General features: G+C 41.8%; 4 protein-coding genes and 1 long non-coding RNA gene across 13 annotated transcripts; 2 read left to right on the top strand and 3 right to left on the bottom strand.

The window, feature by feature from the left end:
- Positions 1–1,271: 1,271 nt before the first annotated feature.
- POLR3B (RNA polymerase III subunit B) lies at positions 1,272–86,099 on the bottom strand. Of its 2 annotated transcripts, XM_080394036.1 has the most exons (28): positions 83,173–86,098; positions 81,833–81,865; positions 79,386–79,442; positions 79,236–79,300; positions 78,662–78,737; positions 75,463–75,563; positions 71,832–71,923; positions 70,544–70,661; positions 69,354–69,462; positions 61,531–61,653; positions 59,931–60,047; positions 59,320–59,454; positions 53,626–53,787; positions 50,117–50,317; positions 48,900–49,062; positions 46,769–46,922; positions 44,689–44,763; positions 43,811–43,909; positions 39,261–39,388; positions 32,136–32,345; positions 30,111–30,269; positions 28,552–28,669; positions 26,745–26,887; positions 15,750–15,853; positions 14,707–14,873; positions 12,340–12,453; positions 6,577–6,750; positions 1,272–1,802 (listed from the first exon to the last, which is right to left on the bottom strand). In XM_080394036.1, exons 1-28 carry the CDS (start codon positions 83,242–83,244, stop codon positions 1,673–1,675), a joined length of 3,399 nt encoding a protein of 1,132 aa, XP_080250162.1. In that variant the 5' UTR covers positions 83,245–86,098; the 3' UTR covers positions 1,272–1,672. The 2 variants fall into 2 exon arrangements, with proteins under 2 accessions (XP_080250162.1, XP_080250163.1); XM_080394037.1 differs by lacking the exons at positions 1,272–1,802; positions 14,707–14,873 and having other exon boundaries at positions 6,613–6,750; positions 83,173–86,099.
- A 121-nt stretch (positions 86,100–86,220) lies between these two features.
- TCP11L2 (t-complex 11 like 2) lies at positions 86,221–102,849 on the bottom strand. 6 transcript variants are annotated; one of them, XM_080394041.1, is made up of 11 exons: positions 102,386–102,849; positions 99,612–99,742; positions 97,459–97,628; positions 96,086–96,221; positions 95,004–95,124; positions 94,057–94,277; positions 92,994–93,130; positions 91,818–92,005; positions 90,315–90,496; positions 89,363–89,535; positions 86,221–88,827 (listed from the first exon to the last, which is right to left on the bottom strand). In XM_080394041.1, exons 3-11 carry the CDS (start codon positions 97,592–97,594, stop codon positions 88,583–88,585), a joined length of 1,539 nt encoding a protein of 512 aa, XP_080250167.1. In that variant the 5' UTR covers positions 97,595–97,628; positions 99,612–99,742; positions 102,386–102,849; the 3' UTR covers positions 86,221–88,582. The 6 variants fall into 6 exon arrangements, with proteins under 6 accessions (XP_080250167.1, XP_080250168.1, XP_080250171.1 ...); XM_080394042.1 differs by having other exon boundaries at positions 102,488–102,849; XM_080394045.1 differs by having other exon boundaries at positions 96,086–96,218; positions 102,386–102,848.
- Positions 102,850–109,490: 6,641 nt separating this feature from the next.
- CKAP4 (cytoskeleton associated protein 4) lies at positions 109,491–117,758 on the top strand. The gene is made up of 2 exons (XM_080394040.1): positions 109,491–109,927; positions 114,630–117,758. The coding sequence occupies exons 1-2, from the start codon at positions 109,565–109,567 to the stop codon at positions 115,959–115,961; spliced, it is 1,695 nt and encodes a 564-aa protein (XP_080250166.1). The 5' UTR covers positions 109,491–109,564; the 3' UTR covers positions 115,962–117,758.
- Positions 117,759–128,729: 10,971 nt separating this feature from the next.
- Positions 128,730–191,486, top strand: NUAK1 (NUAK family kinase 1). Of its 2 annotated transcripts, XM_080394039.1 has the most exons (7): positions 142,013–142,414; positions 166,245–166,365; positions 177,337–177,488; positions 178,792–178,857; positions 185,737–185,856; positions 186,156–186,288; positions 187,393–191,486. In XM_080394039.1, the coding sequence occupies exons 1-7, from the start codon at positions 142,121–142,123 to the stop codon at positions 188,544–188,546; spliced, it is 2,040 nt and encodes a 679-aa protein (XP_080250165.1). In that variant the 5' UTR covers positions 142,013–142,120; the 3' UTR covers positions 188,547–191,486. The 2 variants fall into 2 exon arrangements, with proteins under 2 accessions (XP_080250164.1, XP_080250165.1); XM_080394038.1 differs by lacking the exon at positions 166,245–166,365 and having other exon boundaries at positions 128,730–142,414.
- Positions 190,972–224,369, bottom strand: LOC308066592. Of its 2 annotated transcripts, XR_013929211.1 has the most exons (3): positions 211,722–224,369; positions 201,674–201,774; positions 190,972–200,231 (listed from the first exon to the last, which is right to left on the bottom strand). It is a non-coding gene; the product is annotated as an uncharacterized lncRNA (long non-coding RNA). The 2 variants fall into 2 exon arrangements; XR_013929210.1 differs by having other exon boundaries at positions 190,972–201,774.
- Between the last annotated feature and the right edge of the window lie 19,424 nt (positions 224,370–243,793).

Raw genomic sequence — 243,793 nt, 5'->3', positions numbered from 1 at the left:
AGGCCCAAATTTTCCCCCACCCACAGACTGTAGCCTTGGAGGCTCACTCCCTCTGCTGGTGCACCCAGTCTCCCTTTGGCAATCTCAGGGAGCAAAGCAAAGGTTAGTAACTTGGTTCGGGCTTTTGCTTAACTGTTTCCTTGTTTGAAGCAGTATGACACTCTCCTATAACTCCTTATAAATAACCCTAAGCTGCTCAGAATCTGGCAGAGGTGCTTCAAGAGCTTTTCCAAGCCAAATGTTGGCATCTGTGTTGTCATTAGTACAAATAAAATGAAAAAAAAGTAAAATCTATCCCTTCAGACTTGATTTGTAAGCCCAAAGATAAAAATACTAGTTTAAACATTTTTATGGAAGCTTAAAAAGCAAGCCTCAGGATAATATTGTGCTTCTTAAACAGCCAGAACAGCAGCAACATGACTGCAAGAACAGTGTCAGGACCAGCATGCACAATTCAGCCACATAAGGAGCCAAAGAGCATCTCAGATGATGGGCAGTGCTCTGTATCCTCACTGATCTAGAGTGCTGCCTCTCTCTGAAGCACCTGAACATGCAACATACTTCATCTTGACTTCAGTGGGACTACTCTTTTGCTTAAAATGTTAACCATATGCTTTGCTGAGTAAAGGCTCCAGTGACTTTAGGGTACCGAGTGATTCTTAGTTCATTCACTGTTTTAGTTCTTAGATCTCATGAAGAAATTCAGCTGTTCCCTTTCTCAATCCTTTCAGGTCATTCAAACCTGCTTCACTGTCAGTGGAGGATTTACTGTTCTTCATAGCCCTTTTTTGTTTTGTTCCTAACAAAAAGTTACAGTTATTCCCATATTTTAAAAAAAGTTCTGAAGTCCTAGGACAGCATGCATCAGTACCTAGTGTTTGCAGCCCATCTTTTCAGGGCTTTGGGCCAGTGTATCATTAAACCAACTACACTCAGCAGGAATAGAATGGGTATCTGTAAGCTGTATCGTGCACTTGCTGCATACACAGTCACCTCCCTTGAACTTCATGGAAACTGCATAGGTTTAGCTGAAAGCAGACTGACTGTATAATCACACCATTGCTTGCACACAAATGCACCTGCATATTGAAATCCCACACAAAACGTCTGATTTCAGGGTCTCAAGAAAATAGTTTCATTTAGCTAAGCCTGACAGTACTTAACAAAATTTTAATGTTTTAACAAAATGCTTTAGGAATAGGAAAACGGTTTAGACATTATAAGAAAGCTTTACCACCCCTACCCAACCATCAACACATATTCACACAGTATTAGTTAAAACATTTATTAGTCTTTCATATTACACTGGTCTGGAAAACATCTTTAACCTTTTAGCTCAGCTCAAGCCCTGGTCCAGCAAAACACTTTCCAAATCCAAGCATGAGGCTGTTTGAAGTGATGCAAGTGCTTTGCTGGATCACGGCCTTAATCCACAATTCCCACATGTCCTGTTCACTCAGACTAATCAAGGCTTTCAGAACTGCTCCTAGTGTATTCTACTGACAGATTCTCCCCCGCAACAGGTAGGATATGTAAGAAAGATTTCTTACGCTGTCTTGCATCTCCCTTCTACCCACTCAGGTTTTAGAGTTATTCATCAAATAAATCTTCCAGTTATATATGCTAGATTTCAATTTCTGTAAATTACTTTTTTCCATCTTTTTCATCTTGTTCATTCATTGTACTTAGACAGTTTTAGCCTAGGTATGATGTTCATTGACTGCAGTTCTTGGAATAAGAGTTTACAGGCATAAGGTATACGCAGAGAAGACACATGGCATGATGATTTGCAGTAGTGGCACCTAGGGAAACAAACAAAAAGAAGGTCAGAGTTGGTGCATAAACGAAGCTCTGCAGAAAAAAAAGAACAGTTGCCACCATCCACTGGTTTCTTTGTCCATCTGCATTTAAACACTGGGCTCAGTCCTAGAAAGAGCCAAGTGCTTGAGACACATTTTAGTGCTTAAGTCATAACTTTAAGCCCTTAAGTTATCTGACTGAAGCCAATAGGAGCTTATTATTAAACCTGCACTTTTTTTTGGAGGAGAATCACAATACTCAGTAGCTAACAAGACTGACTTCACCACTCACATAACTGCCAATGCAAATTCAGCATTTCATAATGGAAGGGGGTGAACACAGCTAAGTATTTCTGAAAACATGGTTAATGGTCTGGTTTCTGTCTTTTACATCTCTCTCTCTCATACACACACACACAAAAGAAGCAGGAGGAAAGAAGGTTCACGCTTAAGTTTTTTCCTTATAAGCAATTTTACCCTATAATGTCTCAAATCAGTTCATACTCCAGAAAAGAGGCATCTCTCATCTTCCACCTCTCTGTGTGAACAGCCAAAGCTTTAGTCAAGACAGGAAAACAGTAAAACTGCTTTAACACATATTGTTTCTGCTCTTATTTGATAGAGATCAAATAATGATCTTAAATTTCTGGGGGAAAGGGATTTTTTTGTCATAAAAGATATAACCTTGACCATATAAGGAATATATAGGCTGGTCACTTAGCCACCTTCCAGTATTGGGAGTCAAATTCAGTGGTGGTAGCAACTGTTTCAATCATTTAATTTCATACTCTGTGTACACACAAAGGAAATAAAAAACGTTTCTTATAAAGATCAGTCTCCAACCTCTCTATTTCCTCATTCTCCTTTATATTCCATCTTCTGGTTTTTCAAAGTTGAGAAACCCAGGCCTTTGGGAATGCAGAGTGACCCAGCACTTCCTAATGGTCTAACAAAGCTCTTTTTTTCTTCTGTGTTTCAAATTTGTATTTTTGGCATAAAGTTATAACAATCTGAAGATTCAATTAAGGAAGAATTAGAAAAATTCCTACACGCTTCTGTGGTACAGAATAAGGCTGACAGTCAACACCTGCAATAAAGCCAGTGCTTAGTCACTCATTTCTGTTACCAGTGAACTTGACCTAGGGCATCTGGAAGTCAATGGGGGCCGGTCCAATGAAGTTGGTTAGTGTTAATAAGGCTCTTGGTTATGGGAATTGGCACTAGTCTTGCAGTTACTTTTTCAGATTCTGCTACTTCTATTTTACAGACATACTTGGCATGTCTAAGAGCTGCTGATTTTCCAAGGAAACTGTGATTGCCTTGACCTTCACATGGTCCATACTTGATATATTTTATTTTTTTTTAAATCAAGAAAGCTTTTAAGCAATGGTACAGAAGCCTTAATTACATTTCTGCCACTCATGATGAGGAATGAAGCTTCACTTATTTCCAGTAATTACTTTACCTTTGTCTGACTACAGGCATTAAGAAGGCAGTAGACTGAATTAGGTGTTTCCCTGCAACGGGCTTCTCCTGTAGATGCTGTTACACTGGGGAAACGTTACAGCTAGCCTGCCTTTAAAACAGAACAGATCTCAATTGCAGGTTTATAACTACCCCTCTAGTCCAAATTTATAGGGATCCAAATTTTTGTAGTGGCAGGAAGGGACCTCAACAGAAGCAGTTTTCCGCTGATAACACAGCAAGCCACTGCTCTCAACAGAAGCAGCCTTGCAAGCCGTGGAAGCCTGATGAGACACAACTTTTCTCCTACGGGCAGATTTGTGGCATCTGATTACAGCTACTAGGGACTGAGGAGCAAAGAATGCCCATTACACCCAGGCTCAAAGCTACACCATTCTGGGCCAGCTTTGTACTATGGTGGGGATCACCCAGAAAGGTTAAGGTACAGTAAGCGCAAAGCTCTGCCAAACACAGATCCCAGCAACTGAAGCACTTGAAAGATCATTTGGTACTAGAACTGACACTACACTGCACAGGAAAAGGCAACTGTGCCAAGGCTGAATATGGACCGGAAAATTTTTTTCTTCATGTATATTTTCAAACGCTCAGACCCTACAGATCAGAGTAACTTCTTATCACCAAAAAAAGACCAAATTCTGCTCATTGCCTTCAGCGGAGTCCTGCCCCTGAGCACCTGTACAACAGCAAAGTCAGAAAATTTGAATAAAACTGGTACATCACAGGAAGTTTCTACTGTATTTTTTATGGGGACAAATTCTGTCACTGCCACAACAGTCTCTTTCCCCTGTGAAAGTACCAGTTCAGGCCCCAACACTGGTTTGCTGTTACTGTATTTCAGCAGAACACACCCAGTGGTTACTCCTTGTCTTAAGGAAGATGAGCCCTTCCTCCCAGACAAGTTCCCTTAATGCTACCCACCAAACAGTATTCTTCTAAAAGGTTTCTTGCAGTGATGTCTTACTAATGCCAGAATCACTGAAAAGACCCGTTTGGAAGTTTCTCTTAATGACTTGGTTTCTACTGTGATGCACATGATAGGGCCACTTGTTTCAGCTACTGGTAGACGCAGTGTATCCTTTAGCAGAAATCACCTCTTACCGATTACTCACTCTCACACATCAGACAGTTTTTCGCAGAAACAGATTGAATGAATGTCTGGCTCTGCCTGAGACAGCAGTTTCTTTCACAGTTATTTAAAAAGAGTTACTAAACTTGTTACAAACTTCAAACATGAAATACTACACTAACACCACCTTAAAAATAATACATTATACTATTTCTAAAGTTCAAATTCCTAATTTTCCTCAAGGCACCCTTACTTCCTGTGGTCTCTGAAAATCTTCAAGGACTGCTCTGAAAGCCAAGGTCTTACAAAAAAATGACTGAGCTACATCTGCATGTGATTTTTTTTTTAAGGCAATGCTTTACGCAGAAGTGGTTGGTTGTTTGACTTATGACATGCCCTTTCTTTCAGATAACTTCCTTCAACTGTTATTTGCATTGTGTTAGTTTAAAGAGACCTGGATCCAAAAAGGGCCCCACTGGTGCCATACAGTGTGTACAAACCCAAGAAAAACAGGACTCTCTCAAAAATACTTACTGCACAAAAGCCAGCAGGACAACACCCAACTAAAAATCACCAACCACAATAGGGTGCACAGGAGTAGGCCTCGTCTCTCCTCTGGATTTCACGTGTTTACGTCCCTCTGCCTGAACTTCTGCTCCACAAGGAGCAGAGCTGCTGCTGCTGTTAGCAGACAAATGTGGTGATTGGTTTCTGGCCAGAAGCCACATGCTTCAGAAGAAAAGTCTGACCAAGGGCAGAAACAGTAGCTGTCCCTTTTACACATCTACAAACTGAGAACACACCTTACTTTCCTCCTTCATTGTATCATGGAAAAAAAATAACTTTCAAAGCACTGAAGTGAATAAAGTCCAATTTCCTGCCTCTCCCAATAGATTGATATCGATATCCAAGATGTAACTTGAACTTGCACCATTTATTTTTTTCCTCCCTTAGTAGTGGGAGTCCAGATCACCTGTCTTCACAAAGCTTGCAAGAATGTTGTATCTCATAAATTCCCATTGGTCTCACAAGTCTGTTTCTCTGCCTGGCTAAACCAAAACCAAGCTAAAGCAAAACATCTCCCTCACCTCTAAAGAACATAAAAAGAAGTTTCCCTGTCTTCTAGTAACAGCATGCTACAGGGCAACTTTAAGTCTAGGATCTCAAAATTACTGTTGAGAAAAGATGGTTAGAGCAAAGCCCGTAGTGTTACACATGGTGAGCTCCACATAGTTTTGACATCCAGTTCTATGCTTCCCCTACATGGAAAACCAGTTTGTTTGCAGAAGATAAACTCAATACTGGCTTAGGACCTGGAGTAAGACAGCAAGACCATTTGCTAGCCTAGAGGTAAGTTCCTCAGGGACAAGGCAGCTGGGCAGAAGCCAGCTGAATTGCCAGCCAGACAGCTGCTTGTCTCTCAGGCTCCAACATGGGATTGGTGCATTTTTCTGATGCTTCAGAGAGGAGCAGCATGTTTTACAAGACTACAAAGAAAAAGGCATTTGGGAGGGGCACAGTCAAAGAAAGCGGTATGCATGTGCTTATGAACTCCACAGCCAGAGAACAAGAAAGCAGGAGATGCTGCCGCCTTCTCCCATTCTCCTGTGCCCGCTTTCTCTCTTCAGCCTTGTGAGCTTCAACATGTGACTGTACCAGCAAGATCTGTGACTAGCCTAGCTAGTAGTCTTATTTCTGATGCCAGAAGAGTCACATAGATCGACACCGCTATTTTCCCCTTTTCAAAAAACCGATGATATACAGGACAGGGCGTTTGCTAATCCCCTGCAAGGTGGAAGGAAGGCAGCAGACAGAGCAAAGGTAAGCCCTCCCACAAGCACAGCTGGCTCTGGAAGACAGTACCTGTGTTCCCACCACAGCAGAGACTCCTGGCCCTTTGGCTACACATGCACTTCAGTCCTAACTTCAATCAGACCATAACAAAGAAGCATCCCCTGTCCTCTGTTTTCCAAACACCAATTTTGAACATTGACACTGGTTTTGATTAAGATGCACGGGACTGTTACTCGGTGTCTGTGAGCACTTTAAAACTGAGAAATCCTATAAGCAAGGGCAAAGTTCTGTTACACAGAGGCATGTTTACTCTATCTCTTTGCTTCATGCACCTGAGATCAAGAGGTTTTCTGAAAACATGAAACATGTCAGGTGCACAAAGTGAGGAGGGGACACCATGATTTACAAAAAGCATTACATCAGACAACTTACCAGCCAGAGTACCCCAGCAAGCCACACTGTCCACAAACATCCACTTCAAAGGCATCACTTGAAATCATCAGTCTCTCCAATAAAAGCATGCTGGCTCCATAACCGATCAAACAATCCCGTTCCATCTCTCCAAGACGTAAACCACCATCACGGGATCGACCTTCAGTGGGTTGCCTTTGAAAGAAATATTTGGAAAAAATGTAGTAATTATTCCAGATCATACATTCTACAACTCTAGGAATGCCTGTCTCCAAACTGTGGGAATAGTACAGGCTCAATGGACAACAGCTTTCTACAAACCAGAGCTGCTGATCTTGCAAATGTGTTATTCAAGTTGAAGCAATTCATCTTTGCTCCTGCACTATGCAATATGATGTAGTTCTGTGTCTGCAGTGTCAGGCCACAATTCTTTACCTTACAAAATGTAGCTGAGTAAGTGAAAACAAAAAGAGACTGAACAGTATCAAAGACTATCTGGACACAGATTTGGTACTTTTTTTTTATAAGACATTCATTACAGTTTGTAGCTAATTAAATGAAATGATACTGAGCAGCTAATGAATGAATCATCAAGCTAATGTTTCGGCCGAACTACAGTTAAGACTAAATTCTTAAAACTATTTTTGACCTGGGAGACAACACCAAAACAAAGCAGCAAACAAGCAGTACATGTATTACTAACTCATTATTGAAATCATGCTTTTTTTTTAAAGTAACATTTATCTAGGGTTTTTTTTTTTCACATCTAAGGGTTAATAGACTAATTTTCATATTGTATATATTCCCATTTTTCTAGTTCCTCAACACAAATCAAATTCTAATTTTTTTTCCTGGAAAGACTTCCTGTCCTCATGGTGCTAAAGGAAAGTTTTAACAAAGCAATGTAAGTATACACTGAAGATTCTGAGGTAAAAAGGCAAGGTATTATTTAACATTATGACTGTTTAAGCCAATTTTTTTTGTTGGACACAGTCAAAACTTTTATCCTCTGGTTTGTCAAACTTGCAGTTTCGTACAGTACTAGTTCTACTCTCATATACTGGCACAATGCTGTAGTCCTTAGGTTGCAAATATTAGAGTGAACTATAAAGGATTAATATAATTCATGCATTTTATTTCCATCTTAGTATATTCCCTGAAAAGTGACAGCAAGGAGAAGGAATTAAAAAAATGTTACTGGCAACCATAAGAGGCTTCACTGCTCGGTGAAACCCCATGTTCATGTACTGTTTCTGAGACCTGTAGCAGTGTAATCCACCTAGAATATCCAATGACAGATCTGGCCCATAACTTTTGGTGTATATTTTGTTTATACTATTTCAAACAATCAGATTTGTTAAGTATACTAAATATATTAAAAATAGGTTTTTGCCAATTTATTGCAACTCAGAGAATAGGATTTATAAAAGCCTTTGTAACAAGTGTAAAAAAACCACAATTATCAGACCAGAATACTTTCTAAAGATGCAAGTTGTATTTGTTTTTAGGGGGAAGTAGTTTCCCTTACTCAGACCACACTGGAACATTAAAACTAATCTGCTTGTAATTCAAATTGTCCTTTTCATTCACATAACCTTCTATTTTTCCCACTGTTGGGAGAATGGATAGAAGTTGTTTACATCCTGATTAAACTCCCTAGGACCCCCTCCCCAGAGGATGGCACCATCACTGTTCAGATGCTGTTTTAAAGGACTAACCCTGCAGTGAATGCAGTTTCTCTTCTGAAGTCCTGAGAGGCAGATTTTAAAAGCAGTTGGGGCCTCCAAAGATACAGGCATTTGCTGCACTGCTACAAGTGCCTGAGTTCCTTTCACCAACTGACTTCTATAATATTCGTTAATGCACAAGCCTACTTTCAAAAGTTTCACCAAGTGCTGTTCCACAGAATAAAATGACAAAATAGCTTTATAAATCTGAGCAACAATAAGGCCTCAATCCAACTAAGGGAGGATAAAACTTCTGGAAAAATGATGGGTTCTTAACTCCAGCCCTTTAACAGTTGATATGCCATGGGTCTTCCAACAGATACAGGATGAAGATTTCAAAGGCAGCTGAAATACCATTTAAAAAAAACCCACATAAAGCCCCCTAAAACAAAATAAAAAACCCAACTTGAGTCTTAAGCTTTTAAGTGTTTCACTCCCACTGTCAAAATTACCTCATTAAGAAAACCAAAACAAAATCCTCCCTCCCTAGAAAGTAATTTTTTAAAGTACCAAATATTTCAATATTGAGATCAGGCCTTTGAAAAGGGTCTATCTTATGCTCCCTAAGTCTTATCAGTTTTCTGGTGGCTCACATGTTTGAAAATTCCTCACACCAAAGGTTGCTTAAAATGTTTAAACCAGTATTTATAAAGCATTTGTGCTTCCCCTTTTCCGCTATACACATGTACACTGCAGCTGTTGCCCTGGGCAACTACTTCCATTCTTTATTCTAAATATAACATTCCGAAAACAAAGCAGACCCTTGAAAATAAGATTGGGAATACCACTAAAAGGAGATATTTTTCATATTAAAAAAATAGTTTCTTAAAATTTTTAAATGCTAACTAAAACATAGTGATTCTTTAAATAAGATAATAAGGCCAAGTGGCCTTCATACTATCTAACAGCTGCATTTAGGAAAAAGCATAAAACAATTAACTTCAGTGTTTTTAAGCACATTAAGAATTTATTGGCACTAATTCTGCATTTTCTAGAAGAACAGTGGCTTCAGCTTTATGGCTCTGTTCCTCATTTCATTGGCCAGTGGGGGCCTTGTAGGTCTCAGCAGATCTTCCTTGTGCCTGTTACGGAAAACCAGTGGCTAACTCTCAATTGAGTCGTCGGCTGAAACACTGATCTCCAAGAAGTGGAGTGTTACTTAGAAAAACAGTGCCTGAAGGAAGAGGATGTACCATGCTCCCACAGCCCTAGGGTGCTGAAAGGAGCCCTGACCAGTGTTATCACACTAGTCCCTTGCAGTACAATAGGAACTGGCATATCTGATAAGTTCAGATGACACACAGGTGGCAGCTCTGACAATGTCCATCAAAACAATTATGCATGTAGAAAGCTTATTTGATCTCTTGTAAGGAAAACTAAAAGCAGTTTATCTATTAAAAAGATTTAGCAGGGTGGGTATCTAGGCAACACCACAAACAGAACTATGTTTTAAATTAATTGTCAACTACTCATGGCAAAATAAATTAAATATTGCATTTCATTTAACAATACAGATTCAGAGGGCGACATCCTGGTGGTTTTTGACTGTGTTGACAGAGTGCTGCTTTGCAATTCTACAAAGTCTTGTTTTAGTCAGAACAATACCTAGAATCAGTGACATTGAAGAAACTCAAGTCTTCTGCCTTATTCCAGATGGAAATACAGCTTTGCTCTGTCAGTTAAGGTACATTTAATAAATAATAAAATGCATTTCAAGACAATGATGGCCAAAATGCATTTCAAGACAATAACAGCCAAATTCCATACTGAAAACTGTTGCAGGATGACTTTTAAAAGCAAAAATCAAGGCAACCTACTCTCCAGGAAGTGCAATGGATGATAAAACAATAGTAAGTATGAAAGCTGGCAAAGCTCTCTCAGCAGAGGTGATAGCAATAACAAATGTTTAATTAGTTGAGGAGAAAAAAGAAAATTCCTAGAAGACTAGTCAAGAAGCAGCATCAATTGAACATCCACTAGCTTTCCTGAAAGTCAAATAAAGAGCCCTAGCTACATAGCATGATGCTACTGGCTGGAACAAAAAATTCAAAGAAAGGGTGGGGGAAATCACACCACCTACATCCTTACAGGTAAACATTACCTTGACTTGGGATTTGGGTGTCATTTAAATTCAGTATTTCTAAAGAGCTGAGAAGTTGGGGAGACAATACAAAAGCCTATCAAGGCATTTGGTAAGCTAGGAGCTCCAGTAAACCAACTGCATGTGCCATTAGCTAAGACAGCGAGTTTTTATTTTCATGTATAGCATCAATACCATGATTAACACACTGAAGAACAGAAAGTGGGGCAGACAGCCCATTATTTGGGAATATCACTTATGTTCATACAGGCAAGCAGCTGTGGTAGGAAATAATGGTTGTGATACACTTGCTCTTCTTAGTATCGTTGGTGGAAAAGTTCAGCCAAGTATTACAAAAAAACTTGTCATGATTTCTCTCCCAGTTCAACCACTGGCAAGTGTGAGACAACTTTGTCCTAGAAACAGCATGAGCTTGCAAAGCCAAAAGGCATAGGAAATATGCAATGAAAAGCAAGAGAGAAAGATACTTCCCTATAAGGTACAACAAAGACTGGCCCCTCGTTTCTCTAATCGTACAACAGGCAGAAGCTGCCTCTATTAAGAGGACAGACTTGCTAACTTGGTGTGCGGTCAGGCAAGGCAAGAGAAGTAGATCAATACATGATAAGAGGCATAAAAGTAAATTAAGAATTAAAGAATATGAATCATGCTTGCTATAGGGAAGAGTAAGGGCAGAAGAGACATGACTTTATGCTTACATCTCAAAAGAGTATGAAAGGGACTGGTTAAAAAGAAGAGTACCACCATGCAGAAGGTGAGGTATAAACAGCGTACATGATAGTTTCAGGAAGACTGGCATTGGACATTTGGAACAATCTTTGCTAGAGTACTCAAGACTAGCTGGCAATTAAATTGCTGGCAAGAGTTAGAAAATAATCCTACTGTGATGTAGAGAGGTGAACTAAATGATCCACCCACTAGAAGCCTCCTTAAAGCAAAGCCTGTGCCACTAAACTGTTTCTTGTAAGTCAGGAACATCAGCGATTCAGAGTATCAATGCAAGCAGCCATAGAACTTGGTTTTAAGGAGAAAAGGTAAGCAACGTCAGCGAAAGCTGGATGCTTCAAATTCCCCAAAGGTGCAGATAATATAAGCCAACCTCCAGGGGCTTATATTACCTATTACTCAGAGTACATCTACCTGCCTTATTTCAAAATTTGACACCAGAAGACATCAACATGGTAATCAACCTTTTTGCTGGAGAGAAAACCAAGTTCAGACTTAGTGCAACGATCATGATGCCAAAGGAACTGAGGACATACCTTTAACTGGGCAAATAAAAATGCAGATTTACCATTGGAATGTCTGTAACTCTTGTGATTTATTACTGTGAAAATGATATTCTCCTGCCTGGTACTGAATGATAACTGTGGACTGGCACATACAACCCTAAATTCAGTTTTAGAATTGAATGGAAGAATCTGCAAGGCAAAGTGCAGTACACCAGGGATGCAGATTATTCTAATGTTTGTTTGCACCACGCTAAGGCCAATGCATTTGCTTTGCCTTGACAGGTGAAGACATGGGCTGTATCAATATTAACTTGCTGAATACCTAGGGATGCGGAAATATTAGAAGAAATGTATTCCTTCTACTCATACCTGATTTCATAGAAGTACAAAAGTTAAAGAAAAAAATCCTCCTAAAATACCTATGATATGAGCAATCTGACAGGAAAGGGCCGCAATGTGCACTGTGAATCAGCAGATGGTAGTTTTATCAACTGCTAACAGAAGTCTGAGAAGCAAACTCAGTTTTGGACCACACAGAGCACACCTGGACATTCAGAACAACCTCCTGACACAGCCTACTTTCAGTCTGTAACAGGGTATTAACTGGCAATAGCATTTTGTATCAAGTACCGAAAGGTAAACAAACTTTTGTTTTACACCCATCAGTCAGCTGGGCACACTTCTGAATGTACACAAGAATTTTGTGTTTAGCCTGTAACAATACCTGGTGAGCACTGCTCTGGGTCCTCGAGCTCTTGCATGCATTTTATCCAACACCATGTGCTTTAGTTTCTGGTAATACACAGGGCCAAAATAGATATATGCTTCCAAAGGTTCCCTGAAGGAATAAAAAAAATAAAACAAACCAAAACAAATATTCACAGTTAGCACATAGTTACCTGAAGAGAGACAAGAGTTTCATGTAGAGGAAGAATTTTAAACAAATTCAGGAATCATGAGTCCCAGAAAAACGTGTGTGGGCTTTCAGGGCAATCAGTCTGAAAACCCCACAGGGAATCCTTCTGAACACAAGAGCAGTACAATTCCAGCACAACATACTGCCATATCCACCCAGTGAGGAACAAGCTCCTCAACTCTGGCCATACACTGCACAGACATGCTATATAGTTGCAGGTATGTGTTTCAGCTGTACCACGTTAAGCCCCTCCTCTGTCTGTGCTGGAGTGTTTCAACAGCATCACTAGCAACCAATAAATACTGTAAATGTGTCAGACCCTGAAGTGTGACTTAAGATATTTCTATTTACATTCCTTCACAAAGGTAAGCATATAGGTAAACAAATACAGGCAGCAGAAATGCTCAAAACATCATTTTTATAGCAGCACTTTAAGGAATTTGTGTTTGCATGGATAGCTTAGCACTGGCACACTATAAGCTTGAGTCTTCCCATCCACTAATTCTCCGTGCACACCCTTTTGAAGCACAACCTAAGATTCAGGTGAATGAAAGCCCTCCCTGAGCAGCTGTGCTGATGCAGCACTGCTCAGCAGCTGTATCCGTAGGACAAAAATCACTGCCTTGGCTGGCACTGGAGGCTCAGACAAGCCGGATAAAAAGGCTCTTGAGAACCATGTTCAGGCACTTGCATCAGCTTGGGAACATCTGTAAGCAGTACGAAGGGTGTTACTTCAGTCTACGAGCTGCAGTAATGGCTAAAGATTTCTATGTTTAAACCACCCCCAATTGTAAGAGCATAAGCACCTAAAGATCAGAAAGCAACAGTTGAAAGCACTTAGTCATTTCCCAGTTACCACCTTCAGCACTAAGAATGACCATATTTAACACAAACTCAGCACAGTCACTGATTTATTTTTAGAAAATATATGTGCAATGTAAAAGCATGCAGGAGACAACAGTATTGCACCTCCCATTCAGAGTCATTACTGACATGAGGCAGTGTTATTCCAAAAGCTGCCTATTGAAGAAAATAATTAAACTTAACCAGACATTTGGAATTTGCAAACTTCCACATTGTTATGAAATCTGCCTTCAGATTTTGTAATAAACAAATTAAGCATGTGAAATTTGCTTGGAAGAATATCAGTATCCTAAAGCAAAGTCTCTAAATAGGGTACCACAAAGTTGAAGTTTGGGGATGGGATTTTTAAGCTAGATGATTTTATTCTCCCTAGGAAACAAGATTAGTCAGATTTGTTAAAAGTTACCATGACACATCAGTTAAAGTGTTTCAAACACCAGATACTTATAGACAATTTATGCAATATGGACTGGTGAAGGAAAACAAAATAATCTCTCTGAAACAAAAAGAGAAACAGCATATGGAATAAGTTGGTAAGATAAAGCAATTAAAATAAAAAAGTATTTTAAAAAAAACTTTAAAAAGAGACCTAAACTTGTTCCTTGAGAAGAAGGGGACCGGGAGGATAATAAAAATAGCAGGAAGGTAGGATTAAGATACGTTTTGGAAGGCAGGCATGTGAAGCCATATGGCCTTTTCCTGTTCCTAAACTATCTTACGTTCTTTGAACTCTGTGTCTCAGAAGCCAGTCCGATCAACACAGCAGGAAGTTTGCAGATTAGAGTATTATGCCAGACTGAATAATTGTGTAATTGAAAGAAGAAGGAAAAAAAAAAAAAAAAAGAGCACACATAAAATATTCCCAAGGAACAGACACCTGCCTCAAAATCTGTATTTTACAGTACCATTAAAGTCAACGTGAAAATGTTTATCTGATTCTAAGCATACATAAGATTTGCTGCCAAAAGAAACTTGAAATGTCTTACAATCTCTCAGAAAGAAAACCTTGATTTTACCTGTTTTGTCATGTAGTACGCATGAAATTTCCCAACGTCTACTGCAAGGGCCATTCATGTTACAGCCACACAAATACTAGTAATTCTTAAAGTGTGGAACCACAAAATACTTCTAAGAAAAAAAATAATAATAAAAAAAAGTGCACCACTCTTCAGCCCCTTCCCTGCATCTCGCGGAGCAGTTTGGAAATAACAAAGTTTTTGAGCTCTGAGACATGAGAAGACTTTTCAGTTGTGTCTCAACAGGATTTCACCGCTCTTCTGAAACATCTAAATCTATACAGCAGATTCTTACCCCGTGATACCAGATGTTACATAGTCTTTCCCTAGGTAGTTATAACCATGTCGAATAAGATCTTCACACACGTCCTTAACTTTACTGCCTCCAAAAGCTGTTCCATAGTGAAATCTGCCATCGAGGACCCCAGCCTTTCCAGCCAGGAGTTCAATTAACTTTCCTACCTGTGCAAAGAAAAGCAGAGTAAACAGCCTGCTTGCTAATGTGGGCCACTGTATTGGTCACAGCATAAGGTAGCCAGGCAAAGTGTCCGGGACAGCAGCCTGGGTTATTGCATGCAATGGGAGGAGTGGAAGAAGCCCAAGAACAGCAAGTACTCCCTGTAACAAGGGGGAAAACTGGACTGATCACAGGGTCTGGGAAAACCTTTAAGGTCCAGAGTCAGGCAGCTCCATTTTTTTCCAGTTGTCTGGAAAATGAGCACAATCCGGTGTGGCCTTCTGCTCTAGGAAACAGCCTCAGAGACTGACACTCTACAGTGCAGTGGGGGACCAGAAAGGGAGAAGCTAAGAAAGAAAAAAGATCAGAGGCTACACCAAGCAATCAGTGGAGGTCCCCATATCAAGGCCAGGCTGTGAGATATTTAGCATGACCCTGCAGTACAGGTGCAAGACTTGCATCAATTCCAAGGAGGCGTGTGTACTGTAACAAGCTATATAGGTCTAGAACAATCACTGAAACTCCTCTCCAACTTCTGCCCAACAGTCTGCCCCAGCCGGTTTAGTGGGCATAGCCAATAGGGAAGGAAGAGGGAGAGCAAGACATTTTCAAACAGAAAGAGTGCAAATGAAGTATTCAGTTGCTTTGCTATTAGCTTATACAGAAGATCTGCATCTCTATTCCTTTTACAGTAGGATGTTTCAAAACATGCAAAACAGAGGGCTGAATACTCATAGAACAGCAAGTGCATAGCATGATGACTGGAGAATATCCTCAGTGAAACCATGTTTCAAACTTTTTTTTTTTGTTTCTTTTGGCTAATCTACTTCACTTTCCCTACTGGGGGACACTGTCTCTTTAATTGTAACATAACCACTAACCGTCATACGTGAGGGGAAGCCATGAGGGTTCATTATGATATCTGGACAGATTCCTGTATCACAAAATGGCATGTCTTCCTGGGGAACAATCAGTCCACACACCCCTGCAGAAGAGAAAACATTTCAATTCACAAACAGCAAACCACCAGCAGGGCTGATGCTCATCACCAGATTTTCTTCAGTGTTTTCCTCCTCCTCTCTTTCTCATGGATCACTTTTTACCCAGATTCATTACCATGACCAGTGCTCACAACCTGCAGGCTAGAAGAGAGCCCTTGTGACAGGACTGGCAAAATTAGCATACCCTTACATAATGCTCCCTGTGATTTGTGAGTTAGCAAATTAGGGAAGAAAGCTTTAGATACAGTTTTCAGAGGCAACCAGAAACTTCTGACCAGTCAGACTGGAACATCTCAAGGCAGACTTAGTTTTTAAAGCTGATGCTATAATTTTCTGGGAAAAAATGAAGAAATTGGGCCTCTTACAGTATGTCTTTGAACATACAAAATTATTATTGATTCAAACTTTGTTTATCATATGTATCTTCGTTAAATATTGTGAATAAAACCAAATCAAGTCAGGACTTTGACAGGGACTGAGAAGAGGTAAGTAGGGGAAAATAAAATAAATAAAAAAACAAGCCCAAAGATTTTTTCAGGTAGTATTCATTTGCTGAGCAAAGACTGCTTTTGATGAATTGTGAAGTACAATTCACTCCCCAGAATGCTTATATTTTGTTAGTCCATGAACACAAACTGTACCTTTAAAAGTTTTGGAAGCTTTTTTCAGTCACCATCAGTATTAAAGAGAAACATGAAAACTCATTTAAAATAGCTTATCATACATCCCAACATTTTCCTTCCAACTCTTACAATTGTTTCTACAGTGCATTCTGCAGATCAAAATACTGCAGCTATAAATGACCAAGAGATCTAACATTCAAATTCAGGTGCTAAAATGCAGCTGCTTAAGCCCATACTCCTTTGAACCAAAGCCACTGTTTCAGTTGGACAATTTCTTCCAGAAGCCCTTAGAGCTGAAAAAGTCTGCAAGCTATTTGAGATCAGCCTGCTGCAACTGCCAGACCATGCTTCGGGAACAGTCCTGGAGTGGAGGGGGCTCCTGGAAGACTGAGGGTGCTGGTTACATCCCTAAAAAGGCATCTCCCGACCAGCCAGTTCACAGGGGGATATTGGCGTCTGCTCAGGAGGGAGCTCCTCTTCCACTGTCCAAGCAAGACAGGGATAGGTGTATGGAATAGTAGTCAACAGAATGAGAATGGGGGAAGGGAGGAGGGGAAAAAAAAGAAAGAAAGAAAGAAAAAAAAAAAAGGATTGGAGCATCTGGGGCAAGCGGGGTGGTGGTGTATTTACTCTTTAAACCTATTGAAACTAATTTTTATTGTTCTATTATGATAAATCAATAACATTCTTCTACCTCTCACTGCCAAGCAGTAATCATTTGCTGAAAATGAAAAAACTCCAACCCACTATCTCTTGTGTGCACAGCTTTTTTATCCTAAAGTTGTATAGATAGATACTTTATTATATACGTATTACGGCACATACATTTTGCCTTATTCACATTTACTTCTAAGAAAGCATTAGGATGCATCTGGACTTCATGGCACCTGTAAGCCAAAAATTAAATCTTAGCTAACTTAAAATTACTTTAGGCTCTGAAAACCTTTTATATGCCAAGCTGGTTCCCATAGCAGACAGCCACTGTGTTGTTTGTTTTGTGTGAAAGTGAATGATAAAAGATCCATGAAATCGACACAGAAAGGCAGAACAGCAGAAAGAACTGAGGGCTCTCCATCATAGCGGCTTCTACCCTCCGCTGACTTGTGTAACAATGGGACCTACACACCCAACTGCAGATCTAACACAGCTGTGCATTTCATTAGATGAAGAGCACTAGTGACACAAGTAAATAATTAACTTATTCTGGTCCGCTGACTGTGGTTATGAGACCAGTCATAGCTGACAGATTTTAATACAAGTTAACACAAAGACAGCATAATGAGTTTGGAAGTTAAAAACAAAATATTTAGACAGAATCCAGCAATGTGAAGCTCACTAGGCCATTTATAAAGTTTCTATTTTACAGAGGGGGAAAAGAAAAAAGAAAAAGCTATAAAACCTCAATTTTAAGCTTCTGGATTTTAAGAAGCTGCTGCATTTTTAACAGATCTATAGCATGTCGTGTATATTTAGAGAACAGGACAGAGAAGCTTCTTCCTCCCTTATTTTTAATAAAGTTCATTCTTTCTCATAACATACTGTTTAAAAAGCTGAAAGACACATTTCCCATATACAATGCTAATTCTAAAAGCAAGTAACTGCGATTCTTTTCAAAATGTAAACCTGATTTTATTCTGCAGTCACTTGCCTTCAGAAGTTCTTTAAAAGACTTAACACTGACAGGTCTGCACTGTGAGCTCCTGAATTTGCTACTCTTTCTCATCCCTGGTTGCTGAGCCAGAGTTTGCAGCAGGGCTGCAAAAGCCTAGCAGTTCTGCATTGCCGAGCAGCTACGAAAAAGTGATTAAGTGAATTAATCCATGTAAGTGGAATTATCACTTGCAACTGGGTAATAAAACAGTAAAGGAGAAAAGAAGAGGCTGGATTTAAGACAGCCTCAAGTTTCAAATGTTACTCTGTCCAAGCACGAACTGCATTTCACAACTGAGCTGCCCAACTACTCCCCCTGCAATATTCATAAATAGGACACACTCAAACTAGTAAGTAGCTTTGTTCTGTGGCTCTTACTACAGGTTATTAAGATTTCCTAATTGTTAATGATTTAGACATCACATGAAAATTGATCCTCAGCATTCATACAGGACATACAAAACAATGTGGTTTCATTCACTTCCTCTCATAATATTCATATGCTACATCTGAAATTTAGCAATACAGTTTCAGATTAAACGCTATATTGCAGTGGGCCTGAATCTGCTCTCACCAGTGCACTCTGCAGTTCTCATCTAGGACCAGAATCAAACATTAACAACCAGAAAAGGCTGTAGACAAAACAAAGTAAGTATAATTTTTTCATGTGGAGTAACAAGAAGGTTGTATATTTGAGCAAGAAAGCATCCATCAGCTTGCTACATCTCAATTCTTTTCAGTTGAAAAGCAAATTAAATTCTCGAAAAGAAACCAACTTTGTATATCTATTTCATAATGTCACTTTAGAATTTTAAGATAACCCTCACACACACACATACAAAAAAAAAAAAGATTAATAGGCACGGCAGTTTACTGGAAGGTTAACAGTTTGAATTAGAATAAACTTAAATCAGAAATCTACAGTGGTTTAACATTCAAGTATAAAACAGCCATAGGCAGTGTTTTTCAATGCTATTGTATGCCAGCCAATAAATGACAGCCCTCTGACTATGCATGATGGCCCCCATCCTCACACACTATCTGCATCAACCCGGCCAGCATCTCAACACCCGTGTACCTCCAAAGGCCCTGCCACAGCACAAATATCCCCCTCACCCTTGTACTTTTGTCCTTTAAGAATTTCTTTTTCGAATCACGAGAAATTCAGGTTCTGGAACTGGTATCTTTTATGTGGTTGTTTTTACCGTTTGCTGACAAAACATGAACATACACAGACTTGTAAAACAGCAGTTCAGCAAAGGGGGAAGGGGGGCGGCAGGGAGGGGGCAGGGACAAAACACAACAGTATGGGAAAGTTTTCCACCGGGCTGCGATAAGATGCTTTCTATACACACACATGCCAAATGAAAAAAAATCATCAAATAAGTCAAAACAACCTAATATAGAAAACTAATTACTACCAGCAGGAGGGACATTAGAGAGCAAAGGAGACTAAGTGAATAGAAGCAGCAGTAATACCAGTTTCTATCAGCAAGATAAAAAGCAGCGAATTACTAAATGTGCTTGTTTACTTATTCTAATGATATGGTGGTAAAAGAGCTAAGACTAAGTTGAAAGGCATCTCTTTTAGATTTACCAGATTGGTCAGAATTTGGAAATACTCTTGAGAAATCAGACTATGTCACATAATTAAGAGAAGTCGTAGCTATAACACAGTGCTGTATATTATGGACAAGTGACAAATAGTTTTGCAAAAATCAGTAGGGCTAAACAAAAAATGTATGTCTGCTTCAAAACTCTCTAATTGCATACTGTGTTGACTAACTAAGCATAAAACAAATCCAGAAGAAAAAAGTGCTGCATCACATAAGCTTTGTTCAATATTGAATCATTCACTGATCTATCATATCACTTGCTACATCCCATTTGACATAAGAGGTAAAGAACAGAATTAAAATTAACAGATAAATAATGCATAAGTAAACTTGATTAGTTTTCTTATTAAAAACATCACTCTAAATGAGAGGAGGTGCTAGAAGACAATACAGTTTGTACACTGCTTTCCCATGAGCTGCTGAATGGTCTGATGTGATAAATTTGCATAGTCTGAAGCACACAAAGAGCTGATTAATTGAAACCCTTACAATGCTTCTGGAAGCAGCTATTGTAAAACAATAACCATAGGAACTTTACAAAATACACATGGCTGAATGAGTCAAAAGCTTAATAAAATGTGTGTTCAGGATACACTATTTGGAAACAGAATTAGAGATTTTTATTCTGTGCCATAAAATGCTAAATCACCCTAATTTCAGAGGTTCAGTTGAGGATTTACTGAAAAGGTCAGAAGGTTACCTGTTTGCTGCTTGAGATAAAAAAAATGCTGTAATTTTCTTCTTAAAACAGCAAGCTAAGCATCAGTTTTGTTAAAAATAAGTAGAAAAAATGGTAAGAGAAGTTTTAATGGCATTCTGACAACTTGTTTTCTCACATCCAACTTCTGAAGATAAAAATAAGGTAAGAAATTCCTACCTTTCCTGATGGCTAATAACTACTAATCATCCCACATTCCTGCAGTCGATAACAGCAAATTATTTTTAATGCCACTTCAACCCATTAATTCCTATAAATCCACTGATGTGTTATTTGAGATAAAGTACTAAGTCTGACTTGTAACATGGGGGAAAATGACACAAGTAGCTATTTAAAACTAACATCTTACTTTACATGTTCTGCTTATACATGCTGTAAAAGTGCCCGTTAAAAGCAGAAAGACAAGTTGTTCTCAACTATTAAGTCAGGCAAGCACAAGACAGATGCTCATACTAGTAAAAATTTTGAAAAGTAAGCAAGGTCAGACTTTGGTAGATAAGCGGTATTGTCATGAAGTTTATGTAGTTGACAATGCCGTGAATGGATTTTGTTTTGACACTAAAGAACGTGGTTCATTTAGGAAAACAAAGACCATCTTTCATGAATTTAAACTCCCTTCCTTGTCTTTAGAGTTGTTTAAGTGCAGATACTTCAGAAAGGTTTAATCCTTTATCTTAGATCTTCAGCTATTAAAAAGCTTCTGTTTGCCAGTTCAAACAATCTCTTGCTTAAATACAGTTTTTCCACTCCTCAGGAATACTGTTCAGTATTGCTGCTTAGTTCTGTGATCTACAGGACCTTTGTTGGAGGTGTTAATCCTTTTTCACATGAGAGACTGAGAAATGTTCTTTCAGAGAAGTGTTATATTGCTTTTTTTCACATCAAAGGAGTCCAACTTTTTCCTCATTGTGACTTGTAGCAAAGCAAGAGGAAATCTGGAAATATAATAATTTAGATTGTATGGATCTCAGATGAAGCTTCTTTAGCTTAAAAATCCTTTAGCCTTCTGTGCTTTGAAATATGACTTTGCTTGAAGAATGCAAGATTACATAATAAAATAATTAACAAAAAAAGTTTCTTCATCCTTCTGGAAAATATACAATGCAATATAGTTAAAACAAAGTCCTACAGCTCAGGATAAATCTTCCCTGGTAGGTAGCTGTTTATTTGTGAGACAGTAGAAGGTTAAGGGCTTTACAGACTAAAGGGACAATCCCAGCCCCAAAGAACTTACTGCAACTTCCAGTTCGAAGATGAATATTGAAACAGAGCAAAATACTTGTATTTCAAAATACAACATGATGGCCTCATTTTGTGTTTTTTTTCTTTCCTTCTTCCCATATACTTCTTTGTTGACAGGTCTTGAAGGAAAGGCTAGCTTTTGCCGGCAGCTTGGAAGAAGTGTACTTAAAACACGGACTTGCATGAAAAGAGGGTGTGGTGGACAGGCCAGAAGCAGTGACCCTTGCCAATACTGTGTTGACATGTGAGAGGACACAAAGAAGGTAGCAAATACAGAGGCAGTGACATAGATCTATATTATTTAAGAGGCCCGCAAAATCTACCTACAAATTTAATGAAAGGCTCTTCTCTAACAAAAGGCTAAAGCTGGTTTGTGAGATTTAATCTGTCGCATCCCAGACAATTTCCAATTCTCCTTCTCTGCTTCCTTCTGCCCCAGCAACAAAGTATAGCTTGGAAATACAAATCAATTTGGAATTGAGGAAAAAGTCCAGGAAAAAAACCCTTGAGAAATGTGGTTTCTGCAATCTCTTATTTAGCAAATATTTTATTACTCTGAAACTACTACCAAAATTCCACGAAATCAAATCTCATCTTCATGCATTCCTTCTAGAAAATAAAAATATTACACAGCAAAGACTGACAGTACAGAGAAATATGCTTTCTCTCCTCACTGAATCAAGGTACTTGTTAGTTTAAGCTCATCATAGATTTAAGTGGCCTGATGATGGGCTTAAAGCTAACACTCACAAATTAAACCTGAAGTGGTAATTGCTTGCATTCAGATGAAGATGAGAGAACAAATTATGGGCTAATTAAAAATTCTCTCAATGGAAAATGTTAAACTGTTAGTATTATGATTTCTGTTTCACAGTTGTCTATATTCCTTTGTTATGACTGATCCTTCCCTGATCTGATGTCAGAGAAGGATGATACTAGTTAAACAGCTAGCAAAGGAGATTTTCCCTTTCCTTTTTATGCCTTTTTTTCAGTTCTACAATTGCCTGTAATCTAACATTAACGTCAGTATCTGGTTCTTCGCTGTATACCAAAGCTGCACAACAGTGAACTCCACTGTTCTCTTCAGGTTTGGTGGTTTGGCGGTGTGTTTTTTTTTAATCTAACACATGTATCTTCTCCACTAAGCACCTTTCTCCTTTCTCCCATTTATTGTAACGTTTTTTTCCATAATGTACTAAAAGTCAGCGAACTGCCTGGTTTACTACCAGGAAGGCAACATAACCTAGTAGTATGTAACAATTTAGACTATGATTGCTCCCTTAGTCACAAGAAGTTACTACAGACTGATGTACTGGATGGCTAACAAGCACATGCCTGAAAACTCTGCTGTTGCAATGTTCCCACTCATATCTTCAAAACCAAGCTAAAAGGGCATTCGCTATTCTGAATAATTGATGGAGTTTGGTTTATTATTATGATAGGTCCAAAATCACAGATAAATGGGGAATCAGTCATTCTAACCTGATGCAATGCCAAGCTTAATTATGAGCACCCTCAAAGTTCTCTACAGCATTCAGGATGTTGTCTTTCATTACCATGGGATTTCCACAGGTGTTTTACTTTGGGGAAAAAAAACTACCAACTTCCTGCGGCTTTGGGGATATTAAAGAAAATACCACCAGATTCCAGTACAGTGCGTATTAGTTTTTTTCTGCATTTGACCACGAATATCAGGGGTTCATGAGTAGCAAAAATACTCATGAGATGTCTGTCCTTCAAGACTTCGAAAATGAGCTTGCTCTAGACTTATGTGTGATGCCTTATGTGCATTTAGTGGCCCTCTGCTCCTTAAAGCCATATTGCAGCCTGCTTGATACAATTCTGTTTCCTTCTGTCATTCCTCCACTTCTATCTTCTCATCTGATGGTTCTAGATTTGTGGAGCACCCTTTTTCTTGATTTTTGGAGTGGTATGAAAATCCAATCCATTTATGCCCTGTTCAACTATTTCAATAGGTGCACATCAATAGCCCAAACTAGGAGAAAAATCTTACCTGCTTAAATTTTTCATGCAAATGGCTATAAATATTTTTCATGATTAACCGAGCAGTTTCTTTAAAATTATTTGTAGGCTTAATTTTTTTAATTCTAGTAAGATAATTCATCCCGCATAGTACTGGTTGTATTGTTAAATAATAACTTCCAAAATAAAATGCCGCTTGCCATTTGTAAGGAGAAAGGATTAAAGCTCGAAATACATGAAGAAATGGGCTTTGCTCTAAAAGTGGTCATAGGCTTAAAAACACTGCACATCATCATTGTGTATGAAATTTAAAAAGTATTTGAAAGAGACTCTACACAAAATCTTCCTGAAGGAGAATCTTCCTGGAGAGAAGGCAGGAATGGAGCAGTTGAACCACTTCAACTGTTCATCTCTTTCTGTTTGCCTTTAAAGCTAATGATCTTCCCCCTCACTTACCCAAACTATCCTATAGGGCTGTAGTGCAAGAACTAGACTGAATGTTAAGAGGAAAGTCAAGAATGTACTGCTGCTGCTTTACTTTTTTTAAGCCTCCAACAGGCAGTGGTTTCCAAATCACCTAGGGACTCAGTGAGAATTGCTTCCTATTTTTAGATCAAAAGCTATCTTGAAAATACTATCAGGAAAAATGTTTCAGTGCTTATCAGAAGAGTTTCTATTTCTTAATGACAGCAGAAACAATGGAAGAATTTCTTTAGAATAGTTTCAAGAACCAGTTTTATGGGTCTAGGGAAAGATGCTGTGGAAGTAAGTGTGATCTTGGAGAGAGCTGGTTGTATGTAGTGAGAAAGCCTGTGTTGACTGTACTCCATAGAAAACACACACAAACTTGAGGCAACATTTGGTAACGGCTGACATTATGATCGACTACTGCCTTTTGTACCCACTTCACCTCTGTTGATTGATATGTTTGCTTTAGGTAGATGTTCTGATCATCAAATCTGGAGAATACAGAAATGAGGATTACTGTAGTTAGCTCTGCATCTCATGACAGGGATGCAGTCTTAGACTTCAGTTACACCTGACCATCTCATTGCCACTGATGCTTATGTACTTTCATAATCCCAGGTGGTCATAAAGTACGTCAAGTTTGACTTCAGGCTACACATGTGAGTAAGAAGTAAACAGTGGCATGAAGCCCTATAAAAAAATACTTCTTACTTGTGCCTGGGGTCCATCTGTAAGCAACCGCTCTTCATACCTCTTCCAATCGCAAAGACACTGAATATGCTGGAGATGATCTTGTATAAGATTCACCTAAGAAAGCTCTAGAGCTGGATACTGTCTGTGTACTGGTGACATTTGTTGCAGTTTCATCTCTTTTCACTGGCTCAGTGAAATCTACATTTCTACATGCAGATCTACATGCAGATGTCGTGCAAGTATCAGCTCTCTGCTGACTGACTCCAGGGCATATTTGCCCACAGAGTTCTCTGGTTCTGCTTGAAGAACACAGGCTGTCATTCAACAAGGTCAAACCCAACATGATGCTGGGAGTAGAGCGGGACCGTGTCACAAAGTGCTGAAAGGGACACTTTCAGGGAGCTCCACCTAACAAAAAGCACTCTCTTCCATGTGTCTTCCGACAAAGAGAACACTGCTCACGGAAGGCCAGTTTGTTTGCAAGATGTCCCTTAGCTAGTATTGTAATTTGATGTATTACTGCAAAGTTCATTGACTACAACTAGTTTTAAGTATTAGTGTTTCAAATCTAAACAGTGTCCTTCGTTACGTCCTCAGTTCCCTCCCTCTGCCTTCCACACAGACCTAGCGGATACTTGTGTTATGAAACGCAAAATGCTGGTGTGTTTTTCACTCAATGCTCTGGCTCCAGTTCCTCAGAAATCAAAGCAAGGCAATAACAATTTTTTTGTTCCAGTAGCTATTAAGACGTTTGTTCAATAACAGGAAAGGAGCGTATGTGCTGTAATGGAAAGGATTTGGTAATATCAACCTCTTTGCCTCCTCACCTGACAAGACCGAGCAATATTCTCAAACCAAAATAAGACCTAAAAATATAACAAGATGACAATGTTCAGTTAATAAGTTCAGCACAGCACTAAGGCAGAAGGCATGCTGAAAGCACTAAAAATCTAGATTTTCCAAGTGAACAGACAGATCAAAACACGTCAAAACTTGCCCCACATTGAGACCAATGGGATCAAAACATGCTTTTAAGTCAGTTACAGTCAGACTGTTTTCAGTCACATCTTTCTTAACACCCTTCCCACACCTCCCAGCCCTCTGAGATTCAGAGAGGACGGTCAAGTCACATTGTTTTGCTGTTAAGGTCAAAGGCAGTCTACTTCTTTTTTCAACAGATATGGAAACAGGCTCCTGATTTTCATCTTACTATCAACACTAGAGAGCTACATGCCACCAAGAAGCTTCCTAGTAGGTACCCATTTTCATTTCTCAGGTTGAAGATCCAGAGGTGCCCCAGATCATGTCCCAGGTGCATTTTTACAAACATTTTCCCCTTCTTTCCGGTCTCTGCTGGTACACTCCAAGTTGCATTCCTAAGTTGCTTCCTTTTTACAACATGGTTCTCAGCTATGTATCTGCAGTCTTGTCTTCAGAGCAGTATGTCTGCCCAGATGACCGGCAGACATCCCATTCCATCTTTGGTCTTTTCTGTCCATTCAGAACCAGCCCTTTGATTCTTTCCTCCAATCTCTCACTTGATAACCCATTGACAAACCTATTACCTAAAACCAAACACACACTTGGGAAAAAAATAACAAACCTGAACCAAACCTCAAAACCATGTTCTTGTTTAAAATGGGCAACAACTCTATTTTCCAGATTCGTAAATCAACAGAGAGTTGTGTTTGCTAGTTCCTCTCCCCAGTTCCAGAAACAACATTGCTAAATTAGGTGAACTTAACCAAAATAAGGGATATGGTCTTCTACCACTGCATTCATAAAAGATCCAAACCAATCAGTGAAAACATGCATGATGATACTATATACATATAGTTGGCATGCCCAACTCGAATTTATTTTTATTAAATGTGTAGCTTACCTTTCTGCCCATGACGACTGCTAAATTTATCTCCAATTTCTGGACGTCTAGTTTGCCTCAACAACATTTTGATCAAGAAAGCATCCTCTGCATTTGATGAAATCATTACTTTCTCAATATAAGAATCAGTTGCACCTTTGTAGCTAGTACAAGAAAACAAAAGATGAGTTTTAAATCTATGAACCAAATACAAGTTACAAGCAAGTATCTGGGTATTGGCAAGCTTCTGGCCAAACTGTAGTCTTCACAGAACTCATATATGGGATGCCAATGAAGCAAAGATTATATATACATAAAGTTCCAGAGTATGGTATGTTTCTGGAAAAGAAAAGGCTTAAGAGAGATAATAGAACCAGAGGGAGAATTAAGCCAAACTTGTAAAGAACAAGGTGTATTTTTTTGTCACATAGACTCTTCTTGAAGAAAAAAAAGCTTCCTAGTATATTGCAGATTTCTGGATCTTCAGTTAAACAAACAAAAGCAAAATACAGAGTTATAGTTGAAGAAGGGAGTTTCAGGAATATACCATGGATATTTAAGAACAAAATTAAGGCATAATATCTTGACTGAAACTATGCATCAGATGCAGGTGTGGAAATGAACCAAGGGCAGCACACAGTATGAGGTACAGACAGAGATGAACTCTAGAGTCCAAGATGCAGAGATTTTTGGACAGAGTGGGGAAAAAAAAAAAAAAAAGAAAAGCAGGTAGGCGTGACAGAGTAAGAGGAAATTATTCCGGTATCAGCTTTTTTCTATATATTGCAGAATGAGGGTAGAGCAGATTTTAGTACCTTACGTAGGAGGTTATTTTGTCTCATTGTTCAGGTAGCTGACATGGTCAAACTATGACACGTAAACTCAAGAGCCCTGGATCCATGTCTTTACCTAGCAGGACTGCGTCTTTCCTCTTGATAATGACACTGTTGCCTCACTTCATTATTATTAACTTGTAGGAGTAAACCTAGAGCTTTCTATTGGTTATGAAACACACGGAAGTGCAGCAAAGCTAATTCTGCCTTTCTAATCTGGGTACCAATTTGTTTGCCTTGCTCTTTGCTAATTTACCAAACTGTCAATGCCATTCTTCACAAGACAGTGAAAAAACACTTCATTACTTATGTATTTATTTATTTTTACATTTAATGCAAAATTTTTGTTTCACCTCAGAAGCCTTCTCCTGTTCTTCAAGGACAGGATGAGAAAAAACTCATTGACTGTCCTTTCCCATTCACTGGTGCCTTGGTAAAGGGTATCTGACTGGAGTGGCCAGAATAAGCTGACTGTCAGCCTCTGAGATAGGAAGGCCTCCCGTCTCCTGGCCTCCTACCTGACAAAGTGAAGGCTGGGCACCAGTCAGCACCGGTCATTTTCTGCATGAGCTAGTATGGAGGTGATGTGCCTCTTCACTAAGTACACGTGTTCTCTGCCATCCCATTTTCTCCTGTTTCTCCATTCATCTGTAAACGACTCCACTCCCCTCTACCACTGTCTTAGGTCTCTCCTCTGTTTCTCCTGGGAACCTGCTCAGTGATTCCACTCTACACACATCTACAGGAGGGTTCCTCCCTCTCTTTGCAATTCCAGCCTTTCAAGTGTCAGAATCTAACTTACTAGTGATTAAGTATCTAGGCACTTGTGAAAATAACATAGGCTCTGAAAAATCCTGTGAAAACTCAAGACCTAGAAAATTAGGTCTAATTTGCAGAGGGAAGTTTATTCCTTTGACTTTTCTAGAATTGAGTGTCTTCTCAGATACCTTTCCTCCATATACCTTCCCCAACTATAAAGTTATGATGTAACATACGTTACTGGCACATCTTTGTACTGGGGCTGCTGAGGCACACTACTTCCTTCAAGAGGTGTCTGGGTCACAGTTGGCATAGATTTGTTCACAAGAACTTGCTTATTTTCTACTTTTTCACCTATAAAGAACAAGAAAAAAAAAGTACCATGAAAACATATCTGGCTACCTATGTTAGAAATACATTTTAAGCTTTGAAAAAGAGTAGGCTGGAAGACAAACTGGGAGGAACATGTCCAGGAAGTATGTCAAGTTATTTTATTAAATATTGCATGGTAAGGGAATCATTAAATTAGCTTTTTTGGTAAACCAAAATGGAACAGCTTGCATGCTGGGTGCACTATGAGAACAGCTATTCAACATACCCTGGGTCTACAGAATACACAAAAACACTGGAGTCATCTGCCGTAAGTATGATGAAAATTAACACGCAACACTAACAGAGAAATTTTAGAAATTCACACCTAAATTTGGGACATCACATCTCTTCCACAATGAGTTGTGCAAGACTACTTACAGCCTCTCTTTGCAATTCTTTTTCCTATTGCTTCTGGTCTCACACGTACATCAGACATTTTCCCCTCCATTCCCTTATCCTGCCCTTCACTTACAAAACCAGATCAGTAGCTTGTCCAATGATACTAACGCACATCAAGTACCTGCCTCCCACCTCCTCCACAAAATTACACTGAACTTCAGCCTATGTCTCTTTTCTGTCCACATGAACTATTTCAATGAGGTTTTTACCTACATGCTGAGAACAGCCGCAGTCTGTAGTCTGCCCCAGTCCTATCTATCCTAATACTTCAGAAAATTCTTGCCTTCTTTTTTTAATTAACTTTGAAAGCTCCATTGTGATGCGTTAAAGAGCAAAAGTGACCCAATTGTGTTGCTATAATGGAATTAAGTTTACTGCCTTTTACAGCAGCTTCCTTATTAGATCTTAGCAGATCTATTAAGCTATTTCCCAACTCAATGACGACAGTATGGGAAGATTCTTTCTCAAATTTATTTCCACAAGAAAGTTATATACCTATTCTCATAACTAAATGTGGTTGTATTAATTTTTTTATCTCTCTCCAAACATATTTCTGAAGTGTTAAAACCACGAGGTTTTACTTCCTCAAACAACTGCATTAACTGACAACATGCTAGGGGATTTTGACATATGAGACCAAAATAGTAAGGAATCTATTCTTAAAAAACAACAATGACAGAACATATGAGAGAGAAACAGTAAAAACCTACAGTATTAAAAGTTTGCCAGTTTGGGGATATAAGAATACAAGTTTTAATGCTTCAATAGACTCACACTGTTAAAGCCTCACTGTTCTACTTAAATATAAAGCTCTCTTTTCTCATGCACAAAAAAGATCTCAATGACTAGTATCACGATGCTTTCAGAAACTAACATTTTTAATTTTTCCATTACAGTACTGTCACCTTCAAGAAAAAAATAATTACAGAAAGTATAAAACAAAGTGCACAAGGAATATTAACAGAACATTAATTTCTACCTCAGATTACGAACATGCCATGACTGAACATGTAGTCTGACATACCTGGAGAGCAGATACCATCAGCATCTAAAATTTCATGGCGCCAGATTGGTTTACGGGTAGCTGCATCCAACATCGGACCCATAACTTTATCAAATGTCTGGTTTGTGTAACGCTTCAGCGTACACTTGGCATTCTTATATACAAGACACCTTCCAAAACCTAAAATGTAACACAAATTCATCTGCCTAGGTGTTCAAAGGTTCTTCATAACACATTATCAGAATACAACAAGAATGCTGATCTACCTGTTGAGCTACAGAATATATTTTTTATTTTTAAAATTATTTATTGTCTTCAATACATGTAACATTGTACATGGATACCTAGTAGCTCACAGTTTAAGAATCAGATTGTACATACTACTTTTTTTAGACATTGGTCTACAGCCCAATTCTGAAGGTATGCTAATCCACTTCTATACCTCTGCACACACATGCACGCATCATTTCTCTTACCTTTGGTGGTCTGCAGGGAGACATAACATAGGAGAAGAGATTGCAACAGGATGAGAAAAGCACCTCTTCCTTTCAGGAGTTCTAAGAAACCTGAACTTTTACTGTTGTTTGTGGCTGACAGAAGCTAGCCTACCAGGAACGTACTGACTGAGTTTTCATATAAAGCACCCTATTACTCATTTTTTTCCCCAACTGAAAGAATTCTGGATTACATATACTGTTATCAATAGGTTTGTTTGGGGTTTTAGATGAGAAAAGTAGCATCACTGGAATTTCTCTCCAAGTACAGCAACTAGCCACAATATGAAATGCTTTCATCACATTTAGAATTACAAACAACCAAGAGCAAACCTTTCTAATAACCCTACGTTATTTTAGTTCATTTGAAAGATGGTTGCAGCCACTTACAGTGTATCTGTATCTTTAGATTATGTCAAGTAACTCCTGACAAAGCACTACAGCTCTCCCTGTAAATGTTACCAGTCTACCAGAAAAGAAAACATTCAGTTTTAAATCATGCCTGTTGTTGTTTTAGAAAAGGAGGCATAAATTAAATGCGGCACACATTAATGCCAAAGATACATGTCTAGGAATACTATTATAGCTGCCTAGCAACTAGGAGGAAGGGAGTGGGGGGGAGGGATAAAGTGATGGAAGAATCTGATTTTGGCCACCCAAAACTAAAACCAGTTGGATCACACACTGCACTATGTCTTCTCTAAATGGAATTTATTTGGAAAAGAGAGAGAAGAGAGACTAAGTTTTCAGGCAACTCTCCTCTAACTCCCAGCAGCATTAACATAATGCACCGAAGAATTATGGAGACAGTGAGACAGGCTAGACTGGCATCAACATGGGTTTCACTTACCTTCTATTTGGTGCTTATATACTTTTACTTAAAATACACTGCATGGATTTATTATTATTTTTTTAAGGAAGTGGGTCATTAGTTTAACTCTAAATAAACACTAAATTATTTTGCTTTAGACAATACTATTATTTTCTCTTAGAAAGTAGGCAATACTAGTGTTGCTCCCTCAAAGCATCAAGTTCACAATGACACAAACTGCCACACATTCTGTTCCTTTCCCAAATACATTCAGAAGTATAATTTCATCTATTGCTCTTGTTACTGGTGAAAATAATGAGACCCCTCTGTTAGTCATGAACAAGAGGTTCAGGTAACCATCTAAAAGGCAAGCCCAACAGAAAACAGATTATCTAATACCTCAGTTTTTTTGTAAATTAAATGTTTTCAAAAAGGACCCATTTACACTTTTTCCTTTGAGGTCAAAATTTAGTCATTTTTTCTTGTAATACCCATACTCAGAAGTTTATTCGCATGCTGCAAACTTCACGCACTATTGCAAGCACAGAATTACAATCACTATCATGCAGAAAACAAATAAAAGCAATTCAAAGCAGTTTTGGAATTTCATTTCTTAATTGGAGATATACTGTTCATAACTGCAATAAAAGTTATTATAGGATAACATCATGGGACAGGTTTATTAAAAAAATTCTATTATAACACACACTAGAGAAGTGGGAAAGAATTGATGGTTCCTACCTCTGTCCAAAGAGGCCTTGTTTAAGACAAGAGCATCTTCAATATCATAACCACTGTAGCTCATCACGGCAACTGTGGCGTTCTGTCCAGCAGGCAGTTTCTCAAAATCAATTAGTTCAATTGTTTTTGTTTTTACCATTGGCTTTTGCGGATAGGCTAGGAGATACATAAGAGTATCTATCCTGTTTCTTTGATTGTATCCAATAGTACCTGCATGTAAAAGAAAAACAAATGTGTGTGAACATTAGTGAGTTTTCTAGAGATGTGTTTGGCTAAAAAAATTACCAAAATGCAAACCAACTAAAATGACAAACGGAAGAATTTCATCTAAATTCTTCAAGAAAAGAAGGGGGGGGGGGAGAGGAATCATAACAGAATGAACCAAAACAACTTTACATTCTTACATTTAAATAAAGATGTAAGAGGCTTCTTAATTTAAGCTTCCAGAAAGAACTATTTATTTTTAATTTAACAGGGAAAACCTAAGCATCAAGACAAGATCAACAACAAAAGAAATCAAAGTCAGGTCCTATATGACCGAATACAAGTAAGATTTCTTTTTTAATCATGGCATTGAATAAAACTGCAAGTATGAAGTTTGCTTTTATTGTTCTAATAGCCATAGGTGGTTTTTTTGGAGAGCTGAACTCATGTTCCATAGACCTGATCCAAAATTTCATGAGTATCAATAGAAAGACTCCCACTGAGTTCAAGAGGAACTGTGGATCAAGCTCTGCATCTTCCACATCATATTTCCTTCCTTTTCTGGGCAATAATTAGTTCAACAGCAGCCTGTGTTAGAATGTCACAAAGCATGAACAAAGCATACAGTTAGCAGCAGCCAAGACTGATTTACTTTCTGAAATTAGAGGTGTCATTGCTAGAAAGACTACAGTAGAAGTTCACTCACAATATATTTGTCTTTTTACATGAAATTAATTTTAAATTTATGGTTAAGAATTCAACCCTTTGTATAGACCTCCCAGCTTGAGACTGAAATTTTTGGCCCTGTCCCATCAGACTGCCAAAGTGTCTTCTGAAATCTGAGGAAAAAATAATTAACGCCCAGCAGGGAAACATAAACCGTTGTGTAGCAGAACAAAAGTTAAGGCAATCATATGTTATTAGAGTTTGGTGTACCAGGACTATGCTATGTCTCTAAGCAATTAAGAAATTATAACCTGAAAAGTTAAAGTTTTAAGTGCCAAATATGCTGCAATACTTGCACTTAGAATCTAAGTCTTGCAAACCCTTTCCATTTTCTCCTGCAATTTCAGAGGCTGGCTGCTTTCAAGGAGAGGTCAAAGCAGCCAGTGCATAATGAAGACTTCACCTAGCCAGAATAAGTATAGCTGAACACAAATCTGCTCTTAGAGGAGGCCAGCTTCATGGTTTTCATCTATCTACTTGCAATTTCCAAATGCCTGCATTTGAATAAAATGTCTAGAAAATCAAATATATAAAAGCAGGCAGCATATCACTGGCATTTCCAAAGACCTATCCGGTCCTTGGCACTAAGCTCTCCCTCCTAAACCACCACAGGTCTACCCTTACCCAAGGACGAGAACAGGGAGATAGCTCAACAGATACTGTTTGAAAATAAATTGTTGTAACTGGCTTTTGCACACCTGGACATTCCTTGGTTCTAGAAAGTGGATTGAAGCCACGGGCACAGTATTTTCAAACAGCAAGAAAGATTTGGCAGAGTTGAGAGGTTTTACTTGTCTCTCTTTGCTTTCGAGCAGTTGCTTTTCTGACTTTTTCTTGGAGAAAATTAATCATCCCTGAGCAGTATTTTCTGTCTCCAGTAAGAAGGAAGCTGGTAGGGCCTGGATTCATCAACACCGAAGACCTTCCCAATCACTCCCTGCAAGGGCCACCATCTGAAGCCTCATTACTTCTGTCATTCTCTTTGCCTAAGTATTGTTTTCATTGTACTTTGATAAAAAGAGCTGGTTTTCCCACTACACAGCTAGGAAAATTACTTCCAAATTAAAAACTTAGAGGTTTAGACCATTTTTTTCCCTCTGCACCTAGAATGAATAGCCTGTGTGCTTTCATGATAGGCTGTCTGCTGTAGAGCTCATCTTAAAAGTTTCATGGAACTTCCTGCTGTTAAGAGAAATCTTCTCCTGAGTAAGCCATGCAGACTTTCACTTTTGAAATGCTTGCCATTTTTTTCCTCCTCTGAGATGCATGTATGCTGTACTCTATATGGTTCACTGGTCGGGGATGCTAAGATGGGATGAAGTCTGGAGCACCTGATTACAGCTAAACTTGTGCTTTATACCCCAGTTGCAATATGTGGAAGTCCCCTATATATCAGGATTACAGATGACACTTTTATGTATTTCAGGTAATCCAAATTATTTCTCTCGCAGATGCTTCACGTATTTCAGAGCTGGCATTTTCATCAGAGGTCCAGATAAGCCTAACGGAACTGTAACTGTCTGTATCAGACCAAGATACGTGAGTGACTGACACTACTGAAATTTTTAGCCTCAATAATAAACTGGACTTAGGCAATTCTTCAGGAGTTGAATGCTGTATTGTATCAAATGGAAAACATATATATATATATATATGTATCAATGATGGATATCCTAGCAGGAAAGAAGCTTGTTAGAGAATGATTCAAGAGCACAAGTGAAATAAATTAGCCAAAAAGCATGTCATACATCAGCAATATTTGTCCTAATTACTACAATTTAATGGCTATACAAATAATGCCTTCTCTCGACTCGTGTAACAAACCACAGCCTTAAACCAGAATCTGCTTATTTAAAATTAAGAAGCAGCCCTCTTCTTCTGAGGACTGGTGTGTTGGGATGAGACCTCTGTGTGGGTGTTGACATGAAGGAAGTCACTAGCTTTATTTCTGTTTTCTGTCTGAAAGAACAGAGTCCTTGTTTGCTTCAGTCAAACAGCCAAGCAAAAGTAAAGTATAATTACAGTTCACCATAACAAACCCTGCCCACAATGACCCACATTTATAATTATCCCAACAGCATGAACCAATTTTTTTTCATTGGTAATTAGCCCTGTTTAAAGCAAAACACACAAGCTTGACCTGGATACAACGAAGATAATTTTCTTGCTTTTCTCAGTGCTTGGTATATTGTGAATGTACATGTGCATTCTTTCCTTTTTTCCATTTCCTCCATTTCTTGACAAGTTGGTGTGTTGTTTTTTTTTTTCTTTTAAAGCATCATTTGACCATCCTTCAGTGTGAAGTAATCACTATAAAAATGCTATCTATTGATATTTAGCATAAATGGGATATTGTTATTCTGATGAAGATAGTTTTGAGAACTCACCAGAACAATCAGCCAGCTAAAATAAGTGTTTATCCAATTCTCTGGAGCATTACTTACAGCAACATTAAACTGTATAATCAAAATTAACAAGGATACAAAAATCAATCTACTTAAGAGATGAGCCAAAAGGGCTATTACTGCATATGCCAAGAAAAGAATTGTTGTGCTGATTTTGCCATGGATTTTCTACTACTCTGTCCTTTTACATGAGCACAAAGCAACAGGGAAAGGAGTACAGTTTTTAAACACTGCACTGAACCTTGTAGAGGGGGCTCTAACTCAGCTCAGAGAGATTTTCACAGTACATTTATCAAGTGATCTGAATGTTCATCATTCAAAATACTCTTTTCACCATAGAAAGATTAAGAAGTCAGTTAAAAAGATTACGGGTAAACCGAGGGAAGTAGTCTGGCTCATTTCTGTCTCAGCACTTCTATGCCTGCTACCAGGGAGAGAAGAGCTGGCACAAATACAGTGTCACAAAGCACAAATGCTGCTCCTCAAAGAGCAGCAGCAGAACTGAGCCTTGGCCACAAAGCACCCAGGTCCAGCTGTGATGACCAGCAACAGCCAGTTTTGCTTTGACATTTGTTTCGACTCTCTGCCAATAGGCTAGCTGTACAGAATTTGGGAGCGCTTTAGCTCTCAGCCCACCAACAAGCCTTTCACAACTGTCAAAACTCAACAAACCCCAACACCCAGTTCCTTGAAGCACATTTGTCTTCTCTAGTCAGTTTTAACACATTCAGCTGGTTATGGCACGAGGCAGATCAGTATATAAAGGGCTTTGCTATTTCACAGAAGCAAAGCAGAACGTACATGATACAGTAAGAGAGGTTTTTTTGTAATATCAAAGTAGTTGCTTCAACATAAACCTCTGCAACAAAGCTCTTGTCCACCTACCACCTTCCCCCCAAACACTTTCTACCACCTAAACTCTCCTTTCCTTACTCAAGACTTGCCTTATGACATTCGGGTTGAAACTGCAGTGCACAGTTGGGCTGTGAGAGCGTACAGCTTGCTTTGTGTACCCACACTGCCGCTTTCACAGATGCATATGTGCAATATGGTGGATTACTGGCAGGAAAATGCATATGTTTTCATTTCTTACATTAGGCTTTTACACAATGTTTCACAGTCACAGAGGTACAGTGTGTAAAATTGTCTGATTTTCTATGTCTTAATGGAATTGAAAAGCTCCATTGAAAATTATTTCTCTAATTGTAGGAGCCTCAGATCCTCTTAAACATTATTTTAGCAATACAATGGAATGCAAACAGTAGAGACTCTTACATTCTAATCTTAAATAGTTCTCAGATTTTAAGCTACAACTGTTAACTTTGCACTGAGATGTCAACATTCAACTGAGGTCCTTGCAGCTGCCACTTAATCATAACCTCCTCTCAGTCTTACACTTCAACCTCCAACACACAGTAAATTATCTAAGCCAAAATAGCAGGATTTCATTTCGATTTCATTTCACTGAAAACCAGTTTGCTCACTAAGTGCAGCCCTAGTCCTCCAACAAGATGACTCATTCTGCCTGTGCAAGGGAAGTACTTTTCAGGACATTTAATGTTATCCTGCAGAAACATTATTATTTTAATACCTAACACTTGTCAGGGATACTGGGTTATAGATCCATTGCAAGCTCTGATGTCCACCCTCATTTACTTGTGCTTTTACACCTCTCGCTAGCTTAATGTTGCTTAAAAAAAAAAAAGAGTAAAGACTGTCCAAAGCTGCCGGCACAGCCCTGTGATATGGTCAGAGGGGTCAGTGTGGAGTAGCACAAGGCCCTTTCCCAGCCTGAGCCTCGGGGCTCCCTCCATGCCCCCAGGTTCTGACAGCTGAGGGAATGACACGGCAGACTTGGGCATGAGGATTTCCACATGGCAATGCTGGACGAAGAGCCGCTCTGCAATTTCAGTATGGGGAAAAAAAGCGAGATGAGTGGGTGGTTGCTTAAAGGTGGGGGTTTGAAGCACTGCATCGCATCTCTTCATAAATACAAAACAGGAAAAAGTATGTGTAATGATTCAGCAATATCCTCTAGGTCTCATTTGACCAGTAAGGGTAGAGATAAATCTTTTCTGTCCCTACATACTGCCACTTACAGCAGCTGGTTTTTAAGCAGTTATTACAAAAAGCTTCAGGTGTTTGCAGATACTTCAGGCAGAGCGAAATATAGCTCAGGTCATGTGCCAACTTTCAAAATGTACTTTTATCTAGCTGCTTATTCTTTGAGTCAGGTGTTTTGTCATAACAAACTGAAACAAAGGCTTTTTTTATTGCTCAAGATATTCAACGGCTTTTGTGTTCCTAGCGTCAGCAGGAACGTCAGAGGATTGTATCCAAGGAGCTAAATGTGCAAGACCTAGGGTCAAAGCAGCTGAATACACCAACCTCAGAAAACACAGACAATGAATTGCAAATGACACTCAAAACAAAACGGGGAAAAAAACCTTCACACAGAAAACTACAAAAGAACTCCACAGATACTGAATTGGCTTTCTGTACACACTGATCCTGCTTAACTGTGTGTGGTAACTAACCAAACCTTCTGAGACTAATAGTCATAAAATAGAGACTCGGGGGTGGGGGAAAGATAATGGGATGGGGGAGAACTGTAAGGAAAAAAAGATTGTATCGCTCCTTCTCCCTGTCCACCTTTTTTTTCTTTAATTTAAATGGAAGACATGCATCTGCTGCTATTTTCTGCTATTTTGATGCGCTGAACATGACAGTTCAGCACAAGGCAGTTTCTTTGCTATTAATTCTGCTGGAGAAGTTTCACAAAAGGTGCAGTGTTTCCGTTTCGAACACACAGTGCAAAACAAATGGTTTAATAAACATGACAGAAGTAGTAGTTTTTTCATGACAGAGTTGTTCTACTGTAGCTCTCAACTTACAAGCAAGCCATCAATACAAGACATAAAACTGGCATGTACAGCACAAGTCTGAATACAGCTGTCTGTACTGATGTACTACTGGTCAGGTCCTTGGGACTCAGCTCTGCCTTGATCATGGGCCATATGACTTGGATGCTTTAATGCTAGTTTAGCTGTGTATTAAAGGAAGGATAAGGACATACCTAGTGTCAATCACCCACAACAGCAAATTTACAAAATGGATGGTTTTTAATGACTAGCTATCACATTTGTAAAGAGAACTAAGTGATCATGAAATTAATTTTGTTTCAGTTGTCTTCCTGAGAAGCTGATACTTGCCCTCAATATCCAAAACAGAAAAAGCCCAAAATCTATACCACAGCTGCAGAAAGTATTCAAGTAACTAAGCACTTTTTTTTCACATTTTGATTCCTCTTAGTCTCTAATGTCAATGTAACTATTTATTTATTTATAGGGCACCTACTCAACTATTCAGGAAAATTCTTCTCTCTCCATGTTCTCTCTCTCTTTGTGAGTACTTTTTAACTCTGTCTGAAAACACACAGCACATTGCAGCCTAAAACCACCCCACTCTGCCAATCCTGCAGCTACACTGAAAACTTGAAAGTCATGTTGGGTTTTTTTGAGAATCATCAAAAAAGCAACAGTGCCCCAGTGTCTTCAATTTTTATTTTAAGTATTAAGTCCTGCAGATATGGTCTCCATTAAGTAAAACTGACTGGTATCTTCTGCCTTTTAATTTTTCCAACTTTCAGAGGTAAATTCTTTCTCTCTCAGAGCTAAAGTGCTCTTGTCCTCTTCCTAGCAAAGCTTTTATGTGAACTAGGTAAGAAAGTATTTCTCTGTTTTGTCAATTCTGCTACATAGCTTCAATATTGAATAAAAAAAAGTCTTACCCATTGCTTGTTTCCCCATGGCACACTGGTAAGTGTTTCTTGGGGACTGGTTGTGGTGAGGATATGGAATCAGGCCAGCACAGACACCAAGAAGTGTGAAAGGCTCAATCTCCAAATGCGTTGTATCTCTTAAAAGAAAGAGTACCAGTTATAGCTGGCTTGTAAACTAACAGCTTAACTAGACTTTATTTAATTTAGTAGTATCTCATAATACTTCAGTTGAATTCCGTTCAGGAAAATATAAGTCAGTGTAGGACCTCAAAATATGGATTCATTAAGAGTTTCCACATGAAAAGAAATGAAGAAGAAATAAATAAGGGTTTATGAATTTCCATCATGCAGAAAAAGCCTCCAGATAACAACAACCTGAGGGAGCTCAGTAAGACAGTAAAACATCAGTTTATACAGTAAGACCCAAACTGCCCTAAGGAATGTCTTCTCACGTAACGAGAGTCCTCCACATCAAATTACTGATCTCAGAGATCTGGAAATCCACTGGGGAGGTGGAAGAAGGAAGAGCAAGACAGATTTAGGTATTGAAAAAACATAAAACTGTAGTTTTAGTTTTCCAAGGTCAGTTATAGAACGTCAGTTAGAGGGAAAACATGCCCAAAACAGATCCAGTGCCATAGGTGATATGGCATAATAAAACACTATTTGAAAAGCTCTGCAAATATTTTGGAAATGATTATGTTGTTAAAAGACAGTATTTATGAGAAGTAAAAAGACAAGGACAAGCAATAAAGACTGAGAGATAGCAAAATTCATTCTACCTGGCATGAGGCTTCAGAGGAGAAAGTTCATGCTCAACAAAAACAATTATATCATAGCATGCACTGGGACACAAATGGAGTGGCTAATAGCTAAAGATGGAGTGTACAATAAAGTTTTGCTAGAGCAGATCTGAATTTAAATCAAGGTAAGTAACTAGGAAATGGGAAATTTTGAAATAAAGATGATTATAACTAAACCTATCCAAATCATATCTTTCATGGTATTCTGGAATTATTACACAGAGCTTGGGTTTAGACATACATTGCTTCTCCCACACACTTAAACCCACGGCACTCTGAAAAGCCCATCCTTAATGTCTGACTTCTCTTGGAAGACTTTTATTAATTGGTTAAATTAATTTGATTACTAAACTTTAAGACCTTGCAAAGGAAATGATTGGAACAATCTCTATTATGACAACACTCAAAAGATGGCAAAGCATCACAAGCTCAAAAAGGCTGAGGAATTACCCACAAGTACATACAGACTGAAGATGAACTTACAGAAACAATGTATGTGTTACTGGAAAAAATGAAATATGAAAACCAAAACAAATCTGGAAACCCTGAGGAACAAGCCTAGTGAAATTATCCATCTATAAATCACAGATATGGTTGAAGCACCTAAAAATAACCTGCTGGCAAGAGGATAGCCACTATTTTTCTCCACTATGTTAATTGAAGCCTGTCTTAAGAAAATGCAAATGGTAGAATCCCAATTGCAGTCAAGTAATTGCAAAATGCTCTCAAGAGCTGCTAGCAAACTTCAAGCACAGACTGCTCCCGCATTCTGTAGAACTTTACAGAACTGCTGACTCTTCTCAAATAATAAAACAAGAGGCTTAAGACTTACTGATAGCGAAGTTAGCTAATTTCTTCAGAAAGTACTAGAGCATGGAACTACATATATACATTTTCAGATAGGGTATTCAACACAAGTATTTTCCATAGAAGTGAATCCCATTTCAACCAAAGAAGATGCAACATACACAAATCCTAGAGGCTTAGAAAGTATTCCATAATGCTCTGATGAGAGGCCTTCAAACTTCACACAGCAGTTCAAATTCTGCAAGTCAAAATGCTACTGCCAGAAAAGAGCCCAAGAAAGGAAGACAACCTAGTGAGTTTGAAAATCAGTTACAGATGTGTAAGGCAGAAAGTGAACACATTAAATAGAGTCAAATACACCAATAAAAAAACCACCTAACTGGATTGGAAAGGTAAAGAGAGGATACTGTAGCTAAAAGAAGCCTACATTACAAAAGCAGGAATGTTAATTGAATACTTCACAATGGTGGATTATATCAGTTGTATTACCAGAACAAATTGTACCAACATGGTCACACCATTTAAAATGCAACATGATCAGCTGGGAAAAGGGGGTACACACATTAACTACTCAAGATGTAGGGAATATCATTACTAAACTCAAGGAGCAATGTGCTCACATGGTGCAAGCTCAGATACTCATGGCACTAACTACAAGCACTGAAGCTAAACTCAAAACAAGTTGATGGACAACACAAGAGTCTCCTAAGCTTTTTGGCAGTTATTGTGGAGTCATTTCCTCACACTAGTCCATCAGAAGGTTACCATCTCCTATTTTGTGACTAAATCGTGATTTCACGTGATACACTGCCATTAATCTTCCTAGCTGAATCACATGTCCTGTGACTTAAACTTTTCAGCTCTGGTGCTTTGTGGAAGTTACTTAATTTTGGCACAAATGACAGCAATTTTGTGTGCTCTTCTTTGCTTATGTATGCAGAAGCCAGCCAAGAGCATGCAAGAGTAATTTCTTAAAGTGATAAAGTCTTTAAAAGCTTGGCCAGGAGCACTACAATTTAATTAGCAGAGTTAATGCATTTTATCTGGTAAAGGTTAAAGACAACTAAAGGTGTCACCCAGCTCCACTGAAATCAATTATGTATTTCTGTTGTCTTCCAGGAGTACTTGACCAGGACAGAATATTTAGAAAATGCATTTTCTATGTAAATCTACTGATCAAACATTTCACAGAGATAACTTCTAACATCTTATATGCAGCCTTCAGTTGACAGGATATTGTTGGAGAAACATTAAAATGTGGAAAGATAGGAGGACTTAAGAATCTAAAAGAATCCTTCTTTTAAAGTGGGCTCTTTAATCACAGCGACAAGACAGAGGGGAAAAAAAAAGCACCAGGTCCTTCAGATACATGGAAAACACAACATATCTGGAAATCTTTCTGTAGTGGGCTTGCATGGCAAGGTTTTGGTACTGGGGGGGTGGCTACAAAGTGGCTTCTGTGAGGAGATGCCAGAAACTTCCCCCATGTCCAATGAAGCCAATGCCAGCCGGCTCCAAGACGGACCCACCACGGGCCAAGGCAGAGTTAATCAGTGACAGTGGTAGCACTTCTGCGATAGCATATTAAGAAGGGGAAAAAAAAATAATCTGTGCCAGCAAGAGACAGGAGTGAAACTATTGAGAGCAACAATTCTGCAGACATCAAGGTCAGCGAAGATGGAAGGGGGGAGGTGCTCCAGGTGAAGATCATGGTGAGACAGGCTGCGCCCCTGCAGCCCATGGAGGTCCACAGTGGAGCAGATATCCACAGCCAGATATTCAGATGCCACAGCAGGTGGGTGCCTGAGGAAGCTGTGACCCATGGGACGCCCACACTGAAGCAGGTTTGTTGGCAGGACTTGTGACCCACGCTGCAGCAGTCCGCTCCTGAAGGACTGCACCCCATGGAAGGGACCCACGCCAGAGCAGTTCATGAAGAACTGCAGCCTGTGGGAAGGACTCATGTTGGAGAAGTTTGTGGAGGACTGTCTCCTGTGGGAGGGACCCCACATTGGAGCAGGGGAAGACTGTGAGAAGGAAGGAGCAGCAGAAACAATGAACTGACCATAATGGCCACTCCCCATTCCTCTGTGCTGCTTTGGGGGAGGACAGAGGAATCAGGAATTAAGTTAAGCACAGGAAGAAGGGGGGGGGGGGGGGGGAAGATGTTTTTCTGATTTGAGTGGTAATAAATCAAACTAATTTTCCCCAAGTCGAATCTGGTTTGCTTGTGACAGTAATCACTGAGTGATCTCTTTGTCCTTATCTTGACTCATGAGCCTCTCGTTCTATTTTCTCTCCCCTGCCTGGTTAAGGAGAGGAGTGATAGAGTGGTTTTGGTGGGCGCGTGGCATTCAACCAGGATCAAACCACCACACTTGCTAAATGAAGATCACATACCAGAAATAGGTTTAACATATGTGGTAAAGAATTCACGGAATGATCCAGACATTTGTATCAGGGCCTATTATACTTCCAAAAGTCAAAGGCAAGCTGGTTGTCTAGGGTCCCACTACAGCCGTGAGAGATTTTCCAAATGACAGTCAGGATGTGCTAAGATCATCATTTAACACATGGAACGATTTGCCTTCTGGATTCCTATTGTGTCAAATTACGATGAGCAGCCCAATGATTAGAACAAAAAAAAGCCACATCCAGAGAAAAAAAGGATATACCTTTGAGTACATCATGGTTTTGAGAGTTAGAAGCAGGAACAGATCTCCCCAAACCCAAAAGCTAAATAATTTTTTTTTCTAACTGTCCCATGAATAATTTTGAATGTTGTAAACAGATTTATTTCTTTAGCTTTCATCTGGAGTTGTTTCAACCATTAGCATGGGAACAGTATGCATATGTGGAAACAGTAACATTATCAACACACTTGCATTTCAGAGAATCACCCTATGAAAGTTTTTCCTGTACTAGTGTTTAGTCTGAGTGCATACTTACTTATTAATTGTATGTTCATACAGTGCAATGTTACAGTCATTTTCTTCATTCACATCCAAATATTCAACGAGGCCTTCATGCAAGAAGTCTTCAAAATTCCTACAATTAAATTAAAAGATTACACTAGAAGTACTGCCTTTTCTTAAATTTTTGCAAGAATAAAACTACATAATACATCTATTGAAGGAATGTAACGTGCAGAAGTTAAACTACAAAAATACTTCTACATGAAAAGTTCTGCACACTTTACATATTTAAAGAAACCTATTTTTTTAAATTAATCCCCTTGCCCATTCACTGCTTCACGCAGTCTGACTGGCCAATGTTACTTATTTGAACTACTAAATAAAATCTTCCTGCATGTACTCATCATCACTATATACACAGGCAAATATAAGGGTAATCTAGTAAGTTTTTGTGATGGTTTCCCAACATTTAGTTAAAGCTAAATTTAAACGCTTTTGTGAAAGTGGGTTTTTTAAACACTCAAACTAATAATTTGCAAAGTTTCAAAAGTTTCAAAACTAATTCCAAATGCGCCCAGTTTAAGGTGGTCAAGTTGATATTCCTTCGAAGTGTTTGATTCTTCAGTCAGGAGAAGGATGGTAGTGCCTCAGACCTTCCACTTGCAGAAAGATGAGTCTGTGAGATATATCTACTCTGCATAACGACCAAATTTCATAGCAGTAACAAAATAACAACAGCAGACTTAATTTGACATTAAACAGAAAACCTCCAATACGCTGACTATTAATTTATAGAGAGTAGACTTCTCCTCTACATAGCTAACCCAAAGATTGTGAAATACTGACTGATGGACATATTTCCACACAGTATTTACTTAGTGAAGATGAATATGGTTTACTTGAATCGTGTACCTGTATCCCTGAGCAAGTTCTTCCATATGTTTGTTTGTAACTGCAGGTTTTTGCTTCTTTACAATTATGTAGGGTCTACAATTAAACAAAAAAATTATCATAGCAAATACTTAACTCATAGTAAGAACCCTGCCTACACACAACCTATTTTATAAACCACTTTTAAAACTTATGCACTTTTAACTGATATAGCCACATAAATACAATTAATTATTCAGACCTTGGTTTGATACACAGATTATCCTGCACTGGCATATTGTCTATGAAGTACCCAAAAAGCGTGCAAGAAAAATTAAGACTTCAGTTTTGAGGAGGAAGCCCTCTCTTCCCCCTCCTCTGAATCTTTAAACTAACTTTTCATGTCTTACCTACACATTTTGTTGATAGTTTTATAAGAGTTAAGATTTCTCAATCTACAAAGCTAAGAACAGCATTAAGTTCTACGGATATTGCAAGGATTTCATACAACACTGAGCGAACACTTTTTGCTCAAGTGTCCACATGCAAGAATGTATTTTGCTGTTACTTATGTGATGCAAAGTACAGGTATTTACTGTGGGTGACCTTGGATGAATCCATAAATTTCAACAGCACATGGATCTCTGAAGGCTTCCTTACCACACAAAAACACTGACACAAAGGATGGCATGCAAGAATGAAACGTCAAGGGCTGTTGCTATTTGGACAAGCTGCTCTGATAAAGAGCAGCAAATAGCTACACTATACTTGCAGACTCCACTCTGAAGTCTAAATAACTGTTTGAAGACTAATGAGTACTTTTAAATGGTTAATAGGGGTATCTGAACAATTGCAGAGTGGGGGGTGCCACAAAGCAAACTTGGTAAACTCCTGGAAATCCACATGATTCACTTGTCTTTGTTTTACAGATCAGAAGTTTTGCTGCATCTCCAAACCTGCAGAATGGCCGATATTAGGCCTGACTGGAAAAGTGATTTCTCAGCCACTGAATATGCCTCTACTCTGGATCTCTTGACCAGATACGATTAGCTGATGGTTTATACATGTACCATTTTGGAGCCTCCAGCTCAAACTGCATTCGACATGCTCTGAGATTCAACTAATGAACACAATGAAATGCCAGCTGTAGTTGTGACTGCTGTTTCTTTGAAGTACGCACAAAATATGCACACAGCTAGTCAATGCTAAAATATGCATATATTTATTAACTCATTCTGCCTCTCTCAATCTCTGCTTTGTTCATCTTTTATATCTTGTTCTTTAGGCTAATTACTTGGGCCGGGAGATGTTTTACTTGCAAACAGTCTATCACAGTGCTGCCATAATTTTACTGGAGTCTCTAGCCTCTACTATAAAATCAACCTGATTTTATGTTTCAGAATCTTGTTATGTTCCACTCTTTCTCATTTTAGCCACCCAATTATTTTTCCTTTCCTCTGTGACATGACTGTTATACAGGCACTCCTTCTGTCTAATACACAGCACAAGCATCTCAAGGTAGAGACCTTCCTTACAGGTTTATTGAATTCCCTATCTACTTAAGGATAAGCAATGGAATAAACCAAAATTGTGAGACATACTTCTTGGTATTATAGCAAAGAGGTATACATGCCTGAAGAAGTTTTGCATCAGAAGCAAAGGCCCTTGAAGACAAAGAGTAACTTCTCATTCTAAAATGTGATATCATACCCATGGGATATCAGGCAAGTGGCTGCTTGTTTCTCACTTCACAGGAAGTAAAAAAAAAAAACTCCAAGGACATCAGACGTTACTAGAGTTGCCAATCAGGTTGACTTTAGCGTCACCCCCCTCTTTTTTTTTTTTTTTCAAAGAAGATAGAAGAAATATTTTGGTTTTACTTTTGTTCACAGATAAAATGGATTTATTTGGGCTTTTTTAAAAAAAAAGTTGCATGACTATATATTATGTTTCTCAAATCTGCCTGTTTTGAATGAGGGCTACTTAAGGAGAAAAGAGATGCTCAAGCCCTACTGAATTTGCTTAAATCTGTACTTGTGAAAGTCAGCCCAGTGTACTGACAGTGAATAAAACAGTGTTTATAGTAAGCTCACGACTGAGATAATTCTGACAAGATGTTTACCTGCACAGCCTCCCTCCATCAGAGGAAATGTAGACACATCTGTCAGAAAGATTTGTAGAGATGGAAACAAATTCATTGATATAACCCGCTCGACGCATTATCCGAAATGTGTTTACTAATTTCTGATGATCACGTATGACACCAAGGATGTTACCTATTCAGAAAGTGAATAAATTCATAGTGCATTCTTTGCATATCCAAAACTCTACTTACAAATTCTGATCATATCTAGCATGTATAGAAGTACGTCCTACTTCCAGCAAATAATAAGTTATCATAAAATTTCCCTTTTCTGACATGAGTAAGAATTGGCTCTTTTTTTCTCTTAGTAAACATTAAAAAAAGTGTCAGAATTTCACAGGTCATCTATTTGCCTCTAAATAGCTTCATAAGACAAATGGCATGCTTCATCCAGCCATCTTCAAATATGTTTCTGCTCAGATGCCCATTCACCAATTAGTGTGCAAGAAAACAACACTCCTGAAGCCTGCAGTTTCACCTGTACTGAAATGGATCCAAGGTTTCCAAGAACAGATCCAGGAACTGTCCTGCTGCCTTGTCAGAAATTTTAGAAAGACCTGGTATTTTTTATATATGTGATCACTCACAACAGCACTAGAATTCCTCCTTCAGGAACTTAGCTCAACAAGCTATTGCTATCTTAGCAGGGCACTTTAGCACATACATAAGTATTCTGATGCATGATGAACAAACAAGAAAGTAAAATTAATTTAAAGAGTCAGCTGACCAAAGCAATTTTAATATATATTAAAAAAACCCTAAGTATGGTATCATTTTAAACAAAACTTTGAAGGAGGAAACAAAGCATGACAGTTTAGGGAGTTTCTAAGACAGTAAAAAGGTCTTTATAGCTTAAAGGATTTGTACTTAACAGATTTTCTGCCCTCTCAGGTCAGAAGTTTAAATCAGAATCAAGTCAGCCATCCACAAGCCTGAAATTTTTTTATGAACTAAACCCACAGTAGTAGATTGAAAGTAAATTGTTTTGCCTCACTTAATACTAGATCATCTACATTTTGGAGCATAACTATCTTGTTCCATACTACAGGCCAAATTTGTGAAGGAAGTCCAGTATTTCTGTTATGCATTCCCCTTTGGACCATATAACAAGATGGAAGAGAGTGCACGTTGTTTCACCGAACCTTATTTTTAACATACTGCTACAGAAAAGCACAGCAAAAGAAAACAGTTTGGGCAAGTGCTACTTTCAACTTACTGGTAAAAGACAGGATTGAAGAACAACTGCTGTTTAATTCAAAGGTAAATGGAGAATTTATTCATGGTGACAGACATTAAATACTAGTCCCTGGAAGTGGATGCTGTTGACAAAGGCAATTTTTAAATCACAGCTGTAGTTTTTAAAACATCAGTATTTTGGAATCTGATATCACAGTACCTGTTGATTTAGAAACACTGAAAGATCAATTGTAAAAGGAACATAAGTGTGCCGATGCAAAGCACATATACCAAATCACCCCTTTAACAAAGAGGCCTATTTTCTGAGGTCTAATTTTTTCTCATCATTCAAAGCAAGTTGCCCTTTAAAAGGTAGTTTTAAAGAGAACAGCATTGCTAAACTTTGCAAACAAGTGATGTTTCCTTCCTGTTTTTAAAGGAACTTGCATGAATATATATGTAAATACGTAAAGATTACATTAAAATTAAATAATTTCTGTGAATGAAGCTCTGAATTTGTAAACTTAACTTATTACAAATTTAGCACTGTTATTCTCTTTTAGAAGTATTTATGAATGGTACCTCATTCAGTGAGCACCTGAAAAAAAAAAAACAAATCTGTAATAGAACGTACATATTTTTGTACTTATTTATGCAACTGTACTTCAAAACAGTACTGAAATTTGAGCAAGCTTCAATTTCCCAACTACACACATCTGCAAGCAGAGTTCTAAGGACGCAGCTTAAGACAACTAAGCGCCATCACCTGGCCTGCCTACTCTGCCTGACCCTATCAAAATATTTACAGATGGAATTATCTACATGTGGAGAATGGCATCTGCAGTTGACTGCTCCAAAAATTGCTGGAGGATTTCTGAAGCCTAACTCTCCATCAGCAACAGATCAGAGTCAAGACTGCTGAAAAGTAACATACCATTAAGGAAAACAAGGAACACATTTGGATATGAAAGTTCTTCACCACAGAGCAAGTTGACGTCTTCAACTCCAAGATTACTGGCTAATTTAATAATTGGGCCATCTTCCATATCCGTAGTAATGTGAGTCATGAGGGCAAGGTTTTTAACCAAACCGCATGCCTAAAATAAAAAAATACATCTTTTATCCATTTTATTCCAAAGTATTAATACTATACTTATCTTTTTCTTCCAAAAACCATACTTAAGAACAACAAAAAAAAGTCAGAAGGATAAAGGGAAAGAAATGAAACAAATTAACTACACTGAAAATGAGGAGGGAAGAAAGGAAGAATTTTCTGTATCAGGTTGAAATGTAATGTTTTAGCATTTACAAACTAATAAAAATATAGGCAATGAAGTTGTAGTTCTCAAGTTAGCCAACCATGTATAACCCTATATTTCTCTCTTCAAAGCAACAGCAACTTAGAAGCGTAATAGAAATATGAAATCAGTATATTTATCGATTTGCTAGATATCCTGTATGTTCTAACACAAACTTTAACAATGGAAAATATCCACATATCTTATACAGTGCAATTTTATTTCAGCTGCTTAATAACTAGCTCATATTGACTATATGTTTATGCTAGCAAGTTCAGAGTTCCTCCAGTACTTTCTCTTTAGGAAATAAAAGAAAAAAAGGAAAACAAAGAAAAAGACAGTCAGCATCAATCATTTGGTTAAAATAGCTGATGTCTTAAAAGCAAAACATACAAAGGTGTTTCTCTTCCTCAAGCTAAAGGCTACAGCCGTTTCTATAGTAATAATACCTGTTTCTAGAAAAATTGCAGGTTGATGCTGCAACTTCAAAGCAGAACATCTATTACTGAACAAAGGGATAAGAGTTTAGGACTCCTCTCTTTCTGCTCTGATTAAAAGAGAACAAGTAGCTCTGATGCAAAAATGGGAGCCCCCATGTCATTCTCATACAGCCAAATTATTTCTGAAAAGTTTCCAGCCACTCCACTGAGGTAGGAGAAAAAAGGCAATTTAGTAAGGAGGATCAGGATGTAAGTAGATGGGATGTGAGAAGACACAGAAGTTGTGTTATCAGTCTGAGGATATTTTTTCTCTCCAGAAACCTCCTCATCAGACTTCTTCCTCTTATGGAGAATCACCTATGCCTCCATTTCTCGGGACAAGAACTACTGAAAGCAAAATGTAAGTTCCTCACCTCTCCTTCAGGAGTGTCAGATGGGCAGAGCATCCCCCACTGAGATGGTTGTAGTGATCGAGGACCACTCACTTTCCTTGTCTTTTCAAACTGAGAAGAGATTCTAGTCATCATTCCCAGAGCAGATATATAAGACAAGCGGGACAATACTTGTGTCACGCCTTGGCGGTCCATTTTGAATCTCTTCAGAGACCAATTTCCCTGTAGAATAAAATGAACGTTTCAAAAGTTATTGCAGTTTATCCCTCTGTAGTCTTGACAATACATGTCTTTTTTCAGTACTTAGAAAGAGAAGCTTTGCATTTATATAAAACAACTTTCCAATTATCTATCTGCACATGAACTACTAGTTATAACATACTTGTAACTAAGTACTAAAAAAAGTTGAAACAAAAGAACTGCTCTTTCAGATGAGAGGATACTTAGTCAATCACACAAAGATTCTTCATCATGTGTCCCTCACAGGTAAATCAATACTCAAATTTAGCTAAATTAAATTATTTTCTGTTCTCCCATTATAGATGTTTTTGAGTATTTTCAAACTAAAAAAAAGTATTTTGAGTGAAATAGACTTTTACAATAGATCCCACAAACTTTCAGCTCTGCCTTTTTTGTGCTTTGTTATTTTTGTAGGAAACACAGGCATTTAAGCTGGAGAAGTCTGACATCAAAGCTACCTGTACTTCCATGAAGCCTTTTGGTTTTGGAATCCAGAGGGAAAAGACTCACTGATTTGTCTTCTCACCAAAGAGTGTGGTCTCTCCAACTTCTCTGGTAAGATTACATCAAATATGAAATGCAAGATCCATACATACGTCAGAGGTTTCATGTTTCACGACTGTCACAGGCAGTATCACTTGTGGTTTTAATTAGGAGAACAGAGGAGTTCAGAGAATGTTCTAGGACACAATTATGTTTCCATGCCAAGCAGATTTAATAATCTCTACTGGAAGATCTTGAAATTCGGTGCTACAATTTTGGCTTCATAACATCTACTCCATATACAGTTCCCAGCACATGAGTCAGTGGATAGACCAAGTTTCTGTCCCAATTACTACTATTTATCCCAGCCACCATGTTACTAGTCAGTCCGACGGCAACGAAGATCTCAAAGGTAATGGTTTCCCCAAGGACTGCCTTCAGCTAATTCCTATAGCCTTTTTGATAAACTCAGCTCACCAACGCTACCCAAAAATTTGAAGCTCACCTGCTGTACTGCACTGAAATTCTTTTAGAGGGTGATTTGCTTGGCTTCTTTTTTTATACATTAACAGCACAATTCCATTTTATGATGAACAGCAAGGAACCACCATTCATCCGAATCATTTTGCTATTTGCTTCTACTGGAGAGACCACCAAACAGTCTGCAGAACTTCCCTTTTTTCCTTGTTACAGAAGGTGGGAAGTCATAACACCAACAGTAAGTCAGTCAAAAGAAACCTGTCCACTCGCTCAGCCCTCTCAGGAAGGGTTCACTTGCTAACCATTTCATTCTTTAAAGACCAGGAGTTATCAGAGTAAGTGGAAGAATACAATAAATGAGTACTTTTTCCTCACACTAGAAATGATTGCACCTGTAGTCTAAACTAGCATGTGGTTTCTTCTTCACTGCCCTGAAGACTGAAATCTCAAAGAGTGGAGGAAAGGGGAGGTAGAAACACTGCCTGAAGAAATAATATGAAAAATTCTTTGTGCTTTGGATGTGACAGACTGACTCCTTTAAATGTTGTCCAAAAAGCCAGACTGGGGCCAGAGCTGTTGTGAGACCATCCCCAGCAGATAACTTCCTACTGAGCAGGAAGTTATGAATGAATATGAATGAACTGAAAGTTGTTCCTTAAGTGGCATCAGATGATTCTGCAGACACTGAAATGTCTATTAGGCCTGCGGCATTGCTGCCTGACCTACCCTCTCTTCTGGTCTTTTTCAGGGTAAAAAGAAGACCTACAGCGAATATCACTGAACACCACTGTACAGTTAATGCAGTAGTGCTGTGAATTCTTTTGCATGCTACTGGTGTAATTATGAATCCACTGAGTTATTCAATGCTCTTTGAGACTATCATTGAAGCATTCTGGTGAAATTGGAGATTGTTGTTTCCAAGAATGATTTTTATGGTATTTGCTTAATCTCTTGAATAGTATGCACTGGGCATTGTTCCTGAGAAATTATTTTCAATGCTTAAGAGCAGATGGTGTTTAACTGCTTATGTGGCAGTAAAAAAAAAGTCCAAAGATAGTGGAAGAAGGAAGACTTTACAATACATACTGAATAGTTTGCAGATTTATCTCTGTCAGTCCAAATGGAAAAACTGGCACTGGCTAGAAGAAAGCACTAGCATTTAGAGAAACAAATCCGTCAATTGTTTTGGTTACGTGCACTGAAGAGATTTAACTACATTTGGGGCACTCATAAAATTAAATAGTGATAAGCTTTAACGCTGGGGTTTGTAAGTAACAGACTGGTAGTGGTTTTGGATGCTATTTGTGGAGTTAATTTTGTTTACAAGAACTGAAGAAAATCCTCAGTTTCATGCTAGGCAGAAAAGCCCCCTCAAGAGTTCCAAAGATTAAAAATTAAGTTGTGTAACTTTTACCAGCTACTAAAATACCTAGACTAATCTAATTTCTTAAAAAAAATAATGGATTTCAAAGTCATTTACAAGCCAGTAGCTAGATTTCAGGAACCACCTCACAAATTGTTCTTGCAGATGTGTGATGTAAGAGACAAAGTTAGTAATTGTATTTTTGTTCTCTGATGGAAAAAATGAAAATATCTATTTAGGAGAAGGCAGACACAGGCTAAAACCTAGCCAAGACAAATATTTAAGGCTTAATTATGTTGGTTGTTTTTTTATATAATACAGCATGTAGCAGTTTTCCCTGTTAAACAGTTCAGTATCATTAGCAGAGAAGCACTAATTTCTATGCTGCAAATTTGCTTATACTAGCAACTTCATATGAATGAAAAGGCACCACCCTTAAAAAGCTCAAAATTCAGCTTCCCTTTTTAGAGTTGGCTTTTTTTGGGGTTTTTTTTGCCTACCCACCCCCACCCCCTGACCCAGTTGTCTTCTGTTCATGATGTTTTCCTGATGTTTTTAAACCACCTTTTGGACATACGATGTAATATGACCCTAGCTAAAGCCAGATAATAAAAAATAGCATGAGCCAGATAGTCAAACAGAACCTAGAAGACAGCAAGTTGGATAAATACAAACGTGATTGCTATTTTAAATGTGTTTTTTTCTACCATTGCTTCTCACACAATAAAACTTTGAAATAAATGGTGAAATAAAAAGTGGTTTGATTTGATGATTAATGATCCTTCAGTGAATTCCAAAAGTCCTGCTCATGACAGACTTTTGCAATTTTAATCTATAAAGAATGTTAAATAGATTTGTTTTTACAACCAAAGATAGTAGAGTCATCAGAAGAAAATTTACACATTTGCATCATTCACTCTGGTGGAAAAACTTTACCTACTAAAATGAAAACAAAAATACTTACAGTGGAGATGGCATTGACCATGCCATTGGTAATTTGGTCTTGACGCATATGCTTCACTACATCAAACTGAGCTGCACGTTGCTTTGGGATTACTTGGTCAGCAATCTTTTTCAGTTCAGAGTTAAATTTTTTGAACAAATCTTCAAACAGAAGAGAAAGAAGCTGGAAATACAAACCAACTGGATTAAGGGAAAAAATTATACTTTTCCAGAACTGGGAAATGGGGGACACATGGGTGACAGGGACACATTTAATACTTCTACCGTTATGTTTCTTCTAAGTTAAAAAATACCCTCTCTGTTTCTCAAATGGTATTTTTCTCATGAGGTTTTTTTCCTTATTAGAGTGCAGTATTGGAGAAATTATCTCATAACATAAAGCAAATTAAGTAGAATGGTCTACGTTCTTTTTGGTTTGCTCTAATTCTTCCTTCACAATATCTTAGCACACCCATCCATCTCTGTGCTATCCTTTTACTAACTGTTTTCCCTAATCTGCTGATCTACTTCCTTCCTAAAGTCACAAACTCTTTTAAAGATTTAATACCCTAAATGTACAACCTTGAATTACACACAAGATTTGGAGGCAAGACCAGCTTCTATTCTAATACTGGATGGAATAACTGCAGTAAAGCAGTTCAGTGAGCAGTTACTTTGAGATATGTTACTATTAAAAGTGAAAAAGGCTATCTAAAGTGCCCCTTCCCAGGAGCTACTAAAACAGACAAGAGAGACACTTAAGTGACTGTCAGTGGCCGTTAGGGGAAGCAACTCAGCAGCACAGAGTTTGGAAGCAGTGCACAGCGTGCAAAACCAGACTGACGCAAAAAAGGTGCACAGTTAACACTGCTTCTGGACAAGCAGAACTAAAGAGACTTTATGAGGGGCTCAGAAGCAATCTGTGCTCTTGACAGCTGGCAAGACATCTCAGGTTATGTAGACAACTTCCTCACTCAGATATACACTTTCATCCTGCTACCTTCTGCCAATCAGAAGCTATGGAAAACCAATTACACTCACAGAAAGTCCACCTGGTTCAACACCTGACATCCCTTTCTACAAGCGATACTATCTGGAAAGTGCAATGATCTTCCACATCTCTCCCTTAAAAAAAAAACAACAAACAAACAAAAAAAATAAATCTACAGCTTAAGCAAAGGAGCTTCGTAACACAGCTGAACTGGAAAAAGCCCAGCAATACAACCCTTCAAAGTGCTGCAATTTAAGCCAATTATTTCCTGCATATCTACACTAATTACTTCTAGCTCTTAAAATAGCCATAAAATGAAAAGGTGACCAAAGTTTGTGACCTGATTTTTTTTTGTTCTCCAATCTGCTTTGCTTCTGCAGTTTGCTCAACCTCTCCTTGCAGACACTAATAGCTTCCCAAAACATTTAAATCTGCTTTACATGATACATTTTAAGTGTTCACGATGATTAGCTTGCAAGCAAGCAGTGTCAATTCTAAAGCCTGGCAGTCTTGTCCTGGGACTCTATTTTACAGCAGCTCCAAGTGTCAAAAGAAATAAAAATGCAGCAGCTACCAATGCCAGAAATGGTGGTTCCCAGTGTACAAAGCATTGTAGGGCTGAACAAGCTAGGTATTCAGCTACCACAAGCTAAGACATTCTGGAGTCAGTTGCACAATTTAATTTCTGTGTGTACAGAATTAAACTGAATTTTAACTGTTTCCATCATAGCCCAACCTTTTCCTCACCTTCTGGAAAGAAGAAAGCAAACGACTCATGCCTCTCTCACTGGGTTGGACCACTAGCTTTCGCTTACTTTCCTCTACCTACATACCCCAGCTGACTACAGCATTTGGCAAATGACACCATAAAGCAGCTAAATAAATTATAAGCTTCCTTTTTCACTGGCATCACAAATGCATTTTAGAATAAAAGCAACAAATAGCACCTGGAAACTCAGACGGCGATCTGATTTGCAATAAAATGCTCCCACTGGTCTTCATGGAGAGCAAGACTGGATCATTTTTGACAGTCTACTCCACAAGAACATAAGGAATATTTAGTGATCAGTCACTAAATTGTAAAACCACAGCGATAACACATGCTGTATGCTAACCCTTGACAAAAATGGAATCCTATTTCCAATCTGGACAGAGAAGTTTTGCTGAAAACTGGTTAAGCAGGGATATTTTAGACCTCACTTGGCATGAAAAGGTGTTACAGAGGCTCTTTCCCTTCCTGATTGTTGTAGTACCATTAACATTTTCAAGGTGACACCCTGTCATAAAAAACCCAGTCACCTGCAACTCACCTGCAATGACACAGCTCATTTAAATCAGATTTCCATCAGAAATAAAAGCAACTTTTATGCAGCATCATATTAGGAAGGAAAACCCACTGCAGTCTCCAAAAACTAGACTATGAGGGAAGTATTTCAAAAGTAGGGGAAAAGTAAAAGGAAGTAATGTGCACAGTTTTAAGACGTCTGATAGTCCTGTCAAACAAGAACTAGATGCTTTGAAATCAATCATGGTATACATTTGACCTCAACAGGTTTAAGCAGGACAAACATTTAACAAAACATTAACAGAACATTTAAAAAAATTTACTCGGGAAATACTTTCACATTTGATTTCTTGATCATAAAATTGCAAAAATCCCCTAATTCCACACACCATAGGCATTATAAAGCCACGCCATCCTTCCTCTTCTCTGAAGTAATAAAGTAAATTACACCCCAAATACACCAACTTCCTACTATTTGCCAGTCTGAAAAGCATCATACTTTGCTAATTTCACTCACAGACTCTAGGTCTGTAAGAGCTCTGACTATCTGGCAAAGCAGAATCTCACAATAACCACATTATTTAGGTCAAGAGCAAGAGATTAAAGAAAAAGGATGGAATGCCAATGATAATATTCAACGGATTTCATAGTTAGTCCAGGGCCTTTCAGCCCGCTTCAGACAAGAGCACTAAACAGCAAATTATATTTAAGAAAAAAAATAAAATACTGACAGCTCATCAATTGATTTTCATTGAAAATCCTAAGAAAAATTAATAAAGAACTTAAGCTGCTGAAATACAGTTTCACCAATTAGCTTAATGTCAGAGAATTCTAATTAGGTGCCTTGAGATTGCTATTTAGCGTTTAAGCCTGTAGAGTGCCAAATTCTCCCTTTCACACAAACTGGTTGCAAAATTAAAGACATTAGGCAGCCTTAATTATATTATCAGAACAGCTGGGATTAGGCAATCTCTGAAGTCAAGGCGGTATTCTTTTGTCACAGGGTAGAAATCCCTTGCTTTCCAGGGTGCCGGATTTTGGTGCTGTTCCATATCTCACCCATACAAAGCAAGCTGCATTAGAAACAACAACAACAAAAAAATCCCGAGGACAAAGAACAGAGTAATGCTTAGCAAATAATGAACACATTAAGGAAAGAGAAAAGGTAGGTGAAAAGATTAAGCCTGAAATCGGTAGGTTTTGCTAACACCTCAGCTGGCACCTGGCCTACCAAGCCTCTAGTGGCAGAAAGACTAAGAGAAAGCTCTGTAAACCAGCTTGGCTAGTGGATACAACTCTGTTATCTAAAGCTAAAGCACATTTCATACTCTCTTGTCCCGTGGGGTGTGAAATTAGCAGCTATTGTTTTCACACATTTTTATAAACACAATGCCTTTTATGTCTTTACATTGTTTAGACTGCTATGTTTTTCTCCTCACATGGGAATCTTTTTTTTTTTCTTTATTCAAATTTTAAATCAACAGGATTTTTATTCCAGGAACATGCTGGCATTAAAAAAAAAAAAAACCCAAAAAACCCCCAACAAACCACCAACCATTTTATCCACACAAACTTTAGCTAAACTCAAACTGGCAAAAAAAATCTCAAGACTTTATATTCTGTCCAATCAAATTAATATTACACCAATAATGTGGCAGAGAGGAATTCAAGTGTTCAGCCTGAAATGAGCTTTTAAAATATCACAAGGGAGCCAGAACTACTCTTAATCAAGTGCTACAACCCCCTCTGCACAGTTCCCCTTGACGTAGAAAAAATATGTATTGGCTTTGTTATGATGACCCTCTACATTTAAAACCTCTTCCCAGTTAATTTAAAATTACTTTAACATCTGTGTGAGCAGACACCTTTTTATTACAGCTTGTAGAAAACTTTTTACCTGCTCTACTTTCTGTCTCTAAAAATATTAGGGAAAATCAAACTACTCCTTCAATACACTTAAATAAGAACAATACGATGACAAAGCAACAACTAATTACTGACTGTCATACTGAACTACAGCAACATTACAGCACAAACCAAATAAATCCATTTCAGCTTAAATTTGACCCATTAGAATATTGCGCATCCTTTTTTACTACTCCTTACACTTTAGAAATATGTTCTGCTTCAGCACACAAGTCTGACAAACAGTAAACATATTAATTAGAAGAAAGATATTTTTTTTCCTAACAGGTTAAGAGTATTTTTCCCTTGTATTTGTGCTTAAGAGTGTGTTCAAGAGTGTTGTCTTAGTTTCTTCAGAAACCTAGGAAGAAAAGTGCATGTTTTTATTCTTAAATGATTGCGTGCTCTGTGTGTGTTCACATGTGTGCATGGAGGACAAGGCAGGGTGGGAAAGAGAACAGGAATATGAGACAACATGCAAGCACACATCTTAAAAAGTACAGTAAGATGAGAATTCCCACTGGATATGAACAAAAAAGAATGGATATTGTTACGTGTGCTGCAACAGAAATCCCAATATGAATGATGTGGGGAGCAGAAATGCATAGCTTCTCCAACCTGGTGCATTACGTATACTTGTCTGAACTTCTGCCGCACGATCAGTAACACGAGATGATACTGAGTGCCAAAACCCCAACTTAAGTTAATACAGAGCACAGCAAAGAAGCCCCATCATAATCTAAACTGGTTAATCAAATAACCACGCATGGCAAGGAAAAATCCATGCCATGGTAACTAAGCAGTTCCTTTACCTGATAGGCAAATTCCCACTGCACTAGGAGAATGTAGTCTGGCCAACAGCTGTGAACTGCCACCCTCTCTGCAAAAGAACGGTGCCAGTCAGACACCTCAAACCATTCCCTCCTTCACAGGCCTTTGTTACTGCTTCTATCTCAATGCAAAATTCTGCAAGCAGAGTAGTCCATGCAATCCACTTCCATTAGTTGCTCAAGTTAACTTTAAACCACTTAGTTAATTCATGCTACTCTAGAGGCTAGAAAGGCAGTTGACAACAAATAAGCAATCTTACAGGCTTCTCCAAAGTACAGGAGACTTGAGTGGCTGTTCTGTGAGTTGCTACACAAGCTGGGTTCTCCACAGTGGGACAACCTGGACCTGACACGCAGGCATGTATTTGGTTTGGTCCCAGTTTATTCCCTTACCCAGATGCTTAAAGGGGGACACTGGAAGATGGATTTTACTGCTGCCTTCTTGGCACTAAGTGTTATAATGGAACTAGAACTGATGTCATATTTACACTACTCTGTCTATAAAGAGGCAACACAGAAGTGAGGATATAGTTTGTTAGTCTCAGTCAGGGAAGCATATCTGTTAAGTCAACACAGAAAAAACAGCAAAAATAAAATGAGAGGAAACCCGCTTAAGTTAGAAAGACAAGGATGCTCCTTATTCTGCATCTTTTCAAAGCAGATAGTAACAAAACCCCCAAAAAAGCACCTGAAGTAAGAACTCACCTGCCCTGCCAACTCCAAACGTTTATTTCCATAGTAGTCTCTGTCATCTACTTTATTTTCTCCTTGAGCCAAAATTACTCTGCGCACCATCACTGCTGTGTATATGCACTTGGCACGAAAATTGAATTCTTTCACCTGTAAACAAATAAACAAAAGTAAAACGCACTGATGTTTCAGGATCAATTCCTTAGTTCTTACTCAAACACATCCATTTCAATCAGTGGGTAATCTGGGCTGACTGGGGAGTTAAGAAAGGGATTTGTGCACTTTACCTTCTTTAAAAATGCTAACAGTAATATACGTTAGTGACACTGAAATGGCTGTTAAATGAGAACAAATCAGAATAAAGTATAGGTCATGAGAATAAGGTCCTGAACTAATAGCTGATACTGCCTGGCTATGCAGAAAAACGCGTAGTATGCTAAGTAGTTAAACAGTAGAGCATTTCATGAAGATTACTTTTGATTCAATTCAAATCTTCCCCTTTATTTTGAGGGTGATTTACTTTATCTTAGCTACAAAGCAATCAAAGACATTTTTCCCTGCCAACAAAGCTCACACCGTAAATAATCACACAAATTTACTCCAGTTTAAAAAAAAGAGTTACATACAAGAACGTGGGTCAAAATAGTTGATGCTAGCAGCTCTCGTGCTTCTTCCATCTTTGTTTTCTTTGGGCCTCCCCACATCCTTTGCCTTCGTACTTTGTTTCCAATGTACTTCAAGGCCTATCAAGGGTGGGGAATTAACCTGAGTTAATATCAGAATTGTAACCTATATAAACATACACACACAGTGATCTGTGTGTATTCCTCAGTCAGTGCAATCTCACTAACCACAGATGATACAAACTCCAAGCGAAGTGCAAAATACCAAACACAATAAAAAAATAAATTGAAAATTGACACTTGATTATAATTAAATATACAACATTGTGTTTATCATACGTTGATAACATCTGGAATGGACAGTGGTGAAAGAGCATGATGACTACAATATTAAAAGAAAGGATTGTAAAGATATAGGAGAAAAGATTACAGAAATTCCAAAGATATCTAGTTTATTATTTTGACTTTTCACCTCCAGTTCTTCAGTATACTTGCTAAGTTTCATTCCAGTATTAGCCCATGAGGTGGCACTCGCTATTTAATAGGCACAAATGCTACTGTGTGGCATCCACATCTGTCTCCAAGAGTACCTTGCAATGATCAGTGGATTCTTACTCTCTTACAAGTTGTCCAAGAAATTGAATCAATGTGCAGAATTCAAGGCCAGATGAGTCAAAGAAAGCATTCAGGTCTACACAGGAAGTTCCTGCCTGGAAATGAAGCCATGCCCCTCAAGCCAAAAAATCACCCTCTCAACTAAATGACAGACTATCCTTTCCATTGTTACCTTCTTCTCCAGATAGCTCTCTTCTAATTTCGTTTGACATTTTTTGCACAGAGTAACTTCTGTATTTCAGTTTTTCTACCTTCCTAGATGCTTCAAACTTCTCCATGTTCCTCCAACATCACCATTTTACTCTTCTGACTCTGAAATAGGAGGCCTCTATACTACCTCTAACCCTGAAAAGCCCCAAAAGATGCAAACTAGAAAGAATTCATGTTACAACACTTAACATCATACACAGAAGGAGTCGCTAAAGTTTAAAATGAAATAGCAGAACTATGACCAACCTTCAAAAGCTTCTTCTAACAGACTAATATGTACATGATGGAAAACAGCAAAATGGCCTGTGTTCTAGCTAATTAAAAAAAGTACACATGAGCTGAAGAGAATTCTGGAGAGTCTTTAGCAGGACAGAGGGTGGCTATTACTGTGGGCTTTATACAAGAGATTAGAATTGGAGGAGAACACCTACACATGATGAAATGTTCATGTCCACATCAGTAAGGCTTCTGCAAAATGAGGCATGTAGTTCCTTTTTAAAAAATGGGAATCATCCTCAACAAAACCCCCTAATCTTATGGACATCACTATTTGCCACACACATTAAAACATAACCCTGGGCTTCTGAAAACAAAGTGTTTCTTGACTTTTTTTTTTTCAGTCAGGAAATGAGAGCAAAGCCTCGCTTTTGACAAGTCCTGCCCCCTAAAAAAGACCCAAAAAACCAAACCCCAAAACACAAAGTGCATGAACACATCAAAATGGTCAATACCCACCATCTTTATATTTTATGGCCTCTGGCCATGTGAAAAGACACACCTGCATCTGTGTAAAAATCTGAGCTTTTTGGCATTCTTCCAGACTAGGAGCAAATGCAGCCATCACGTGTTCTTCTGTGCCAATCATTTGTACAATCTCTTGGTCACTCTCAACACCCATGGCCTAGGAAAAAAAGAAAAGACAGAAATAGCACAGGCTTTATGTTAACTCACTGACATTTGCTTATGCTAATTCAGTATTGTTTGTCTGCATTACTACTAAGCAAGAGCTAGTTCTTCTCTAAGAAACTGTGCCATCTGGCACTGGCAGCACATATTCTAGCTATGGAAGAACATTAAAAGGAAATCTTGATAAGCAGCAGGAACGCACACACTTTTTGGAGAGCCTTTTTTCCTTCACTGACAGGAGCTAAATTTTATGGGTTTTCTTAAGAAAAAATAAATACCAGGTAGTAACAACCCTACACGTTTAACAATGAAAACCAAGTCAGAATCTACAATAAATAAAGGAAGGTGAAATTTCTTAAAAGATTACACGCTATCTCTTACCACAAGCAATTTCGTAAACTCAGTTGACTGCCATGCAGCACGTCCTATTTGAGAAACATTTATAATTTACGCCTTTGCAGCTCTCTGCATTTAGAAGATGACTTCACTACACAATTCCACTTGAAAGCCATCCTATTATTTCACTGATCCTTGGACACCTTGTTAGACTTTATACTGCGGAAAAAGCTTAATAAACTAAGAAAGTGCTTAACAGGTTTAGAAAAATCTCTCTATCAGTAAGTGTTTCAAGGTGGCAGCCAGCAGTGCAGGCCTTTGTGGATTCCAGATGGTGCTAAAGCTCCCCTCTTCACACATTTGCCTGGAGCTCTGCCATATCAAGAAATGGAATAATCTCACTAAACCTCTTCTGGCTGAGTTATAATGTTTCTCAGAACTTTTTGAGGAAGTTACGTTTGCATTCATATTATTCCTCTAAGTGCCTGCCACAAAGACCACTGTAAATAATGGCCTATGTAGACCCTAGTATTCTGGTCCTCATTAAAAACTGGCAGTGTCCCAAAAAGTCACATTTTCCTCCAAAATGCATAAATACCTTCCCTTCTTACTGCCTTCATTGGGCATCACTTTGCTTAATACCTAGCTAACACTATCCCCTCACAAAACTGTTGCTCTGATTGTGAAGTATCCAGCTTTTTTTTTTATCTTTTCTTCTTTAATTTCTTCTCTTTTTCAGCAGACAAGTGCAAAAGTAGCACACCCACAAGAGTGTGAGAACATGCCCATTTTCAGTGCAAAGCACAGATCACCATCTTGGACCTGAGTGCCAAATCAAGACACAGTTACTTCACCAGATAAGAGTGTTCCAGTAAATAGTCACCCCTCTGATCTCAAGGCTCTTTTCAGAAACAGCAATTGTCCATGTGTTATTTCTGTAGTTCAGATCTCTGTTTTTCAATTATTATTATGCTCACTCACCCTTTTAAATAAGGTTGCACAGTAGTTAAACCCCAGCAGAGAAGTTAACAAAAATCCTAATGACCTGATAGCCAGACTCATAAGAAAAATCTACAAAAGCATGAAAGCTTCAAAATAGTAATTTCCCACCTGTCTAGGACTTAATAGCTGACCAGCAAACCAGTTTAGGAACCACAATCGGATTCATACACTCATATTCATATTGCACTCAGCTACAGAAGACCAAAATTTTATTAAAGGAATCTTTGTGCCATTCTAGGCACATATACCAGGAATACATTTATCTAAAGCACATCAAATACAAGCTGATAAGATATCATCCTACTTCTGTCCACCAGGTTAATTTTAGGATGGCAACCAGATTGTAATAGTCATGTAAAAAGTGAACAAAACAAGTAGGGGGAAAAAAAGTCAACCTGCAGTTTTGCTATGCTCTTTTGCCCATTAAAAAAAAAAACAGAAATCCAAAAAACAGTAAAGAAGGTTGATGATTTCTTCTAGCGTGATGAATTCTCTGATCAGAAGTTCGACAGCAAGATGAGAATAGGACTTATCATTAGGCCCATTTATATTTCTAGTTGAAGTCTAGCAGCAAACTCACTTGAGAATCTGAATTTGTGTGTTGGCAAGGCTGGGGTCTGCCACCAAACAATACATGTTGTATTATTCGATAAGTGCAAACTGGGGGAAATTGATTTATGACTAATGACTAAAAACTTAGACAAATAACTGAAAAAGATGTGCTGATACAACAGCCTAAAAGTAAACCCATTTAGTCTCCTCTGTACTCTCAACAATCACAGGCAGAGCTGCACACACAACTCCATCTACATGCAATACTAATAGGGAACACAACAGCCTATGCTGGTATCAGATAGATTTGTAATCTTAACACTTGCTCTTCTAGTAAATTTGGCCCTGATGTTGTACTTCCACAAAAAAATCAAAACCAAAAAGGTACTCCAGAATTAGTCTGTAACATCACTAGGATAGTAACAAAATATTCCTGGGTTGTTGCTTTCCTTACAGAAACACTGATGGCATTCAAAGTAGGAATGTGTCCTGCTCTTACGATCCCAAGACAAAGCCGACTATAAGTGAATTAACATAAAACAAAGACACAAAAAAAAAAAAAAGAGAGAGACAAGATGTCTCGTATATTTTTGATTGGAAGACAAAGCCACAAAGGGTTAATTTTTTTTTTGGTGGGGGTGGGGTGGGGTGGGTGGAGGCGAAGGAGACATTGCAAAGGGATACCTTAACAGTAGCAGTGAAAGGATGAGGGGATGAGGAAGGAGACAGTAGCAGGCTGTTGAAGAGCATGGTTGGAAGGCTAGTAGTCAATGGACATGAGACAGACAAGTCAAAGCAATCATTCATAATATTCAGATCTTCCTGTGTTCAAGCGGGACAAAGTGGTCCAACTGGGGTCAGCCGCTTCCTAAGACTGGGGATGTCCCTGCTGCCCAAAATGTGTGTGTGCGCAAACACACGCACATATGACAGAGTGTGCACGACAGAGTGCAAGCCCAGCTCTTCCTCCCCCAGCTCCTGCCTTAATGATGATGTCTAGGCGTTTCCATGGCACTTCCCTAGAATGCAGTTCTGCAGTCCATCAGGCTAAATTACAGAACGGAGACAGGCAGATGACTGGATTAAAAAGATGTCAGGGAAGTTCAAGGTTGACATCACAGAGAGAATTGGTCTGGAGCTTTCATAATTCAAAATATACAAGTTATGAAACTGCAGCCATGGGAACCCATAATTCTGCAGATCCAGTAAGACCACCATTCAGCTGTTTCTCTAGAGTTGCTCTTAACAGCTCCAAGACTAACACAGGTTTGTAAAAATGAAACTTGATCTGCTGTTCAAACCTTTTGCCGCAGGTCCTAGAGCAGCTCCTTATAGCTCCCACATAAACTAAAGATACTTCACCTAGTGATTCAGGTTGTAAAATTCAACTTTAAGTCCCCCTAGGTTACCTATAATTCTCTTCCTTCTCCAACTAGTTTTGGTGCAGCATGCAACCTTCATTTACTTCAGCTCCCAGGACTCACTCAAGTCCACTGAACCAAGATCACAAACCCAAAAGAAAAATAGCCTTTACCTTAAAACAGCTCTAACCCCTGCAATGTAGTGAGTTCCCTGCAAAAGCCACAGCATGACGTCACCCGTAACCCTAACGTTTTTCAGGATAGAAACACCCTTAAGTACTACACAAATATTCCACACCTCCTCTAACGCTCATTGCTACCTAAACCTGCTTGAGCTCCACCCCCCACCCCCACCCAGGTAAAGTGTACATAGCTCATAGCCTGACATATTCAAAAAACCCACTACACACAGTTCACACAGCCCTGTGATCTGTGGACAACTACCACACAGCTAAAACAAGGTCTCCTGGGGCTGCAGGTCAACTCAGGACACCCTAAACACAAATCTGGTTGCATGTGTATTAACTAATGAAGCAGCGTTACGCAGTAAGCAGGAAGCAACTTAGTCATGTCTGTTTCCCGTAACAAGGCAGTTAACAACCCTTCAAAAACCTCAACAAATACATACTTTGGGGGCAAAACTGTCCAATTTATATCACTACTTCAAACCAAAACCTGCATTTACATATAAAGTGGCCATACAAATACTTCTGTCACTTTCAAGAAGAAAGGTCAGGGGGAAAGTATTTAAGCTATTACCACACAAAGCACTAACTCCATCGCATCTGAAGAACAGACACTTCAAGTCTGCCCTAGAACAGTGCCAGGACATCGCCTTTTATAGCCTATCAAATTGCAGTTAGCTGTGGTCAATGTGCTAAACTTCACAAAACCACAACTTACATGTGTTCAGCACAACTAGCTCTTAAATCTCCAAGTATGCCAATCACAAAGATCCTTACAGGTCTGGATGGCAGAAAAGCAAAGCAGCAGAACATGGTCATTCAGACTTGAGGTAGAAGAGACTATGGATAAGGATGAACTGCACAGCAGATGCCCTCTTTAGGGTGACATTACACAGTCCAGCCTCCCCACCTATCCAGATCAAGGGACCTTTAGATCCAAACTATTTCCACCTCTCCCCACAGCCTATGAACATGGGTTTCCTTCCTCACCATGAAAGGAAAGAAAGACAGGCTGTATGTTTGCTGTGTGTTCAGGTCTTGTCCCGGTATGCAGCTGTGTCCATGACTCATGCCTGAAACAGGAAAGTGCTCTCAAGATTCTAGTCTAGGGAGCTCTTTATGAATTTTAGCCCTCAGCTGTGTCAGCGGGTGGTGTTTGTAACACTCCCTACTTCATAGCCCTTGATTTTGACAAAGATGTTTAAGCAATATTAGTATACCTGCACTTTACAGTTGCAGTACCTTTAAATCCACATTAGATCACAGATCTCCAATATTTGCTTTCTTTTCTATGAAGTTACAATGATTTTCTGTACCTAACCTACATCTTAAGTCATGTGCAGGAACACTGGGCCATTTAAAGCTATTGGGACTAGAAGACGATCCAAAACTGCCCAACCTTCTCCCGCTGATTCTCAGTTCCTGACAAAACTGTCCCCTCTAGCTGGCCCTTAAACTGAATAGCAGTCCTCTACCAATTACAGTCATTTTCTTAGTCAAAACACAGAGGTTTGTGGAACTTGGTTGCAGCTGGATACTGGTCTGGGAAAAACTGCACAGCAATAGATTTTTGTCATTGCCTTCTCTGTTTATTTTTCAGTTGGAAATTCTACAAGCAGTTGCTACAGTAAAAGTTAAGGATGCAAAAGCAACCACAACTTCAGACCTTAGATTGTCTGTACAGCTTAACTTTGCCCCTTGCAGATGTGTATCTCTAAACTACAAGAAGCACAACACTTACTAGTAACAAGGAAGACCCATGCTCCATGCCCAAGGCTTGGGTGACAGCAGAAAGGAATTATTCTCCTTGCTTTTCCAACAAATCTCCTACGTATAACTGCCATGTGAGAGAGCTGACGCTACATGGAGATTCCTAAGTTAGGGATTTTCCAGGGCTACAGCATTTGCAAGCTTGCTTCTAGTAGTTAAATACAATAAAGTAATACTGCATGACAGCAATGCCCAGGAAAGCAGGAAAGATCAGAGGCCAGTGCCTGCCTGATAATCCATTGAAAAGATTCTCTGGCATTTTTAGTTCCCAGCTGGAGACTCATCAAAAGTGAACAGAAGAAACCTGAAGTTCACATGTTATTAAAGGAAAGGTAACGAAAATGATCACTCACAAGTACAGTTAAGTGCCGGTCAAGAATGGAACATTCAGAATAGCTAAAAGCGGGTGCAGCTAGTTTGTAACTGGGTTAAAGCACTACAGCAAGTAGCTTCTAAAAACTGTAACCCCTTATTCAATAAATAAATAAAAAAATATGCCACATCATCTGGAATATAAAAGATACATATAGACAGGAGCATAATTACAGCAAGCATTGTCAGAAGGTGATCAAATAGTCATACAATGCTGCTTAAAAAGAACCCAAACAACCACCTCCAAAGACTTAATAACCCTGAGCAGTTACTCTTCTGTGAGCAGGTATTTATCTGTACCAGCAGGGGGTGACAAAATGTAATAAAATTCTGTAAGTGAAGGTGGAATCCAGCTGTTTGGTACTCTGAGCAAATGGATTAAGAGACACATTAACACTTTCCTGCAACAGAAAAGTTGTGAACTGAATCCTGACACTTTTATGTGCATTTCTCAACACAAATAATTTCTCAACCTCCTTTAACACTGGTCACTAAAACCAGATGATCACTTCCAGCTACTTGAAGAGATTAGCTTAATCAGAGACAACAGACATTTGTTTCTCAAGTCTAAATCCAATTATTAAACTATTTTCTAGTACCAAACCCAAAGCACTCGCTACAAGAAAACCGATTCTTAAAACTACATCAGCCAAAATGCTGTGGTAATAGAGAAAACCCCGTACCTGCCGACACCAACAGATCAGCGCTGCTGGCAGAACCCGTTTGGATGCTGTGAGCGAGTGCTGCCCTCTGCTGGCAGTTTATTTCCTCAAGTGATTACCACGTTCCCAAACCTCCTGTGTGCTGCGTTAACCATTACAGTGAAGACGGTAAAGGGAGATGTAGGATTTACTTGTATTGGTTGCTAGATACAGTCAGAGGCATTTCTGTGCCCTAAGCCACCTTCCCTGTGAAAAGTGCCTCCAGGACTGCCGCCCAATTTCCTTCTGCATGCACAGGGCACCAGGCTGCAAACCCACCGGCAGCAGTGAAGTCTATAGGACAGGAGGGAGCAGTTGGAAGGACAGATCCTAGCCTAAAAGCCTGGCCATGCTCTGCTGTCTTCTCTGGCAGCCCTGCAGTGCATGTCCACTCATCACCTTCACTGGCTGTAGCCCACGTGTTCAATACCACAGACAGATGGGCTACCAGCCTGCTCCCAGTCCTGTCGAGCAGCTAGGGAAAAGTCATCATTATGCCTTCAGTTGCGTGCACCCTTGAGTGAACTAAAATCAAAGAGAGGAGCAGAGGGCAAAAGAAAGCCGTTCTGGCAGTTTCACAAGCTATGAGGTCCAAGGCATGACACCGTCACCAGCTCAGCTGGCAGGACAAATACTTCTCAATTCTTGCCCAGAATCAGGGGTGGATGCCTCTCATGGCCCTTTGTCAGCCCCACCAGGGATCTCTTCAAAGCTGCGATGCCTGCCCAGGCAGTCACCGCACTTAAGATACTAGTGAGTGTTCCCGACCCAAGCAGGGATTCAGGGATTCCGAAGCATTCTGACTGAGGCAGAGCTCATTCACAAGGGAAGGAATTAAAGTGCCAAGAAATGCAAGCCACTCTAGTAATCTTAAAGGATGTAGCAATAGGTCTAAGAACTGCAAGCCTTCCCCAGAGGCTATCAGTGTTGTTTACAGTTATGACTGGAAGTCATGTATAAGGAGCTCATGGCTGTCATGTCCCCAGACCTGAAACCCAGGGTGTTGAGCGACTTTGCAGTCCAAAAGTTTCAGGTGGGGGCAGGGGAGCGGGGCAAACCGAGAAATGAAGACCCTTAACACAAGTTTGCTACATAGCTCACAACAAAAGAAACCAAAACCTTCTGACTTTCTGTAGCAACAGGAGCAGAGAGAGCAGTGCTGAGGGACCTTACAAAGCAGTAAGGGGTGGCAGGCATTTGTCTTGGCACAGCAATGTTCTCCTTGCAGACAAATGCAGCACTTTTTCTTTTTGCTGTACAATAAAGATAACTTCCCAGGGGAAAAAAAGCTAGCACTTTCTAAGTCCTGCCAAGTCCTTCTATACATATTAAATTCTGAGAGGTGCTGCCACCAACCTTCCTTCTTGAGCTACAGCATAGCTTTTTTTCTTTTTCTTCAAACCAACAGCTGATTACCTTAAATATGATAGCAATGGGAATATCTTCTGACAGAGTGTTGTGCCTCAGGTAAAATCTTCCTTGTTTCACAACCATATTTGTTCTGCTCTTCTTCTCATGAGTGGAGCTGAAGTTAAAAAAAAAAAAAGAAATATTATGTCCAACAGAAAGATTGCACTGACACTCCAAGAACCTTCTGTATAAAAAAACTTCTCAAGCTTGAGCAGTCTTGCAGCTGAATTAGTCCCACTTTCTCCTCTTAAAAATTGTATTAAAACAGCCAGACATCAACCCATAACTCCAAGGTAATAGGGTGTTATCACCTGTGATGGGGAAGGTCAATATTCAACTTAAGCAAACAGAAGCCTGTACTTCTCAAAATCATCTTTGCATGCTTTTATCATCGACTTGCATGTAACCAGCAAGGTCAAACTGCACACAAATACGGTGGCAACAGCAGTAATGAGATAACAGTATTTTGTATTGTATGTTTAACCTCATCTAGGCTTACTGAGGAACAGTAAAGTAGCTAGGAGAGAGACGCATGAGACTTCTGGGGAAGAAAAAACAGCCCTCCCACTGAATTTTTATCTGTACCAGCAGGGGGTGACAAAATGTAATAAAATTCTGTAATTCTGTATAATGTGAACAAGCACATTATACCAGCAGGCAGCTTAAAAACAAAAAGGCAAACAAATACAAATAAAACTTAGTCAAAGAGGAAGGTCCAAATTTAGACTACCTTGCCATTTTCAATAATTTCTGTACTACAAAAACATAGATTTTTGTTTCCTTCTCAATTGCCTTTAAAAGCTTTCACACCAGTTTGATTTAGTCAGATAAAAGGTTACATCCAATTTCCACTGCAGTAACTTCATGTTACTTGCTGCAAAATGAGACCAAATACCATTGGTTAGGAAGTGCAGCTTTATGTTAAAAATTAGATCTTGCTCTTCCTAGTCTGACATGAACCCTGAAGCATATGAGCAACTTCGATTTATTTTTGTGGGAATACTGTACTAACTGATCATGGAATTGATATTTTAGCATACAAAATGACAGTAGCAAGACAGGGGCATTGAATGTCTACAGCTTTTTCCCATTAAACTATACTAGGAAGAAAAACTACACAGCTCCTACAACTACAACTATGACCTTCTAAAGCTTTGATTTTATCTCTTTTATGTAATTATAGGCATTTACCATACCTGGTAACGGAAGCACCAACTGTGCCCTTTCTATCAGCTTCCACAATTATTCTGTTTTTAGATAACTGCTCTTGAATAAGAATTACTTTCTCTACACCTTTAACAATGAAATAGCCACCTATTAAATAGAAAAGAAAGATTTTGCATGTCAGTACCTTTGCACCTTCTTCAATATTCATTTAAATATAAATTATTAGAAAGGACAAAACAGAAGAGTAAATTCTCCCTTAAAAGAGTAAAGAGCAAACCCTGTGTGGAACCTGTCATAACTACGAAAACGTTCCACTAGACTAAACAGAAATTTTGCTAAGCTCACATATAGTATTTGAGATCTAACACTTTATCTGGGAAGGATTTCAACAGAAAGAACCCACAGGCAGACCAAAACCTGTAAAAGCTGTAAAAAAACCACAAACCTGTAAGGTAACCATACTTGTTAAAAGATGTTATAGAATTATTAGTTCTACAAATTAGGTAAAAATATTGCTTGCCAGAAAAGCATACTATAAATTATATCAAAAAAGAACCAGCCATTTCAGATGCCTGGTAACAAAGAAAGAGAAAGTCTTCCATAATTAACAACTTGCTCTCTCTGGCACTCTGGGGAGAAATTTCTTTTGCATTACTTTTTAAAATGCATTTTAATGCCCTTGTTGTATCTAAGACAATCTAAGGAATCTGCACATGAGCCATGTCAGATTCCCCTCTTAGACTGTAGCTATCTATTAATGCTCCTCCAGCACAGCACGTCACCGTACCTTGCCATCACAAGCAAGCACGGTACATGTCCAGCGTACGCTTCAAAAGCGGCAGATAAAACCCAAAGAAGTTGCTTGTTATAATCCTTCATCTCCTCTCTACATTTCAAATATTAATATGTAACACTTTATTCTTACTTTATAAAGGGCAGCAAGTGAGAGTTCCTGAAGGACACCATTATACTTCACTCTCCCCTGATTCACTTCATTTTCATGAACAAACTCCACCTTTGTTCCCATGTAACACATCACTGTACAATACTATATATACACTCTTCAACTTTTTCAAAATTTTGGTCTATTTTTTTTGTGGTTGAATACTCCTCTGCAAATACAAACATTCCATGCTGTCACCATTTCTTACTACTTTCAAAAGCCTGCCAAGTTCTTTTAGTTACAAGCATACACTTGAGAAGTTCCCACAGCAACTTCAAAGTGGCAGGAAACATACCAATGGGGTATTTCTTTGCTAAAAAACATTTAAAATTAAAAGTAAAGATGGGAAAGAAAGAGCATGAGTGCAAATGTACCTGGATCTAAAGGACATTCGTTAAGTTTGGCAAATTCTGCTGGAGTTTTCCCGGTAAGAACGCAATTGGAGCTACGCAGCATTATAGGCATTCTGCAAGAAAAGCAGTTACACTTTTACTTTAGGTTCAGATAGAAAAATATGAATAGCCAAGTTCAGAACAAAACCCATGCTGAAGAAACCGGAGAAAACACATTTAAGGTAATTAGAACACATGCAAGCAACGAACAATAGGCTTTTCCTTTAATCCCACCTTTTTTCATTGAACATGTAGTTTGAAAACAGACCTGAAACTGCACACCTACTGACAGAAACTGTAGACTTCCTACTTAATTTTTGTGCAGCTACTACAGGCATCCAGGACAAGCACAGTCACGAAGACCAATGACTACCAGTGCAAAGACTCCTGGTCCCCAAAAACAGTACAGTCTGCACTGAAGACCACACCATTGCAGATCCACAGTTACCAGTTTTAATTAGGAAAAGCTAGTTCAGACCTGATTTCCCACATCACAATGACACCTTACGGCTGCAGATAGACAGTGCCTCTAACACATAACCCAGGCATGAAGTTTCCCCAGTAGTAGCTCTTGATTTCTCTAGTGTCTTAGCACAGAAGCCTGCAGCAAGCATTTTGTGAAGCAACATGAAGTGGTGGAAAATTATTCCAAGAAATTAAATACAAATTCTATGCTTAGGGAGGGAAAAAAAGCAGATAAACTAAAGAGGCACAGACTGGTTGGAGGCAAAATTTCTTCACCATGAAGACATTCAAGTAGTGGAATAAAGTGCATGGAGAAGCTGGGCAGTCTCCATGTATGGAGGTCTTCAAGACCTAACAGGATAAAGACGGCTGACCCCATTTTGAGCAGGAGGTTGTACTAGAGACCTCCTGAAGTCTCTTCCAACCTGAATTACTCTGTCACCCTGTGATGAAATGCAGTGTTCACATTCATTTGGTTTTGTGTTTACATTGCAGTCTTACTAGGAATTCAACTAGGCTTATTCAAAAACTAACCAACAATGATTTTGCAGTTATTATTTAAAAGTGGACTTCTACAGTCAGCTTCATAACATAGCTTTCCACTCTCAGATTTTTCCTTAAAACTTTTGAAAGAAAACATATTTCACTTCCAAAGAAAAAGCTGCATTTTGCACAAGATGAAAACAGCTTATCACTACAACTACCAAAAGAACTCCAAGCCCTTTAGTCTCTTCTACAAAAAAGTGGACTTTTGGTCCAGCTTACAGAATTTCACTCCTTGGTGCACAGTCTTTGTAAGACCTATGTGCCAGGTGTTTGCTAAGACATATTTTGACAAAATTTATCTATGATTTCTACTACGGAACTATTTGCAACCTCAGAGATACTTAATTCAGAATTATTCCAACACAAATTAAGAGTAGGAAGCTTTTGCTAATGAAGTTACCTTTCTTGTATGCAAATTTTATCAATTATTTGAATTTCTTGACCATTTTTATATTCTTTTATCTTAAAAGACAACTGAGGAACTCAAAATTCTTTATTTTTGAAGAGAATAAAAAGCTACCTTGTCACTACAGTGCTCTATACAGATAATCTACTTGCTTCAGTCATTTCATTGAGAAAGTGTTTCCTAGAGATAAGAAGCTTCATATGATAATCTTGTATCACACACAATAAGCCTAATGCATTGGCTATTTATATCAGAAACAGTAACCAATTGGCAAAAGAAAGCTCAAAATGGAGTATGTAAATGCCAAAACTGAAAACTCCAGTGAAACAGATTTCACCAAGTATGTATTCTTTATTTCACTGGTGAACAATAAAATATTTTGCAATTAACGTAAGACATTATATACAGTAACTCATTCTCCTTTTGAGGACAGAATCTGATTTTTTAATTATCTGAAGAACGGGAAGAGAATAAAAAAAAGGGAAAATAAAGTTATTGAATTTCTGTGCATAAATTTGGAATGCTATGAAGCATTCAAAGGAAATTTTCCTTTTTAAAGACAAAAAGACATTGCCCTGGGGTTTTTTTATTTCTAACACACATAGGTTATCAGTGACTCTGCCAAACAACAGAAATAAGAGATGAAAGAACATACAGCTTTGCTGTCCCAGTCTAAACTACATATCAAACAAGAACATTGTATATACTCACCCAACAAAAAGAACCCAGCATAATACTAGGGATAGAGGAGGAAAATTATTCCCCATGGAAATAATAACCGGATATTAAGCTTTTAACAGCAAAAATATTTTCTGCATGTATGCCCTTAAAACCAGTCAGATGACAGAACTTCATTTCTTAATGAAGAGTGCTTTTTTTGCCATGACCTTACTTCATAGGAAAAAGAGGAATTTACAGGAACAGGCCTTAATGTAAGATGCAAAGATGCAACACACTAGTGCTGTGCAGTAATTTATTCTTTTCCAGTATATTATGGAGGCTTTACAAGTCTTCTTCAGTCCACCTTTTTTTTGTTGTTTTTTTTTTTTTATACAGAGAGATGTAGACAACTATCTAACTAGTTTTTGTTGTGCTTCTCTTAGCTATAAGTTACCCTTTAAAGTACTGTCTTTTGTATACAAATTGCTAACCATTTTGGTAAAAACACACATTAACTTTTTTCTTTGCCTACAGCACACACTGTAAAATAATTCAAAGGACTCAAATTTATATGGCCTTTTAAAAACTTTTCTTAAAAAGTTACTTAGAGCAATAAACTGACTACAGCTACAGAAGTTTCATTTATCATGTTCTATTGACAGATCTGAAGTGTATCTTTTTATATGACAGCTTAAAATTTCACTACAAGAAGTGTAGCTCCTTAAATATCTATTTTCTCTTTCCTGCCAGTCAGTATTCCAACTTTGGTAAGATGCATAGTCACACAGTAAACAATCTCTGTAAGGCACTGACCTTTAAAGTCGGCAGCATTTGTCTTTAAGAAACTCTGTCTACAAAAGACAGACACCTTTATTGCCTTTCAAATGCAATTTTGCTTTCAATAAATGCTAGCACTGTCAGGAATTTTGCCTTTTTGGTATGGTTAAGAGCTTGTTTTTCTCTAAAAGGCACATTATTTTTTTCTTTAAGAAATCAGATGTCCTTCACAATACTAATAACCTCAAGTAATTTGACAGGCTTTAGAAAAACAAAACCAGTAAAAAAATCCTCAACACTTACCCACAAAGCTCAGCCTTGGCTCTAAACCAAATCAATTTTAAAGGAGAGCTTAACCTCATACAGAAGAACCCATGCTTGCTTTACTGGTTTTACCATCCAACTTCCACAGATGTATATCCACATATTATGTGTGAAAGAGTGGGTAATTTGCCTACAAAGCAAATATGACTTATTTTCATTTTGCAATAACACAACTTGAAGCTTGAGTATTCTCTCATGTATTTCCCTCTTTGGTTTTGTATCAGTACAAGCATAGACAACATCCATCCTTATATCCATCCTTCTTTGGAAAGACAAATTTCCAGAAGCTTTTGCAAAACAAGATCTTATTACAGAACTTAACAACCACATCCTGTACAGCTTTTCAAGATTTGCCTGCTCACTGTTTCTTTTAACAAGGAAGTAAGGTCAGCCTACATTTATTTTGCAGTAAAAACTCTTCCCAACACATCTTACCTGCCAATGGGTAATGCATTGCGTATGATCCTCTGGCTACCTCGTGTATATTCAATGTCCACTGTAATCGGGGCAGAGTAAGTCATGTCTCTCAGGCGGCACTAAAAGGAGAACAGTCACGTTGGCTTACAAGCTGAAGACTCTGAAAATATCCTGTGTTATCCCTGTCACCTGTAAGTCCTCACAAAGAAATCATGCAAAACAAAGCTTGACCAAGCTCTTAATGGTACCTGGACTATGTGTCACAGAGTCTCCTGCTTAAAATAAAACCAAAAAAACCCCAAATACAATTACTGTGATGTTTCAAGAGCAGCCAGCAGATCTTCAGAGGATAGCACTGCAGAGCATAACTTCTAAACTGTTTAATTAAACAAGCAGGCCTAATCAGCAGAGCTGACACACAGACCATACTACACCATAGCCTCTGAGAGCAGTGCTCAGCTTAGGGACATTTCTGTATGAAGACTCAAAACAGCTGAAGAGTACTGCTGTCATAAGAAGTTTGATAGAAGGGAATCACATGAGATTAAGAGAGACACTGCACTACCTCATTAACAGAATGAGCAGATCTCACTGTACGGTACTGTTTTCTAAAGATGACTTACAGAAGGCTCACTACAGTATCACTTCCTGTAAGGATTCCCAGAATTTGTTTGCGAATCTCTCACGTGGCAAGAGAAGCAGGATATACATATCTAGGACATTATATAGCTCAAGGCTCAACCATTTCTAACCTGAGCTTTCTGGTTTGCTATCTCCAATCTCTCTCTATGACTCTGCAGCTAGCCCTTAAGGTATTGTGTATTGTCACGCAAGCCAAGGTTTATTGCATTTGCTGAATACAACAGAGCAACTCACAGCAGGTCATTTGTGATCTCTCTGAGTATTCAATACCCTTGAGCTCCAGGATTATAGGTTTATCAGTATTCAGACTTGTACATTTATGGTTCTATAGTCTTTCAGTGTATCGACTATACATTAATAAATGCAATAAAGATTGTGCTGTGTATTAAAGATGCAACTGTATGGGAAAAACATGCCTCAAGAATCTTTGCAAACTGAATGCTCCTTCTCTTCATATTAAAAAGTAAACTACTTCTCTAGTAATAAAATACTGATGTGCACCAGCAGTTTTCAAGCTGTGATTTGTAGGAAACTAGGTCCCATTGTGCTCCAAGCATCTTTATCGAATATAAAAGTAACCTGAGAACATTTCCATTTTCTAATTACTTTAAATTCATCTCTGTGAATAGTTCTTGAAACTCCCATAAGAACTGTGTGAGAAAGAGTCTCAGATAGCTTCATTAATATAACTTCGGTGAAAAAAGGCTTTGAAATTCTTTTTGCATGCTCTGTCCATGCAAGACACAGATATAAAATAAGAATTACACAGTCTAATAGTCCAGCACTTGTATTTTTGTATCACCTTCCTTCAGGTAACTTCCCTTACATTAGACGCCTAGAGGTAAAAGACAGGCATGAGTGGATCTTTGAGGAAAGCAAGGACATAAACCCTCCCAAATTTAGTTGAAGATAGGCAATGTACTCAGACCCTTATGAAAACCTGATCATTTTAGGTGTCTTTGGGAAGGAACTTCATAAGCCTCTAACAGAGAAATGTAATGACATACTCATGAGTATCCAGTCTTTCTGGTTTGTTTTTTTAAATCACATCCCTGGTTTGACATTATTAGCACACTATTTAAGAAAATAACTATGGCCTTCACGTGTGTGTAACACATGGAAAAAAACTGAGAAATGATGCACTAGCGTTAAGGATCAGTAAGGCTATATCTGAGATGCAAGAATAGGTTATTCTAAATTCAAGGTCAACATTCTCTATGAAGCATTTATTTTTTTCTCTTCTGCACATACAGTCACTTTACTTTTAAAGTAAGAAAGCATTTTAATATCTGGATTTTTGCATATGAGTTATTGGCCACAAAATTTTTTGCATGCAATGTCATTCATATGAAAGAAAAAAAAATCATGTTGCATTTTGTGCACATTCAATATATTTAATGTTAACTACACATTTATAAAATGCGTGAGCTGTGCCGTATTACATCTAATTGAACTGTTGATGGCTGAGTTATTGGCCTTACTTAAAATCTTTCCATCAAACTAAAGGAGTTAGTCAGGTCGCTGGAAACAGGTGTGGCTATACACATGAGGCAGCCGCTAGATGGCTTGTTTTTACAGAATTTCTCCAAAGCACAGAATGTATTTCGCGGTAAGAGTCTAAAGCGTGCCACATACACAACATGGAAAACAACCAACAATCCAAGTATCAAGGGTATATAGCACGGAAAAAAACATCTGATATATGAATTGATTTATTACATTGACAGCAGGCTGTATGTAGGTAAATGAGTGCAAGTTTCAAGCTCAGTTCGTGTTCTGAGGCCAGAAGTGGTTGTCAGTACCTTTGCTGCAGTGCTATAAATCTCAAAGCACAGCAGCAGGAGAGGAAGACTTTGTTTCTGAGCAATCTCTGAAAGGAACTGTATGGCTATAGAGTCCTGGAAACGATCCTAAAAGGTTCAAATCTCATCTTAATTTATGCATTTCTTATACATATTCTTATATGTATAGAAGCTAACTTATATCCTGCCAAAAGCAACAGACTGATTTCAGTCAGAGAAGCACTTGTTCTCCAACAGGCATCTTTATTGCAGAAGTACACAATCCATTTGTCAACCTATATGCTTACAGCAGTGCAAAGTAGTTAAATATACTCCCCATAAGGCTAATGTTCTTCTGAAGTTTCCTGTAATTTTATCAACTTCCATCTATTTCTGCTCAAAGTTTCCATTTTTAGTCTCCGACTCAGACTTAAAAACTGTGAGCAAAAAATCAGAGAGATGTTCCCAAAGATGACTGTGAGGGAAGGGGAGACTGAAGTGACCCAGGGTGCAGAGAGTAGCAAGGTTAATATTAAAAAGAAGTTAATAAAAACATCAAAAAACACTACACTGTAGTGTGAGGACTTCAGCTCTGTCATAAGGAGAGCCACAAGCTTACACAAGAGAAGTACTTTTCATTAGTTTCATGGAAACCCACTCAAATACAGCACCATGAAACACTGACTACAGTTATTTGCAAGTCAGGAAAAAAAAATTAATTAAAAAGTTACATGCAGTTAATAGCCAAGGCATTTCCAAGGCCAAACAAACAAGACAGATGCAAACATTAATACCTCATGAGGTGATACAGGTCGTGTCACATTGAAGCTTTCTTCCACATCTGGAGTCCCAACATAGATATTGAGGTACCTGTAATGCAAACGGTTCCATAATGAGCAATGAGCCAAATATTGTTAGGTGACCTGAAAGAAGCAGAATCCTACATATACTGAAAAATGAAGTTACTTTGCTGAACGTAGGTTGATTAATAATGAGCAATCATTTTTCCCAAACTAAGTCATTGTATTTGAGCTGTGTTCTAGTTAGTTAAAATTTAAACTACACATGCAATAAACCCCAGGTTACCTTTGCAAACAGGCAGAAAGAAACTCCCATCTGTCATCCAAAAAGACTAAATTACAGAAGAATGCTGACATAAGGTATTGTTAACAGCTGACTATTAAGTCTGCTTCACACGATTATTCTTTAAATCCTCCCATCTTTCAATGCTCCAAGTAAGAGATAAGTTATGGAAAATACTCTCTTGATTTATACCTACACAAGTGCCTATAAATACTTCATAGCCAATAACAAACCCCTGAGATAGTACGCACACTACTACTGATACGGAAATCATTTCATGCTTACTTCAAGTACCACATTGGGTCAGCATCACTTGTAACTTTTTCATTGGCCTTCATGATTTTCTTTATCTGGAGGGAAAAAAACCAAAACCAACAGAATCATGTGCCTTTTCTGAGTACTAAGAGCCACTCTCTTTCCATCAAGAAAGCATACCTCTACATTGATGAAATAGTTGAATGAGTCTATGTGCTGCTTCACAAGTCCTTTCACCTGGAAAATACACACATGCAGCAAACAAAATTAGCTTCAATAACATTAATCATATAAGGCAGAAGATAGAAGCATTTATAAGTACTTTTGGATCTGTGCTAAATTCTTTCAGTCGACAAAGTTCTGAGAAGTGCCTGGATGATTGGTCTGGTTCTACAATGTACATTTCCAGGTTTACACCAGAGCTGGCATCGTTCTTTGAGTCAGAAAAGTAATTTAGTAACTGTATAAACACCCAATAAATTTTGACAGTCATATAAAACAAACAAGAGCCATTGCAAGTCAAAGTATTTTATCAGTTTGCTGTTATTCTGAAATAATTTTAATCATTTATAGTAAAATTATGACTATGTGTGCTGCTTGGGTCAAGAAGTTGTCTGCAACCCAACAAGAGCAGGTGGCATAAAGAAGAATGAGAGGGAGGGCCAATGAGGCAGGGGAGATGGAAGAAAAGGAGGGTGTGAAAAACAGAAGTTAACAAGCAAGGAAACAGTCACAGGAGGGCAGGACACTCCTAAGAAATCTGAGTTCCATCTGTAGGCAGGAAGAGCGAGAACATGCCCAGGGGTAGTATCACACATAATAAACAGTACCCATTTCCCCAGGTAATGAGTTGATACAGTGTATTTCAAAGATTTAAGTTTAAGGCCTTTACAGCAATCAAAAGAAGGGGGGTGATACTAAGTAAAACGGTCAGGGATTAAAGAAAAAAAAATGTTATGGCTTGAAAGAATACTAAGAGAAGCATTCATTTTGTTAATAGATCTGCGTTTGCAGAAATAAAAGGTGTAACTATCCTAACCACAGTGCAAGATTTCCTTGAAAAGGAAAGAGTGTTAGCTGATACTGAGACACATGCTTAGATGCTCAGAGGGCTTTAATCTTTGAAACACCTTAAGACAACTAACATGTTACAAGGCTTAAAACTTCATACAGAAAACACATATTTACATAGTTCACATGACAGGCAACAGCTAATTCTGAAATTATTAGAAAGAAATAGGAAGCTTAGAATGACAAATCCAGCTGCCCAGTGAAGCCTCTGGGGGTTAAGACAAAGGAGGAATGACTCCAGATCAAAAGTTTCCCTAATTTACAAAAACATTGCACATCATACGACATAGGCAAGAAAATATTATTAATTTATTAGTGCCTAGAAATCAGGCTCGTATTCCTTCCATTTTTTTATGAGGCGATATGAACAGCATTACTGAAAGAAAACTCCACCACAGAAACTGTAATGCACAACATTAGCTTTATATAACTGTATCACTGCTGGCATGAATAAACCGACACGCACAGAAAGGCCAACCACCACCAGCAGCCCCAGAGTAAAGGGCTCACTGGCTGGAAATAATGTGGGATGGATACACTTGGTATAAAGCACATGGCAAACTGCACCTCACAATCAGCAGCCCTCCCTTTCTCAGAGTCTCAGGAATTCAGACAATATCACTAGCTCAAGCTCATGATGGAAGTTCACATGGTTGCTGGGAGAGACACAGAAACCAGATTCATTAGGGCCCTGAAGCATCCTCACAGGCCTGAACCAAGTGAAAACATACACAACCCATAACTGACGCTTGAACTTTGTTTTCCTACCACAAACACTCAAGGGTGCAACAAAAAGAGAAGTGCAGGTATTGAAACTGGGAAGGAAAGGAATGACGAAGTGAGACCACCTTGCTGAAGTGGGCAACGTTTCCAGACAGATGACGGGCGCAGAGGTGACTGCAATTCCCTGAAGGTACCTAAGCACATCACAGACTTTACCAACCATCTTTATGATACAATTTTCATTACTGCCTTTCTCCTTCCTCACTTCCAGCTGTTTTAGTCCTGTTATTACATCCAATGGCATTTTATACAGAAATGTGCTATTCAACTAATTCCATACTATACGAGTAGCACTGACATTAAGACACTAGTAATCTTTGAGTTCAATCAAGCTCTGACTTCATGAGGGAAGACATACATATGTTCAAGCCTCTGCAGAATCCAGATTTGTAGTTATACACATCCTGTGACAAACACAACAAACCTAATACCACAGTTTTATATAAAGACCATGAATATGGTCTATGTGTGCCAGTATAAGAGTAAAAAAATCTGGAAACATTACATATATACATTGTTCATTGCGAACACCCACACAAAAATGCAAACTTCTAAAAAAGATGCCTCCACAAATTAATCTGAAAATAAATTAAAAAATCAATCTATGTAATAAGTTTATCCATAATTGCACGGAATGAAAAAAAAATAATTGCAAAATCCACACAGAAGGTAAGGACAGGTATTCTGGGAAACAGCCAAAGCTAGAAGAGGGGCACATAAATTTAGAAAGAAGACAAAATATTCATGCCACAAAATGAGTGCATAACACTAACCTTTAGAAACGCTGGAAGAAGTCGCCATTTTTCCTGAAAACAAAAAACAGTGTGAAATATCCTTCCAAAGAGTGACCAAACATCTACGATGCTAGAGCTTTTTTTGTTTCGTTTTTCTTAATTATTATTTTTAAACAGTAACGTTATTTAAACTGAGCTCTATCTAGGAAAAAAAAAAAAAACCAACAACTGTCCAAAGCCAACCTAGATGAGTAAAAACAAAATAGGGAGATGAACTGGATCATCGTAGTAAGCCGTATGTGCTATGCAATACTTAGTACACAACACGGTATTGTCTTTTCTAAAAGCAATTTATGTGAGAATATGTATTTCTTAGAAAATTCCTTACTACCATGTCCTCATTTAAGAAGAACTAACATTTTTTTTGTTCTGTTAACACTGTAAATTATATTCCTAGAAAGGAAAGACTTGCTACTACTTTTACTTTACAAAATACATCCTGGGATGTAGCACTTGCAGACATGTGTCTCCGTAAAACCTACCAGCGCTCAAACGGTGACAGATTCAGCAAAACTATCTAAACAAAGTATTGACAAATGTAAGCACACCAAGGTTCCTACAAACGTTTCCCCATTCATTCTTTGATGATGACAGGGCACATCACCTTACATCAGCCCCACTTCCTCCTCCCCAGTGGCATCGGGAACCGCCCACAGATTTGGGATGAAACGGGTCGAGGGCAAAGGCGAGGCCCAGACAGCACAAAACAAGGCTGCACCAGGTCGCTCCAGAAAAAGCGCATACTATAATGTTCACAGCACATCGGCACCTCACAGTTCTGGTTTGGCATTCACATTTAGCCGTACGTGGCAGTGCTGCAGCTGTGGTGTAGCGCTGTCCCTCACGGTGCAGGAGCACGCACAGCACCTCAGGCAGCACACCGGGGCTCCCGGGCTCCGCTCCTGACGAGCTCTTTCCTCACAAGAAGCCCGGTCCAGCCACGGGGACCTGACACCGCCCCCGCCTCCTCCCCCTCCCCACACAAGGCAACTGCCCCGGAACCGCCGGGGAGGGCCGAGGCCTCTCGGCTCCCGCCCGCAGGTCTCAGCCCGGGCAAACTCCGGGCACCGAGACGGCACCGAGACGGCACCCCAGCGGGCCCGGCCTCGTGCGGCACGGGCAGCGCGAGCCAGCCGCCCCGCGCCACAGCCGCCGCGCGGGCGCTGCAGCCCCCCGGCCACCTGTGCAGACAGCTGGGGGCTCTGCGCATGCGCGCGGGGAGGTGGGCGCCATCCCCTCACCTCACCCCCAGCCCAGCCTCCTCCGGCCCGGCCCGACGCCTGCCGCCCCTTCCCCGACGGCCGGTGCCCGCCGCTAACCTCCACCGTATTCACAGGAGCCGCCGCTTGCTCCGGGGTCAGGGCCCCCAGCTCCGTGGCCAGCGCCTCCATCCTAGCCCGACAGGGACGGCACAGCGGAGGCTGGCGGCGAGGGACCGGAGGTGCAGCAGCCAAACGCGTCCTCCCGGCGCGCCGCGCCGCGCCCGAAGGTTCTGGGCCCACGGAGGGCCGGAAGGAGAGAACAGACACACGCACACAGAGACACGGACCGACACACAGATAGACAGACAGACACGCACACACGCGTGCACGAAGGGGGCCGAGGGCTTTGCTAAGCCCGCCGCCTCCCAATACCCTCGCCCCTCGTAGGGGACTTTGATACCTTCCACCGTTTGCGGCCTTCCCGCCTCTGGCCAGTTGCCACCTCTGCTGCTGCTGCTACAGACACCAGAATCCCAGTGACAGAGGGGACTACTCACCACCTCCAGTTCAAGATAAAAAAGAAACATTACTGATCTTTGCAAATTCCTGTGATGGTAAGTTTTTGCCAGTTCATATGTAATAATTTCTAAGTACATTTTAGAAGCAGAGTGTAAAAATGGCACTTGGACACACACATCTGCGCTCACTCAGATTCTTCATGAATAGTTTGGTCTGGGGTCCACACATCCTGGACACAAAAGCCAACGTTAAACATAAGAGTAGCAACATTTCAGGCCATTTCCATACAGTTTACTGCATAAAGCAGGCAGTCAGCATGGAGCATTTGTTTAATACATTTAATTCCTATTGCATCCCACATGGACTTCCATCTAACTAACTACATGCTCGCCAAGCAACTATTTCAGTCCGATGACCCCGTTACCCTGCAGCCTGGTCTGTTAGCTGTGGTTAGTATGTAATCAGAAATCATCATTACTTCCACAATAGAAAAGTTTAATAAATTAACAGTGGTAGTTAGAGGATTAAGAGTTTTTTCCCTTTCCAAACCAAGCACCTATTGGAGTCAGTTCTTTGTCATTTTTTTTATCGCTTACAGGAAACCTAAGCTCTACCAGCTAGCACAAGCTTTCAGCCATAAGTTTACTCCAAAATGTTTGTTCCTACTGCATAACTGTCAAAAAAAAAAGGAAAAAGTTTTATTAGAAGCAAATTTTTCTGATTTTACAGATTTGGAAATTCAGCACTATGCTTTTTAGGTATTCTTTAGTGTAACTTTGTCTGGGGGTAAATTGTTCACAGAGGGATAAAAAAAAAATCAGGGATTACAAAAGATCAAAATCCTGGCATGACCCAAGTGGCAGTCATTTTAGAAATACTAGAAGGCCAAGCCACATCATGTTTTCAGCATATTCTCAGCACATTTGACCCAGGCACATGCAATACAGCTAACACTTTAAGACCAACTGAATTGTGCAGTTTTAATCTGCATAATGCTACTAAAAAGAGAGCAATATGGAGCCATCAGTCACCTTTAATTAAAAATCATAGAAGGGGAAAAAGAACAGCCATTGGCTACATGTTGTCCAATTCTCCTGCAACAAAAAAATTTTTAATAGTGCCAGATTCTGGGCAAGATGTTCCACAGCTTTCTGAATCTACACATTGTTGGGAATAAAACAGTTCAGTAGTTTTAAACTGAGTACTTTTCTCTGATGCTTCTTGTTTTTGCAGCCAAAAAGACAGCAAACAATTTACTTGCTCTTCTTTCTCTATTGCTGCTCACCACTCTGGAGATCAGGCATAGCCCTCCCCCTGCAACATCTTCCAGTCCTGAGATTCGGATCTATTAAATTTAATTTAAAGCAATATTAAAATTAATTTTAAATAAATTACCCCTGTGGTGGGTTGACCCTGGCTGGACTCCAGGTCCCACCAAAACTGCTCTACCACTCCCCTCCTCAGCTGGACAGGGGAGAGAAAATAAAATTAAAAGCTTGTGGGTCAAAGTAAGTGCAGGGAGAGATCACTCAGCCATTACTACTACAGGCAAAACAGACTCAACACGGGGGGAAATAAATTTAATTTATTGCCAATCAAATCAGAGTAGGATAACGAGAAATAAACCCAACATTTAAAACCACCTTCCCCCCACCCCTCCCTTTTCCCCAGGCTTAGCTTCACTCCCAGTTTTCTCTCCCTCCTCCCCATCAGTGGCACAGGAGGACTGTGGAGTGGTGGTTGCAGTCAGTTCATCCCACTTTGCTGCTTCTTCCCCCTCAGTTAGAGGACTCACACTGTTCCCCTGCTCTAGCATAGGGTCCTTCCCACTGGACACAGTCCTCCACAAATTGCTCCAATATGAGCTGCAGTTCTTCAGGAACTGGTCCAGCATGGTACCCCATGGGGTCACAAGTCCTACCAGCAAACCTGCTCCAGTCTGAGATCCTCTTGCTGCAGGGACACAGGTCCTCCTGCTCGAGCATGGGCTTCCCATGGGGTCATGACCTCCTTCGGGCATCCACCTGCTCTGGCATGGGGCCCTCCATGGGCTGCAGGTGGGTATCTGCTCCACCGTGGACCTCCATGGGCTGCAGGGGCACAGCCTGCCTCACCGTGGGCTTCACCACAGGCTGCAGGGGAACCTCCTGCCCTTCTGCACTGACCCTGGTGTCTGCAGAATTGTTGCTCTCACATTCTCACTCCTCTCTCTGGCTGCAGTTTCTATGGCACAGTGGGGTTTCCCCCCCCGCCCCCTTCTTAAACACACTATCCCAGAGGCGCTACCACCATTGCAGATTGGCTCAGCCTTGGCCAGTGACAGGCCCATCTCTGAGCTGGCTGGCACTGGCTCCATCAGACATGGGGAAAGCTTCTGGCAGCTTCACACAGAAGCCACCCCTGAAGCCCTGCCACTACCAAATCCTTGCCCTGCAAACCCAATACAACCATCTTCCAAGGAATCAGATTTCAGCAAGTGACTGTTTTGAATGCAATTTGTGCAGCTGAAGCCCCTACTCTACACTCCAGCTGCAACCTAGAAGTTAGAGAAAGTCACACCATATTATTAGGGTGGTCATTTATCTTCAGAAGTGAACAATCCATTCCGTCTAAAAGTTTACATAAATGACTTTTCACTACCAGTGGTATCACAAACAAAATTTAATGCATACAAAACCTCAAATATTTGTATTTCAACAAAGAAAGCTGCTACAGAATGGCATCTTATTTCACAAGGACAACTTCAGAGTAGAGGCAAGTGCATTTCAGCCACAGTAGCATAAACAGCATGCAACACGTAACATTAAACAGATGCAATGTCCATGTTTGAAACGTTAAATAAAAATTAAGATACATTAAACAATCACTTGAAACATAGGCCATGCTATAAAATGCCCTTTGCAAGTCACTTTAATCACCAAAAAACCCCAATGAATTATCATTTTTTGAGTATTTACTGGTAAAAACTAGTATGACAGTTTCCCCAGTATATTAAAGATCTACAGTTTCATATTTATTTTTACAATAGAATGCATATAAAGTATTATGATAAAAAGTTCATAATCACATTATAAATCACCTTCAAATGTTCACAAAACCCTTTTGGCTGAAGCTCAAAATAATTCAGGTATTTCTAAAGATGTAGCAAATCACTAAGATTTAATTCCCCATAATTGCTTTTGAAATGCATTTCTTGTCTTTATGATTTCAAACTGTATATCAAAATGTCATATTCATCTGAGCAAGCCTGTTTTACCTAATGGCACAGTTACTATATTCTAAGAGTTCCTTTCTCTCAGGTTTTTCAGGCTTCAGGAAACAGGTCCCTTTAAAATTTATATACATCTTTATTTTGTGCAAAGTTTTTACAAGGGATAGAGCAGAAGTGCACTAGAGATATTTCTTTTCTAAAAAGGCATTTTGAAGGAATTTTTTCTTATCATGTACATGTGACCAAAGTCCTTGGACACTGAGGAACAGCTGACTGGAAGTCATTTCCCTTACTTAAGAGTTCACAACTCTGTAAGAATGGACTACAAAACCACAGTGCTAATAATGCCCAGTTTTTTAGATCTTTATGATAGACATAGTAAGGTACATACACAATTTGTGTGACACATTAAGCCTTTATGGGCAATATTTTGTCTCTTCATAAAAAATTGTAGTATAAAATATTAAAGCCAAGCTATATAACTTGTACCACATGTAGCTTTTATATATATATGACATTTTAAAAGGACTATATGGTAAATATATTAAAAAAGGTCACATTCAAGTAAATTATGATTCAATTTCATAGACAAGAACACGTCTATAATAGGTATTCCAGCAGTATTTATTCCCAGTAATCTGAAATAGGCAAAATAAAGCCTGTGTAAACTTACAGAAGTTTACTTCCACATTTCTCAGTTTCAAGCCTGTTCATTTTCTGTATGCAAGACTCTTGATGCTTTAAATGGGAACTAAGTATTGGGGCCTATTCCAAAGGAATACTGCAGTATTTTTCACAGACTCAGTGAAAATGAATCTAAGACATTTTCAAGAATGACTAATCGTTTGGGTTTTCGTTTTCAGACCCAAGAGTATGTTTTGAAACATACTCATCTAACAGAATATAAAAAGGGAAATTGCTCTGTGGTACTCTTTAAGGTCACTCTCAAGTGCTTTTAGGAATAAAGGTCAGAAAGACCAAACTTAAAAATACTTAATACCCATCACGATCAAAGATCAGTACATACACATATTAGAGATTAGAATTAAGATCAGTATCACCTCCACTGGATAAACAAAATGCTTATAAACATTATATACATAAATGTACTCCACTCCCCTGCCGACATCATGTTTCTTAGGTGTTTATCATTAATCTCAATTAGAGCTGAGAAGTTCTGAATGATTCCTACTTTAAGTGGTGAATGCTTCACTCCAACCAGCTTTTAATACTGGCATTCCTTAATGTAACAGAGGCTAAGTTCTGGTTCCAGTAATTGCAGGAGTACCACAACTTGGCCTAGTATAAACCTGGTTTTGGTTACAAAAGCAGTTATGCTATGTTTTTTTGCTTTAAAGTCTTTTCAGAAACATAATTGTTTTATAAGACGTTGCTCTACAAAAATACAATGTAAGCACAGTACATTTTATCTACAATTGTTTTGTCATATCATAATTGCATTGTTATATGTAAATATATTTAAGTTGAAAAATAACATGTTTTAATGGTGGCAAAACAGTACACACTTTGCCAGCACTTTCCCACTATAGATGCTTGCCATGAAAACTAAGAACTCACTGGCTATTTACAAGTGACACAATCTGTTAAACAAATGTAGTCTATTAAAATATGTATGTCCATGAAATTAATTCATCCAGTGAATTTCAAAAGCTATCTGCATACATTTTACAATACCTCTCTCACTAATAGTCAATTGAGTGGGCTGTTGTTAGTGGGGAAGTCAGATCACTGTCTTGGAAGGTAAAAAAGGGTTACAGAAATAGGTCTCTTTTTTTTTTAATTGGTAGGTGTTTCTGTTTCTGCTTTCCCCATTGGTGCCTCAGGAAAAAGTAGTTTTCTTAGTATGTTTGCATAGAATGGTCCATACACTTGTTTATTGAAGTTTACAATGCTTGCATACTGAGATCCAACATACTCCATCTCTGTCTGAATCACAGAAAGGCCTCCTGGCATAGTAGGCATATTCTTCTGAAAACTTGGAAGCGCAAGCAAGCTTCTCATGAAGAACTGGATTCGTTTGTCTGAAAATGAATATGAAGTATGCACAGAACAAATGTAAACCAAGATGATGCCACACTCACTTTGTAAGCACCCAGTACGCCAGCACAGCAAAAAAATCCAACTCTTTCCCAAGCCCATGTTGTAGTGGGAAACAATACTGAAAGCTTCTTAAAGTTGTCTCCCACAGGGTGGACACAGCATAAATCTGCTGCAACAATTACCTAATACGAAGTAGACTCCAAGGAGAAACCCACTAGGTTTAAACCCAGAACTGACAGAAGGGAGACTGAATATTACGCATTCTTCTAAATTTTTCTCCAAAAGACTAACATGTCTAGGCCTGTTTGCACAGACACTTTATATTATTTCTAGCAGTGACTAACCATGCTCTGCAACATACCGAGAACACCATCTACAGGTAAACAACATTCCCTTACTCTTAGTTGACCCACTATTTTACTGCAGCGAGGAAGTGGTTTCAGCTGATTAAGCTTGCTGGAAATAAGTTTATTTACAGACACATATGACAGGACAGTTATTTATTATCTTACTCACCAATCAAGGAACTGACAGGATTATTCTCCTCAACGATATGAGCAATCTGACCCATTAAATTACTCTGCATTTCTTCATTAAGAGTAGGAAGACCTCTTTCAGCTAGAGACCTGTTCACTTTGCTGCAAATCTGGACACCAATAGCATTCAGAGCCTCCTTCAAATCAAAAGTTCTGGAAGAAAGAAAGAGCAAAGCGTTAACTTTTGCAGTTTCTGTAGCATAGGTTGTAAGGTGACCTGCCTTGTCTCCTTTCCCTTTTATTTCCAACCTGCTCTCTGCAATATGAGAATTTAGAAAAGTTATCTTTTGATTTTGCAGCTTTATGTACATCTACAGATACAGGGCAAATCTCCATTGGATAATAATACTACATTAAAAAAAGGACTTAATTGTTATTCAAACAGGGAAAAAATCATTTCAAGTGTGCAGCAGTGACACCATTTAATTTTGCCCTTATGTTTAGGTGCTTTTCTGGGCCACATGCATAGCATTTCACGAGGAAAAGCAGAATGGAAAATTATTTTGAGACAGCCTTTCAGATCACATCAGACTTTCTTGTAGTCCATGTGGCAGCAGAAATAGGCAGCCAAACAGCTTAAGCTGTAGCTAAACTACAAGTTTGAAGCAATTGACAAGACAATTTAGTGAATGTATTGCCACAGTCTCTCCAGTATTAGGAGCATATGAATGAACTTTAGTACTAGGCTGCAAATTCTGTAGACTAACATCAAGATTAAGATTTCATTAAAATATAACTTTTGACACCACATGCCTAACATACAGTGGACTTCTATTGTAAAGGGAATATAGATATAAATTGTTAAAGTTTTGTATCTTCCTATCATTAACAAGCATTGGCTATGACATTTTAATTGTTTCCAAAGGTTTTCAGATCCACCTGCTATTTCCTATTGGTAAAAAATACAAAGAGTGATAAAAACAAGGCCTTACTTCTTGTTCATGCCTTCAAGAAGAGGAACAGAGATCCTTTTCAGTTGGTCAGCAAAATCAGGCACATCTACAATTGCTGCACCCACCATGTTGTTTGTTATGAGACAAACGCAAGCTACAATTTTTAATTGATTGAGCTTTTCTCTCAACTCCTGAAGACGAACTTCATCTGTTATTAGAGTCTAGAATTGAAACAATAATACTAATTTAGGAATACGGAGGGAGAAAGGCAGTGAAAAGGACAGATATAGGATCTAGCCACGAAACATTAATGTTTTTAATGACAAATATGCAAGTTGGAGGAGACAGCAGCTGAGGTTCCCTGAATATGTAGTATTGCACAAAGTGGCATTATGTACGAGTACCAGAAGTAAGCCTGTGCCAGGAAGAAAGGTAATGCCTCCAGTGCAGAAGAAACTGAGAATTGCATCTTATTCCTCATCACTGCTGACAGAAATCTACACCGAGCAGTTCAACCCATGACGTAGAATGCTCAGGGGATCCAGAGGACATTGTGGTGATCAAGGTTACAAACAGAATAAGTCTTCTGGATTTAGCTGTCCTTTGAAAAATGGCATAATCTGTAACTGATGAACAACTGTGCATGACAACCACCAGTTCAACCACCAGAGCAGGTTCTGCGAGTGATACATAGCCTGCTACAGGCAAAAAGCCATTTGATTGTACCAAAAATGTAATTCCCACAGCAAGATATAGGCTGGAGTGACGTATTTTAGGTTAGAAAGAGTTCATCCTAACTAAATCACTGAGAAGCACAGGGGCATTAACATTCAACTGTTTGGCAGTAATTTCATAGTATAACAAACTAGATCCATCAGAGGATACCTATATGTAGCTCTTACTCAAAACTGTTAGAAGGAAGGCAATAAGGTGGTTCCCCTTCCATCCACTAAGAGCACTATGAGTATCCCCATGTATTCAGCAAATTCTCTGCCAGGCCACCCTAAGTACAGCTAGGGAATTCACTGCAGATACCAATTTTAGCCCTCACTGATGGGCAATTTCAAATTGGCTTTACGGAAGGTTGCAGAGGTCAGTAATCAGGAGCTGGAGGAGAAAAAAACCTGAGCACTGAGAAAGAGTGAATATCTATTTTAGAAGGCTTTAAGCTTTTACTGATCCTATTTCTAAAGCAAGAGTAATCCCACCAATTCCTGCTGCTGTTAGGAAAGCAGGATGCTATAGTCAGTTCTCTCAGAAGTACAGAAAGCCCAGGTGCTGTCAGGACAGGCCCACCTTTGACCATGGCCAAGTCTGCTCTTAGGATGGAGCAGACTATGATTGGAAAGAGGGAAAACAACCTTCGCTTTGTTTTCTAGTTGTTGGCATGCCCATCTCCTATTTCAGGACCTAGCATATTCTCTAAACTTATTCTCAGATAGTTAAGTGCAAGAGAATACTTCACATATTGTCAGGATTATTATACTACACTGATGGTTTCATACAGCTAGAAATCTGAAGACACTAAAATACTCTTCTTACCTCTGGAATTGTTTTGCGATAATCCCATTGTAACAGTTTCAAGTAGCCATTGTTTAGCACCAGTATAGGACTAATAATTGGTTTAGAACTACCGTCAGCACCAGGGGATGATGAAGATTCATCAGAAACTGATGACAATTCATCTTCCATAGATTCCTTTATCCATTCTGTGGTGAGGTCCAGGGCACCTAAGCATTGCAAATCAAAACAGATTTACTGCATGCTTTCATCAAAATAAACACTACCTGGAGGAAAAAAGTTTTACACAAACAGGAATATTGAACTTCTGAAGATTTAAACATAGTGGACAGCTGGATAGTCACACGTAAATTCTCTCCCTCGTTTTTTCCCACCAATATTTTCCATTGGTCACCTTAATATTCCAGCTAGCTTGTACAAACCCAAATTGTTAAGCTTCAGCCAAGATTTTGGGGTTAAAAAAAAGCCTCAAAGTCCGAGATCCCAAAGCATTTTTTCCCCTTCTTCAGGGAGACTGCAAAGTAGAGGTGAAGGGAGATAAACTGTATTAACAGCAAATGAAATGCTTTTAAGGAGTTCTTTCTCAGACTACCTATGTAGACACTGCAGGCCATATCAATGGCTCAGGGTTCCTATTTTAGAAGCCCCTGCCCCAGATGTTAGTAAGCTTACTTTTTCTTCCTGGAAAATAATTTTCCTGAACAATGTTTAGCCATATTACACAAAACCTGTAACAGTGGATCAAGCTGACTTTGCATCATCTAAGTTTTCTTCAGAGCCTGCCTTTTGTTTATTAAAATAATGATCCTGTCCCTTCCAGCTTCCAGGCACATGAACTGGTTTTACATATTTACTTAAGGCATACAAAAAGATATAAAGTGTCATCTTTCAGCGTGTAGGGCTTCTGCCTCCAGACAGAAAGAACCACTGTAGGTTTTTTCTTTCAGATACTGACCTATTTAGCAAATACAAATGTGTCTGAAAGCACCCCAGATTACAGATAAACATACTTTATAGCAAGTTAAGCAACTGCCCATTGGTAGCTTGCTTGTCAAAGAATATTTGCATTAGTTAGATCCAGACAGGAAATTGAAGTTTTCCTCTAAATTAACTACAATTGATAGGTGTTATAGCATGTCTTTAAATAGTCCTTTTTTTAAAAAAAACAAAAAGTTTAAAATATAGCATGATACCTACTTGGTGTTTCTTCAAGAATTTCCTGGAATTTTGTTCGTTCATAGTCCACCAAATTACGCTGAAGGTATGGCCTAAGGTTTTGAATTGTGTAATTTGCCATATCCACTTTCATCAGGTCCAAAACACGGAATATTTGTCTGAAAGGAAGAATTTAAGATTTGACCATTACAATAGTCTATTGATTTTAACCAACACATACGAGGTACACATACATTAGCACTTTAATTTCAATTCTGGGAGAAGTAAACTCCTTCATTGGTATTTCAGTGTAACAGATATGTTACCCATCTTTCAGGATACTTGAAGGAGCATTGTATTAAGTACAGAGAGCTTGACAAACATAGCTAAGTGCTACAACCCTGTAACAGAAAGAGAAGGGTTTTCAAGAACTATACCAATTGGTACATCTCAGCCTAAATGAACAGATTTTAACCTTATAGTCACTGTAATTTCACCAAGAGAAACAATCCTTCTGAGCCAGCTGCTTTGGTCCCTGTATATGATCCAAGTTGCAATGAAATATCAGAACAACTACCACTTAATATTTCAGTGTACTAAGGAGCAGTAAACTGCCCTTTTATGCAAGTGTTTTACTCAAGTTCAAGTAAAAAGATCTTTAGTAAAGAGATTTTAAACCCAGTTTGGCCTCCTAGAGGAAGCACACAATAAACAGTTCAAGAAGAAACAGTACAAATGTGCTGCTTAGATTTTGTAAGGATGGACAAGACTGAAAAAAAATCCAGTTTCTGAAACACACATTATTGCAAGAGTGCATTTTTTGTTGTTCAGTGGCTTTGATATTCAGAGTTGGTAGTGTTTGATTTACGCATTCTACCCATTTCATTATAAATTAGAGATACACATAGTATTCTGGTCAGTATGTCATAGCTCTTCCCCTTCAATATTTCTGTATAAAAATAAGTTTTCCAGTGGTTTGGGAACAGGTGTTATGTGAACTGACACAATTTAAGACTTCAACACCCTCTTCCACTATCCAGTAGTCTTTCAGAGAAGAGGTTTTTACTCTTAAAAAAAAACCCAAAACCCACACCCAAATACCAACCTCAGTAATTCTACGATATTGTCTGTTGCTTTTAACTGTTTTATATCATTGTCTCTTATTGGAGCACATAACTTTCCCATAGTGTTGATGATGTAGTTAGCTAGCCCATGAATATCAACAGCATTGTGTTCTGCCTGCTGTCTTATAAGATCTGTATCTAGAACTTCACAAATTTGATTTTGAATCCTGTTTGTTCCAGGAGTCAGGAAGGAAAGAAGAATCTAAAGTAGGGGGAGAAAAAAAAAGAAAAGAAAATGAAGAGCTTATCACTAAAAACCAAACAACTTAGTAAACATGAAGTAAGATTTTAATATTAACGTCAAGTGTACTTAGCTGACTGACTATAACAAGACACATTAAGACTGAACATTATCTAAGGTAGCAGGGGAAAAAAAAGGACTGTTAAAAGGATCACAGACTTCTGCAAAAATGCTCAAAGCCAGTAAAACAGAAAGCGTGTCAACAGTGAGACTTTCAAAAACTGGGAAGCTGCCCTGTAAAACACACATTTACTAACTTAAAATTTTGAAAGACTTAGTATTGTACCAGGATTGAAGGTTTGTATGCTCCCTTATGATCATTGCACAAAGTCTATGCCGGCAGATGCAGTCACATTTGTATTCCTGTTTATGCCCTAAACTCACAGTGTGTTGCTGGAAAGAGGCTAGTAGTTGTGAAGCTTTGAGAAATGAGCTGACTGGCAACAAACAGCCATACAATGAAACCTGAGTAGATATGCCACTGTGTGTGTGGCCATATTAACAGTTAATATAAATATACTATAAACAAACACCTGTTCGCAGTTCTGAATAATCATGGCTTCAACTTAAAAGAAAGAACTTGAAAGTGTTGGCTTGGCTGAGTTCGCAGGCCCTTCAGTGAAGTAAGGGACTCTCAGACCTAAGATGACAAAACAATACTGAGGTGCAGAAGAGGAGGAACATTACCTCCTTAATTTCCTCAAAGAGTTTGATAGCGTGTTCATATTCTGGAGGATCTTCATTCAGTTCCGATTCCAAATGATCCCAAAACGCCTCATGTACAATTTGTTTTACTGTGCCTGCAAAGCTGTGGAATAAATCAATTAGATACAGAAAAGACTCCCAACTGGCTTTCATCCTTGGTAAAAGTATTTTAGATTTACCTGATCACACAACACCTCACCAGTTGTTGTGCCCTGCAACCATATCTTTCTTGGGCTGTGGATTATCAGCTCCCAAAACATGGCCTAGACTGACAAGCCTTTCCTAAAGGCCCTGTATTTTATAAAGTGGTGCTGGCAGTTCCGATGTAGGTAAAGAGGTATTACCTTTCCTTATTGAATTTGTATCCATAGTACTTAACATACCAAGTTAGAAGAGTTTTTGAGAAAGCTTTGTGCTTTGTCATATAAGACATTACCAGTTAAGGGACTTGGGCCATTAAAAAAACTCGGTTTTTGATGTAAGTTTTCTCAAAGTAAAGACCAAGGTAATTTTTAAGCATTTAAATTTTTAATTTAAGTCTGTAAGCAAAAGCATTTTAGCTACATACATTAGGGAGGTTACTTCTTACTTCCTCTGGATGTCCAGGTATTTTTACATCACTTCTGGGGCTAATGTTACAGCTACGTTCATGATGACCCTCTATCTTCTTATCACTGTGGTACCAATGGGCTACTACATACAACAATATAAAAGGCCACCATTCATGTTTTCCACAGGGCTTGGAACTACACAGAACAGACTGATGCTCATTTTCACTATGAGCATTCATATTGCAGTAGCCTTTTATCTTCCACGTGACATTTAAGACAGAGCAATATACTCCAAGACAGTATATCAGCTCAGCTGGATTGTAACACTTGTTCCAAGCAAGATAGCTTTGACAGCAACACCTGGAGGTGCAGGATAAAAATCTGTAGCCTTCCCAACATGTTTTGAGGTTTTTTGTTTGCCTTTTTTTTTTTTTTTTTTTTTCATTTGCTGCTCCATTTGTTCTCCCCCCTTCCCAACCCTAGTGCTGCTTTTTGCAAAATTCAGGCTCTTACCTGTTCTGTGGTAAGTCATCATGTTTTATGCAAAAGTTTGCATTTACAGCAATTTCATGAGCTAGAGTCAAGTCTGTCAAATTTCTTGCAGCTGCCATCAGTTCATCAAATGTAGTAATCTTAGGAGGGCTTGCTGCTGGAACAAATAAGATCAATTCAAGCCAAATAACTATAGTTGATAAGTGCCATTGAAAATATTTAGAAGTTTTACTGCTCTGCTTGCTAAGTAGAGTCTAGTACTCTAGTAGAAACAATGTAGGATTACCAGGTCTTTATATCTTCTAAAAACACTAACTCAAGAAACTCCCAGCTTATCAGGGGTGTGTGCGGGTAATACCACCCAAGCCCCATAACATTTTGAAAAGCAATTTCATATTTCTACATCTTAACTATGATACCTTTTTTCCTTTAAAACAGGATCTTGCATTCAACAGATTTCCTATTTACTGTTCTGTAACATCCACCAGACCAAAAGCATGGGCAGTAACAGATACCAGATGTCCATTATAACTGTGAACACATGATGCCTATATTGGCATTTTATTACCTGTAGAGAAGGTTCTGAAGCTACTGACTTGAGAACCCCCCACTTATGTTCCATAGCAGATATATCATAAGTTACATTCTCTTTTTACAATTAACAACAACATTGAAAAGCAAGAGTAAATTCCCAAAGTTTCTAAACCCTGTCATTCAATTTAGTATTTTGAATTAAGCCTTTGAAGACTGGTAATAAAGACAAAGAGCCAGCTGCCAACAGCAGTTCCACTAACAAGTTTGCTTTAATGTAAGACTCCACTTAGATGCTAAAAAGTACAGGTGGTCTGAGAATGCTTACAGACATGAACATGAAGCACATCTTAACCAACGTTTTATTTATCATTATTCAAAATACTGTCCTTGTGCAAGTGTGTGTGTTTTCTGTTTGATGCTAATATTTACGAAAGAAAAATGTGAAATTGAGATTAATTTAATGTAACAATGTGATATTATAAATCTAAGTTACAGATTTAGCTTTTAAGCATATGGAGCAAACAGAAAAAAATCCACTTTTTGCACAAAACAGTGTCTGGTTGAATGGGAAAGTGCTACCAACATCAAGATTAGCTCAAGATTAGGATGTCCATGGTGGCACACTTTTCTTACACTTTCTGAAGGACTGCACAGGGAGACCCCCACGGATACAGCTGCTGGTGGTGTTCCACACACAAGGAGATGCGCTGCTTCACAGCAGAGAGAAAGCCATGCTTTTCTCTTAATACTCTTAAACAGAGATTCAGAATCCCAGGTTCTACCCATGACAGCAAAGAGAAATGAGATAAGTTAGCCTTATCTGTCTATGCACAATGCAGGTAAGGTTGAAATAGGCTTACACGCTGGGGAACTGGGTTTGCTTGAAGAATCACTGTTAAAGCTTTGTCTTGAATATTCAGAGTCGCTAGAAGAAGCTGTGCTTTCAGAGAGGCGTGAAGAATCTGAATCACTGTTCTGGTCATCATTGAGCGGCATTCTGATTCACTGTAGCTGCTACAGTAAACAAGACCTGGAAAGACAAGTAACTTCCCATAAAACCAACACTTACTTGTTTGTGTCTCAAAGTCAGATACTGATCATTATATTATTAATTAAGAACAAGTAGCTGCCTTCTTAAAAGGGTGTTACAGAAAGGATCTGGCCTGACATGCAGAATCACACAGTTATTAACAAACTACACCTGTTCTGCAAGAAAGTTTTGTACCTTCTTCTGTTTCATACCTTAATGGTTATGTTAGAGAGAGTCTGTAAATTGGTTATACTTAAAGAAAGACTACCCACAGTAACCCGTAAAGTGGCTTGTCAGTTTTGGAAGCTCTCCATGTCCGTAAAGGCGTCTTATGATGATACCATACCCATCCATCCCCACCCCCTCTCAACTTCACCAAGTGATGTTTAGCAATTAGCTTCCTTCCACAAACTGACTGCACTGAGTGTAACAACTGTGAAGCAAACATAAAAGTTGCTGTGGGAGAACAGGCAAATAATTCAGAACACTACATTTCTGACAGGGCACAGCTGAAATTCTAGCCTGCTGCTTTAGGTGGGTCTTTGCTCAGAATCAGATCAACAATGGCATAAACCTCAAAATTACTCTTCATACAGATGAGGGTAGATGGGGTTTCTAAGTCAAACAGTAACTCTGAGCCACTAACATTACATTCAGCATACACAGCAATACTGAGAAGTGTCATGCTCCATAGTGCTTCTGTCCACATAAAGAAACTGCCTCCCAGGAAGATAATCTGCAACTGCAGAGAATATGAACAGCTGCATACTGTGATAGAGATGATTAATAGTTGTATGACAGGAAGTGAAAAATATGTTCATAACCATATTAAAATGAGAAACTGGAAGTCAGCCGTAATTACTACCAAAGGAATTTGGCCCAGATACCAAAAGTAGCTGTCCATCTTCAATTATGGCCATGAAGCATTCTGTAGTAGACTTTATGAAGGGACATAGCCAACAATGCTTTTTGTTAGCAAGTGTAAGTAATGCAACTTCATTTATGATTAAATTGCATCAACTTCAGCAGGCAAGAAAAACTGCATTTTGCAACTGTTGAACTTTGAAAAAGTCACTTTTGGCAGCAAAAGGGTGATCTTTGTGTGTACTTAGGTGAATCAACATATTGTTGGGTCAAGAGACACAAAAGGGAGTAAGAATGAATATTTCTTTATGCTGGCACCTAGTTACAGCTTAGAGCATTTCATTTTTTGGCTACCAGCTCATCCTAAACAGGCCTTTATAACCTGATGAAGTATTAGACTGATGAGTACTCCCCTGTTAACTGAGGTGATTAACATTTTTTTAAGTGTATGTTTACTCTTCCTCCTCTCCTAAGAGGCAAGAGGATGCATTTGAACACCTTTTTTATGTTTTATGCTGTTTTTTGTGAAAAGAATTAGGCACATCAGCAAGAACACAGCTGACAGTTTATTACCTTACTGGAGAAACCAGTAAGACTTTTGATCAGGTTATAGAGGTCATGAGTTCAAGGCTTACAGCATTAGTTGTGATCTTTAACATAACTCTTACTAGAAAAGCATTTTTTGTAATTTCTATGAAGCAATTGAAAAGAAGCATACATTTAAAGCAGTGTTGACTAAACAAGACTGAGAATTGCAAGAGAACCTAGAAAACAAAAAAGGCTGAGATTTTTGGTGTGGAAGTTGTATTTAAGTTACAACTAGAAATAAGTCACTAGTTAATGTTACAGAAGAGTCAAACTATTTCTTCAATTAACATCTGCATGACAGATCTTAAAGCTACCACTAACTAGAAACTAGTTGTGACAAGTAACCTAATTGTCAAACACACTCCAGGTTCTTGATGTGGAAGCACTCAAATACAGTAATCCCACAGAGACTGCACAGCTTTATTACCTTCCCACTATTGTTTCCGGATCAGCATCAGAACACTACTTCCAGGCTTTAATCACATAGAAAGATGTCCTTTATTTTTATTTAAAAAAATCCCAACTACTAACCTTCAAAAGGTTAATGCTGCATGTGGTCCATCGAAAGATTTTATTAATGTTGTTAGCAGTGTACTGGCCCAAAAAGTCTTGTAAGTCACTCTGCTAGTATAAGCGCTTCAAGATGCGTCTACTGCTTCAATCTAGATGTTAAGAACACTGAAGTTGAATGACCATTAAAACCCCCCAAAATTTATACATCATTTCAAGAACTTCCTCTTAACCGTTACTATGATAATTGTAATAAATATTCAGATTTGCAAGGTGCTCCTAACAGAAGTACCAAATCAGGCACAGAGGCAAGTCAGCATTGCCATTTTCTATCCCAATCTTGATTCCAAAGAAAATCAAATCATTAAAGTAGAAATTAAAATTCTAAATATATTAAGTCTCTACATACTATTCCCAGCAAAGCATCTTTTGGCAACAAATACTTGCATTTCAAAGAGGCCCATGACATATTTTGATGTTCTGAGACCATACCTGTTCTTACACACACAGATAGCACAGCTGTCAGAGTGCTTCAGAAGGCTTAATTTAAGTAAGAAGTTTCAACAATGTAACAGGAGATGACACACTGAAAAAACATTGCAATCTTTGCCTTAAAGTAATACATTTCCTACCAGGATTCCTCAAATGTAATGGTAAGGAAGAATGGGCATATTCTGCAGATTCATAACATTACTGCTAAATTCTAACTTTTAAAGTTAAAACAAGGCAGCAAGCACAAAAGTAAACATACATGAATACATAAGCAGAATCTGGAATATGTCATCTACAGTTTTCAAATTTGCTGCCCAACAGCTAAAAAACTTAATTGAGCATATCAAAAGGAAGTACAACCAAAAAGGGCACTTTTAATTAGTTACAACAATAGGCAACTGAGTTATATATATATAAAAAATGACTAAATATCATACACTGTAATAGCTGCTTTTCCTTATACTTTTGTAGGCAGCATAGAGCTTCTCACAAATGAAGGGCCAAGTTCACATGTAATTTTAAGTTTAGATTAATACAATGCCCAAGTAAAAATATTTCAGAAAGCCCTTTAGCCTTCCAACACCTTTGTAACTCACCACCTTGAATACACAATACCATCATCTTCATTAAGTATTACATATTAGGCTGTTGTTTTAATACACAGCTTAATAGCCTACCTATCAGGGTCACCCTGTGGTTACAGCTTGCTTTACTCTTCCTGCATTAAAACGCCTGATGTTTACTTTTACATTAGGATGGATACCTTCACAGTGGGCTTCATTGCCCTGTTAGCTTTCTTTCAATCAGCGCTATTATGCAGTTTTTAAGAATAAACACTAAATGGAAGACCAAGCTAAAAATATCTTGTAAAATGTACAAAACCCAAGATTCCAGTTAATTTACCAAGGAAGAAATAAATTATCATGGTTTCTGCTGCTAATTAGACAGTTTGGGGTTTTTCTTTTTAGTAAAGATGCAATGAATACAATACTGTAGATACCTAAAGGCATCCTCCACTTCTACTGTCAACCACATCACCCAGCCATCATTCACTTGGAACTGATCAAGATTGCAAGATCAGATTAGTTTGAAGGAGCACAAGCATGCTTTTTATTCCTGAAGGCTTGTTTTAGAAGTTATTTTATGAAGCACCTAAGGGGAAAAGTTCAGAAGGGTTTTTTTCTTCAGATAGCATCTTCAAGGAAAGTTTCTCCACAGCTCTGCATTGTTCAAGTAAGTATCTCTATCCATGCACACTTTTAAAGTGCTCTGTCTAGTTTTACCACTATAAATGTCTTAACTTTGTTTACTCTGCTGGGTTTACATCCTTACTATCTTCAAGCTGGCACCAACTGAATCTCATTTGGGCTCGAGTTTCCGTTTCACTGACTCCACCTTTGTCAGCACTCACAGCACAGGAGCAGAAAAGAACCTTTGTTAAGAGTTACGGAATCCCCTCACGCCTCATCTTTCACAGCTTACAGCCGACATTTCACTCCTTTAGCTTTCTAGCTCCGCAGCTCTTCCCTTTACACATAGGCTTGTCTTGGTGAAGGCTTAAAAATACCTAGGTAAGAGCGAGGTGAGCACGCATCCCGCAGGGTGGGTGCCACGGGAGTTACTTACACCTCGGACATTCTGGCAACGCTCCCCCCACCCGGGCTGTGTGACGAGGGGCCACAACCCCCTGAAGGGTCGCCGGGGACGTCCCCGACGCCCCGTTCCCCTGCCAGCTCCCGTCGGCGGGGCGCGGGGGAGCGGCACCGCCGCCAGCGGCTCCTCCTCTTCCTCCATCTGTTTCACTGTCCGTCTCCTCCCCCGGCCCCATGTTTTTAACAGTTGCCAGAGGCAGGAGTTTGGCACTCGCCGACCAAAACAAACAGCGTTTCCAAGGACAGGCCCGGGGGGAGGAAGGGAGGAGAAGGGAAGGGGGAACCCTCTCTCTGCCAGCCCGGGGGAAGGCGAGCCCGGCTGCCCGCCGCCACGGGTCCCGGCCTCGCACGCCCCGGGGAAGGAACCGCGATGCCCTTGCTCTGCTGGAGCGGGGCTGCGGGGGGGAAGCTCGCGGCTGCGTCCGTCGTGAGAGACCGTCCCGGCGGACACCAGTCACTATGGGATGGAGACAGCCCCGGAGACACGGGGCAAGGGGTGCCCTACAGACTCAGAGCCGGGGCTGCGGAACCCACCTGCTGCGGCAGGAGCTCCACCGGGGCAGCGGAGCGGAGCGCCAGCCCGCCACCTCCCAGCCACCCGCACCGCACGGGAGGGCAGCGGCCCCCGCGCCGGCTCGGACCCGGACTCACCCCGCAGCTCATGGCCTGTACGTGCCCGAACACCGAGCCGTGTGCCGTGCAGTACCGTCATCGGACGGCGCAGCTCAGCCACTGCTCACTCAGGTCACTCACCACGGCCCGACGGCTGCAGCAGCAACACCTCACCCTCCTCCACGGCGCTCACCGGGGCTTTAAACAGCCCCCCGGATTTATGTACCCAGTCCTGACTATTAGTGTCTTCCTTGGGCGCGTCCACCTCTGCTACTGACGGGGGTGGGGGGCAGGTAACCTTTTCCTGCCTGTTTACGGCGAGCGAGCCCAAGGGACTTGGATCAGCCTGCGCCTATTCCCGCAGACACATCCCGTGTCTCCTCGTTCTGCCCGGTCCCGAGCACTAAGCGGGGAGAAATATAAGGGGACAAAAAAGACGCTTCCGCGGACTCCCCCGCGCTGAATGGGCCCTGCCGAGGCGGGGGGGAGGCCGGGGGATGGGCTGGGTGGTGTTTACGGAAGAGACGCGTCGATGCGGACTGACCCCGCCCCTTCCCGGCGGGGGCGGGGTCTCTGCGTTAGCCCCGCCCCGGGGCCGCGTCGGGGGAAGGGGCGACGCGCCGGCCTCGCAGGGCGTGGGGGGAGCGCGTTCTCGCCAGGGGCTGCGGCAGCGGCGGTGGCAGTGGCACTCTTCAGGGTGTATTTTCCCGTCTCTGATCACTGCGCTGCCAGCGAGGCTTTAAATACGTCCCCACGAGCTTTTCTGCCCCGGTTTCCTTAGTATCTCGATGCGGGGGGTGAGGCGCCCCCTCCACCTCGCCATCTTGCCCACCCCCCCGCCATCTTAGCCTTAGGGGTGCCACTCAGGACTGTGCTGGACTTAGTCACCTGCCTTGCCCACGGCTGTGGTGTCAGGAGGCCTGCTGAGTGCCCACTGAGGAATGCAGCGTGAAGCAGCACAACACTATCATTACAAATACTTCGCTTATTGCTGTATTGACCTTGTCTACTGGGCAGCTTCACGTGCCGCTGGGCCAGCAATACCTGTCAGGGTCATCACCTCACCCTGTCACAGGAGTTACGTGCCACTATTGCCTCACCTACCAGGAAGCATGGAGGGCAAAACCTTGGCAGTCATCTCTGAGGCAGGAGCTAACTAAATCAAGCCTTGCTTGTCATGAAGACCCAGAGCTCCCCTTCCTGCGAATAATCTTTAGCACACATGATGGACTGTATGGGATAGATGAGATGATGTGTTTGTGCAGACCAAAGCTCACTGTAGGTCATATTAACTGCTATAAAAGCAAGGGCTTGAAGCAGGGAAGGGACTTTGGCTACACAAGTGCCAAGTGCCCTGCCTGAGTGGGAGCGCTTGCTCCCAGCAACACAGAGCATCTGTCAGCCCTGCCACTCAGCTCAGCCTTCAGAGACATTAAATGGGATTAAGTCAAACAGCCTAATCCGATAGCTTCCATAAAGAAGACAATGTTTTAAATAACTGTGTTTGCACTACTTCACCCCAGTTTGTGCATGTCGCATGGCAATGACAATTGAGAGAAGCTCAATAAAAGCTTTGGAGAAGACTGTGATGGCGTACAGAGGGACTGCCTGGTACAGGACTGTCTTCACTTACAAGGACATTATTTATTATTTTTTTTAATATCCATTTTGGCTTAAATGACATCTGAAAGATGGGGGAACCCTGAGTTCTGGTCTTTGCTATGATGGCTGATGATTCCTTTTATTAATTAATCAGCTATATAATCTAGAACTGCACAAAGACTACTTGCAGCACACACCAGAGTCAGTGACTCAGGGTCCATTTTGTGTGCTGTCTGCGTGGACCAGCAACTGCGGAAACCTGTGATGCTCAGTGGTGTAGCTTGCACAGGGAGGTAAAGGGATGCCCCAGCGTTACCAATTAAAATAGCTTCTAAACATTTATATGAAAGATCAACTTTAAAGGAAAAAGTTTCTCAGGGATATCACCCTACACCACAAAATAAGAGATGGAATTCTAGAAAGGGATGGCTTTAAAAACAACTTCTATTTTTCAGGTGCAGCAGTGCCCTTCTCCTACAGCACACCAGCTATTTTGGGTCCCATTCTTAAGTACTTAGCTTGTTCTATCTATATATATATCTGAGATGTGCATCTGTATATATAGCTGGGGCACCAAAGACATGCTTCAAGATTTCAGTCCAAAGGCCAAGAGTAAGTTAGACTTACTGCAGTACTCAAGCACTTAACCTCCTTTTTGGTTTCAACTCCTTCCTGATTGTAGCTGTAGGCCATTATATGGATCTTGAAGTAGATTACCTACCGTGGAGACTTTATCCACAGAGAAATGTCACTTGTTACTTTTGTCTGTGTCTTCCACAATGTCAGCCAGGAAAATAATTGTACAGCCTTTAAATTTGTTCTGCTCAATTAAGAAGATCAGTGTCCTTGTGTCTTTTATATAAGACATGCAAGTATGTGCTGGTTTTGGCTGGGATAGAGTTATTTTTCTTCATAGTAGCTAGTATGGGGCTATATTTTGGATTTGTGCTGAAAACAGTGTGGATAATAGGGGGATGTTTTTGTTACTGCTGAGTAGTGCTCACCCAGAGCCAAGGCCTTTTCGGCCTTTGATAAAAACTGTTCTTATCTCAACTCATGAGTTTTCTCACTTTTACTCTTCTAATTCTCTCCCCCCATCCTGCTGGGGGGAATGAGTGAGTGGCTGTGCAATGATTAGTTGCTGGCTGAGGTTAAACAGCAAAAGGGTACAAATTTGGAATTTTGACTATTGTCTCAAGTTGGCCTTAATTCTTGGCCTTTCACTACAGAAGCATTGTTAATTGAAAGGAAGGACTAGTTTCTGCTCAGCCTTTGCAGCAAGTTAGTTCATACCCTGTCTTTACTGTTACCAGTAAAACTGGTGGAGACAATAAAGCATAAGATTAATGCAGTGCTTTACCCAGCAAACAGCAATGCAGCTACTGAGTGAGTAGGACATGCAGCTGCATTTAGCCCCGCAGATCAGAAATGTCCCAGTATGTGGCTAACCGATGATTAGAGTGGGAGGAGAGGGAAAGGGTAAGGCAAGTTACTGTTTACACCAAGGCCCATGACAACTAAGTTGAGAACATAACTTGAAGTCACAAGATATTTTGCCCTAATCCTAATAACTGAGCCAGGCAGACTAGCTGTAGCACTAACAGATGGATGTTAAGACTCTGGGTTGACTGAGACCATCAGGCCCAGATTTGATAATAGGCTCAATGGCAAGAAAAAAAAGTCTACAAGGCAGGTGTAAGGATGATTTCTCAGCTTGCTCTTCTGTGGAGTTTCCTGAATTCCAAGGAGAAATAAGTCTTATGAGAGGCAAACAGGATTGCTACTTCTCCCCACCAAAATATTTGGCTTCAAATTCACAGAGGCAAAACAGACTGTTGAAACTTCTGAGAGAAAACGATAAATCACTGAACTCCCCAGCTGCACCAGTCTGCAGTGCCTAGCTACTTGATCACCTCAGCAAATTCTTAATGCACACTCCCCTCAGCACTAATGGTCTGTCTTTCTGTGGATAGGAAATAAAGTTTGACCTGCTGTGTCAAACACAATGAGAAGCTGTTTGCAGAGTGGTGCTCTTGGTCATAAATAGTTTGTATTGGTTCCTTGGTGAGAAAAAGACTTGGCTAGTCCATCACTAACATTTTCCTTGTCACAGCCAAGCTGGAGGAGAAACGGTATGACAGTTACCTATGCTGCCTTACTACCTGAAACTTTACATCCCTTGATGCTTAACATTGATGATCCTTTTGATTATTGTCTCTGGTAACGTCCATATGGCTCAGTTTTTATGGTAAACTGCATAAACAGCTTCAGAGCTAAAATCCTAGGTCTTAGGTTACTGCTATAAATCCTGGCCTTTCTAAGCCCTTCCTAAACAGAAATATGAGACACTTACCATAAAGTATGAGACAGCTAAGGCTGTGGCTAGATGCTTCCTGTGGAAACTCTGCTATTCTAGCCCTCACAAGGTGGTTTGTTTGCTGCTGAAGATTTGTACTCGCACGGTATTGAGGAGGACAGAGTATTCTGAGGTCCCTCTTACATTTCAGGGCAAGGCCCCCCCGCCGCACCCCCACCCCCCCATCCATCCATCACCTCTAGCCATTTCTGGGATGTATTTAAGACAACCTCCTGACCCTATCCAAGACCTCCACTACTTGTTAGGTTCAGGACAATCTGCTAAACATGTTCTGTTGTGGTATCCATAACCTGCAGTCATGCCAGCATCCTTTTCAGCTAGTGATTTTTGACCTCTGGTCTGTGCATTTTATAGGATTGCGCTGACAAAATGTCAGAGACAATCAGCTATAAATTCTCCTTCTATCGACCATGCTAGTAGTTACTGACTAGAACACCATCTGTAGACCAATCAGTTAGGTTCACCCTAAATCTTGGCAGAAGTATTGAATGGAACTGGATTTGCCGGTTGACATTAGGGGCTGCGATCCTGCCTAGGTTTAAGATGTGCCGTCTCTGAAGACTATTCAACCTAAAATTTACTAAAAAAAAAAAAAAATGCTGGAAAAGTGCTGGGAATCAAAGGAAAGACCAAGAAAACAAAATGTTTTCCAGGACAAAACTTGATTGGATTTCTTGCTGTAATCAAATGGAGAAAAAGATGCACTAGCACCTCAAGCTTTTATCTTGCAAGGAGTTATAGGTTGCATGTTAATGTAATGAACTTCCACTCATGGAATTACTTTTGGCAAGTGATGCACTTCAGTATAACATAAAAGCATAAGAAGGAAATAAATTTGCACCAGCAGTTCAGCAGCCTAGGTGCAGAACTGGAAAGAACTTGCTGCTACTAACTTTTTTGTGTCTTAGAGACACTGAAGCTACATGTGTAAGATCTTTGCCCAGAAGCCCTGGTAGAGCTTTAAAGCATTATTTTCATTCATGACTCTGTGTCTTGAACAGAATTGTCATTCATCCCACACAGATCTTTAATATGAGCAAATATTAACAGATACAAACTTGATACAGGCTTTTAAATTAGCTTTGGGTATAAAGATATACATAAACATACAGAAAAAGAGTCTAAGGGAGAAGCTAACTGCCAAGAACTTTTCATTGCATTGTTCTTAAAAAAACAAATAGCAAATCCTTTTGAAACTGCCACCATTACTACTGGTTATCTAGCAGTTGTTTGCTTTCAGCCCAGGTCTAAATCCATTATTGCTTTGCATGGTCCTCGTCATGAACCCTCTGAGAGAACGTGAGACAGAGGCAGTAATAGAAGTCTACCATGTAAGCCTTTCTGGTATTAGTAATTGTGAAAGAAAGGGACAATAAGGGATCGGCTTACTTTGTTCATTGATCATCTTGTAATGAAATGAAAGACAGTTTTCAGAAGTACTTGAGAGTCCATCCTGATACCCTAGCTACTCAGCACATCTTTCGGATAGGAGGAAGGTAGTGGTAGAAGCTGAGTGGCCTCATTGGTCTGGCAGTTGGACTAGATGATCATTGCAGGTCTCTCCCAACTGGAACTATTCAGTTCTGTTCTGTTCCATTTGTCTGAAACGTGGGTAAGTGTGGGGACCACGCAGTGAAGAAGATTATTAGCATGTTTTTATTATAGGATTATTCAATACAAACTCTGTTACACTGGACACTGTTACAACACTTGACCTACCTCCAGAATTCTGGGTTCAAGTGCCTCATGGAAGCCACCTGCAACATGCAGACTGCAGCTCCTTGCAAGCTCTCTTCTACTAACTGAAACAGCAACTTCTAGTACGTATCTTGCTTTTGAATCTTCAGGCAACTCATGAAACAGTTTCTGGGCAGGAGAATAACTTGTTTTCAGTTTCAAATGAAGCAGTGAACAAGATATCAGCATGGGCAACTCAAGAACTAAAGGCATGGGAGGGCTCAAGAACTGAAGAAGGTCAAGCAAATGCAAGTGCAATGTACTCCATCAGCTAGTATATGAAGAAGTCTGTATTGCTGTTGCCTGCAATGTACCTATTAAGGTTTAAAAAAAATATGCCCCAGTCCTTTCTTGCAAAAATTATGACTCACTTCTCGAATTGTAACCTATAGTTACAAAAATCAGATGCAGTGACACGCTTTGGCCTTGCACTGTGCATGTGTGGACAACTTTACATGTTACAAAAAATCCTTCCCTGTAAGCCATCAGTGATTAAGAAATTACCTCTTTGATCTGCCTTGCTCCCTCCTTCCCCACTCTCCTTTTCTTGCTGGCATATCCAAATCAGTCAGCTCCCACCTCCTTCTAATCTGCCTTCTGACTAGCAGGAGAAAAATTGAGAGCACGAAGATCAAACGACGGGTCTGCGTTGCGCAGCCGGGCAGGCCCTAGCTGGAGCCGACGGCAGGGAAGGCCGGCTCAGCCTTTCCTGAACTGTGCCGGGACATGCTCTGTTGGGAAGTTGAAGGCAGCGGGCTCATGCCGACGTGGTGAGGCAAAAGAGCATGCCCGGAGTGCGAAGGCTCCACCGGGAATTTCGGTGCTGAGCTCCCAGCCCCGACCGAGTGTGCTCGGACAAAGTGGTCTGTGAAACCCAGAGGCACTGCTGCGTGCCCGAGGGACCAGCCTGGTGCCAAGTCTCTGCTCTAGAGGCACTAAAGGCAGAGCGGAGGGGTTCTGTGTGCAGGCAACAACTTTTTCCCCACGCTTTGCTCTTGGAGCTTGCTGCAGTCGTTTCAGCCGGAATCACAAGCAAAGCAGAAGTTGCAGGAGGCAGGAGCCCGCCGCGCTCTGCCACCAGAACTGAAAACCAGCAGCGGGACCGGGCTGGGCGTGGGGACACCTGAGCGCCGGGGCTGCGAGGGGGGAAGGCCCGGCCCACCCCGCCCTGAGACCCCCGGGCCGGGTCCCGCGGGCAGCCGTGGCCGAGGCTGCCCCGGCCGGGAGAGGGTCTGTCAGCCCGGGGCCGGGCGGGGGCTGCCCGCCCTCCCCCGCCCGTTGCCTCCTCCGGGACGGGGCCGAGCCCGTGTGCGTGGCGGCTCCCCCCGGGAGGGACCGGGGCCGTCCCCGTGTGCGTGGCGGCTCCCTGGGGCGGGGGCCGGGGCGGGGCGGAGAGCGCGGCGCTGCCCGGGCCGCCGGCGCCGCCGCCCTCCCTCCATCCCGCCCTCCCTCGCCCGCTCCCGCTGCTCACGCTCCGCGCACGACGGCGGCGGCGTCCCGCCATGTCGGCCGCCAAGCACCGGGGCCCTAAGGGGGGCAGCCCGCCCGCCGCCGCCGCCGCCGCCAACGAGAGGGGCGCGCAGGCCGGCGGCGCCGAGGAGGCGGCGGCGAAGAAGTCGGCGGCGGCGGCGCACGGCCGGGGCGGCAGGGCCGCCGCGGGGGCCGGGGGGGGCCGCTCCGGCGCTGGCCCCCGCCGCGGCTGGGCGCTGCTGCTGGGCGCCGCGGTGGTGCTGGGCGCCGCGCTGCCCGCCGGCTGGTACGTGCGGCAGCTGCGGGAGGAGGTCGGGCGCAGCGCCCGGGAGAGAGAGGCCTCCGGCCGGCAGCGGCAGGAGCTGGCCGCCACCCTGGACGCCGTGGTGCAGAAGGTAGCGCGGCGCCGGGCACCGCCGGGAGCGGGCGGGCTGACCCGCGGGGCCGCTCCGCGGTGGCGGCGCCGGCAGCGGGCCGGAGGGCGAGCAGGGGCGCGGGGACCGTTAGGGACTCGGCATTGCTCGGGGGGGCGGGGGCCAACAATTGCTTGGGGAGTAACGGGGGGGTTAACCCCTTTAAATAAGCAGCCGCGCAGCTCTCGGATAGCCCGGCTTGCGGGAAAGCAAGCGCGTCCCATTGCCGCCTGCCGCCTCTCGCTCCGTGAAGATGCTTCCGCGGCGTTACAGGGACAAACCGAGCCTGGGCCGCGCTTTGCCGCGCGCCTGCAGACGTGGCCACGGTAAAGCGAGAAATCCCTGGCAGGGAGCGCCGAGCGGGGCCGGGCCGGGCCGGGCCGGGCGGGGCGGGGCGGGGCGGGGCGGGGCGGACCCCGGGACAGCCGGCAGCGGCGGCCGCAGCCGCTCCTTGCCTGGTTCGCTCTTCCAGGACTTGGGCGCGAAGCCATTTTATGTAATGCAGTCAGCACGCTTACGTGTTGGCAGCAGTGCAGACCTGCAGTTTCGAGAGCTTGCTGGCGGTAATTTTATGTCTTCGACTCCCGCAAATCTTTTCAAACCGAGTGTGGCCGGTGGGCTGCTCTTTGTCACCACGTCGAGTGGTCAGATGTGCGTGCAGAGGGAGATGGTGTGGCAGCACATCTGGAATGTGGCAGGAACCTGCCTCAACATCCCCGTGTGCTCTAAAAACCGAAACGTGCCAGCTTCAGCAAACAGCAAAGACCGTGCCAGAAACAGTGCTCCTGCCGTGTGCTGCCCTCCACATTCCTGCTGCTGCCTCCGGCCAAGGGAACGAGAGTGTCCACAGCAGTCCAGGATCGCAGAAGAGCTGTGAAGTTGTTGGCAAAGGGTGTAGCTCAAGTGAAGTGAAAGAAATGCTAATTTTCCTCATTTTTTTCACTCTGGCCTTATTAGCCCCTGAGCTAGAGTTTCAGAAACAGCACTGTCCATCTGGATATGGCTTAGAGTACCTAAACCCTTTAAAAATGACATCTGTGAGGCATATCATCAACATAATCAAGTTCCTGTCTAGGGTATAGGTAAATAGGTTGGAAAGCAGTATGTAAAGTTACAACTGAGTCGGATCAAAGGAAAGGAAATTCTTGTCTCAGCTTGACGGCTTTCTGCACAGCGTGCCATGCAGATTCCCTGTATTCCCTGCAAGCTCGGGCCCAGGCCGGCAGTGGGGGGACAGGATGGTGGGATGGGCGCTGGCAGAGATCCTCTGACTGTTCTGTGGTGATCCCAGAAGCGCGGCAGCCTGCACACGTGGAGTTTGTAGGATCAGTCTCGGTGTTTCCCCTCCCTTACAACAAAGAAGAAAAAGAAAACTCACATGAGAGGGGAAAGGGGTTGTAAAATCCAGGGCTATCGTGTTGTTTCTGAACCTGATTTTAAGTCCTGGGGGGTTTTATTCACTGATGGCTGGGGCATGATTTGAACTAGCAAGAGTTGTGGTTTTTTCCTAGTTTTTAAGGCATTTTTACAGACTCTTTGTAGGAAAGAAGAAATTGCAGTCACAGGGCATGCAGGACCTAAATTTACAATACAGGAGTATAGAACCCAGGTGTATGAGCAATGTATAAGCCCTTCCAAGCATAGGTATGGGTGCAATTTGCTGTCTCCCATCTCCACGTCATTGCAGAAAATCCTAAGCAGATGTTATGTATTCTAGGGTACAGGTATATAACAGAAGTTTATAAATAGTTGGTTTCAAGGAGAACTGAAACTTTATTTGCGTATAGCAGATGGCTGATGTTAGACATAAAGTAGTGCAAGAATGGAAGGTGGGGGAAAGAGATCACACATAGTTTCGGTGTAACCCTTGAAAGCTTTGCTTGCTGTGGTTTGTGTTGTCTTTACGAAGAATATACTTGAAGAGGAGACCAGGCTGTATTTCATTGCTTTATAGAAGTGCAGGGTCCTGCATGGTACTTACAGAGGGCCATCAGCGCAGGCTGCTGTGCGGAACTGGCTTTGCCCTTCAGTCTTTTACTGCAGAGAGCTCCTGTCAGGAGTGTGTGTTATATAAACTCATCTGCTTTACACATCAGCAATAGGAAGAGAACGGAGATGATACGTAAGTTTGGTCTTTAATATAGAACGATCCTCAGAGAGGCCAGAGTTGTTCCGTGGTTAAACACAAGATAGCATGACCACTTAGAGAAGACATAGTTGTTAGCAATAGATATATTTTTATGTGCTATTTATGATGGTAAACCTTTCAAGGGCAATGGTTTCAAACCTTGCCAGCCATGAACACTGAACAGGCAAACTTGCATGTAGGTGCACACACAAACCAGCTGTGTAGTGAATATGAACTACTACTTTGAAGTTGTGAATTTTACCCTTGTTGTGCAAGGGTTTTGCTTTGGGCCCCAGTGGCACTTGGTTAGGACAGATCAGACTAGAAGCTGGTCTAATTTGAAGACCCCAGTCCATTTTTATTATGTCAGAGCTCTCTGATCTTCCAAGTGGCTGGCCCAGCTGGAAGTATAGGAAAATAGCTTCAAGTTAACACCATGGGCATTGCCTGAATGCAGTGGAGGAGCAGGTGTAAGGTACTTCCACTGCAGAGGGGTGGGATCTATCTCTGTCAAACATAGCAGCAGAGACCTGGCCCTTTGCACACTTCTCCTAGCCATTTCTGATGCCTTTTCATAGACTAACAATTGAAGATGCTTAGTTGCAAATACAAATTTGGTGATTTGGTTGGAATGTGTCAAAGAAAATACATTTTCATAAGAGGGGGAGGAGAACTTCCCTGTGTATGTCTTTTAGATTTCCGAAGTCTGTTTATAGCTATACAGAAAAAGCGGTCTGTGTGGAGAAAATCAGAGTGAATAACAGCTAAGATGTAATGAAAATGGGATTGGTAAGTCAGTATCATGGCTGGTGCCCTGCTGCAATATGTATGGCATATCACCTGCTTCCTCCCCACCCTTTAGCTCATTTCTAGTTTCGTATGTGAACACTAGAGAATACAAGTATAGGGGACATAAAGTCATTACAAACCTTTTTACAGAAGGGGGAAAAAATAAGTCATCTTTATGAGCATTCTTAAAACTGTGGGGATCTATTGAGGCAAGAGTAAGTCTCATGGCCAAACTCTGCAATCCTTACACAGTGTAGACTTCCGTGAAGACCAGGGAGGATTTGGCCAGGGATTTAGTCTTACAAAAATACATATGAATAACTGAATTTCTAGTCAGTAAGTCTGTTAGGTCTTTTGAAAATAATTTCTAGGTTTAGAGTCTTGACTGGGAACTGGTAGAGCCTCCTTCAGTTAAAAAGCAAAGAAGCTCTGTATATTTCTTTCTAAGAACATATAAAATATACTTCCTTCTATTTATAAAATAAAACCACCCCTCCAGCTGTATATCTAATCATTAAACATGGTAACCCATGTGGCATGACTGATTAATGTACCACTCAGACACAAGGAGTAGCGTGAGGGAAGGCAAGATGCATTACTCAGCACTTGCCATCCTGCCAAAGCCTTGAGGTATTTTCTACGTGATGGATTCCTGTTGCAGCTAGTGGGAGTGCTTACACTGCTTTACAAAGTTTAAAAAAACACAACACACACACACACACACAGAGCCTTCTTCACAGTCCTGAGACTGATACTCTGCTTGGCCTCAAAATTAAGTAATGCGTGCTTCCCTGGCCTGGATCTTACCTTTAAATGCGAGAGTAAATGAATGTGGCAGCCACTCACCCCTTGACCTTTTCACTCTTGCTACAACTAAACCCAACTGTAAAGACAGTTTTTGTACTTGGGAAGCTTAATAGCATACCTGATCCAGTGGTAACAGCTTTCTGCATTAACCTGAGACAGATGCAAGTCAGTCCCCTTGGCAGCTGCTATGGCTTTGTTCGCTGCCTGTGTACATACATGTACCCCTGTTCACTAAGAGCATGTGGGTGTTCTCATGTGTGAATAATGAGGTACTAAGTATTTAAAGCCTTAAAGCATTTCTATGTTTTTTATCTTAAAAAGTAGTTAAGAAGAAAGCTGTGTCTCCATTGGTGTCTAAGAGCAGCAAAGTGTCATGATTACAACTCCCATTCCCCAGACATTCCCAGCTCCCCTTTCCCCCTAATTTTTCCCATTACTCTTTCTTGTCTCCTGTGAACTTCTTTCATGTTCAGGAATTGGCCTTGGGTCTTACTGCCTGCTATAGTCTAATCCCAGCTTTTCTGTATTCAGAAGCTGATGCCAGATGTTCTTTAGTTTTTTTTTTACCCATCCCTTTCCTCCTTCATGGACTTGTGGCCTGTATGACCAGCAGTCGTATAGGGGGGAGATGGCTCAGGGGTCTGGATGCAAATTCTGGAGATCTGAGTTTGATTTTCACTTCCATGGATTTTCTGGATCGTCTGTGGCAGGTCAGTGAGGCCAAGGATCCTTAGCAGAAGATGGATGTATCTATAGAGCTGTAAGGCTCTACATGCTGGGCTTTTTGTGCCTCCTGTATCTGTATGTCATAGGGTCACCTCAGGTGTGGAGCATGAAGGATTGCAGGGTGATCAGATAATTTCATATGGTTACAAGAGCCATAAGGATTTTAGCCACAAAAGGTGAGGATGTAGGTAAGGATGAAGTTTTAAGTATTAAACATGTGGATTTCTGTTTTAGGTGCGTTCCCTTCAAGCCACATTTGGAGAATTTGAATCCATGATGAAAATTACTCAGCAGAAGCAGGAGGTTACTGAGAAGGCTGTTAAACAAGGGGAGAGTGAAATAAACAGGATCAGTGAAGTGCTTCAGAAGCTGCAAAATGAAATTTTGAAAGACTTGTCTGATGGCATCCACATGGTGAAGGATGCAAGGGAACGAGACTTCACATCTCTGGAAAACACAGTGGAAGAGAGACTAACAGAGCTAACCAAGTCTATAAACGATAACATTGCTGTATTCACTGAAGTCCAGCAAAGGAGCCAAGATGAAATCAACAGTATGAAAGCAAAGGTTGCTTCACTGGGAGAGGCAGATGTCTATAAACATGAAATTAAGGTGCTAAAAGATGCTTTTGATGAGATGCAAGCGTCCATGAAAACCAAAGAAAAGGACATAGAGACCTTGAAGAGCACAATAGACTCCATGGAGTCTGATGTGTATACTGAAGTGAAAGAGCTAGTCAACCTCAAACAAGAACATGAGAAATTCAAAGAGGCTGCGGATACTGAACACCTTTCATTAAAAGCTTTACAAGAGAAAGTTCTGAGAGCTGAGGATTCTATCATGCAGTTCCCTAGTGACATTAAAAGACTCGATGAAGATTTACTGCAAGTTAAAGCTGACCTCAACAAATGGGAAGAAAATGAACTCTTCAGAAAAGCATTAGAAACTTTTGGGAAGAACAGTGAAGGACTGGAGTCTCGATTGAGGCACATAGAAGACAGCCTGGAATCTCTAACTTCTGTTGCTGCTGAAAACAGTGAAAAGTTGCAATCTTTCCTTTCGAAGGAGGCAGAGTATGAGAATAAGCTCAGCACCCTAGAGCAAAGCGTTACTGCTTTTCAAGGAATCTCAGATATGGATATAACTTCAGTCACAGACATTCTGAAAAATCTTGGTGAATCACAGACTTCGTTGTACAATGACGTGGAAAACTTGAGGAGAAGCATCAGTGACCTGCCATCTTCTGGTGCTCTTCAGGATGTCCAGAAGCAAATTAGTACTTTGTTAGATCAAGAGAGTCTTCAAACGGGTCAAGGACATTCTCAAGGCTATCTTGAAAAATTTTCTTCTGTGGAAGGCTCTGTAGATGAACTGAGATCTTCTGTCAGCCAGGTTGATTCCGATTTGAAAATGATAAGAACTGCAGTGGATAGTTTAGTTTCCTACTCGGTGAAAATTGAAAATAATGAGAACAACTTGGAATCTGTGAAGAGCTCAATAGATGACCTGAGGAATGATCTGGAAAGGTTGTTTGTGAAAGTAGAAAAAATACATGAAAAAGTTTAGGCAGCGGTGCTCCTTGTGCAAATAATGGATTAAGGAGAATAGCTTTTGTATGCCCAGTTTTTTACTCTTTTTAAAAGCAATTTGATACCTCCAAAGAGAATAAGAATACTTTAATAATAGAGACAGTTCTGCTTATTTCCTTTATTTCTCTTTTGTGTAGTGTTTTTTTGGTGGTTTTGTGTTTGTTTGTTTTAAATTGTTTTAAGAAGACATGAGTTTAGTTGGGGGTTGAGTTTCTAAGGGCTCGTCTTCTCTATTAAAAAGTTGTACCGCTGTAACTGTGGTGGTATAACTAAGGCACTACAGCCTTGTTAGCATGGGCACATATTTAATGGCATGAAGGTGTTTCACACTATGACACTAGATAGCCCACACGGAAGGGCTACAGCTGTTCTGGTACAAAAAACATACTGCTGTACACACTGAGAATTTTACTGGTATGTTTTAGTTTAGGAAACAAATGAACAAAACTACATCCCTATCTTGAACTGTTTTGACCAGTAAGTTTGTAAACTTAAGTGTAGACCGGGTTTGAAGCAACTCATCCGTTTCTGCAGTTTGGGACTCAGCCATGGAGTCAGTTTACCAGGCATCAGCTGAGACGTAGTGTATTTCGTGAGTGCTTAATCTGTACCACAGAGCTAACAAGGGGCTAGCTGCACCCCCCGAAAGGAAGGTTTGAGGTAAGTGGCATTGCTTGGGGCTAAGACCTGAGAGAGGTGTTCTGCTACATGGCTGGAGAGATTCATTCTTTCTGGTCACAGCTGCCTTTGCCAGTATCCCGAGCTGCTGGTGCAGAAGATCAGTGCTTAGAAGGGACACCTGAAGGATGGGATTGATTTCAAGAGGGTACTATAATATTTGTGTTGTATTTTTGGACTGTTTACATGATGAAGTTGTGTCTTTCCTGGAGAGGCCTAATTTGTCTGTGATACAGGATTTTCTGTAAAAACGACAACGAATTTGAATGAGGAAGGAGAAGGACTAAAACTGTACCTCTTGTGTTCCATGTGTAGCAAGCATGCTGATGGTAATAGTACACTCCAAAACACACAAGGGGGAAAATCACCATGAAATCAGCAGAATTGCTTCTAAGATGTATACATTTCCAAGTTTTCACACAGCTGACAGTGACCTGAAGTCTTGTTACATATTCAGGACTTGGCGCCTGATTCTTCTCACCATTGTTGTCACTGGGTGTCTGCCTGGGGCATTGGTAGCAAAGGATCCTTCTAGGAACTGGCTGAGAGTGAGGAAAAAGTACCATAATTCTCTAGATTTTCATTTTAAAACCACTTTCTCATGGAACTTTCTTGGTTTTCTGTCTTTTTGGAAAGGATTTCTAATATCCCTCCTTTTCAAGCTTACTTTTGAACTTTATCCAAAGATCTGGTAAAGGAGTCTGCACACAGATAGCTTGCAAATAGGTTATGGACATCATGCCCACCTCAGCCTGCACTAGCCAGATCCTTGGCTATGTTAGAAGAAGAATTCCTAAAAACAGCACCTCCCAGAAGTGGTGTGCTTGTGGGAACAGCACAGATGAAAAGGAGTTCTCCTAGGTAAACAAGATCCCAAACCATGTCTAGTGTTGTACCCACTGTAAGCAGGGAAGAATTGCTGGCAAAGAAAGAGGGGCCCACGGCATTAAGGTCACTGTTGTCACTGTTGGAACTGCACTGTTCTTTGTTGACTTCTCAAATTTTGAACAATGTTGTTTAGGTTACTGTGAAATGAACTGTATGGCTTATTTGCGGTATTTTTAATACATAATAAACATTTGGAATATTCTTTGCACCTTTTTCTGATTGCTGCTTACTTGACGTTGCATTTCCTGGGGTGCTGCCAGTGGGGTAGAGGAAGGGCCTTGGGGGAAGCACCAGATGTAACCCAGCCCTGCACTTGGGCTCAGCCTTCGCAGGGGAACATGGAGGCACTCCTTCCTGTGGCAGTTACGGACCAACTCTTGAAAATAGGATTTGAGTCGGGTCAATGCAGCTGTGCTGACACCAGGCTCAGGAGCCCAAGACGATAGTTGTGAGGTGTGAAATACTTCATTTAGGTAATGAATGAATGCTATGTCAGACACTGCCAGCAATGCCTTGGTAAGACTTTCTCAATGCCTAAAGCACGTAGAACAGAAATAATGTACAGAATGAACCTACATAATCTTTCCAAAGTGGCTGCTGCTTTTGCATAGCTTTGAATGCTGGATTTCAAGGCCCATAAACTGATACTATCTTCATGATGGATGCCTGGCTTTTGAAAGTTTGGGAAAGGGTGATTTCTAGAGTATGGGCATCATGATGTGCTAGCAATTCCTGAGGCCAAATTCATAGAAGTAGGTAATCCCTGTTACTAGATTACTTACGTAACAAAACAGGTGAGCACACAAGCCTTTCCATGAAAAAGAGATTCAATATAACCTGTTGACAACAAGCTGGCTGTGAGCATGCTGGCTTTAAAGGGTAGTAGCTGCATGATGAGAAAACTTAAAGAGGCTACAGCAGTGCAGCTGGGCCATATTTGAATTCAAAGATTAAATGAAGAATTACTAGTTAACGCTTCCAGTATCTTAAATTTTTATAGCAAGCTGTTGAAATTACTTATTTCACTAAATAAGAATAATAGTTTTCTGTAGTAGTGATATGGTTGGAGGCAGGCATAATGACAAGGATCCTTTGGCGGACTGGAGGTTCAGCTTTTATATTTGGCTTGACAATTTCATCAAACACAAACACTTCCTAATTCCCTCATAACTGCTCACAGAGCACATCCAGTCCTAGTGCTGCTCTTTACCGCTGTTCTTAACACTTCACAGTAAAGCAGCGGAGAAGGTCTCAAGCAAGACATAGACTCTGTTGCCAATCTTCTTTCACGTTATTAGTCGTTTATCAATAACACGCTGTTATAGTAACAAACTTAAACCGAAACTGTCTACCTGATTGCTGAGGTATTGATTGAGCTGGTGCATTAACATTTGTCTTCGTTTGCAGCTCTCATCTTGTAAATGGAGAAGCTGTTAACGCTGAGGCCCTGAGTACTTGATCACACTGCAAAGGCCTTGCCCAAAGGGCTGCGCTGGGGGACATGGTGGAGATAAATCCTGGGCGGCAGCTGCTGCTGCAGGGACTTCTCCCAGCGGGGCTTCTACCACTGCCTCGAGTGGAACAATGCGTAAGAGCTTTCTGGTGGCCTAAACGCGTGTGTTAGAAGTTTTATTAACACATGGATGAGTGATTTAGTCTTTTTGCCATCTTACTTGGCACAACTCAGCTGGTAGTGTAAACAAAGCTGCAGAGAAGTTAAAGGACTACAGCAGAAAAGGCTTTCTGAGACGGACACGCACCACCACAGCCTAAGGTCCTGGTGCGGGCGCTCGGCTCTGCGCAGCGGGGCCAGGGACGGGCTCTGCCCGGTTTGGGGCACCAGGAGAGCTGTGGTGGAGCTGGGGAGACTCTCGAAGAGCAAAATGATGATGATCAGAGGTAAAATGTCTAGGAAAAGAAGAGATTGAACAATCGCGCCTGCTTAGGCTTGAGAAAAGTGGAGAGGGGGCAGAAGGGAAAAGAGGCGTGAAAGAAATGAAGGACCCTCGACTCCCCGGAGGGCTGTTCTGCGACAGGGACGAGCCCGTCCGGCGGCTGGGGGAGGGTGAGGCGTTACCGGCGGCGGTGCCGCAGGGGCACGCAGCGGCGCGGCCGCGCAGGTGCGACGGACACCGGTACCGCCGCCACCGGCCGGGTGACCTGCCGCCGTGCCGCTGGCGGGGCGGGGCGGGGGCGGCGGCGGGCGCCCCCCGGTGGCGGCGGCGCGGCGCGGCAGGCGGCTCGCGGCGGGCTGCCCGGGCCGGGGTCCCGCCTGGCGCCTCCCGCCTGCTCCCCCACCTCCCTCCGTCGGGCCCGACGGCGGCATCGGCTCGTGCACCCTCCTTCGTACCCGCCTTGCATGACACCGTCCCCCTGGAAAAACCGCCAGCCGGTGCCGGTCTGATTTTAGAAGCGACGGCTGCTCACTCTGCCCGGTTTAGCCCTTTTGATAGTGACTGGTCCCCGGCCTGTTGTGTCGCCTGCTCCGTTTGTAGATGTTTAGGGAGGGGGAAGCTGTGGCTGGTTTTGTCTTGGTCTTAGTATCAGCTGTATATTTAGCACTGTGAGATGCTAATCCTCACTGGTCCTCACAGTGCTCTCACGGTGCTACTACCCTGCCCCTCCTGTGTGTCCTGGTCATTGTCATCTTCTGCCAGCTGTGAACAGATAGCCACCCGTGTCAGAGGTGCTGAGTCAGAGCACTTACACGCAGGACTTTATCAACACTTATTTGTAAATCCTGGCATGAGATGGTCCAACAGCACGCAAAGCCATTTTCTTTTCCCAAGAACCCATTAGATCTTACACTGACCTAGGATGCTCAAACAGCAATTCTGCCTTGGACACCAAAGCAAAAAGTATTGTCTGCTTGCTCACACCACAAAACCTCTCCAGAATATCCAGCATACAACATATTGCAAGCTCACAGTATATATCTTCTCAGGAGTCAGTGCTTGCTCATGGACTGAGAAAGGGAACTCTGAACTCTCTTTATAAGAGCGGAGCTAGTTGGTTCCTGCAATTATAATGCAAATACTAAAACCCAGAGCTATTCAGAGTTAATGCAGCATCACAGTTGTAGCCTGCTTGACCTCAAAGAGATCCCTGAACTCTGCTTTTTTTATGTTGGAGCTTATTGAGCAGGTGTTCCTTTGGCTGCTTTGGATATACAAATAACACGTGTCAAAATCTTTTCCAAGTGGATACTATCTAGATGTTGAGCTTAGCATTGGAGGACAAATCTTTTCTCAAGTGATTCCAATTTTACCATGAGAGGAATAACAGCCAAAGAAGCAATTTCTCATTTTATCCTGTTCAGAAAAAAATAGTTCGGATGAAATACTTATTACACAGTTAACTCCTGCACTCCACCTTGGTGTTCATCCACAATTCTAAAGGAAGAAGCTAGTTCATATAAGGCCGGCTTTGTTCCGCTCAGAAAAATTTTCCTTTGGCACTCTCTAGATGTAAATATGTCAAATTCCTGTGGATAATCCTTTCTTGTCAATACTGCTTAGGCTGAGGTTGGGATAGAGTCCTGGAATTATGAGTAAGGATGGAAAACATAACAAGTGGTGAAAGAATCAGGGTTACCTTGAAACTTTAAATTATTTCTTGGTGCTTTGACTTTCAAACAAAGATCTGAAAATGTTTTATTTTCTCCTCCTTTCTTCCTTTTTACCAAACTTCCCATCAATGTATACATGTCAGGGGGGTGCAGAATATGACGCTTCAGTATTATTTGCTTTACAGTGATAATTTGAAGCCACAAGTAAAAACAGGGCTTGAGATGAAAGCCACTGCAAAGCCACCTGTGTGGAGAGAGCACTGCAAAAGACACTACCTAAACAAGTGAGTTGACATCATTGTTAGTGGCAGGAAAAACAAAACATTGCAGTTCCCAGAGCGTGTTTGGATAGTTCACACTTCAGTGTCGCTCAGGCCAAAAACCCTTCCTGCCAAGTACCTCCCTGGCCTGGAAACCCAAAACGCTCTGTGCAAGGAGGTGGGATCCAGCCTGCGAGGTGGCCTGCCTGGGAGCCAGAGACCCAGGAAGGGCAGGCAGCAGACTGCCTCCGAGCTGCACAGCCTGGGAAGCCTCACTTGGGCAACCTCTGTGGACCGCTCGGCCTGTACATTGAAAACAGCGAGGTCTTAAACAAAAATTTCCAACCAGATGGGAAACAGAAATTACAGAACGACAAGGGTCCTGATCCAGATCCCACTGAAGTCAGTAGCTACACTCTCCTTTCCTTTGATGGTACAGAATCAGGGCCAAAGCGCTCCGCCCAAAGCCACATGGAAAATGTGTAATATACTCACCAATGATTTCTAATACCTAAAGCTCCAAAAATCCTCTCTTTTCCTTCGAGTGCATCATGGCTGTTTACGGGAATACCTGATAGCTGACAGGTCTTCCCATACTGAGCGAGCCTTTCATTTTTGTAATCCTTCTTGGGGTCCAGACACAGCAACGTAAGAATATTATCAAAGGAGGTAGTACTGGCTTGTAAGTTTTATGGTTTAAACAAATATGGTTTATGGTGTTGGGGAAGCAAGCTAGGCCTCGGGACATATTTACTAGCTATTTCTGTTCAAAAGATAGCAAACATTAATGGTATAGACAGCCCAACACTCATCATTAAGCTCCAGAGTAAACACCTAACTGAGGGACAGATTTCTCGATGCTATTCCAGCTGCCTGGAATTTCAGGCAGAACAGCTACACTAGTACATTTTTAGTTTATGCCTTCAGACATTCCATCACAACCCTCAGCCAGAAAGAAAAGGGACATCGACAGATCTGCATGTAGCGCCCTGTGTGAATGAAGCTGTTTTTATTCCTATGTCATGTATGTAATGCCATTGCCCAGATGTTCAAACCCTATCCTAACGGGTGCTGGATGAGAAGACTTATTTAGGCACCTGTCTGCTGGAATGCTCTGGGCACCAAACTGCTCTCCCAATGGCATATTTTGTAGGACTAAATGTGGACTTCAAACACTCCATTCTGATAATTTGTGCCTTTTCCCCATACCAGACTTCTACCATCATACATTCGGCTCTGAAGACGGTATTGTTCTTAGCACTTTCATTAAGTATTACACATTCTCAGCACAGTTTCTGAGTTAGGGAAAGAAACCCAGTTCTGTCTAATGTGCTTAACATTTAAAAATAAGATATGCAAGAAAAAGAACAGCTTTTCCATTCAGGAAGGATATATTTGTATTGCTAAAAATAGCCCTGCTAAGCTTTCATGAACATGAGATTGATGGAAGGATAATTAACATTTGCTGGAGCCTGAATCCTTGCAGATAATTAACTGAGGTGATAATAACCTCTTAGACCCATGAAAAATACCTCTGTACTTGAATGCGTTCAGTGATCAAACTGCATTACAGCATCCCAGAAAAATGTCACAGCCTTCCAGTGACTGCAGGTTGGTGGCACAACTGGAAAAAGCCCTGTACCTCTTCCCTGAGTCATTGGGGTTTTAAAGCCACAGCAACTGCACAGACAGCAGGATAACCCCTCATGGCCTCCCTTGGGTTCAGGGGAACCTTCCCAGATGAAGTCAGGCCAGGACATCGTGTATTGTCACACACATGCACTTCTGGGTTATCCTGTAACGACATTGGGAAGAATTAAGCTGTAGAGCTGTAGGAAGTGAGGGTGCAAGCTACCTTGGTTCTTTGTGTCACTGTTCCCTCCCTCCACTGTACAGTCACATAAGAGACTACGTGCCCAAAGGAGCCGATCAACCAAAGACAGCAGAAGGACAAAGATGAAGTGTACTAAAGCAACGTGGCACACAGCAGAGAGATCAACTGGTCCAGGTGGCTGGTGGTAACCACTGCACCTGTAACTTTAGAATATTAACTTTTAGGTGGTTTTGTGCTTTCCCCTCCCTGTCTTCTGTAGGATCACATCTTTCATGCAGTATGATCTGAGGCCCATGGAGACGGATAGATCCTTCTCTGTTGATATCCATAGTCATTGGATGAGTTTTGTGTGGGATGAGATAGGGGAAAGCGAAGCATTCAGTTACAAAGCAAAATTTGCAAGGACCAAATAGAATAGGTACCTGCTGCTTTCCAGCCTCCAGCCCCATTTCATATTTTCCAGGGTTTGGGGAGCTTTATTAGTTTATAACTTTTTCCAAGGCAAGGAATCTTTTATTTCTTCTGTCCATGCTTTCAGTATGGATAGGAAATACTTACAATGCAGTTGGCAATAGGCAGTGGTATTTTTTGTTAAATACAACCCTCAAAAATAGTTTTTGGTTCAGGTCACGGAAGAAGATCAAGGACTTTAAGCATTGCAGCTAAGAGTTCCAGAAGTTCTGGCAGCTCCATAATGCAAGACAGAAGTTGCATGTTTGAACTCTCCAGAATTAGTGTATTTTTACTAAAGTCCACAAGAATCACCAAGGGTGGGATGAGGGGCTGCATTCAGCTTCCATTCATTTGTTCATCTGGTTTGGGGGATCACTACTGGCATGTAAGTAATCTTGCTGTTGTAGTGAAAGCTCTGTAAATACTTTTAGCAGAGAAGTATGTGTCTCATATTAATGTCTTAGGGTCATGCCCCTTGCAGCATGCATGCTGACTCTGCTTATCGCAGCTCAGTGATGCAGCTCTTGTGCATGTGAAGGTCTTCCCCAAACCTCAAACAGCTGGAGTAAAGGCTTAATCTATCCAAGAGTCCTACTATGTTGTTTGGATCCTGATCTGTCTTCACTTGCCTTCACAAAGCTCTTCACTTTCCTTAGGTTTGCTATTTCGCATTCATTAGAACTGATATATTTTACTACTTCACCTATAAAATTAATTCAGTAACAGAGCTGCTGTTTCAAATGGTTGCACATAGCTAAAACCCTGTTTGTGAAAGTGTTTGAACTATAAAAAGAAGCATGTCTATTAAAAAGAGGTTTTGGGGTGCTCTTTATTGTTCCTTTCAATTTCTCTCATGTCACCATAACAAAAAGTTATCCTCCTCCTGAAGAGCAATGAAATAAATCTAAGTGCTTGCAATCTTCACTGCACAATCCAAATTCAGGACTAGGTGTGCTTTCTTGTGTTGGCAAAAGAGATGCAAACTAAAAAAAGATGCACTGTAGGAAGTGAAGTTCAGTGTTTGCATTTTTGTCTGAACTATTTAGAACCAGCCAGGTGGTTAATACAGCCCTGATTTCAACATTTCCTGGACAAAATTTGGAGATAAGTTTGTCTCAGGAGGATGGCTGAGGCTAGCAATCTGTACTTGATTCCTACAAAAAGGAATCAAGAATGCAACACGCAAATGTACATCGCCACGTTCTCCAGTGAAACCAGCTGGCCTCAATACCATCACCTGCAGAAGGGAAGGGGGTTTCAGAGGGTGCAACTGCATCTGGAGTGTGAGCCCAAATTGCCCTCACGTCTAAACTGTTTGCACCAAGGCCTGTGCTCAGGAGTGGGGTTTAGTACATATTTGGGCAGAGAAGCCCAAAGGAGCTTCTTTCCTTCCCTCTCTTCCAGTCTGCATCCAGAAAGCAGCAGCAGTGGTTTACTATGGTTTACAGAGGCAAAGGGGGATTGGGGGCTCAGGCTAGCAGCTAACTCTCCCACCAGCACAGTCAAAACGCCCAGCCCAAGTGCTTGCTCCCAATTCAAAGTGCTTGGGTCCCTCTGAAGTTTGTACCAAGTAAAGATAAACACATCCTGAAGTGCTTTGCTAATACGACAGGGATGGGCTTGACACAGGGTTTGAGAGAGGAGTTCTGCACTGCAAATGAAAAAATCCAGTCACCAGGTGATTTATTAGTCCCTCTTCAATGATACTTTTGTTTTAAAAGGACTTTGGTTACCCTCTGCTGACTGGAATTTTTCATTTATGTTGGAGAAGTATTGCTCCTTGACTTGAAAAATGACTTCCAGTGAGTAATAAATGCTGCGGGCCTCATCCTGTGGCTTTGGGCATGACAGCTCACCACTGGTCACTTTGCCACAGGATCCATGCCATTCTTTCCCTGTTCTCTTTTTCTTGCCTTATGCTTTACACATGTTTGCAATTTGCTTTTTTTCCTTTTTTTTCTTTCTTTTTTTTAAGTTGCCTTGTTACATCACTCTCTGTTCCAGGCTGTCAGCTATAGATTTCCCTATATTTAAGTACCAGGCATTCCTCATCAACGTGCTCACTGAAATGCTTTTACTGCAGGAGAAATCCTTTGCCCGCATTGTTTCCAGTACAGTGTGGTAGAGCGAGTCCTTGCAGTTAAGGAAAATCCCCTCTGGGGAGAGACCCTAAGTGCAGTGAAAGACTCAAGACCACCAATTAACCTGATTTAAAAAAGAACATCAACAGTTAAGGTGTGGCTGAAATTCTTCTTGTACATTTTGATCCTAGACATTATATGAACACTTCTGACAATGAAAGCTGTGTCTGGCTCTCTATTTTGAGTCTCCTTCACAGTTACCAAGGGAAAAAGTTGCATGTTTTGGCATTGGCTCTCTAATACAGGTTCTATGAGTAAGTTTACTCAAAACAACTGCTTTCTTTAGTATGAGCGCCAATCTTGTGGAGGATCTTACAGCTTCCTGTGCTTCCACCACAGTATTGCTCCACCTTATATCAACCCTTGGTAAGGAACTGTGAGGTCTGTCTGTTCTTCCCCTGCCTTCTCCAGCTCCTTTCACCGGGAGTATTTGTGACAGACAAACACTGTATTTCAAGGCAGTTCAACTGAATTTAGTCTTTTCAATGTCAAAATGAAACTATTTCAAAGTCGGTTTTTTACTTATCAAAGAAACTCTTGCATACTTACACACATAAAGAAAACAGCACATTGTTATGATTAATGGTGTTAAATGTCTAAATGTGAGCAAGCAGCTGTGTGGGAGACCTTCCCAGAGCACCCGCGTGCAGCAAGGTGCAGAGCTGCACGGCTGCCTGGCCAGCCTCACGCACTGGGCAAAGGAAAGCTGCAGCGCCCGTGGGACCAGGTGTGATGCTGAAGCCCCTAATTCTGCAGCTTGGTTTGTTGAGACACGAGAGCTCTTTCTCACCACTCTGGCAGTGTGAATGTACTTCCAAATTAAAACAATTCCATAATCAGTCAAGAACTTGCATTACTTAGGATGCTGTGTAGGGCAGGTCTGGTAGTGCCTGTCTTTGGCTAAACACGTTAACTGCTTCTTGCTGTCTCAGATCCCACAGTATTCTCAAACTGGTGCAGAATTTCCCATTTGCTGCCCTAGGAATGCATAGGGAGCTAGCTTCTGTTGACCAGGCCTTCTGTGATGACTTAAGAAATCGCATGAGTAACTCACACAGTGTTTGCTCAAGTCCACGTGGATCTAGAGGAAGGTGTCTCAGTCCATGGCAGGGGGATGGAACTAGATGATCTTTAAGGACCCTTCCAACCCCAACCATTCTATGATTCCCTGATTCTATTACGATTCAGTGATCTCTGAAGAAGAACATTGATCACTTTTTATAAATATAGTATAATTACAAACACGTACGAGTCTTCACAAATACAGGGATATATTGCAGTTATCTTTCTAGCTGATTTGCCTGCGCAGATTTGGACAGATCATCAACACTCTGATAATATCTTCTAACACTGCCTGAAATTTGCTTTATATTTCCTTATATCCTTGTAAAGGATAATGGGAGTTGTGCCTGGGGATTCTTCCAGCACGTCTTGCTTCATGAAAGATTTAGACTTCAGCTTTATGCTGAGACTTCTTCAAAGGCAGCCAGGAAGAGCAAGGTTGCCAAACCTCACTGCAACCCTAATGGGACTCAGTCATCCAGTTCCCCATGGTGGCTGTGAAATCCCACTCCCAGCTCCATATCTTGCTGTTTGCATAATGTTCACACCCCCATGCTACAGCTCAGCTAGCGTCAGTCCCTAGGAGGCAACTTGTCTTTGGCTGTCTTGAAGACCTGCAATTTAGTTGGTGTGCCCAAAGAAAAACACAGGAAACACATCAGAGTAAAGAAGGAAATCAAGAGAAAATCAGATAACAACACTGATCCTTAGCATTGCCTTGAAAGCAGTGAGTTAAATGTAAAGAACAGAAGGAGCAGCCACCAAGTAAATAGGTCGTTACCAGCATGAGGCTATTTAGACAGCGCTAGCAGGAATGGTGATCAGATAGGCAAAGCTTTTGAGATGCAGATTTAAATTCCCCTGGTCAATGGCATGGCTCCAGATGTTCTTTAGTGTAGTGGGGCAGAATTTTTTCCACTGTATTCCTGCTTTCTCCTCCAGGTTTCACTGACCATAAACTTTTCATTAGTGCCCTTAACATGAGGCACAGAAGTCTTCAAACTAGCACCTGTTGCATCTATTTTTATAAGCCAAAGGACTGATCGGTCCACAGGGGATTCAAGAATAAAATATATTTAGTAGCCATAAAGGTTTTCTATTAACTTTGTGTTTCTTTTCCTTTCAAAACTTGGGACTATATGGTCTATATGTGCCACCTGCTGCTGTTCCTTTTTGACAGAAACCTCTCTTTGTTTTGGTCCTTTAAACTCTGTGCCAGATTCTGCTCGTGCTTGTGCCTGCGTAGATCCAAAATAACTCCTTGGATACTAACGTTGTAATTCCAGGCTCTCTCTGGGGTAACTGAGAATAGGAGCTGGCCCTTGTCGGTTCAAATTTACCCTTGATGCAACTTCACTGAGGGTGAAGGACCTGCCATGAGGGTGTTTTGGCCTCAGCACCCCATGACACTAAATGTTTCCTGCAGGCTGCAAGCAGTTGGAGTGTTGTCCAGCCAAATGTGGTGAGTGCAGCAGGTCACATACCTCTCCTAAAGCTCTGGAGCTAAACTGGGTCAGCAGAGGCATGAGTCCACACTGCTACAGTGGCCCCTGTTATTTGTGTGCAGGAAGAAAAATATGTGCAGATGCATCCATCCAGACCTGTAACTGGAAGTGACAGAGGCGAGGGGGAGTTCCCCGCTTCACTCTCTCATCAGCGATCCTTGATAATAACCCCTGACGGAGAAAGCCTCTTCCTGGGCAGCTGCAGATTTAATTTTGGTCTTTGTCCAGCCCAAGAAGCTGAGATCTCTAAAGAAGTGGATTTTCTATACAATAGGGGTGGGATGCACCGAAGCGTGAGGAGGGGGGTGGGACACCAGGTGTCTATGAATGAGCTAAAGAGGAGCCCAAAATGCCTCTGTATCCCTCCCCTGCCCCCTTGTTCTGCCCTTGGACTGGAACACGGAGCAGCACAATGAGTCAGTATTAGCACCGGTGCAGCTGCGAGGGGTCAGGCCCTGCACTTTTGTGCAGACGTCTTTAATTTAAGCTCCTTGGGGACTCATTTTTCAACCGATGAGAAGGCTAATGCTGGAGCTATCCGGAGAAATGACATCAGTCGGTGAGAGGACAGGCATTTAAGAAAGTCAGCTTGTATTTTAACCTCTCCTACCACACCCTTGGTGTGATGCTTAGGTAGCCTTTTCTGCCTTGGTCTCTTTTTAGTAACTTGTATAAAGTCAATAGCCCAAATCCATTCACCTGTTCTGCCACGGATTTTTAGGAATGCAAAATCCAAGGAAATAGAGAATTGCTTTTGGTGGCACCCAGTGCAAGGTGAAGTCCTGAGACACAAAGTCTGACAGCAGAAGAGGCAGAGATAGATGTGCTCTCTTTGCTAACTGCATCATAGGGAGAGTTAAGGTTATCTTCATTCTGATCTGCTCTCCCAACTGCTAAATATTAAACCCTTTTGATCGGCTCTGATGCTTTGCAGTGCAGCCTGCTACTTGCACATTATTATTTTCTTTCTAGTTTTATTGACACAGCCTGTGTTATTAACCACAGGCTATTTCTCCAGGGAAAATTAGGTCCTCCAGCCAACCCACAAGGAAGAGAAGGGATGCTTCATGCACACAGAGCAGGAACCCTCTGTCTCCACTCTTTGGACCATTAACAAGTAGCATTAATGAACTACCGGAGGGCGCAGCCCTTCCTGTCTGGAATGGTCGTGGCTGTGATGGTGGCAGGACAGAAATGCCAGTGAAGGCAACAGGGCAATCATCAGGACCAGGAATGGGATATGCACCAGGGAAAAACATCCACTCTAAAGAGTTGGTACTGGGTGTGGGCACTAACGGTCTGTCTGCCTTCTCATTGAAAGTAAGGAAATCTGAAGTAAATGGAGAAAAATCAGAGGAATAGCACCTGCCGAAAAACTACAGTAAAGCAGGAAAAGAAACAGGCTCTGAAAGTTGTTATCTAGCATCTGTGCTGAAAAGCAAAGACAAAAATTTCCACCACTTACACTGGTATAAATGAGTATTATTCTTACCAAAGTAAAGTGGAGTTACAGTGACACGAACACAAAGAAAAATGAGGTCTCATAAAGAACAGTCTCTGGATTAAATCCATCACTGGTGCAAGCAAATACATTCCACAGACCTCAAAGGAGCCATGCTTGTACCCATGGGGAATTTGGTTCATTTTCCCTGGAGGCCTTTTTCCATTTTAAATACAGTGTGCATGCAGATGGCGAGAGCTTCAATGGGGTGCCCAGCGTTGTATTAAAACAGGCAGCTTGGCTTCAGCTTAAATGAAGCGATGTGCTCCACTGCAATTGTATTTTTAGAGCTATCAGTGAACAGTATTTCAACTCCTTGTCAACTTTGGTTTTCAGATCCTCAAGCATCAAGATAAACATAAAAGTGTTTAAGCAATAAGAGCTTGCATGTGTACATACATACATACATATATATAGGTATTATTGTTTATATATATTCATCCCTTCTGACCCAAACCATTCTACAATTCAATGATTCTGTGTATATATATATATGCTGCTGTTTGTTATATCACAGACATGTGCACAAATGCACTGTTATTATTGATTACAATAATCCCTTGGAAATTAGACACTGCCGTGTGTTTTGACTCAATTTATCTGCTTTCCCTCAGGGTCAATCTAGCCTTTTCTTCAGGAGTGCTGAAGAGCTACTGCTCCCATCTAACACTGTAGCAACCATGCATATCACCTCCTTTGAAAAACACATTCAGCTCTCACAGGCTTGCTTAGATGGGTCCTGGTTTGTTGGTGCTTCTCTTCTTTTCAAATAAAAATATTCACATTATATTACATCTGCAGTATCTTGCTGGAGGATGAGTCCAACAGCCATACCACTGGCAGCTGCTGTTCTTGAAATGGGACTCTGCAAAGCTTCACCTTAGACTTCACCTCAGGCCCCTTTCAGCTCTGCCTGTCATGCTAAGAAATATATTTTTGTAAGCATATCTCTGCCATTAGGAATGCTGGGTCTTCTGTTGCTTTTCCAAAGAGTGGGCATCTGAGGCATCTCTGTCTGTGTTGCAAGTTTTCAGGGAGGCAAACAGAACAGCCACCAAGCACCTGCTTTATTAATTACAGAAGTGTTAGCTAGTGCAAGAGAAGGTGGCCTTTTATTCCCTCTGGTGGTCGTTTCACCTGAGCAACCCCCATGAATGGTAGAGGTGCCTTTGGTTCCCCCTGTTCCTGGAGGCAGAAGGGAGCTAATGTTGCTGTGGCACTGCAAAAAGGTCAGTGATGAACACAAGCCTCAGTGTCCTCCTTTTCAGCCAGGAAGCAAGTAGGGGTCATTGGCCGAGACTTAATGATACCTACAATTGATGATCATAGTGATTAAAGCAGGACATGATAGCTGAGAGGCATATTACACGGTGTGCCTTTCTAAGGGCTAATTATTGCAGATGCAAGGGCTTTGCTCCTGCACTGAAACCCACTGAAATCAGTTTTATGCAGATATAGCCTGATGGTCTGGTCCCAGGAGCAGTCCTTTTTCCAAGAATCAGATCTGTGGGTTCAAATAAGCCGTGACCAGGACAATACCAGTAGCTTGGGCTCTTACGCTAGATGCTTGTGTGCTACTGAGGACCATATTGGCAGCTGGGTTTTCCATGGGACACCGTAGGCAATCGCTTTGCCTGCAGGTCTCTTTGTGATGAGGGTGAGCTTGAGCAACCAAGATGTTACAGGGCCCTCTCCTTCATAAGAAGAGTCAAGGCAACAGCTTATAACATGTCATATGAAAAGGTTTCACTGATTATTTATCACTGGCAAAGGACAATTTTGCACCAGGAGCCTTTCATGGAACCAGAAACCCAGCTCTGTCTTTATTTTTGATCACATCCCCTTTCATAGATCTTCAAATCTGATTTATAAATCCACACAGATATTATTTTTTTTTCAGGAGAAGTAAATTCTGCTCAAAAAACATTAAAAGATCTTGCCTACCACTGATTTCTGATACCACTTCCCAGTGAAAAATTTGTCAGAGAAAGATATATCTATCCCTCTATGCCTGTAGGACTTACTGCAGCCAGGTCCTGGTTCACCGCTCAAGGCATTTGCTGGCCTACAACAACAGACAAGCACGAAGGTTTTGCCAGTCTTCTGACAGTTTTGAGTGTAACATGTCTAATACTGTCTTCAGCCACGCTTTGGCCAGCTTCAGTGATGTTAATCCTAATTTACATCCAGTTTTGCATGCTGAAAATCGTGTTTACTACTTAAAAGACTGTAAAGTAGCTGGAAAATGTTGCGGTGCAGCACTGCTGCGTGCTTGTTTTGCAGACAGATTTTTCTACAGATGCTCAACCACTTGGTGGTGCTACAGAAGGGGTCTGCTTTGCTCTCTAAAGCGAAGCGAAGCAGGTTTCCTCTCTTTCATCAATGATAACGGGAGTTCACATTAGATAAAGCTGTGGCGAGAAACTCCTTTCTTCCTTTCTCTTTCCTCATACGAGTATTGCCGTTGCAATGGTCAGGTTGAAATTTTAGAAATCTAGCTATCGTATTTCCCCGCCAAATGTGTATGTAGAGTTACAGCCTCGGCTGATTGATTTCCCTCTATCTGATATTTGTTCTACATATTTCCAATGGAGCTGAAAATTGCAGGAGAGGGGGAAATCCAGAAGAATTCACCAATTTAAAAATCAACGTGCCCCACACCACCTCGTGATTGTTTTCTGGATGATCCAGTGCTAACTTGTGTTTTTCTTTGGCATTACCACTCACAGAAAGCCAGTGTTCAGGTTGCACACTCAGGAGCTCACACTGCAGTGACACAGGGCAGGTGTGTGCTGCTCCGTGCAAAGCCAGCGAGAGCTGAGCACCAACACCCCTTCAGCTCCTTGGGAAGTCCCAGGCACACTGTAGGTGCTAGCTGGTGCACAGGGATGAGAGGTGAAAACATTCCTTTTTATAAAGCCAGGGCAGAAAGGGGGTGAAAGCCTTGAGAGAGAAAAGTTCTTGAGCTTTGTATCTAGTCCTAAGGGGGAAATGCCCACGAGAAGCCTGTCGCATCTGCCCCAGCAAGTGGGAGTGGGCTGGGGACTGAGGGAAGGGAACAAAAGCAGGGAGGGATGAGACAGAAGACTTCAGACAGTATCGTGGCAAGGGGAGATGACTGCAAAGGGAGAAGATCAGGAATTCCTGGCTGTTTTGCAGCAGCGTCTGGTTGATTCTAGGCAGCCTAACTAGTGTCAGCTTTGTAGGCTTCGGTGCTGGCAAGGCTCCTGTGCATGGAGCCCTCACGGAGATCAGCACAAGCTGAGGTAAAGTGAGAAGGATATAGCCTTGCTAAAGCAATGGGAGGTATGCAGAGGTCATGTTGCTCCTCTTATTAAATTTGAATACTGTTTTCATTTTGGTAACAGACCTTCAAACATGTTCTTTAGAAATGAGTGTCCTGTTCCATTAAAAATAAATGTTTCTTTCTTATAACACAATTAGTGTCAGCAAAGCATTCTGCAGATCCAAGAAGATTTATTTTTGTATAATCTTGGGAGGCAGAAAAGAGTATTCTAGTTCTGGAGAAGAGATAAGGAGACACAAGTTTAAAAGTGTTTTTAGGCCCTAGGCCAGGTTTTCTGATTTGCCATAGATCATGGAGGAGAGGGAGGCATCTCTTCAAGCCTCTGTGGACTTGCTGGGGAAGGTAGGTCTTTCCTACAGTTAGCATCACCCAAAGCATTGTGCTCTTTGCATTGGTGCAGGGATGCTGGAGGCATCAATGTGTTGCTTTTCCCTGTAGGATTGTGGCTGCATCTTCTGTTATGATCTGTTGGGGCTGTTGAACTGTAACTGTCTGTGGCTTCAGCATAGGCTGGAGAAGCCTAAGGGTGGCTGTCCTGTGGCCCAGATAGCATCAGCTCCAAAGAAAGTGACCTATCAGCACAGCAAGAACATCTCTTTCCCACCCCTAAAATCTCCCACGCTGGCCCTGACACCCACCCTGCTGTGGGTCTGGCAGTGAGGATGGCGTTGGGAGTCTGAGGGGCTGTCACTGTCCTCCTGGATGCTAATGCACGAGGGGGTGGCATCCTTTGCTCCCCTATGCCTGCTATGGGGATTTTGGAAATCTGCAATTCCCTTTATACTGCTTGAGAAGCACAAAGGAAACACAGGGAGCCACGAAACCTTCCCCCTCTCAATTCCCTAGCCAGTGAAATGAAATTTTCATGCATAATGGGGTTTTGATCAAGCTTTGTCGCTTAGCCAATTTGCTATTGATTTAAAGAGTTCTCTCTGCTAGCAAACAGGCATAAAGGGTGGGATTTTAAAAAGATCTGATGGAAAATTCTATTTGGTTCTTGGGCATCTATACGCAAACAGATTAATTTTCCATTTAACTGCTCTTTGTAGTTAGCTGCCCTAGATTTCTGGGTATGTCCTCTTCCTGTGAAAGCTGTGCTGTACCATTGGTACACATCCTAAACTCATAATATTCTGTTTAAATCTTTCTAATCACTCGCCATAAAATGATTATGTTGCCATTAACAGTTTTTATTATTTGACCTAATTTTATTTACAAGTCATAGACAACACTATTTTCTAAAGCCAGGAAGTAGCTGCAGACAAATGAAAAGTAAACAAAATAAAGCTAAAGGAAGCTAGCAGCCTCTGCCCTGAATCTATTTTCTAATTTAGTAGTGTTTTGACTTTGACAAACTAATGATCAGTGAAGGAAAAATACAGCTAGTCTTACAGCTGCGAAGCCATGATACACACTATGCTGAATTCCAGTATTTCAATGGGAATTTAGAGGGAGGTGGGGAGCAGGAGATTTCTCAAGGCCAGACTGCCTCCCCAGCGTGCAGTCTGTGGCAAGAGGTAGAGTTGTCCACTGTTCCCCAAAACACCTCCAGGAAGGGATAAGGCTGCCTTTCAGGAAGGCACAATTCAGCCCTTTGTCTATGGAGGGAAGGAGGTTGCTGGCCAGCCTGCAGCACATGTGAGAAAGAGGGAACAGAGAGCCACGTTGCCATCTGTTCCTCACAGATTTATCTCCTAACAGGAGTCAGGTGGCACACAGAGCCCTTTTCTCCTCTAGGCTTGAACGGCATACCCACACTGCCAAGCCAGGCTCAGGGTCATACCCAGGGAAGTGATGTGTGTCATCCGTTGAATGTAATGAGCGCTGCTCTTTCTGATGAGGCACCTTGTATATGTATCATAATGTGGTAGATAGTAAGTTCTAGTGTTGTGGGGTCCGTTTTCAGTAACTAGGCAGGAGGTGCTGACAACCCAGATATCTGCCAGTCAGTGATGGTCTTAGGGATAGGCTGGTTCAGATAAGTGCATGAGTGTCCAGTAACTCATTGATGCCACATGCGGTGTGAGTTTTAGCATAAGGTCTTGTGCTTAACCTTTTCCCACTCTAAAATACATATGTATATTTAAGAAAAAAATATGTCTTTTTTACTCCCTGTATTATTGGAGTAACCTTACGCTTGTATTTCCAAGAAAACTGGTTATGCATCCAATAGCTGTGTGAAAAGAGTGATATAATCTAGACACAGATCCACAGACCTCAATGTCAAAACAAACATCTTGTGCAAAACATAGTTTTGGTTTTCTTCATTGCATGCATCAGCGCAACGAATGCCACACAAAAGCCACAACTGAGGCTAAACCACCGCTCCTTGTAGGATGTACCCAGTGGCTGTGATATCTCCATTTGACCAGACTGGGCAGGAAATCCTAGAGTCCTGGAGGATGTATCTGCCCCATCTCATCCATGAGTCATGCAGGATGAAGGAGTCACAATGGCAAAAGTTCAGGCTTCCCCATTATGTTCCCATAGAAACATGTCTTGAGTGAAGGCCCCTGCAGCGCGAAGCAGCTCCCCAGCGTGGGCTGGCAGCCCCAGCAGGATGCCCCCATCAGCATCTCGGTTGCATTTCGCTTCCTTCTTCTCCGCTCTGGCTGCCTCCTGGCCCCAACCCAACTGGTGGCCGCACAGCTCCACCCTTTTCCGCCACAACCCACAGCCACCGCCGACGTTTGCCCGTGTTTACCAGCAAAGGTCTTGGGGTTGCAGTGCTGAAAAACAAAGTTAAAACACCCTGTTTGTGTGCGCTGTTGTGCTGGGGGAGTTGGGGCTGGAAGCATCACGAAATGGTGGCCGGGGGGGCGACTGCTCTTGATGATGCTTTGGAGAAACTGTGTGTGTATAAGATTTGCTAAGAGCGGTTGTTCCACGTGTGGGAGCCAGCAGTGGGCAAAATGGGCTGGGCAGGGATCTGGCTGCCTACATGTGGCCTCAAGTGCTGATGGTTGAAAGTGATGCAGCCAGTCCGTCTTTCAAAACAAGGGCAAAAAAACAGGCAGTGGAAGGGAGGGAGCCAAAGGCAAAGAAGGGAAGTGATGAGAGGAGGGGAGCATGCTGCTGAACAACTTACTACTTTTTTCACTTCTTTTTTGCGGTTTGCACTGGTGAGATGTGCAATCCAACGACTGTGGCCCGCTGCAACTCCCTGCTCATGATGATACAGCTTGCTGACGTACGTGGACTGTAATCCCAAAAGGATTAATGTGCAGGAGAAGGGAGAGGGGCTGGTAATTTGGATTGTATGGCTCATTTATTTAATAAAAATAATATGTACACAACAAAGTAAACACAGCATCACAGAATTTTACTGAAAGAATATCTAAGCTGAACAAGAAATAGGAAAGAAACAGAAAAAGAAGGAATTGTGTGTGCTCAGTCCTTCTGGAAACCCTGCAACAGAAGAGAACCTAAGGCTCAGCCCCCACATTTCGTTTTTTTCTACTGTGTGGTTTGGGTTGTTTCTCCTTACTTCTCAGTGGTGGTGAGTGCCCCAGTTCAGCAGCAGTGGTGAGGAGTTCATGTATCATGCAGAATTGTTGGGTGCAGAAACTCGGATTTTACATGGATAAAATCATGTGACACAAGCATACAGGCACACACATGCACATGCAAATAAGTACATGAGTTTTCAGATCTGGAGATGTAAATTCAGCAGGTAATTGGTATTCTCTGTGGTATGGATATTCCAACAAAACATAGCAAGCAGTAGAAGAAATAACAAGTATTACCAGCAAAAATGATAATACATTCATTGCCTAAATTCTCAGTGAAAGCCACTGAAGCAAAGGCTTGAGGCTTGGAAATGGAATTTTAAAAGATTTTTTTATGGACATAACTCTCCTCTCCCACTGGAAGTCTTATACTCTTACAAAGAACCCCAGCCTAAATGGCAGAGTTGTCTCCTGACAGGCTTATAAGATTTCCTCAGTTTCTACATTGCCCATAAAGCTCTGTGATGGGTCCAGGATCCAGATTCAAGAGGGCTTAACTCCACCTAAGTCTCTGTATTTCCTATTTCATGGACATCTCAGAAGGTTTAGAGGCAACCAAACAACAAGAGGAGGTACATGAATTTAGATGGAAGTTATAACCTGTTAGAATCCAGATCCAGGGTGTGGGTATTCATTACTTAGTTGAAGTATTGTTTTAATAGTGAACTGGCATCAGTGAGATGCAAACAAGGCACACATCAAAAGACCACTACTTGTAAAGGTAAAGTTTTTTATACAGCTCACTACAGAGAAAATCAGCATTATAGGCTTAATCCTGAACTTGTGCGACTCCTCTAATTTTCATAAAGCATGCAATTTCAAGGATTGGATGTGATCTGCCAGGGTAGATAATATGCAGATACCTGCTGCAGGAAACAGATGGATGCCAGCTGTCTCTGCCATTCGCCTCTTTATAAAGGATAATCCCTATCATTGAGTGGAACGCATTAGCATGCTTTCACTTCATCAGACCAAAAAGCTTTCTCTCAGCAGGTGCTTACACAGAGGAGAAAGTTCAGTTGAGAGAAAGTCCTCTGGTTTCACCTGCCAGCATCTTCCAAATATTTGCAGTTGTATCATCTTTAGATTTGCAGACTGGACAATGCTGAGCACTTCAGCTTGGTCCAGCAAATGCATATTGCCTGTACTTCACTTGACCACCAAGCACAGCAGTCTAAATAACTCAATTGACTTTAAGACTATTGTTATGTGTTTCTCCACATACAGACTAAAGCTCAGCAGAGAGGACTGAAACCTAAGAGAGCAGCACGTTAGCATCTGAGAGTACGGGTCTGCTGCATCCAGGATCCCCTTTTAGTACTCAAGATTTCTCCTCTTTCTTCTATCTTACACTGTAGGGAACAAAGAAGGTATTCCAGCTCTCCATCAACCCCCGGGAAGCTGACCTTTGCAAGAGTAGTAACAACACTGCTGGAACACTTTACAAGCCCTGTAGAGTGCTTATGAGCAAAAAGTCTTGTTTGTGTACAAATGATACCATCTCACCAAGTTAAAAATGCAATGTGTATAATTGTTAAACAGAAAGTACCTGGCCTTAGTCTGTAAAATACATATTTGTAGCAAGTATCTTTGAAACCCAGTGTTTATTTTTTTATTTAGCTAACTACATGGAATGAATTAACATCAGCTCTATGAATCTTATGTCTTATTACAGGTATTGTAAACTTTCAGAGGAGACCTAAACATTTGACTGAGAGCTATTAAAGCCGGCGTTTTCTTTATCTTGAGTGTCTCTGTGCCAGACAGCAAGTTGTGCCATTTTGAAAGTCCATGGCAAGAATTAATCCTAAAAATGTACTGAGTTTTATGATAAATTTGTATTGCTAACATGTCACAATCCTTCAAGATTGTTTTCCAACTTGCACTGACTTCAGAAAGGTAAGCCTTCTGAAACTGTGGCTTTATCATTGTTATTGTGATTTTCTGTATAGTTTAGATTCGGTACAACATATCCTCCAATACTGTTTTGCAAATTGGAGCCTAATCCTATTTCCTTTGAAGCTGGCTAGCAGAAGCCTGCTGGTTTCAATGGGAGGATAATACCTTTTTGCGAATAAGGAAAAGCATTTATGTAAAATAATACTGTCAGAAATGAAGAATTCCCTAGTGGTGTCTATACACTCAGAGAGCTGAAATTCTCACCGAATGTTTATTTCAGAAACAGTTAAACACTGCATGTTTTACACTGACATGAACAGCGAGAATGATGCAAATTGCCTACAACAGTAACTAAGATTTTCTATGTCTGTTCTAACATTGTCTCACCTGCCCTCTGTGATTTTTACTTCTTGGTATTCTTATACCTGTTGTGAAGAACCTGGTGTACTAGTTGCTCTAGTGATTTTTATTCTTGTAGTGACAAGTACAAAACTGATTGCAAAGCTGACAATATGCTAAAAATTAAAAGGAAGTATCTCTATATGTCAGTGATAAACTCAATCATATGTGTACTTCTATATTTATCATTATTTTCAATTCCCATTGCTACTACATATGAGCACAGAAAGCTTCTTGTGTCCAGTTTCAATTTAAGTATTTAATTTGCTTAATGCCCTCTGGCTTCACATTTAAGAGCATGGAAATTTAAAAGGAAAAGTGGTATTTCTAATGCTACATAGTACTTATGCTTATTCCATTACAAAATTGGCATTTTTCATTTTGGAGCTTCTGGTATTTTATTGTACCTTATATCTCTCCAATCACAATATATAGCAATGATTCATGACATATTTCTTTATGGAACTGGTGATGTATGCTTCCAAGCAGTTAGAAGAGAGTGCTCTTGGGAATATTAACAATGCTCATAACATAATGAAACCTGTTTTCATCACTGGCATTCATGCTTTTTGGTTATTCAAGAGGTATAAAGGACCTGGATATAAGCTATACTGAGTTCCAGCCTGAAGGGAGCTTTCAGATAACCACAGCTGAACACTCTTCCCTTCTGCCTCTGGGGGGACTGAACCATTTCGGAGCTGCTCATGCAGTCCGGTGCACAGTCAGCTGGCAGGGATCAGAGCAGGACCCAGGCCGCATCTTTGGTGGGACTAGGGCTTGCGCTGGCCATGCAAAACCACGAGGCTGTCATCTTGACAGCCTGCTGGACCCTTGGCATTCAGCAAGATCGAGCTTCTGATTTAATCTATTTAAGTGAAGTTGCACTGAGGTGAACACATGCCAGGACAATTTTTCACTTTTTGCAGCAGTCAAGGGCCCCTCTCCTAGCTCCTTCCTGCCTCTCAGTGCTGCATCCCCATCCCATCACCATGCCAATCCCTACTTGCAGCAGGTCTGCCCTTCGTTCCTTCTGGTGGATGTTTCTTGGGGCATCCCCTCAGTTTCAGAAGAGCTACATGAGTGGGTTTCAAACGGGGGGCACTGAAAGTAGCTGACGGAGTAGCAGATCTCCCCCTCCTGCATGTTTAAGTAATTCAGGCATTGCTTTATTCTGTGCCAGCTGGTGGGAATGCATTAGCACTTCAGAGCATTAAAGTAAAACAACAAAACCATGAAAGCTACCAACGTACTCTTACTTCTTACAAAGAGAAGGCCACAGAATTTTCGTCCTTTCCACGATTAAAGGAAGGGACTACAGGAGGACAAAGCATTCTTTTTTTGTGTAGTAACAGAGTGAGGTTTCCCCTACCCTTTCTGCTTTGGAATAGCTGGTTTGTGGTGCACTCTGTGAAAGAGATGTTTAATTTCATGCTCCAGGGCTTAAGCTAATATCAGGCTCCCAAAGATCGAGAACACAACATGGGGGGTGTTACTTCTGACCGCTGCAGGATTCTTTCTGTCTTCTTCAACCCATGCAGCATAGCGCTGGCTCCTGCCAGGAACAGAGTATTGCCCTAGGCAGACTCGTCTTGAGTCAGATGGACAGTTCTGCTGATCCTAGAATGAAGGTGCAGAGATGGTAATTACAGAGAAACTCGTGATTTTCAAGTCAGAGGGGCTGAGGCTGAAACCTCAGTGTGTTCACTATCCCAGGAAGAAACCTTGATGAAGTCCAGCTTTATACGCTGGCCTGGTGAGCTAGAGGAACCAAATGAGAGTCCTCACCAAAGCTGGTGCCTGGGTATCACCCCATCTCCTTGACACTCCTGAGTTAGCAACCTCTAACAAACTTGAGCCTGCACAGGAGCCAGCCAGTTAAATCACCGAGCGCACAGAGCAACTTCTGTGTTGCTAACACTCCCCGAACAAGACGGAGGCATGGAGTTACTGACTCCCACAATTCTGTGCCTTGACATCGCTGTGACCATGAAGCTGAACCCAGGATTTCAAAAGGTCTGTGCATTAACCTTGCAGAGCAGACAATCCCAACCTGTACTTGACGGACAGTCAGTGGGGAGGAGACACCAAGCCAGGACTCTCACCCAAAGGTTTTGCATCGGTTCAGCAAACTGGCCACACCAGAGCACGGCAAAATGCTGTCACCCCACGCAAATTTCCCATTTCTGCTACAAGAGCCCATCTGCCGGCTCTGGCCATGGGCTCGGGTACGGCTTCTTTTCGAAAGCAAACATCTGATTCGTCTTAACCCTGGCAACGATTTACACGTCCGCATTGGTTTTTCAAGACGTCTTTGCAAAAGAAATAACCACCTTCCTTTAAACGGAAGGAAAGCATGGACACGATGCATTAACCCGCATCGCACAGATCCCGAGGGCAGAGGCGCAGGGTGCCGCAGCTCCGGGCCTGGGTGCAGGCTGGCACGGCCACGCAGGGCCCGCACCGGGAGCTTTCTGAGGGGCAACAACCTCCCGCCGCGGGCAACCGGTGCCTGGCGGTGCCGCAGGCCGGCAGCAGCCGGGCACACCCGCCGCGTCCTGCCGGTTCTAGTTACGCGGACACCCTCCAGGACCGCCCGCCTGGCGAACGGGGAAAATTTCGCGTTTTCTGGAAAACCTTCCGGACCCAACTTCGGAGCAGGTCACCGGGGGCTCTGCCCGCCCCCGCGCAGGTGCGCCCGCCGCGCCCGGCCTCACCTCAGCCCGGCCCCGCGCCGGCCGGGGGCTCAGCCCCGGCGCCAGGCCGCCCTCCCGCCGAGGCACCGTCCAGCGGGCCGGCAGGGCAGCCGCGGAGCCCCGGCTCAGCGCACAAAGGCGCTCCCCGCCGCCAGCGCCGGCCCCGGCGAGGCCGCCCCCGCCCGGCCCGCGGCGCTGGGGACGGCCCGGCCGGGGCGGGGCGGGGCGGAGGGGCCGCCCCACGCCTGTGCGGCCGCCGGGGCGGGCGGCGGGGAAGGGGAGGGAAGGGGAGGGGAGTGCGGGGCGCCACCGCCCCTCGCCCCGCCGCGCTGCGCCCCGCCCCGCCCGCCGCGCCCCATGGTGCCGGCGCGGGCGCGGGGCCGAGGCAGAGGCTGCGAGGCCGGCGGGGCGCTCACACCGCCGCCCGCCGCCGCCGGGCATGGAGGGCGTCGAGGCGGCCGCCCGCGGCAGCAGCAGCACCGCGCAGCCCCGCTGCTCCTCCTGCGGCTCCGGGCCGGCTGCCGGCGGCGGCGAGGCGGCAGCGGCGGCGGCCATGGAGGAGCCGCTCGGGGAGGCGCCGTCCCCGGAGGTAACGGCAGCGAGGAAGCAGCAGGGGGTGAAGCGGCATCACCACAAGCACAACCTGAAGCATCGCTACGAGCTGCAGGAGACCTTGGGCAAAGGCACCTATGGCAAAGTCAAGCGGGCCATCGAGAGGTTTTCTGGCAGAGTGGTAAGGCAGGCGGAGGGGCTTCTCTTTGCCTTATATTATATATACATATATATACCCACACATATACGTGTATGTCATTTTTCTTTCCAACGCCTGCTTCAGGAGGCGGGCGGCCGGGCGCACCCCGAGGGCCCGCTGGGACCCGGCCGTGCGCGGTGCTGGGGCAGGACCGCGGGGCCTGGCGGCTCCGCATCCCGCCCGCATCCCGCCCGCATCCCGCCCGCATCCCGCCCGCATCCCGCCCGCATCCCGCCCGCATCCCGCCCGTGCCGGCGGGCGCTTGGCTCCGAGGCTTTGTTCGGAGTGCACATCCTACAGGGAAACTTCTTTCTGGAGGGGAGTGGTGGCGGTGCTGTGGTAACGTATCGGAGCGGTTTAAAAGGATGTGTTATTATTGGAAAAATAGGGCGGCTTCTTGTTTTTTGTTTGTTTTTACATGCGGGTCCACTGTGAGCAGTTATTCTTTCCCCACTGGAAATTCACGGTTTAGCAAAACCTGTCACATCCCCCAGCTAACCAAAGCTGCTCACAAAGTACTGTCAGGAGGGCAAACGGTGCTTCTCCGGTTAAAAAATGCAGTGATGCAGTCATACTTTTGTGACCTGAACTTTGCTGACACCTAAAAAAATGGCAGGGACTGCAACCCAGCCCCATTGGTTTTTATGATCCGTTTCACTGCTCAGTGGTGCCGGCTGGCTTGAGACTTCAAGCAGCCAGGAGGTTGTCCAGCAATAACTGAGCTTCAGCATTTCCTCATTGGTACAGCGCTCCAGCGGGGTGCAGAAATGCAATTGAAGAAATGTACATATGTCAGAGTTATTGTCGTTTTTCCTTCCGTGGAATACTAACTATTCGCAGAAGGCAAGGGAATGAGAGGCAGGCACTGCATTAAAGATGGCCCAGAGAAATATTTTGCTAAACGGGTCTTAATGCTGCTTTTCACGTAAAGTATACTAATTGAGTTTGCACTAGACTTCATCTGAAAGCAAGACTTTTCCCTAGTGAGTTACAGGTATCGTCTCATATATCTTTCCCTTTTGGTTGCCTGGAAGCTCCATGTGCACCCAGAAGTGGAAGCAACTGTAAAACAGAAAATGAAATTGCAGATGCCATGGCTTTAATAAGGAACACTTACTCTGCAACTAAATATCTTTGTGTCGACAGTGAAAATGAGTTTCAGCCAAGTTGTAGAGTCATATCATGTACGTTTTCAGTTTAGCTCATTTGGAGGCTGGCTAAAGAGAAACCAGAGATGGACATCCTCTGCACATGCTCACTCCAAGTCCATGTTTTTTAAAGTTTGCTGTCTTGGCTGTTTTACAATTTCAGGCTAACAAAAGCTCCAAAGCTGTGTTATATATTAACTATGATTTTGGAAGTAGATTATTTTTGAGTTGCATTACGAAATGTAGTAAATAAGCAAACACATTGAAACCACCTTTTTTTAAAAGATGTGATGAATTTTAAAAAAAGGTGACTATTGTAAATGAGATTTGGTTTTGGGAAGGGGCCTCAAAGAGGAAAGGATGTAGTATAGATGTGTATCTCCTCTAAGTTAACAACACACCAGGTCTTTCCATATTTTGCTAACTGTCAAGCACTTCAGCTACATGGCCAAGGACAGTTAGATGATGCGGTCTGAACTGAATTTATATGGCTAATGCCATCTTGAAATGTGGTGAGGGTAAGAATCAGAATACCCATGCAATCTTAAATGCAATAAAAGTGTTACACTTGCTCTGTCAGCTGGTATGTAGGAGCTAAACAAATTCTTACCAGGGTGTGAGTTTTATACTGGTGTAATACAAGCCTCGGCGTGTGGCACTTCATAATTATTAACTAGTCTGCTGGCGAGTTCTGGTGTAATGTGTCTGTTTGAACTTTAACATCTGTGAGTGTTTGTAAAATATCCACATTTTGTCTGCTTACAGAATAAAAGCTCGTTGTCAGGAGTCCAGCCAGACCTAAGTGAATGGAAAACGCTTCTTGTTTTCTGACAGTTCCCTTGTCTGGCTGTTGGCAGTGAATACCGATTGCTTTCTGTGGGTGACACGAGAGCACTGACAGGACGACTGATCGGAGAGGGGCAGAGTTCTCCTTCACTTTTTTCCCCTCGCTGCTTTCTCTTGCCTTTCCTCTCCTCAGTTCTTTTTAGTGGGTGGTTTTGCAGCATTGATGAACAGGTTGGAGGGGATGCTGCTGTGCCCAGCAGGGGATGCACAGAGCGAGTGATGCGGCCAGCATGTCTCTTGCTCCACGTCCAGTGCAAATCATCTCACAACCGGCAGCTAGGTAGCGAGAGTTCCAAGGTTGCTCTAGTCCAGTCTGTTTGCTTCCTATCCTGCTACTGCGTTAGCTAATCATCTTTTTCTTTACTCAGCGGTAAGCAGGTATTTGAAGCTGTATGGTAAGAGATTGCAAAGCTGGACCTTGGCAGCAGCATTGTGTTCCCAGTCGTAGCCTTGTCCAAGCAATTCTCCTATTTGGCCTTTCAGTGTCTCTTGTCTGTTAAGAATCTCTTTGGCTGTGCAGCATTTCATAAAGATACTTGCATGATTAGCCAGGCTTTTAATATGAAGCACAATTTTCGGATTTGTTGTCATCTGTACAAATACAGAGCTCAGGAGTGAAACAGAAATTGGCAGACTTGAGTTAACAAAGTAAAACCAAGGTGAGAAGACGGTTCGATCCAAGGTACAGATGTGCTTTCCTCCTGTGCCATTGGAAATCACTAGCAGGATTTCTGTTGGCTTGAATGAAAGTGGTATTTGGCACTTACTAACAGTTGTAGGTTTATTCAGGTTGTTACAGTTTCTTTGTCTTTCCTCTTAACTCAGTAGAATATGATCATAAGCTCCGGGGTAGATTGTATGATACATTTAGTTTGTTAGTGGAAACAACTTCTGTGAATCTGTGTATTAGTTTCCACAGTGACTACAGACAGTATTACATGCTGCATGAAGCAGTTAAAATATTGCCCACTACATGACGTATGAGGTGCCTAATTTTGCCAGCAAGATTTCCTTCATTAGTACTGGCTCAGTATACACTGTGTAACTTATGATACTTTAAATTAAGGCACCTGTTAGTAAGTGTAAGGATGAAGAGATGATATCGCAGGTCTGTGAAGTAACACTCATGTTGACGTTTCTGTGGGTGTTTTCCCCACTTGTCATCTTGCACATGTTAAACCAAAGAACTGAACTTTGGTTCATGTTATTTATTCAATATTTGTTAGCCAAGAAATCCACAGTTAACACTTATGTCAGCCTTAGATAAGCTCTGTGTTGACCATCTCTGGCCAATCCCATGCATGGTGCACAAAGATGGTAGATGCTGCTGGGTTCTTTGTGTAAATGCTTCCTCTGCTGGAGTAAATACTCCTTATAATGCAACTTTAAATTACGGATAGGCATTTTCAGTCTTGTTATCCATCTTTTCCTGACATTATACAAAAAGCAATGCCTGGATACAAAAATGCATTAATATTAATTAAAATAGCATTAGTAAAGGAGCATGTAGCTCTCTCAAATATGGAAGACACCAGGTAAACCCTGTTAGGCTGCACTCCCAGCAGAGTTTAAACCAGGGGTTCAATACCCTGTCTGGTTTACAGCTCCCTGTGGGCGCCCTCCTGCGAGATGCTGTGCTGGGAATCATTTGCTCTCCCTGCCACCGCTGGACCTGGAGCTTGCTAATGTTGCTGGTGGGTTTTTGTAACCTCTGATGAAGCACCTTGTATTATCTGCCCTTTCTTTCGGTTAGCGTCTTTCCTTGGGAGAGATTTTGCCGTTTGCAAAAGCTGGAAGCTTTTCTCCCTTTCTCTCCTTAGGTTGCACTTGGGAGGCGGTGGGGAGTAGCTCCAACAGCTCCCCTCTTGCCTTCACTTCCCTCTCTGAGAGCCAGGGCATCTTTTCTTCCTCCTCGCCAGCAGGTGGAGGAAGCACTATTCTCCTCCAGCCGTTCCTCCAGAGCGTTAATTATTTTGGGAATTGATGACAAGCTGCAGCCCAGCTTGAAAACCAGACGTGCAGTGCATATTTGTGCAGGCATGTTATGTGTGGTACTGCATGTTATTTATCTCTTTTGCATTGAAGTGCAGGTAGAAGGATGTTGCCAAATGAAATTGGTTTCCAAATTAAAATCTTGTAAAAAACAAACACCAACCCACCAAAAAAACAAACAAAACCCCCTCCAAACCAACCAACCAAAAAAACCCCAACCAAACCAATCCCCCCAGCTTTAAGGCAACAAATATTTTTAGTTGCAACTCCAGTGAAAATCTTTGCTTTGAAACAGCTCTGCTTCATGATGCTTTTGAAGTACTGCACAGGGGTTTTGAAAGCCTGAAACAGCAACAGGAGGACCTTTGCTTTGCTGATTGTATTTATCCATATCATGAAAAAAACAAAACATGAATACCAACAATGACAGCTCTGTCATGTCAGTAATTAAGGCCTTGTTGGCCACACAACCATTTATTTGTTTGCAGTGTGGTTTTTAAGGGTTCCAAATAATAAGATAAAAGTGTGCTCATGGGTCACTGAGGACAGTGAAAGGCCAGGTGTGATGTCTGTCCCAACTCTGTTGTCTGCTTTGCTGACATTGTTGAAAATGTTGGTATCTCTCTCTTCCCTATTATGCACAGCAATTCTCTTCTCTTATATTTAATGACATGTTGTATTTCCATTTTTTGCCTGAGAATGTCTGCTTTAGTTAGCACCTGGGTCACTACTTAGTAGTGATTTTTATCCTGATCTCTCAGTGTGCGTCTCCTGCAGGATAATGTCCAAATCTGATGCAGAGCTGTTTTTTTTTTTTTTTTTTTTGAGGTTCTTTGTTGCTCTTATTAAGGTATCTTCCTTTGTTGCAGACACTGGTGGAAGTATCTACACAACACTGCTGTGATGTGAAGTGCTTGTACAGTAATTTGCACAGCAGGATCCTGATGCGTGAATGTGGCTTCCGCAGCTATGATAATACACTTGAATAATAGTAACAATGGCTCGTGTTACTGACCTGTTTTATACAACAGAAAGAAAAACTTGCGGATTAAAGCCAAAATCATTGAAGTATCAGCTAGTTTGGAGTGTACAACCTAATACCTGATTTTTTCCAGACATGTAGAGTACATAACATCAGGGTGCTATGGGTGACAGCCTCCTCCTGCAGAGCTTGGTCTCTCCTGCCTCCTGGCCTTTTGTCCCTGTGTGACATTCAGCTTGGGTTCCTGGTTCTTTTGTACTCCACTTGCACTGCTGCCTCTTGCTTTTTTTCTGTGTGCCAGTGCTGTGACCTGCACAGAAAGCGTTGCCTTGCTCCCTGTTTCCAAGCTGGTGGCTGCTAGAGAATCTGTGCAGCCTGTGGTGGGTACTGGGTACACCTCTCTTGCCATGCAACACTCATGTGGGGCCAGAGGTTCCTTAGTGGAAGAGGGATTCTTGCAAAATGTATTGCCAAAACCTTGTTTGTTTATTTATTTAAGATGTGCAAACTGAACTCTTTTAAGGACTTAAAATGTGACTTAATCTGGACGATGTTTTCATGGTGCTGAAGGCCTGTTGGTGAAACTCAGGTCATCCTCTATAAAAATCGTACCAAAGCATGCATGGAAATTCTAGATCTGGAATGAATAGAAGTTGGAAAGACTATATGGGCTTGGAAGTAGTTTTGCTGTTAATTTTGTTATTTGTTCCACCCTTAATTATTAGATGCATTCTGAGACTGGTTTAAAAAAGAAAAAAAAGAAGAAAAAAAAAAAAAAAGGAAAAAGAAAACCCCACTGCATTTAATCTAATATAATTCACAGTGAATACTGTGGGCTTATTACAATAGGAGTTACTACCTGGCTGTAAAAAATTACTAGTGTCTTCACATAAACACTTGCATAATTGAAATGCCAAAGGAGACCTGAACATCAAGAGCTGCAGACAGAAATAACTGATTACAGCATGCAGGTCATTAGAGGAAAGGCATTAGTACAAAATACTTGTTTTCTGCACTGAGAATTCTTGTTGGAGAAGCAGATTTGTTCAGGGGAGTATAATTCAGTGGTATGAAAGTCTGAATTAATGACTAGCTAGTAAAGGGTCATCTGAATACGTTAGCTTGTCAAATCGTTTACCAAATTAAAGAACAGTATGTTCTTTCTGAGCTTTGAATGGACATCAAGTGACACTTCTTCAGTGATGTTGGACTCTCTTACAAGTGAAGAAATTACAAGTTTCTGAGAGACTGTTGCTTCCTTGTCTGTCTGGCCCCCTGCCACCCCCCATCCCACCATTGGACTGAGCAATTGTAACAGTGTTGGGCAGGTCAGTTAACTTCTCTGTGTCTCCATGTATCCCTTTCTGAAGGGATACTACTTAATATAGGCAGGTTAGGCCAATTAACAAGGCACGTTTTGGCCTGATACATCCTTTGTGTGATCTCTCTAAATGTGAAATTCACAACAGAATTTGAGCCAATGTTTACAATGCAGCCTTCAGCTAAAAACACTGTAAAATGCCTAAGCATTATTACAAATGATTTCACAGCACCGTATGTTAGAGAACACAGCAGAATGGAAATTGCTTGTACAAAGTCTTTCATTAGATATGGCTAAAATATCCTGCGTTTTTTGGTGGCATGTGTTCTAAAAATTGTTATTATTTTTAAGAACCGCAATGTGGATTTGCCATGTGGAGACAATTATTATATATATTGTAGTTTGGGGTCATACATGTTGAATAAAACTATGTGGAATGTGCAGTTCTTGTGAGCAATTGTTTATTCTTTACAGAACTGTAATCGTAGTTAGTCTGTGTTTTGTCTGGTAAATAAGTAACTAAAGAGTCTTTGCAGCAGTGAGGAATTGGGAGGAGGCACATGGTGGCTGCCACAACGGTGTCAAGGAAGAGTGCTGAATGTGGGTTGAAAACTGATTCCAGGTATATCAGCTTTGAACACTGGCAGGTCGACATGTGTACAGTCACGGTAATCCAAGTGCAGAGCATATGGGACGTGTTTTCAAAGTCTGCATACCAGGGATTCGCAAATTGGCTGCTGACCTTGTCTTTGATGTGGGCATCTTCCTGGCTCGGGTCTCTACCTCTTGTACAACGCTTACATACCCTCTATCTTTGCAAACCAAGATGCTGATGTCAAAGCATCTTCTCTTACTGTACAACCGTGCTCCTCTCAGCAGGATGCTGTTGTTCTCCTTGTTGTCTTGTATGCTCTTCCTGTGTAAAGTGGAACCAAACCATATGTTCTCTGCTGCAGTGCTGAATGATGCTCTGAAGCCAGAAGTGCAGGTTTGTCTCCAGGCTTGGGGTGGGATAGGAGCTTGCAGCATGGACGGTAGGAAGCGGCAGCTGCCAACTCTTCTGTGCAGAGGGGCCAGAGCCTCATCAGCTCCTGACCTGGGCAGGGATGGAGGCTGGTGCCAGTACCCAGTTCTGGTGTACGGTTTTGATGGTTTGCATGCCATCAGTGATGGGCGTGTTGGTGTGGGACTCTCTAACCTACAAAGAATGTTGGTCTTGTCTCTTCTTGCCTCGTATGTAAGTCAGGATTTGTCCCTGAATTGCCCAGGTGTGCACTGGACACCTTATAGAAAAAACTCTTGTCATTAGCCCTGGTAGATCAACGTACTTGGGATAGTTCAGAGGAAATGTCTCGGATGAAAAGGTCTCCGACTAAATATGCAAATGATATTTGTCACCATTTCCCTCAAATATCTTCCAGCAGATGTGAGTACCATGTGTGTCCATTTAATAAACTGAAGGCAAAATAATTTCCACTTTGCTAGATATATGGGGAATAGCTAGGGGGAAAAGGCAGGGCAAACTACAAAGCAAGGTAAAAACTGCATATGTGGGTTGTTATATTTGATGACCAATTCATTAAAGCCATAAGTGTATCCAGGCTTTCAATAGTGTTCTCCTGCTGTTGCTTCCTGTACTCCCTGGCTACAAAATCAGTCTCTATGGCTCTCATTTGTCTTACCCACATGAAAGACTTTGAGCATCTGCAAGTTATGATTTGAGAAGTATCTGCTTTTAAACAGAATGTATTTATCACCGTGTCTTCACAGGCAACATAGTACGTTGTATCAATTAGGGGATCCTAGACCTTTGAACACTAGGGGGCTGGGCGAGATACTCCGCGAGCGTATGGTGTCTGGCCGTACCCATCAAACATCCTGGACCCCCACCAAAAATGCCAGATGTTCAGTAGATGTGGAGGCTCTCCTGTAACCTTTGCTGCATGTTGTGAGGGGGCAAGCTTCTAGCTGTCCTTTGCTCTGGCGCTGTTTTTGTACTCTTGTTTGAGTTCAGTATTTTTTATGTTTTGAACTAAAGACCATGGACCAACTCTCAAATCAGTCTGTTAAACTGTTGCACAGTTTAAATGGTTAGTGTTCCCTGACTCTCCAAAGACAGATGCGATTTGATTCTAGCTTTGGTGGTTTACAAGACGTCAGTCCTTAAAGCTGCCACTCGCCCACAATGGGGTGCAAATTCTGGGTCTTGCTCAGGTGTGAACTTTTTCAGGCTGTTCTCACCAATGGAGAAAAATAACAAAATACTTAAGTGAATGGTTCCTTTCATTTAAAAAAAACCAGCCATACAGCAGTTATGGGAAAATGGGTTGACATGGCTGGCATGTTCAAAATGGTCCTGGCCAGCTGTAGGTGAATGCAAAATCACAAAATACATGCAGGTCTTGTGGTTTATAAGAAGACCACTGAGGTTGCTTAGGTTAATGTGCAGCCAATGTAACTGTTAATTTCTGGGTGCCTCCCCAGCCTTCCCTTCTCCCTGCCTGCTTTTCCCACCACGCCTCAGCCACCCCTCCAGTATGGCGCCTTAAGCCCTTTGCTGTTGGGTCCCATGGGAAGCCAACCTGGTGAAGGGGAGGGTCTCCTGTGCCTTGCGTGGGGCTGGCTGCCTCCACGACGAAGCATCAGTGCTTGGCAGGCTGCTCCATCCCTGTTGCCTTGCCTTCATGGGGGATGTCAGCCTGTAGTAACCCCAGAGCTCCTCACCTACCCTGGCCCAGCAGCCGGCATGTGGGACAACTTCAGCAGCGAGGCTGGAGGAGCTGAGTGTCTTTGTTCTGAGGTCTGGCAGCTTGAGGGACTTGCAATTATCTTAATGTCTCACTGTGCCGAGGAGCTGAGTCAGTGTATTTGGGCTTCAGCACTGCCGCCTTGGAATAAAGACACTAGTTAAGGGATATTAGGCTTTAAAAAAAAAAAAAAGTTTTTAAAAAAAATCTCGTCGTTTCTGTTAAAAGGTACCATGCCAAGTTTGGAGACTAATTTTAGCCTTTCATGGGTAGATCAGAAAGATTTGGGTCCTGCTGTCGATGGAGATCTCAAAGCCTCGATATCATGTTTCCCTTACGCAAAAAGGCATTTCATTTCTGCTACAATTTCTAATCTCCATGAAATGCCTGATGGTGAATGATAGCTGATAGCTCCCTTTATTTGAGATACAGGTGTTATTTTAAAAGTGAGTGTGAATATTTTTTTGATCACAGAAGGCAGCAATGAGGGTTGGACTTGTTTGAGCTGTGAGGTAACTAAACAAATGTTCCTTTTTGTTAAATGGTGTTTTGTTGTGTTTTTTGTCCTTGACGCAAAAAGATTAAGTCTTTTGCACTTTTTGACAGGGGAAGGCGGCAAAGCATTTGTTAAAAAAAAAACCCCAACAGTTCCTGAGGCACATGTTTGGAGCTGTCATTTATTTGCATATTTTTGCCATTGCATTCTGCACAAATCAAACCTTACCGCTTCCCCAGTGGAACTGAGCTCAGCGGGGGGGAGCGAAGGCCAGCCTGTCTCTCAGGTGGCTGGGGTGCCTGGCGCAGCGGTGTCAGCAGGGCTGTGCTGTGGCTTGTTGCTTTGGCCTTTGGGAGGAGGCGAGGGGAAGAGTGTGACCTTCCCGGCTGGTGTGTGCTCTGATGCCATGTGGCCTGGGCCATGGGAGCTGTGCTCCGGTGTGAGGTGAAGGTGCCTGTAAAACACCTGCTGGAAGCAATGCAGGCTTAGCTCACCTGTGCAGGGGTACAACTGAGGCGTCCACATTGCCCTCTTGGGAAGACACATTTTTAACCGGGCCTATACATGAGGCATGCATAGCATCCTCCACGCTCCTCTCCTTGTCATGTTTATTCAATTCAGGGTGCCGAAATGAGGTGAAATAATGATGCAGTGATCTGTGGGTTTAAGCTCCGTGTGCTGTAGGAGCTGGTTGTCACAGCTGTGCTTTGGGCACTCAGGGGATGAGTGGTTTCCCTGAGGTTAATTAGGGAAGTCTGTGGTGGAGCCCTGGGGAGAGCTGAGGTCGACCATGGCTCCAGCGCTGCACTGAGCTGAGCCCTTCCTTGTGTGGGTGAAACCATCTCAGGAAGGTCACTCATAAAGCGAGCGTCCTCTTTCATGGCTGCAGTCACACTTTGAAGGGATGGTGCCAGTTTTTCAAAAGCCTTCCAGCTGTTGTGACTTGGAGACGGATGACTATGGGGTACCACTGTTGATCACCAATTGGCATCACTGGATCACTGTTCTGTCTCCACAGCCTGGGAGGAACGAAGGCCTTCAGGTAGACCATGCAGCGATGTACATTCAGGCCAGGGATTAACCATCTTTTTCAACAACAGGAGTTTTTTTTCTGTGTACACTTTGAGAGTTCTCTACCTGCTTCTCTGTTTTGGTAAAACAAATGTGTTCTCCCATCCTGTCTGGCGTTTCATGATGAAAACGCGGTCTAATGGGACCTGTGAAATGCCTCGTTGTGGGTCATGGGAGGAATTCATTGGGGAGAAGGATTTCATGCTGTACTTTGACCTCCTTCCAGCCTTTCTTGGATGAAAGGAAAACTCTGCAGCCGTGAATGTTACTGGTTATCATTATTGGATGTCATTACTCACTCACTCTGAGCATAAAACAAAAAAATCGCATCCCCTGTGATGTCCATGGGTAAAATGCTGCTCTCAGTTACATTAACACTGTTGTAAACCAAAGAGTAGAGTTCGGCCCTTTGTTTCAATTGAAATATTTGTTTAGCACAGGCAAGGACTAAACAATACACTTGAAAGTGATTTGTGTTATTGTCTGTAGAGCAGAGCTTGTATTTTATGAACTGGCTGATCATAAAGACAGCATAAATCATGTAAAGCATTCTAATTTACTTTTTCTTTCTTTTTTTTCTTTTTACAGATGGGGCTTATAGAGTAGAGTTGCAGTCAAATGTCTGCTCCAGGATATTTTAGTTGAACTGTGTGAGTCCATTAAACAAATGTAATGGCTTTTTGGAAAGAAGTGCTGCGTGTTTCAAACCAAATGTTTTACATAGAGAACATCTGGGTAGTTCTGGGTGTTTGTATGTAGAACACATCAGACAGCAGCCTTAGTGAGCTCAGCTGGGAGGTTGCCTGGGATGTAGTTGTAGGATATGACAGTTCAGTTGTTATGGGGAATAATTCCTATGAAGTATTGCCATAAACTGAATGTTTGGCACAAACAGCTATATCTTTGTTTTACTGTACACCCAAGTTATTCTTCTTATCTGCCCAACAAAACTCTGAACTATGTTTAAACAACCCAGTAAATGTTGGCACCTCTGAGCTGCGGCATGTGCATTAAAGCAAACTTGAGGAAGCTGTTACTGTTAAGGAGAAACAAAGCTTGCTCTATTTTCAATGAAGCACTATTGATTCCTGCTACGGGCAATGCAGCGCAAGTGAGCGATGAATGCAATATGTGCAAATGGTTTGTGGGGTTGAGTTGGAAATGATCGATGTTCCAGCAGTGTTGCGTGTTGTTGCTTTGAGGAATGTGAAAATGCAAAACCAGTGAAATGCATGTAATTAGCCTGACATTAGACTTTATTGGGGCTACTGGAAGAACTTTATCCTGGTTCAATTAATAAGACTGCTCTTACTTCACAGCATCAGAGGTAATATATTTCCAGGAAATGTAGGAAATGTTGAAAAATGTCTTATTTGGGAGTTGGTTCTTAAATTATTTCTGCAGTTTAACTGAGGAATGCGTGGTTCAAATGAGATTAAAGCTGTAATTTCCAGAGTAGCAATGCAGCTTCCTCTTTCAGGATTGTTTAAGTAAAAAGTTAAACAAAGTGGGTTAGGCAGTCTCTTGCTCCAGTCCCTTGTGGACAGCAATTCACATTGTGCAGCACTGCTTTAATAGTCCTGCTCAGTCTGACATGATTCGTGGTATTTGCTGAGATGAATTTCTGGACTGAGCAGCGTGAGAGGGAATTGCTCCTTGCTCTGAGGAAAGGGGTATGTCCAAGTCTGTGCGAAGGTCACTGGCAGGGTGAAGTGGGAAGCCTGCACTGCTGCTGTTGCACTACCTCACAGCTTAGCTTTTGGCAAGGGGATCCCAGAAATCCGAGCACTAACTCTCCCTTGTTCAACTGACTCCAGCCAAAACACATGCCAAAAAAGGTGTTTGTGCGTGTTGAAGAAGGGGGCAACGGTCCTGGAGATCACAGGGTCTGGGGGAGTTCTTAGCCAAAAGCTTTCCATCTAGAAAAAAAATCGCTTTGCTGTTTCTCCCCTCCAAAGTTAACCCTCCCCATAACTACTTAGAACAACTGTCTGCAGTTGTGAACTCCTCTTCTAACAGGGAAAGCTAGAATTATGCGTTTAAGGCTGCAAAATTGCTTGATCACCAGCTACTTAATTGTAGGAAGGCGTGATTCATTCCTCGCCCTCTCACATTTATTCCAAGCCCAACTGGCTGTGGGGAGTAAGAGTGTTCCTGTGTTACTCCCTCCACTGAGCCGTTAGGGTGGCCCTGGTCATTTACTTTCAATAAATAGAAGGGAACAACAGGAGGTTCCTCTACCTTCAGGGGTATAAACATTTCTCAGAAATCAGAGACGGATTTCTTCTGGGGAAGAAATGTCAGCAAACTCCTTTCCTCCCTCTGTAGCAATTCCACCATGTTCTGTCATAAATTCTAGAACAGTCCCTTCCAAAAAGGGACCATTAAATAGGTAACGTCCAGGCAGAACAATGTAATACTGAAGAGTGCTTTTACAAAGCAAATTTAATATTGCAAAGTGATCTGCAAGCCCTGGAGCAAAATAACCTGGGTGAGGCTTTGATACACATGATTGCCAATCTTTTTGTTTTCCAAGAGCACTTTTCCAGATAGGATGTGGGTTTATGGTTCACTAGATTCCCACCAGGAAGTGGTGTTTATATTTTGATCCACCTTAGATCAATTTAGAAAAAGATACTAGATATAGGTGCTTCTGATAGTTCTGTGTCATTAACCTTTCCAGCTGTGCTGTTTACATACATCTGTGTGCCTCCTGTGATATAATCTCTGTGGCCCACCATCCTTGCAAAATGATTCCCAGCTCATCAATGTTAATCCAAAAGCCTCAACTCTATAAACTCAACTTTAAAATCTCTCCACGCTTCAAAATTCTAATTTTGAAAATTGGATGTTAACCCAAAATTCCACTGGGTTAATTTTGAATTTGAGGTGGTCAAGCAGTGTAGTGTTGGGTTTTAATGAGCATTGTGGTGCCTGAAGGTATGGACATTTCTTCAACAAAAGAAAGACTCTTCCTAAGTTTTCCTTGTACTGTTGTGATTCTCATGGTGAAATAGCACTTCCTTTGTTCTTTGGACTGCAGCACCAGGAGAGCAAACCTGGAAGATCCACACAATACTGGGAGACTTCACATGTGTGGCAGAAGGGGCATTGTAAAGATGTGCAAAACTCTCAGCAGTTCTGAGGCTTCTCTGAACTCACAGAAACGTGAGTGAAAGAGTGAAAATAAGCCAAATTACATTTCTTTACCCACATCTTCCTCAAGCAGAACATACCAATGAACAGAAATGCCTTGTCAGGTGGCTTCTTGGAAAAAAAACTAGTTCTAAGAAAGAGTTCAAACAATGTCTAACCCCATTCCTTGTTTAATGTGAATTACAGCCTTGCACTGATTTAGCACCTTTCACCTAAATGTGCAAAATCACTTTAGAGACTCTGGCGATTGCTGAGGTTACCATTATTTAGCAATTGTTTAGCTGCCCGTTGCAATAGTTTGCAGCAGTTGCTCAGAGGGTGTGAATAACCCCATTTCCAATTTAAATTATTGGGAAGAATTACGTGAGACTGTGTCATTTTCAAACTGGAACTAGATCCAGGTATCAGGTCTCTACACCTCTTTTCTTAAGAAAGTCATAAAGGTTTTTTTCTAACAAAGTAGCCAGAATCTTGGTTTTGCATTTCATCCCAAATCAGTGCCTTGAATACTGTGCACTCCTACTTCAGAGGATTACTTCGGTGTGGTTCACTGCTTATTCACAACGAAAAAACAACATTGAATTACAGTCCCTCTCTGCTGCCCCAGGTTAGCGTTTTACATGACATCAGCAGCTGTGGTAGCTGTGAGATCAAGCTTCAAAATTAACGTGAAATCTATCTTCCAGTTTTTGCAGGGGGAATCTGTAATACCCATGTAACACTGAGAACAGTAAACTTGGGGCTTGTGAATTCGTTCACTCCTCTTCAACCTGACTTGCCAGTATTTTAATTAGTGCTAAACAGTCTGTGCACAGACTTGCAGAGAAATTAAAAGACTGACTGACACAGGATTTGCTTCCAGTGACTTTTCCTCTTTTGCACATGTGCTGTATGGAGCTGTGCTGTTTGGAAGCTGATCAATAATGATTGCACAATTCTAACCTTATTTAAACTATGATATAAACAGACATGATAGAAATGGATGCTACCAGTTTTTTCCTACTTAGAAGTGAAGTCAGCTTTCTTCTTTCTGCTCCACACCCCACCCCCACCCACCCCCGTTTGTGTTTTGTTTTTTTTTTTTCCTTTTTGATTCCAGCAAAATTGTAACCTGGAAGAAAAGCAGTTAGACTTTGTGAAATCCCAGTTCAGTGTAGCATTTGGCTTTAGTAAACGTGGAAGCCAAAAATAAACATCTGCTTGGCAACTTCACCAGAAGTTAACTGTAAATACAGTTTTCATCTTTTCAGTGAATGTGGCATTCAGTGCTGGTTAACATCCATTAAGGAGGAATGATCCACAGTGGAGGTTGTAAAGCAGTTTTTTTCTTTTAAATACAGTTATGAACCTCCATTGCCTTGGGGAAATCCCCTACCCCAGTTTCTTTCCAGATATAATTTCTTATGTGCCAAAACATGAACTTCCCTTGAAAGCTTCAAGGATGGGATATTTGTGAGTTATTAGGCTTTGGAAAAGAGATGATTTTACATCGATCTGTGCATGACAGCCCCAAAACTTTAACTTGGCCATTTTTTTCTCTCTTTAGTCCTTTAGAATTAGATCATAAGCCTCTTTTTTTGCAGGCTGGGTTATGAACATTTAAAATATTGCATCTTTGTATATTCAGAAGGATAAGGAAGTGAATTAGGAAAAATGTAAGCAGTCCTACTCTTTTCTCCAGGAAGGTGAACTGAACAGTCCTACAACTTGGGAACTCAGTAATGCTGTATGCAAAGCTTTTATTTTGGGAAGGGAGAAGTTTTTTTTGGTATATTTCTGACACATCAGTAGACTGTCCATTTCTGAATTCTGCAGCCCTCCCTTCTCCCTGTTTTCAAGATTCACTGCCTCACTATGAAAAATCAATAACCAGGTTGCTAGCTTGTGTTTTCAAATGCTATTGGAAATCAGATCTGTGCTAAACCACATGAATGCTTTTTTTAATTCCTAGTGGTAAATCACTCCTGAAATGTTTAATACAGAGCTTTGTAAGATCCATCTGGTGGTAAGGATTCTCAGCGTTAAACGAAGAAATATCTGCCAGATAAATTTGTCAGAGGAGAGGCATAGTGTAAATATGCCAGGCTTCATATATGTTGGTGAGGATAGTGGGTACCAAACAACAAAGGGATGTAAATTTTCCAGTAAGGCAGTAGTTACTCAGGAAATGTGCTCACAAATCCTGTTAACAGGCACCGAATGCGGAGGTGAGGAAAGAAGTGGAAGAAGGGTGTTGTACGTGTTCCTCCTGGCACCCACTTTGTGTATGTATGGCATAAATGTGTTCATCTGGTGCCTTCTACTGCTTATTAAAACTTGGTTCCACAGGTGTTTTTCTCTGTGAGTAAAGGGGGAACTGGAAAGCAAATGTAACTCCCTTACCTAGTGTTCGTGATTTTCTTTCTTGTTTGTTGATTCTTGTTAATTTATCTTCACTTGATGAATCATCATTTATATTATGATAACAGCAACTATGTCCAACATAACCAGAAAAGGAAAATTAAACCTGAGGTAACTGTACCCTGGTTCTCCAAGAGGCACTGGCACATTGTACCTCAGCGGCTGATGCAGATAGAATGTTAACATTTATCACGCTGGCTTGGGACTTCTTGTGCCTTAGTGCGAGAGTTTCTCCACAGGTAGTGTAGTGATAGAGTGGCAGTAAATCAGCTTTGGTTTTTAGAAATATAACCTTTTTTATGTGGCACACTGGGAAGAGGGGAATGAAGCAGAGAGGCATAGATGTTTGCTATATGCTTTTGCCATACAGAGTGAGGCAGCTGTAAAAAAACACCCTTGCCTCTTAAAAGCAAATGAACTTGAAAGGTGCACTGTGACACGTGCATCCTCACCCTTTATGTGCGCAGCTGCTGGCTCACAACAACAACAACAAGTGTTTTGTCCTTGGTAACATCCATGACATGAACAAACATGCAGTGGAACAGAGTAATGGGGCAGAAGCCCTGAGATTTAAATCAGCAGTCTCACTGGGTGCAGATGGCACCAGTTACCGCTTTGAGCAACTCCCCTGATTACTGCATAGTTTGCCAACATATCAAACAATAGAGTTGGGCCGTTGATAAATAATTAATAAGGATTTTGTTGCATGCTTGTCTCCCAGGCAGTATCACCATGGAGATGATCAGGCTTTTAGGATCTAAAAAGTAACAAAATCCAAAACAATGGGATTGTGTAGACCTTGCGCTTTCTGTGAAAGAGAGAGATCTCAGAGATGTGTTAGGAAAATGGACAACACCAGGCACTAATATTACTTCAACTCACAGTGGCCTTTTGTCCAACTTTTCAGTGAGTGCAAGAAGTGTTTTCTGTGATTCTGCAGAAGCTTGTTCTTAGAACTGCATGTCCTGCATGATGCTCTTTGTTACTGCATTTGGCCTGGGATTGGAGTCTCAAGGTAGGGTGTGGTTTTTTTCTAACAAAGGACACAGCAAAGATATACTCGTGTAGGATGAGTCTTACAAGAAGTCTGCATGAGAATACCCTTTGCAGAATTCTTTGGATGCTTGGCTTCCCTGTAGGGATATCTGCCCATGACTCGTTCTTCCCACCTGGAAGGTCCAGAGGCCAGATAGGCAATTATTCAGCCCATCCCCAGCCTTTCCTTTCTCTCCTTTGTATAACCTCTGGAAGTGCTGTTTCAATGCAACTGCATTATCAGCACCCCCCTCCTTATCACTTGATTGCAGCAACCTCAGGGACCACCCAGTTTCATAGCTTTGTTTCTCTTCCTCTTGTGTTGGTGGTGTCTGGGCCAAAAGCCATAGGCAGAGACTCCCCTGGAAAAAACATAATACGGTGCCAGACTTTATTCTTTCTTGCTCAGCTCTGTGGAGCTGGAGAAAGAACAATGTGCCTTTTCTCTCCCCACCCCCAGACATCCTCTGCTCTCCCTTTCTCTTCCCCCCTGGTTGATCCACCTATTCTTTACCTCCCCGCCCCTGTTGGCACTTGACGTATTGCATTTCCCACCTCGGAGTCTCAAAGAAAGGAAGCAGAGCTGTGAAACCAGCTGGGCTCACCCACTTCCCATTGCTGGGTGGGGATGGCCTCAGTTCACAGCTTTTGGAAAGGAGAGTTTTATGTGTATTTAACCCTCCCCTCCCTCTTCACCCAAAGAAAATAGTTTTAAATAATTTTCTCTAAGCTGCATTTCTAACACATGTCTTGGTGGCAGCACGCTGGTTTCCCTTTCTTGGGGGACTGTGCTCTCTGTCCTGATGTCATTTTTCTGACTCTCCACAATAGTATTGCAAGAGCCCGCTGGAATTTGCTCGAGCATGGGCGGTATGCACAAGCGCTGGAACCAGCTTAAAAGTCACAGCCCCCACGGTGGAAAAAAACAGTTTATTCATATCTCATCACAGTCCTAAAAATAGCCTTGATAGATAATAAAGAGTGGAGGATTGTTTTCAATGGGACTGAATGTACTGCATGCAGAAATTGCTGGGGAAGGGTGAGTGGTTGGTCATGTTCAGGTGGTCGGCCTCAGTTACAGCACTGCTGGCTTAAAAATCTGTGACTTTCTGCACTGTGGCTAATTCTAGCTTTGTTTATATTCACACACCTCGGCGGAAATGAGGGAAACATAGGTTCATTAGATTACAACAAACACATGAACCAACTTCCTGAAATCGAGTGAAACAACTTTACACTCTGATGAAAATATAGCTTTGCTGCTCATCGCATAAATGATGATGCCAGCAGTGACTCAGCAGACACAGAGTTGTGATATGGAAATGGGCACCTGCTGCCTGCCATGGCCTTTGCCAGATACAGAAAAATATCTCAAAGTCTAAGTATGTGATGGTCTTGATCTGCCTCTGTAAAAAAGAAAATTCCACTGGTTTTGCTCTGCCCAGTGGCTGAGAAGCTCATAAAGGAGGAGAGATACTTCTCTTACAGATAGGACTGAATGTACAGAAACCTTTGCAATAGTCATATTTTTGAAGTTATTTATAGTTCAATTCAAGGTATTTGTACCACACAAAAGCAAAGGAACATGAAGTGTGTTGGAAAATACTGAATAATCTCTCTACACCAGTTCATAGAGGGAGTATAAATCCTTTTTCCAGCAAATGGAGACAGGTAATTTATTGCAGCCTTGGAGAGCAGCTTATTTCTCCACGCTTCCTGCCCAGCAGACTCTGCAAGCTGACTCACAGAGGGATGGGAAGCCAAAAACTGTGCTCCCTCTTTCCTGTATGCTTCTGGAAGGCAGAGCAGCAGTGGAGCAGGGACTGTGCCCGTGCAGAACCATTTGGAAATGCCTGGCAATATTAGAGGTTCACAACCCCCTGCTTTCTCCCTTGTGCCATGTGTTTTGGAGAGGCTGTTCTCTCTACCTGCTTCTGAACAGAGGCTGGTACCAGAACTGGCAGTGCAGGTGCAGGTAGAGGTGGTTTCAATGCATCTCCGGTGCTCCTTTCTCCCCCCCTATCCCCATGTGTGGGACCATGTTGCCATCAGAACTGGAGAAGAGATACTGAGGATGTTCCTGGTGTGTACAGCTGGTATTGATCCCCAGAGGGACTATCAAATGGCCTAGTTTTGAGCTGTGACGCTGTGACCTCGGTGCTTATGCGTATATTTAACTTTACGTGTGTGAGCTATCCCACAAAAGTCAACGGCCTGCTCACATGTGTGAAGTTATGCATGTGCTAAAGCGTTTTGCCAGATTGGATACTGTGTCTATAGGGGCTCTGGGTGAACTTGAACTTTGTTGGGGTGAGAGGCTTTAGATTTCATTATTAAAATCTGATATGTTACACTGTCTGAGTACAAGGTCTTGGAGTTATCTCATTAAGACAAAAAGCTAGGAAAAATACAAATTCCTCCACTAGTAAAGTTACTAAAAATACTATAATTAAATTATTGAAGTCTTAAAACCAGTAAAATATATTGAGAAAATGTGGTAGAGATACAAGTACAGTGTTTTGAGAGTACCGAAGGGACTAACAGCACTTTCTCTGCAGATCTTGAGCTGGAATATTTGGAGTAGTTAATGTAACTGATGTAAAAAAGCATGTTGCGTTTGACCCTACTCTTGATTCATAGGCTGTGACCCTTAATAAATTTTGATGTTGCACACAGTAGAGCTGTTGCTTTCAGAGAAAGCAAGGAAAGTAAGTAGGCAAGCAAGAAAGAAAAGGACCTAAAGAATGAACAAACAAGTTCTTTCATAAGGTATTTCTCAATTGAGATTATTTCTTATTAGCCTTAAGTTGTTCGAGTTCATCATGTACCATATCTGGCAGCAGTCCTTTAAGTGGGGCTTTGAAAAATGGAGACAGCTCTGTCTGGTGTTAAAAACATAAACTGTATTTTCTGGAATATGTTTCTGAGTAAAATACATTTCATGAAAGAAATTCTATTATTGGTATTTTAGAATAGCTGTAGGAAATAGCTGTTTTACAGCCTGATACCCTAACATACAGCTAGGGATCTTTCTTTGTTCAGAGAGATGAAAACAATGAAATGTATAATAAATACCTAAAATGTGATCATGACTTGTAATGTTTCCATGAAATACTACCAAAAAAAAGAAAACCGGACTGCTTTCTGTTTTGTGTTGTTTTTTTTCACATCAGTAAACTTAAGTCGAAGTACCCTTGCTGACATGGTTGGAGGAGGCTGATGCAGGTGAAATCCTTTTCTTAGAGGGGAAGAACTGTCCTGCGGCTCCACTAATCCTGCTTTGGGATGCAGCCTCTGACAGTGACAATCCACTGACAGTGATCGCTCACTGTTTGGCCTTTTGGACCAGGTCACCAGCAAGGCTGTGCGCTCTTGATAGCCTTTGAGACATGGAGCCTGTCCTATCCACTTGGGCATTGCGCAGGCTGACAGGCAGACAGCACAGAGTAAAAAGCGTTTATTGAGATGCCTTCAAACCTTTCACTTCCCTGCAGCTCTTTTTGAAAGGAAAAATAGCAATTGAACATGGGGAATGGTATTGGAAATCAGCCTTTAAGAAAGAAATCAGATGGTTTGTTGAACAAGGCGCTCCTGTGGTATGTTGCAGAGTTTGGGAGAGAGAAACAGGCAGCAATTTCTCAGATGCTGCTGTCCTAATTTGCTTTAGGAGTCATGTCAGCTTTCTGTTTTGATTTCCTCATATCCGAAAGGTGGACAAATAGTGCTGTTTCATCGCTAGCCTCCCAAGGTTTAATTAATAAATGGCTGCACTCTGCTTTGAGCATCCTCACGTGCTATGCAAATACAGTGATATTATTTCGTTAGTACACGCGAGTGTTGGAAGCCTCGCTCCAATATGGAGTGCTTGTGCTGGTAACAGACTGTGCCCTGGCTAAAGGGCCGTTGCCTCCTCTGCAGCGCTCTTGCTGTTTGTCAGGGTTGCATGGGGTGGTTTGTGCGTGGGCAGGTGGATGCTTAGCAGGAGCCAGCTGCCCTGGCTCCGTTGCCACCACTGGAGTTATGATAGTTCACACCTGCCGATTGTCTTTCCTTGTTTCCAAGTGCTGGTCACTGTGTTCTGAAGTAGCTGAGGGAGGAAAGAGAAAGTCCTGAATGTTAAAACCCGAGAGATGTGTTCAGCGTGCGTTCTTTCCTTATGTTGGGGTGAGATCTTGCAGCCTGGATGTCACTGACAAAACCCGAGTACCTTGGCTGGGTTGCTGAATTCTACCCCTGCTACTGGGAAGTGATGTTTTCAGGAGAGCTTAAGAACCATCTTCAAAATTCAGTTAAACTTTTATGAATAGCCTTTATAAATTAAGGCTCCTAGGTGCCTTAACCACTTTTCAGCAAGGGGTGTGAGACCGTAAACTCTCTGGTCCTGTTGAAAAATATGTTCCCAGGCAACACATCTGTTTGCATTTGAAGATTAATCCCAGCATATATTTTACAGAGTGTTGCCACGCTTTTCAATCACATTTGCATTTTTGTATCTAAAAATATATGTTTTCATGTATGCAGTTATTCCGCGGAGGCCGTTTGCAGTAACTATGTGTAGACGTACAAAAGTCCTGTCTGTGAAGTACAGTCAAGTTAGTAGGAGATTGGCGTGCCCTCTGGGGTGCCATTATTACTTTACCAGCCATGAATGGTGAAGAATTTGCTCCCTGTTGTATATTTGACAATGAAACCCTTCTTAAATTCTTCCTCAGAGCCAAGTACAAGGCTGTCTCTTAATAAAAATGTGTTTTTACCCATGTCTATATTTATTTCTTGCAGGAATGCATATGCTGCTCCAAGAGCCACCCACATCCTTCTTGTATACAGGGTGTATTTGCATTTGTAGCCTGTCCCAGTGCAAACATGGGAAGGGGGAAAAAATCCAACCTCATCTTTAGCATTAGTTGCCTTCGCCATCTCTAGAATTACTTGGAGATTATCTTGATCATTCATTCAATTAAGATTGGTTGTAGTATCTTTCTAGAAATACATGCCACGTAGGTAAGACCATAGTTATATTGTTACTTTTAAAATCTCTATCCCAAATGTTTGGGTCAAGAGGAAGAAAATAATTCTTTTGGTTTTAACATGCAAATCTTGAGTTCTGCTTTTTGTTCTGCTGTCCCAAATTAGGGTAGCACTTGAGCATGAGCTTGATTTTGAGCATGTGCTGAAATCTTTGGGAATTAAAGGGGATGGGACAAGTGCTTAATGCTTTTTTGAGCAATGTTGCTTTCCAGAGTCCAAGGCTTTGTAGGAAGCCTGGTCCTTTAAACTAGTTCCTGTTTATGTACATTTCAATTTTATAATATTGTAAGTTTTTCCCTTTTTTCTTCAATGTCCTCAGTGCTACATCATATAATGAAAGCAATACTGGTCATGCCACTTGCAATTACTGAAGCAGGCAGCGAAGGAACTTGGGAAATCATGTAAATCACAGATTTACAAGTGTTTTCCCAGGAGAGATCCACACTAGTTGGTTGCACAGAATGACAGAAATTTTGTTTACCCATAAAAGGGTGGTCATCTCAGCAGGTCAGTGATGTTTTTCAAAGTCATATTGTTGATTTTAAACTAGCTGGTAATTTATTCCTTGAGCTCTGGCTTACAAAAATAAAGCAGGGTGAATATTGAGTGTAATAAAGGTTGTGCTGCCATGCACAATGCCCTCACCTTCCCTCTCCCACCAGCTTCTCTCCATTGTTGGCTTCTTCATTTCTTGTAGGGTATGAACTGACCTCCGCGATAATTTATGGCGTTGTTCAGATAAGCCCTTTTTTCACAGGCAATACACATACACACACTCGCAAGGGCTGTTACAATTTGAATTTATATTGCAAGTTTAGCTATCACTTCCTCTGTTCCCACCCTGCCTTTTGGAAAGATACCCAGTCACACGATGTGCTTGAGAAAAGGTTGCTGTTTGAGGAAGGATGCAGGAAGGATATGGTTTTGCAGTGATTGCATAAGTGCAGTGTAGGTAGGACCTGAAAGCCTTGGGTTTATATGAGGATGAGTTTAGATACGAATTTCAAAGAAGAGTTTCTGATTTTTAAAGAAGTCATAACTCCTGAGCAGTTTGCTTGCTTTAGAGAACCGTGGAGCAACCCATATTAATGTGATCCTTAATGTATTAACATGGACAAATACAAATTTTTAATTGGTATCCTGAATTCCCTGCCTCTGTTCCACCAGAGATCTCAACTTTATTTCAGAGAAATTGTCTCTAAAGCTTCTATTTGCAACTGTCAGATGCAATCATGTCTAAGCAAATGCGCTTCCCATCAAAACCGTTTGGGAGTTTTGCCATTCGCCTCACGTAGAGAGTACTTAGGCTAACACAGAGATCCTTCCAAAAGATGCTGTGTTCCCCCCCTCAGTGAAGCCCTAAGACCTGAAGACCTTAAAACTTCATGTCACCCATTACTGTAATGAGAGTGTATTTATTGCTATGCAATGAGGGAGCTGGGGCATGGAAGTTTGTATTTTAAAGCTTTGTTTTGGTCAATCCATTTTCTGCCGGCATCTAACATCTGTATTTATTTTTTGAACTCTTCTTAATGGATTAGATGCATCTGTTCAGTTCCAAGAATAATGCTTGATTTCCTGAATTTATAGGTTGCAATAAAATCCATTCGTAAGGACAAAATTAAGGATGAACAAGATATGGTTCACATCAGACGGGAGATTGAGATCATGTCATCCCTCAGCCACCCTCATATCATCACCATATATGAAGGTTAGTGAATGCAATTCTCCTCCCTGACTGCTCTGTTATATTCTTGCAGACATGATGTTCGTGTTTCTTGAGAACATGCACCAAACTGCTACTCCTAGTGTAACCCATCCCTTACCAAAGAGACTGTTCTGAGCACTACATTCCCTTTGAACCACCAGTGGTTCACAGATGCATAACCCTTTGCCTGGAGGAGCTTCTTCATGTGTGAATTGAGTGCTGTGTCTGCGGCAGGTGGGAAATCGTATCACTGCAACTGCTTGCTCCCGTTGGACAGTTCAGTTTAATTTCACCCTCAGTCACATAGCAGCCTGATGTCCGTTCATGTCCCCAGCCCCTGAACCAGTCCTTTTAGGTTTTATTTTCCCTGGACTGCACAAGACCAGTCTTGTCTGCTCTAGGCCTTTGGTTCTCCCTTACCTGCCAGTTAGCCTTGCTGGTTCTGTTGTTGCTCCTTTCCCCCCTGAATCCCAGCATCCGCTTCCTATCCACCTCTGCACACTTTCCTGTTAGTCTGATTGCTGGCGTATCATTCCCGTTTCCTTATCCTGTCTTCCCTCTCTCCTTTCTTACTGGGACAGCGCTGGGAAGCCTGCTAATTCCTGCCTCTGGGAGCTGCTCCCTGGTCACACAGGATGGAGCAGGAAGCCAGGGGCATTCCTCCCTGATTTGCCTGTTTGTTTGTTTATATATTTATAGTGTCACTCTGTAGTAAAATCTGCTTCTCCCTCCTTCCTTCCTTCCTTGCTTCCTCAAGTAACATCCCAGCTCTAGCTGGGGTGTTCTGACTGGGTGCGTGCTAAAAGACACCGGCCAAGAGGTCTGTTGCTGCAAGGAGGGTGGCCGCACGGTGGACCTGGGGTGTGGATTCTGGAGGTTCAGGGGGACCTGGGTCAGGCAGCCCTGTCCCTGGGAATCGCCTCTTCCCTTATGTGCAGAGCAGGCAGCCTGAATTTAGCCCTACATATTTACATATCCGTGAGGTAAATGCGCAAGGTGATGATATGTATATGGCAGCTCTGCTCTGAGAGTTAATACAACTGATTAAAACAAGGGCTGGCTTGGTGTACGGTTACAGTATCGCATATTGAGTTATTCAAAACCATGTTCTTATACTTGAAAAGAGATGAATATCTGTCTTTTTATTGAATAAACTCATAACAGGATCTGGGAACAGAAAAGGGGAGGGATGCTGTGTCAGCATGTGGGTTGCAAATGGAGCAAAAGTTATTTCAAATGTGCACAGGAACTCAGAAAGAAAAAAGATTAAGCATACTGTGGTCCTTTGACCAATTGCCCTTCTCTTCCTTACTTTAAATAGTTTTTACTGAGTTAAAACATTTGTAAAAGTTAAAAAGATTACAGCATTTTTAAAAAGCAGACAATAAGGTCCCGTGGGAGCAAAACTTTCCCCCTGGCCCTGTGGAGGGAGGAACAGTGCTTCTGTAGCAGAGCCAGTAAAGCTCCACGATGGAGGGTTCATCCTGTCTGCAGGAGGGTGAGCGTCTATGGCAGGTGATGTTGTGGTCCTCTTGTGGTCCATCAGCCAGCAGCAGTGCTTTGTGGCGATAAACCTGGAAGCATTTTTTTCTCTCATTTCTGAGTTTTCCATTCTGTTGCTGGTTTGTTTCCTTTTCTTTTTCTAGAAAGCAGAGCAGCCTTTCATGGTTTCTTATGTTTAATTCCTGGCCTGAAGGGATGGGCAGTAGAAGTTACCTTCTTGGTTGGACTGTAGTCCATTAGAAGGAATTACATAGAGCAAGAGCGGTTATACAGCTCATTCAGCCTTTCCAAGCAGTTAGAGTTGGTATTTGGCCTTCAACAGGCAATACTATAACTTAGATATGGTGGCACTGGGAAGACGTGTAGTTGTACAGCTGAGTCCAGAGGAGAAGTTACGTACTGCCCAGAGATAAGGATGTGAGCTCAGGGATCCTTAAGAGTGTGGTTCATTTTAAGCTGAAGAATGTTTGTAGTGAAGGGACTACATCTAGGACTGAAGTATTTGTATCCTCTTGAAGTTGGATTTTAAATGCATTGCTATTGCTCCTGAGTGATGCACAAAAAATGTGATAGTGTTGCTATCCTCTGACATAAAATGTTGAAGTTATTCAGTCCTCGGGGATGGGCTTAATGTCACCAAATGTGAGTCATCCAATATTTAGGCAGTTGGTTTACACTAGAAGTCTAGTGTCCCTCTCTAGTCAAGAGAGATCAGCATCAACACAGGGTGGTTTGCTCCCTCCTGGGAGATATTTTTTCAGATAGGTGGGATAAATGACATACTGGAGGCTCCTGCTTGCTATAGGTGGAGTCTAGCTGACTAACTTGGATCAGATGCTTAACTTTTAAACTGAAGCCACCCCACAGATATTTTTATTCTCTCTCACTAATTTTTACTGTAGGTTTTCAGACTGCTGTGCACGTCTGACAGCACTTTTGTAGGGGCTAGGTTGCACAGATCTGCCTAGCATGGACAATGCTGTATCTCCCCGTAATATCTTTGAAAGCTCTTTGTGTTGCATTTACAAACATGTGTTTTCCTTAAGCAGGATCCTTGTTTAGGTACCCTTTTGACCTGCCTGCTTAAAAGCAATTAACCTCTGAATTTGTCAACACAAGCTTATCTTCTTCTTGGGTTGTTTTTGGTTTTTTTTTTGTTTGTTTGGTTGGGTGTTTTTTTTTTTTTTTTGATACCAAGGAAATTTGGATGTCCGAAAACAAAGCTTTCCAGTTTAGAGATATTTTTTTTTTTTTTTGGTTTTGGTAACCTAATCAAAAGGCACGAACCTCGGCCATTACTGTGAGGGCAGATGTACAGTTGTGACTCCAAAGAAATTCCATCCTCTCAGCAGGGCTCTAATTGGCAATCTGTTGAGCAGGGCTGCAAGGGAAGTGCTCTTTCAAGTGACTTTAAACTCCTTGAAAGGGACTGGATAAATGAAGCTGGCTTTGCTAGTAGTGTTCTGATTTCAGCACATAAATTTTAATTTATAGAATAATGCCTCTGTCCATTCATCTGTCTGTCTCCCCCCTGCCCTTCCCCGTTTCTTTTTTGCCTTGAAAACTCCAGGATTTGATAATAAAGCCTTTGAGAACAAACATATTTTTCCAGGGGCAGCCTGAGTGCAAAATCTATCTCATCTGGCAATACTTTATAAAAGTTAAACCAGGGAAAGAGCATCAGGCCTGATTCTGCAAACATTTAAACATGTGTTGGACCGATCATGAGAGTGAAGTTACCTTTGGTACGTTCAGGAGTGAGCTTTTGAGTCTTTGTGGTGTGAAATACAGAGCCAGCCGTGTTTCTGTGCTGGAAGACTTGTCCTTGGTCACCACAACCATACAGAAAAGTTCACCCATTTGCAAAACATGCTTAAAAATGATCAGATTATTAGTTAATATGTTTGTAGAAATAGTTTAACAAATATATTCCCTGAAGAAGTAATAAATAGTATGATCACAGTTTGGTGCCCGTGGAACTTGATGGCATTAATGTGAACGAGTAGCTGAAGGAAAGCATGTGCTGAAGTGCTTTGCTGGAATGGGGCCAGGATGCTTAGAACAGTGCTGGAGCTTTCACAGCAACAAGGCACAAAAAATGGATTTCCCATGTAAGAGGGGCTTCTGCCTTTTTTTTTTTAGGTTGCGTTTTTGGTACTTCTAAGAAAAAGCACAGAGATTCTCTGGCATATATCTACCAGTCCACAATGACTTGAGCTAGGCTGCATGTTTTGTAATCAGGAAACTGGTTCAGCTTTGCTGTACTTTCACATCCCAAAGGCAACAGAAGAAGATTTGACAGCGTGTAATGATGGTGGCATAGTACTCCGGGATACTCATCTTACTTGCCAAATACATGTTCAGTTTCATGCTTTGTGCCGGATTTCATGTAGCAAAAAGCAAATGCATGTTTCATGGTGTTTCAGACAGAGAGAGGCTTGTCTCCAGTGCAGGGCTCCTTGAGTTGTATCAGTCAAGTCACCATGTTGTCAGCAAAAGCAACTGCATTGCCAAAAGTCTGCGTGGGTGGCAACCGGCAAGGTGAATGGATGTGAGTCATTGCAGGCAAACTGTGTGTGTCCCCAGCAGCACCAGCTCAGGCAAGTGTCCCCCACTGCCTGCGGCCATGTGCACCCTGGGATGGTGCTCGGGGCTCGGCTGCAGCTCACACCATCAGTGGGTTTGTGCGTGGGCAGAACAGAGTTATGTGTCTCAGGCTGACACAACCCCAGCCTCTGTCCCAGCCTCTGTCCCAGCCTCTGTTATCTCCTGGTTTTCAGATGTAATCAAAACAAGCTTTGGTGCTTGATGACTTCATCCCTTCTGTGTGCAAAACACCTGAAAGAGTCGAAAGTCTCTTAAAAACATCACGTGGATGACTGGGCTTTAAACAAGAATGAGGAAAGTTGGAAAGCTGGAATGTTTGGGTTTTTTTTAATGTAGCCAAGAGAAAGTACTTCAGCAGTGACACTATTTAACCACATTTCTAATTGTTTTCCTCTAATTATGTAGGCTTTTGACCTTCAAGTGCTTTATTCCCATTGTTTCCAGTTGATAACATCCAAGAACATAAAGTAATATTTCAAGAGTCTGGCGATCATAATGAAAGAAATATAAACAAACTTAACTCTTTAGTTACCATGCCCTACCTTTATGAATTTCCTGTCATTCAGGGTAATCGGCTAAACACTTTGTCAGACATGACATGAACTCAGATGTGTGAGATCACTGGCTGCCCCAATTCAGATGTCAGAATGATTGCAAGCAATGATGACATTCATCTCCATCTTTCTATTTACACAGTCCTCCCACTGCAATGTAAATGTTTGCTTGTCTGAAGTTCCTCAGCAGTTTGTAATCATAATTTTAAAAACCGGGGAATTAGCTCTTGTATTCTTTGCTGAAACAAAAGACAATTAGTGTAACATGTTATTGTGGCCAAATTAGCAACTCTCATTTTCCTTTCCTTTTTAAAGAGTCAAAATCTGCATATCCTCAGTCTCATTCTCTGAGAAAGAACCTCAGCAAGGATAATGGCTCTCATTCTGACTTAATCTCCTCACTGGGGAGTAAATTCTAGCACGCTGTCTGATTTAAGATGATTATTGCAGGATCTTAACTACACTCCTTTAATTTAAGAAGAGATGCAATTTGGCTGAATAAGACCATAATTCAGAAAAACAATTTAACATAAGCTTAGCTTTAAAACACATACATATCTCACACTCTTCCATTATAATTAAGCATATGCATAAATTTATGCATATACATAAAGTGGTTTTCTACATTGGACCTTGAATATTTTCATGTCTGCTGTATGCATTATTTTAAGAGTAATATGATAATAATGATAGCAATGATAATGATGATAATAATAATAATTCCAAATAAAAAATGCACCAAGGGGCTGTAAAACTTTCAAAGTAGTCAAGAACGCAGAAGATGCATCAGGCTGAATTTCTAAAGTAAAAAACAGTTTTCAGTACTTGCATGTCTCATAATTTGAGCCTTATTACACAAGTGAGGTAATTGGGTCATACATGACTTTTCTGAATGAAAAGGTTATTCTAGTCTGCATCTCCAAAATTAAAAACAAACTCGCTTGTTCTTTTGATTTGGCTGACCTTTAATAAAAGAGCATTTTGTAGCAGTGGAAAGGTACTTCTGTCTGCGGCTGTTAGGAGAGTAATAAAAATACCGCTGAATGGAAAGACACCAGATGGAAGGAATGTCAACATACTGGAACTAATTTAGGAGATTGCTCTGATAGAGAGCAAAGGCATGAGGAGAATTCAAATGGTTCCAGTGCGAAGAGATTGGCTGAGATTGGCCACCCCTCTTAAACTAACAAACTAAAATCCTTACCCCAGGGTTACATGTAAACCAAATGGAATCAGCCCACAAGGAGGTAGTGCATTAAAGGGGGAAGAAAAAAAAAATCCAGCCCGCTCGTTTGACTTTAGCATCCTGTAAGCTTGGAGGAAGTGCAAAAGCCTTCTACTTTGTTTTGCTTTTTGAATTTGCTAGTAAGTCCAAAGCAAACTGTCCTAATAGAGAGGTGTACAATGTACTGTTAAATCTTTGACTGATGTTTGCAAAACCATGCTCGTGGGCTTTCAACACTTTTAGGGTGAAGTCTATCTTAGCATTTAAGAGAGACAGTGAGTATGTTCATCCAGTGTCAGACTCGTCCTGTGGAGTTTCAGTGGAGGTGACTTCAGTGTAGCTAAAGGGAAGAATTTAGCCATAGGGTTGAAAAGAAAAGAAGAGAGCTGATCACCAAGAGGTCCCTACGCAACCCATGCCATTTGGAATATGGAAAGCTGTAGATAGAAGCTGAGTTCATAATTTCACAGCCTCTAAATATAAATAAGTGGAGAGATTATATGCAAGAATTATTGCGGTAGTAGAACAGCCTGTGAAAGAGACAGATTGTTGACGTTACAAAATGTACTTTGTCTCAGATATGTCTTTGGTAGTGGGAAGTGAAGTTCTTTCCCAGTTTCACATTCATAGTCTTCAATGAGCTCTGAAGCCAGCAGATTTGGTTTCAATTATCAGCCTAGAAGTATAGAACTTTGTCATTAAAAAAAAATAAAATAAACACACACATTAGAGTTAAGGGGGAATTTAAAGAAAAGCTGTAAGAAATCTTTCTTTGACCATTGCATCTTAAGCACTTGCTGCTTGGGTAGAGTGTTGCTCTTGGCCTCTGCTAAGGCTCTTGGGGTGAACAGACCAAGTCCAAGCAAGCTTGTAGCCCACTGGAAAATGCAGTTTCTCCACATTGTCGTGGCCCATGTACATTAATGTAGTGCTTTTGCTCACCTCCTGGAGGTACAATCACATTGTTCCTTGCACCTTGTGATACATCCCGTTCCTGCTCCCATCCTGTTCCTGATGTGCTCTCACAGTGCTCTCCCTGCCTCCTCCCCTGTGGCCAGGTAGAAGTGTACATAGCCATCTCAGAAGTCAACCCTTAATCCTGCAGGTTCTGTCAGCAAAGGAGTGCTATTGTTTTGCAGCCACTACCCTGCAGCACTTGACCATCGTGGCTAAGGTAGTGCAGCAGCCCTCCCACCACGGTGAGGTCTTGCTGCAGCTCTCCGTGTAACTCAGCTTGCAGAGTGCTGGAAATAGAGTGGCTCAGAAATAAATGACACTTGTAGCAAGCATTTCTCCTGCTGCTGTCTCCTTTAATACATGGAGCTTGTGCCTTGTATCGAAGCAACCCACATCTCTTGATTTGTGATTGACAGGCCATCTCTCCTGCTACCACATCTGGGTGTTGATGGTGACAGTTCTCCACTTACCTTATTTGGCCAGTTGTTTGCAGAGTATCAATGGTTGGAAAGAAGTAAGAACAGCCCCATCTTCCTTACACATAACCTTTCTCCTGCCCTTGACCTTGGTCAGGGTTGAGGAGCAGGCATGTACGACATGGCCATCCCATCAGCAGCAGGCTGTGGGATGTTCCTGAGGTGCAGCATTCTGCTGAAGCCATGCTTCGCAGTTGGCAGTAGGTGCAGCCAGGGTTTAGGCACACTTCTAGGTGGGGTGAGTTTCAGAATGAATATGCAGTAGGATGGCAGGTAATAAATCATCTGCAACAAAAACAAAGAGTGAACCAAGCAGCCCCAGAAGCTATATGGAGGCAATCCGTCCATCATCAGCCTGCAGGTTACAGCCCAGGTGTTAACAGGGCAGTATATTTATTGCCTCATTATTATTTGCAGTAAGTCAATCCAGCCTTTAATTAATGCCCTCCTCTCCCCCCAGCCGCTGGCCACAATGCTTTCTTGGAGCATATGGTTATAAAGCTACATACTGTGCTCAGAAGGGAAATTCAGAGGTGTCTGTATGAAACCTGCCTGGCATCCTAACTACTACTTTGAAAATTCATTGTGTGCGTGGCTGATAGTCTGAGACTTGCCAGAATACCACCTTGTCACGTGCCTGATAGTTTTGACCACTGAATTCCTCTTTAAGATTGTGCGTGTGTCTAGATGTAAAACCTAGTGCCTTTCCGCTCCCTTCTTCAGTGGCAGCTCTCATTTAAGATGTTTTTGTCTGCTGTTCAGTTCCCTCTCTGCGGGAAGGTAGCTGCATGCCCTCTCGTGAGATTCAGCTGATACAATGGAGGTGCTCTGAACCGAAATGATGCAGTTGTAAGAAAATACCTCCCCCATCCCTGGAGAAAAAAAAAGATTCTCCATTAACCTCTGCTCCTTGGTGAAGAGATGGATTGCTGTTTAACTCTGTAATGTTCAGCTATGATGATGCTGAGGAGGTCTCTGTAATGTCATCTAAGTCCAAGTGCAGTGTCCTTCTCACAATGCTCCCTTGTGAAGAAAAAGAATGTGCCAGTTTGTCCTGAGTACACTGATAAACTGAAACCCAAATACAAGTTACTGGGTTGCTTCTATTCTCATCGATTCTAGTGCAGTTTTACGACAAAAATTAAAAATTTGGAACAGTCACTTATGCTTTCCTAAATTCAACTTTAAGGTATTATCTCAGTTTCCTAGAGGGCATAAGAGAAAGTTTAAGATGGAAAGTACCTTTAAACATGCATTCCACCAAACGGAGTGCTTTCTGCTTCATTTCTGTAGAAATGCAGGAGAGTATGTCTGGATCAAGGCTTGTATTAATATGGCAAATTTTAGTCCAGGAAAATTAGATTCTGGAATTTGTAATTGGAGAATATCAAGGATGATGTGAGAAAGCTCTCATGACTGAGTGATGAAGGCAAAACTTTAACAAAAACACAGTCTGGAAGAATGCGCCATGGTAGCAGGGCTGTTACTGCTGTTATTGTCCTCAGCAGCACTGAACACCTGGTGGGGCATCAGCGGTTGAGACAGTGGGGTGGGAAGAGCTGAGGGCCCCTTTGACCCCATCTGTGCCCCGCTGGTGAGGCAAATGTCCCCCTGCGCTCAGGGTGGTCCTTGGCTGGTATTGTTGGAGTGTGCACTCCCATGAGAGTCCACTGAGATCAGTGGTGCCACGTGGCAGCTTTGCCTCTATGTTCATGATGTAAAAACCCCTAACTCATTAAATCAGGGTGGGTTTTTTTGAGGAGGTGGAGGATTGTTTTGGGGTTGTTGTTGTTTGTTTGTTTTAAAGAAAAACTCTTAAATAAGAGCATTTTTAGTGATTTGTCTCAGCTTACTGAAACTCTTTCTCTTTACCTTCCTAAACAACCCTGTATCTAACAAGCCTTTCCAGGCTTAGAGAAACGAGTGTGTGCATCGCTGCTTTATTGGTAGCACATCACTGCACTTCCCTATATGGCACAGGGCATGCTTAGTTTTTCCCAGACAATATCATTCTGTCATTCTTGGAGAGGATACTGTAAGTGTAATCCATCCAGAGACGGCTCTTCCAGTTTCTTAAGTTTATTGCTAATGAGGATGCACATAGGATGCAATCACTGGCAGGAGCCTCCTCTTTGGGATACAGTGAGGCCAGCAGACAAGTAAGTGGCTGGTTTTATCTGGCTGTTTGCTCTCCCTTTTATCAGAGCTGTTTGGCTGGGCTTCAGGGGTGTTAGAGGGAACTGCAGAGGCTTTGGCTTGTGGAGTTGAGTGACAAGGTGTGAGAGGACATGAGACAAAGCCTAAAAGCAGTAAATATCTGTGTTGAGAAAGGCAGCTTCACATTCCACTGCAAAAGCTGAAGTTGTTTTTTTTTTTTTTTTTGTTTTAATTTTTGTGTTTTTAAACGCTGATGACTACTGGCAGAGCTTTGCTAAAGATAGGAAGGCATCATTCCAGTAGAGCTGGTCAAAACCAGCATCCATTTGTAATAACCCCTGTAACCTCGTTAATTTGCAGATGCTTTGCTGCCGGTGTGACCTAGCCTCAGCAGGCTGCTGCCACAGATAGAAAGAAAAGGAAAATCACCATGTTTTAATATGAGCAGTGGTTATTTACGGCAGGTGCAGGAAGTTTCCAGTGGATTTTTGGTGTCAGAATGGAAAAACCATGTAGCAGCCAGGGCACTATGGCAATTTGAAACTACTCACAGTCTGCTTTACTAGATTAAATATTTAGTTATCTGCAACTCTCAGTGAAGTTCTTGACAGCATGTGGCACAGAGTGCCTTCAGTCCTAAAGAACAGTCAAGTTGTGACGTGTATTGGATGAATGTTCCTTGCACTGCTTGTATGGGAGTTACACATTGCTGCCAGCTCTGCGCAAGTGGCAAAGGATATATGTACAGCAGATGATGGGACACGCAGTGGAGGCAGGAGATAAGTAACCTTGAGGATGAGTTGTGTGCATGAGACAGGGTGCAGAGCCATACTGACAAGAGCTGTACAGCTCCAGAGACATTGGAGCCGCTGCTAGCTCAAGTTGCTGTGCCCACCGTGCTGTTGCACAGAGCTGGGCTGGAAGAGGACACATACATCAATTGACTTATTGGATTTTGATGGTAGGTAAGAGCCAACCAACAGTCGTTACAAGCCAAATGGCAATCCTGTATCAGCCAGTCATTGGAGACAGTTTATTATGCTTTCTATTAACCCTTTCCAAATTATATGAAAGCTCTTGTTTTCTTTGGTCCTTTGGCCTCAAGAGGACTATTGGTAAGAGGCAGTCCCTGTTGGGACAGGTGTTAGTATTCAGGTGTTGCTGGCACAGGTATCCACCTCACCTCATTAGGATCAAGTTGATGTTGCTGCCCTGTGACCCTGTATTATAGAGGCAAAGAGCCTCTTTCATGTAGCCATATGAAAGTGAAGATGGCCTCCACTTTCTTCTCTTGATCTGAAATACTGTAAACTTCCTCTGAGAAAAATTTAGCTTTGGAACTTGGTTTTTGCAGTGGGGTTGGTAATACCTCTCTCCAGGCTGCAGTGGTGATATAGGATGGATTCAGTCATTCTGAGTCTTCTTCACTCTTTAAAGTGTCAGTTTTCAAACGTGTTGAATCAACAGTGGTGTTTTTTTCTTTTATCTTGTGCAGTGTTTGAAAATAAAGATAAGATTGTGATCATCATGGAATATGCAAGTAAAGGAGAGTTGTATGATTACATCAGTGAGAGGCGGAGATTAAGTGAAAGAGAGACAAGACACTTCTTTCGACAGATAGTCTCTGCTGTACATTACTGCCACAAGGTGAGCAATATATTTGATATTAAAAATGCTATTTGAAGACTGATTAGTCACTTATATATGTTAAAGCATGTCTGAGGCAACAGCATTCATTATTAAGTATCACAGCATATGATTATATTAGTGCAACAGATCTTCATTAAAAGTGCTACAGTAGTTCACTGCCTGTTTTTAAGGACTAAAGGTGTTTTCCTGTGTTATGGCAGATACCAGCCACTCCCTTACATTAGCCCTACATTGCATTTTTGCCTTTGAAATAATTCTTCTGACATTGAAGAAAAAAAAATTAACAGCATTAACTAGAAAAGGCATCCCATAGAATTTCTACAACATTAATATTAATACATTCAAATGAATGATAGTTTGCAATTTGAATGTACAAATGAGCAACTTTAGAATAGGAGATAAGATATATGAAAGAAAAAAGCCAAGAGAAGGGTAGGAGTTTTCACGGATGAGCTTTAGTATGCATTCATTCTGAACAGGCAAAAGTAACTTTTCCAGATGTAGCGGTAGCACTAGAAAGATGCCTTTTGCTAATGACTTTATCCATCATGGTACCCATAGAATGACAATTTAAGCAGTTAAATCCAAGGTAGCTGACTGGCTGTTGTCATGGTCCTTTTATCACTGCTTATGAACCAACTGCATAGAGCCAAAACTTGCATGAAACTAAAGGCAATGAGCAGATGATTTTTTGTTTGGATTCTTAAACACTTTAATCTCCACTTGCATTTTGATTAACAAAGGACGTTTTCAAAATCCTCACTGTGCAGCGCTGAAAAGCTGCACACCCTTCCCTGTGCAGTTAATTTCCCCCAAATTTCTTTACAGAAGGCTCTGACCTAAACCCAGCTTGTTCGCTTCCATCCCTAACATTTACAGTGCTTTAGGATTATAACTCCCCCAATCCACATGGCTGCACATTGGTGGAATAAGGGCTTTTGTAAGGACTAGCGTCATTGACAGATACTGTTTTCTGGTGCCTGAGGAGAATATATTGCTTTCACACAGTGGGGGCAGGATCCAGGCTGGAATTAAGTTCCGAAAAGACACCCTCCAGCCCTCCATCCCCCAACCCCCCTGCTGTTTTAGAGGCTTTGTGGGAGGACAGATTCCATTCATTCTTCCCTTAACCACACACCAAATGACTAATGCATCGCCTGTCACTAGTCACTGGGCCGTGCCGGTTATGACAGTGAAATCAGCCCTGAAATGTCAATGCAAAGACCACCCTGCCAGCCCACCTTTAATTTTCCCACTATTTTCTCACATACTCCCCCGTTTTTTTTCTTCCTTGTTTCAGAACGGTGTTGTCCACAGGGACCTAAAATTGGAAAACATCCTTCTTGATGACAATTTTAATATTAAGGTAGGATTATTTTTCTCAGCTTCTCAGAATGGATTTGCATGTTTTGTAACGTCTTTATCCAAGGTATTAGAAGAGCCAGTGTTATGGCAACAGCTACTAAGCAACAGCATCTGGCAAGAGGCTCGAGGGTTTGGAGGTTGGGGTGACCAGTCATACATGCTAAATGAAGGTTTGCATAATTTGGGGGAGAAGGCCCTGCCCTGCTACGCAAGGTCCACAATTCCCAAAGCAATATCTATTTACTGGTAGGAAACAGCAGAGCATTTCATGCTGTCAGGTTTATTGTATGAATGATATTATTGCTGGCTGCTGCTGGGGTAGGAAAAAACTGTCCAGGTCTACAGGATTCAAGTGCCTCCTACAGAACACTCTGAATGTCCTTTTGATCATGGCTGGAAAATAAGCAAATAGAGTTTCAAAATAAACCTAGCAAAGCACATGTGCTTCATTAGGAAATGGCCTTGGAACTGCAGACATAAATGTATACTTTGGATAGTGATGTCAGTGATGTTATTTCCATGTCATTTCTCCCCAGTGAAAGCATGGGAATGACCTTTTTTTCCCATCTTCTTTTTTTCCTAATAGCTGTACTACAAAGATAAATAATGTAGAGATAAGTGTAGGTTCCAGGTGGCTGAACCTGTTTCACTTTCAGCTTTGTTCCTCCCTGGGTAGCTGGACTCGAGGGTGGCTGGGTGCACTCATCTATGGGCAAACAAATAGAGGGAGGGACACCAAAGAGTTTCTGCTGATACTTGGGCATCCTTGCTTAATTAACAAAGTAACTGAGGAGCTCCCTGCATAGCCAGATATGTAAATAGCCCAGATCTTCATTTTGTCTCCACTGAAAGCCATGGGGCTGCATGCGCTGTCTTCTGCGCTTCACGCTGGAGAGATTGTCTTCATTTTAAGCTGATGTGCGATGGAAATGGAAAGTAACATATGGTAGCTGCCATGTGTGTAAGGCTGATGACAGAAGCTAACTTGGATCAACTAGTGGATTAAAGGCACATAAATATGTGGTTTCTAAAAATAGTTTTTACAGAAAGCCCATCCAATGCAATGCTTGGATGTTTTGCTGTTAACATCCAGTGTTAAGGCGAACCTCGCCACTCCTGTTCCTACAGGGATGGTGGCTGCAGCAGCCCCAGCTGTTCTCAGCAGCACTGAAACAAAAAGTAGCCTTTCTAGGACATTGTATACGAAACAGGCTTCCGCAGGCAGGATGACCTTTCTTTCCGCATTACACGCCAAACTATCTTCCCAGCTAATCAGAGAATTCTTGAGAGAAAAGAGGAATTTGGGGAATTTGCTAGCTGCGGTGGCCTGGATCTGCACTGTGGTCCTCATATGCAAAACCGATCACGCCTCCAAGCCCCCGGGGAGCTGTGCTTTGTCAGAAAGCTCCTCTCCCTCCCCTCTCTTCTTTATGGGAGAGCAGGAGGATGGGGCAGGGACAGGTAGCTATGTGTTTGTGTCCAGACCATGGAGCTGACCCAGGGCCTTCAGAACCAAAAATGCATTTCAGCTGCCATAGTGAGTGGCACTGCGGGAGAAATTCAGGTAGCCGTAACCCCCCACATCCCTTCCAATTACTTGGTCATCTTTTTCTTGAAGGCTTCCCTTTACTGAACCGGGGTGGTGTGTTTAAGCTACCGGGTAGGTATTTTGCATATTTCCAGCCTTTCCTCAGTTACTTCTCTGCAAACTGTAAGGCACACCTCTGAGCGTGAGGCTGCCTTGGTGTGGGTAGGTGGCCGCAAGCTCCCTTGCTGTCCCCTGGTAACTGTTTCTGCAAAGGGTCTCACAAAGCTTAACAAATAGACCGAACTTTGGAGGCGGTTGGTATTTCATACATCTTACTGTCAGTAGTGTTTGAATTTGGATTACTTCAAGAGAGGTCTTTTTGAATTGTTTTCCTTTTTCTTCCTGCTTTCTGGTTTTTCACACCTTGTGACTAAGATCAGCTTTGAGTACTTGATATTAACACTGCCACTATTTCCCTGATGCTGAAGCTTTGAATATGTTACTGTGGTTTCTATGTTACTTGCACAAAATCTTACTTTACCCTATTTCTTTGTTTCACTAAACAGTAACTGTTGCCAAGGAAACACATATGGAGCTGTAAATTATTAGTAGCAAATTTATCAGATTCTCATTCTGAGAGTATTTAAATATGGTTTATTCAGACAAAAAAAGGAAATATGCAGTTTGGGGTTTGGTATTGACTGATGGCTTCAAATACTCAGTGGAAGGCATTTTCTAGAAATGGAATGATAGTCTTATCTGTACTTTCTCAGTATTTATATTTCATTCAGTGGGTTACAAAGCACCTCCAAAATTATCAGTTTGGTTTCAAGAACGAGAAAATGAAAGTAATCCCTTTGTTCTTGGGTGCAATGTGCAACTACATACATCTTTCTGAAGAAGCCAGTGATCTCTACATTATCATATACACAAGCATGTCATAGTAATGTGAAGAAAAAACAAGTTGTGGTAAAAATAGATCCATGTATAGCAACTTAAGAAATACTTTTAGAACAGGAAATAAAGAGGACAAGTAATCCATTAGAAATTATTATCTGACCTAAATGGGCCCCAAGCCATTTTACGTGATACTACACTAACTTGGAAACCATTTTTAAATTTTAGCTAATTAAATGAAGGGCATGAAACAGTGCATGGAGACATAAACAGCTTTTTTTAAAGAGTAAAAGTCTCTGGCAACAGTCATGTGTTGGACTACAGCAACTATGAAACACCAGTGTCTGAAAGCTGACAAAAAATTAGGTAGAGGGTGATGAGGGGAAGAAAGTGATCTGATCTGTAGTATATTATTATGTTTCCCAGGGACTTGGTGTATGTGCTGATATTTCCTGCAAACTATTACTTAAACCCCCTAAATGCAGCAAATACAAGTGAATAAAATGAGTTTTAAACACTTGTGAGACTGAACGTGCATGCAGATCTGTGGGGTACAAGGAGTTCATCCAGCCAATTAATCAAACAGTACCTTGCCCCCCCAGATACGCACCCAACTATCTTGCAGAAACCCCGAGTGTGCATGTTTCTCCTGGGATCTAGCCTGGCTGCGGAGGTCAATAGTGGGGTACAATCCTGGAGCTAAACCTCACCAAGACGCTGCAGCCTCATTTGCTTTCTTACTTTGTTCATGGTGCCATGTTCTTTAAAGAAATAATGTGGCAATGAAATTGAGGTTTCTGCAGTGTGTACAAACCCCTCTTTCCTCATCCATGTGCCAGCTGCTCACAGCACAGTTCACCTTGAAATTTACTCCGTTCTCCTTTCAGCTGCCTGCACTTGGTGACTTCCACCTTCCGGCTCTAGGTGACTCAGAGCTGCCCTGTCTGCTTGCCCTGGGTTTCTGGGCGTGGGTACAGCTGCTGCCCCCACCACGCAGTGGCAGAGCAGCCTCTCACTGGCATTTTTATCCTATTAAGAGAATATCATTGTTCATAGTATCAGACAGGCAGCACGGCTCAGGCAGCCCCCAAGCACTGAAAGAACTGCCCTGAGTTGGTGAGTTAGAAAGCCCTTTGTGGGAAGAAACTTGTGATAGCTTTAGGCATCTGCCTTTGGTGGTCTTCAAAAAAGCCTTTAGGGGAGCCTTCTTCTCTTCATGAGTTTTCAAAGGGATGGAGGATGCTAGTTTTTGGTTTATTGTATGTATGAATTTACTAGAAGAAATAGCAGCGGGGCAAGGATGTAGCTGCCTCCATTCACCCATAGCTCCTGCAGTTTGGCCTGATGAGAATCACGTCACATGTCCCCAAGCACTGCCGCTCTCCCCAGTATCTACATTCCTAAAAGGAGGGGATGAGAGAAACTGTTGCCCAGTGCGGCAGCCAGGGAATTGGTGCCTCTTGATGGCTTATCCAGACCCTGTGTCCCTGCCCCTTGCCACAACCTGCCCCCAGGGACACCTCTGTCACGCCACCTGGCACGATGGAGGGGGCCTCCTTGTTCACAGTAGGGCTGTGGCAGCTCCTGGGCTGGGAATTGTACCTAAAAGAGATGTCTAGAAGAGGTTGACATAAACTGTATGATCAACCCCAAAGTGATAGAAGGAGAGAAAAATGCAAGTATAATAGTAACATAATCCTTCTAACTGCACTTTCTCTTGGGCTGGTAAGGGGACACCAATCAGACTAACCACTAAAAACCCATGAGGGTTTCATATATACAGTGTAAGTACATGTAATTGGGATTTACCTTGCTGGAAGTCTCACTGACTGCACATACGTTTCATTTGCTTTAAGAGGCCTAATTATTTCTCTATCTACAGTACAAAGAGACAGATTCCTAAATGGGATAAAACTGACAATTTCCATGAGTGTGAACTTCATGGAATTTATAGTCCACACTGAACCAATAAATTACATCTGGTTTATCATAGCTAACAGTAAATATGAAACATACACCTCCTGAAGGGAGGGGGATAAAAGTCCATTTCCCCGCTCCTCCCAATTTAGGAAGTTTTTTTGACTTGATGCCTTAGTTCCATTTAAGTGCCAAGAACATGAAGTAATGTTGGCTTCAATTAATCTTGTTTTGGGGGGGCATGACAGTTTTAATGGGAAAAGCTGATAAACATCAGTCTGTGAGTATGGGAGTGGACTGTAACATAAATACTCTTTTCCTGAATGGTCAAAATGAAAACATGAATGCCCAAGTCTGAGACTTTCTTAGTGTGAACAATGGTATGTGTATCCCTATATATATATATATATATATATTCATGCACATCCACATACATTTTATACATTCCATGGTGTTAAGGGAATGTATTTTCTTAAGGAATCACACTGTGCAGTGTTTGTCCTTGTCTTAGCTGCATCCTGAACTAAAATAAAACTCAATGACCAGCATGAATTTTTAACACTGAAACGATCCCATTCTTCCCCTGATTGACAGGGCACACTTCATAAGGCTTAAAACCAACTTCCTGCAAGCCAGGCAGGGTGACTTGATAAGAAAATGGAATTTAGAGCAATTAAGTGCAATCTGAGCCATGAGAATATGTTTGCAGACTGCAGTTGTACACCAGCTGTTTTCAATGACATTCCAGCCATACAATGAAGATTTTACAAACCACATTTATTTAAGGGTTGAATTTTCTGCTGTGGCTTGATAATACGCTGTTTGAGGGACCGAGTGACTTCGAACTATGAATGGATGTGGTGAGATGAATTAACATTAATGAACAGGAATCACCTGCTTTTTGAGCAGGATATTATGCGACAAAATTGTCAGTGGAACACCTGAACAAGCAGAACAATAGGATAAGGTGAAGCATGAAATCTCATATTTGCCCTGTGACTTTAAAAATCTTGGGAAAATTACATCTTATAAAAAAGTTTATATTTCTTACATGGAAGTCTCTATATCTATGCATTTATATCTATTTATAAAGTGTGTGTGTGTATGTATATATATTTCTATTTTGGGGTAAAGAAATAAAATTGGGAACTTCTGCCCATACTTCACCAACCCTGTTCATTTTGGTCTCAGCTGTGACATTTTTAGGTATAACTGTAGGAGTTTAGATAGTAGCCACAAAGACTTTATGTCTCCCAAGAGTTCGCTAGACATTGCATTTAAACAGGTACTAAAGGCACTGATAACACACATTTTAGAAAGTCAGGAGTGAATGATGTAAATCCTTCTCTTTTCCATTCACTTTATATTTTCTTGAATTTTCTCTTGTGAAAATTCCTGGGATTTAATTTTGTTCCAGTAGAAAAGGCCTGAAGTACGTGAAGGAAACCTGGAGAAAACTCCTGTGTCTTATAGCTGTAATACCTTTTTTATGCCTGTGCTTTATGTCTTTTTTATATGCCTTATGTCAATAGTGGGCAGTAATAAAAGTACCTCTGGGAAACAGAAGCGTTTGGGTTTTAAACAAGATAAAAAATGAGATGTGTTGCCTTGTGCTAGAGAAACAAAGGAACTGCAAAGGTTGTGGGAGTATTTTGGTGTTGCTATCCTCAGCCTTTGTTTTGTAAGAACAAGAACAGAGAATTGAAGTAAACAAAATATTTGGACCTGATCCTGCAATTCCTACATGGGCAAAATTCCCAACAGTCTCAAGTGAAGTTTTGTTTGTGTTGGGAAAGCCGGATTTGGGCCCATTGTTTCCCATTAGGAACCAGACTTGTGTTTATTATCTCATGATAGACATCTTGTGTGCTTAACAGCTCAGATTCCTCAGCTGGAGTCCCTGAATCTGGAAGAGTTAGTGAGTGCCTCACTTTCCCCCTCCTTAAAGTGTAACTAAGTTCCAGATGATTTTAAAAATCACTTTCTTCTGTAATGCTTAGTTTCCTGTGCTTCTGTAATGCTTAGTTTCCTGTGACACTCCTGCCTGACTTCTCCTGTTGGATTTAAAGGTCCTGGCTTTTGGCTTGCATGTGTGCGTTAAGAACGGTAGTACTTTCTGCTTGCTTTCCTTTGGTATTAGTGATGATACAAGATGAAGAGCACGAAGTGGACAGCAGGCCCAGTGCCTCACAATAGGAGATCATCTTTGCAAGCATATGCAATTCATCCAGGATAAAATTACTGACTGACAGTTGGTTGTGCAGTCAGTCAGTGACCGACTGTGAATGGGACCAAAGCATCCTTATCCCTAACATGGAGGATTTAACCTGGGGACTCTTCTCCTCTGGAGGATCTTTAGAGAGAAAAGTCAAAAAATCACAGAATGATGGGTTGGCCAGGGAACTTGAGAGATTATCCGCAGTGAGACCTCTGCCCTACAGCAGGGTCAAATATAGCTAAGTCTTTCTTGATAGAGGATTTTCTGTTGCATTAAGATATTGTTAATACTACAGATACCTTGTGCAATTCTACTTGCAGATCGCTGATTTTGGACTCTCCAACCTTTATCACAAAGACAAGTTTCTACAGACCTTCTGTGGAAGCCCACTGTATGCTTCCCCTGAAATAGTTAATGGACGACCTTACAGAGGCCCAGAGGTAAGAAGGGTCGGCTTTTCTGTGATGTTATGAGGATGTCTTTGACGATAGTGTTCTTGAGGGTTAGTCTTAATGCCTGTGTTACTGCGCATGCGGGTTCACTTGGGTCTCTCCCATACTGCAAGTTCTCAAGTTGTCTTCGTTTGCTTTTATTTGCCTGTGTTTAGTCAGATGTTAGATACCGGTTTGCCCATCAGTAGGCACAGTGGGATGTGATGCTGCCCTTGTGGTGCTAATGGCAGTGAGAAGGGTGGTGATCAGCTTTTTCCTGGGCTTCACATGCATTGTCTGTATTTCAGGTTGACAGCTGGGCCCTTGGTGTATTGCTTTACACTCTGGTTTATGGAACCATGCCCTTTGATGGCTTTGATCACAAGAACCTCATCAGGCAGATCAGCAGTGGAGAATACCGTGAGCCAACACAGACCTCAGGTATAAAAAAAGAGTGAGGACAATGTATTGAGCTGATAGGAGTTCAGAATGGAGGGTTTTCCCAGCCGCTTCCAACATGTTTTGTTGTCATATTAGAACGATGAAGAAAAAAAATATTTGCCTACTGACTTCATCTGCTATCAATTCCCATCTGGGTACAGCATTTACCAAAAGCCCTTTTGAAATTAAAGTTTTATAGCAGATAGATTTTATTGCCTTGGGGAAGCTGTAATGGGCTCTTTTAACTAGATCTATGACAGTGGAAGGTCTGTTAGCTATTGCAAGTGGAATTGTTCAGACAAGCTGTAAACTGATATAACATACTGGTACAGATCAGTCCTCTACACTGTGGTATATCACAAGCAGAGAGAAGACGAATGCTCAGTGATGCAGTCTTATCCAAGAAGGCAGGCCAGAATCTGAATTAATGCCACTGCGTTCGCTTTTACTTCCACTTAGAGGATAACACGTTAAGCAGTCACCTGATGGAAAAGCATCACCTAAGTCCAGGTCATTGGTTATAATGACTCCTTCCAGCCTTAAACATATTATATTTAAATTAATATTTATCTTGTATCATTTGTTTACTGTCCCTTTCAATTTTCTACCTTCTTGCTCTCTTTATGAAAATATAGTTTTAAAATATACAGAAGACTACACTTTTTATGGAAAAAATAAATACAAAAGCAATAATGTGTCGACCATTTAAAACACCCCAATTCCCCTTTGTTTTCCTCTAAGTTTTGTAATGGTTAGAGTCAATAGGTTGGTGACTTCCTTCAGTAATATGGAACTATTCACTGATTAATACGGTACAAATATTAATGTCTTTCATAACCAAGTGTACATTTGTGAGGGTAAATCATGTTCTTCTGATAAGAAGTAGTACACAAATGCATTTTCCAACATTGACTGATGGCCAAAGCCTTGCCCCTTTTCACTTCTCGTGTTGTAAGAAGCATTATTTTTGCTCATTTGGTTGACTTCACCCTTCCAATTTAAATGGACTAAGACATTTAATGCCCATATGCCCATAATGCCCAAATGGACAAAACTAAGAATGCCCATATTCTAAATATTTTATATTCCATTCTTTGTCCACAGATGCTCGTGGTCTTATCAGATGGATGCTGATGGTGAACCCTGAACGCCGAGCAACCATTGAAGACATTGCCAACCACTGGTGGGTTAACTGGGGCTACAAGAGCAGTGTTTGTGACTGTGATGCCATGAGGGACTCTGAGTCCCCATTGCTGGCAAGATTCATTGATTGGCATCACCGTTCTACTGGCCTCCAACCAGAGACTGATACCAAAATGAAGTGCCTTTCTAAGCCCAAAGGTCCTGAAGTTACACTAGAGAGACAAAGGTCTTTGAAAAAATCAAAAAAGGAAAATGACATTGCACAGTCCATCCAGGAAGGAGGAGCTGAAAATGCATCCAAACCCACCTCCAAGAGACCCAAAGGCATCCTGAAGAAAAGGAGCAACAGTGAACATCGATCTCACAGTGCAGGTTTCATTGAAGGAGTGGTCAGCCCAGTGTTACCCTCTGCTTTTAAGCTGGAGCAAGAGTTGTGTAGGACTGGCGTAGCCATTAAAAGTGTTGTGGAGGGAGAGGTAGCGGGCAAATATGGCACTAAGCAGTCTTCACTAATGCCAAAAAAAGGAATCTTAAAGAAGACTCAGCAGAGGGAGTCCGGCTATTACTCCTCTCCAGAACGAAGTGAATCTTCTGAACTCTTGGACAATAATGATGAGACAGTAAACAGTGACACTTCTCCAGGGGTCACAGAGCCATCCAGAAATGGGTCTTACAGTCATTCCTGCAGGCGTAAGGGCATCTTGAAACATAACAGCAAGTATTCTACCAGCAGCACTGAATCTGCTTTGATTAGCCCTGACACACCAACACTGGAGGCCATGGAAGAAGTGGTCTTGCCTGGGGATGCATTACCTCGAAGTTACAGTCGCCCTTCCAGTGTGATTAGTGACGACAGTATTTTGTCCAGTGACTCCTTTGATTTGCTGGATTTGCAAGAGAACAGGCCAAACAGACAGAGGATACGGAGCTGTGTCTCTGCTGAAAATTTCCTCCAGATCCAAGACTTCGAAGGACTTCAGAACCGCCCACGGCCACAATATCTAAAGCGTTATCGCAACCGTCTGGGGGACAGCAGTTTTTCTCTTCTCACAGACATGGATGATGTGACTCAGGTCTACAAGAAAGCCCTAGAGATCTGCAACAAGCTCAACTAGCAGAGGGAAGATGGAAAGGGAGGGAAGGGAGTTTTTCTGTGTACCTTTATGATGGAGTAGGCCAGGTCACTGATTTGCTGACAATGGTAGGTTTTGCTTCAAAGGAGCTGACTATGCCTACTGAGCTGAACTCCTAGTGAAGTAGACCCAAAGCCATCTCACACTTCTCTAATTTTGTGTCCTCAAAATATTACCTACCTAACCAGAGAAAAACCTTTGGTCTTTGTATATGTGATGAAATCACATCAGTATCTAGCAGACAAAAGCATCAAGATTTGATGCCTCGAAGTCAGAGCTAGACAGAATTAAAACTGGAAGTGAGGGACACATGTTTTGAGAGGTTTGTAATTAATATTGGATTAGCTTTATCAAGAAATGAACTGAATTCTTCAAGTCAAATTTGGATGTCTTTTAGAAAGACAGCCTTTATTTCCCCCTGAAGTTATTCATCTGGATACAGTCATTGCACATTGGAAATCTTTGGCTTGCGTTACGCAGGAAGCCAGGCTAGGTGATCACCATGGTCCCTTCCACCATGGTGGCCTGAGAGGTTCTAAGCACATTCTGGGACGGATAATTTGAGAGGCTCACCCCAGAATAACCTCACGAGGTGTCTGTGGAAAAGAGGTGGAGCAGGCATTCAGATCTTGGCCCCTCCACAGCTGTTGCTGTTCAGTGAGCAGGAGGCCCTAATATTGTTTCCAACCTCTGCTCCTACTAGCAAAAACAGAGTCACAGAAATGATGATGGGAACTGGAAGGAATGGATGTTATCAGCAGATAAATGACCTTTTAAGGCATTTCAACCTGTGTGTTCAATGTGTGACTCTTCCAAAATGGCCAGCCAGATGAATGCCCGAAGATGGAACTAACAAAGGGTCTCAAGGGTTAACTGACCCTCCAATCTAGAGTTCAGTCGAAGTCAGCAAATGGTGCCACTTTGCTGTTAGCTTGTAGTATTTGAGGGTGACAGGTAATTTGTGACCAGAATGTTAGGCAAGGAGAAGATTGTAGCATGTAGGAAATGGATAGAGGTCAGAAAGTTAGTGGAAAGATGCCTTTCTCCAAATGAAAATGTTTCTAGGTAGGTTGTAATGGAGCAGAAAGAATTGAGCAATGAAATGATAATGGTAGATTTGATAACATGGTTAACATAAAATTGCAGGCCATGCTCTATATAGTGTAGCTGGTACTTTGTGTGCAATGATACCAGTTTGAAAAAAAATGAGAGGGATATGTGTTTGTGTTCTCAGACATATCTAACTATCCAGATTGAAGGCTTCAACTCCCATAAAGGTACCACATGGGTCTACTGGATTACCTGAATGTACGCCTATGTCAGAAAGGCACTGTGTGTTTGACAGGCCCGGGCAAACTGGAATCTTAAGGCCCATTTCAATCTCATTTCCTTGAGCACATAGCCCCTGGCTGTCTTGGAGATGCACTGGTGCGAGTAGGTGGCAGGTTTCAGCCTATGATGTCAAAGGTTCCATAGCTGCAAAATTATCTAGACACATACCCAGAGCAGAGGAGCACGGGGCAGGCTCTGTTCTGACTCCTACCCTGTAACTGGAACTGAAAGAAGAATTTGGCCCACTGTATCCCAAGTCCTAGAGACTGTGTGGAAATGGAATGGGGTTCCTCAGGATTCCCTGGGAATCTGAGATAAGCCCACAAATCGTTGGTGTCAGAGGCAGGGAGCTATTTCAGTTGCAGATTCCTTATTTGGTGTATCTTGGTACTTAAGTCTGTTTAGTCCTCCTAAAAATCAGCTGGGGTGCCTAGCATAAAGATGAATGAGCTTGGATTTCCTAAATCAGTTAATCTTCTTCTATGGAGAACCTTTACTTATTGTGAAACACTGGACCAAATTTGGCCCTGGAGTAAACAGCATCAATACCATGAAATCTGTGAGAGGAGTGCTCTCAGGTGGTCAAGTGAAATTTGGCTCACTGTCCATTTGCTCAGGAAGGGCAACTGCAGGTCATTTCTCTGTAGATGTGTACCTCTCTGTATGATACTCAGATGTCCCGTCTTCTCACAGGCCCTGCATGTGCTCTTTTAGCCCATCCCAAATCAACACCCCATTTTGCAGTGTATTGAGTTAACAGGTTTGCTGTGGTGCATTTTAAAACAACTCAGTATAGTCTCCATGGCCTTTCTGAAACAAGGATGGATGTGCTTTGCAGCCACGGCTTGTTACTCGTGCCCCGGAGCGTAGGAGCCAGATCCTCAGCTGGTGTAGATCAGTGGTGTCCCACTGACATGCTGGAGCATCACGTCGGTGGGGTTACACTGATTGACACCTTCCCTGCAGGTCTGGTGCTAAACCTTGAATGGGTTAATAGAGGTTTCAGGATGAAGGGAAGGGAGCTCAGCCGTGGCAGGGAAGCGAGGAGCACCCCAAAGGCTCGTATCTCCCGAGGCTCTTGCCCAGGCCTGCTTCCTCGTGTACAAATGTGAATGAGTGAGTGACTGCTTGCTGCCAAACTGGAAATGTTATGTAGGGATTTACTGGCATGTTACTGGCATGTTACATGTTTACTGGCATGTTATCATTCCTAGAAGAGAAGAAAAAAAAAAAAAAAACTTGACTGCACATTGTTATTATTAGTGTTGTGATTTTTATTTAATTTTTTTGTAATACAAAGTTGACTTTTTTATTTGAATTTGTCTTTTTTTTTTTATTTATTGGTCTGAAAGCCATTTCAAAGGTATAATAATATATTTGGTGTAATTTAATTGGTGCAACGTTATTTTACAGCTCCAGCCAAAATTGTTTGGTGTTATTTTTTGGTTTTTTGTTTTTTCTCCCAATCCTTGGTTGGTCTGAGGTCTATGAGGCACACAGGGGAAAACGCTGGATAATCACCCGAAGTGTTTGTATTTTTAATCTGATACTGTTTTTTATTAAATAAAATGAAATTAATGTAACTGTGAAGGGTCTCTCTCACTCACTCCTTTTTCTTTTTCACTGTACATCAGCATAAGCTGAAGCCAAACGGTAATGAACCTGTCATGCAGAAATACAGCAGCATCTCAGCACATTGTACCAAGTTGTTTATGCAAAGCTTCTTGGCTCGTTTGTGCATTTGAATATAATGTGGGTGGCTGCAGAGACTCCCGTGCTACGAAGTATTTGGCACTGCAGAACAACCCAGAGCTTTCAGCTGTAGAAATGTTTGGTGGAGAAGAACAACTGACTGGGCTTTCTCTGCCAGAGATGAAAGGGGTTTGTGGGTCAGGTGTGCTTCAGGTGAGACAGAGCAGGCTGGCTGACCAGACACGACACAACTCATTTGTAGGCCAGAGACAGATGGTCACGGTCCTTTTCCCTCCCTGGCAGGGAGAGGGACACTTTATTGGCAATGTTAATGTTCCTGTTGGTATAATTTAGGGGTTATTTGGGCAAAAAGACGGGTGATCATCCAGTGCTGTCAAATGTGGGATGATTTCAGTCAGATGTCTTTGAGCAGCCAGCATAATCAGCTGGTGAGAGGGAAAAAGGGAGTCAGTTTTCTTTTTTTTGGAGTACCCTTGATAACCAGAAGGCTTTAGATTGTTTTTCTTGGAAAACAGGTGGGCATCATAAGGGAGATTGGGTGTTAGGTATGCTGTGTGTGCTGGGGACTTGTTAAAATGAAGGAAATGGTTGGCAATGTCGTAACATTGGCTCTGAGCAGGACACCATTAAACTTCACCCTTGATGCAGCCAGCCAAGATACCTGTGGTGTATATTCTGCTTTTTAAATTACAGGCGGTTTAGATTAGGACCCAAATTTTGGATATCATGCAAAAAAGACTTTTTTTTTTCTAATTAATTTTCTTTCTCTTGAGCCTTTTAAAGCAAGAAGCCATGGCTGTAGGTGCTAAGTTTATTCATTATGACCACTTAAGAAACAGTAGGAATAAAGGGAAAAAACCAACGATGCAGAAAGGCAAACAACTGTTAATACATAACAAAGGGAATGATTAGCTGCTGTATAATAATTGAATCAGAAATTGTGAGGTATGTATTCAAAGTCAGCACGTGTGTTCTTGTACCTGAGGTGAATAAGGTCTAACTGTGTGGGTGCTGAGTGGTAGAAAATGTAATGCTAGTCTCTTCTGTAACAGCAATTATGTAACAACTTTTTTCTTTTTTTTTTTTTTTTAACACACTGGGGGGAAAAAAGTGAAGTTGAGGCTGAACCCTTTGTTCTGTTTTAAAAATTACTTTTAGAAGGAAAGTTCTGGATGGCTGGGTATGGTGTGCGTATGTGGCAAGCACTGAGAAGTAATTACATACATGTTCGTACAGCTCTGAGAGTGCACACTTCTGGGGTGGGGCGAGGAGGTGGGCGTCTAATTTTCCTATTTATTAAAGGAGATACGTGTGCAGTGATAGGCCTTAGCTGAAGTTACATAGTAAGTCTGTAGCCAGACCTGGTCTTCTTTCATGCTTGCTCCACAGGGATTCTAGTGTTTCTCAGGAATTGTTGAATTTTTATGGATTGGGCAAGACAGGAGCAAGGCAGCAAGACAGGAGCCTTGGGAGCTATGCAGATGAGTGACAAAAACAACAGTGTTTTTTTTATACAGCCACAAATAGTCTTGTCCATTATAACACTTTCTTTACCTCTGAAAGTCAATAATCTCAATTGTTGATCCTGCGAAGACTGTGCATGTGCATAACATGATAATGTCAGGGATCCCTCTCGCTTCAGTGGTAGGCTGGCTGAAGTCCAGGGTCCAGCTCATGTGAACAGCGCAGCCTGATGCCAAGTGACGCTTCCATGTTATCAGCAGAGCACTTGGAGGCCAGCACAAAGACCTGCAGGAGAGCCCGACACTGCTCCTCAAGGCTCAGTGGCCCCAAGGTACTGGTGCAGAGGGAGAGGACTTGTGCTGGCACAGCTGGAGGCAGCTCTCTTCCAGTGCTGTCACAGCCTCTGCGGTGGTGCCCACAGCCAGCCCGTAGTGCTGGCAAGAGAAACAAAATTCAGAGTGATTGATACAGCACGTAGAAGCTATAGAAGTTTGCATTTCATTTGTTGTCATGTCTCTTCTCACAGAAGAGACTGGTCTCCATTTAAAGACTTCAGGGACTGTGGAAGCAAGGTACTAAATTGAGGTGAAGAGATGGCATTTTTAGTTATTGCAGAGAGGTGTATTCACAGATAAATTTGCTAGTGACTCTATAAGCATGTGTAATAATAAACTTTGCAACACCAGAGCCTCAGTTATAGCTACAGGGTAAGTCATAACTAGTCCAATGAAGGGAGAAGTAATTTACTCATGTAAATTTTGTGTATATGAGAAGGTTATCAGTTTACTTAAACATTTATCTCAGTGATTCACATCTCATTTTAATGAGATGCTTCTGGAGACAAATCTGCAGGAATGCTTTTGTTGAGCCATTAGAAACTGGTGTTTGCTAGCATCCACCCAGGCTCTCTGGTATCTGTCCCAGGGTTACTGGTTTCAGGGTTTCAGCTGAAAGTTTTACCACAGAAAAGAACAAATTGTGTTTCCCCTGATTAGTATTGTCTGGTGGAGCTGTCTTTTCCTCCTTGCCAAACCAAGACACCTTTCTCATAAAAGACTGAGTAATTTGGCTAAAGAAACAACATTTTTGGATAGACAATCTGAGTATTTTGTTACTGGCTATCTCTCTCTAGTCCTTGCCTCCCGCCCCATATTTCCTGGAATTTCATCAGTGCAGAAAAACCTTTGCTTTGTGTATCATCTGGCAATACAGAGCCCTGTGCTTTTAAGGACATTATATGTGTTTGCACTGATGCTTCATTGTTCCTTGTAAAAGCATTTTACAAGACAATTTTATGCATCACCAGAAGGCTCCTCATCCCAAATCATGTGCTGAGCCTAGAGCTCACACTGAGAAGAAGTGCACGAGGTCCAGGGCCATGAAGGGAATGGATAGGTGACTGCCATCAAAATAAGGAAATCAGCTGTGGGTGTTGGCCACAGGTGCAATTGCAGGTCAGGACATCACCCTACCTCATTTATCAAAGCAGCTCTACTGCCAGTGTGAACTCACGTTTTTTTGACATTGGGCACCTCTGAAAACTCAGTCTTAAGTTTTCTCTCAATGTGCACCCAGCGCTGAAACCTTTGCTCCCAGAGACCATGTGAAAATGTTGGCATCAACCTGCCTTGACGTTTTCTTTTTGCCCTTTCCCCTTTCACTTTATCCTGTTTATTTAACACAAATAATGTCCCTCACTCTCTTCTGTAGCCTAAATCTTGTTTGCTATCCTGTTTAGTTTTGCTCTGTTGACTGTGTAATATCTTGCCAGGATGGTGGGTTGGACTTTGCTCACAAGGTGCTTTTGCAGTGCTAACCCTGCCCGTGGTATTGCCTCTGATTCGGAGGCTGTTTGGGTTGCCAGCTGAAGGCACAGACTTGTTCTGCAGCGGCAGCTCCAGCTCTGGTGCTCTGCAGCAGATAACTTTTCTTCCTGGATGCAGAAACTCTGGATGGGACCTTGAGCTAATAGCAGGGCACTCTCTGAAAGGGACACCATGCTGAGGAACAATTACAAAGCTGGGCTGCCAGGACAAATGGATTAGACCAACCGAATATAAATCCCTGGAATTGGTGGTGAGATTATATTCTACCCGGCAGGAATTCACTTAGAAAACTGTACCTCTTTCATAGGCTGGGGAGATACTATTGCACTTAGAAATAGAGGCAAGGAACAGCTGTAGAAGAACTGGCTGAAAAGCCAAGGAGGATGGAGAGTTTGTCTTGTGGCTCTGCAGTATATAGAGTTTATTAGCAGACCCTTCCAAATTTCAGCCTCGGAGATAATAGGACAAGACATACTTTAAATAGAACCAAAGGGAAAACAAATTCATAACAGATGTTAGGAAATATGTAAATATATGTTTATATTTACATATAAAGCCCTAGCTGCCTGCCAGGCAAGTTTGTTAGGACCAGAGTATGTGTCATCATCCTGGCTGCACTGGGAATTATCAAAAATATTTCTTTAAATGTTCCTTCAAACTCTGTTGTTCTCTTTAGCTGCACGTCCCAGAGCTTGACAGTTAATTTGAAAGATTTCTTGAGACGAGGGATCTGCTGCCTGAGAAGAGAAGTTTGTTAAATTCCCATACAACTCAGTGCCATAAGGAATGTTCAGTCAGCTCTGTCCCTTAGAAACCCCAGGGTAGTTAATCTCCTTGTGCTCACAGGAAAAAATTGTGCCAGAGTGGAAAGAAGCAATGGGTGATGTCTGAGTACTACATCCCCAGATAGTGCAAAGTGATGTTGACCCAGCCCAGACAAGCATCCAGCCTTAAAATATAAATCCATATTATTCTGAAATTCTAGCTGGTTTCAGTGGGTATGGCTTCAGGTCCCACATGCTCACCATTTGGTTTCCCCATATGAAGAGTTCTGGATTTTCAAAAGTGGTTTCCGAAATAGCTCTTTCTGAGAAGTCAGTTTGAGCTGCCTGCACCTGAAGTTTTGAAACTGATGGCCACCTTCTGATCCTCATGACTTCAGCCTGAGCCATGGTCACTTCCTGCTTGCAAGGATAAGGCTTACATGTCCTCAGGCTGGACATTTCAAAATGGAGATACTCCAAACCAGCAACTCTGAACTCTTTAGCCTTGCCTTAGCTGACAAGAGTCTTTCAAATCACTGACACACCAGGGCATTGTATAAGTCCCTGCTTCCAAGATTTTTGGGAAACTGCACAGTTCTTCAGCAGAAATGGGATTTAGTGTTAGTGATGTTTTTCTAGGAAATCAAAATGGTTTTATTTTTTCAGGATTGGATGACTTGGAGTACTGTTTAGATGAGAGGGAGCCTCAGCCACTTGCAAACAAGACACTTGCAAAGCTCCCAACAGCCCAGATCTTGTGCTATAGTTCAATAAATCTGTCATTTCCTAAGGGAAGTGAATTGGTGCTGTTGGTCAGGTTTGTAATGTGGCCTTAACCCAGCATATCCCACCAGATCAGGGCCAACAGCATGTAGACCAATCCATGTCTGGATGGGCATAGAAATTGCCCTCCTTTGACATTAATAGAGAAGGCAGGAACAGCTCAGATGTTAAGTAGTACATGAAAAAAGTCACCTGGTCTTTGAAGATATAACTGCAGTGGCCATCAGAGTTCCTTTTCACTGGAGCCAAGATGCTATCTTCTGCGAAGTGCCAAATTAAGGCTCTAACGTGGCAATGGCTTAGCTAGGTAACTCTGGAAGAAACAAAACTATTGATGATTATAGAAAATGAGGCAGAGTACGGGCTACGTTTTGTCTTAGTGAAAGAGCAGAGCGACAGTCTTTTCTTGCACTGGAGAGAAGTGAATAAATCCATTTCCTTCTGGTGTTTAATTCTAAAATTGGAGCAGTCTTACTGGAGCCTCCTTCACTACTTTTCCCATAGCAAATGCAAGCGGTTAGGTTTGCTCACAATCAACCTTGTGAGGAAACTGCAGGTTTGCACCTTGTCACCATTTGCAGCAGAACTGCAATACTGTGCTGAGGAGAGGATTCTGCTTGGTAACAGGCAGAAGGAGAGCTCTTAGAGCCCCTCCAGGGAGCCCTGGTACAAACACAACTGTAGCATGAGAGAGGGAACACAGCCCATAATGTGCTTGAATGGGGCTGTCAAGGACAGCTTTTGTTAAAGTCCTGCCATGCAAAAAAGGGAAGATTTGCATATTTTCTCCTCTGACATTAGCATGCCCTCCCGACACCTGCAAAATCACCCTTGCCACAGAGGCCTCTTCTAAAAATACTGCAAAAAATCCCCACGTGTTGTGAGAGAACCTGACTGCTTCAAACAGCAGAAAAGCCATTTTTGTCAACACACTAAATCTTAATTAAAATTGTACCCATTACACTGTAAAGTTATCTGGCTTTTCTTTTGGGAAAGCTGGTACTACTGAGACAGGAATTTGCCCATCTAGTTTATATGTCTTCCCCCTCTTAAACTGTTTCTTTTGAAGAAGCCCTGGTCAAAAGCTGAAGCAGGGTCCTCCAGTCATAGAAATGATGCTCGAGTCAGTCTGAGAAATGAACCAAAAATTACATGACTTATTACCAGTCACCACTTGTCCACACAACCTGCATTGAACATTGTCTATCTAGTGGCAAATTCCCAGAAATACTGTGAGGCCATACCGACTGACTGCTCACTGGTAGGAAATGTGTTGGAAGTATCAGAAGGCTCCAGATTAATTTAGTCCTCTGCCCTAGTATATATACTCCTCACTCCTGGTAAACACTCCAAACAAACATTTAGTTGGCTGCGCTCTGAAAGGACAGTGAAAGCCTCAGAGATGGTACAATTTGCCTATCTACTGCAGAGTTCAAAAGAGATTTGATCTTTCACCACAAAAATATCCACACTCTCTTTCACATGCATGTGAATAGAAAGCCTTTGTTCAGATCAAGCCAAGAAGAAATAAACTATTGTTGGAAGGTCATTTCATCTTGCTTCGAGAGGTGGGGAAGAATTACAAAAAATAACCAAATGTGGTCTTCTTACCAGTGATTACAGATATTGCCTTTCAGCAGAACAGGCAAGTTTTTGTTAGATCTATTTTTGTATTGGACTAATTCATTGTAGGTTCAGGCTAGGGTTTTATAGAAGTTTTAGGTACCACCGTTCCTGAGTGTCCAACTTGAGACACCCTAGCAAGGTTTGTTTTTTAGAGAATGAGTGGTTGCTGTGAGGAAACAGCAAATGCAGTCACCCAGTCTGCACTGCAGATCTTGATAGTTGCTTATTTGACTGGTACTTGTCAGCATTCAGGAAATTATGAGTTCACCTTGCTATTAGAATATGAAAGACTTCCAGTAATCTGTTCTGTATTGATATTTGGAGGCTTTGCTTGGATTTCATACTCCACCTTAATGTAAGTCCACCGCCAGGTTGGCAGCAGCCACATTAAGTCCATCTTCCAGCAAAACACCACCGCTTTTATAAAGAAGAGTTTTGGCTACAACTAATAAATTCATTCTAAACAGAGGGCAGGGAAGGGGTATATGTGACATTTCAAATATAACTCTGCCAGGATTTCCTGTAGTTTAGGCTTTTTATGAAATCTTCCCCCTTATCTCTCTCATATGAGGCCTGATTCAGTAAATTGCTCCTATAAATAACTTTCATATGTTTAAAGGTAGGCCTGCCTGTTCCTTGCTGACTCAGGGGTATGGCTTTCTATCTGACAGTGAAATGCTATCCAGGAAAATCCCCAAAGGTCAGTTTTCAAGTATTATTTTTTGACATGAACTCAAAGAGGCTGGAAAAAGCTCTTCCGTAGTGGTTTTCTATAAAAAACCTAAGGAATATTATATATCTGTCTTTCAGCAAATCTGAAGCTTTGGTACAAACCACAGGTTGCCTGGCTATGTCCTGTTTTCTTCTATTTTGAGTATTTATTTCTGAGGATAAATGGCTTGTGGTAGTCCATCACACAAATGGTCATTAACAAATCAAAGCTGAGATTTTAAAAAAACATTCAGCATAAGCCTAGACCTGCTTTTGTTCAAGTTACTAGCAAAATCCCCAGTGATTTTTTTTTCTTTTTCTGCAGATAGCCCCTCAAAAGCCTATTCTATGCCTTTGCCCCAGAAGAAAATCTTCCCATTTCTGGTAGAATCCTTATAGGAGTTACTGCATGAGGCATGAACACTTTGGCAAGATTATAATGGCTGCCCTGATCTTTTTAAAATATAATTATGAATTCAGAAGGAATTCAATCAACAAGCTTAGTGATGGAGAGAAAAGCTGAAGAGGTTGTTCCAGTACATCCAGCATGCCTGTAATTTTTAAATTTTGTAGCCCATAAAATCTTCCCTGCTGTAGTGGACAGGTCATCCTCACCTACATCTAAAATGACCGGGTTTATATGCAGATTCTTCTTTCCCCAATAGCATAGGTAACCTCCTTAGGCTATGGTTTAAACTTCCCTAAAAACCCAACAAAAATAATAAAGATGACCTTTAACCTGTTTGATTTCTTTTTAAGTGCCAAAGTAAAGTAAACTCTCTTTGAAGGAAAGAAAAGAAGCAAAGCCAGAGCTCAAAGCAAATGGGTATCGCAGGGAGTCTCTCCACAGCTCTTTCTATCCTGACTTTTCTTGTCACCTCATGGGCCATGTAGCACATCCCAGCACAGGCACATACCGGGCACGTCATCAGCAGCCTCCATCGCAAGCCCAGATCTTCTTGCTCCAAAGGTGCCATCACAGCCAGGAAACCTCCTGAATCTCTGCTACATTGTCCCTCCTGAACATCCTCTGTTCCACACACACCTTGAGCTGAATGACTTCAGGGATTCCCTTGGGGTTTTTTTTTGTACCCCACTTCCACCATTGGTTTGAGTTTTTTTCTTGGAGCTCGGTCGGTTTCTGCTGATTGCTAATCGAGGGCCAGGGTGCCAAGACCACCTGTTTTCCTCCATTTTTTCCAAGTTAATTTGATTGGTGGGTTTGCGCAGGCAACAGCAGAGACCACTTCCTAGCTGGACAACACATTGCATGGTTCATTCTCACTGGCTCCCCTAAGACAGGGCTAATTTATAACTTCTGCTGGGGCAGGCAATTTACTTTAAAAGTAGATAGCCAAGTACAGGAAGGGGCTGGTGGGTGATGAAGCAGTTGGTTTCTGTGCTGGGAATCCCCATTAGGCTGAATGAAGGTTATCTTCTTTGCTGAGCTGCAAAGCAAGAATGGAAAGTCACACCGGGTTGCCTCAGACCTGCAATAACTTGCCGAGCTAGCGGCCTCTGCTCTGCCAGATAAAGCAGATGAGAAGGCCAGCTTGCCTGCATCCAGATGCATTTCTTTCAGTTGAGTGTCTGCTCCTGACTGCTTATCCAGCTTTCTTCCTACTCCTAAAAATGAGTAATGTTATAATATTTTTTGTATTTTAAAAAGATGAACTAAGAAATAAAACTGTAGGCTGCACCTTCTGTGCACCCTCCCATATTTTTTGATCATTGCTGTCTCTGTGGGCCACATTGCAGGTTGCGAACTCCTTGGGGGGATACAATAACATGTACATAACTATGCAATTTTTATGCACATTTATACAACAGTCCTTAGCTGAGCACAACTCTTGACTGATGTCATGATTACTCATGACAGTGTCATGGAGGCTTCAGGCTTTTGTTCCGCTTTCATGATGGCTATGGGGAGTGGCACTGGGCAGATCTTCCAGAAGTACCATTGCCAGGAAAAGAAATGAAAGTCATCTATAATTTTGCTTCTGTCAGTGAGTGAAATCTGCTGTTCAGGACATTTTGAGTTATTGTAATAACAAAAGCAGCTCCCTCTCATTTTAATTTTCATTTGCCTGGACTTGGATCTTTCTCTCAAGTTTTCCACACTTGTATTCATTATGAACTTATTGTGAGCTAAAACCAAAGAAACTGAAGATCTGCATAGTGTGGTTACTGTCTAAGTGGTTTTGGGTACAGCCACATTCTCAAAGGAAAAGTTGTGAAAACAGTATAAGTCGCTGGAAAAAACGAGACATTTTTTTCAGCTTCCCTTCAAATTGCAATTAAAGCATTTTGTTTAAATTCCAAAATTTCAAAAACTTCAAGCAGCCACACTGATCACTCATTCTGCAGCTGTATTTGGGGAGACTTGGGAAGTTGCAAATAAGAGGCCTAAAGAACAAAGACTTCTGCCCTCAGGAAGGATATTAATATTGAAGGAGGCCTATACTTGAGCATACTTCTACCCCTGCTTCAGGGGATTTTCTTGCAGCAGGGATTTTCCTGCTTCATTTGCTACCTTCCCTGAAGGCATTTTGACTAGTCGGATTCCTCTTTACACATTTTGTCATAGCTATGGTATTTGAGGGAGACAAAGTGAAAATCTATGAATCTGTACACATACAACGAAGGAAGGAGTTGTTAGTATATACTTAAGGGCAAACAAAGGATTAGCTTCTAATCTGCCCCTTTTGCTTAACAGAAGGTACAGAGATTTACCAGACATGACTTGCATCTGTTTAAATTACAGCTTATCATTTAGAAAATAACCAACTTTGGTACAAGCATTCCAGTGGATGAAGAACCAATTGCATTCCTTAGGAAATTGCTTCAGTCATTTATTACTAATACATGAAACTGAGATTTTCAGAGTCACCTTGAGAACTGAGCAGCCCAAGTCCTGAAGGCAGTTCATCTTTAAAATCTCCATATGGACAAATTTCTTTAGCATTTCAATAGCGTCCCTCTGGAACATGTCTGAAACGGAAAGTATTATTAAGTCCCTGAAGTCTTTTGATCTCAAGGAGAAATTTAAAAATGGTTGGAGAATATGAATACTCAATGCATGTCCACCAAGTGCATTTAACCCCCTGCCCCTTTCTCCCCAAAGATTTGGCTATATACTAAATAATGACTGAATGAGTAAATAGATATTGCCTGTGGCCAGAATCAATAGGTGTGCAAAACATTTATCTGGTTAAGCTTCCATCTACTCCTGTGGGATGCATATGCTGGAAAATGCTTCCCTTTCATTAACAGAGATCTGAAAAATGGAGTTTTGGTATTCTGTAGCCGATGCTCAGAGAGTGAGGGCTGGGACATTGGAGTGCTTGCTTCACTTATGCAAAGCAAAAAAAAACCAGTCTTGGATAATATTTTCTGAATTGTTTTGGAAAAAAAAGTAATTTTTCCCCATCAGTTAACAAATTTCCATGACAGGTAAATTAGTCTTCCAGTAGTGTTCTACTGTTGCCAGTCTATCCATAAAATGTGCATAAAATTCCTAGTTAATCTCTTATAGCAATTAACTTTGAAAATACTGCAGAGGGTTTGAATTCTGTAAATATTAATTGGTATAAATATTCAAAGGAGACCCTAAAGTATTTGACAGTGAAGCTAAGTTTGTATTACAAAGAGCAAAAAATTCACCTGGAATAGAAACCATCCCAAATCTACTGTCTGATTTTCTGATGCCTCTTCCTACTGTTATCAGTGATGGCGTGTGAAAAACAACCACAAAATATGTAGCTTCATCATACCAGAAAGACACGTAAGTAGGAGAATGGAACTGGATTTCAAGAAAGCAAGCTGGATTTATGGAGGAAGATTAAAAAAGCTAATTATGTTTAACTTGGCTGACAGACAGCTAAAAAAGGGATATGATAACTGCCTACAAATATTTGAAAGATGCAAAATACACCAAGGAAAGATGGAAACAGTTTGAGATGAAGTCTGGTAAAGCAAAATTTAGGCTGGGTAGAATGCTAACAATGAGACCTGTCAGACTGCAGAAAAGTTTCCCGAGGGAATTAGCCGACACCTCATTAAAAATACCTTGGACTGAAGGGGATTGCAGGGAATAATCCTTCAGTGAAAAAGCCAAGGACCAGGGAGCTTCAGAGGCCACATTCTGTTCAAGTATCAGTGATGTTGTCAATAAGATATGATTTTAAAGGTTTTTTCCCAACAATGTTTTAAAGACAGATATTTATTTCCACCCTGACAAACAGTAAGTATAAGGAAGCTCTTTTTGAGGGAAATTACTCTTTTCATGGAAAAACTGGAACATCAAGGGAAAGTCACTGTATTTGGAACTGGAGCTGTGCAACACACCAAAATGGTGCCGTGCTGACTTTCTCTTTCCTCAGGGAAGTTTCACTGTGGGTGACAGGAGTGCTTTGGTTGAAGTGCCAGGGAATTGGAGACAATCTGGGGTTTGGATCATGTATGTAGCTCCTGTTCAACATGAGCTCCATGGCAGACTCGCGCTTGGGCAGCTATCCTGTGTCAAAAGCCAAACTGCCTTGCGTCTGTGGGGGTTTTAACCTAAATCAGCTGATTTGATTTTGTCAACCCAGCTCCAAAGCACGTTATTTTTTTTGCAGTCTAGACCTACCTTCACTATTAGGGGATGCAATTTCTATGCCAGAAATACCAGCCTATATTTTTTCCTGGGACATGATCTACCACAACTGACACTTAACATAGCTGGAGTAAAGCAACTGTGAATCTACTTAGCGTTGGTCTTACGAAAGTCAGTGGAAACAGCTGATCCCTTAAAAAAATGAGAAGGGAACTAGTGTTTCACCGCACATCTATGTCGATGTAACTCCTCTGCCTCATACTAGGATAAAATGAAGCTAGGCAGCAGTGAATCAGACCTAATATGTTTAGTACTCGTATGCTAAATTTATGAGGCACCCAGTGACATTTGCCTTATGTATAATGGTAGTGCTCCCAGCAGGATGATCTAATCATTCATGAGGAATTATGGTACAATGTTGGAGTTTATTTACTGCTTAATGTTCACAACAACCTCCAGCATTGATTTTAATCTGGTTACTGCACACATTGTGAAACAGATCTCAGAGGAGCAGCAGCAGCAGAGTTCAGCCACATTCCGTGCAGCGTGGCATATATCAGCGATACAAGGTTGTGCTGGTTTTCTGACAAGCAGAGGAAGCAGAGCTGATGCACAACCAGAGTGATTCCTCTCACCAAGACACTTAGGAATGCATCAAAGGAAACCGGGCTTTCTCTGCAGGCTTCCTCTGAGCAATAGGCTTACTGTAAGTCTGAGACTAAAAGAATAGCACTCTTTAAAAATGGTGCCCTTGACAAAAAAAAAAGCAGGAAAACCTGTGGAAATTTGGATCTGGCAGAATGGATATACAAGAAGTGCACACCAAGGTGCTAATTTTGCAATACATACTCAGAGGGGCACATTTTTCTGCTTCTAACGTTGTATTCCTGCCAGAATGTAGACTCAGGCCAAAAAAGTTCTCCACCTCCAGGAGATACACTGTCCTTTAAAAAGAACCAAGAACAGAAAAAAAATGAGGAAAGAAGATATTCTTCCAAGTTGGTTACCCAGATTCTAAGGAAAAGGTTTTTATTCAGTGAATGAGCTTTTCATAACCAAAATCCCCTTCTGGGGTCCCTGCAGTTTGAAGCTGGAACATGCTTGGTTCATGTTGCCTTCGAGTCATTTTAACAGCAAATTATTTCCTGAGCAGGAAAGGCAAATTGTCCTGCTAGTGGAACTTAGTCACAAGATTTTAGGGAAATAACATCAATATTCACAGCTGCTGTGTCAGTACCACAGAAAAGAAGCAGCTTCAGGAGGATGACTGGTTTGCATCCTGTCCGGCCTTCATCCAAGGCTGGCGAGCTCATTTTGCTGATTTTCCCCTGGAGGTATCACTGCTTTATCCCCTCAATGATTTCTTGAGCTACTTGCTTAAAAGATGTATTTACATGGCATCTGTTTGTGTGATTGATTGTTCTTATGACTTGTTGCCTGGCAGCTGCTTAAATATTACATTTAAAAAAATAGCGTAAAAAATTCCTTCATGGTAAGTTAAAGTTACATCAAGGAGGTTCTCACATTTAACAGTCCTCCTGTGACCACATGTGACAATGTGGTGAGCAACAGGACCCATCCAACTTGCTTGCCTTGGGCTGTCAGAGAAACAAATGACCGTATACTTTTCCTGAAGAAGCTTTTAACATCATTTTGAACGTCATGGGGCAACAGCCAAGGCTCATGTATTCTCCAAACGAAAACACACCACCTATGTTTGAGCACTGCTGACACAGATCCTGGCTTCTGGCTAGGAGGAGACGCAACCACACTGCATCTCCCACAGCTGTGGAAACAGCTGGCAGAATGTGACAGCCTTGTGTGGCTCCTCTTCTCAGCTGCCTTGTGTTTGCAGCATGGTCTGCCCACTACCCTACGCATGCTGTTTGCTCAATGAAACAACCCTCAGTGGCTACTTGTAGGCAGGTCTTTCCATGTGCCCTGACAAGGATGCTTCCAGGGCAGGGATGTGAGCCCTTGGCCTGGCATGGGGTGGTAAGTGCCTACCACAAACTCCCCTGAATCCAAATTGCAGCTGTGTCCTGGGCTGCACCAGGGGAAACAGGGTTGTCCGAGAGTGAAATGGAGGAGGGAATGAGGGTCCTGGGCTGCACCAGGGGAAACAGGGTTGTCCGAGAGTGAAATGGAGGAGGGAATGAGGTTAGCCATAGCAAGAAGCTCAAGAAATTAGGGTCCAGTTGTGAGCCTGTATCATTGACTTCTGGGGTAACTGATACATTCATAGTACAGGACATAATTGGGTACCCTTGGGCTTCTTTCCCAGAAAGGCTTGTGGGGCTTGATCTCACCATCACCAGTGGCTGTGGAGATGGCAGGGGGGACACACTAATTATCAGCCACTCTACAGATGCTTTGCGTGGCTCCTGCGCCTGCGAGCCGGCGCTGGTGTGCGCAAGCTGCCGAGGAACACCGCTGTTATTGGGTAATATGTCTGGTTACTTTATAGACCCAGTTAACAAGAAGGGGTGGGGGGAATTCTACATTGTGCAAAGAACTAAAGAACTCTTTTCTGCTCCCCCCCCCCCCCCCCCCCCCCCCCCCCGCCTTGTTTGGACCTTTGCCACTGTTTAAATTTAAGCAGATTTGCAGTCCCAACATCTGCAGTTTGATTATTTGACTATTGCCTGGCTCTGGGTCAAACCACAGCAGAATACACTAGTCTGTGATTTAGAGCCTGGGCTGTGATTATAATGGTTTTATTTTAGTTGGACCCCTATTTACAAGCTCATTTGTATTAGTGCACAGTGTTATAATAACAATGGTAGAATTATTAGGTCTCGCAGAAACAATCGCACATAGTAAATGGCTGCAGCTCACAGGGCGCTGCTTAAGTGCTCTAGCAGCCCGTCGGTGTCTGTAACACAGGGTTTTCCATTTTAATAGCGAGGTAGGAGGGGTGAGTGAGAAGAGGACCAGGGAGAGGGAAGGAGCCGAGGAGAAACGTGTTTATTATTCATTCTTTTCTAAGTAAATAGAGAGGACGTGTGTTTCCTGGATTAGCAACTGAAAACAAATGCCGAGAGGGGAAAATGCTGGTGTTTCCCTCACCAAGGTTAAATAAGGTTCTCTGTCGTAGCGCTGATGGCTGCCGGCTGCTGGGAGCTGCACTGTGCCATGCAAAACACCAGAGCTGGCACATCGAAGGGCACCCGCGACCACAGGGAGGGCTGGGGATAGCCCTGGGTGACTCAGCTCACCCCATGGATCTCATGGCCACCCATGGCAGCGGAAGTGCCTAGGGTGCACAAGCACAGCCCCACTGGCCTTTCACGGCAGCAGGACAAGGGAAGGGTGAGGCGAGGCCGGGGAGTTTGGCAGCGGCTCTGATGGGCACGTGCTGAGGCCTCTGCGCCCACGCTGGCTTGGCCTGCCCTGAGCCATCGTCAGGGCGTCCAGCCGCCACGCAGGGCCCAGCTGCCGCTCTGCAGGCTTTTTTGGGTTTTACCTTGGAACCCCTGTCTCACAAAAACCCTCCCTTTATGGATAGCAGAAAGAGTACTTGGGGCTTTGCTTAGCACATGACCCCCAGACCCACAACAAAGCCTTGGCCACATGTGACCAGCAGCAGGCTACTGCTGCAGACCTCATGCGTTTGATCTGCTGGCATGAGGAGCGCCAGCAGGTCCCACCACAGCTTGCAAGTGTCTAGCATTTCTGAAAATTAGCTCCTTTAAGTGTCTCGTGGCCCCAGAGGTTCAGTGGCAGAGCTGGGATAGACACGATGGAGGCGAAGCTGGCTGTGGCTCTCCCGCTGTCCCTGAAGGGTGCGGGGAAAGGACAGCTTGTCCCCACTGTGGAAACACTGCCCAAGGACTTTTGCCCCACCGATGGCTGAAACGCGAGTATTGAATAATGCTGATTCTCTAGTGTCAGAGAGGAAAAAAACATCTAACACATCTGACTTTACCGCCTGGAAATACGGCAATCACAGCCCAGGCTGCTGTCAGTTGCTCTACTTGGACAGTTGGTTTTAGGCTGCATTTCTGCTCTGGGTTTACAGGCCAAATGGTGCAGGGCTGGAGCTGCCACTCAGGTTACCAGCAGGAACTAAAACTACCGGTGGCAGATGAGGCTACCAATGAAAGTGGCCAACGGGAAGATTTAGATTCTATGAGTTTGAACACCCAATGTGAATGCTCTGCTTTGAGTCTAAGGAGAGCTTTTTGAGCTTTGGTGGAGTTTTTTTAGTTTGTTTGTTTTAAAAAGCTGACTGCTAGGAAAGTAAAATTTTCTGAGGGGAAAAAAAACGGAAATATAACCCAAATCTATACAAAATATGGTCTTCTAGAAATTTTCTTCACTTCCTCCCACCATTTCGATGAAAATAGCAGCTGGTGTTTTCTATGCCTTCTGCATGCAGAAAACTCTGTATTTGTTTTCTTTTGTAATTTAAAATTTTAGGCCCTCTTTTTACCACCATGTGACAAATATACAGAGGATATTCACACAAATGAAGTCAGACTCTAGTGTAAATAAAAATATAAAAACCCCATACACATACCTAATAGGGAATATGAACAAGGGAATGAAGCTAAACATATTTCAGTTCCATATTGCCAAGATGCCTCTGAGCAAATATGACTTTGTTAAGACCCTTGGAACTGCGGCCACAACATTGCAGGGACATCTGCTAGTGAACATAAGAACTTGGCTAACTTATGCTATATATTAGTGTTATAGCCAGAGATCTCTACCTATTCCAAAGACTCTATAATCAAACAGAAAGATCAAAGGAAGAGCGGGACCAAGAGGCATTATTATTACTTGTGAAGAATGTAAGCCAAGGAAGCAGCCCTCACCCAACTTGCAGGGCTTAAGTCCCTTCCCTGACAGGAGTCTCTCAGCCATCACCTGATGCTGCACAAGAACAGATGAACTAAATAATCCTCTCTCCTTTGACTATGGAAGAAGCATAGAGCAACAAAACACTTCAAGTAGATGTTTCAGATAAATTACTCAAGATGCCTGAGATTAAATCAGGTTTAAGATATTCTAGCTAAGATGATGGGTATACAATTGGGGTGTCCTTGATGCCTGTCCTGTGCTTAGTTACCCTTCTTCTTACAGATATGGTTTGGTATTGCTGACCAGCTCTGTTCAAGGGTAAAACCCATCAAAGCTAAATGAAAAGGTAGTATTTCTCTTCTTCTGGCTGACCTCTGTCTGTATACCTCTTCTGTTTAAAAGCTGTTGGTTTCCTGGGTGCTTTGGTCTTTTCCAAAAGAACCTTCTGACAAGAATTCTGTAAAGTGAGAGCTTTTAGGGCTTTCTGCAGTCCCTTTGTACTAATTGATTCCCCAGTGCATTAGCATAACCAAAGCTAGATTAATCTTCTTTTCATTTTGGTGCTGAGATCAATGTCTCTGTCAACATAGTTTATTGAACCTGGTACAGTTTTACCACTTGCCTTTACCTCCTGTAGGATGGCTTTTCTCTTAAGTATGTCCTGAGAAAGGATCCCTCTATCAAACTCTCTCTGGTCAAGCTGCGGGGTGGAATTGCTCTCCTGTGGGGCAGGATCCAGCACCAAAATCCCTCCCTCTTCATTGCAGCTGTCAGATTTCCCAGAAGCTTGCATGTCATCCCACAGCTTTGGGAATCAAGCTGTGTCTTTTTGTCAAAGAAAAATTAGGATGGACTCCTCTGCTAAAAGGGAATGACTAGTGGGAGATACTTTCACACATAGGTTGTACAGCCTGGGCTCTTCTCACAGATGTAACACAACAGTTCTGCAGTACAAAACTTGTTTTTTGAGAGAGCCAAATATCTTCCTTGTGTTTTTCAGGTGCCATTGTATTAATTCCTTCAAAACTTGGCAATAACAACCTTTCTCTGTTTCCATTTCTTTTATTATCTGCTTTACTCAGGCCAATTGAAATTTTATGACTTCTTTTTTTCCAGAAGAAAGTGCTGGGGTAGGGTTGGCAGTGAGAACAAAGCCCTGAGTCAGTCTGTATAGCCACCGGCCAGCACTGCGAGAACATGATATACGCTGAGATTCAGAGCAAGCCACCACGGTTCCAGCATCCTCTGCTGTCTCCATGTAACCTTTTCCCCATGGAGCCAGCCTGTAAAGACATTGCACACTGAGTGCCGAAACTCTTAATAACTGTTCATTCAAAGTCAGCTTTATTGTACTGTATCTTGCCTGTTGTCTTTGTCTCAAATGAGAAAAAACAGGCTGAGAAGTAATTCCTATATAATTACCCAGCCTTGCAAAAGAGATTGAAAGAAGAGGATTTGTAGATGGCCTTGCCTGAGCTCATTTATTTCATGCCACAACAGTCTGGGAAAAACAATCTTTCTGCTTACTTATATGGATGGCAGACAGCAAAGGGTCCAGCCCTTCCTTTGGCTTTTGCTGAAGCTGGTGGTAAATTGCCACTGACTTCAGTGGCAGATGGAAATGACCTCTTTTGGATTGAGTTTGCACTGTTTTTTCTTCTCTCTGCTTATATAAGGATCAGTCCTTGCAAACTTTCTGTGCACTGGCTGCTTCCACCAACTTCAAGTATATATTTGAGTGGATGAAAATTATTTGCTTATATGTGGCTTGCAAGATGAGAGACAAAGATCAATAAGTAGATGCACAAATTTTGCCTAAGAAGGTTGAAATGGAACTTAGTTTACTGTCGTGGTTTAACCCCAGCCAGCAACAAAGCACCATGCAGCCAGTTGCTCACTCCCCCTCACTCAGAGGGATGGAGAGGAGAATCAGAAAAGGAATGTAAAAGTCAAGGGTTGAGATAATATAATAATAATTTAATAATTTAAACAGAATAAAGAGGTAAGAACAACAATAATAACAATAATACTAACAATAATAATAATAACAAAATGGAAAAGGTGGGGGAAAAGGGTAAAGCAAAAGCTGCTCACACAAGCAAAGCAAAACAAGGAATTCATTCACTGCTTCCCATGGGCAGGCAGGTGTTCAGCCATCTCCAGGAAAGCTGGGCTCCACCACGCATAACAGTTACTTGGGAAGACAGACAGCATAATGCCAGATGTCCCCCACTTCCTTCTTCTTCCTCCAGTTTATATACTCAGCCTGACATCATATGGTATGGAATACATCTTTGATTGGTTTAGGTCACCTGTCCTGGCTGTGTCCCCTCCCAGTTTCCTGTGGCCCTCCAGCCCTCTAGCTGGCAGGGCCCAAGGAACTCAGAAGTCCTTGAGTCAGTATAAACATCACCAGGCAACAACTAAAAACATCAGTGTCCTATCAACATTGTTCTCACATCAAAGCCAAAACACAGCACTGTACTAGCTACTAAGAAGAAAATTAACTTCATCCCGGCTGAAACCTTTACTCATCTGTTTCTGTCTCATGCAGTGAATCTGACTTGTAGAACTGCTCTGGCTTCAGCATTGAGGTAAATCCTTTGCAGCATAGCACTTCCCAAAAAAGCTGGGAACCCCTAAATCTGCAGGGAATATCAAAACAGATTGGAGAATTGAATTGTCGAGTTCCCACATGCAGCTCTGCATTTAAAATGAGTATAAACAAATAGATCTGACAAGCTGGGCTACTTAGAAAAGAAGCTACCAATGCAAAGTGGAGAAAAATCGGTTTGCATTTATGGTATTCTAGTCACTTGTACTTTCATTAAACAAAATACTTAAGTATATCTTATGCTTCAGTGAAGTTGAAGGGACTTAAGTACATGCTTAAAATTCTGTAAGTGCTTAAAAGTATTGTCAAACAAGGGTACAAGTCCTCAAAGTGCTTGGGTTGAATGAATACTTCAGTGTTTTGCTGATTCAGATCCATAGTGTCACAGAGCCTCAAGATGAGCTCAGAGGCTTCAGCCTAGATGAGGGATAAAGCCAAACAGTGTAACAAGAAACTCTCAGGATTTTCCAGAGTCTAATGCATAATTAGATTAAACATGCAATCCTATTTTGGGATGATGAATGGGTTTGGGGGTTTTTTAGCTCATTAAAAAGAGAAGGAGCCTTCCTCTGCAGACATACAGAGGTAGTTTTTCCTACTCTTGTGCTTTCCTCATAAGTGGCATTTCAAAATTAAATATCAGGACATGCTGTTTAGTCCAGACTAATAAAAAATGTCACATTCGTGAGGGCAAATCCTTCTGTGTTCATCCATATAGCGTTAAATTCCTTCCCAAGTTTCCCTTCAGGAACTAAATGGGCTGTAATGGTATTGCAAGTACATCATAACACTGACCGTAATAATTAGGTCTAAGCTGTGCTAAGCATACATTTCAGCAAACAATTCTTTGTTATATACCTTATGGCACATTAGCACATTTATTTTAATATACATTTTACATATTCAAAATGTTTCCCTTACCTCTGATCAGTGTTAGCCACATCCATTCCCTGCAGAAATGCATAAAGCAAAGCAGATTGAATAGCTTCTTCCCAGTGCATCACGTCTTCATTCCCCTTAAAGTTCTATCCTATTACTTGCCTCCAGCCCAGTTGTGCCCTCCAGCACTGCTGAATTTCAAGGAAGTGATAACTGCTTTGAAATTGATGGAATGAGCCATAAAGAAGACTAAGGACATAAAAAGCATCTGTTACCCTCTCGCCAACTTTGTATCTGCTATGTGATTCCTTTCAACTGTTTGAGTTTAAAATTTGAATTTATTCAGTGATCCCAGCATAGTTCCTGAAACTGTACAGTCTGCTGAGAAAAATTTCCTTGTTTTTAACAAAGGCATTGCACTTCTGAAGAGAACTAGACTACCCCTTTCTTTTCTCTGCACTAGTCTTATGCTTGATGCATCCTGTTTGCGAGTGTTCTGCAACCTCCCCACTCGTAGGCCAGGGCCCTTGGGGCAGGAATGGCTGCCAGGCCTCATTATCTGGGCTCAGATAGCCCCAAATGATGGTGGCCTGCCAGGAGCTGAGGTTGGGTGACCCATGTTGACTCCTTGAAGAGAGAGACATTGGGGTGTCTCAGCACTACGCTCCTCAGGTAGCAACTTTCCCCTTTTCTGGGATATCTCAGCAGTCTCCCATCATCCTCCTCCCTCCCATGAGCACAAAGATGAGAGCTGGCTGTGGAGCAGTGCCCACAAACGTGCCCTGATGCCTAGAGTTGGGATCACAGGGCAGAGTTGGCTGGACAGTGCTCTAGCAAAAATGAAAGCAACTCTAAAGCATGAAAGCCGTTTCATTTCCAAGATGTCATTGGCCTCCTTTGGCTTTCATATGCCCTATATATCTGACTTTAAAGGGGGTTAGCAGTAGTGCTCAGAGTCCAGAATTTATGAAGATATATGGGGGCTTGATTCCCTGTGGGCCTCCATTCCCCTGCTGTGGCTCCACCAAGATGTCAGACCATGCCCATGTGACGTAGCCCAGACTCCGGGTGAGGGTCGCCCCTTCACCCAGCATAGTGGCAAGGCAAGCCATGCCAAGGGCTCTCCCTAGGGATTACAAGTAGCTGCTCTGCCCCAGCCCCAGTATTCTTGCCTTACTCTACACACAGTTGTATAGATGGCCCATGAGTCCTTTTTCTCCATGCCTCAGCTCCACAGTGCAGTAACCAAATGCAGGGAAGGCCATATGTTGCCACTTTCTGCTGGCAGCAAATTACTGTGCAAATGGGCCCAAACGGGGGCATGGAGGCAGGTACAGCACAGCACTTGAACGCTGCTCATTGCTGCTCCAAAGGGGATGAAACCTGGGCATTGCCTTTTCCTACATATGTCTTTAAAGGTACAATCTGACTATAATTAATTTAGAAAAATACCACCATACATCAATGGACTATATCCTGCTACATCAGCTTTGAAATCTACCGAAAGCAGGACCAGTCAAGATCTAGACCTCCTGTGAGTGATAGAGTCCTCAGTAATAATGAAATTAGCAACTGGAAGATAGTAATGCCAAGGAAAAATGAAACAAACAGACCTTCCAAAAGCACTTGGGAAAATATCAACGAGACTGCTCAATTAAATATGGATATTGTTTAAAACGTATGGGTGGAGGCAAAAACAGGCAAGGAACAGCTGTGCCTCTTGAATCCCATCCCTTTTGTTTGAGCAACAGCACAAATCCCCACAGATGTGGGATCTTTTTTATTAGCTTGCCCCCTGCTCCATGTATCTTTATTTATAACATCTCTAACAGCATCTCAGGTTGTAACCTTGATTTATAATATTGGAAATGCTGGCACACCGTTTTGTTTGCATAGACGTTAGGTAGGTGAATTGCATAGTTGAGCTGTAATGTTGCTGTGAAGAATAGCAGATGTTTAGCTGTTTTCATTTCCACTCCTTGGTGAACAATCAACAACGTCTGATAACTTCTCCCGCTTGCTATGAGGTGGCCCAGAAATCTAAGTGGGGGGTCTGGCCAGAGAATCCCACACTACTGAATCAGCAGAATTACCTCCATCAGCCTTTACATGCACTTAATGACAGTAGATAGCTCAGTAATTTGGGCATTGTTTAGAGCTTTTTATGTACTTCTGGTTGCCCTAGGTCTGTTGCCAAACTTTTTTGGGTTGTTTTGCATATGTGATACAGTCCTCTTCTGGGACTTCCCGCAGGACATCAGGTACCTTTCTTTTCTTTTCTTCAAGAACTGAAAGCACACAGTACAGATGGCTGAGAAACATTTTTCCCCTAGTGAATATTTTCAGTAAAATGGAAACATCTTTATTCTAACTGAATTTCCCATAAACTCTTAATAAGAAACCTCCTGCTTTTCAGTGGAAAACAAACAAGCAAGCAAAATCCTCAACCCACCCTTGTGCTCAGCAAGTTGCCTCAGCTAGGGATCTAGCCAGGCTGCAAAAATGATGTTGTTTAATGCCATGAAAATGTAAGAAACACAGCAAATCACTCTCAATCATGCCTCAGTCAAGCTATCTTCCCACTATTTTCCACCTGATTTAAACCGATATCCATCCTCTCTGGAGGAGTCCTAGACTGCATGCTGCAGTCTGTGTCACCCAAACAATGGCACTGTTTGCACCAATACACTGCAGCTCAGGTGCACCCATTATTCTTGATTGATCAGGATGCATTGGAGCCACATGGAGTTGTAAAACAATTGATTCAATCCAATATCAAAGCTGAATCATGCCAAAACAGTGTAGGTTGATCTAAAATTGCTTGAGAAACATAGTTACTTGAAAGGGTGCTAACTTCACCAATTTCAAGGGAGTTATTGTTTTGTGCCACTATAAACAAGAGCAGAGCTAAGCCATGAGTCATCACCCATCTTTCTTTTGCTGCTTCTATTTTCAGAGCAAATCTGCTGGCTTTGCTGCTGGTGGAGGTTGCAGTGATGCATTTTGGAGCTTCTTGCTAGTTAAACAAGGGTAAACTTTGTTCTCTGTGGGAGAGCAGAGAGAATCAGGATGTTATGAGCCGAGAAAGGCTGAAACCCAAAGGCTCACATAGTATTTTTAGTAATATTATAAAATACAGGTGCCCAAAAGCCTAGGTTTAGTCTCAGCTGGTAACAAGCATTTGAGAACAGTCATTCAGTGGCTGTACCAGGTTCCCCAAAAAATTGCTTGTCCTGAGCAATTAAAAAACAGGGTCTAGGGAAAAAAGTTTATGGTATTAGACGGACCTGGACAAAGATGCCTGAGGTGAATAGTTACTTTGAACCCCTTAAGTATCTTTGCATTGCTGGATAATCAGGAGGTATTTTTAATAGACACAGCTATTTAAAAACTCTCTGACATAGGCATGCACAGGCAGGATGCATCCATTTGCTAAGACAGGCAATGTAGCAATCCATCAGCTGAGAAACATCTGAAAAAGGGCGGTTTTCTTCAAAAGGAAAATGGCTAAAGAAAGCATGTGGCTTTCAGAGAAGGAATACTTTCTTATAATTAAAGAATCCAGTCCACAAAACATTTTTAGTCTGACATTTAGTATTTGAACTGTCCCATGTGGTACAATGCTGTAGCTATTAAAATAACTTGTTTGCAGCTACCAGTCAGCAAGTAATTCTGTGGCAAAGGTACTGTGTCCATATCTTCCTTTCCATCCAGCTGCCGTTGCTGTCTGGTCTTAGCTTTCAGAACCTGCTCATTGCTTTCAGCAGGCCTGAAAACAAGATGTGCTAGGAGCCATTAGAAACTGACAGGTTCTCTTTGCAGACTTAGGGCTGGATACCATGCTCACAGGAACTAATGAGAGTCGTGTCTTCCACACACGCGTTGCTTTTGGATACAGTTTGTTCTGAAGATTGCCGTGCTGGCAAAGATCTGCCAAAGGATAGGATGAAATTCTCCCCTGTGTAGGCAACCAACAGGGGGTGTGTGCTTTACCACAGTCTCCTACAAGCCTTATTTTGACAACACAGTAATGTACAGCCATTCTGATGGTCTTCTGAAGATGAGTGAATTCCAGTCTTATGGCTTAACTGGTGTCACATTATTATGAATCACCACCAAAATATTTTCAGTGCTCATTGGAATAAATAGAAAACTCAAGCAAAAGCAGAAGAGCTAAACAGGAATTTAATACATGCACTAGGAGCCATTAAATTACTCTAGTTAGAGCCCTGTAAGTCTTGATAGAGAATATGCTGAATAAAGTTGCCTTCTTGTTTCTTTCAGGCTACCTTTTCTCTAATTTGCAGTCATGCCAGGTAGGGCTGATTCATGTTTCTGTGCTGCAGCACAGCAAGAAAAAGAAAATAGCATACCATGCTGGCAAAACTAAAGAGAGCTTGTAGACTACAATCTCCACTCTGGTGTGTGCACATGCATGTGTAGATATGCCTGGGTCAGAAATTGGAAAAGATACTCCTACCACTAGGGCAGATTCTGCTGCTATTGTACCCAGGCATTTTCCATGCAGCCCTGTGGACTTTGGTGGAGTTACTCTATCTGCATGGCAAGGATCCTTAAAACAGAAGTTGTATTATTGAAGTCAATGGGAACTTTGCCACATCCATGGGTTTCATGAAAGGCAGGGATATTGTGGGCTTAAAATTACAATCAGCTTTCAATTTTTCATTCTGGCTTGGGAGGGAAGGGCTTAGAGAGGAAAATGGATGGAGAGAAGCACTGATTAAAGCCAAGAGAAGGAGTTTGAGAGCAGCATCATTATGCTTTCTCAGAACAACAGGAATACAACATATCTCCAGAACAATGTAGACTGAAGTCAAATTGCAAGACTTGTATATTTTCCCTTAGGAAAAATGCTGTGGTGAAAAATGTTAACGATTTTTAAATAATGCTCCATTTTGCAGGGAACAGTTTTCCAAGCAGTCTTTGCTTCCAAAGCAATTGCTGACCATGTAATGACATAGTAAGTATCAAATACTGGCAGAAAGTGTATGTGGTAAGTACCATATAATCACAAAGTAAATTCACCATTATTTTTGCCTTAAAAACCAGCACATGTGTTAAATGATATTTTTGGGTCTGCTGTGTATAATTACCAAGCATCATACACTTCGGGAATACATAATTAGTACATATACTCCTTGTACTAGGAGTTTACAATTACTCCCTCAGGTCCAAATTCTTCTCTTGGATGCTACAACTGTCCTGTCTGAAGGGCCAAGTGTAAGCCTAAATATAGGATCCTTATTGACCAGGACTTTGGGGGCTTTCACATAAATAGCCAAGTCGACATCTTACCCTGTTCTGGTTTACTTGAAAAGCTTTGGGTGAGGCCGAGACCCAAACCAAATGTTGCAAAGGAATACAGGCTGGCTTAGTTGCTTTAGCTTTATCAGAGAGACAAAGATGTTTCATCTGCCTCTGTCTTCCTTTTGCCATTACGTTACTGCACTGGACAGCACTGTGTCTGCCTTCAAAAGGAGCTAGAAAATTTCAAAATGGGTGCAGGAAAAAGAGTGACACTGTGGCTGGAAAACATGCCAGACAGTCAGACACTTAAGGTATCAACAGGAAGTTTGAAGGGGTGACTGGAGAAAACATTAGTTACAAAGTCAGCTAAAGGTACTACAGAATGGGTGCCTGGAAATGAATGTTAGACAAGATCAACTAAAAAATTAAGGGTAGCAGTTTTAACAGTCAAAGTAATTAACCACTGAAGCAAACTGCTCAGGAAACTATGAAGTCTTCACCTGTGAATGTACCCTAATCAGACTCTGGATGTCTTTTTGGAAGGAAGACAAACAAGAATTATAGGGCTCAGGCGAAACAGGGCATCAGTCTATGGCTTTCACCATACAGATGGTCATTCTGGTGCTACTGTGAAATGCCTTGAAACCCTGACTTGATGGGAGAAATCAGGAATCAGAAAAATCTGAGGTTGAGCACACATGAGACAATGACAAACCCATCCCCGAAGGCTGCGCTGTTTGGAGAGTGACCCCGCTGCCATCAATGGTGCTACATGGTACTGAGTGGGGTGCAGATGGGAGCAGAGCCAAACATGTGACAGCCCTTTGGGTCAGTGTTCAGGGTGTGCTGGGATGGGCATTTGGCAGAAGCAACCTGAAAAACTGTGAGGAGAAAAAGAATGACTCCTGCCCAAGGAGCACAGCTTGAAGTATTTGGAAAAAAGGTAAGGATAGAAGACAACATGAGGAAACTTCTTGGGAAAGGCATCACACTGAAATATGATGCATAAGGGCATTTCTCACCTCACTGCATATTAAGCAGATGAATATAATGATGTATCTGCCCAAGGCTTAATTTCTCAAGCCCTCCACCTGGGCAGAAAACTCCCCATTCCCTAGAAAGACCACTAGGGTCTTCCAGCTGCTGACTTTCTGGAGGAAAAAGAGAGTAGGGCAATTTCTGGGCTGAATAGCTGAATAAATCCCTGTGGGATGTTACCTGGTGCTGTGGATGTGATGGCCAGCGTCAGTGTTAACACAACACAGGGCAGTAAGACAGAGCTGTAGCCAGACATGATACCTGTATCACACTGAATTTCCAGAGAATGCACATAATGGTTAACCTGAATCAAATATTTTGACAGAAAACTGCCAGTTCTATAAAGTAATTTTCTATTGACTGCAGACCTCTAAAAGTCTATTAAATCCTTTTGGTGAGGAAGAATCCTTTTAGCTGTGAAAGGCAGAACTAGTTGATTTCTATTTGATACCTTTGAGTCCTGAGAGTGTATGTTGTGATCTTTTTTCAGCCGAATTCCCAAAGCCTCTTTTCTCAAAGGATATGCAGCATGGAGCGAAAATATTCCCTCTTCCTTTTGGGTTCCCACTTTGACATGTTTTTCTCCCTCTGGTCAATGCTGGCAAGTGGTCATTTGTGTCTGAGGAAAGGAAGAATATCACTTGAGCAGACAAATGTTAACCACAGGACTACAAAACCAATTCACTAATATTCTGCTATCCCTTCCTGTGATTCAGTGATGCTAGTATATCTGAGGCACATCCTGGCACCCTCTTTAACATTGTCTCACCACATATTCGATGCCTGATTTTTAGAAACCTTTCTTAGTCAGAGCTGTGCAGCATTGTTAGATCTAGATAAGGGCTCCGGGTCACTGCAATTCAATGTGTGTCCTGCTTGCTTAAACTGAAGCCCATTATACAAGGGAACAATTATCTCGATTTTCTCTGTCTTCACATTTGTACTCTGCAGTCTAGGGACCTCAAAGCAAATGCTAATTAGTAAAGATCTCTATTTAAATTTAAAACCATACTGTGAGATTTTGGAAGAAAGTTTACATTTTACTAGTACATTCCCACCAGTGTTAAGCAAATCCTGACTGTTTATATGTTAAGAGTCTTCCATATAAAGATCACAAACATTAATTATTTTACCATCAGTTGACAGTGGAAAGCAACTGAGAGCTATTTCAGCATGAAGCATTTTGCCATGCATCTAAGTAGGTGATTTAACAAACCTCAGGTTAATGTCAAAGGTCTGGGTGGCTCTCACACTTACAGGCTACTGCACTTTGTACTGCCTGATGTCTACTGTGCCTCAGCTGCAGAGATTTTGTTCAGGATAATGCTAGCAAGTATTTGCTTTGATGTTAGATAGCATTAAGTGAGTAAGGGGGGGGGGGGGGGCTAGAAAAAAGGAGAAAGAAAGAAAAGCCAGCCCTGAACCTATAATCCAATCTTTCTGAAATATTCAAGATAATAGATAGCCTGTTTTCACAGTCAGTCTTCAAGAAACTGTTTAGATTAGATTTGTTCCGGATACTGTTTAGTACTTCAGCACTAACATTTCATAATAATTGCAATATGGTGCAAAACCTAGGATACCGTTTCCAACCCATGCTGGGGCAAGTCTGGTGTAATTCTCCTTGTCAGAGGCTTGAGTCAAGCCTGATGTGAACAAGAGCAAACCAAGGTCTACAGCCTTTATTTGTGAAGAAATAAAAATAGCAGTGACACAGGAAATATCTGGAGGCGGTGTGACTCAAGGGATTAATGACGGTGACAAATGGCCCTTGTCAATTTACAGCTGCTCACATTTGGTTGCATATCACAGCCACCTTGTGTTTCCTTTGCCCAGATGTAAATGACCAAACACGACATTGGACACTAACAAGGTAAGCCCTACATGAATATTTCAGTTCTTGGGGGTAGTGACAGGTAGGTGGTGTTGCCTGGGGTGCATGGTGCAATACCTCTCAGCACACCTGGGCGCTGACGCATTAGGAGATGAATGGTACAGGGAAAACTGTAGCTGGGCAGGGAGAACTGTATGCAACCACACTGTGCAGGACAGTGCCAGTAGCTGGAAGGGAACCAAGGTTCAAGGAGGGTGGAGGCAAAGGCGCAGAGTTAAGAAAGACTGTGGGTGTTCTGGAATGCCTTAAAGATGGACAGTTGAGGTTGTTTTGGCAGTGCAAAGGGAGCAGGAGCCTGGACAGCACAGCCAGATCTGGAAGGCCCAGGGAGCAGAAGGGAGCATCCACATGAACTGCAGCTCTTGCAGCTCTTCTTGCCAACTTTTGTTCTTTTTTATTCCTCTTCTCAAAATAGTTACTTGTTAGAACAAGCTTCTTGCCAGGATGTCGCAATTGAGACATTTGCTCCAGATCCTGGCTATGATTTCTGTAGCAAGACTATGCTAGGTAAATCAAACACCACTTCCCCAACAAGTGGCAGAAAACACAATCCTAGCTGCACTGAAAATAACAAATTTTGACTCACTTCCTCTTCAGAAATGCTTCAGTATGCCCCATTATGCAATTCTCCAGCCTCCTAGTACCATGAGGAAATTAATATCCATTTAATCCCTCAACAACAAGCTTCCAGGGGATACTTCTCCCAGCACAGCTCCTTCAATCGTGGTCATTTTAAAGTGGTGCAGCTATTCCTGGCCCTGTGCTGACCAGGTAATGCTCTGCTACTATCATCAACCTGTGTGTGTGTGTGTGTATGTGATCCAGATCTCTCCTTGCTATGTGGTTTACAGAAGATATGAGTTGCTTGGCATTTTAGCTAGAACACCTCAAATCCATAGCCCAGACTCCAGCAGATCAATCTTTCAGCTTTTCAGGTATACTGCAGTCTCCAGGAATTATCCCAACTGTCTGTCATCAAGCCAGCACCAGACATTAAAAAGATGTAGGTTCTACTTCAGTGGATAGCATACATTTCTCTGGTGACTGCTGGGAGGTAAGCAGGGGAAAAGAGATGGACAATTGCTTGGATGTGAAATATGCATGAAGAACATTTTTATCAGCCCAGAACTGAATCAGGATCCCAGACTGCAGTCTTGCTGGGTTTTACATCTGTCAAGCCCTTCAGACTTCTGAGCTGCAGCAATAAATCTTTTTTCTGCTAATGACATCAAGGCAGCATGGCAACTATTTAGACAAAACTGTCCTGCACGCACACATACAGACACATGCCCTTTTGGTGACTGCTTGTTGGAAGAAAAATACTCAATAGATCAAGGACAGATGCTCAAAAGTAAAAATATCTTCTTAGTTGTTAGTGTGAATGAGGCTTTGCTAAAGAACCGAAAAGGGTGAAAGGAATTTCCATGAATTCAGGTGCTGGCTCAGCAGCTCAGTCTATAACAGGACCATTCCTCTGCTGAAAACTCAGACATGTGCATATGAACAGTACTGTCTCTATGGAAAACCAGGGGAGCCACAGCACATTTTTCAGCCAGACCACCCCCATTTTAGCTGCAGTTTCCCACTGAGTACAGCAACATGAAGGACCTATCCCAAGCACAAGGAGGTGCAGCAAGACATTAGTAATGTATGATGAACACTGAACGTTCACCTCTAAATTCAGTGCATTGTTTTGTGGCACTTCCCGGTGATATCTTGGTAAAGTTTTAGCGGAGCAGAAATACCTTTAATAGGGGCGGAGCACAGAATCCTTTTGAAAAAAACCCTATTTTCATTGCCACCCAGAAAAGTGCCACAGATCCTGCTACTCATGGGAATATACTATCAACTTCTAATAAAACACCTAACTGCTTTTGAAAATCTGGGCTTCTGTTTTATTAGTGCCCTCATCACAGACCCAGGCCCCATTCACACACTGCTTCTAATCCTCAGGGATTTATATTTTAAATAAGCATATCAGAGACCTTAATCTGGATCATCCAAGAGTTTCTTTGGGGTTTTTAGTCCAGATTCCAATCAAATAGATAAAGGGATGGGACCTCGAGTCTTTTGCAGTCTGGAGTCTTTTCTGCAGTCAGGTGTTTCTTCTAAAACTGGGGCTGGGGTAGGAAGAACACCTCTGGCTGACCCTGGGCATCTGTATCCTCTCTCAGATCACGTCAGCTCTGCTGCATGATGAATTCTTAGTTGGGGATCATACATAGTCAGCACCGATGAGGCAGCCAGCGCTGAGGTGGGTAGCCGCTCCCTCAGGACTCCTCTAAGGCACTGGCAGTTTGGATGCAGCCAAACAAGCCGAGTGCTCGCGGGGAGATGTGTAGGTGCATGCATAAAATTAACAAAACACCCGCCTTGCCAAAGGGGCTGGGCTGCTGGAGGCACATGCTTGGTGGGCAGCTGCCTGTGCCTGCTGAACCTGGAGGCAGCTGTGGCCTGGCTGACACTGTGACAGGCAGCCCCTGTGTGTGTGTGTGCTTGTCCTCCGTGGAAGGGCCAAAAAGGCAGATGAACATGCAATGTGGCCCACTTGCCTGGGCCTGTCTGGCATCATGCACCCGATGCATGTACAAGAACACTGCCTTTGTTCTCCTGGAAAGGTAAAACAACCGCAGCTGGTTGTTGTCTTTGGAGAAGCTGTTTACTGTGCCCATGGGGAGAAGAGTGGGTCTCTTTATCTTTTTAGGGCTGCCCAGAGAACAGAAATGGGCCCAACACAAGGCAGAGCTACTGTCTGATGTACATTGCTGCCCATCCCTCTGCCCCACACTTTGCAGACCAGGAGAGCCTGGCAGGGGCCCACTGAGACAGTCTCCAAGGTTCAGCCAATACCCGTAGTTGAGATCCTCCTTCAGGGCTGCTGAAGGTCTGCGCCATTTCTGGTGCCACCTTACACTACCTAGGGAAATGTAGCCTTGAAAGGGAAGTCATCTGCAGCTCATTGCCCAGCTGGAGAAATGTCTTGAACGCAGACAGCTGAGGCTGCTCTGGCTCCAGCACAGCTCAGTGTCTTCAGTACTGATGTCGAGGGTAGGTAGACATGGTGTTTGGTTGATCTGTTGAAGACACAAAGCTGGGAGACCTGCAGTGCATTTAAAATGATCTCATCAGCTTAGAAAAACAGACTGGAGAAAGTAGGATGAAGTTCAGTAAAATGCAGAATGCTATGCTTAGGCTTGAACAAACAATCTTAAATCTTTCAGCTTGAAGGCGTGTGAAGGAGTCCTGCTCTGCAGGAAAAACCTCAGCTGGATTTTCGTGCTCAGTTTCATGATCAGCTAGAAGACCAGATCTCTACACAGTTTCTTTATGACTCAGTGTAAAACAGAGGCTTTGTAAAACAACAGACAGTGGCTGTTTAAAGATCTGTCATCGTTCCCCTCTGGCACAAATACTTCTGTTGGTTTGATTGAGAGCACAAGCTTCTGGTGTTGTAGTCTGAGGGCATCAGAATTAAACTTTGAATTTCTCCTGGAAGGTGGTGGCCAGAAAGTGTATTGGCAACACCCTCTGAGTAAGAGAAACCACGGTAATGTGGTTGTGCTGGGGAATATGCCTTGCTCCCCTCCTGTGTTGCTCCAAGTCAATAGAGGTATTACTCCAACAACTTCAAGAGAGTTAAGCTGCTATGAAACTGGGAATAACGCAGTGTTTAATTAGATGATTTTGATAAGAAGAACCTGGGTTAACATGTGTAGCTAGAAGAGATTAATTGGAGCTTCCTTTCCCAAGGTAATTCCATGTAGGATTGCCTCTGGTCACAACACAGTTTCACTGTAATGGTGCTGCACATTGTTAAAAGTCAGCAGTCATTTATTTTGTGCTGAACAGACTACATTATGAAGGAGATAATCCAGTTTGCTGTCATTTTGGCAGCTTGTTAATGACATAGGGCAGCATAATATTGCATGGGTTCAGATATTAGCTGCTAAGCTTCAAGCTTTATGCTTTGCACATACTGTCATTCTTCAGAAATAGTTTTTGCTTTATCCCAAAACTCTGTATTAAATTTATTGTCACTTCTGGATAGTGTCTAAAGGGCAACCAAATGACATTTTTCTTCATGCCTGTTAAATGATGTAGGAACAGAAGGGGGGAAAGAAAGCACTGACAATTAACATGGCCAGAGCCTTTGTAAGAAGCAGACAGAACGGAAAAGAGAACAGATCTAATCTGACTCATTCAGAACAGCTTTTAACAAACCCTCCATTGCTCTAAATCTATGAATGTCCTTCATCTAGAAGGAAGGAAAGTCCAGTGGTGTGCATATTAGGCTAAGACTCACGTGAGGCTAAGAGTTGGCCAGGACCAGGTTCCTCCCTCCTTCCCATACTCCATCCCTATCTCCTAATTTCCAGGTAAAGAAAAGTCAGGCCTGTGGCCCAGCCAGGAGCCATCATACGCACAGCTGGCAGCACCAGGGCCTCAGGTTTAAGCCCAGAGAGCAGGGGTAGATGAAGCTTTGCGAAGGTGAGCTTCCATGGCCCTCTGCTCTCCGGTTCTTCAGGGGGACTGCCCAGCTCTGCCCTCTGATCACAGCCTGGTGTCCTTTCTGGTGTACAGGGAAGCACAGGGAGTTTGTGCTGAGGAATCTGAAGCTCTTTGTGTGTGGTTTCTGTGGCCACAGTAAAACTTGTCTCCTGGTTTTGGTTTGCATGAGCTCATATCTTCTGAGTTTTATTTTGACTTTCAGGGAGAAAAAGGGGAAATCTGCTGAAAATGGATAGCTCACTGCCATTTCCACCACACATTACCAAGCTTGCTCTCCATTGCATCAAACTCTCCTAGGCCAATTTTGCCACAGGTTTGGTCTTTGAGAGTATTTCATATTAGAAATGGTTTCAGGCTCACAGAAAATAACAAACTCTTCTGGAAACCATGCAGAGTTTGTGTGGTGATCTGTTGGGCTTGCAGTTTGGTTTGGTTGGTCAGTTTGACTTGGTTCATTGTTCGTTTGGAGGTTGCCAATGAGTGGAGAGGGCAATCAGCTCTCCTGCTTGCTCCTATTCATAAAGGGTGGGAACTTAGGCACCATCTGACAGTGCAGGCTTTATAAAGGCAGGTAGGCAGAAGGATCAGGCTGTGGAGGGCATTCAAAGTGGATACAAAAAGCCTGACCTTAATGTCCTGAAGCCAAGGGAGTCTGAAGAGGGATTCAAAGAGGGTAGGAGGAACTGACACTGGGCAGTTGATGGACAAAGAATATGATCTTAGCAACTGCATTTGGAAGGGTGGCCTTCAGAAAAGAAAAGGAAAAAAAAGAAAGAAAAAGAAAAAAAAAAAGAAAATGAGGGCAAGCAATAAAGTTTTAGCAAAAAAATTGACCTTTATTCATGTTAACTGCTATGAATTATATCAGTTTATACCAGCAGAGGAATTAAGCCTGAATTTATTTTTCTTACAGACTCAACCTACTACTCACTGGTGAGTGGGATAAAAGTAGGAGGAAGCTGAGTGCTGATATTGCTAATAGCAAAGTCCACCGCTCAGGCCAACCTTTCATACAAAATAGCTGTGATCTCATACTTTTGTGCCTTATGAAAAAGACTGAAATAAAGTCCAAACTGCACTGAGCTGCACTGAATGGTATTTATGGCAGTGGGAGGCATCCCACAACCCTCATCCCTCTCCTCACTCAGTAAAACACAGCCAATTGAAAAGGGTTGATATTTGCCAAGATCTGGGCTTGGTCTTCGTGAACAAGAGTGGGTTGACATGCTGACTGCATTGGGATTTAAGTGGATGGAGTGAGAAGCAGAAGCTTGGAAAAAAATGGGTGGGAGTAGGGCTAGATTCTGGGTGGGTGGGCCCTGGTCCCGGCAGCAACAGATCCATGTTGATGGCAGAGCAGTGATGCCAGGCTGACATTTCTTATTGCCAGGCTTTCTCTTAGTATTGTTGCTTCTGGTGCACCTGGCCATAACTAAATCCCACCGCCACCACCAAGATGTCCCAACCTTGACCATGAAAGCCTGCACAACCAGGGGACAAGGACTGAAGATGGTAATACTCTTTTTGGAATCAAAAAGGAATGATGCACTCATTACCAGGATAAAACTTGAGTGGCAGCATAAAACGGAGCTCAGCAGAGCCAGGCTGCCAGCTCAGCCCAGGTTGTCCCCAGGTTAAATCCTGTCCTTTCAAATGTTTTAGCCAAAATAAAGACAGACACAAACTGGTGGTCTTAGAATGAAGAGAGGGAGGAAGAGAGGGAAGAAGGAGGCCGATTTTTGATGGTTGAAAGACTCATATACAAAGGATCACCATGGATAAGACAACACAGAGTAGGCAGAAACAGCAGCATTTCTGAATGGCTCAGGAGCAAGCAAGGAAGGAAAGACTCATTTTAAGGACCTGAATGAGAAGGAGGATGGGGTATTCAGCAGTTTCCCATGAAGAACTGTCTTTTTGAATAATTTATAAATGTCTTGCATTTTTTCTTATCCTTACAAAATTCCTTAAGAAATCAGTGGATTGCTATTGTAGGCGGGAGCTTTCATCACCATATTGAGTAAGCAACAATGTTCATGTCAATCTCCTGCCTTTGGATCACATTAAAGACTGTGTGTGTCATCACAACGGCTGGTTTTGCACAATGCCTTAAGACACTGCTGTTGATGCTTGTGGAAAGTACAAAGCAGTCCCTGGAAGGCACTGCACCCCATTGTCCCATACTTCTTGTTTCCACTCTTTTTCAGCTGGGGATAACAAGAAATATTGGCTTTTCTGCTAACATTTTTGGTTCTAGTTCTCCTGTGATTTATGTAGGGTGTGAGTAAGAACTATCTCCATCAACACCCATAGATTTACATGCTTTGAATTAATAGGCTGAGAGAGTACAAATCTTCTGCATTTAATTTGTATGATCCCTATTTTATAGAACTGATTTTTTTAAATTGTTCTCTCTGAAGAGAGTAAATTAACTGTATGACACCACAGTTTGACGTGCCCATATTTTTGTGGAAAGATATATGCAGAATAAGGGAAGATCGTCTTAATCCTTCATCCATTAAGACAAAACTCCTGTTGTTTCATGCATTTTGGGATGTCTGGGTCTCTCTCCCTTGCTCCTGCTGTCTTCTCAATCTCCTCTGCCACCTCCAGCTGGAAAGACCTTAAAACCCTACATGCTTTGTAAGAAATAGGACTTGAAGGCATTTCCTATGCTACTTCACATTACCGTTCCCCTTGCCCTTGAACACCAGCATAAATTTAGCCCTTTACTACTGCATTGCTGCAATTCATCTCAGAGATCAGTGCATTTCAGGTGATTATCTGTGTACAGGACAAGATCCCCCACTTTATGTGGGAAAAAAACCCTGGTAGAGAGAATGAAGAGACTCTCTGAGGTTTCCTGTGCAGTGGTCTTCCTGGGTGGTCTTTACGATGAGAGGTGATAGATAGAATGGGGAATTTGGAAGATGCAACTGTTACACACTCTTGCAACCCCTCTTTCTCACTAGAGTGTGGAAAAATTCTTCCTAATTGAGCCAAGCACCATCTTCCAAGGGTAGCTCTTGTTTCGGGTGCCTGTTTTCACTGAACACCATAGCTCTACATACCACCTTGCAGCCTGCTCTGTATTGCATTTACAGGGCTACTTTATCATGCTCATCTTGTTGTTCCTAGATAAGTAATTCCACTCTCCACTGGGTGTTAATCCCTTGCAAATATTTATGTACATGTCCTCTCATACCATCACTCTTCCAGTGCCGTCAAACTTTCCTCTGAAGCCCCTCACATCTCTAGTGATGGGTAACTCTTTTCCTCCACAGTCAATGAATACCCTTCTGATAACAAATATACACATTTCTTTTTGAACTCCTTAGAAACCTACCTCATCTCTGTCCTTTTTGCATAGATAACAGCTATTGTGATAGTGATGGTGACATCCCTCCTCTGTGACCTGAACCCTTTGGTGCAGATATTCCCAAACTGCACAGATGGTGGTTTCAAATCCTGTGCTATTCAATTGCTATCTGCAAATCCACAGTCTCCCCCTGTGCTCCTGTGTGTGGAGTTATTTCCTCCCTGCCTCTCCACACGCGTTAATTTACAATGAGGGAAAGTAAGTCGATCACTGTTCTGCTTTATATAATTATGTATTTGGAGCTTTAATTAAAATGCCACTAAAATCAGAGAAGACAAATGAATCTAGCTCTAAGACATTATTTAATCACCTAAATGCATTTTCAAATTAAGACAGAGTTCTTTGATAGCAGAGCCACTTAAAGCCATCCGCATTGGTAACATTATTTACCAGGGAACCATGCACATGCTGCCACCTGCATCATCAAAACTAAGGGTGCTCTAAATCATCCAGTGCCAAAATTAATGCAAACAACCAGCAAAAGGATAGAGAACAAAGAAAATAACATACCAGTCCTGGGGTTTCTCTCTCTAATCTTTGGAACAGCCTTAGGGTAGACACGTCAATTATTTCCTTTGTTCCTCATTCTGTACACTGTTTGCATTACAATTTGGCATAGTGATTTAAGAAACCCTGAATTGTGTTGGATGTGGGTGGTGGATTCATGGCTTGGAGGTTGTGTTGTTGCTGTATATTACCATCTAACTCTCAGGAGACTAAGCTTACTGTACACCATCTGCAATTGATTTATCACTTTGCATGTGTGTGATTATATAGTGTATATATTATGCATAATGTATGCATACATACACCTGTAGCTATTAAGCAATATGATTTTATTTTTTCCTCTTTTTGCTGTAGACAGCAAATGTCTGCCTAGACTTTTCTATTTTTGATCACCTAACACATGATAGAGTAAGTTTTGCAGCACATAGCTGAGCAAACAGCAATGTCAATTTTCTTACATTGACTGTTCTCAGGCTACAGTGATGTAACTCTAAACAGATAGACATTGTAGCTACACAGCAAGATCTACAACTCATAGACAGAGTTTGGATATTCAGGCAGTTTCCCTCTGCTAAGGATTTGGTTCAGAAAATGGTCATCTAGAATCTGCGGTACTTCTTAATGAAGCTGATAGGAGAGACATTGAACACATTGAGTCAATAAAATTGTGCTGGAATAACTAAAAGAAGGATATGATCCATATTAGCCTCAGGCTGTACCATTGGTGTATCATCCAAGAAAACTGAAATAGTTGCATTCTGCTAAGATTCAAGTATGCTTTGAGGTGGAAATGCCGTTTAGCAAGTACATATATCAACAATTTGTCTTGTGGCCTCTTTCCTTAATGCCACAGACTGTAAGCCAAATTCAAGCCTGATGTCTGCTCCCTGGCTTCAATGGGCTTTCAACTGAGTTAACATTTGGTGTCTTCCACTTAAACCAGAACCAAACTCGTGCAGTGAAATAGGTGCAGACATGTCAATTAAGTAGTAAGTGCAGTACTGGAATATATGTAGGTAGTGAAATTGCCGCTGAGGAAACTTTATGCTCCAAGTGTAATTGGGCACCAATCAGGAAGAGAAACTAATCTTTAAAAACATTAGCAATTCTCTCCCAAACTGACATGAGAATTGATTTGGTAAACTGATCCTTTGACAGCACAGCACACAAGTCCTGTCACTTCACAGATTAGGTATTGACTGGATTTAGTCACACCCTGTTAGGAAATACTCAGAGCTGTACAGCAAATAGAGCAAAATGATAGTTTTTAAGTACTGTTTAGTTAATAAGGAAACATTGGGAAGAACAGCTTGCCTGTCCTTCCTAAGTTCTTGCACTACGATGTCTGGCTTACCACCGTACTCTGCTGAGTAGGTAGGGAAAGGCTTACTGAAAGCAGAGCTGATCCTCCTCTGCTAAAACCTCAGAACACAAAACATGGGGTATATAGAAGCTGGGAGTCAAGCCCTGCCACTCTCTTGGGACCACTTTCTTCCTTGCAGACATGCAGACTGATAAGCTTGGCTGGGCTGAAGTGACTGCTACTGAAACGGAGCAGCCTGTGTGGAACCAAGGATCACATATTGCCTAGCCACAGGGAAACCTGCAGGTTGTTTCCGCTATATTGGGGCAGGTAGGAAATGAGCAGACAGCAGATGCCTGGCAAGTTGTGTCATGGCACTAAAGAAATGCGAGAGAAAGCTCTGCTGCTTAAGCTTTATCTTTGTACTCACTGCAACGCAGATGGTTCTGGATCATACTTATTCCAACGCTGCTTACTTCTTAGGCAATGTACAGGTCCTTGTAAAGACAGTGAGTTAATTTATGCACATGTAGGGTTTCAGAGCAGTATTTGTAAGCCAGGCTTGCAAGATGTTTACCATCTAGTCAAAGCACTGTTGTACAGTCAGTCTTCTCTCCCCACAAATAAGTAGGAAATGAAAAAGTGCTACCATGTCAAAGCCCTTCAAGAATGGGGGGATGCCAAGCTGTGCTCTGTGGTCTTGTAAACTAGCCCCCTTGTGGCGTTCACACCACAGGTCCTTTGTGTCTGGGGTGGGGAAAACCTAACGTTTTAATTGAAATTCTGCCTACCATAAAGCCCAGATTGCTGTGAAGTAGAAGTGACAAATGGGTTCCTCCTTCCACTCAAAAAAATCTGTTGTCTTAAAATCTGGTTCTGTTGGCCAAACTTTGTTTTTGAAGAGCCTTAGCTATGTCTTTTGATTAGAAACTGAGTTAAAGCCAGATGGGTTTTGTGTGTCGTTACCGAATTTGGCAGTGCTCTGAGGCAGGTAGATACCATGCTGCAGAGCAAGCAGTGTAACATGCCTGTTGGGCATGAGGCCACACACCCAGTACCTGGCAAGGCTGAGGAGCTCCCACGGCTTTCTGCTCACTAGTCCAGGGGGCAAAACTAGGGTCAACAGAAATTATGGAATATTTCCCCAGTGCTAGGAAAATCCCTATGAGTGCAGCCACACTGCACTGTACATTTATTAGACAAATGACCTCGTGCATATATATATTAATGAGCATTGTCAGGGAGGCAAAATCAAAATGGCCTAGTTCCAAAATCCATGCTGCTCATGCTTCTTTGGCAGTTGAGCTAGTACTTCTTCCCTGCTTTAACCAGGTAGGCACAATCTCCTATGCTTAATTAACTTGTTCACCATCTATAGGCAGATGATCTGCTCTCATCACCAGCTTTGTGACTAAGACATCTGAAGGTGCTCTAGCCACTTAGAGGAAACCCAGAAACTAGAAAGAAGACCTGTTGCTAGAGAATCATGTCCTTTATATCTGTTCTTTGATGTAGGAAATCAAGAAGCCTCCAAGGCATGAACTATGAACATTTTCTGAGCTGGTATATGATAATAACTTGTTTTTTCACTTCAGGTTAAAGAGGGTGTGGAGTCAAGCCCTCAGTCATGGAATAAAACAGTCATGTGGTAGCACATGACAATTTCTAAGGGAAATTGTTTGTCCATTTCTGTTGTGTTAGCAGAGCACGCAATTCAGACATGAGTAAAGTTGTACCAAAGTGTAAAAAGCAAATCCTCTTGTTTATGAATAACTGCATAAACCCAACCCACACTGAAAATTTCAGTGTAATTTGATCATTATGTCCATGGTTATAATTGAAAAGCACAAAAAATATCACATAGGATAAAGTTGTTACATGGAAGGGGTCTGATTTTGATTACCTTTGTAAGGCTTAGTTGGGTAAGTTTCTGCTTACATCCTACTTTATGAGGATGTGGGTCAAACCCATTTGCTACAGCTGAGGGTAAAGCCAGGAGATACATTCTTTACCTATTATGACTAATATGACATCTGTAGAGAGTTAAATAAAGAGTATCTCTCCTCCACGATTTTTCAAACCATCCTTCTACTACTGAAATGGGAAATAAATGTCAGGTTAAAGTGTCATGATAACACCAAAACCAACAAAGTGAGGACAACTTCAGACATTTGCCTGAAGCCTGGTGATCTTCCAGAAGAGCTCTGTGTTCAAGGCAGAGTACACAGAAGTAGTCAAGGAGAAGTGGAAACTCTGTGACTGATTCTTTACTTGATTATAGTAGTTGGAAGAGGGAAGATGAAGTTTCATCAGTCTGATTCACTGACTAAAGAGTGGACAATGACAGCACATGTTTTTAAATAAAAGTATTGCTGACCAATTGGTCAGCAAGGCTACAATGCAACCCTAAACCCTCACTAAGAAAGAAGATGTAGTAGGATAGAGAGATACTGCATCATAAGGTGGCACATAAACTATGAAATCTGCTCATCTGGGTTCAGCTCCAAGTTCTGTCACTGTATATCAAGCATACAAGCGTTTGAATAAGTGATCATTATTTTGCACCTGACTGTGAAAACCCTAAGCCTGACTTTTTTGCAAGCCCCTGAAACTCCAGCGGAAAATGCAAGATGTTTCAGCTGATTTAAACATCAGGACAAAAGTAGCTTCATCCTGCAAAATTAGAAGGTGCTTATTGCACATCATAGACCAACTTCAACGATATGCTTTAAACCTTGGGATGGAAAGTAATTCACACAATGAATGACAGGTTTATTCTTCTGCTGGTGCCCATTCTTTTTTCTCACACATAAAGAATTTTAGTTTAAATTGTGGAGCATTAGCCATTTTGATGTAGTACTCCAAACAATTATAGGATTATACCAACATATGATGATGTTCTAGGAACATTTTAAGTTCAATGAGATTTAAACCAGAACTTGGCCCTAATGCAAAACAAATACCAAGATAAAACATCATCTCAAAACTTGAGACATTGACAGTGACTTTTGTTAACTAGGGTATTTACTGTCTTGTGCTTCAGTTGAAATGTAATCACCTGGTGCATATGTCCTGAAAAGAGTTTTACAAAGGGTCTGCTTCTAGCATTTGTTTATATCTGATTCTCACCCACTGCTCATGAAGTATTAAGGAACATGACTTTCCTGTGCAGCTTGTTCACAGGATCCTCTGCATGTTGAAGTTTAGGAGCCTGTCTATACTGGGATGTTCATATTAATTAGGAAGCTTTCTAATCTAGGAAGGGTGTTCGTGAAGTTAAACATCAGATACAGGAGCAACCTTGTTAAGCCTTTTACACCAGATGGAGAAACAGGAATCACTGTGGATGTAGCCACTTGTTCTCTTAGGTACAGAAGTATTTTCCAGCAGCATGAACACAGCAGGGAGGCTAGTATCCTGGAAGCAAATCTATAAATAAGTGCATGGTCTTTACAAGTAGGTGATAGAGGTGACGAGGAGCAAGCACTGAGTATGGTTCCTAGGTAATGCAGGACTAAACTCCATGCTGCTGTGCAACTAACCTTGCAATCAAAGTCTGCCCTGTTTAAGTTTTCCATTGCAGGTAAAAGATCATAGAATCATAGAAACATTTAAGTTGGAAAAGGACTTTAAGATTATCTAGTCCAACCACTAACCCAGGACTGCCAAGTCCATCACTAAACCGTGTCCCTAAGCACCACATCTATGTGTTTTTTTAACACTTCCAGGCATGGTGATTCCACCACCTCCCTGGGCAAAGCAGCTTATCTCTTTGCTAACAGCCAAGGGTACCTCTTTCAGGATGTAAGGTGATGCTTCTGAGAGCTGTCCAAAGAATTTATCATCTGAATGGGCCTCTGCTTCCTGTTTTGTGGCATTCGGTCTCATAGGTTAACATCGTTCATCTCACATCCCAGAGACTCTCATTCTGCTTACCTGCGACTGCTCAGATGAGACCCTGAGGTGGGTCACTGTAAGGGAGGACATGTGGGTGCCCTGTTCTTGAGCATCTCTCCCACTGCTGCAGCCACAGTTGTGCTTCCCTTTTGGATCAGACCGTTCACCCTTGCTTATTCTAATCTTTCCTTTCTGACACAAATTAGCTGGAAAAAATATCTAGTCTCTAGATTAGAGCAGAAGTTTCTCTTGTGTTCTCCAAGGTATTGCAAATGAAGACTTATATCCATGCAATTTCTCTTGAGTGATGGATTTCTTTTTTATGAAGCATTACATTCAAATTCTGTGCTGCTGAACATGCTCAGCATCTTTGTCGTTCATAGCAACACTGATGCTAGACTGTGCTCATAGCATGTGTAGTAGTATTTGAGAAATCTGATATGAAGTTCTAAAGGATTTTTGCCTTTTTGATCCTTCTCCAAATTCTCCTCCGAGATTTTCAGCTCTCTTCTCTTCCTTATTCATATGAGATTTTTCCTCAGGGGACAGTACCTCTTGAGTGATTTCATTAGCTAGGATGCTGTTAGCTCTGCTTGCAATTCTGTATTTGCTCAGAAGTTTCTGATTTTAAAGGTTTTTGAAATTTTCCTCATGTCTCACAACATCTACTACATGACGTCACCTGAATAAAACCCTTAATGGGAGACATAGGAAGCACAGTCCTCTTCTGCTCTGTCTCCAGTAGTTACTGCATCAGTCAGAGACAGACACAGGCTCATGTCTTTGTTACAGTGCAGCTCCTGGGAAAGTGTCAGGATCCATATAGTCAGTATGTCTCATAATTTTGTAGATGGACTGTGAAAACTTTGGAATCCCCAAACCGGGGCAGAAACACAGAGCTAGCCATGACTCCTGACACCCAGGTGAGGTCCATTTTTGAAAAGTCCTTATTAGCAACCTTTATGATTTTATGACCAGAACCTGGAAGCCCACAGAAAAATGTTCGGTCCCGCAGATCATCCTAAATATTTCATGCTGACAGTGATGAATAGGTACAGATTATCCATAGCCCGAATGCTGAGTGATTTCACCAACCCAGTGGGAAAGATTCTTCTCTTAATTACACAGGAACAAGTAGAGAATTGCTCTAGTGACGTGAATAGAGTGGTTTTGGATAGACACCAATACAGGAGAGAACACAATCTGGCGCCTTGAATGCTGCCAACAAAAGCCCGGTTGTATTATCCCATGACTTGACTGTGGCAGCCAGTCTCATTGAACCGATGTCTGACCTAGCTCCCACGGAAGTCAATGTGAGCCTCTGCACTGATTAAAATGCTTTTCAGTAGACCTTTTTGCTAGCCAGATCTGGTTTCGGATCAAGGCTTCCCTCACCTACTTTGAAACTCGCATCTTTGATGGTGATGACCTAACTGCCATCTTACCTCAAGACTAGCCTCTCTGACCGAGGGGGTTGGATCAGGTGACCTTCTGAAGGCTGCTCAGGCATGAAATATTCTCTGTTTCTCTATGACTTGGTAATGAATAGGGCTATGGGAGACACAGCAATACTCCTGTCCATCAGCCCAACCTGTACTTTCAATGGAAGAAAGACTGCTGCGCAAGTCGTCTTGGGAATTTTAGGTGTTATTTAACTACTGTATCAGCATACCTGTTCTTATTACCTTACAATGCTCTCATCATGTTACAACATAGATCAGGACAAGCTCCAAACCCCAGAGATTTATCTTCTCTAAAGGAATGTTTCCAGTACTTTAGCCCAGTAAACACTGAAGCTTAGCTGGGATTTAGGAGGAATGACTTTTCCTATTTGATTTGCAAGGTCTGTGTTTCCCTGCCTCACTACAAATTTCCAGAATTTGAGGTGATAGGATTTCATTAAATAGTTTAAACCCTATAGAAAAAAAATCAAACACATTCAATTTTTCATCTAGAAAGTATCTCAGATGACACAATTTTGGAGCTATATGCCAATGAGACCAGACTGCCGAAAAATATAGTTTCTGCAGCATCTGCCCAATCACCAAGGTTTATGCCCAGCAAAGCTTGCTTTAAATATTCACTTTTAAGGCTTCTGGGCTTTGCAGTTTTTTTTTCTCTTCCATCTTAATCTGAGTTTTTGCACATTGAAAAAAGCTTTATTTTTTCCCCATGGAACTTTAGAACAAGGGTGGGGATGTGGTAGCAAGATTAAATAAGTGTGTGCAAATGAATATCTATTAAAAATCAGAATGCAGACAAAAATAGAGACTCTCTAGATCTGGCCTTTCTGCCAGATTCCTCTGCACAGCTTGGATTATGGAAAGACTGATGATCTGCCTGACTGACCACTGAACCGTATCATTCTTCTTCCTTATTGCTTTTGACCTGATGAATAGTTTATGAATTGCTGACGATGTTCCCTCCACTAAGCAGATTGCAAACTTATAAAAAGCAGGCTCATCTCTACCCAGTTCCTCTCCCTTCTCCCAGGATTCAATGTCCCTGCCCCAGTTTGGGCAGGCTTTCTGTAAAATCATGTTGCAGTTTGAAGCATGCAGTTTTCTGAAATAAAAAAGGTCACATTAGAGTAACTTGTCTTCTCCCTTTCCTCTCAAAAAACCAAGCCTATGAGTTGCACATTTAGGAAGAAAAAATTAGTCCAGAACCCTCCAGATTACCTATAGAGTTGAGAAATGACTAAATTAGAAAAAGAAAAGACCCATAGCAGTTGTTATATAAGTGGTGTATGAGTTATCCATAATTAATGGAGAGCTAGTCCAAATCTTACCATAATTGTCATATTCTTACTAAAGACGACATGTGGTCAAAAGCACAAACATTTTGGCAGCCAGTTTGGTACCACAATAAGACAAGCATGTAGCATGCAGGTCCAATGAGACTTAGTATGATTATGCTATTAAACTGGCAGTGTTCTGCATGCTAGTTGTAATCAAAAGATCCAGGGCCGGAGATTACTATAATTTCATAGAGTAAAATCTTGGGCAGACTTGTATTTAATCTGATAGAGCTCACTACTGAAATCCTTACATGGTGAAATGAGTCATTGACGTCACTGGAGTTTTGCCTGAATAAGAACTTCAGAATAAGGCCCTGAGGGATTAGCTGTGCTCTTCTCTACTTACTCGTTAAGCAAATCCCATGCAGCTTCTAATGAACGTAAAATGGTGTAAATAGAAAGATGGGTCTTACATAAAGTGGAAAAGGATTTACTGGATTTATTGCAGACACCTTAACTTAAGTATCATTTTACATGTTTTGTTTTGGCGTTTTTTTCTTCAGAAGAGTGCCCACTATAGAAGAACAGGAATAAGAGTATCTGTAATCTGGATGTGAAAATGAAAATGAGAAAATCTCTCAAGGACTGTGGTTGTCAACCTTTTTTGGTGAGGAGATCCCTAGAAAACTTCCAAGGGAAGTGCAGACCTCCTTCTGAGGAGTTTAGGCAGCCTGCCAGTTGAAAGTTTCCTTTGTTATTTTTCACACACCTTTTGAAAGTAGCCCACCCACAGATCCTTGATTTAAAGTCTAATCTAAGAGGCTGGCTTTTTCCAAAGAGGCAACAACTGCTGCTACTTGGGTTGGTCCCCATAAGCAAAGAAATAAACAATTGAGGGGGCAACATTTGGATCCAGTGCAATGACTGGCCAGCTCTGGGACCTTTAACACCTGCTGTGCAACCTTCTTGCTCAAAAATGATGTAGGAACTTTCCTGCTGGATAGGAATCAGGATCCAGCCCTGACACCTGTCCTTCTTGCCTAATTGCTCTCAAACCGAACAACGTGGACAGCAGATGGAGAACCCCACGCTGCTGGGAAAGGGATCTGTCCTGCTTTCCCCCTCAGTGCTATGAATAATCTTGCCATTTGCCAGCAGCCAGTGGAGGGTAAGATTTCTAATCTCCCCAGGCATGACGGCTTTTTTCAGAGACAATTTCCAGCCATCCTGAAGGAGGTGGTGAAAGTGTAAAGCCAAAAGAGTACTTTTTACTCTGAACCATGGCATGTGTCCACACTAGATCATGTCTAGAGGGCTTGTCTTCATGAGGGACTCCGGCCCCGCTGATCATGGAAAATGACCTTTTAGTTCCCTATGTCAGCTTCCTAAAATCCCTCTGGGCTGGTAGATACTATAATGTTCATCCTGACAGGTACCATCACCACTGATCTCTGTCTGTCCGCTGACAGCAGTATGTCATTCTACCTTAACATGACTTTTATTTGTCTTATGGAAAACAGTAAAAAGCCACTGACATATCAGAAGCACTCAATGGCAACTGCATGTCTTTCATACAGTATTACGTTCACTACCCCTGTTCAGTCCTACAGACCTTCCCATTCCACAGCAAGTCAACGTTGAGGTGCTGCTGAATGTTCCCTGGTGCCCTCAAAGTGCAGGAGCCCCCTGATCCTGCTGACCATCTGGTACTGCTGCAGTCTTGGTGTACGAAGATGCTATGCACCCTCCCCTATTGATGGCATGGAGGGGGACACCTCAGTTACCCAGCCTGGAGCTTGACCAGAAGGCGGCTGGAGGGAGATGGATAAGGCTCAAACCTCCCGCTTCCAGAATCAACACTTCGATTAATCACATTGACATTCAACAAAGATACGGAGTAATGCATATTAAGCCAGGTCTTTACAGAGTACTGGGATTTACTGATGAATACTTTTTAGTATCTCTCATCTTGTTTGGGACAATCCCTTTCTCAGCCTCTCAAACAGAGCCATAAATGGGAGACTAACCTGAAATATTATCCCATTCATTGGCAAAGGGTTTTTTTTTCATCTTCTTTCCTAATATTAGGGCTCTTTTTTCTGAAGGCAGAAAACTTAGCTAACCTTGCCACGTCCCAGCAAGCACAGACACTGTTTGTTGTGTCAGAAAAAATGAACAACACATTTTCAATGTTAAATAAACATTTATCCAAAGATTCAGCATGAATGCTTAAAGCTTAAGTAAATCAATCACTGTAGGTTAACCTTTGCTTGCAACACTATTTTTCCTTTCTGAAAGCACTGTAACCATCAGATCTCACAGTTACATGGTTTTTCAAAGTGCCACTGTCAGGAGAAATACTTAGTGGAGAAATCTGGCACAGCAAATGCTTTTCCACCCAATGCTCTGTGGAGCTCAAGAAGTTTATGGGTTGCTGTGCTGTATCTTAAGGACATTAAAGATACAGTTTCAGCTACAATCCATCTGGAAAAATACCATGAATGTGAAACTATTGAGAGTTTAGGAGAAGTTAATGTTCCCTGGCACATGCATATCAGCGCAGTTCAATTACACAGTTACAAGTATGCTTTCCTTCTAAATCGGCTCAGTGGAACAGATCCTAACATGTCATACCAAGGTGTTTGCGTTACAAAGGATTATTGTGCTGTGGTTTAGCCAAAGGAGATGAGAATAAGAAGACAGAAGAAAACATTTGCAAGGAATTGAGGCCATGGCAAACAATGGCTGCTCTCCGCCCTGACAGAGCAAATATTTTTGTACCTGCAAAGCTCCAATTAAGTTGGATAAGCAGAAAAGTTACCCGGCTTAGCTGAAGACTAAAATGGAAATCTGAGAAGTGCAAGATGTCTTGCCCACTGCAAGGCAGCATTTTTTGTTTAAGAGTTTATTCCCTCTGCCGGTCAGTACAGATGGCCATTTCACTCTGTCTGCACATCTATAACAGGCAACAGCGCTGCACAAAGTCAAGACAGGAAAAACACATGGACGGAGAACAGAAGTGAAGTGCTTTCAGCAGTGGGAGGCTATTTTTAGTGCAGGGTAGATGATATAGTGGAGGTGGACAAGGTGGGATCCTTTTCACTGCATGTGGCTGGGCCAGCTAGTGCTTGTTCCAGAGGGACTCTTAAAGGATCTTCTCACTTCCCTGGAAATTCCTTTTTTTCCTTCTGTAAAATACTAGAGCACTTTTAGTTTGAATGAAAACCAGACTCTGACAGGAACTGGGGCTGTGAGGAATGTACCTTATGTGTCCCGGTTACCTTTCAGACAGCTGGAAATGCTGCCCAATTTTTTTTTGACTGAATGTCTCAGTTCTTCCTTCTGTGAAGATTTTCAGTAACAGCTAGAGGAAAAATCTCAGCAATCTTTAAGCCATGTACAGTCATGGGATCATCTCAGCTGAACTGGACTGTAAACATTTCCCATCAGAGGTTGAGCATGCTGCAGAGATCTGCAGATGGGAGCTGTGGCACAGGTCATGAGGCAAAAGGTCCCACTTCTGGCATTCCCTGTGAGAGCTGCTGTGGCTTCAGCACAGTGTATCCCAGCCACTATGGTGTCAAGCAGAGCACGGGCTTTGGCAGAAACCTGTGGATGTGGCCTAAACAGGAAAATGTTCCGTCTCTTTTACTCCTTAAAACCAAACAGGAACTGTTCTTGAAGATAAGCTGCAGTCAGACACCAGTTTGGTGGCTTACTGCAGAGATACCTGGGAATCTGCAGCCAGTAGTTGCAGAAGGTCATACTAGGTGGGCTTACAGTTTCCTCCTGCCTCAATCACTGAGAACCCCTGAAGCCCCAGTGAGCTGTTGCTATTCTTCCCATATGGCATCTGTCGCCTTTCCTTGCTCTGCCAGCCCCAAGAGTCTCTTTCAGCAGTGCTATTTTCTAACATACAAAGTAGACCTTGCTTCTACATCCAGCCAAAGATGAAACCTCTGGAGATACCTTCCTTTCTCTTGCCTGTGTCAGTACTACTGCAATACGTTGCTTCCTCCTTAGACGTTTGCTCTTGCATGTCTCTAGGGATGATTCAGCTATTTCTTGCAGTGTGTAACCAGGCTTAAATGTATGGCGTGAAGACGGAGGGGCACCTGAAGAGTCTATAGCCTGATTAGTGTCTGTTACTCTGTTTTCCCACTTGCATGAGGCTCTTCCATCCACCCTCTGTGTAGACATCCCATTTACAGGGCCAGCCATGGATATGACAACTGTGTGGACTCCTAAAGGGACAGGCTATTCTGTCACAGCCTCTCCAGTGTGCTATAATCAGGCATAAAAAGTGCAACAGTCCATTTCCATACTTGCAGACTCTGTAAATGGTGGATTTCTGTGTTAATGTGGGGCACACTCCATGTATCCTCACAGCTTTATCAGGGAGCTTGTTTCCTTCATGCCTGCAGGCTTTTGAATTGGGCCACATGCAACTTCTACAACTAAGTGAAACCACGGGACAACCTTTCAAATCCCAAGATTTTCCAGCCTGCTCCTGGAAGACATGCAAGAGAATACATTAAGCATGTACAACCTGCAACTCAGGTGATACTGGGGATGTAAATGGAAGCCAGAAACCCCTGTGAGATTCATTTCCTCAGGTTCAATGAAGAAGTAAGGTATCCTTTACAGGATGGTTCAGGGTAAGCACCTAACTTAGGTGCTTTGCATCTTTCCATAGAGAAAGCTGTTTCTCTGCTGATTAGAGGAGAAGGCTAGGGTGATTAGATTCACTAAGAAGAAGATATCTGTTGTGAATCCCATTTTCCCCTGACCTGCAGCCTCTCACACCCTCAAAATCCACAGCTTGGCATCGGTCTGCCAGGAGTGGTAGACATCTGCTTATTGCTGAAGTGATGCTCCCTCAGTGGGAAACAGTTCAGTGTTTCACTTTCTACCCGCTAGGTCTTGATGAGATGCAGCCCCTCCACCCTCTGCTGGGGTTTCTACTACAATCCCAAGAGCATCTAATCTGACTGATTTAATTCAAAGTGCATCTCGGACAGTAAGAAGGAGGTGGTTTCCAGTCTGGATGTCAGACTGCTTCAGGCTATAAATACATCTGCTGAAAAAGCATGTAGGTGGGTAAGATGCTGGCCTCTCCTGGAGTTGCTGCTGGGATGCCCTGGGATGTTGGGATCCAGCAACAATTGCCTGCTCAAGGCCATGCTGGAAAATCCTCGAGCTTTGCCACAGCACTTTCCCTTTTCTCTGCTTCTAAGTAATATCCACCAACCCATGCTGCTGCAAAACCACTATGGCTGTGGTAGTCTTCTGCTTAAAGAGCTAAGTGATTTCCTCCATTTTTTGAGGTAAACCACTAACCCAAGTCAATTGAGTACAGTGTTACTCGTTTGAGCTTCACCCTAGAAAAGCTTAATCCATCAATCAGAGAGGTATTAATACACACTGTCCCTTCCGCTAGTAATGGCAAAATAGACTGTGGTGGGTGACACAGGAGCTGCTGTCATTGCTCCCTGCTTGGTCTGTGGGCACATCGCTGTCTGCAGGCAGGGGTATGGACACAGCCCCTTCAGTGAGTGCCCCCTGCACAGACAAACCTAGCAGAGATTTTCCTTCAAAAATAGCCACCACAAGAAAGGGATTGGCCTTGAAGGTACTAGTTAGCTTCAATCAAGAAAGCATGATTTAGACTCATCCCTTTGAAAGGAAAACTGCAAACAAACAGTTGTTTTCTCCAGCCACACAGCAAAGTCCTGTTTGAAGTAATTTGCCCCCGAGGCAGAACATATAAAAGATACACCCTTGTTACAACCAGCTGCAGCTTGCTGAAGAAAAATCACTCCAGCAGTGCTGGATCCCTGCTTCAGAGTGACTCACTAACAATGTTTATCCTTCATTATGATGCAGGTTTGGTTCATTAATTGCCCAACTATTATGTCACTGATTAGAGAACCCTAACTGACTAGGACAGGAGATGTTCACAACAGCTTGGTGGGATGGAGGGAGTTACAAACAGGTCAGAGACTACATGTGACCTGGCTTTAGCAAGGCAGGGGGGCTGGAAGAATCAGGAATAAAAACTTGTCTGGGACTCTCTCCTCCAGCTGTCACAAAAAGAAACACATTTTTCTTGCTAGGCTGTTGACTGCAGAGGCAACATTTTGCCATAGCTGGCTTATTCTGTGTTTATTGGTAATAATTGGGAGGGGAAAAAAAGGTGGACAAACAACTGTGTTCTTTGAAAGCTAAAGAGGTCTCATACAGAGAGCAGCAAACAGAACTAATGTCCTCCTTGGGCTGAGTAACAATGCTGTTTGCTGGATGAGTAGGGCATGGCACATGACCAAGTTACCTTGAAAAAAATCTGCTCTGTGACTTTATAGCACTTTAATTCATCCATTGCAAATATGTGTGCTCTTAGCCTTCAGTAGATATGAGGTCTAACAGCATGCTCCCAGGCAAAGGCAGCCAAGTGTCTAACACATTGTAGATTCTTTGCTTCTTGCTTGCTCCAAAATGAGTGCAGACATCAATTACTCTAATAAAATGACAAAAAAAGCACACCGTGGATGTCCATAGCATCTACGGCTAGCAAAGCCGCTAGTGGGATAGTCTAAACGACTCGCATCAAAATATCCATGAAAAGAAGGCAGTTCAGCTTGGAAACAAATTGCTTAAAAGTAAGAACTTGAGGAAGTTGAAAGAGCAGGCATCAAAATGTCAGTCCTTCATGTTCGCAATTAGCAACCAAACATATGGGGGAGTGGGAGGAATCACTGCTTGCTCAGAGTGGAGCATCTGTTACACAAGAGATGCAGCAGTGCCAAGCTTCCAAAGTCCAAGGCACACAAACCTCCTTGTAAAGCAGATGTGCAACTGCGTGTCTTGCCTGCATACCCCATCCTTACTGTTGCATGAGGCCACGGCACTTACAAGTGGCTGATTACACACTGCTAGCTGGAAGTGGGACTTGTCATGATTAGCATTTGATGAGAGAGCTGTCTCAGATGCCAACATGTCTCCTTCCTGTCTCTTTCAATCAAGGCATTTCATACTGATATTCATCACCAAAGCATTAGAGCATCCTTAGAAACAAAAACTATTTTACAAGCAGGAACTGGTTAATGTTTAAACCCCTGGCTTTGCTTTTTCCTTTTTCAGTGCATCACTCTGCTTCACATGTTTTGCAGTGGAACCAGCTGTGCCCTCCTTCCACTAAGTCCTTGGCTCTTGGCATTCACTGGAAACATTTTCCAGCTGTAAGATGAAAGGTAAAAGGTTTAAAATTACATAGTGGACAGTAGACCTCTGAAACAGCTTATTCACAGTGAATCTGACATACTCCCTGCTAAACACCACAGCCTATAAAAAAACCTTTGAGCGTGGCAGCCTGGCAACTTTTTTTGGGAAATGTAAAAATGGGCCACCTGGGGATCTGAAAACTTCTGGTTGTGTTCCCTGGCAGAGCCCACTTTTGACCAGAGGGTCCCAGAACTTTTTGACTCATCAAGCCTCGTTATAAGCAGCTCTGGGACCCAGGAAAGGAAACACTGGGCACCAACTATTGCCCAGTCCTCTAGGTAACCTTTCTGGTAACTAG

Source organism: Falco punctatus (assembly GCF_963210335.1).
Source record: "Falco punctatus genome assembly, chromosome: 6".
NCBI lineage: Eukaryota > Metazoa > Chordata > Aves > Falconiformes > Falconidae > Falco > Falco punctatus.
Note: the sequence above shows the minus strand (reverse complement) of the source record. Positions and strands in the feature narration are given on the sequence as shown.

What these genes read in the sequence shown, in the direction of transcription:
- CKAP4 (XM_080394040.1), top strand. Translation starts at nt 109,565, where the DNA reads ATGTCGGCCGCCAAGCACCGGGGCCCTAAGGGGGGCAGCCCGCCCGCC. An exon ending in TGGACGCCGTGGTGCAGAAG is followed by an intron (nt 109,928 to 114,629) that starts GTAGCGCGGCGC and finishes TTTCTGTTTTAG; the next exon opens with GTGCGTTCCCTTCAAGCCAC.
- NUAK1 (XM_080394038.1), top strand. Translation starts at nt 141,142, where the DNA reads ATGCTGTCACCCCACGCAAATTTCCCATTTCTGCTACAAGAGCCCATC. An exon ending in CTGTACATTACTGCCACAAG is followed by an intron (nt 177,489 to 178,791) that starts GTGAGCAATATA and finishes TCCTTGTTTCAG; the next exon opens with AACGGTGTTGTCCACAGGGA. An exon ending in ATGACAATTTTAATATTAAG is followed by an intron (nt 178,858 to 185,736) that starts GTAGGATTATTT and finishes TTCTACTTGCAG; the next exon opens with ATCGCTGATTTTGGACTCTC.
- POLR3B (XM_080394036.1), bottom strand. Translation starts at nt 83,244, where the DNA reads ATGGAGGCGCTGGCCACGGAGCTGGGGGCCCTGACCCCGGAGCAAGCG. An exon ending in TTCTTCCAGCGTTTCTAAAG is followed by an intron (nt 79,443 to 81,832) that starts GTTAGTGTTATG and finishes TGTATTTTCCAG; the next exon opens with GTGAAAGGACTTGTGAAGCA. An exon ending in CCCAGAGCAGTGCTCACCAG is followed by an intron (nt 6,751 to 12,339) that starts GTATTGTTACAG and finishes TTTCTTTCAAAG; the next exon opens with GCAACCCACTGAAGGTCGAT.
- TCP11L2 (XM_080394041.1), bottom strand. Translation starts at nt 97,594, where the DNA reads ATGCCGCTCAATGATGACCAGAACAGTGATTCAGATTCTTCACGCCTC. An exon ending in AATTCTTGAAGAAACACCAA is followed by an intron (nt 92,006 to 92,993) that starts GTAGGTATCATG and finishes TGCAATGCTTAG; the next exon opens with GTGCCCTGGACCTCACCACA. An exon ending in TCCTGTCAGTTCCTTGATTG is followed by an intron (nt 88,828 to 89,362) that starts GTGAGTAAGATA and finishes ATTCATTTTCAG; the next exon opens with ACAAACGAATCCAGTTCTTC.